General features: G+C 36.2%; 21 protein-coding genes and 3 long non-coding RNA genes across 36 annotated transcripts; 13 read left to right on the forward strand and 11 right to left on the reverse strand.

The window, feature by feature from the left end:
- The first annotated feature begins 30,954 nt into the window (after nt 1-30,954).
- On the forward strand, nt 30,955-33,642 carry LOC122403028. Its single transcript, XM_043406308.1, has 2 exons — nt 30,955-31,782; nt 33,508-33,642. The coding sequence occupies exons 1-2, from the start codon at nt 30,955-30,957 to the stop codon at nt 33,517-33,519; spliced, it is 840 nt and encodes a 279-aa protein (XP_043262243.1). The 3' UTR covers nt 33,520-33,642.
- Nucleotides 33,643-38,387: 4,745 nt separating this feature from the next.
- LOC122403018 lies at nt 38,388-40,487 on the forward strand. Of its 2 annotated transcripts, XR_006259572.1 has the most exons (4): nt 38,388-38,476; nt 38,577-38,654; nt 39,991-40,104; nt 40,192-40,487. It is a non-coding gene; the product is annotated as an uncharacterized LOC122403018 (long non-coding RNA). The 2 variants fall into 2 exon arrangements; XR_006259571.1 differs by lacking the exon at nt 38,388-38,476 and having other exon boundaries at nt 38,523-38,654.
- Nucleotides 40,488-41,625: 1,138 nt separating this feature from the next.
- On the forward strand, nt 41,626-43,367 carry LOC122403007 (39S ribosomal protein L28, mitochondrial). The gene is made up of 6 exons (XM_043406276.1): nt 41,626-41,796; nt 42,034-42,200; nt 42,332-42,590; nt 42,670-42,813; nt 42,975-43,147; nt 43,225-43,367. The coding sequence occupies exons 1-6, from the start codon at nt 41,773-41,775 to the stop codon at nt 43,271-43,273; spliced, it is 816 nt and encodes a 271-aa protein (XP_043262211.1). The 5' UTR covers nt 41,626-41,772; the 3' UTR covers nt 43,274-43,367.
- Nucleotides 43,368-43,371: 4 nt separating this feature from the next.
- On the reverse strand, nt 43,372-53,784 carry LOC122402984 (probable phosphorylase b kinase regulatory subunit alpha). 2 transcript variants are annotated; one of them, XM_043406239.1, is made up of 15 exons: nt 53,563-53,784; nt 52,919-53,416; nt 51,963-52,408; nt 51,569-51,884; nt 48,893-49,106; nt 48,707-48,816; nt 47,592-47,739; nt 47,080-47,258; nt 45,859-46,009; nt 45,324-45,613; nt 44,699-45,254; nt 44,560-44,612; nt 44,325-44,483; nt 43,996-44,253; nt 43,372-43,870 (listed from the first exon to the last, which is right to left on the reverse strand). In XM_043406239.1, exons 2-15 carry the CDS (start codon nt 53,399-53,401, stop codon nt 43,643-43,645), a joined length of 3,591 nt encoding a protein of 1,196 aa, XP_043262174.1. In that variant the 5' UTR covers nt 53,402-53,416; nt 53,563-53,784; the 3' UTR covers nt 43,372-43,642. The 2 variants fall into 2 exon arrangements, with proteins under 2 accessions (XP_043262174.1, XP_043262173.1); XM_043406238.1 differs by lacking the exon at nt 47,592-47,739 and adding an exon at nt 48,466-48,613.
- Nucleotides 53,785-54,424: 640 nt separating this feature from the next.
- On the reverse strand, nt 54,425-56,038 carry LOC122403010. Of its 2 annotated transcripts, none has more exons than XM_043406280.1 (4): nt 55,935-56,038; nt 55,388-55,579; nt 55,158-55,325; nt 54,425-54,966 (listed from the first exon to the last, which is right to left on the reverse strand). In XM_043406280.1, exons 2-4 carry the CDS (start codon nt 55,427-55,429, stop codon nt 54,571-54,573), a joined length of 606 nt encoding a protein of 201 aa, XP_043262215.1. In that variant the 5' UTR covers nt 55,430-55,579; nt 55,935-56,038; the 3' UTR covers nt 54,425-54,570. The 2 variants fall into 2 exon arrangements, with proteins under 2 accessions (XP_043262215.1, XP_043262214.1); XM_043406279.1 differs by having other exon boundaries at nt 55,388-55,617.
- On the forward strand, nt 55,596-71,602 carry LOC122402980 (WD repeat-containing protein 81). Its single transcript, XM_043406233.1, has 23 exons — nt 55,596-55,875; nt 56,401-56,638; nt 56,711-56,870; nt 56,961-57,216; nt 57,302-57,464; nt 57,853-58,266; nt 58,346-58,546; nt 58,616-58,761; nt 59,178-59,365; nt 59,436-60,013; nt 60,210-60,631; nt 60,718-61,008; nt 63,073-63,230; nt 63,301-63,972; nt 65,001-65,176; nt 65,250-65,524; nt 67,215-67,344; nt 67,436-67,610; nt 68,138-68,547; nt 70,352-70,645; nt 70,715-70,864; nt 70,933-71,039; nt 71,313-71,602. Exons 2-23 carry the CDS (start codon nt 56,423-56,425, stop codon nt 71,542-71,544), a joined length of 5,814 nt encoding a protein of 1,937 aa, XP_043262168.1. The 5' UTR covers nt 55,596-55,875; nt 56,401-56,422; the 3' UTR covers nt 71,545-71,602.
- Nucleotides 71,603-73,285: 1,683 nt separating this feature from the next.
- Nucleotides 73,286-77,180, reverse strand: LOC122402987 (RAD50-interacting protein 1). Its single transcript, XM_043406242.1, has 12 exons — nt 76,930-77,180; nt 76,461-76,699; nt 76,219-76,392; nt 75,533-75,670; nt 75,153-75,414; nt 74,847-75,072; nt 74,614-74,779; nt 74,357-74,522; nt 74,062-74,282; nt 73,794-73,959; nt 73,586-73,719; nt 73,286-73,517 (listed from the first exon to the last, which is right to left on the reverse strand). Exons 1-12 carry the CDS (start codon nt 77,056-77,058, stop codon nt 73,334-73,336), a joined length of 2,205 nt encoding a protein of 734 aa, XP_043262177.1. The 5' UTR covers nt 77,059-77,180; the 3' UTR covers nt 73,286-73,333.
- A 1,478-nt stretch (nt 77,181-78,658) lies between these two features.
- Nucleotides 78,659-93,203, forward strand: LOC122402982 (probable histone-lysine N-methyltransferase CG1716). The gene is made up of 15 exons (XM_043406234.1): nt 78,659-78,777; nt 79,047-79,145; nt 82,558-84,074; nt 84,152-84,790; nt 84,863-84,982; nt 85,063-85,191; nt 85,317-85,518; nt 85,597-85,694; nt 85,780-85,945; nt 86,633-87,269; nt 87,354-87,411; nt 87,667-88,028; nt 90,000-90,790; nt 91,711-92,046; nt 92,972-93,203. The coding sequence occupies exons 2-15, from the start codon at nt 79,143-79,145 to the stop codon at nt 93,125-93,127; spliced, it is 5,214 nt and encodes a 1,737-aa protein (XP_043262169.1). The 5' UTR covers nt 78,659-78,777; nt 79,047-79,142; the 3' UTR covers nt 93,128-93,203.
- A 9,678-nt stretch (nt 93,204-102,881) lies between these two features.
- LOC122402991 lies at nt 102,882-115,598 on the forward strand. The gene is made up of 4 exons (XM_043406246.1): nt 102,882-103,152; nt 104,384-104,461; nt 111,463-111,660; nt 113,705-115,598. The coding sequence occupies exons 1-4, from the start codon at nt 103,138-103,140 to the stop codon at nt 115,448-115,450; spliced, it is 2,037 nt and encodes a 678-aa protein (XP_043262181.1). The 5' UTR covers nt 102,882-103,137; the 3' UTR covers nt 115,451-115,598.
- Nucleotides 115,599-115,708: 110 nt separating this feature from the next.
- LOC122402979 (low-density lipoprotein receptor-related protein 2) lies at nt 115,709-159,844 on the reverse strand. The gene is made up of 22 exons (XM_043406232.1): nt 159,420-159,844; nt 141,517-141,639; nt 139,591-139,722; nt 138,652-138,903; nt 137,760-138,014; nt 136,877-136,993; nt 134,614-136,558; nt 133,347-134,454; nt 129,815-133,168; nt 127,931-129,731; nt 127,112-127,679; nt 126,700-126,943; nt 124,981-125,588; nt 124,463-124,755; nt 123,666-124,183; nt 121,960-122,197; nt 121,632-121,886; nt 121,059-121,565; nt 120,219-120,595; nt 119,486-120,093; nt 119,259-119,358; nt 115,709-117,753 (listed from the first exon to the last, which is right to left on the reverse strand). The coding sequence occupies exons 1-22, from the start codon at nt 159,568-159,570 to the stop codon at nt 117,487-117,489; spliced, it is 13,821 nt and encodes a 4,606-aa protein (XP_043262167.1). The 5' UTR covers nt 159,571-159,844; the 3' UTR covers nt 115,709-117,486.
- Nucleotides 153,635-175,866, reverse strand: LOC122402988 (aftiphilin). Of its 3 annotated transcripts, XR_006259567.1 has the most exons (9): nt 175,662-175,866; nt 175,166-175,282; nt 174,193-175,112; nt 173,922-174,134; nt 173,719-173,865; nt 173,570-173,630; nt 171,367-171,489; nt 168,632-171,087; nt 153,635-153,645 (listed from the first exon to the last, which is right to left on the reverse strand). XR_006259567.1 is itself a non-coding variant. In XM_043406243.1 (8 exons), the coding sequence occupies exons 2-8, from the start codon at nt 175,266-175,268 to the stop codon at nt 170,594-170,596; spliced, it is 2,061 nt and encodes a 686-aa protein (XP_043262178.1). In that variant the 5' UTR covers nt 175,269-175,282; nt 175,662-175,866; the 3' UTR covers nt 168,305-170,593. The 3 variants fall into 3 exon arrangements, 2 of the variants coding, with proteins under 2 accessions (XP_043262178.1, XP_043262179.1); XM_043406243.1 differs by lacking the exon at nt 153,635-153,645 and having other exon boundaries at nt 168,305-171,087; XM_043406244.1 differs by lacking the exons at nt 153,635-153,645; nt 171,367-171,489 and having other exon boundaries at nt 168,305-171,087.
- A 1,755-nt stretch (nt 175,867-177,621) lies between these two features.
- Nucleotides 177,622-182,597, reverse strand: LOC122403029 (zinc finger protein 678-like). The gene is made up of 6 exons (XM_043406309.1): nt 182,252-182,597; nt 181,535-182,148; nt 178,981-179,124; nt 178,766-178,915; nt 178,145-178,705; nt 177,622-178,063 (listed from the first exon to the last, which is right to left on the reverse strand). The coding sequence occupies exons 1-6, from the start codon at nt 182,507-182,509 to the stop codon at nt 177,622-177,624; spliced, it is 2,169 nt and encodes a 722-aa protein (XP_043262244.1). The 5' UTR covers nt 182,510-182,597.
- A 726-nt stretch (nt 182,598-183,323) lies between these two features.
- On the reverse strand, nt 183,324-185,860 carry LOC122403008 (spindle and kinetochore-associated protein 1-like). Its single transcript, XM_043406277.1, has 4 exons — nt 185,730-185,860; nt 185,440-185,561; nt 184,396-184,828; nt 183,324-183,486 (listed from the first exon to the last, which is right to left on the reverse strand). The coding sequence occupies exons 1-4, from the start codon at nt 185,815-185,817 to the stop codon at nt 183,329-183,331; spliced, it is 801 nt and encodes a 266-aa protein (XP_043262212.1). The 5' UTR covers nt 185,818-185,860; the 3' UTR covers nt 183,324-183,328.
- Nucleotides 185,844-188,849, reverse strand: LOC122402999 (tRNA (adenine(58)-N(1))-methyltransferase non-catalytic subunit TRM6). Of its 2 annotated transcripts, XM_043406261.1 has the most exons (2): nt 187,399-188,849; nt 185,844-186,018 (listed from the first exon to the last, which is right to left on the reverse strand). In XM_043406261.1, exons 1-2 carry the CDS (start codon nt 188,753-188,755, stop codon nt 185,987-185,989), a joined length of 1,389 nt encoding a protein of 462 aa, XP_043262196.1. In that variant the 5' UTR covers nt 188,756-188,849; the 3' UTR covers nt 185,844-185,986. The 2 variants fall into 2 exon arrangements, with proteins under 2 accessions (XP_043262196.1, XP_043262195.1); XM_043406260.1 differs by lacking the exon at nt 185,844-186,018 and having other exon boundaries at nt 187,229-188,849.
- Nucleotides 188,850-190,021: 1,172 nt separating this feature from the next.
- Nucleotides 190,022-192,015, reverse strand: LOC122403017. Of its 3 annotated transcripts, none has more exons than XR_006259569.1 (4): nt 191,694-191,852; nt 190,750-190,863; nt 190,493-190,662; nt 190,022-190,164 (listed from the first exon to the last, which is right to left on the reverse strand). It is a non-coding gene; the product is annotated as an uncharacterized LOC122403017 (long non-coding RNA). The 3 variants fall into 3 exon arrangements; XR_006259570.1 differs by lacking the exon at nt 190,022-190,164 and adding an exon at nt 191,882-192,015 and having other exon boundaries at nt 190,468-190,662; nt 191,694-191,771; XR_006259568.1 differs by lacking the exon at nt 190,022-190,164 and having other exon boundaries at nt 190,468-190,662.
- Nucleotides 192,016-192,068: 53 nt separating this feature from the next.
- LOC122403000 (translation initiation factor eIF-2B subunit gamma) lies at nt 192,069-194,288 on the forward strand. Its single transcript, XM_043406262.1, has 5 exons — nt 192,069-192,134; nt 192,619-193,302; nt 193,371-193,680; nt 193,736-193,962; nt 194,025-194,288. Exons 2-5 carry the CDS (start codon nt 192,632-192,634, stop codon nt 194,179-194,181), a joined length of 1,365 nt encoding a protein of 454 aa, XP_043262197.1. The 5' UTR covers nt 192,069-192,134; nt 192,619-192,631; the 3' UTR covers nt 194,182-194,288.
- Nucleotides 194,289-194,539: 251 nt separating this feature from the next.
- LOC122403016 (60S ribosomal protein L37) lies at nt 194,540-200,079 on the forward strand. The gene is made up of 4 exons (XM_043406294.1): nt 194,540-194,655; nt 195,070-195,205; nt 198,459-198,543; nt 199,978-200,079. Exons 1-4 carry the CDS (start codon nt 194,653-194,655, stop codon nt 200,027-200,029), a joined length of 276 nt encoding a protein of 91 aa, XP_043262229.1. The 5' UTR covers nt 194,540-194,652; the 3' UTR covers nt 200,030-200,079.
- A 4-nt stretch (nt 200,080-200,083) lies between these two features.
- Nucleotides 200,084-204,022, forward strand: LOC122403013 (mpv17-like protein 2). Of its 2 annotated transcripts, none has more exons than XM_043406287.1 (4): nt 200,084-200,916; nt 201,212-201,642; nt 202,113-202,238; nt 202,602-204,022. In XM_043406287.1, the coding sequence occupies exons 2-4, from the start codon at nt 201,253-201,255 to the stop codon at nt 202,617-202,619; spliced, it is 534 nt and encodes a 177-aa protein (XP_043262222.1). In that variant the 5' UTR covers nt 200,084-200,916; nt 201,212-201,252; the 3' UTR covers nt 202,620-204,022. The 2 variants fall into 2 exon arrangements, with proteins under 2 accessions (XP_043262222.1, XP_043262221.1); XM_043406286.1 differs by having other exon boundaries at nt 200,087-200,812.
- Nucleotides 204,023-207,903: 3,881 nt separating this feature from the next.
- Nucleotides 207,904-213,262, reverse strand: LOC122403012 (transmembrane emp24 domain-containing protein bai). Of its 3 annotated transcripts, XM_043406282.1 has the most exons (6): nt 212,953-213,257; nt 212,586-212,730; nt 212,444-212,514; nt 212,263-212,265; nt 208,802-208,928; nt 207,978-208,733 (listed from the first exon to the last, which is right to left on the reverse strand). In XM_043406282.1, the coding sequence occupies exons 1-6, from the start codon at nt 213,136-213,138 to the stop codon at nt 208,612-208,614; spliced, it is 654 nt and encodes a 217-aa protein (XP_043262217.1). In that variant the 5' UTR covers nt 213,139-213,257; the 3' UTR covers nt 207,978-208,611. The 3 variants fall into 3 exon arrangements, with proteins under 3 accessions (XP_043262220.1, XP_043262217.1, XP_043262218.1); XM_043406285.1 differs by lacking the exon at nt 212,263-212,265 and having other exon boundaries at nt 207,904-208,733; nt 212,444-212,505; nt 212,953-213,262; XM_043406283.1 differs by lacking the exon at nt 212,263-212,265 and having other exon boundaries at nt 207,984-208,733; nt 212,953-213,255.
- A 4,071-nt stretch (nt 213,263-217,333) lies between these two features.
- On the forward strand, nt 217,334-219,346 carry LOC122403030 (E3 SUMO-protein ligase ZBED1-like). The gene is made up of 3 exons (XM_043406310.1): nt 217,334-217,728; nt 217,817-218,613; nt 219,044-219,346. The coding sequence occupies exons 1-3, from the start codon at nt 217,425-217,427 to the stop codon at nt 219,344-219,346; spliced, it is 1,404 nt and encodes a 467-aa protein (XP_043262245.1). The 5' UTR covers nt 217,334-217,424.
- Nucleotides 219,347-219,903: 557 nt separating this feature from the next.
- LOC122403019 lies at nt 219,904-221,398 on the forward strand. The gene is made up of 4 exons (XR_006259573.1): nt 219,904-220,037; nt 220,148-220,225; nt 221,056-221,169; nt 221,257-221,398. It is a non-coding gene; the product is annotated as an uncharacterized LOC122403019 (long non-coding RNA).
- A 1,054-nt stretch (nt 221,399-222,452) lies between these two features.
- On the forward strand, nt 222,453-223,847 carry LOC122403002 (beta-1,3-galactosyltransferase 6-like). 2 transcript variants are annotated; one of them, XM_043406265.1, is made up of 3 exons: nt 222,453-223,114; nt 223,205-223,419; nt 223,477-223,847. In XM_043406265.1, the coding sequence occupies exons 1-3, from the start codon at nt 222,701-222,703 to the stop codon at nt 223,760-223,762; spliced, it is 915 nt and encodes a 304-aa protein (XP_043262200.1). In that variant the 5' UTR covers nt 222,453-222,700; the 3' UTR covers nt 223,763-223,847. The 2 variants fall into 2 exon arrangements, with proteins under 2 accessions (XP_043262200.1, XP_043262199.1); XM_043406264.1 differs by having other exon boundaries at nt 222,453-223,419.
- Nucleotides 223,848-224,133: 286 nt separating this feature from the next.
- On the reverse strand, nt 224,134-226,111 carry LOC122403009 (inhibitor of growth protein 5). Its single transcript, XM_043406278.1, has 4 exons — nt 225,761-226,111; nt 224,970-225,422; nt 224,714-224,892; nt 224,134-224,641 (listed from the first exon to the last, which is right to left on the reverse strand). Exons 1-4 carry the CDS (start codon nt 225,795-225,797, stop codon nt 224,540-224,542), a joined length of 771 nt encoding a protein of 256 aa, XP_043262213.1. The 5' UTR covers nt 225,798-226,111; the 3' UTR covers nt 224,134-224,539.
- A 6,297-nt stretch (nt 226,112-232,408) lies between these two features.
- Nucleotides 232,409-234,499, forward strand: LOC122403006. The gene is made up of 4 exons (XM_043406274.1): nt 232,409-232,711; nt 233,135-233,477; nt 233,565-234,010; nt 234,145-234,499. Exons 2-4 carry the CDS (start codon nt 233,282-233,284, stop codon nt 234,328-234,330), a joined length of 828 nt encoding a protein of 275 aa, XP_043262209.1. The 5' UTR covers nt 232,409-232,711; nt 233,135-233,281; the 3' UTR covers nt 234,331-234,499.
- Nucleotides 234,500-247,595: the final 13,096 nt, after the last annotated feature.

The following is a 247,595-nucleotide window of genomic DNA, read 5'->3' on the forward strand; positions in this document are numbered from 1 at the left end:
GGGGGTGGATCATCGATCGAAGACGATCCGGACTGATGGGGCAGGGCCCAAATCCCGATTGGACCAGAACAATCCAGAGGGAGGATCGAGGAATATTCCGGAGAAGGGATGAACATCGAGAACGACGAGAAGATTTCCGCGGAGGAACAGATCGAAATTGAAAGTCAACCAAGTTGTATCTAAAAGTCGAGACGAAGACGAATAAATTTTACCAACCTATTTTCGAACATACTTAGCAGTTTGATTTTTGCGCGCCTCGCCGAGCAGAGCGGTTCAGCGCTCCACGGGCACCAACCCACCGTCCTTTTTTCCTAAACCACGATCTCGGGACGCAACATAATTTGTTGACAGCGGTGGGATTTTCAAAAGAAATTGAAAGACAATTTATTCAATTAACTTTGCCGGCTCGCGAGTGGATCATTCGTGTGTTAAATTAGTGCGAAAGGTACATCCTCTCTCTCACGGGTTTTTCACGGTTTCCCCGTGAGCAAAGGGGCGAATGACAGAGGTGGGTGGTTTTCAGTGGCCGTGTGAGAACTACCTGGAACCACATGTACAATTCGATCGGAATCTGACACACATCATCTCTCGACAACGGAGCGGAAACGATCTTTTTTGGAGTATCCCAAGTACAACGAGGAGCTGCAACGGTGAAATTATCTGAAATCAACGTGCGAGACGAAAAGACAATCAATAGTTCACGTAAGACGTATATTATATTGGGTTGTTCGGAAAGTCATTTCGTTTTTTTCCGTCAGAGGACTTAATTACGTTTTTTCGAAACCAACTTCACACTTAAGCCGCATAACCATTATATGTCTTGAGAGCTGATATTGCAAGGCTTGTGTGTGAAAAAGTTCTATTAATTCTACACAGTAGTTTTTGGTTGGTGCCCTTTTAAATATGGAGAGCAATAAGCAGCATTTTCGTCATATTTTACTTTTTTACTTCAGAAAAGGTAAAAATGCTGTCCAAGCGAGAAAAAAATTGACGGATGTGTATGGAGAAGGCGTGTTAACAGTACGCCAGTGCCAGAACTGGTTTGCAAAATTTCGATCCGGCAATTTTGATGTCGAAGATGCACCACGGTCTGGAAGGCCGGTCGAAGCTGACAAAGATGCGATAAAGGCATTAGTTGATGCAAATCGGCGAATAACCACACGAGAGATCGGTGAGAGGTTAAATTTGTCGAATTCAACTGTTTATGGCCATTTGAAAGGCATGGACTTAACCTCGAAGCTCGATGTGTGGGTGCCCCATGTCCTTACGGAGCGAAATTTGTGTCGTCGCGTTGACGCGTGTGATTCGCTCCTCAAACGTCAAGAAAATGATCCATTTTTGAAGCGGATTATTACTGGGGACGAAAAATGGGTTGTATACAACAATGTTAAACGCAAGAGGTCATGGAGCAGAAAAGATGAACCGGCTCAAAGCGTGTCAAAAGCCAACATTCACCAAAAAAAGGTGATGCTCTCCGTTTGGTGGGATGTCAAAGGAATCGTTTTTTTTGAGCTTTTGCCGGACAATACAACAATTAATTCAGAAGTCTATTGTCATCAGCTGGACAAATTGAATGATTCACTTAAAGAGAAGAGGCCCGAATTAATCAACAGGAAGGGTGTAGTGTTCCACCAGGATAATGCGAGACCTCACACAAGTTTGGTCACTCGCCAAAAACTTTTACAGCTTGAATGGGACGTACTGCAACATCCACCATATTCTCCAGATCTGGCGCCTTCCGACTACTATTTGTTCCGGTCCCTGCAAAATTTTTTGGATGGCAAAACCTTTACCTCAAATGAAGATGTCAAAAACCACCTGAACCAGTTTTTTGCCAGCAAGGACCAAAACTTTTATGAGAGGGGAATTATGTTACTGCCAGAAAGATGGCAAAAGGTGTTGGACCAGAATGGCCAATATATAATTTAATAAAATATTTATTCATTATACGAAAACTGTCTTTCATGTTCCCCAAAAAAAACGAAATGACTTTCCGAACAACCCAATAAGTTTATATGCTTTCGATTAGGTTTAAAGTAAAGTTGATAGTTAATTAGTTTATTTAAATCGTAATTTTATATCAACAAAATGTTACGTAGTCGTGTTGTATGACTAACTCATAAGCCAACATAGATACCGCACTAGAATCATCCTTACACAAACATCCCAGTCATAGGTTCCAAACTCCAGCCTTTCTAGCCTCCTGTACCCGCTTACTCATCCTGTACGCCACCATTGTCACCCTCAAATATATAAACGACGCACATTTTTGGACTCAGGTCAGATCTCTGTAGTTTGTACTAACGTGCGGAACTTGCCGTAACGATCGAATAAAACCACCAGTCTCTCTAGTAAAGTGTTGTTCTTAATCCCGCAACCCGGGATCCAACACAAATTTTGGTGTCAGAAGTGGGATTGTTCTGACGGCCTTTCATCCAGTTGCATTTGGACAGACGCTGTCTCACTGATGAAAGGGCGCTGATTTTCATCGGTTACATCGGAACAAGAAAAAAGAAGAGACTCCGAAGCTCAACACACAACTGGTCGTATCTTCTGGATTCCTTGTGTATCCAGCACCACCGTGAGTTGCAGTCCAACTTCGGAAGGAGGAAAACTTCGGAAAAAACCGGTCGCAACGTAAGTACTGAACTCCAGATATTCTCAGCGTATTATTTTTTTTTTCTTTTCAAATTTTCGACATAAAATCCTATCCTTATATCCAAAATGTCTCGACGTAATGAAATTAACACAAACATTGATTTTGCAACGGAAATATCTCTAGACCACTTAATAAGACTGTTGCCGAAAGAATTCGACGGTGACAGAACAAAACTACGTTCGTTTATTAAGCAAGTAGACGCTGTTTTTGAATTAGCCAGTCCTTCGCAAAAACCGGTCCTTTTATTGTTCGTGAGGAATAAAATAGAGGGTAAAGCCCGAGATCAGATCGATATACATTGTAATCTCACCACTTGGGAAGAAATCTCTGAGCTGTTGTTAAAATTGTATCAAGATAAGAAATCTTTAGATCAACTTATGGAAGAATTAAATTCAATTTGCCAAAACCATAATGAAAATATTTCGCAATTTTACCAAAGGCTAGAGGAACTCCAATCGAGAATTCTAGGTTCCATTCATGCAACAGACTGTGAGGTTAACACATTAGCAGGGCGAGTAGCAATGGTAAACGAAATGACCCTCAATCGCTTCGTGTATCATTCTCACCCACAAATATCGCAAATGTTAAGATACCGCGACTTCGTCAATATCAACAGTGCTCTTACAGCAGCTATGGCTGAGGAGAAAGCTTTGCGTTTGAGATATGATAACCTTCAACATTGTAGAATTTGTAATAGGTCAAATCACAGTACTAACGACTGTTATTTAGGGAAACAGAGATCGCCTCCTAGTAGAATAATAAATTTCAACCAACCGAACCGAAATGATGCGTTCAGTAATATAAAACAATGTAGATACTGCAAAAATTTCGGCCACAACATAGAAGAATGTAGGAAACGGGAGTTTAATAATTCGAGACAAAATAACGGGTTTTATCGTCAGTCAAACGCTAACAATTTTCAAAGGAGCCCGCAACAGCCGTATCTTACTAATTCGTATCAACATCGACCAAATTCCAGTAACTCATATCAACATCGACCAAATTCTAGTAACTCATATCAACATCGACCTAATCCTAATAATTCACACACATATCAAAATCAATCAAATTCCAGCAATTTTCGTACACATCAGCAGAATCCAAATCCCCTTAATAATCACTCTCAAAACCCACGAGATGTTAGGTATCAGGAACAAAATCAATTCCCTTCCAATATAAATGTACAAAATAAACCTGAGTCACATAATACTGTGTCAAGAAATTCTCAAACTGGAAATTTTCATCAGGCACATTACCCACCGGAACCTCCGAATTTGGTGGAAGAAATAACAACGGAATTCAACCTCATGAGTACACGATAAACTCTTCGAGTTCGTCTCTACCCAATAACGACCAATTAGCTATACTCTTTGAATCAGACAATTCTAACAGCCCCGATAAAATCCTAAAATTTCTTGTTGACACGGGTGCTGCTATTTCTTTAGTTAAAGCAGACAGTATAACCAGATATGATGTTAATAACAGTAATTTCACTATACTAAACGGGATCGCGCTAAATATGTCTATTCAAACTCTCGGAGAAACCGAACTCACTTTAAACATTAAAGACAGTAAAATTTGTGGAAAATTTCAAATAATTGATTCCCCCAGTAACATTCCTTTTCATGGCTTGATAGGTCACGACTTTCTAAAAGTCCACAAAGCTACAATTGATTACCAAAAAATGACTATGTCGCTAGGAAATATACCATCTTTTCTTAAAAAAGTCATGTGAATATTTGGGTCACTTAATTTCTGACAAAGGTGTACAGCCAAACCCAAAGAAAGTAGACAGTCTGCAAAAGATTTCAAAATTGCGCAACCAAGAAGAAGTAAAAATGTTCCTAGGTATGATAGGGTATTGTAGAAAATTTATTTCAAATTTCGCTACGTTAGCGAAACCTCTAACTCAATTACTCAAAAAAAATGTGCCATTTGTCTGGACCGAAGAACAGGAAAAATCGGTCGAAACATTAAAAGAAAAACTAATCAGAAAACCGATCTTACAATACCCCGATTTTTCGAAACAATTCATTCTTGCCACAGATGCATCCAATGTCGGTATAGGTGCGGTACTTTCTCAAATTAATAACGGTCAAGATCTTCCAATCGCTTATTATTCACGAACTCTAAATGATTCGGAACGTAATTATTCAACTACGGAAAAAGAACTACTAGCAATCGTCAACTCCGTAGAACATTTTCGACCTTATTTATTCGGTAGAGAATTTATTATCTATACTGATCATCGTCCACTCCAGTGGCTTTTCAATTGTAAAAATCCATCGTCAAAATTAGTCAGATGGCGGCCCAGATTGGAAGAATACCAGTATACCATAAAACACAAACCAGGAACCGCCAATTCAAACGCAGATGCTCTCTCTCGACTTGTTACTCAAAATTCAATAAATATAAGCACACACCAAGCCCCATCCTACAAGGATTTTATCAAATACCATTATATGAATCAAGATTCTATATCCTATGAAGTGGAAGGAGGAACACTATCATCACTTACTGATCCTATAGTAGTGTTTTGGTCCCAAGATCTCCATGAAAACAATCAATATTCAAGCTATATAGAGTCAAAATTTAGCATAGAAAATCTTAGACCAGAACTAAATGGACTGTCTAAAGTCCAAGATAAAAAGCAGACATTCTATCTTCTATATCCTCTAAACTCACCTTTTGATAGACTAGAGTATAAAAATATATTCGAATGCTTTTTGAAATTGAAACCGTTAATAAAAACTCAGAAATTCATTTTTATTCCTCCCAATCATAAGAAATATAGTAATATCAAACTGGATCAATTAAGTGAAATGTTAAAATTCATATTTCCTAACACCGAAATCCGGCTGTTTCATTCCGAAAGAGTTAATCCGCAAGCACCAGAAGAAATACAAAAAATCTTAAAAGAAAAACAAAATCAACCTATGCAAAAATCAAAGAGCAATATTTTTGGCCTTCTATAAAATCAGACATAAGGAAGTATATACAATCGTGTCATTCATGTCAAATGAACAAGACAAATTTTAAGCCTATTAAACAACCTATGGAAATAACTACAACAGCCGAAAAGCCTTTTGAGAAACTAGCCATAGATATTGTAGGACCACTACCACTCACCGAGAGCGGGAATAGATTCATCCTTACTGCACAAAACGATCTGACAAAATTTTGTTTTGCCAAAGCCATTCCAAATCATGAATCTTTAACTATTGCAAAAACATTAATGAATATATTTACCCAATTTGGAATACCACAAACCTTCTTGACAGACCAAGGCCCAGATTTCATGTCCGAATTAATAAAGGACCTAGGAAATTTATTAAAAACAAGGCACATCTGCACAAGCCCATATCACCCCAAAACCAATGGAGGTCTAGAAAGATACCATTTAACACTGAAAGATTATTTAAAACATTATATAAAAGTCAATCAAACAGACTGGGACGAATACATTCAATTTGCAACCTTTAGTTATAACACTTCAATTCACAGATCCACTAACTTAACACCATACGAACTTCTCTTTGGACGAAAAGCATATCTACCCTCTTCCATACTGAAAGAACCAGAATTCCATTATACCTATGACGATTACATCCGTTCATTACAAAATAAACTAAACACCTCTTTCAAAACAGCAAGAGAAAATCTAATTAACTCAAAAAATAAGAGCAAGGAACACTACGATAAGAAAATTAACCCGATAAAATTTAAAATCAATGATCTTGTATGTATATACGAAAAACGAAACAAGATAGGCCTTAGTAAAAAATTGTCGCCCAATTTCAAGGGTCCATTCAAAGTTACACAAATACATCCTAACAACACAGTAGAACTCCAAATAGGAAAAAAAAGAACTACTCATCACTCTAACCTTCTCAAACGTTATGTTCCAGATGATTCCGACAATTCTGCTGCTATTCCTTCTAATTCCTAATACCACCTCCGAGACACTATACACTAATACACCCCTCATCGACACGAGTGGAATTTTTTATAGGAAGTTAGGAGAAGCGAAAATCTCGAACACCGAACTACATCTCATAACATATGTCAATATGACTTATCTATCTCAAGCGAAAGCTCTCTTAGATTCCCATTTTGTTAAATCGCGAGAAATTTGTAAATTATTATTAAAAGAAGTCGAAGTAACGAAACAACAAAAGTCTCATTGTGAGCAAACCCTACAGTCTGTTCAAAACGAATTGCGAAATATAGATGACAAAGAAAAAATACTTAATGGATTAATAGGACACGATGTAAAGCAACGTAAACGACGTGGATTAATTAATGGAGCGTCTTATATTTTAAATTGGCTAATTGGCACCCCGGACGCTGACGATGCCCAATATTACTCCAATAGCATAAAAGCCTTATTAAATGATAACAGACAAACTCAAACTCTATTAAAATCTCAGATACAGATAGTTTCGAGCACTATAAAAAATTTTAATAACTCAATTCAGTCTTTAAAACTTACAGAAGACACCTTGAACAGCAACATGAAAGTGATTAATAAATATATGACAGAAACAGATAACCATATTATAAACCTCGCGTTAGAAGCAACCATCATGGAACAAGTTGCCATCTTACTTTCTCTATGCATTCAAGTCTCAGATCATTTTGATAAAAACATAGAATCCATTAACTTAGGAAATCACAACATAATTTCCCCATTCTTAATAACTCCAAAGGATCTTTGCGAGGAACTGACTAATTACAAAGGTGAATTTGAGCTAATAATCACACCGACCTACAAGAATTTATCTAAGATATACGAATTTATGAAACTCCACAGCATTACGATAAACGAACTCGTAGTATTTGTTATAAAATTACCACTCGTAAAAAGAACAAATTTTGATCTATACAACCTGATTCCATTACCCATTCAACATCAAAACACCTCTATCTTCTCGTTCATCACTCCTCAAACCCCGTACCTACTCCTTTCCCAGCAAAAATCCAACTTTGCCGTCCTGTCGAATTTGAAAAGCTGCGTTGAATATCTGGAAGGGAAGTACGTGTGCAGCAACGTAAACTCAGCTAGAACCACAGAAGAGTCCACTTGCGAAGTCTTGCTGCTGTCACCGCATGTAAAGCAAATACCACAGGACTGCTCAATAAAAACAATAAGTGCCGAAATGGAGATATGGAGCTACATTGGAAGCAACCAGTGGCTGTATATCCTGCACAAGCCGACTACACTCACAATCATCTGTGGTGAAAACAACAAAGATCACATGGAAGACATTGTTCTAAAAAAAACTGGCATGATACAACTACACAGTGGTTGCAAGGGGTATACCATGCTATATTCGTTGGAACCCACAAATTACGTAAATAAAAACATCAGTCATTACGTTCCTCGAATCAACTTAACCGAAGACGATTGTTGTATTCTAGCAAAAAGCTATTTACACCATAAAACTGCATCATCCCTGAAACCTATAAAACTCACAAATATCGATCTAAACGAATTAAAGTTCAACAGCAAAAAACTCAATGATCTCGACGGACTACTAACCCATCGTCTGAAGGAGCCATTTATCGTTACCCATACAAATTGGTACACGATAACCCTAGGAGTAGTAGCCGCCATTCTAATTCTCATCCTTTGTGGAAACTGTTGTCGCTGGTTTGGCTGTTGGAACCTGCTCAAGCGCCTCTGCTGCTTCACCAGAAGCCCCAGAACAGGGGAAATCGTCCCACCAATAATTAAAAATTTTGTTCACTGTAACTTCGATTCAAGCAGTCATAGTGAACACAGGGACCATTCTAACGACATGGTCCTGTTTGAAAGGCGCGGAGGGGAACAACGTTCCTCGGAACAAACAACATCTACTAGCGTCACCGAGGAGAGGACCATGGACCAGCAACAACCCAGAGCCAACCCATACAACCTACGATCCAAGAATGGACCACGAACGCGAAAAAGTTCAACTCCTTTGTAAACCTTTCATCAAATTACTTTAGTATATTTATATATGTAATATCATATTAGACTAACACATCTATGTAATATCATATTAGATTAACACGTTTATTCCTTACCATCAAACTAGTTTAGTATATTTATATATGTAATACCACATTATATCGTAGAGGTAAATCATCTATCATTATAATATTTAAATTAAGCTCACATATATGTACAAAATTTCGTATACAATATTTAATTGTAAGTTACAATACTCACCGGCCAAACTAAGAATGCTAGATCGCCAAAATCCTCATCCAAAAATTATATATAATTATATATAATCTTTGGACTAAAAGGAGGGAGGTGTTGTATGACTAACTCATAAGCCAACATAGATACCGCACTAGAATCATCCTTGCACAAACATCCCAGTCATAGGTTCCAAACTCCAGCCTTCCTAGCCTCCTGTACCCGCTTACTCATCCTGTACGCCACCATTGTCACCCTCAAATATATAAACGACGCACATTTTTGGACTCAAGTCAGATCTCTGTAGTTTGTACTAACGTGCGGAACTTGCCGTAACGATCGAATAAAACCACCAGTCTCTCTAGTAAAGTGTTGTTCTTAATCCCGCAACCCGGGATCCAACAGTAAAATGCCAATTGATAATGATGGTTTCATTACAATTCCGAGAGATTTTTGCATATTCACACAATCAAAAGAAGAACTAATTGAAAAAGTCTTCTCAAATATACAAGAGCAATACAAAAATCATGCTTGGTTGAGTGAAAGAGCTATATTGGCAGGAAAAAATAAGGATGTCAATGATTTGAATTTCATCATTCAATCTCAAATAGATGGTGAATTGATCACATATAAATCTGTTGATACTGTGAAGAATCAAGAAGACGTAGTACATTACCCAACTGAATTTTTGAATTCTCTTGATTTGCCTGGAATGCCACCGCATAATTTACAATTGAAAATCGGATCTACAATCATTATGCTTCGTAATATAAATCCACCAAAATTATGCAACGGAACAAGACTTGCGGTCAAAAAATTAATGAATTATGTAATTGAAGCAACAATTTGTAGCGGCTAGCTCGCACAACAAAAGAAACATTTGGCGTGCAAATGCTAGCATGGTTTACGACAAGCAAAGTCGAAAAGGCCACTTTTGAGAAAGCCGTTTCTTACGAATTTTATTAGCCAGCATGTTTTTCGTCGAAGATTTCTAACGGCCTCAGTGGCATATTGCACATGTCGTAAACCAGGGATTTCCGAAGGGCTGCAACGCCAGGTCAAGCGACCCTCGGCGGGTGACATCACCAGGCCTGGACTTGGAGGAAATTCCGCTGCATTGCCAAACTTCCGTCGACAGAGGTACCCCCCACCGAGTCGCGTCGCCTTCCTCAAAAAGCGCGTCAAGGGCGCAAGGAGTAGGCGGCGACTTCCGAATTGCAAAATGCCTAATTGGTTAACTTCGACATATCGGTTCAACCAATTAGGTGGCTGCAAACAGTTCGAAGGAGAAAAAGGAAAATGTAGAACTCAGTCTTCGCCACGACACCCAGTGAACAACACCTTCAAAATAAAGAATACAAGGCGAACTTCGCGATTGCATTTAAGACCATTCTTATCCTCACACGCAACCACTTCAATTTTAAATGGGAAATTCAAAAATGTTTTAATACCACGCATCCCAATGATTCCCACTGATATGCCATTTCAATTTCAACGATTACAGTTTCCCGTTCGTTTGGCTTTTGCAATGACTATTAATAAAGCTCAAGGCCAGTCGTTGCAAGTTTGCGGAATAAATTTAGAATTTCCTCTATTTTCACACGGTCAACTGTATGTTGCATGTTCACGTCGTCTTTATTCATTTTTTGTGAAAATGGCAATACTAAAAATGTCGTTTACCACGAAGCTCTGCAATAAATTTTTTCCTTTTTGATGTTCTCACTTTAAAAAATTTATCTTATTTTGCACTTCTTTTTCAGGAAAATGTCTATTCTTCCTAGAAAATTTAATTTTTAATACAAAGACGTAAACGTATGTTATTGTATTGTCCAGCAACGCGGGCAGGGTTACTCTAGTTCAGTATATGTTTTGTCATACCATGAACTAGGATTTTTTTGATTGGATGAAAAATATCAATTTGGCATTAAAAAAACCATCATTTTTTTAGGTTAAATTCACAATTTTTTTTAAAACTTCGCCATTTTGTCAAATTTTGATATTTTTCAAAAATCCTAGTTCACGGTACGGAGAATACTTTCTAGTTTAACAGCGTTTTTGTTATTTTTCATTTTAGGTACTCAGGCGGCGGCAATCACTGCAGCAGCGGAGCTACTTTTTTTTTTGAACCTCTGGGAGATAGCGCACATGTCGCTTGTTTTTTATTACTTTTGTACCAAAAAATTATTATAAATATTTGATTTGTTACTAAACACATACCTAAAGTTTAAAAACATTGAATGTAATATTTCTTTTAAAAAAAATTCCCGAAAATCATCTAATTTTAGAGCGATCACACTGGTATAGCCCCTTAAGTACGCGGAAAACGTGTGTATATTTCAATAAGCGCTAATATTTTGTTTCATAAATAGTTTGTGTGATGGGTGAATGTTTTGGGTACGTGGAAGTATGTTCAGGATTGAATTTAATTTATTTTATAGTTTGACTTCACAGATTATTTTAGTGATAAATCAGTGTTCTTTGTTTAGTCTTAACTTTATCATGACCAACATAAGCGGAACGATTGAGGGCAATCGTTGGTCAGGATAGGCCGAGTTATAGTGTATCGATACGATAACCGATCGTATAAACAAGCGAAGCCGCCTGCCGCTGGCGAGCCGGGCCCTACGCAGTCGCTTACGAACTGCCAAGCGAGTCGGTTACTTATGTATATAAATCCTTAGTCTACTACACTATAGTGAATAGATCTCTTTTTAAAAAACAAATTCCAATTCCTGAATTATTTCTCGAACCGGTCCCTAACGAAGGGAAAATTTATCAGTTAGCTCAAGAACAAGATAGCAATAAAGTATATAATAGATTACGAGTTCTAAGTGAAAACTTACGGTTGAGTCATTTGAACCCTGAGGAACGGTCATCTATGGAATCCATTTGTACCGAATTCAACGATATTTTTCATTTGCCTACGGACTTACTGACACGGACTACCGCTGGCACACATGAAATTAAAACAATTGATGAAAAGCCCATTCATGTTAAGAGTTACAGATATCCAGAAATTCACAAAAACGAAGTTGACAAACAAATAGAAAAAATGTTACAACATGGTGATACAATCGATAACCGGTCAATACCGGAATCGCGAGCCGCGAGCCGTCGGTGGGGAGAGCCCCCTCCTCTGAGGTGTGAGTCCACGAACAACGCGGAATTCGGCAGTCGCGATTAGAAAGATTAACGAGTGTGATCTCGATCTATAATTGTCTTGTATTCCTTTAATTTACAATAAACTAATTTGTAATATTGTAACAATGGTATAATTAAACCTTCCACAAGTCCTTGGTCGAGCCCTCTTTGGGTAGTCCCAAAGAAGATCGATGCATCCGGTGAACGCAAATGGCGTATAGTTGTAGACTATAGAAAATTAAATGAAAAAACTATAGGTGACGCTTACCCCCTTCCTAACATAGAGGATATACTGGATCAATTAGGACACGCAAATTACTTTACTACATTAGATCTTGCAAGCGGGTATCATCAAATTCCAATGAACCCCTGCGATTCTCCAAAAACAGCGTTTACAACGCCAAATGGGCATTATGAATTTACACGAATGCCATTTGGTCTTAAAAATGCCCCAGCACAGTTTCAACGGATAATGAATAACGTTCTAACCGGTTTAAATAACAAGCAATGTTTTGTGTATTTGGATGATATTATTATATACGGATCAAATTTAGAAGACCATAATAGAAAATTAAAGAATATCTTTTCCAGACTCCGCGAAAATAGCTTAAAGCTGCAGCCGGACAAATGCGAGTTTTTGAAAAAATCTTGCGAATACCTCGGTCACGTTATCTCGGACAACGGTGTGCAGCCTAATTCTAAGAAAGTCGAAGCAATTAATAATATGCCACGTCCAGAAAATGCTAAACATATAAAAATGTTCCTAGGCATGGTAGGTTATTATCGGAAATTCATATCAAATTTCTCAACAATAGCGAAACCTCTAACAATGTTATTGAAGAAAGATGCAAACTTCGTGTGGTCTCAAGAACAAGAGGAAGCATTCAAAACATTAAAACAAAAATTAACCGACAAACCTCTTCTCCAGTATCCGGATTTTTCAAACTCGTTTACATTGACTTGTGATGCCTCGAATGTCGGTATCGGTGCGGTACTTTCACAAATTAAAGATGGCAAGGATTTACCGATTGCATATTATTCGCGTACATTAAATGAAGGATGTTCGCGACCTCTGGATTAGCGGAAGTTGGTTCTGGGTTGCCACTTCTCGTGCGTATGATGTTTTTTTTGTATGTTAATCTGCTCTAGCAGTTAAGCGATATAATCATCGTTACATATCTTTACGTACATTATGTTCAATAGTTATGTTTGTATTAGTATTATTATTATTCATTAAAGAACTTTCATTTAACAATGGTTATGGACCCAGAATATGCCAAGTAAAAGTGCATAACCTAAAAGTGAACACGTGCGCAGCATAAATCATTTAAAAATGTTTAGTGACGGTGCAAAAAGTGAAAACTATATAAGTAAATTATCGCAGCACAATTATAGGACCTGGAAGATCGAAATGAGATGGCTTTTAAAGGGAAAAGGATTACTAGATTATGCCCTAGGAAAGCACGTGCGTCCAGAAAATCCAACCGCAGAGCAAAAGGCTCTTTATGCTGCGAATAACGATAAAGCGCTTGCTATGATAGGGTTAAGCATAGATGCAGATCAGCAGATTCACATTGAGGACTGCAATGATGCACATGAAGCATGGATGAAGCTTGAACAAGTATATGAACCCAAGTCTAGGGTGCGTATAATGCAATTAAAGAAGGCATTTTATCATCTAAAAATGAAGGATGATGAAAATATGTCTGCATATGTGTCAAGAGCCAAGATTGCAGCAAACAATTTGAGAGAAGCTGGAGCAGAAGCTAAAGATGAGGATCTGGCATACGCACTATTAGCCGGATTGCCTGAAAGCTATGAGAGCTTAAATATGTCATTGGCTAGTTTACCAGATGACCAGTTCAATTCTGCGGAGATTATAAAAGTGTTGCTGGCAGAATATGACAGACGACTCTCTAGACATACAGATGATGTCAATGAACATAAAGAGGCGTTGCATACAACAAAAAGATTTTACAAACGACCAAATAAAGATGTAGAAAGAAACAAAGGTAAGCAATTTACATGCTTTAACTGTAATAAAATAGGTCATTTTGCTAAAGATTGTCGCATGCATATAAACAAGGGACGTAAGACATCCAACACAAGAAACAAAGTGGATGCTGCATTTTTGCTGTCATTGAATACTGTAGCCCTAGATGATACATGGCTTCTTGACAGTGGTTGTACACATCATGTGAGCAACAGAAGAGATTGGTTCATGTCATTTAAAGAATTAAATGTTGAGATGGTGAATACAACAGCAGATCCACAAAAGCAAAGTGGGGCAACGTTACATGCTAAAGGCGTTGGCAAGGTAATATTGAAAATGTATGTTGGAAATTCAGTACGGAGAATAATTCTAGACAACGTATACTATGTTCCACATATTAGAAAGGACCTCTTGTCAGTCTCACAAATAGAAAAGAGGGGATATGAGTTACTGATTAAAGATGGTACAATAAAGGTAAGAGATGTACATACAAAGAAAGTACTGTGTATAGCGACTAGAAATAATGACTTATATGCTATAAAAGGAACAGTAGAAAAGAATGAGAATTGTACTGAGAATTCATATGTGTTGAATACAGAGTGCAAAACGTTATGGCATGAGAGATTTTGCCACATTAATTATGAGACAATAAAAAGGACTTTTCAGCTCAAGAAAGTTACTGGATACGAGGATACCAAAATGCAAGAACATGGATGTGATGCATGCTATGTGGGGAAAGCAACCAGAGCAGCCTGCAAGCCAATTTTGAGCAAACAATCAAAAGATATATGCGAGCTTATACATTCGGATTTGTGTGGCCCAATGCCTGTAGAATCGATAGGAGGAAGTAAGTACTTTCTGACATTCACAGATGACTATTCACGTAGAATAACCGTACGATGTATAAGATCAAAAACTCAAGTGAAGAAATGTATACAAGAACACATTGCAGAAGTTGAAAGACAAACTGGAAAGAAAGTCCGAAGATTTAGAAGTGATAATGGTTTGGAGTTTTGTAATAGAGAAATTACAGAATACTTCAAGACATTTGGAATTAAACATGAAAGAAGCAATGTTGAAACGCCACAGATGAATGGCACTGCAGAACGTGTTAATAGAACACTGTTGGATTTGACTAGATCTATGTTACGCTCAGCGAGACTGCCACAAAGGTTCTGGGCAGAAGCAGTCGTTACTGCAGCTTATGTGAGAAACAGAGTTATCAGTACAAAACTTAACGACGTAACACCACTAGAAATGTGGACAGGTCGTGTACCCAGTGTTAGACACCTAAAAGTATATGGTTGTTTAGCCTATGCTAGACTACCAATTCAGGGCAGAAGAAAACTAGAAAACAGAAGTATTCCATGTATATTAGTGGGATATGGAACTAAAACAAGAGGATACAGATTGTGGTCTCCAGAAATGCAGGATGTCATTAGCACGAAACACGTTAGATTCTGTGAAACGAAGAAAGGCCATGATTATTTATATAACAAAAATAGTGTTACTGTTGATTTGGAAAATACGTTTGAAGGTATTTGGTCAGGTACAGATCACTATTCTGAAGAAGAGGATACCAATGACCAAGATGAAACAAAATCGCAGATGCAAGAAGAATCAGAACCCAAAAGGAAATGTAACGAGACAGTGGGGGTAGTACAAGACGGAAAACCAAAACCAAGAGTTGGTGGACGGAAAAAGACTACAGTGCGTAACAAAAAGTTGTACGCACCCACTTTTTTTCGATTATCTAAGGAACGAGTTGTGATCCATGGATGAAACTTTTATACAATAAAGAGCATCTAAAAACACACATTCTTATTATTTGTATCATCCAAATTGGAGCACATGTTCCCGAGTTGTGCAGTCGGAACAGTTTTCGGCTGGAACGAAAAGTTGTACGCACTTAATAAAACATTGTTGTAGAATCAGACTGGAAATAGACGAACGTCTTTTGTCGTTACAATATCGTCACTCGTCTTTTGTCGTTGCGATATCGACGCTCGTAGTTCTGATTCTACAACGATGGGAAGTGGTGCGAAATTATCCGTGGAGGAGCAGAACCGTGCATGGGAAATGTACGGTCGCGGACAGTCAATGAGACAAATTGGAAGAGAACTTGGTAGATCTGATGGAGTAATTAGAAACCTCATCAGATTACGTGAAAATTATGGAAAGAAGAAGTCTCCAGGGCGTCCAAGAAAGTTGGATGAGCGATCACTTCGGAGGATCAAGAAGCTGGCCACGGACGGGAAGATGTCTACACGCCGGATTTCCGCGGAACTGAAGAACGAGGTATCCCATACAACTATTAGAAGAAGATTAGTTGAAGATTCCAATATCAAATATCGGAAAATCACCAGAAAACCAAGAATGAAATCGCATCATAAAGAAGCCAGGTTGGAGTTCGCACGGAAATACCATGCGTGGACGTCCGAATGGAATAATGTGTGGTGGTCCGATGAAAAGAAGTTCAATCTGGATGGTCCTGATAGATGGGACTACTGCTGGCAGGATACCAGGAAGGAACAACCCCGGAAGGTCAGACGGCAAGTCGGCGGAGGAAGTGTTATGATTTGGGACGCGTTCAAACTCGGGAAGAAATCGCGGATTGCATTTCTAAGCGGTCGACAGGCTTCGAAGGACTACATTCGCACTCTTGAAGTATTCCTTTTGCCTCATATGGATGATGGAGATACTTTTCAGCAAGATAATGCCGCTATTCACCGTTCGAAAGAGACCCAAAAGTTTTTCGCGGACCAGAATATCGCGGTTTTGGAGTGGCCGGCTATAAGTCCGGACCTGAATATTATTGAGATGTTTGGGGAATTATAGCCAGAGATGTGTATAAGGATCATCGACAATTCGAAACCATTGCTGGCCTACAGGACGCAATAATCGACGCTTGGAACGAGATCACACCGGAAGTCCTCAAAAAACTGATCCAAAGTGTTCCGAGGAGACTCCTTTTAGTATTAGAAAATAAAGGAGGTCCCATTAATTATTAAAACACTGTATCCATCAATAAAATGCGTCTTATATATTACTAAATTAATTTTTTATTAAGTGCGTACAACTTTTCGTTCCAGCCGAAAACTGTTCCGGCTGCACAACTCGGGAACGTGTGCTCCAATTCGGATGATACAAATAATAAGAATAGGTGTTTTTAGATGCTCTTTATTATATAAAAGTTTCATCCATGGATCACAACTCGTTCCTTAGATAATCGAAAAAAAGTGGGTGCGTACAACTTTTTGTTACGCACTGTATCCGAAATCCCTATGGCTGTAAAGGTAAGCCTAAACCAGTACAGAATGACACAGAAAATTTAATGTCAACAGATGGAGAATCAACAGAGGTCGAAGCAAATCTATTAGAAATAGTTGAACCAGAGAATGTAAATGAGGCATTGTCCTCGCCCCAAGCGCGACAATGGATGCAAGCCATCAAGGTTGAGATGCAGAGTCTTGAAAGAAGAAAAACCTGGACAGTGACGAATCTACCAGAAGGCAAAAATTGTATCGGATGTAGATGGGTATTTAAATTGAAAACTGATTCTGATGGAAGGCCAAGTAGATTTAAAGCAAGACTCGTCGCGCAGGGATTTAGCCAGAAGAAGGGTAAAGATTATACAGATACTTACTCGCCGGTAGTAAATTTTTCAGTGATAAGGCTCCTATTAGCTAGTTCAGTAATACTTAAACTAAAAACTAGACATCTAGACATTAACAATGCTTTTCTATACGGTTCGCTAAAAGAAGAAATATTTATGGAGTTACCTCCGTTATATAAAAGAAAGGATGGACAAGTAGCCAAACTATTGCGACCAATTTATGGGTTAAAACAGGCCAGTAGAAACTGGAACGAAGAGTTAGATAGTTTTCTCATAAGTTGTGGTTTTAAAAGGCTGAAATCATCAAGCTGTATCTACAAACAAGAAGATGAAACAATACTGGTAGTTTATGTAGACGATATTCTAATTTTCTCACGCGAAGTGATGAAAATTAATGAAGTTGTAGAAAAAATTACTAAAAGATACGAAACCAAGGACTTGGGAGAGATCAGTCACGTACTAGGAGTGAAGGTAGAAAGAGACACTAAAGGAAATATGCTACTTACACAGAAACCGTATGTGGAATCTATACTAAAACGATACAGGATGCTAGAATGTCGTGGTGCAAAAACTCCATTGGAACCGGGAATTAGGCTGGTAAGAGAGATGCATTCAAGGACAACAGAGAAAGAAAAGAATACGTGTAATGCACCCTATCGAGAGGCGATAGGATCGCTGATGCACCTAGCATTATATACCAGACCAGACATCCTATTTGCAGTAACAAAGTTGTCACAATATAACGCTAAACCTAGCGAGCAACACTGGTTGCAAGTGAAACATGTGCTGAGATATACAGGGTGAGGCATTTTAAACAGGTCACCTGAATAACTCGCTTGTTTTTGAAGATAGGAGAAAATGCATTAGACCAAACTTATTTGGTATCGGGGGGCTCATAATCTGGTATTACCAATTTTTTTGTAGGTGGAGGCGTCAAGGAGATATGAAGGTCAACTTTGTTTTTTTAAATGGAACAGTATATTTTATTACTTACATTCTGATAGAGTGTTTCAAGGCGAATACAATGACCTATTATTAAGGTCATTCAAGGTCACCCAAAGTCAACTGCAATAGAAAATAAATTGTGTCAGAGTACATTTCGAATACTTGTGTATCACGTGTGTGTATTGCGTGACACGGGTCACAAAAGATAAACAAACATTCAATCACATTGTACGCTTATCCGTATCCTCAAACATTATTGGTAATTTTACTACCGACTAGAGCACAGCTTCGTAACATTTATTCAGTCTAAGTGTTTAGTTTTCTAAAATGCGTTACACGATAGCAGAGAAAGTAGAAATGGTTCTTATTTATGGTGAATGTCATAGAATTATGAGGGAAGCGGTACGTGTGTATAGTGAAAGATTTCCCGATCGTAATAATAGACCTTCACTTTCTGTCTTTACAAACATTATAAAAAAGTTCCAAGAAACTGGAACTGTGGATAACAAAACACGTAATCTTGCCAAACGAGCAACTGATGATGGAAACTCGATAAATATTGTAGCAGCTGTAATACAAGATCCACATGTTAGTACAAGACAACTGGAACGCGAAAGTGGCATCAGTCAACGAAGTATTTTACGAATATTACACATTAACAAATTTCATCCGTTCCACATATCACTTCATCAACAATTAACTGAAAATGATTATACAAAACGTTTACAATTTTGTGAATGGGGCTTACAAAAACTACAAGACGATGAAATGTTCTTGAGTAAATTGTTATTTACCGATGAGGCCACATTTACAAACCATGGAGCAATTAACCGTCACAACATGCACTACTGGTCGGTAGATAATCCACGATGGTTGAGAGAAGTCGACAAACAGAGACCTTGGTCTGTAAACGTCTGGTGCGGTCTTCTTCATAATAAAATAATTGGTCCATATTTTATTGATGGCACGCTAAATAGTAGTAAGTACCTGAGAATCTTAGAAGACGTTTTGCCAGAATTGTTAGAAGACACTTCACTGGACATACGACAATCCATGTGGTTCCAGCAAGACGGATGCCCTGCTCATTCAGCACGCAATGTTACAGAATTTCTAAATAGAAAATTTGGAGATTCTTGGGTAGGTCGATCAGGAAGTAACAAATGGCCGGCACGATCCCCAGACCTGACACCTCTCGATTTTTATTTGTGGGGAAAATTAAAGGCAGAAGTGTACCGCGAAAAACCAACTACCAAACTTGACATGCAAGAACGTATAAGAAGAGCTTGCTCTGTAATAGATACAAATGAAATTTGCCAGGCAGTGTCATCAGTATTGCAACGATTTAGACTATGTATCCATGTTCAAGGTCGCCATTTTGAACACTTGTAATAGCAGTATCAAAGTATCCAAGTGTTCGAAGAGTGCTTTGACACAATTTATTTTCTATTGCAGTTGACTTTGGGTGACCTTGAATGACCTTAATAATAGGTCATTGTATTCGCCTTGAAACACTCTATCAGAATGTAAGTAATAAAATATACTGTTCCATTTAAAAAAACAAAGTTGACCTTCATATCTCCTTGACGCCTCCACCTACAAAAAAATTGGTAATACCAGATTATGAGCCCCCCGATACCAAATAAGTTTGGTCTAATGCATTTTCTCCTATCTTCAAAAACAAGCGAGTTATTCAGGTGACCTGTTTAAAATGCCTCACCCTGTATAAATTGATTCCACTTCCGATTCAACTCCAAAATACATCTATATTTTCCTATATAATACCTAATCAACCATATCTTCTAGTATCCCAATCCAAAACACACTTTTCCTTTTTGCAAGATTTGTTGAATTGCATAATGTATCTGGATGAGAAGTACGTCTGCATGGAAATCCACACAAGGAAGTCGTCCGACCAGCCAACTTGCGAAATGCAACTATTGTCACCTCACATAAATAAGATTCCTGAAGATTGTAACACGAAGACAATTAAAGCTGCTATCGAAACATGGACGTACATCAACGACAATCACTGGCTCTATATCCTGCAGAAAACAACTACATTGACGGTCATCTGTAAGGGAAAACAAGACAACATGGAGGATGTTGTTTTACATCAGACCACTATTATTTGGAACCTACAAAACAATCAAAGAAGAACATAAGTCACTATGTACCGCCAATTAGCATAGTCACAAGTGACTGTTGTTTCGTTGACATGAACAATATCAAAATTAACTCGCTTCAATTAAAACCAATAAAACTGACAAATATAGATTTATCCGACTTTAAGTACGCTAATAAAAAACTAAATCAATTCGATCAAATTCTAACAAATAGATTGAAGGAGCCATTTATTATTACACACACGATGGTATACTATTGCATTAGGAATAGTGGGTGCCATATTATTTATTATCATGTGTGTAAACTGCTGCCGCTGGTGCAACTGCTTCAAGATTCTGCGCCGATGTTTTTGTTTCACGAAGAATCCAAACAATGGAGAGACCATACCGCCAGTGATCAAGAATTTTATAAATTGCAATTTTGATTCAGACATTCATAGCGAATACCGAGAGACATCAAGGGATGTAGTCACATACGACCCCAGCAGAGAAGCAGCACGTATCAACAGAACAAGACAATTCTCTGATGAAGAGGAAAACGTACAAGACTGTACTCGCCCAGCTCTGGCAAGAAGTAGTATTTCAACGGAAAAAAATTTCAGAGTAAAAACACGCAAAAGTACTACTCCAATTTAACATAATTAATAAACTTTTGCCTTATATAATAGTGTTTTAGGTTACGTAATATCCAATTCAAATTTTTGTATTAAATTCTAGTTATAAATACTGAATCCTAAATTCTAAATATTAAATTTTAACTCCTGTCAAATTTATTGCGAATTTTAGACGTAATTTTAAATTTTAAGTTCTAAACATTAAATTCTAAATTCAAAATCATAAATACTAAATTCTAACTACCGACTATTAAATTATTGGGTTAATCAAGTTTTCTATGGGGAAAGGAAACTACTATTAAGTTAGACATAAGTTTCAATTTTCATGTTTTCTACTATTTTCTACTATTTTATTAGAATTCTATATTCTATATTGCCACTTGTATTATTCGCTGTTTCAAGTAATCCGTATAGTTAAGTAATTAAATGTTATTTTAAGAAATTTTTTTTTTATTAATTTATAAGCGATTATTTTAACTCTTAACAAACATTGTATTATAGTAACACGCAACTCTATGCTGCGAATTTTAGATGTAGTTTGTAAATTGAATCCTACGTATTCAATTTTTTTTTGGTGGGGAAGGTGTTGGAAGACCAGTCCTCTGTTTACTATCTGTATCTATCCTGAGTCACAATACCCTGCCGTCAAATAGCCGAATTCCGCAAAAACATCTTACAAGGAACCATCGCGAACGGACCGGCTTCGATTTTGATGAAACTGTGTACACTTATGAAGCAGCCAAAAATAATCGGCCCGTATTTTTTTTTAGCTGCGGTAACTCGAGTTTAAGGGGTGAAACCACCCCTTGAAGTTTTGGCTCAAAACGGCTATCTCGAAAACGGAAAGACATACAAAAAAATTGTTAATGGGCGAGGTTGATGGTTTCTTATGTACAATAACATGGTGTTAAAAAATTTTTAAAAATACAATTTGTTTATAACAAAAAAAAATTTATTAACTTAATTTTTCATTTTATTGAAATTTTCATAATGACAAAAAATGACGAGCATTTTATTCCAAATCCATTGGTATGCGATTTTTTAAAATTGCCTCCTACAGTTTTGCAGATTTTGATGATTTACATCTTGCGCGCACATCCATTATGGTAGTAGCCGTTCTAACTTTGATTTTAATGAAGCACTGTAGGCTTGCACTACTTCTAGAGGACAAAATCGGGAAAAATACAAGAATACCAATTTGTTGATGGAGGCTTCGTTAAGAAATTATTAACGTTTAAAGTTCCGCCCGTACTGAATTTTTTTCTCCGAAATGCCCAAGATTTCGGGGGAATGTGTAATGACCAAAAATGATTGTAATCGACCCCTGCAACCGAAAATAATTTTTTCAGAATGGTTTGAAATTTTTTAATTTTGTTGAAAAATTTCACACATTCTCGAATTTTTTTCTCAAAAGTGCGTAGGATTTCGGGGGTATATATATTGACCAAAAATGATTGAAATTGACTCCCGCAACTGAAAATAATTTTTTTAGAACGATTTGAAATTTTTTTTTTTCGCTGAAAAATTTAGGCACCTTACGCCCTGTCGATTTTTCTTAAAAATTCGTTTTTCATTTTTAATAATTTTGTTTGACGCCCTACAAAAAAGTTGGCCAATACTTTTTTGTAGGTACCTATGAGCTCTACTTCAGAAAAAAGTTTCATTGAAATATATTCACTATTGTAGGAATTGTGGCTGTTTGAAGATTGGACCATTTTTATGGGGTTTTTCTCATTTTGCAGGGTCAAGGATCAACTTTTTGCATATTTTTGCGATTTCTACGTATTCTTGATTAAAATACGCGTCGTTTGCATCTTTGAAAATTAAAATCCTTCAATCCGTTCAGAAGTTATGACATTTTAAAGATCCGCATGTCGGACAACATTTCTGGCCATAAATTACATTTTAGATTAGGAATTTTTTTCTCGAAAGTGCGTAGGATTTCGTGGGTATATGTATTGACCAAAAATGATTGTAATTGGCCCTCGCAACCGAAAATAATTTTTTCCTGGAGGATTTGAAATTTTTTAATTTAATTTTTTAATAATTTCTTAACGAAGCCTCCATCAACAAATTGGTATTCTTGTATTTTTCCCGATTTTGTCCTCTAGAAGTAGTGCAAGCCTACAGTGCTTCATTAAAATCAAAGTTAGAACAGCTACTACCACAATGGATGTGCGCGCAAGATGTAAATCATCAAAATCTGCAAAACTGTAGGAGGCAATTTTAAAAAATCGCATACCAATGGATTTGGAATAAAATGCTCGTCATTTTTTGTCATTATGAAAATTTCAATAAAATGAAAAATTAAGTTAATACATTTTTTTTTGTTATAAACAAATTGTATTTTTTTAAATTTTTTAACACCACGTTATTGTACATAAGAAACCATCAACCTCGCCCATTAACAATTTTTTTGTATATCTTTCCGTTTTCGAGATAGCCGTTTCGAGCCAAAACTTCAAGGGGTGGTTTCACCCCTTAAACTCGAGTTACCGCAGCTAAAAAAAAATACGTGTCGATTATTTTTGGCTGCTTTATAAGTGTACAAAGTTTCATCAAAATCGAAGCCGGACCGTTCGCGATGGTTCCTTGTAAGTCGCTCAAAGTACAATTTCGTGCAAAGATCATCTTCCATCACCTCCGTCCCTAAGGGCTCGCCCTTCCCCATCGATTTACCAGAATATAGAATATATATATATAGGAGTCAAAACATAGGGACTCAGATTCAGTACAAATTCGAATACGATCAGTTCACGTCACGTCATTCCTCGTTTAGTCTTATCGTAGAACTTTAGTTGCTGTAACCGAGTAATATTAGAAACCACTGCGAAATATATTATACCTGTAATATACCGACAGTCTACGAGTTTCTTACCCGGTTCCCAACAACGCCCTACATTAAAATTTTTGTCCTTCGTCGTTGAGGACATGTATAATCGCCGTGGATAAAAGAACATGCTCCTTTCCCGACGAGCCATGAGTTGCATAACGCTGAGGAGGAGTATCGTTTACTGAATTTTCATTACTAACGACGGGATCTGCGGTTGGCGTCGATTCATTCTTTAAATGAACCAACGTGTGATGGCTGCCGTTGCATTTGTGGCAACTCCCTTTGGTGCAGATCTTCGAACCATGACCTGGTCGTAGGCAATTAAAACAAACACGGAATTCTTTGACCTTTATAAACCGAGCGTACGGAGCCAAAGCTTTAAATTGTTTGGACATAATGGACATTCTAAACTTTGCGTGCTAACCAGCGTCATGTGGTGAGTTTACGGTTTCTGACCTGGGTTCCTATTTTTCGGAGGGAATGGAACAGGAGGTATTACTCGAACTGACTTTACAAGGATTTTATATTGCTTTTCGAGAAATGTCTGTAAATCCGCCAATGTTTTCTTACGGCCTATTTCCGCGACCCGTTTATCCCACGCTTCGCTCATTTTGCGGTCGAGTTTGGTCGCTAATAAATGGACCAAGATCGTGTCCCATTTTTCTACGGGTTCCTCCAGCGAGGTTAAGGATTTTAAGTTATTATTGTTAAAATCGTCTAAAAGTTGTCTCAGACTCGCCGGTGAGTCCTTTGACAACGTCGGCAAGTCAAACAATGCACCAACGTGAAAATCGATCAGTTCATTCGTGTCTTCGTAACGCTCGCACAGGAGCTTCTACGCTGCCGTGTAATTTTCATCTGACATCGGTAATGCTTTCAATGCACGAATAGCGTCTCCTTTTACTGCCGATCTCAAATAGTGAAACCGTTCGATACTGCTTAACACTTTACCGACCGGTAGCGGTTGATTAATCGCCTATCGGTCGGTAAGCGTCGGCCGGTAAAACAGTTGATTAATAGGCTATCGGTCGGTAAGTGTTGGCCGGTAAAACAGTCGATTAATAGGCTATCGGTCGGTAAAGTGTTAACACAGTATTTTGGTTTATCAATGACTCGAAGCTGTCTCGAAAATAGACCCATTCTCCGACCGTCCCGTGAAAACTAGGCAAAGGAATTGACGGCAATCTAACTGAGGGTGCCGCTACGGAGGTTGTGGGTGATGCAGCATCTACCCGAAACGTCTGTTGCGCGGTAGGGCTCGGGTTCGGAACCGGAGCACGCTTACCCGAAACATATTCGCGAACCGCGCCTGTTATGTCAAAATACGCGTTTTCGAATTTCTCGCGAATTTGATTCTGTGCGTGTTCTTCCTGTGCCCCGGCGGTGATCGCATCGATGCGATCCTGAATTGACTCAAATCTATCAAGTAAATGGAGATTTCTGTGCAAACGTTCCTCCAATGCAGCAACCGCGGTGGTTGTTCGCTGCGTATCGAAAAAATTCTTAAATCGCGTTAGCGACGATCTAACGCGACCGCGTTCCTCGACTAATTTGTTTAAAGTGTCCTCTCGTGGGGTGGCCATTGTTCAGCGCAAAACGAGAAGTAAATGAAACTCGACTCACCGGACGTAGACAGGAATCTGCACAGGACTCGCTTAGACGGCCTCTGCAATTCTCCAGGAATCGGTGGTCCTGTTATCGTGTCCTTGGACTGCTCCTCGGTGAGATGGACTCGTTGAAGCGTCTGTCACTTCCTGGTCCACTGGATGAGCGGCTGTCGCTTCCTGGGTAGCTGATCGAAGCGTCTGTCGCCTCCTGGGTAGCTGAATGAAGCGCCTGTCGCCTCGTAGGTTTACTGCCACCCTGGCAGTTGTCTTCTCTTGATCACGAACTTGATGGTTCAAACGATACGGCGACTATCCCCGTATCACACTCTTTGCAATCGAGTGTATTTTCAATCTCACAATCCGGCTCGAAGGACCAATGTTCGCGTTCGAAATGGTTGTGGTTGGATTGAAATTTTATTTTACTTTACAATGATAAAGTGGACTGTATATGTAGACATGTGTTATTGAACGCGATGAACTATGTGAGGACCTGTTCTCCCGTTCTACTTTACAAAATGTGTTCAATGTTCGTCGCACGAAAAACAAACTGAAAGACCATGTCTCTCAAAGACCAAACTAAGAGTGCAGTCCTGTCCGGAGTCCGTTTCCTCCTCAGCTTAGGTCCCCACCAAGAGGTGGTTTGGGGGTGTTTTCCAGATTCCTCTGTAGAATCTAGACTGTATTGATTGGCCATCGACTTGGGAGAGGAGGACCCATTTTCCTGCCCCATTTTGGCAGGAAACTCCTCCCTCACCTCGGTAGTGGAGGAAAGTCCCAGGCCACCCCGGTGAGGGTGGACGAGGTTTCCTCCCCAAGTCGAAGGCCGCGTTAATTTATCAAGGAAGTAACGGAACTCCGGATTATCAACGCAACAAAAGGTTGCGTCTGATTTGTATCTGTTTTATGGCTATATTGTTCCGCGCGTCGGCGATGGCCGTTGTCGTCGGTGCCTACATTTGGCCTCGATGACCGTGCCACCCGCAGAACAATAGAGCCCTTCGCTGGTCAACTCGAGTGTAGCGTTTCTTTCAAAAACCAAAATTCCTTTCTTTTGCACTGACATTTGCCAGATGCGGGAGACTCGAAGACCTTCGCAACGTAGTACCGATCCCGCATTTGGCAACATAAAGAACAGGAAACCGCTCGAGTCGGTCAGCGGAATGTGCGCATTTTGTTTCACCGAACATGCGGCCCACCTTGAACGGCTGTCATTCAAAACAAATATCAACGAATATGAAGTACTATCATATAACAAAAACATGGAAGCAAACAAAAATGGTCGTATACTAGTTCAACAAATATCTATACCTAATGTAATTGCAAGTCATCCTAAGCTACTATTTACAAATTATTGATGACCTTGCAACCTAAATTTAAATGTTTTAGTACACTTAACATTGAGTAAAGTTTATACACGTGCAGGCTCGGCTTCCACGGACTCAGAGTCTTTTAATTCACGATTTACTCTCGGTCCAGGCTGATCCTTTGGGGATGAATTTTCATCCTCCGTAGGCAAAATGCAAATTTTTGCCACAGGTCGCTTGATGACTCCATCGGCTGTCCGCATGGAAACGACTCTGGTGATCTGGTCAGCGCCTGGGTGTAAAGCCGTGATCCTTCCTAGTTTCCATCTTAGAGGAGGGAGGTTAGCCTCCTTAATGACGACCATAGTGCCCACTCCGAATCCTTCTGGTACAGCGAAGTGAGAACAGTTCAGTTCCCTGACGACGGCCGTGCCGAGAAGAAATAATAATAAAAATAATTAGATACAGTAATCATATTGGTGTTTTATTCGTGGTTATTGCTCGTCCTTACAACATTTTATCACGCATTCTCCTACATTTTAAAACGATTTATAGAAATCTTAAGAAGAATTAAGATCAAATAAACTTTTTTCCTATCTTTTCTAGAAAGGAAAAATTAAACGAAATCTTATACATTGCATGTCTACCTAAACCACATTAAAAACGTATTTTACAAATATTTTAGAATAATGTTGTTCAAAGTACTCTCACTCGTAAAGGGTTAATTAAGAAATAAATATTTAGAAATTGAAATAAGTAAAATTTATTCAAATGAAAAACCACTCTTAACCAGTACCATGCACGCTGTAACAATCTTCAGTAACAAATATTTTCTAAAGATATGATCTAAATAGGAGAATTAATTGCTACAGAAATAGATCAATACTGACTTTTCCCGCTATGTTTTTCAATAGCCGTATCAATTTGTTACAGAGAGGCAAATGTTATATACAATGAGTGTAAAAAGTATTCGTACACTAGTCAATTTGAACAAAAACTTTGCAGAACTTTGTTTATTACAAATGTATGTTAACAAAAACATGCATACATATTCTTAGAAATCTCTGGAACAAATGTCATTAACAACAAATTATTTATTTATATTTATTATGTAAATGTTAACAAATTTCCAGAAATTGACCTAAAATATACGCGTAATAATTATTCGTACAGTCTTTGATTCGTAACATTCCACATAGAACGATTACAAGATAATCCATGATATGTAAACATACTTAGCATCAGCATGTCTGGAGACGCTGTCGGTATCGGTAATATCCTGAATTCAAACATTATCAACGAAATTATCAGTAAAATGGGACGAAAACGCAAGGAAACCTCTGAAGAAGAAAGGAAAGTTGTTATAAATTTACATAATAAGTGTAAAACACCGAGTGAAATTTCTAAAGTTTTAAATAGACCGAGGTCCACGATTCAAGGAATCATTGACAGATATGGCGATCGAAAAACTGTAAAAACTAATCCAAGAAACGGACGTAAACGAATAATAAATGAGTATACCGGCCGATGGATAATTCGAAAAATAAAGCAAAATCCAAAGATAAGTGTGGTGAAAATCACAGCTAAACTTAAAATTGATCTCGACATTAATGTATGCAGTAGCACAGTGCGTAATTTTTTAAGGGATAGAGGATATCACGGCAGAGTAGCTCGTAAGAAATATTTCGTAAATGAAATTAATAGAAAGAAACGATTGCAATTCTCGAAAGAGTACGTTAATGTTCCTATGGAGCACTGGAACCGTATTATATTTACCGATGAGAGTAAATTTAACATATTTGGGTCAGATGGACGATGTACAGTATGGCAGAAAAAAAATACCGAGTACGAAAAAAGAAATTTGAAGCCAACTGTAAAGCATGGAGGAGGATCAGTCACAGTTTGGCAGTTAGGCTCTATGAGTGCGAGCGGGGTTGGATCCCTCCATTTTATCGATGGTATCATGGATCACAAAATGTACATCGATATTCTAAAAGAGCATTTTCAGGTTAGTGCAAATAAAATGCAGTTACAGGGCAATTATATATTTTTGCAAGATAATGATCCAAAGCATAATGCTTATAATACACGTCAGTGGATCCTATATAATGTGCCGCAGCAATTAAAAATCCCTCCACAGTCTCCAGACGTAAATGTGATAGAGCACTTCTGGAGTCATCTTGAAGAAAAAATTTGAGACCATCACATTTCTTCGAAACAAGATTTAAAAAATGCACTTTTAGAGGAATGGAACAAAATTTCTAGTACTATAACCAAAAGTTAGTAAATTCAATGCCGCCAAAGGCTTAAAGCGATTATACAATTTAAAGGAAATCCCACTAGATACTAAAATAGCAAATAGACTGATTTTTGTTACGTTTATGTACTAAAATTTACAGCTTCTGTTATAAAATTAGAAGTGTACGAATACTTATTACACGTATATTTCACGTCAATTTCTGGAAATTTGTTAATATTTTCATAATAAATATAAATAAATAATTTGTTGTTAATGACATTTGTTCCAGAGATTTCTAAGAATATGTATGTACGTTTTTGTTAACATACTTTTGTAATAAACAAAGTTCTGCAAAGTTTTTGTTCAAATTGACTAGTGTACGAATACTTTTTACACTCACTGTATTTGACTTAACTTTAAATAACGAAATAATTGAAATGTTGGAAAAACAATAACGTGCACGTTACCGCTCAATGGAAATCTGATGGATCTCAATTTCCCTCCTTCCATTAGGATGCAAAAAATCGTATTTATTTGTAACATTACCACATGCCGTATATTAAAACGTCCACATTCGTCTTGCCTTTTTTTTATTCCCCACTAAATTCATAACTTTAAAATGGAATACATTAATGTTGGATGACCAACGCGACCATACAAACACCACTCAGCCATATCACAACTATTACTCATCCTACTTCTAATCACGATTTCTAATCCTTACTAATCCTGAACCTCGCACCCTTCCTGAGTCACACTACCCCTTGACCATCATCCCTACCTCTACTCAGGGCCATAAACGGAGGGTCCTCAAGGACATTCCAGCGTGCCACCCTTCTAAAGGGGACTTTCTTGGGACAAGGGAAAGGCAGCCTTGACTAACCATCGAGTTGGAAAAGACGCTCAATACCGAGGCGTTCATAAGGGACCGCGTCCGGCCTTCGTCCGTCAGCACCCCCACCCCTACCGATGGGGGAAGGCTGACGACAAAGCGAGGGACTGGGCCCAGGGCTACAGGCACATTCGTTTTTCCGACGCCGGAAGGAAACCCCGAATAAAGCGTAGATACGAATACCCTGCGTATTTCTAACAAATAACAAATCAGAAGTGGGATAACCAAGTGTATTGGCCACTGACCCCAATATTCGTGGTTTTTCCAGTGTTAATAACACGTAATACGTAGTGCTAGTGTCAAAAACTGAAGTGCGAGACTTTTGTAAGCCGTACGTGCGTCGTACTCGTGACACGTGTTACACAGTGCAAGTGCCGAGAACTAAAGTGCGAGACTTTTATAAGCCGTACGGGCATTGTATCTATAATGAGTGAAATCGGAGGACACGACCGCCGATCGCGTTATGGATCGTGCTATTCGCGGCGAGGAGAATCGCGACATAGCTCGCGAGGCTTGCGATGTACGCCCCCGAAGGAGTCGCGTCCGACGGACGACCGGTCGGATAAGGATGCGCGGAACAGTTCGCGCGAACCGACTCGCCGTTCGCGGGATCGAACGATAGAGCGACGTCGGGACTCTCGCGAAAGGTCGCGACGCGAAGAGAGCCGGAGCCGTCGGACGCGGCGATATTCGCGCGACAGGTCGCCGGACCACAGGCGCGACTATTCACGGGACCCATCCCGAGCGCGATCGCGATCGCCTCCCAAACCGCGAAGGTCGCGCGCGAGGGAGAGTTCGACGATGAATGCATTGAGGCTAACGGTGGAGAAACTCCAGGAGGAGTTGAGGGTGAAGCGGTATCGGCTGGCGATCGTGCAAGAGCGCCTGGTGCCGGAGTTCGACCCGTCGGACGATGAAAGCGATATCAAGCAATGGGTTCGGGACGTGGATCGCATCGCGCGACTGGCTGGCTGGTGCGATGACGATGTAATGTGCAATATAGAACGCCAGCTACGCGGACATGCCCGCCAGTTGTTCGACGAGGAGCAGCGACGGGACACGACGTGGGGAACGTTGAAGTCGACGCTGGTGGCCTGGTTCAAGAAGCCGGTGCCCTTCAATCGTTTATTGAAGGAGGCCGCTGACTATGCCGCCATGCCCGGACAAAAGTTGGGCGATTATTGCTTCACAAAACTGGCGAAGTTGCGGGCCCTGAAACTCGAGATCCCAGACAAGTACATGAGGGACGCGGTCATCGGGAGTATCGGCGACGAGGCCATCGAGCGCACGATACGCGCGAACAAGTATGCCACCGTCGATGAATTGTACGTGGCAATGAGGCAAATGGGCTCGATGCCGACGGCGGACGAGACCCTGTCGATGAAAACGTCGCAGCCCGTGGCGTGTATGTCAACCGCCGTACCGGGATCCTCAGGGCTGCAGCCATCGAAACGGAAATCGGGCGATGGGAAGCGGCCGAACACCAGGGCCGTGTGCTTTAATTGCGGAGAGGAGGGGCAAATCTCCAGGTCGTGCCTGAAGTACAAGCACGCGTGCTCTGCGTGCATGAAGAAAGGACATATGAAGCGGTACTGCTTTCGGGTGAAAGCAACGACACACGCGTTACAAGTAAGTACGACTCCAAATAAATGGATAATGCATGTTAGTATACTATACTACACTGCGGAGCATAACTATAGCACCACTAACATTTTTAACATTTCCGACCTGTAAGAAAATAATTTGAAACAACCAATTATATGGTATGAAAAAGCATTGTAAATAATGGATTTTAGGTGAAATTCATTGAAGTTGTCTACTTATATGTCAAGATTTAATCGATAAACGTTTGACGATCGGTGCAAAACAATAGAACCAGTTCATTTTTAACGCACTTCAAGGGTTTCTGTTGAAATTTTTTTAGTAAACTCGGGAATTCTTAGTTAATTAATACAATGCCACGTGGCAGCTACTTTAATGAACAAGAGCAAGGTGCAATTTCAGCGTACAGAGAGCAAAAAATGGGGATACGTGAAATCGCACGTAAACTCGGGCGATCTCATAAAGTTGTACTGAATTTTTTACGCGATCCTACTAAGTATGGGAAAAATAAGAAAGGGGGACCTAAGAAGAAGTTAGACCCTCGTACTGAAAGGCAAATTGCTAAAGTTGCGAGCAATACGTTAAAAAGCTGTAAACAAATTGTGAAGGAATGTGATCTCGGCGTTTCTCGTTGGACTGTCCAACGTGTCCTTAAACATAATTCAAACATTATAAGACAAAAAATGATGTCTGCACCTACACTCCTGAAACGTCACAAAATAGCCAGGCTTGAATACGCACAAGAAAACATGAGCAGAAATTGGAATAATGTAAGTTAAGTTTAGACATTCATAAATCGAGATTTTAGCTTCATATTCAATATTCCTTATTTAACTTAGGTTATTTTCTATGACGAAAAAAAATTCAATTTGGACGGTCCAGATGGATTTGATTCATATTGGAGGGACCTTTGTAAAGAACAAAAATACTTTTCGAAACGTAATTTCGGTGGAGGGACACTTATCGTGTGGGGTGCATTCTGCTCCTGTGCCAAGCTCAGATTAGCTTTTCCAACTACACGAATGAATAGTGCGGAGTATATTAGAATACTCGAAAATCATTTATTGCCTTTTATTCATGCAAACAGTCAACATTTCATGGACTTATCAACAAGATAATACTCCAATCCATAAAAGCCGACAAACCACAGCATGGTATGAAACGTTTGATGTCAATGTATTGAATTGGCCTGCATGGGGTATCATGGTACGGCATATTTATGGAAATAATCGACAATTTTCGAACATTTCGGAGCTAAAAACAGCAGTTATTGAAGCGTGGAATCAAATTAGTGAAAAAACTTTGAAAAAATTCATTACAAGTATGAACAATCGTATTTTTGAATTAATACATAAAAAAGGAGGTCCCACTCATTATTAAAACTGCTCACTTTAATAAACTGAATTAGAAATTTAACACTTTATAGCCATTTAACCTTATTATTACATTCCAAATACATTGGTGCTATAGTTATGCACCATTGCAATATTTCATTTATTATCATACTTCATGTTAAATAAATGTTATTTTTGTATTTTTTCCATTAATTATAATTTTTTACTAGTCCTTTTCACGTGGTATTATTAACATTTAGAAATCATTAGTTACAACTACAAAACTCTTGAAAATTATAGTGGTGCTATAGTTATGCTCCACAGTGTATATCAGTTATTTTTATAGAACCTCTTAAGGGTTAAGCTTTGATGACTGACAAGTCTGTGCTTCAATGGTATGTGTTTTCCTGTGTTTTAGAAATCCACGTAGGTTGCTTGCTCAGGGACGAGCAGAGATGCACGATGGCCGAGTGTAAGGCGTTGGAGAAAAGGCGAGGCCCCAGGCCGAGGCGTTCGTAAGAGACCGCGTCTGGCCTTCTTCCATGAACACCCCCCAACCCTAACAATGGGGGAAGGCTGACGACAAAGCGAGGGACTGGACCCCAGTGATGGACATTCGTGGGAATTTTGGTCATGCGCACTGGAGTGCATGATCACTGCCGTATACACTTAACTAGAATTTAGGGTAACGTTGGATCCCAGTAAGGAAGTTACAGGAAAAGAGACAAAAACAAAAAATTTCCTCTTAATCTACATGAGTATAGCGAGAGAAATACGTGGTGGATCTTCGATAAGTTAATTTTTGTGTGACTGGCGAGCATTTCGAGTAGAAAGTTCAATTTTGTACAAAACATGGGAATTCCCAACATGCACCTCTTTTTGCGCTAAAGATACATCTATGGCAGAAAGCTAACGCATGCGCAAAAAGGAATCCCACGAGGAAAAATTCTAGTGCGCATGCCCAAAATTCTCACGAATGTCCAGTCTGGACCCAGGGTTACGGGAACATTCCTTTTTCCGACGCCGAAAGGAGATTTCACACAATATTAGGTACTTGCGATGTAGTATTATAAGTAAACTTTGATACCCTTTTTGAATTTTTACAAAATATTTACTTGTTTTTTAGGTATAGCTCCAACGTTCTTATGAAACAGACTGTAAATGATTAATTTTACAAAGTAGTTTTCTTTTTTTTCCTATTTTACATATAAAATTCATACGTTGTATACCTACAGATACTAAGAGGGATTATTTTGACTCCTCACAGAATTTAGGTAAACTTTTGATTTCATTAGAATTTCAGAAGTTTTCCATAAAGTTTCTGTATAATTTAAATACTTTTTTTGAAAGCTAAATATACATTAGAACTTATACACTGTATAAAAGTTGTTAAAATACTTGTCTACTATGTTCCATCGATTGTTGGATATTTATTTTTATTTCATATTTACCATTGTTTTTGTTTGTTCATAAAAACATATGACTCGTATTTATCAACATGCTTTTGTTTTCATCACTGTTGCATCTTGTAAAATATATTTGATTTAGTCGGATGCAAACGCTTATAGAGAAAACACAATTTTGAGCCGTAACACTTGTTTCTTTCAAAAACAACTCATTTTGACCTTTCTGATAGAAGTAGGTACATGTAAATTGTGTGTAATTCTAGTGTTAAAGCCATGGTTGATCACTCCACTCCAAAAAACAAAGCTGAAATTAAGTCAGTAGTGCAATGTACAATTTTTAGTCGTAAGGACTTGGTATTATAAAAACACAAACATATCCTAATTATTTCATATCTGCTATCATTCTTAATTGAACCAAGGGAGTGATATTTTTCTCATTTTTGTTATGATTCCTTAACAAAGTAAATTTCAGACATTTTGATTTCATTTTTGTTCACGGAGTGTAGTGTCAAATTATGATTTAAAAAATGAGTATATTTTGTACATTGGACAGAATAAAATCAAAGACTCACCATATGCCTCTAAAATGACGTCCTGAGAGTCCGTGGCGACCATCGTTCGAGTTTTACGAACATTTTCTATTGAACGCTTTCAAATATTCCTCGGATTCCCTAAAAAAACATAAACCGTAAAATTTATCACAAAGAATCGGCAACGATCGAATTAATCTATCGGGAAATGAAGTTTGAACGTTATTATAAAGTTTGGCGCCCACGAAAATCAATTATGGATTACACACTGGTCGAAGGGTTTCGGTTAATAGAGATATCTTTTTCAATCTCGGCTCATTTTGAATCCTACACGATCGGCAACGATAATTCTACTGTGATTGATAATTCGTCGAGTTGACTTACGATTTGTTTAGACAAACATTAATCACCTGAACGAACGCATTGCGACGAAGTGTAAAGGATGGTGCGATACTCAAACAATGAAGTCCGTATTTCGAGCGCTGTACGCGTTACCACTGATTCTGAACGTCCCTTGGTCCCTTATTGTGGCAATACCGACCGCTAATACTCTAGTAATTTCACTGTACAGTTTCACGTTACGATATATGCAGAGATGCCAGAAAAGCACCGCCGGGTGCACACGCACACATGCCAGATACGCGTACGTGAGCTCGTGGAGTTTCGGAAAGTCGACAAAGGCAAACTGACGCATGCCCTCTTTCTCGATTCTCCGAAGCTGCCCGAAGTAATTTCGGATCGCCTCGTGGGAGTCGAGAGAGAAAGGTTCACATTTGCCTTCTCGCTCTAAACAACTGAAATCCGACCTCCCGTCAACGGCATACGATTTGGATTCTCGAGCCGAGATTCTCGACTGCCCAGGCATTTTTACTTTCCGACCTATGTAGGCGCACATAAGCAAAGTACCCATAATGAAAAAAAAATTTTGTAAAATTTATTTTACGGAAATACACGTTTTAAGACCTCCTGATCATATTTTAATTATTGAAAAAAAAGAAATTTTTTTTATTCCCATATATGAGCACACATATGTATATTATTAATACGATTGAATATAAATAGCTGAATGAATCTAAATGAAACTTTACATTTAAGTTTTATGTTCTCATTTCAAAGGCGTGTGGACGGATTCAAATACGTGAACACTAAACGTAACGATGTAATTATATTATTTAATATTTACTAACTATTTAACATAAAGAACATAAAAGAAAGACATAAAACGTAAACGTAAAAGATCATAATCGTAAAACTGTGATTGCTCTCGACTAACGTTCGATACAGAGTGACGTTCCTGCAGTCAAAGTCGACCCTTCCTTATTCCTATTTTATAATAATGATCTAAACAAAACGCACGTTCGAGACGCAGTCTCTAAAACGTATTTCAGCTTAAACCTAAACACCTCACTCGATACCTACTCTAGCTTAGACTAAACACTCCTATCGACGCAAACGATAACGGTTCTCCTAGCCACACACATACACTCCTTACAGATTATACCTCTTGTTTCATAGTTGTTCCGATATATAGGCATAATGTATAAAAAATCTTTTAAATGTTTCATATAAATCTTAGGACGAATTAAATTTTATATAAAAAAAATTATATAAACTTTTTCTCTATCTTCTCTAGAAAAGAAAACATTAAATGAAATCTTATACATTACATGCTTACTTAAATCGCATTGAAAACGAATACCACAAATGTTTTAGAATAATGTGCAAAATGTGATTGCGATTTTCGCTAAGACAAATTGAAAACTCGTTTCTAACAAGGAAAAGTTGGAATGGTACCAGGTTTTGGGTTAGGTTTTACTTTGAGATATTATTAAAGTTATTACAGGTACTTATTTTCAGAAATAGAACTATGTTCATCACTAATCAGCGTGCCGTGAGTGATGAGGTCTTTGCCTGCAAGTTCCGAACTTCTTCTGCTCTGCTGGTTCGAACCCTGCTTGAACTTTTTTTTTTTATTTTTTCAATCATACTTTAATCGTACACTAAATATGACATTACATTTTTGTCTGACCTTCGAATATTTTTTTTTAAAGTTAAATTTAATCGATTACATTTAACATATGTTATTTACAATGTACGAAGTACATGAATCTGGATGGTACTTTTCACAAAAACAGTCAAAACATAAAAATTTCAAGCACCACGTACATTTACTGAAAGTTTTGTTTTCACAGAAATTACAAAATTTTGTATTTAACTCTGATGGAAAGGCCGCTTCATTTACATTGATAAAATGTGAACGATTTTCGGATAGTCGTACCTTGTAGCTCGTACTTTTTACCTTATACTTCAGGTAAAAAGGGATATAGCTGGGAAAAAACAGTTTTATGACATTACCTGCTAACTTATGTTACTGTTCTACAATGAAACGCTATGTTTTATACCTTTAAAAATATTCGACTATGTGCTTTTAAAATTTAAGATACAACCCATACTTTGTATTAATCTGGCAAACGGGATCACTTTTCCTTTGTTTCTAGTTAGTTCTATTTAGTTCGTCATAACCAATTGATACGGTTATTTCAAAACAATCGAGGAAAATCATTATTAATTAATTTCTGCAATTATTAATTCTACTGTTTTGTTTATGTTATAAAAGTAAGAACTCTTCTTATTGAAAAATACCACAGCGTGCACAATACTGGTAAAGAGTGGAATCTCATTTTAATTTATTAATTTTCAATCTTAAAGTATTTTGATTTTCAAAAATCGTATTAATAATATACATATGTGTGCTCATACATGGGAATAAAAAAAAATGTCTTTTTTTTCAATAATTAAAATATGATCAGGAGGTCTTAAAACGTGTATTTCCGTAAAATAAATTTTACAAAATTTTTTTTTCATTATGGGTACTTTGCTTATGTGCGCCTACATAGGTCGGAAAGTAAAAATGCCTGGGCAGTCGAGAATCTCGGCTCGAGAATCCAAATCGTATGCCGTTGACGGGAGGTCGGATTTCAGTTGTTTAGAGCGAGAAGGCAAATGTGAGCCTTTCTCTCTCGACTCCCACGAGGCGATCCGAAATTACTTCGGGCAGCTTCGGAGAATCGAGAAAGAGGGCATGCGTCAGTTTGCCTTTGTCGACTTTCCGAAACTCCACGAGCTCACGTACGCGTATCTGGCATGTGTGCGTGTGCACCCGGCGGTACTTTTCTGGCATCTCTGGTCTGAGACGTAAGTTACTGATCGTGGACAACAAGCCCGCCGACGCGCGCTACTCACAGCCGACTCTAGTAAGTACAACTAGCCGTGCTATGGAACGTGGCAACACCGCTCATGTGCGGATCGGGAGTCCTATTTTCAATAGTGGAGTTTTGTGTTCAGGATTATAATTAACGTTATTTTGCGATATAAAATTATACTAATATACAGTATTTTTTATTAATTATGTATAAGGAATATATGAATATCATAACTATAATAAGTAGAAGTAATACAGAAGTATATTAATATTTATAAATGTGGTATATATTTTGTGGACTGTCGGAATAGTTTGGTGTTGTGATGCATTATATTTGAAATATTTACAGAGATTTCAAGAAAATAGAAGTGTGAAACAAGTTAAAACCATCTTTGAACCAAACTAAAGGATTTAAAAATTGATAAAGGTATGTATAAGTTAATAGAGACCTGAAATAGGCAAAATTATTGGTACGAAGCCAAACAGGTTAAGTGCCCGTGGAAAAGAGGTTAGCATAATTAGCTATTAAAAGGAACAATTATGGAGTTAATTATAAAATCGTGTTAGAGGACAGTATGATAATTGTGAAAAATTTCCTCACCACCCTAGGGGTATTTACCATGGCGCGTTACCTTTTTTTTTTTTTATAATGGGTGGTTCGCCAATAGCCATATCATCCCATTTTCTAAAATAAAATTAATATTTTTAAATAGAACATAACAAAAACATAACTTTTGTATTCTTAAAGAAATAAAGTATTACATTTTGAAATAATAATAAATAATTTTGAATAATATTAATAACAAAACATATCAAAACATACTTTGAAATTCTCTTGAAATACAACTAATAAAACTTTGAATCTTGTGAAATAGTATTCATAATAAAAATATACTAAGCAAGTAAATAAAACTCTATTAATGTATTAAAGCATATTGAAAGGAATAAGTTAAATATATATAAAAATTAATGTTTTAAGAAAGATGAAATTAAAAAAAATCATTGAAAATCTAGTTCCTATTAAAAGTTTTTAATTTACGATTTTTAGAAGTGATGTCTGTACGTGTTTCCAACTGACTATTATTTACAGTTTTCACATAATCGTTTAATAAAATATTTGAAAAAATTGATAATAATTTAAACCAAATACTTTGGTAAGCTCGACCACAAACGCATGTATCTGAAAATGCTAAATAATGTATGTCTGATTGAATGCTAATATATGTGTAGGAACAGCCGTCTCTCTGACCATTCCCTCTGGGCGACTCATATTAGGTCCTCTCGGGCGACCAAGCCTTTGTCTTGAAGATCTACGCATTTCTATTACTCTTAAAACTTTCAACGAAACTAATTAAACAAACTGAAACTATAACTCAAACACTTTTAAACAACACAAAAGAATGCACAACGATTACGAATGAGTCCTTTACAGGGAATCTCTTTTTCTATTTCTTTACCGCACGTCTTTATAGTCTGGCAACCGTTTCAGTTCTGTTCTTTTCTTTTCGAATACTTCTTTTTTCAAACGTTTCGGTAACCAGACAACCAACTCGACTACCTTCAAAGGCCACATCCAAACGTCAACGCCAACCTGACGCTCGTTTGCGTTACCGATGGCATTCCTTGCATCGATTGAATTTAAGTATCGATTAGAGCCAACATAACTTTATTTACACAACGTGAAGTAACATTCAATTAGAGCAGAAGCTTTTTATTGGATTCCGACATATGTTAATTTACATAAAATATGTTTATGATTCCAGATTGCAAAAATTGAGATTCTAAATTGCCATCATTTATTATGGCTTCCATTATTGCATACATATGAATAAATGAGGCTATCGCTTCTTCAGTGGGGACAGAAAGGCCCACTCTTTGTAAGTGATCAAAATATACATCGCCTACAGTTTTACCTTTATCCTCCACAACTAATAAACGACATATATTGCAATTTAATTTTTTAGCAACAGAATGGGACCCATAACCAGAAATATAAATTTTAATGGAATCATCTACAACACAATCGGACAAGTATTCGGTATCGAAGATTCCTGAGAAACAAGTCACATCAGTGGGAAGATCATGAAGATCGTTATTATTGTCATCACAAATTCGAAATTTATTTTTGATTTCAGTAAGAGAAAACGAATTTGCCGATTTTGTAAATATATGTTTTAATCTAATTTTTTTTTCTGCATGAATTATTTCGTTATATGACACATGATAATTACAACCAGATAAAAGTCTATAATTTCCAAATCGTTTTTTCTAATTTTTCGGTTGTAAAATGGAGGGTACTACATTCCTTATAAGCCTTGGACATCTCAACAAAACATTCTCCAGTACACCATTGGGCGATAGAATGCCGTGGTACCTTTCAATATCAGTTTCTGCAAAATGCAAACTACAGACGGCAGAATATTTTGATGGTGTCCAATTCTTACGAGGAATAGCAACCCTCCATTTCTCCCGCAATTCCTCATCTTTGGGGAATAAAAATATAGAATTGTAATTATTATCTTTTAAGGTACTATCATAATTTCCCTTGCAATTGGGAACACAGCAACGCCGTGGCATTATTAATGAATATGTGAAATTTATAAAAAAAATGTATATAAAACAAAATGTCCAAAAATGCTATAAATTATATTAAATAAGTGTGCTACACACCAAAATCAGGATCTGTAGAGTTAATATAAATAAATGAAACACCTGAATTATTGCTCCGTTGCTCACATTTAATGGACTTCGGTACATTAATATTTGAAAAATTTGAAAGATAGGCGGGAGACTGGAAGGCCGGTAGATGTAGCCTATGTAGCCCAGGTGCCGGTGGGTAGTGGGAGGCTGTTACGGTAGGTTGGGCTAGGTATATCGAAGCCGGACTCCCGCGGTGTTGCCATTTTACCTTCAGCACGGCTAGTACTAGAGTCGGCTGTGGCAATGCCCTAACCGCGAGTCGCGACAACATTCCAAAAGGCGATCCACGACGACAGCGCAACGTGGAAATCCACCAGCCGATTGCAGCGCCGCCTCCGGAGGAAAATCAAACCAAGTAAGTCTAGAGAAATCCTTTTCGCCAATCACGACATAACACCATGTAAAGAAAAAATGTTAAGATTTTTAATAAAACGTTATTTATAAAAAAAACTGTTATTACTTATTTTTTATAATACGAATATAATAATTTACACACCTCTAGAAGTTTTTTTTACAACAAACAATTTACAATTGAACATTGTCAAATTAATACTATTTTTATATTAAATATAAATAAAATATAAATTATGATAACTTACAATGTTTACGAATGTACAGTGAATTATAGAAGTTGTTTCACTTAATTCTTATGGTCTTTTGTGCTATACACAACAGAAACGACGAATAGAAGCAATCGATACATACTGTTATTTAGCATTACTTCATGCCAATGAAACGATCCAAAACTACTATTATCGAGCAGGAATAGATAACATATACAAATGTTTAAATTTAACGTGTAAAAAGTACTATTTTGTAGAAATTTTACAATTTAGAGACCTACAATGTCGGTCAAACATTTTGGTCAGGTAATGTATTACTTTTCATTAAAAAAGAAATTCTTACAAAAATTAACCTAAAACGAATAACGTATTTTCTGATTTGTTAACAGTCCGTATTTTCTGGATACATGTGTATATATACTTTTAATTATTCGTATTTGTATTTATATAGAATGAAATTTGTAATACCGAAATTTATAATCTATAAGGACACAAAATAAACATATTTGTTTAGAATGAAAATTAATTGAAAGTAAATTTTAGCGTTTGTATTACATACCAAAAATAACACGATGGACCAAAGGGATTGGGGCAGAATTACCAGAAGAGTATAAAAAATTCTGGAGAGAATGGAAATTACAAGAACCAACAGCTGTCCATTATATCAAACAGGAAGGCAAATATATCCAAAACGAAGAAACAGAAATTGTGTAAATGATCAATTAATATATATTTCATTTAAATTCCTTTCTTTACGTATTCATTAATCATTGATTACTGTAAAATTTTCTTAAGTCTATCTATTTCTATCAGTTCTATATCAAATTCTGTTAACCTCTAGGTCTCCGGTACAAAATATTCCAATACCATTGAAGTACCCTATAGAATTAAATCAAGGAATATGGGGTGGTGAGGCAGTGATACAAGGTTTTCAAAAGAAAGGCAATAAACAACGTAGATATCCACATTTCTGGTTTCCTTCGTTAAAGAAGTCTGTAGTGTATAGTGAAGTTTTAGACAAACACATGAGTGTTGTTGTCACCAATAGAACTATCAATTTGATACACGAACATTATGGTTTTGATCACTACTTATTAAAGGTAGACAGTGCTGTTAATACAAAAATTCAAATATGTTATTTTTTGCTATTAAAGTGTTTGTTCTTTACTGTTTATATAGACTCCTGCGTGCGATTTGAGATCAGAACTTGCATTAAAGATAAAACGACAAATACTTTTAGCACTGATAGACAAAACTTTGTATCCAACTGATCCAGATAAAAGGGAAGAGATTTATAACAAATATAAGGAGTATATAACTGCGGTGAGATGATATTCTACATATGTAGATCTTTTAGTATCGTAAGGAATGCAAGTGGGGAAACCTTTTGTAACTACAAAATTAATAACATTTCCTGTGTTCTCAGTAAACATTTTTTCTTAATCTACCAGGAAATAATAACGAACAATTATTATACTTTCCAGTACACGCGAGAAGAAATTGAATGGTATGGTTTAACGTATAAGGAAGCCTGCAAGAAATGGATAAAACAAAAAGAAGACGTCAGTCAACCACAGCCTTTGAAAATTGCCTACAGATCCGAGTTAATATCAAAACTTAAAGAGGGAGGAGATATAAATGTTTCCTCAACAGATAGGTATGTGTGAATCATTCTTTATTCAACGATTCATAATGACTACGCGGATAAAATGTAATTCGAAATTATTGTTGCAGCCAATCGTCGTGGATGTCAAAGCTGAATCTATTTTCCAAAAACTCGTAAACCGAACAATAAAAATATAAATAGATTTGTGATCGTTCTACATAAATAAAGAAAATAAGGAAATTAAATTCTGTATTGAGTTCATTGCTATTTTTCTTTATATTTAATGCTTTAGAAAGATTGGTAACTTTTCGGTATAGAAAATTAGGGAATTGTTCAGAAATATTTCATTCCAAAAAATTAGAAAATTGTTCAGAAATATTTCTCGATTAACATTTAATTTTTAATTACCAGATTTTCTATTCCACAACGGAGTTGATTTATTGAACTGGTGTTCATTGTTATACTTCACACAAAATCTACACAATTACTGGGAAAAGATTCCTATGAATATATAATTTACTATTTTTTTCTTTCCTAGAAAATTAACTACGTTATCGAACACTCCATGTTGCCATCTTTTGGTAAACAATTTAATGACGATGCTATGGCTCGTGTGATGTACGTCATTGTTCCAAAACTACCACTAGGAGCACTATCATAGAAATGTTGACAAACGTATGCAGCTCCTCCGCAAAGAAGATTCCCCATTGCTGTGGTTTCTCGTTGATCTTTCGGTTTTGCACAGCATAACGTAGCATCGCCATCAACTTTCATCTGGGTCATTTTGAATAAAATACAAGTAAAAATATAGAAAAATTTAGCCAATGCTATAGTTGTGCACCTCATTAATGTACGTTAGACATATTTTTTAAATCTTTTGTTAGAAAAGAAAGAAATACCTGATCATCTAAAAAGATAGTATTCGCCTTGTGAACCAACTCTTCGACTGTGATGACTTCACCGAAAGATGCGACGACATTATATTCTGTTACTAAAGTCAGCACCATTAAAGCTTCGACTATCAGCTGACGATACTCTGGTTGCGGTATAGTATTCAAAACAGTTTCTACGGCTAACGCAAACTTTAATTCCCCGGGTGTCATTTCCTGTGTAAGGTTCTGAGGCAATACTCTGCCCTCGATTGCTAAACCTTGGCACTATCAAACACAAACCTCTTAATCGATCGAACGACTTGGTACAACTTTCTCTTAAACAATTTGATATTTACCCGTTCGAGTACTTGCCATACTCGTGGGTAAAAGTCTCGTGGCACTCTGTTCAATGCTCCATCCAATCTTCGCCTTCGTAACCATTGACCTTGTCGGTCTGGTTCCGCTTCGTTCCCATCCGTTTGATCAGGACTCAAAAATCCTCCGATTTGTGATTTCTAAAAGAAAATAAAACTACGATCAAGCAAAACAATAAGAAATTAATAGCAATCATCTTATTAATTAGTGCATTACCTTACTGACTCTGCTCGATTTGCAACTGATGACGGAGAAGTTACCTCGACCGACTGAAAATGAAGATAAATTACACTCCGTTATCACAGTTATGAATGCTTCGATCGCTATAGAAAATTGTAAAAAAAGTAAAACGCACCGCTGCTGATGGCGAACTCCTTTCCACTCATTATGTGATGCAAAAGATTTTTCATTTCGAATGGAGAAAGATTCAGCAAATGTTCTGAAGCTTCTTCTCCGGTGCAAATTAAAGTCCTCGATAGTTCAGTGGCCATCACTTGGATGATCAAACCCACTCGCAGTCTGAGCATTTCGAGGAATAATTGCGGTTCCGTTCTGATGAACATTGCTAAGTAAACTAACAACTCCTGCGTCAGCATGGCAGTGGATTCGTCGTCCCCGTAAGCCTGATGAATCAACACTCGTAGCTCATTTTCTGGCAACGGAGCAATTATAGTGTGCTCATTGGTAGGTGGCATTCCAACGGTGACTTGTTTCTGACGAACCAGCAAATCAGTGACTGCTTTGGCTAAGTCTTCGACTCGTTTACCTAACATCCCAGCAGTGTGGCGTACAATTCCCCACATTTTCTGCTGGCAAGCCTTTTCGTACAGGTCTTTCAGCAAATCTTTTATGAGAATCGGATGACCTTCCTCCAACATGCCCGTGTTAAAATACAGGCCTTGCGAATCCACCTAAAGTTGGATTTATAGTTGGATATATTCAGTTATTATATTATTAATATTATTATATTAATAACTTACGAGATACTGCAAAATATCTCCTTGCTCTTCCAAGCTCTCTGTTTCCCTGAGCATAGACAGTAATTCTTCGACTTCAGTGTCTGCGTATTGAGTTTCTATGCCTCTGTGTCTGTGAAGCTTAGGACAATTTGTCCAGGACAGTATATCATCTGTGGGTGACGGTGTACGAGCAACGGGAGCTGGCTGCGTAGAATTAGGACTTAACGTTGTATCTGTGACTTCTATAAATGGGTTTGTGTTTAAAATAGCAGAAGGCCTTCGCTCCTCTCCTGCCATCCCAAGAATCTCAGCTACAAAGTATACAGTTTGTTCGCGATCAATTATTTTACAAAGACATCACACAATTGTGTTACTATACTTGTGACATTATTTTAAAACGATTGTTAATCTTTTTTGTTATGTTATTACACAGTTATTAACGTTTGTTAGTACACTTACGGCTTTTCGAGGATGGTAGGAACATTTAACGTGCAATCAGAACATTAGAGACATAAATCTTTTCTAATATTATTATCGTAAATAGAATACAACTCACGTTCCACAGCGATTGATCTCGTTTTCTTTATAGCACCTTTGACAGACATTCTGCGCTTCAAATTTATCCCACTGCGAACGACTGGCCTATTAAGCAAGCCAGTGCGATGTGGAAACGCTCGCATTAAATGTTCCTCGAGATATTGCTGGACCTAATCAAAATTCAATGAAAACTATATAATGAAATTATATTATACACAGCGAGGTATAAGATTGAATCGATGGAATAATTCAATATTTAATGAATGGAAAATTTAGGTGGTATTTAGGCCTTTTTTAACTGTAGGGGTGATATTCTTTGCACTTAATTCTGTGTTTGGTTTCCTCCATACTGTGACCCTCCCACCTGAATCGAAAATGTGATAAAAGCCTCGATTAATGTACTTCCGAGCGAATTCGATTCTTTTAAATTTGTTCTTTGCACTGATGTACGGCTTTCTTCTTGCTACTCGACCATGACAATTATTTTTCCATAGTATTCTACGAATATTTTCTGGGTGCACCTTTTTATTTAAATGTATTTCAACATCTGTAGCTATTTCTGGGGCACTTTTCCTGGGATTTTTTTTAATTTGTCGCAAAACATATCGCTCATCATGATCGTTCAAAATCTTCTTCTTATTTTTTAATTTGTTTGATATGCGGCTTTCACTTTTATATCTTAAGAATGTATTCTACCGAAATACGACTTCTACTTATAATTCGTGCAATTTCAGGTTGAGATTTACCTTCATTATAATGGAAAATTACTAATTGTCGTATCTCCATTGTTGTTTATTTTCTTTGAGATTTAATTTTTCCAAATCAATAAATTAATTAAATAGTGTGATAAAACTATGCTCATCTAGTGCTTCCTCAGCGAAAAAATGTGAAAAACAGTTGAACACACATATGTTAGGGGAATCCCCGAATATTATAGATGGACGATTTTTAGTGTAAGTCAAATTTCATAGATGTCACTATTTATGTTGCTTCATATATTTGCTAATATTTGGGTTTCTTTTTATATGGAAACAAGTAACAATAGAGATGAAACATTATTACGTTAATTACAAAAATCTCATGGTCATATAATGCATATTTTGGCCAAAATTAAGAAAGCGAATGTGATGGACGATTTTCATTGTAAGCCACTGTATAGTTCTGCCGACATTTTCCACTATCCATTCAATCTTGCTCCTCATTGACTTATATTCTCTCAAATCTTTAAGAGTTAATTTACCTGAGGGTTTAATTTGTCTGGTCTACCATCCTCGGAGCTCCCCAGGAAACTTAAGTTTGTGATGCAGGAAGTGGTCAGAAAGTCGTTCAGATTCCCCAACGAAACTCTAGTGCCATTAATGTAACCACTCTTCAATTTTTTCATTGTTGTTATCATCGCCAACGGTATCTTTCCTTGATCTAGAACGATAATAACATTTGTACAATAGTAATTAATTTACTCTAAGCTTTTCTAATGTCACACAAAAAGCACGGTTTTCTAATTTATTCCTATGATGCTCTAGTTTTCGATAGGTGTTTTGGGTCTTTTAGATTTTGATACTCGAATATTAGGAATTTTTTATGCTCTTGATCCTATTCGGAGCATATATTCGAATCTAAAGACGGCTCGAACAAGTATAATACATTTAAAACCGTTTTCAAGTGTTACACTGTTTCAAGTCATTTTTAAAAACGATTTTAAATTTCTAAGAGCCTTCTGTATCCAGCTTCTTAGTATTTTCTGGTAAGTACCTAAATGATTATGAGTAGCGAGAAGTGTTATGGTTGGCCTGCCCAGCATTTGCTTCCAGTTGATGGTGAGGAAGGCCAAGTTGGTCGTGAAAGTGTTGGCAAGGAGGGCTGCATCATTTGTTGTGTAGTACTCCTCCGCGTCAAAGTTCTAAGACATGCAACAAACGCCACACCGCCGCAAACGTAAGCTTTATCTCTTCACACTGTTATTACTAATTGCCTTCGAAGAGAAACAATCTCATTTAAAACTTTTCTTTAATTAATTTTACTTATAATCGATATTAACAACCAGCGAAGAGCCTGATTTCAAATTTCCTAGCTGATAAACAAAACTTTTGTATAAAACAGGACACATGTACCATAGGCAAACATGTTAGATGATTTTTTCTATTTTTCTTTTCTCATTTTGCACAATTGCTCCGAAAGGAAACGAAATATCTGTATTTAAAAACCATATACCTTATCCGTGTTACTAGAAAAGGGGGAGAAGTAACACCGATAAAAAATTATGGCTTTTAAACGGCACCGTACCTTTTATGTGAACCAATTCTATAACTAATTTCACTCGTGACCGATATTAATAACCAGCGAAGAGCCTAGTTTCGAACTTTGTAAAGACCATTCCTAGCAGAAAAGCAAAACTTTATAAAGGACAAGACGCATGCATCGCAGGCAGACATGTTAGATGGTTTTTTTTTTTGTTTTTCTTTTCTCATTTCACACGATGACTCCGGAAGAAAATGAAACGTCTATATTTAAAAACCATATACCTTATCCGTGTTACTCTGAAACCAAATATAGTTAATCTCTGCATGCAAGATTACGAGGGAGAAGTAACACAGATGAAAATTATGGTTTTCAAACGTTACTGTACCTAGGTGAATGTTCTTGAGAGGCATGACCACGAGGGGACGGCCTAACATGTTCTGCCAGCTAGACTTCAAGAAATTAATTTCGCCTTTGAATATGTCAATCATGAGCTCATAGTCCGATGCGATGTAGAAGCGGGTCATGTCGGTCAACTAATGTTCGATGCAAGAACAAGACGCAACGTAAGAAAAGAAACCAAAGTACAGAAGAGCTAACGAGTTCTACTAATTATACAGAATACTTACCTGGGGAGTGAATGCGAATATCTTATCGTTCAATGAATACAATTTACTGGTGCTCAGGATTCCAACGTCTCTTGATTTACGTCCTGACAAACCTAATTTCTTGTTTCTACCTAAAAAAAAAGAAACAAAGATATTGCGGAAAGAAGAAACGAGATAGAAGTTTTTTGTCGTTGGAACATACGATACCTAAATAAGTATATAAATGACTAAGCACTTTTGCAGGCTGAACTTCTATCGGAGCGACTTCTGCAATCGTTTGAACATGAATGTCATGTTGAGCTATCTTTTCTCTGATTTCTGCATCCTCAGCGAGGATAACTACTTGCACGACTACGTCTGGTTTCTTCTCGCTGCACAGACGTCTGTTTAATGGGTCTAGTTCTCCCACGGCGAGGAAACCCTGGTATTGTGAGAAATTTTAATTATCCTTCATTCTATAAACTAGTATTTAACCAAAACATTCCAGTGCTTGAATTTATGGGTTCTTTAATGATAGCGAATTCTATACAAAGGGGGAAGTGTCGAGATTATATTAATGAAATCAGAAAATTATTTAACAGTGTTTATTGTACCGTGCTTCCACGAGAGGAAGGCACAGCGTGTTTACATCCCCGCTCCTGTTGCAGTCAGCTTCGACCGCTTGGCCTCTCGGGCGGAGAAGGTAGCTGTTCCTCTAGGTCGCCTTGTTGGAGTCCGCCGCCTCTACGTAGAGGTGGGGCGTTCAAATGCCCTCTACGGGGCCCCAGTTTGGTCCCCGGACCTGGATTCCAGCCGGCGCGTCAACCGTCGGCTGACCATCCGGGTTGTTAGAGGGTATCGCACCATCTCCCACGAGGCGGCGACTACCCTGGCGTGTCTCCCGCCCCTGGAGCTCCTAGCCTGGAGAAACCAGTTGGTTTTCCGGCACTTCAGGGAGCTCCAAGAGGCCGGGAGACTGCTAGAGGTGAGGAGGCAAGTGGTCGAAACGACGAGACGCCGTGCCCAACGGACCGTTTTGTTTATGTGGTTACACCAATTCATTCAAGTTGGTGGAGCCACACAACGGTCAGATGATACAGTCCTGCCACATTGGCAAGAGTGGCAGGACAAACCGGGTAGGCTGTCCTACAGGATGACACAGGTGCTCACCGGGCATGGTTGCTTTGATGAGTACCTGTGTCGAATCGGGAAGGAGGCGACGACGATGTGCTACCATTGTGGAGACCCTCGGGACACGGCACAGCACACGCTGGAAGCCTGCCTAGCGTGGGCAGATGAGCGCCGTGTCCTGGAGCAGAAAGTTGGAAGGAACCTCTCGCTGGCCACAGTAGTTGGCAAGATGGTGGCCAGCGAGAGGACATGGCAAGTGGTGGCCTCCTTCTGCGAGGTAGTTATGTCGCCCACTCGCGCTCCCGCTCGGAGGGGGGCCAGGGCTAGGCAACCTTCGCCTCCTGGCTACCTACAATAGCCCTGAGGTCCTGATGGACCTCCAAGAGGTGGGACGACCCGTCAGCTTTTATCTCCGGCCACCATGTCGATGGCCGACGGATGGACGGGCCGCCCCTGGGTGTTGCAGGTGCTCGGTGCCAGGGGCCCTGGGGCCGCGGGCGTTGAGTGACCGCGGCGGAGAAATCAGGGGGGAAAGGACACGCATCCTTCCTCCAGGGATGAGCCTCGACAGGCATGGCGCAGCGGGGGACTCTGTGACGCCTCATTAGAGTTCTCGGTCCCCCGCCACAGCGCCGGAAGATGGTCACCGTGAGGTTTTAGCCGGTAAGAGTCCGGCACTACCCCGAGGCCCCCCCTATTTAGGGACGTTGAGTTCAGTAATGGACATTCGTGGGAATTTTGGTCATGCGCACTGTAATGCATGATCACTGCCGCATACACTTAACTAGAATTTAGGGTAACGTTGGATCCCAGTAATGAACAAAATTTAAGGAAGTTACAGGGAAAGAGACAAAAACAAAAAATTTCCTCTTAATCAACATGAGTATAGCTAGAGAAATACATAGGAGATCTTCGATAAGTTAAGTTTTGTGCGATTGGCGAGAATGGGAGACATGGAAATCCCCAACATCCACCTCTTTTTGCGCTAAAGATATATCTATGGTAGAAAGCTAACGCATGCGCAAAAAGGAATCCCACGAGGGAAAATTCTAGTGCGCATGTCCAAAATTCTCACGAATGTCCATCACTACTCGCCAGGCGCCTGAGGATGAGCGAGCCCGCGGGTGTCCGTGAGTATTTCCTCGCGTACAGAAAAAAAAAAAGAAAAAAGAAAAGGTATTGGTCAAAAACAGTGACGAAGATCGGTGACAGCCAATCAGCGGACTGCAGCAAGAGTGGGATGTAAACACGATGTGTCTTTTTCTCGTGGAAGGACGATACTTATGCCCCAAACCTAATAGTTCAAGAGTTATAACACTTTAAAATTTACTAAATTATTTCACTTTAGACTGTTATAATTCTTGAACTATTAGTCCAAAACATTTTGTAGTATCATCAGCGATTTCAAAGATATTCTCGAGGGAGTCAATTTTAATGGTTTACCAATCAGTCAAGTTGTCACTAACCAATCGGTGATTGGCTGCCACCGATCTTCGTCACTGTTTTCGACCAATATCTGTGAGTCAGCGTCTGCAGCAAAAGTGGGGATGTAAACACACGCTGTGCCTTCTTCTCGTGGAAGGACGATACTTGAAGTATATTAAAATAGGAAAGAATTCCAATGCTTAGGTTCAATCATTTTCTAATCTTACTAATGCAATCTTGAGATTTCTCAGTTTGATCATTCCATTTAACCATAAGTCTAAGCATTGCAATGCTTTCAGTTAACTACTGTCTGAAATCCCTCCCTCCCCTTCTCATTCTCGTACTTACTTCTTGTAATAGTTTCCCCAATATATAAAGAGATTGAGCCCACATAAACGGACATCTGCCTAACGCAATTCGTTTCTGACTACCTGGTTCGGCGTATTCTGCTGATACATTTTCAGCCTCCACGGAATACAATTCAGGCACCAATTTCACACCATCGTCGGCTTTGATCATTATTTCCTCTAACTGTTTTGTGTACTCTACAACTAGATCCTTATTTCCTTGGAAACAATAGTCCACGATTAAGTAACAAAAAAACAACGGCCATTCGCATTCTATATTTTCGAACATACGCAATTCCCATGGTTCGTAATAGAGTCTATTTTATAACATAACAAACATATGACTGAATATTAACATCGTCTTTAATAATCATTTTTATATCATCTCTTTTTACCTGTTTGGATCCTCTTTAGGTGTTTTGTACCCATCTCTTAGAAATCTTTTACACCCGTAACGTCCTTGCAATTTTTTAGTTATTGTGTCCCTCGTCAATTGAATCAAATTTGGTTCATCGACAGCAAACGCTGGAAAACTTATAACAGACAACAAACCACTGTCCAACTCTTTTGAGTTCGATTCCCTCGGCAACATAGATTGCAAAACTGCTTGACATTTTTGTGCCTCGTCTGCCAGTATGTGAATCACTGACGTTGGGCCTCCTCGTGCACCGAACAAGTCCAATTCGTTCATAGCTTCCATCGCAGCTTTTGCCATTCCAATACTACTGGCATTCAATTCTGGCAAACCGTGGTTTGTTTTATCACCTCTTTCCCAGATACCATAATCTGGTGTACAGTAGGCAGATTCAATATAAAATACTAAATTCTGAATGAAAGCTACCTGAAGAGAAGTGTTACAATTTTCTATTTGTTCTATTAAAAAATGGAATTGTATATGAAGCTTAAAAGATCTACATTTCATCCTTTACAAGGCTCGTAAAGAAATTTTTACACTGTCTTTGCCTTGAAAACAAAGTTTCCATAGAATCAGAGTTCTAGAAATCTTATTCGAAATAACAAATTGCTAAACAAAATGTTAAACTGTTGCATTAATTAATTTTGGAGAAGTTTAATTACACATTCATTTATTACTGCCACTTTCTTGACTACTGGATGCTTGAAAGTTTGTAACGGCTGGGCCATACGAGTAACAAAACTTCTACACTATATTGCTGCGCAATGATGAATATTTAAAGTTACCAAAGCATCAGACTATTATTATCAGTGCAGATTTTAATTTTAAGTCGTTATTACTGTAATACGAAACCAAAGAATATTTCACAGAAAGTATTGAGCTCCGTAGAAGGACAAAACGCATAAATTTTATATATTCTATGTAATTTATATATACCTCGTCCAAATTAAAAACGATCTGCAATCCAGATGCAGTCATCTGTGCGAGAATCAGTAGATAAAGAGAGATTGCATCGATTTGGAGATGACCCCACTCCGTGTCACCTACAACAGTCTGTCCATTGACGCTACTATACTTGGCATGCAAAGCGTCGTGCGGATTCTGAGAGGTCTTGAAGTCCTCGACCTTCTGTTTTTGTTGCAACATTGCCATCAACAAACCCCGCATCAACTTCACGCAACTCTGTTCCAGTTCATACGTCTTTGCCCTATCTTCGTCAGCATCTGCTATTTTCTTATAGGCCATCGACAGGCCCCATACAGCGAGTATGCAGTACACATTGTCTCGAACCCACGCGTGATTGTTCCCAGGACTGGCTGGGAATAGACCAGTGACTGCGTTCTGGTGGTTCATAATAATCTTGTGGATTATTCGTTGGTAATAGTCCAAACGAACGCCAGAATTACTGCGACTACGCATTTTGGAGAATCGGATCTGAAAATTCGATTAAATTGTAATTGATTCTCGTAATTTTTGTAGGGGATTTCGTTTGTAATTTTAACATACAAACACGCACACAAACACACAGAGGCGCGCGCATATAATAGTTTTAAGGTTAGGTTGATTTTCATTTTAAATACCTTTAATAATGTTTTAGATTTCTTCTATGGACGATGAGTATTTCTTTACGTTGGAAACTGTCACGTGAAAAATATGAATATTCGTTGTATATGCATCGTATGTAATGTTCAAGGAAATTTAGAATACATAGACTTCGTATACAATGTGAAACGAATGTCAAACACGACCTCTATAAATATAATGGGGTACAACGTACAACGATCAACTCTACTGTCACAAGAGAACACAACGATAGACGCGACCAGCGCGAACTATCTGATATACGAACATTTTTGATGCAATAAATATAGCCGTCGTCTGCAGCTGTCATCTATCGGGGAAAGAAGAAAATTTTCATCCTAAGAAAATTCAATTTTCTGTTAACATTTTAGTGTCAGAACAGAATTTTATAGATTAGAATTACAATGATGTCCGCTTAAATATCCAACGATTAGGACCGAACACGAACATTTAAGTGAAGAGATTTATTCTAAGGATTAGCCAGCTGTAAATAATTCCCACCGTCATACACAAATGCAGTCGTCTATCGATGTGACCATAAACAATGTCATGGGTCAATGTAAGAATGGAGGGGATAACACGTGCACTGTGCACATTTAAGCGAACATTACTATATTATACTGGGTGAGATTAGAGCAGTGATAAAATCGACAAAAATTGTAGTAATTGGAAACAATATCGAATTATTACCCGTACATTTAGTCATTTTCGTCTAAATTAGTGAATATTTACAATCCGAGGTTATGAAAAGTGTTATATCAATTTTTTAGGTTAGTATTTCAAAGTTCAACAACTTAATGACATTAAAATTAAATACAGCTTAGAGATACACTGGATGTAAACATTTACATTTAATATCTCTAAGCTGTTAGTGTACTCCTACATTGTATCATAGTAGAAGATTTAATAATAAAACTTTTCTTGTTTTCGTAATATTCGCGTGAAAGGTAATACTTAATATTGACAAATTTAGTTAATTGAAACATTTAATTAAAGTACGACGTCGTTTATGGTATATAATACGTAGCCGTTGATGGCGATGGCAATGGATACGTAACCGGTGATGAATTTGACGATGCACCGGAGGTGTAGATTGAGGCATCGTCTATGTCTGCTATACGACATATCGCCCTCCGAATTTCAGCTTTTAGCCGCCTTTTGTTTTCGTTTGATCGTAAACTTCTCAATTCCATAGCTACATACTCGCCGAAGGTGTCGTAATCGTCCGGTTCTTTGGACAAAATTTGTACAGCATCCTTATAATTCTCCTCGTCTATCGATTTCGTCCGCTTCTTTCCTTTCTTCTGCTCTGATATTTCTATTATTTTCTCTTTGCTTTCTTCCTGCTCATGAGACGGACATTGATTGGACTCCTTTTCTCCTGATATTTGATCTTGTAATCCCTTGAAAATTAGTAGGAACCATTAAATTGATACTTGTGAATATCAGTCAGGAAATTATACAGAATCGAATATTATCAAAGGTATTGGTATCCTAAATTAATCAATTATACATTAAAGCATACATTAAATTAATCCATTATTAACTCAATTCAAACCCCTTATCAATGTGTGATATACAATTTCCAAATTACATTATGACTTATGATATTCGATGTAGGCATATATTCGATAGGTGATCGTTTGGTTAATCCTGGAACTAAAAATTTCAAGGACGAGAAGTAAGGCCAATTGCTGGTGTGTATCTCATCTGTACCACTCTCGCTGTTCTTCTTCTTCATTCTATTCAATTCTTGCGATACCTGGAACAAAGTTACCACTACAAAACTATAAACATACTCGTTGTACTTGTTATTAGGCTCACTTGATTCCTCAAATTGTGCAGTTTCCTACTTATCTCTTCCATTGTTGTGTTGAACCTGTTTGCTATATCAGAAATTATTTTAATCTTCTTCTCTCGCTTCCTGCACCCCTCTTTGCAATTTTTATCCCAGAGCAGCGCATTCTTCTCATACAGATGAATCAGCTGAAATGTCTTTTCACGCGTCCATGTGTACTTTGCCATTTCACAGTTTATAAAATTATTTGTTACCGCTTTCAACAATTTGAAAATTAATTAGATGCAAATAGATTTATATTAGAAATAGAGTAATTATATACATCGGTTAGAGTTTCTTTTATTTGTGTCTTAGAAATTAGTAAAAGAAAATTATATTTCAGAAATTGAAGATTGGATATTTGAATTTGGCGGGAAGCATGCGACGGAAGGATGGGGGAAGTGGTGGGTGGTTAGAGACTATATGGCTAATTAAGGTTCCAAAGCAGTGACGATCGGCCGAGTATTTTCAGAAGGTACGTTTTTACTCTATTTGTTTGTTATTTCGTAATTTCTATTCGCTTCGGTTATTTACGATTCCAAGATTATTCGTAACTCAGTTGTTCTCTCGAGAGCAACTGTCACACGCGTATTCGCTCGAAAGTTGACGTTTAAGTTGCTATCGAGAGCAGGTTGGACAACTGTCCGAGAGCAACTATGGGAGAGTACAGTTGATCGAAACGATCCTCTTCCCATCAATACGAACGCACGAGAAGCTCGAGACTCTTGATTGGTCAGACAAAATTGACCCATCCGCGATGAACCAATTGCGTGTAGTCCAAGTTTACATCTTTGCATGGATGGTTGGAATCGTTTCAAGCAATTGTAAACATGATCGTGAAACAAATCTACCCGAGAGTGTTGTTTAGATTAAGGACGATGTTTTTGAGCGGATATTTAATACATGGAATGAAATTAGTCAAAGTCATGAAAACAAATTTTCTTTTTTTATTTCTTTGTTTATATAGATTAGAGAAACGTAATAAAATATTTAATTACAGGTATAAACTGATGGGGTAGAAAATGGATGTAATAAAAAAAGAGTTGCTGGCCCCAGCGAAATACATGAAAGTAACAGATGGCAGGATCTGTTTGACTGTTCACAAAAACTGGATGACCAGTTTACTTACGTTAGGTCCAATTTTATTTATTAATCATGAACGATTGACAGAAGATGAAATTGCAGCACAACCTTTGCTTGAAGAGTTGGGACCGAACTGGATAAGAGTGTATGCCAAAGTATGTTCAAAATTATTATAGGATATTGTAATAAAATAAGTGTGCGAATGTAAGTAAAAATGTGATTTTTAGGTCTATGAGAAACAGCACAAATACGCTGTTCCACTTCCTAGAGGAAGGCATACGACCAATGGAAATACTCAAGCAGACTTAACATTTTCACAATTATTACATTATGTTATGGAAACGAATAATCGAAACCTGTGGAAGGACTGTTACAAAAAATATTACAGTATGTATTTCCAAATAAGTATGCGTCATATAATTTATCAATTTATCATAAACGTTGTAAATATAAATAGAATCTATGTGCGAATAATAGATCCGTGGAATTGCATAGATCATAAAGATCAATGCAACATAACTGCTAACGTAAGTGCTACATCAATCATGCAAGAGGTATTGCAGAAAATGTACGGTTGTATATTAGCGCAAGTTAAAGATGGGTCTGTCATATCCATATTACCTGGCGTTTCGATTGAAGTGCATTGCAATCTCCTTCCAATATTTTTTGCTGTCGAAACGACCTCTGCTTTTGTAACGTTGTATGAACAGACTGCAGAATATTCTCTTCGCGAGTAAGTTATATACGTTTTTATTAAATTCTGATTATTGATTCTGATATTCATTCAACTATATTCATTCATTTTTCTATTATTAAAGGTGTGTAATGTACAGCCCAGCCGCTTTGAATATGAGTCACGGAAAGGCGTTGTTTCTAATATATCAATTATTACAACTGTGCAGAGACTTGCATGATCGTGGCTTAGTTTTGGGCGAAGTCACTCTCAGCGATATATTATTGATGGACAATTTCACCATCCAGGTTTAAAATACTTTACTATAAATAAATGGTATAGCCGAATAAGGGGGTCAAATGTGCCCTTGAACCAAATTTGACATATGATGGATTCATCGATAGAGTATCAGAATCAAACATTCTGTGTCAAGTTTCAACCCTTTATCTTGTTCGGAAGGGTAGTAATAGGGAAAATTCGGATTATGGAATTTGTGCCTATTTTCCGTATTTAATCGAGTATGAAAATTCCGTAAAAAATCTGATGAACATGGCACAGAATGTTTGATTCTGATGCTCTATTGATGGATTCATTATATGTCAAATTTGGTCGAAGGGCACATTTGACCCCCTTATTCGACTATACCCTTTCGTTGATTCAATTTTCCATTTAAATTTTAATATGTTTCGTTAATAGGTTCTACCAAAACTGACTGACAATTTGTATATAAAACCTGAAAATGAGCTTAGCAAAGGTTTCGTTGGTCAAGAACCCAAAGGGAAGAATTCTGGTGGATATAAAAAAGTTGCCGACATGATTTCATTGAACACTACATTGCAAGGAACACACGATTTCGGGAAGAACGAAAACATTGAAAAATTGTGTGAAATGTGGGTGTATAACTGTATCAGTAATTATGATTATTTGACTGCATTGAATAATATGGCTGGAAGAAGGTATGGAGATCCAAGTTGTCATCACGTAATGCCTTGGGTCACAGATTTCACATCACGATGCGGTGGTAATTGGAGGGACTTAACGAAATCCAAGTTTCGATTGAATAAGGGTGACAGACAGTTAGATTTAACTTTTGATTCGCAATCTGTGGAAGTACGTATTGAAAAATATTCATAAATGTCTTAGAAACATAATAATCGTATAATTTTGATTAATATATCAATATTTTTAGGTCGGACACCATGTTTCCGATGTATTGTCAGAAATTACGTACTACGTGTATCTATCGAGGCGTTACAATAAATCTGTTCTTTGCAAACACGTACGACCTCAGTGGGTTCCCGGGGAATACCCGGCATCTATTCAGAGATTACACGACTGGAGTCCAGACGAATGTGTGCCACAATTCTTTACGGATCCTAGTGTTTTCAAGGCAAGACAGAAATAAATTAAAATACTGTATGCATTGAATATAAAAGTTCTTATGATTTATTATTTACAGTCTATTCACGAGGATTTGCCTGATTTGGAGATTCCTGCGTGGGCAACATCTCCGGAGGACTTTATCGAAAAGCATAGAGAGGCTTTAGAAAGCTTTTACGTATCCGAAAGATTGCATCATTGGATAGATTTGACTTTTGGTTACAAGTATATATTATTCAAGGGTACAATTATTCTTTCAGATTTCTGAATGTCATACTCTACAGAAGCAATACCAGATTGTGAGGTACTCGTCATGTAAAAGAAAGTTCAAGAATTTAAATCAAATATTTTCGTATTCTGTGGAAGTGATCCCAGATAGCGTCAATGTATTATTATGTTTTCTTTGCACTGATTTACTTCTTTGCTTGCTTTATTTTCATTTTCACAATCTGATTTTACTCGCACACATAAACGATAAACATTAGAGTTATTTTAAGTAAAACAATGTGCGATTTTAACGAGAACAAATTCTGGTCGAAATTGTAACATTTAGAAATGCAGAAGATTACTTGTAAAATCCAATATTATTTTTCTCAAACTATCATTAAACGATATTGATTAATATTGTTCTTATTTCATAGATTGTCCGGATCAGCAGCGGTGAAGTCAAAGAACGTTTGCTTGCACCTTGTTGACAACCATACAAGCTTAACAAATTCAGGTGTTGTTCAACTCTTCACGCAACCGCATCCTCAGAAAATAGTTCCATCGCTTTATTGGTGCAAGATTCCACCATGGTTGCGTTCATCCTTCGTAGTCAGTAAATACAGTACGTTTATGAACTTTTTAATGATCCAATGAGATCTATTTCCAATCGTTAATCACGCTGTTTGTAATAGAAAACGATCAATCTGGAAACAGAGCCAGCGACGACGAAGGCCACAGTTCTGGATTCGAAGAAGAAGAGTTACCAGTTTCAATTTTAAATGCATCCAGATCATCGCCTCTAGTTTTAAGTCGTCTGTTAAGTCGTTCCAGAGGATCTTTACTCTCTACGGAGGATGTCAAGCAAGATAAGTCCATAAATCAGACAATTACACTCCCGAAAGATTATAATCCAGCCACAGCAATTATGCAAGTGGAAACTATGCATACGTTTGTGAATAAAGTCAGCTCGCAGGTTTACAAACCAGAAATCGAACTCCACGAGTCATCCACAAATTACAAACAGATCGTGGCCAGCGGTCGTATAAAAGAACAGCAAATACTTGGTTGTCTGATCGTGGAAATATTCCTTTCAAGCAAATTTCGAGCGACTTGGAACATGGAGAAAGTATCGTTCGCTAAAAGACTCAGTACTTGTTTGAACATTTTGAAAATGTCTGCCGATAGTTTGCCTAAGTGTGTAAGAAATGCAGTCGCTCTGTTGCTACAAGTCGATATCATTCCGAAAAGTTACAACATCGACAATATTGAAGTAAGTATCAAATGAGAACTTGTAATGGAAGGATAAAGTGGCCATAAAATTAGTGTCAAACTGTTTAAAAATTGTTCTATCTGGAACAGACTTTGAATTACAAATTTCTCTTTGTGATCAATTTTTTTGAAATGTTTAGGGATTAATTCTGTTTATAATAATAGTAATAGTAATAGTTCATTGTACAATATTTTAGGTAACTGATACACCATTTCGTTATCCAACAATTACACATATGGGTCTACCGCCACCATCCGCCCACCAGTTTCTGCAACCAATGCTTTCCGGGAATCTATTTCCATTCTCCAAGTATTACAAGTATCTGTTCAACATCGTAGAGATGTTGCAAGAATACAACAGTATAGCACGCGAGTTAAATTTCATAATGAAGTCCGAAGAGGACACAGACATTGCGCTGAAAACGAAAACAAGATTCCTGTGCAAAATCAGTGAATGCAAAGTAAAAGCAATTGCCAGGGAATTGGAGCGTTTACTGTCCCACGCTGGAGTTGCGAGAGAAGCCAGCTTAGAATTGATAGTTCCATACATACAGCAAATAATGGAAGAACGCTATAGCGCAGTCTTGGCTGCTTGGTACTTGTTTGATCCCATCGCAAAGTGAGTCGCAATTCACAAATCATGCAAGCTTTGTAGTAATCTGATTAAGTTCTCAATATTCTGCAGAGTATAAATCATTCTTTCAGAGCATTGGGTCCCAAAGACACTGCAGAAATATTTCTTTTACCCATTATGAAGCTGTACGAGAACGGTTCCTTTATGGACAATTCGTTCTACGCTGACACGCACTCTTCGGGGCTGGTTGCAAAATTTAGAACCACTCGTTTGTACCACAGAAACTTTCTGCTGAAACTTACAGTGAGATTGGGTCTTCGAAGGTTTCTGGACAATTTCATTGCGCCTCTTGTAGAAGCTGTCGGGGGATACAGAGACTATGAAGGATGTTCGACTTACTCCCACAAGACTCGCAATCTCAAGTAAGGAAACGTTTGTTAAATTGGGTGGAGAATTGTGTGATACTGCAGGTTTGAATAGAATACTGTACTGACAAGGGAACATCGCAAACTGATACACACCGATTTTGATGAAACTTTACATAAACATTTATTAGACCTATCTAAGAAGACAGGTGTAATTCGAGTAATATTGGGTATTATATGGAGTGTTCAGTCACCCTTGGGAAAAATTTTACTGGGAGATTTTGGAGCCCAAAATAAGACGAAAATCAAGAATACTAATTTGTTGATGGAGGCCCCGTTAAAAAGTTATTAACGTTCAAAGTTCCGCCCCTACTGAATTTTTTTCTATAAAGTGGGTAGGATTTCGGAGGTAGGTCTATTTACCAAAAATTATTGTAATTGATCCCTGCAATTAAAAATAATTTTTTAGAACGATTTCAAATGTCTTAATTTTGTCGAAAAATTTCATAGCTACTCGAATTTTTTTCTCAAAAGTGGGTAGTATTTCAAGGGTATGCCTGTTCACCAAAAATAATTGTAATTGACCCCTGTAACTAAATATAATTTTTTTAGTATGATTTGAAACTTTTTTAATTTCGTCTAAAAATTTCAGTACCTATTCGAATTTTTTTCTCGAAAGTGAGTAGGATTTCAGGGGTATGTCTATTCACAAAAAATAATTGTAATTGACCCCTGCAGCTAAAAAAATTTTTTTTAGAACGATCTGGAATTTTTTTTTGCCGAAAAATTTAGGCACCTAAATCGCGGAACCACCTGTTGATTTTTCTTAAAAATTCGTTTTTGATTTTTAGTAACTTTGTTTGACGCCCTATAAAAAAATTGTATATGTCTTTTTTGTAGGTACCCATGAGCTCTAGTTCAGAAAAAAGGTTCGTTTAAATATATTCACTATTGTAGGAGTTATGGCTGTTTGAAAATTGGACCATTTTTATGGAGTTTTTCTCACATTTTACGGGGTTAAGGAGCAACTTTCCAAACATTTTTGGAATTTCTACATATTCTACAACAAAATACGCGTTGTTTGCCGATTGAAACATTAAAATCCTCCAATCCACTCAGGAGTTATGATGTTTCAATAATTTGCATGAAATTTCGGGGAACCATTTCAGGCCTCAAATTATATTTTCGGTAAGGAATTTTTATCTCGAAAGTACGTAGGATTTCGGGAAATGTCTATTCACCAAAAATGCTTGTAATTGACCTTTGTAACTAAATATAATTTTTTTAGTATGATTTGAAATTTTTTAATGTTATCTAAAAATTTCAGTATCTATTCGAATTTTTGTCTCAAAAGTGGATAGGATTTCGGGGGTATGTGTATTCACCAAAAATGCTTGTAATTGACCTTTGTAACTAAATATAATTTTTTTAGTATGATTTGCAATTTTTTAATGTTATCTAAAAATTTCAGTATCTATTCGAATTTTTGTCTCAAAAGTGGATAGGATTTCGGGGGTATGTGTATTCACCAAAAATTATTGTAATTGAGCCTTGCAACCAAAAATAATTTTTTCAGAATGATTTGAAATATCTTAATTTAATTTTTTAAAACTTTTTAATGAAGCCTCAGTCAAGAAATTGATATTCTTGATTTTCGTCTTATTTTGGCCTTTAGAAAATTTTTTCTAGGGGTGGCCGAACACCCTGTATATATGTAATATTATATTACAATAACAATTAAAGTTAGAATAAGCGATGTATAGGTGTTGATTTGATGAACACAGTATGATGACGAATGAAAGTGTAACTATGTCAAAACTATTGAGTGTAACTGAGACATTGTCTAAACTATGCATGAGGAACATAAATGAATCTAGTGTACGACAAAGAATGAACTTTATCGTTGCATAACTATAACACGGTTGTATAATATCAGTGCGGTGTATTTTATAAAAATGTATATATTCAACAAAATTTGTATTAGAGCCAATTATCTACTCATATGACTAATTGTCTTGCCTTCCTCTTCGAAACATTGGAAAATTTAGATACCGTTATAGTTATGCATCTTAATATTGCTTTTACGAACAATTTTCTGAATTATTTTACTGTACTTTAAAGGAGCTGTGATTTGAATGAAATTTGCAATGAAGGTGAAGGAATCCTGTCACCGTTAGACGAAGATTCCTCCGCAGACTCAGAGCAGATTTCCTTGTCGCCAGGACCTGTAACCAGCGACTATGCGCACAATGTGAATTCGAACGACAACGATGTCGACGGTAACCTCTAAGAAGACAATCTCGCACGTCCATAATATCGAATGATTTTTAATCGAAAAACCTATTTCAGAAGTGTTCACAATGGAGGCGGAGGACAGTTCTTGGATTCCCTTGAACTCAAGTACATTGTACGACATTGATTTGCACATAGATTTGAATTTGACACTCAACGATGATGTAAATGAAGAAGGAAGCTCTCCGTTGAGATCGGTTAAATCTCCAATAATTCCCATACCAAAGACATCCAACTCTCCAAACAAATTGACAACAGAATTCAGTAACATTGATTGCAACGTAGGAAGCAAAACTTCTAATGAAGAATTCTTGTACAACGATACTTATGCTGGAATTAATGATTTTGGAAACATATTTGAGAAAATCTCCAATGTCGAGGAACAGAATTCTAGCGTATTGCAGGCAGATGATAGTAAATCTGATACTGTGATCCATCAAGATCACACGGATCATATTTATCAGAAATTTGGATCGAACGAGTGTACGACTTCTGAGATGAGCGCAGGATCTGTTACCTGGTTGTCTCATCGACTCGGACCAGTTCTTACGGCTCGATATCTATCCAGAAATTTATTGCGAATGCTTGCGCTATGTTACACTGGAAAAGAAAACTTAACAATAATCGATGATGTTTCAACATCCATGCAAGGCATTACCTGGAACAAAAAGGTTTTAGTCGGAGACCGTAATGCTGTAAAAGTTCTGGAATGCCTCGCAGCTATTGCAGGTATTATTTATTCAAAGAAAAATAATTAACGGTATAAACTCAGGCCGCGAAAGCCTTAAAGGGTACAGCCGAATGAGGTCAAATGTGCCCTTGAACCAAATTTTACATATGATGGATCCATCGATAGAGTTCTGTGCCAAGTTTCAACCCTCTATCTTGTTCGGAAGGGTAGTTATAGAGAAAATTCGGATTATCGAATTTGTACCTATTTTCCGTATTTAATCGAGTATGAAAATTACGTAAAAAATCTGGTGCATTGTGGTTATCGAGATACGAGTTCAGGAATTTTTTTTGATTTTTCAATTCCAAATTCTAGGGGTGAAAAATTAATGACACAAAAAAACGCAGAAAAATACCGATTTCTTATTGAAGCTTTCGAGACACTAGATTTATATAATTACTGTAAATGCGTATTGTCATTGGTTATATGCCTGAATTTTTTCAAATTTTTTGGCAGGGTGCGCCGTAGTAGCAAAAATAAAAAACCGATTAATAGGTAACTATATTCTATGGGTTTAAGTAATTTTATGTTGAGCAGAACGGTGTGTAGAATAGAAAAACAAAAATAAGTATTTAAATAAGTGTCAGCAGTATTTCCAAGAGGTGCGATGGTGCAGTGAGTAAGATTCTTAACTGTGGATACGCTGCAAACTTTTTGATAACTCAAACTTTTTATAAATCTAGTATCTCGAAAGCTTCAATACGAAATCGGTATTTTCCTGCGTTTTTAATTTTTCACACCTAGGATTTGGAATCGAAAAATCGGATAAAATTCTCAATCACGTACCACAATAATCACAATTCACCAGATTTTTTCATAATTTTCATATTCGATTAAATAGGGGAAATGGGCACAAATTCGCTAATCCGAATTTTCCCTATAACTACCCTTCCGAACAAGATAGGGGGTTGAAACTTGGAACAGAATGTTTGATTCTGATGCTCTGTCGATCCATCATATGTAAAATTTCTTTCATATTAAACGGTATAATTGATAATTAAAACATTAAAATTAAACAATTCCACAGGTCTTTATGGAGAACAGATTATAATATTGCAGTATTTTGCACACATGGTCGAACTGTTAGCTCTTTGCAAGAGAAAATTGACACAGAATTTAGAGGGTGGACTCATTTCGTGCTTGACTCTCTTGAATTACATTACGACATACCTGAACGATGCAACATTGATGGATGTGTTTCACGTAAGATCGTTCGATGGCTTCCTAACGCTGAAAACTGTACGTTTATAGTAAAAGAGCTAATTTCTAACAATAGGAACTGATCGTCAAAGCAATACTGCATCCTACGGTTCGAATACTATCGTCAACAAGGTTTACTTTTCCTAACGGAATCTTAGCACGTTCTGTGTTAGCAGAAAAATGTTTAGAGACTATGTTCGTGTTCAGTTTACGACTAGGGAATGTTATCGTGAAGAATCATTTAGCCGTACCAATCCAAAGATTTTTCTTGACGTTCGATAAATCGTTTAGCCAAAGTGTTGGGAATTTGAAGGGTGAAATTAATCAAAAACTAGGCGAACACTTTGCGAGGTAATTTTGAAAAGTTTATAACGTTATTATAGAAATATACACTGTGGAGCATAACTATAGCACCACTATAATTTTCAAGAGTTTTGTAGTTGTAACTAATGATTTTTAAATGTTAATAATACCACGTGAAAAGGACTAGAAAAAAATTATAATTAATGGAAAAAATACAAAAATAACATTTATTTAACATGAAGTATGATAATAAATGAAATATTGCAATGGTGTATAACTATAGCACCAATGTATTTGGAACGTAATAATAAAGTTAAATGGTTATAAAGTGTTAAATTTCTAATTCAGTTTATTAAAGTGAGCAGTTTCAATAATGAGTAGGACCTCCTTTTTTATGTATTAATTCAAAAATACGATTGTTCATACTTGTAATGAGTTTTTTCAAAGTTTTTTCACTAATTTGATTCCACGCTTCAATAACTGCTGTTTTTAGCTCCGAAATGTTCGTAAATTGTCGATTATTTACATAAATATGCTGTACCATGATACCCCATAGGTTTTCATTAGGATTTTGGTCTGGGGAGCATGCAGGCCATTTCAATACATTGACATCAAACGTTTCAAACCATGCTGTGGTTTGTCGGCTTTTATGGATTGGAGTATTATCTTGTTGATAAGTCCATGAAATGTTGACTGTTTGCATGAATAAAAGGCAATAAATGATTTTCAAGTATTCTCCGCACTATTCATTCGTGTAGTTGGAAAAGCTAATCTGAGCTTGCCACAGGAGCAGAATGCACCCCACACAATAAGTGTCCCTCCACCGAAATTACGTTTCGAAAAGTATTTTTGTTCTTTACGAAGGTCCCTCCAATATGAATCAAATCCATCTGGACCGTCCAAATTGAATTTTTTTTCGTCAGAGAAAATAACCTAAGTTAAATAAGGAATATTGAATATGAAGCTAAAATCTCGATTTATGAATGTCTAAACTTAACTTACATTATTCCAATTTCTGCTCATGTTTTCTTGTGCGTATTCAAGCCTGGCTATTTTGTGACGTTTCAGGAGTGTAGGTGCAGACATCATTTTTTGTCTTATAATGTTTGAATTATGTTTAAGGACACGTTGGACAGTCCAACGAGAAACGCCGAGATCACATTCCTTCACAATTTGTTTACAGCTTTTTAACGTATTGCTCGCAACTTTAGCAATTTGCCTTTCAGTACGAGGGGATAACTTCTTCTTAGGTCCCCCTTTCTTATTTTTCCCATACTTAGTAGGATCGCGTAAAAAATTCAGTACAACTTTATGAGATCGCCCGCGTTTACGTGCGATTTCACGTATCCCCATTTTTTGCTCTCTGTACGCTGAAATTGCACCTTGCTCTTGTTCATTAAAGTAGCTGCCACGTGGCATTGTATTAATTAACTAAGAATTCCCGAGTTTACTAAAAAAATTCCAACAGAAACCCTTGAAGTGCGTTAAAAATGAACTGGTTCTATTGTTTTGCACCTATCGTCAAACGTTTATCGATTAAATCTTGACATATAAGTAGACAACTTCAATGAATTTCACCTAAAATCCATTATTTACAATGCTTTTTCATACCATATAATTGGTTGTTTCAAATTATTTTCTTACAGGTCGGAAATGTTAAAAATATTAGTGGTGCTATAGTTATGCTCCGCAGTGTATGTATAATGTGATTAGAAATTGTAAGTTTGTATTCGAGCAGGACAAAGTCTTCAACCGAAGATAATAGAGATGTCCAAGGACTTCAACCAAATTTCAACATAGACGTTGCTGATTCCTACTCTCCACCTGTGGTAGAAAATTTGGATACAGCGGACCCTCAAAAGGATAAAGTAAACGAAAATGGATATCGAGAAAATTTATATTATTATTTCCTAGATTCGATTGACAGTGTTTAGAAACGAAAGTTTGATCTGTTTTCAGGCACTTGACGAACTGAGAGCCGTATTCACAACTGAGTTCGCTCACAAAGCATACATGCTCTTCTACAAATGCATCGACAACGAAGTAATGGAACAGATACTTAAAAACTACGAACATATCCATCATTTATGCCACAAATATGAACAGGAGACTAAAATTACTTCGTCGAATGTTGGTACGTTGGTTTTTATAATTTTAATTTGAAATTGTAAATTACTCATAAAGTAGTCAATATGTAAAAGAATATTCATGAATTTAAATTTAAGTTATTGTTACGTATCGTTCAACACAGGACAAAGTAAATACGTTGCAAATGTTTTTATGAACGTAATAAAAATAGGAGACAACGTAAACGAGGGTACAAAGGAAGATATCTGCAGAGAGTACAACTTTGTAAAATTCAGTTTCTCAGTCTTAAAAAATAGGATTCTTACAGTTAAAATCACATCCAGTCAAACGATTTTTTTCGGAAAACGAAAAATTAAAAATACCTTCTCGTTTTCGAGAGGAATAGTCTATTTCGATAAGAAAAATGATCAGACTATGTAGTGTTTCAAGTAAAGTTAAAAAATTGTACAATTTCAAATCATTTTTCAACCATTGAGTAGTTAACGATTAATTCACATTTATAGATTAAAACGAAACACCCTGTAAGCGATGTTTATCGCATGTATTTATTATTTCCTTCGACTTTGTTTAAAGATACCAGCAAACATAATACTCCGTACAACAGCAATTATAATGCAATGGAAAGTACAGGAACGGCTAACAAGGATGTCTCGAATTTTGGAAATATATCGGTGGTGGGCAATAGATTCGCAGTACAAAAGAACGATGTTGGGGACTGTATAACGTCAGAAAATACGGTTAACAATCGTGAGACCAGTTCTACGTACATTGGGAGACAATTACGAGGGAATTGGCTAGCATATTGGGAACATGAAATTGGAAGATCAGATAAAGATGTAGCATTTAACATAAAGCAAATAAAGCTTCAAACGTTCAGTGGTCATACCAACAGTATTAGATGTCTCAACGTATTGGATAACGAGAATAGTTTTATAAGCGGTGGAAGAGATAAGACTGTAAAATTATGGAGCTTGAGAAGCCAGGTAATATATCGTCCTTCCTCGAAAAGAAGGCACAGCGTGTTTACGTCCCCACTCTTGCTGCAGTCCGCTAATTGGCTGTTACCTATCTTCGTCACAATTTTCGACCAATATCTTTTTTCTTTTTTTTTTTTTTTGTACGTGAGGAAATCCTCATGGACACCTCAAGCAGTGATGGACATTCGTGGGAATTTTGGACATGCGCACTAAAATTTTCCCTCGTGGAATTCTTTTTAGCGCATGCGTTAGCTTTCTACCATAGATGTATCTTTAGCGCAAAAAGAGGTGGATATTGGGAATTTCCATGTCTCCCATTCTCGCCAATCGCACAAAACTTAACTTATCGAAGATCCCCTACGTATTTCTCTAGCTATACTCATGTTGATTAAGAGGAAATTTTTTGTTTTTGTCTCTTTCCCTGTAACTTCCTTAAATTTTGTTTCTTACTGGGATCCAACGGTACCCTAAATTCTAGTTAAGTGTATGCGGCAGTGATCATGCATTCCAGTGCGCATGACCAAAATTCCCACGAATGTCCATTACTGAACTCAACGTCCCTAAATAGGGGGGGCCTCGGGGTAGTGCCGGACTCTTACCAGCTAAAACCTCACGGTGACCATCTTCCGGCGCTGTGGCGGGAACCGAGAACTCTAATGAGGCGTCACAGAGTCCCCCGCTGCGCCATGCCTGTCGAGGCTCATCCCTGGAGGAAGGATGCGTGTCCTTTCCCCCCTGATTTCTCCGCCGCGGTCACTCAACGCCCGCGGCCCCAGGGCCCCTGGCACCGAGCACCTGCAACCCCCAGGGGCGGCCCGTACATCCGTCGGCCATCGACATGATGGCCGGAGATGAAAGCTGACGGCTCGTCCCACCTCTTGGAGGTCCATCAGGACCTCAGGGCTATTGTAGGTAGCCAGGAGGCGAAGGTTGCCTAGCCCTGGCCCCCCTCCGAGCCGGAGCGCGAGTGGGCGACATAACTACCTCGCAGAAGGAGGCCACCATTTGCTATGTCCTCTCGCTGGCCACCATCTTGCCAACTACTGTGGCCAGCGAGAGGTTCCTTCCAACTTTCTGCTCCAGGACACGGCGCTCATCTGCCCACGCTGGGCAGGCTTCCAGCGTGTGCTGCGCCGTCTTGAAGGTCTCCACAATGGTGGCACACCATCGTCGCCTCCTTCCCGATTCGACACAGGTACTCATCGAAGCAACCATGCCCGGTGAGCACCTGTGTCATCCTGTAGGACATCCTAGCCGGTTTGTCCTGCTACTCTTGTCAATGTGGTAACAGGAGTGGGGATGTAAACACGCTGTGCCTTCTTCTCGTGGAAGGACGTCCTTAATTTTTTCTGCATGGCGTATAACAAACTGTTCATAAATATTTTGTTAAGAAGTCGTAACGAATACATAAAGTATGATAATGCTGTTTCTCTTGGTTCGGTAGAAGGCGATGAACTTAATTTCAGTTTCGTTTTATCATGCAAAACAAAACATCTTGAGTCTATTGTACTGTCTTAACACTATTTACGGAAGCCATCAATTTGACGAATGTTTGATTCCATATTTAAAATTGCAGGACGTGTAAATATTATTTTTTAACAACTTATATTGAATTGGATTGATGCAATGGCACGAATACATATTCTAATTTAAAAAAAAATCGTATTGTAAGATAATCGTCAACATATGAAAGGTATCAATAAATATACGTGCGATCAATGCCCGTAAATCTAGTGTTAATGAAGGGATATCTTAACGATACATTGAAGACGAAGTTAAGTAATTTTTAAACGTTGCGTTCTGTCAACAGGGCGATGGAAACACAGTTTCGTCTTGTCAGTATACATACACCGGGCACAAGAAATCCATTCTTGCGCTAACGTTCTTAGAATCTTTGAGATATGTGGTTACCTGCGACGGAACGATCCATTGCTGGGATCCTTTCATGGGTTCGCTCTTAGGATGTCCAGAAAGCTCCCGTCCTGTGCCTGTGAATACATTAACTGCAAGCCCTTCGCCCTGTACCACTCTGCTTGCTGGAACAACCGATATTACACTTAGAGTAATTGATTGCCGAACGTTTCAGTACGTCAACGAAATGAAGGTACGGAATCATATTGGACACAGCTTAGCTAAATATTTGGTAAATTAAGAAATGCGAATTACATTTTAGGTATCTGTGAACCCGACGGGTTTGATTAGATGCATTGCAGTGGCACCCAGTGGTTACTGGGTGGCGTTGGGGCAGGCTTCAGGATTTTTAACAATTTTAGATACTCGTACAGGTCTCATCATTGCATCGTGGAAGGGGCACGAATGCGAAGTAAGTATTGCATTTAGAAACGCAATGTTTAAGGCAATCTTGAAATCCTACAACTGCTGTTCTTTAAGATATTGCAATTGGAGGCGATAAACGAAACAACCATCGTTAGTTCTTCGCTGGATGAGACCATTGCTGTGTGGAGTGCGCTGGATGGAAAACTGAAATTCCATATGAAGTAAGATATTTAATTGAATCGAAGTAATCGGCATTTACGTTTCCCTCATAACGATTTGAAATGAAATAACTTTCTAATTATTTTTTTTTTTAAATTATCATTTCACTTTCGTTTTCATAATCTGGTTTTTTCTCCCGATTTTGTTTGCATAGAAAGTGAGAGCTTATAAAAACTTCAGAAATTAAGCGTAAAATTTAAATTCCTTTAATTAAGATTCCAAAGTTTCGACTTTGTTTAAAGTTTTTAACTTTAAAACAGTTTAAAACTTTCCAGGGGATCCACCGAACCGGTTCATTGCATGTCTACCTACGAACAAGAGTTAATAATAGGTACAACAGCAAATCGTGTGGGAGTTTATACGTCAATAGAAACAACAGCTTCATTCTCATCATCAAAATTGAAATCAGATACCTTTAAAGGTCTTCTAACTACGATGGCTATTCTGCCATTAAATCGATTGTTATTATTAGGCGCAGACAATGGTGGTATCACTTTAATTTGCTAATCTGCACATTTAAACAAACTCTTTCAACATGTAAATAAATTGAATTACGTAATTATGCAATTCATAATTGTGTTCTACATGGTCTACTGTGGCACTTAACAGTTAACCGTTTGCTCTACTGAAAAATGATATTAATAACAATTATTTATACAATATATGCTGTTGAGCATTACTTTAACTACTGTCCGATGTTAATTAATAATTATTGCAAACCATAGGGTTGAAAATGTGGATAAATTTTATGAAGTTGAAAGTATTGTGGCGTCGCCTCCCATGCTCGCCACCAGCGCTCTCACAAGTGCTCGACCGACCCCTCAGTTGCTATATACAGGGTGTCTCGTAAATAGTGTAAGAGCCGGAAATGTGGGATAGCTGAGACGATTCTGAACAATAATTTCCTTTGCAAAAATGTCGGATGGGGCTTCGTTTTTGAATTATTAACGAAAAACACTGACCAATCACAGCGCGCGCTCAAAGTCGTCCGAACTCGTCTTTGTCCTTTGCATTCGAGGAATGTTTCGACACGCAGAAATCCAGTCTGATTTTTCAGTACAGTTTTTAATAACAAACGGTTATAAATAGTTCTTACCGTATTTATTTTAATTTTAAAATACTGGCGAGAAGCGTCACTCGGGTGCGAAGGGTTAATTTCCTAAAAATTCCGAGATTTTATTCCTTCTTCCTTGGAAGCAGCGAATACAAATAATTAATAAATTCGATTTAGTAATTTACGTACTAATTACATAATAATTAACGAATTAGGTAACAGTTGCAGTGGTAGTATTTTTAATTATTTGTATTCTTTCTCGATGTATCTTCAACGCGCATCTTACTACCTATCCGGCGCGGTGACTCTCCGATTTCGGACGGCCCTGAGCGCGCGGAAGGCGTGCCCCATGATGGTAAAGCCTCATCCGACATTTTTGCAAAGGAAATTGTTGTTCAGAATCGTCTCAGCTACCCCACATTACCGGTTCTTGCACTATTTACGGAACACCCTGCATACAATCCTTGACCGACTTCCTAATATCCCAGTCATCTAAGACAGGGCCTGCTAGAGATTGGACATTCGTGAGAATTTTGGTCATGCGCACTGGAGCGCATGATCACTGCTGTACACACTTGACTAGAATTTTAGAGTACCGTTGGATTCCAGTAAGGAACAAAATTTAAGGAAGTTACAGGGAAAGAGACAAAAACAAAAAATTTTCTTTTAATCTACATGAGTATAGCTAGAAAAATACGTAGGGGATCTTTTCGATAAGTTAATTGTTGTGTGATCGGCAAGCATTTGAAGTAGAAGGGTTCAATTTTGTACAAAATATGGGAATTCCCAACATGCATCTCTTTTTGCGCTAAAGATAGTATAAGCTACTATAAAGTAGCTGTGACGTCAGCTTACGCATGCGCAGAAAGGAATCCCACGAGGGAAAATTCCAGTGCGCATGACCAAAATTCCCAAGATGTCTATCACTGGAGTCCACTAGCAGGCTCGGACGAAACGCGCCTCCTATGATTCTCACGAGTTCCTAACCGCCGCAAAGCAGCGTCACAATTTCTTTGAATTTCTAACAAGAACAAAGGTTGGAAATCACTTATTCGTTTCTTCGGTCTTGTCTTTTATACAGTACCAACGTCGCATTTGTTATTAGTAAATTGCTATTAGTAAAAAAACACGAAAACACCATCAGAATCACCCAATGGATGTTACAAGACAGAAAAGAAGTTTAAATTTGTTGGATAGAGTTATTATTCAAAAGTACATCCCAAGTCACTAAAAAAAACCTCTTTATACATAATTAATATCTGTTCTGGTTCCGAGCACTTTCAAAGCGAGTTCAGGGCTCATTTTGTGGATCCCGATGTCCGCCAGGATTTCTTTCCCCGTAATATCGTCATTATTGTTCAGAGCTTTGAGCAACAGCATTGCCGAGTCCAATAGAATGTTTAACAAAATGCAAGCTTCTTTGATCCTGAAATTAATTCCAATAACAAAATGATACACTTGGTACACAATGTTAAACAATATTGTTCGACTCACAGAGGAAAGTAGGATTCCGGTTTGCTGACGTACAAACCGAACAATGGAAACAGGTTTCTGAAGACGTCATATTCTAGTTGTTCGGCTCCACCTGCATTGAAATGATTCACCAGAACAACTTCTTCAAGAAGAAACTGTAATAAATACTTCGTTAAATTCCTGATGTAATACCAATTTATATTACGCTAGTAGCTTTAATTTATCTGACTTGATCAAACTGCAAAGCCAGGCTCTTCCAAGCTTGATTAAACAGTGGTAAAGCCAGCGCGTTGTAAAGAAGATTTAGCTGCGTCGCCAGTTCCTGGAACATGGAATATCCGCTGGGTGTAACTGACAGAGAAACAACTTCTTTCACCGACTGCATTGCAAACCACCTGCGAAACGAAGCGTTTTTATTTTAACGTACGATCGATGGTTTGATCTCGCAACAGCTTGTGATGTTTACTACAGAACAGCTCTAACACATAAATACTTACTTATCTGTTCGATACGATCTGCTCCTAGCTTTTACATCCAGAGCCACAGAATAGCTGATTTCATTAATCAATTCCTTTTCGAGCCTTCGCAAAAGCGCAACAGCTTCGTCGAACATAGAACCTTCCACTTCACCCACATTTTCAGTAGCGTTGCTCCCTTCCAGCGTAGCTGACTCTACTGCTTCGAATTGCTTTTTGAAGAAGTACAATTGCAAAAAGTGCTGCAGGAGAAATAGAAATGTATCAAATCGAATATTATGCAAAGTGTATGTAAATCTGCTTCTGATATGCTTACTACGGTGACGCCCCATTCTTCCAAGACAGTTGCTACATAGTATAATGTATTAAGAATACATGGCATGAGAGATGTTAGAGGATCGTCGTCAGTTTCGTGCAATAGTTGGAGCAACCTTATTCTCCAGTCATCGATCAATTCTAGTTGCAACTCCAGAAATTGCAACCTTGTCAAAAAGTGTAAAGTATATACGGTATAATGAATAGCATCAAATATACAAGTCGTCTTTGATTACAATACGTATCTCATTGGTTTACCTGTGGCCTGGTTGAGGCAAATGTTTGTATCTGTCGGAAATTGTTGTGAGAAGAGTCAAGAAAGCATCTGCGCATTCAGTTACTTTCATATCATCGGCATCAGAGTTGGACAGTTTTTCCCAAGCAGTGTTCGAACTTAGAATTGCATCCATTTTTTCCGTAGCATCTAGTATATAAATATGCATTATCGTAGCAATTGTGCAATAATATACCAAAGTACACAATATTTTTACATTTCTTTTCCATATTGATCCACTTGACAAAAATATGAGCTTGAGTGAGAACGAAAACAGTGGCTGGCTGTGTTGGTGGATAAAATAACGTATCCCTCAGCTCTCTTTCAAAGCCCAGTGCTTCGTCCACCAAATGGGCAAATAAAGCATCATCGTACTGTACTATAGACAACTCCGAATGAAGCTTTTCAACTGCCAGTTGCACCAAAGCCTGCATAAATTCAACCTACATGGACCAATTTGTAGAAATGTTTAACGATACGTTTTGGTACAGTAATAAATAAGGCACGGTAAATTTTGTGTTACCTTTGCATCCACATGATCGAAGCCTATCGAATTAGCGACTGGTTGAACATTTTTCTGCACCCATTGTACGTGATCTTTGATCCACGTCAATATCTGGGTGAAAAACCATTCCGGTTTGTCCTGTCGATTGGTTAACTTCGAACCTGTGAAGTGATATATAAATCTTTGTCTGAGCGGTCGCACCATCAACGATATTGGCAAACTCACAGGCGTGAAATCTGTTAATAATACTGATGTTACCACTGGTTTAGCAAAGTCTTCCCTAGATATGTTTCGCTAAGGACCAAACATCTTTCGTTCCAAAATTCTTAAAGCTGCAATCTTAATGCGTAACTTAATTTTGATAAAATACAGATACATTCGCTTGTTCGAAAGGATACGGTAATTGTAAATGGAATAAATATTCTGTAAGTATTTTAAATTTAGTTAACGTTTCCGGCATATACGTGTTTAACAAATTGGATGGATTATTGCCACAGAAGGGCCACTTCAATGCCTTTAGTATGTTGTTATACTCCCTGAAAATTGTACGCATGTGTAATTATCTGTATGATATTACTATGTGTGTGTATTTATCTAAAAATTATTCACCATAAATTTCAATTTGAACAGATATGAGACTCGCAAATACATTGTATCGCATTCGTTATACATTTTAATGTCTATGCAGTTTTAAAAAGCACAAAAAGTGATCGATTTAGAAGAAACCATTTTGTCAGCGAAAACTTCGAAAGTATTCTAAAAGTAGATTCCAAAATAAGTTGAACAGTCTATTACATAAAATCATTCAAAAAACGAACTCAAAGCTACGTCTCGTATTATCATTTTCGATAGTCAAAATTAGAAGTGCAAACTTCCAACTTGTCTCAAAGATTTACTCGATGAAAATTGTTTGATATTTTGACCTCAATTCATATTGTAGACTTGTTTTGATAACAACTGACACACAATGACCTTCTGTTTTCCTAAATAAAGTTGATTTTATCGTCATCTAACATTGCCAGATTTCTTTTTGTTTCGTAAATAATAGAATCAATCATTTCGCAGAAGCTATTGTGTATCATACTTGGATAATTTATCCTTGACGAGGTTGTGCCAAAAGTGAAGCGTTTCCCTTACATAATTGACCAGATGTTGACAAGACGACAATTGTAACTGACAACTGATATCCGTCAGACTTGTATACAATGAAATAGTCGTTTCGTCGTCGCCAGCAGCCAATGCTACTTGAATTTCATCACTGAAAAATATTCCTTCAACTCTTTCAATAAATATTAAATACATCAATGTTAAAAATAAACGGTTTACCTAATATTTTCAACGTATTTTATGAAATTCAAGTACGCTAATGACTTGTCCAAGTAACTTATCGTTTCAACATTTTTTTGTACATCTAAGTTGCTGTCATTGTTGCTCGTTACCCTTTGCACATCATTTCTATACTCCTCCGAGCATTTCTGCAATCGTTCAAACTCAATGCTTGTCCTTTCAACGCTTTCAATGACCACTTTCACCTTTGAAGGAGCTTCGGACGATGCCATTGATAACTGAAATTTTTTTTTAATTTATCACTTGATGAATGATTTTGGTTTTTTATAAAAATTAAAATATTAGTTTACAATATACTATTCTAATCCAACTTAGTATGTACAGTGTTGCAAAATAGCCAAACCTAACCTAGTATCTCAAAAACTATTAAATACCCGAAGTTAAAATTTGATATTTAGCATCCATTGCTCTATCTCTCTACATCTTCCAAATTTCGAGAAATATTTACCGATTTTTCGATTTCATTCTTCTGTACATTCAGATACTGGTGAAATTCATATATTTTTTTAAGTCCCTTTAAATCGGACCCCAACTCGGCATTAAACTTTTTTATAATTTTTTGTCTCGTGTCTGACATATTGCATTCTAGTTTTGTGTACGTTAAATTAACTGTTTCCTAAGCCATGATGACAATTACGGAAATGTCAACTCGTCTCGTTCAACAGAAACACAGTAAAGAAAAACATCCCTCCACGGCTAGTGATGATAGACCAATGATGGACATTCGTGGCAATTAAGCAATTTTCCCTCGTGGGATACCTTTCTGCGCATGCGTAAGTTGACGTTACAGTTACCTGTCGTCCGCTACCATAGACGTATCTTAAGCGCAAGAGGAGGTGCATGTAAGGGGCCTGTTGGGGATTCCAACATTTTTAGTTTTAAATCGATTAAAACATATGAAATTAATTTGATTTAAATGTATTCAGTTAATATTGATAAAGTATATGTTTCCAGTATATAATGTTATATATTTTATGTATTTGTGTTTCTCGTTCATTTTTACGCGCAATATTTTTGTTCGAATACTGGTAAAGTTTTCGCAGTTTTTTTTATCTTAGCAACAAATGTTGATGTTCATGTAATAAATCGGCTGCACACGTAAAAACTAAATAAATAATGAATTGTTTTCCACTTTTTATTATACATTTATGTTGTTTTCCTTCATAAAAACTTGTCTCTTTCCCTGTAACTTCCTTAAATTTTGTTCCTTACTGTGATCCAATGGTACCCTAAATTCTAGTTAAGTGTATACGGCAGTGATCATGTGTTCCAGTGCGCATGACCAAAATTCCCACGAATGTTCATCACTGACGGGTGGCGATGCTCAGTCAATACGTTTTTGCATTTATTTTTTAAATAAATGATGTATTACAATTTAAAATAAAGAATATGGGATTTGCGGTATCAATGAGATACATCCTTAGGTATTTTAATAACCTTGAAATCTTTAAATAATCTTAATCAATTAATTATTCCAATGGAATTAGTTGATTGATGTCCAATGACAGACCGTACAGCTTTCATTCCGTTAAAAAATACTAAAATTTCTATAATTTCATTTTCTGTCTCACTTCCTCTTGTGTTTATTTCTAAATCTGTTGGTAACGTTGCGAATGACACAGAAATGGTAATGGGGCTCTAGCCGAAAAAATACATTAGGTGAAAGGTCTACTCGTATATCTCGTCTGTGCTATAATATACCTCCCCCATAAAATTGTTGTGTCGATAAGTAGGATTTTCGTCGAGTCTCTGATAAATCGGTGAAAGACTAGTCAAGTGTAACGTGTCGTTGAAGTAAAATCAATCAATATTGATCACCAACTGTATTATTTTCCTATCGTATAGAATGGATTATAGTGCTGATTATAATATTCAGAGATGTATCAATATCTCGCAGTCATTTGATACGTATCTATGATTAGTATAACAATGTTAAATTTATACAGTGGACAATATTATTCTTGTTACCAGGGCAGCCAATGACTGAAGCACGGTCTTACTTTTAAACCAATCAGATCTTGTTTACGCCCGGTGTATCTCAAAACTCGCTTGTATGCTCTATAGTCGATGCAAGAATGTTCCGCATTGAAACTAGGTACATCTACATCTGAGTCTACATATATCGTAACGTGAAACTGTACAGTGAAATTACTAGAGTATTAGCGGTCGGTATTGCCACAATAAGGGACCAAGGGACGTTCAGAATCAGTGGTAACGCGTACAGCGCTCGAAATACGGACTTCATTGTTTGAGTATCGCACCATCCTTTACACTTCGTCGCAATGCGTTCGTTCAGGTGATTAATGTTTGTCTAAACAAATCGTAAGTCAACTCGACGAATTATCAATCACAGTAGAATTATCGTTGCCGATCGTGTAGGATTCAAAATGAGCCGAGATTGAAAAAGATATCTCTATTAACCGAAACCCTTCGACCAGTGTGTAATCCATAATTGATTTTCGTGGGCGCCAAACTTTATAATAACGTTCAAACTTCATTTCCCGATAGATTAATTCGATCGTTGCCGATTCTTTGTGATAAATTTTACGGTTTATGTTTTTTTAGGGAATCCGAGGAATATTTGAAAGCGTTCAATAGAAAATGTTCGTAAAACTCGAACGATGGTCGCCACGGACTCTCAGGACGTCATTTTAGAGGCATATGGTGAGTCTTTGATTTTATTCTGTCCAATGTACAAAATATACTCATTTTTTAAATCATAATTTGACACTACACTCCGTGAACAAAAATGAAATCAAAATGTCTGAAATTTACTTTGTTAAGGAATCATAACAAAAATGAGAAAAATATCACTCTCTTGGTTCAATTAAGAATGATAGCAGATATGAAATAATTAGGATATGTTTGTGTTTTTATAATACCAAGTCCTTACGACTAAAAATTGTACATTGCACTACTGACTTAATTTCAGCTTTGTTTTTTGGAGTGGAGTGATCAACCATGGCTTTAACACTAGAATTACACACAATTTACATGTACCTACTTCTATCAGAAAGGTCAAAATGAGTTGTTTTTGAAAGAAACAAGTGTTACGGCTCAAAATTGTGTTTTCTCTATAAGCGTTTGCATCCGACTAAATCAAATATATTTTACAAGATGCAACAGTGATGAAAACAAAAGCATGTTGATAAATATGAATCATATGTTTTTATGAACAAACAAAAACAATGGTAAATATGAAATAAAAATAAATATCCAACAATCGATGGAACATAGTAGACAAGTATTTTAACAACTTTTATACAGTGTATAAGTTCTAAAGTATATTTAGCTTTCAAAAAAAGTATTTAAATTATACAGAAACGTTATGGAAAACTTCTGAAATTCTAATGAAATCAAAAGTTTACCTAAATTCTGTGAGGAGTCAAAATAATCCCTCTTAGTATCTGTAGGTATACAACGTATGAATTTTATATGTAAAATAGGAAAAAAAAGAAAACTACTTTGTAAAATTAATCATTTACAGTCTGTTTCATAAGAACGTTGGAGCTATACCTAAAAAACAAGTAAATATTTTGTAAAAATTCAAAAAGGGTATCAAAGTTTACTTATAATACTACATCGCAAGTACCTAATATTGTGTGAAATCTCCTTTATTCTGTAGTATAGCCTCGAAGAGTTTTTGCATACTTTTAACGATATTTTCAGCGTATTCTATTGGTAATGATTTTCATAGCATTCTTAGTCGATGGCATAATTGTTTCAGGGTGTATACTTGTTTTCCCTGAAGCCTTATCTTAAGAATGTCCCATACATTCTCAATGGGGTTCGCATCCGGTGACTGTGAGGGCCAGTTTAAAACATTAATACCGTTTTGCCTTTTCCACTCTGTGCAAAGTCGGTTGCGGTGTTTCGGATCATTATCCTCTTGTAACTCCCACGAAGCAATATTTTCGCCAAACCATACTCTAGCGGATTTCAGTAAGCAATTTTCATACATTTTTAGCATCCTTTGAGAATTTAAATTTTCAGTGAGGAGGAACAAATTTCCAAACCCAAGGGAACAAAAGCATCACCAAATACGGACCTTAACTGGATGCTTAATAGTTCGTTGTAGCATCGGATTGCCTTTGTTGGTTCAGGCTTTCTTTTTAGGTAACGAGGACTCGTCAGAAAATGTTACATTGTCCTAATTGTGACCAATATTTTTCTGGGCCCAAGCACATCGCATACTGACATGTTTCTCGAAGAGCAAAGGCTTTTGCAGCATGCTCTTATATTTTACTTCAAAGTCATCAACGTTTTTTACTGTATTATATCGATTCACCCACATTCTAACAAACTCTGTGGATTTCCTCATATAACGAGCTGTCGCAGAAAAGCATAATTTTGGCTCTTTCGGATGCGTACAAGGAAATACAGCTTCGTATTGCCTAGTGTACGTCGCACTCATTTTCAAGCATTCGATCACTCGGGCTGACAAAAGAATACTGCTTAAGTGTGGGACGCGAGACGAGTAACGCGATACTCTTTATAAACATATGAAGTGGATCTGGTAAATGTTACCGCTTCTCTGGCTCTGCCATCCGCAAAATCATTTCAACGCTCTTATAAAACAGACATCGAATAAGAATGCTATGGAGATTATTACCAATGGAATACACTGAAAACCTCATTAAAAGTATGCAAAAACGCTGTGAGGCTATACTACAAAATAAAGGAGATTTCACACAATATTAAGTACTTGCAATGTAGTATTATAAGTAAACTTTGATGCCCTTTTCGAATTTGTACAAAATATTTACTTGTTTTTTAGGTATACCTCCAACGCTCTTATGAAACAGACTGTAAATGATTAATTTTACAAAGTAGTTTTCTTTTTTTTCCTATTTTACATATAAAATTCATACGTTGTATACCTACAGATACTAAGAGGGATTATTTTGACTCCTCACAGAATTTAGGTAAACTTTTGATTTCATTAGAATTTCAGAAGTTTTCCATAACGTTTCTGTATAATTTAAATACTTTTTTTGAAAGCTAAATATACTTTAGAACTTATACACTGTATAAAAGTTGTTAAAATACTTGTCTACTATGTTCCATAGATTGTTGGATATTTATTTTTATTTCATATTTACCATTGTTTTTGTTTGTTCATAAAAACATATGACTCGTATTTATCAACATGCTTTTGTTTTCATCACTGTTGCATCTTGTAAAATATATTTGATTTAGTCGGATGCAAACGCTTATAGAGAAAACACAATTTTGAGCCGTAACACTTGTTTCTTTCAAAAACAACTCATTTTGATCTTTCTGATAGAAGTAGGTACATGTAAATTGTGTGTAATTCTAGTGTTGAAGCCATGATTGATCACTCCACTCCAAAAAATAAAGCTGAAATTAAGTCTGTAGTGCAATGTACAATTTTTAGTCGTAAGGACTTGGTATTGTAAAAACACAAACGTATCCTAATTATTTCATATCTGCTATCATTCTTAATTGAACCAAGAGAGTGATATTTTTCTCATTTTTGTTGATTCCTTAACAAAGTATTTTCAGACATTTTGATTTCATTTTTGCTCACGGAATGTATGTATGCATATTGATAAAAATCATAACAAATTTTAAAAAGTAAAATGTACTAAAAATAGGTAGTTGTTACTACAAATGATGGAACAAGTCATTTTGACCCCCTTGGTAGATCAGTGTTAAAAATAGTGAATGTATTTTCTAATCACTGATAAAGAAAACTTGATTTTCATAGAAGTTTGTAGCAATAATTATTGAAATTGAAACTAGGAAATCAATTATATAGCATCAATTTTTAAATTGCTTTCTTTTTTATGGAATACAAAACTGTTGAAACAAATAGTAACTTTTCTTCGTATCTGCACAAATTTGCTTTCAATTACAACTTAAAACATGGCATATACATTATTTTGTGCGAATGGAAATATTCACACAATTTTAAACGTAATATTCCAGTAATATTTGAATCGTTTAAGCAACGCAAACTAAATATCAACTATCTTTTCATTATCATATTATTTAATTTTATACATTCCAATGTATACTATTGTAACTATTGTATTGATTAAAACTATTTCAGAGAAGTAGAATATATGAGAATAAAATGGCTCGTAGGCGTAAAACTGACATGAAACCATCTGTGAAATCATCCCTAAAGTATGTACCTGTGCGAAAGTCTAGTAGACAAATAGCTAAAAAGCAATTGGAAGAGAAGAAAGTGAATGGAGAAATTCTACAAATATCTTACCAAAATGATACAGATAGTGGTAAAAGTTCATTAGAGTACCAAAACCAAACAAACCTGAAGAAGAATCAGAATTGTTTGCGGAAATCTAACAAACACAAGAGCGCTTCAAATACCAATCTTCTGGTAATAAATGAAGAGGTCGAATACTCAACATCTGGATACAAAAAAGATGCCAGTGAGAGCGATAGCCAAGATGGAATAGACATTATAATTGAGCACTCCGCAAAACTGAGTCCTGAAGATGTTCAGCAGGTGGTCGTTGGTAATTCAACAAAGGAATCGGTGAACGAACCTGATTCGAATGAGATTGAAATATGGCCCGAAGACGTGGTCGAAGAGACAATAATTTGCGAAGAGATGGAAGTCAAGGAAGACAATAAAAGTTTGGGCGAAGAACATGATGCGAAGGAAGTGGTTGTGATAAGCGATTCTTCGTCGTTGGAACAAAAAGACTTTGTTGAATTCACTGTGATAGAAACAGAGGCTGGAATAGAATCTGATTTGAGAAGCTCTAATATGGAATATTGCGCCATGTTGAAGAATATTTGCAATTTAGAAAAAGATTTAACGGAGAATTCTACATGTTTGGATACAGAGATGAGTTGTATTAACAAAAATGATAAATCTAATTTGGAAGAGTTATGTTTGTACGAAAAAGCATTATCTGACAATGGGAAAATTCCCTGTGCAAAGAAATCTGAAGAAACCGCATTGAAGGAGGATACTGTTTGCAGAATAGATGACAAATTGGCAGACATGCAGATTAGTGAATCATCAAAGGAGATACAGAAATTGGTTAACGATCTGTCCAACATGGAAAGCGTAACATCTCCATTGCAGATTGCTATTAACATAGAAAAAGAGATGCCAATGGCCCTAGACGACGAAAGCAGTTCTTCAATATTGGACAAAATAGAACGGTTGCACTATCCAAACGATTCTACAATAGAGAACAAAAGTTCATCTATCGAGGATAAAATGGACTTCTCTGATAGTCATTTATCAAAATTGAAAGACATGCAAGACAAGAAACTTGAAAACCAGCGTAAGATTCAGTCACAACAAATCGAATTACTGTATGGCAACAATGAAGGGGATAACAAAATCGATGGAGAGGATACGAAGTTATCTAGCAGCAGCGAAAACAGTAACGATACATTGCTTTCGTTGAACAATTGTAAACTTACAGAGTATGAAAACAAGTGCAGTAGTTCAAATGATACGGAGAAAAGGGTGGAATTCAGGAGCCGCAGTGGAAGCACAGATACAACTGGTTCAGAGAGTGGATCGAATAGTTCTGCTGTAAGAAGAAGCAGCAGGATAAGATCGATAGGTTTGATGAAACAGAGGTATGTCTCACGATTATTTACCTATAATATTGTTAATTTCTATAAGTATGTTAAAAAACTTTTTTACTATTTGGTAGATCTCGTGGTCGTGGTTTGGTTACAAAGCCAAATATAGACATTACAAAGTCGAGCATTCAAGAGAAAGTGTCGAACAGTGTTTCGATTGCACAGGATGCGAAACTAGAGAATTCAGCTGAACTACAATCAGATAAAGAGAACAACGTCAGTAAGGCTGGAAATACGTACGATTCGTTTGTGCCTCTAGCGACTGGTTGCAATGCTACGGGTTACGATTCAGACTCTTGCAAACCTGTTAAAGTAAAGTCACGGTGGCGAAGATCCAGTGAACTAGAAATGGGTGGATCAAATGTAGCATTTGGAACAACTTCTATAGTTGGCTCTTTCGGAACTGTGGCAATCACAACTGAATCAGGATTGCCGAGTTTAAAGTCTACGAATGGAAGTTTGACAGTAACAGATATTGGCTCCTCTGACTCTGGATCTGGATCCGCATTGGCCACAAACACTCTATCCAGTGCAGAAATGGAACAGATGAAGGAAATATTAACACCGGTTAACAGTATCGCTGTTCAAATTCCTAGGACTGTGGGTTCAAAGATCTCGTTGCCAATGGTTCCAGAAATAGAAGATAGAGAAATGGAGGAACGGTTGAGCCAGTTTGAGTATTTGCCTGAAAATTTGTATTTGACTGAAAGGTGAGCGATGAGAAAAGGATAGTTATATTTACAAAAATTTGAGACGTATAAATTGATTGGGTCTTTTTGTAGATATACGAATAAGGAAACAAAACGAATGGTTTGCGATTGCTTCTTGACGGAGGAAGAAATAGAAAGGGGAGAACTTGGGTGTGGAGAAGATTGTCTCAATAGACTTCTAATGATAGAATGGTACGTTTTGTGTTATGGAATGTTTATTAACGCCATTAAGTGTGGAATGTCGAAAGAAAAATTATTTGTGGAATTTTTAGTGGACCTCGATGCGTGGTGGGTGATCGATGTACAAATAAAAGATTCCAGAATTGCGAATATGCTAAGTGTGAAGTATTCAGGACGGAGAAGAAAGGGTTTGGTCTGAGGGCCATCGCTGATCTGTTAGCGTAAGTATTCTGAGAATATTTTTAAAAGTATAGTTTTGGTCCATAGAGTCCTGACAAATTTTGGTTTTCTTTTTTAATTAAGAGTTAGTAATTTTAGTATTGATTAATTAATTTGAAATCGTTAGAGGGGAGTTTATAATGGAGTATGTGGGAGAGGTGGTGGATCCCAAAGACTTTCGTCGTAGAGCAAAAGAGTATTCGAAGGACAAAAATCGACATTACTACTTCATGGCGTTGAAATCAGATCAAATAATTGATGCCACCATGAAAGGGAACGTTTCGAGGTTCATAAATCACAGTTGTGATCCTAATTCAGAAACCCAAAAAGTAAGTAGAAATAACTGAATGAATATAAACTACACTGTGTAAGTTTGTTGCAATTTGTTAATTTTGAAATTTGTATAGTGGACGGTGAACGGTGAATTGAGAATAGGCTTTTTTAATAAAAAATTTATAGCTGCAGGCGAGGAAATTACGTTCGACTATCATTTTCAACGTTATGGGTAAATACAATAATTTTTTAATATAGCTAACAGCTAGAGAAATTGTTCTGCGCTACGGAATAATTTCATTTTATGAAATTTTCAGTAAAGAAGCACAGAAATGTTTTTGCGAAGCACCTAATTGTCGCGGGTGGATAGGCGATACACCGGAAGAGGAAAAGGAAAAGACTGAGAAGAAAGAGAAACGAGAGAAGGATATGAGAAAGAAGAAGGGAGAAAAGAAGCAAACTGATTACATGGAGGATGAAGACGTAAGCTTAGGCTTATTTATAGCATACCCTAATCCTCTCTCGATTGAAGATTTCGAAATATTGTTGAAATTCTCTAAACGTTGTTTATCTTTCAATTGTTATAACTTTGAGAAAAGAAGTCATTATAATCTTCTTTGGATCAGTTTGAACACTATTAACTTAGAGAAATTCAAGTCTGTACTTTGTGACAACTACTACAAAACTTGATACAAGACTTTTTCTACCATTTTAGTTCACTTTATGTAAAGGTTTCGACCTTTAAAATGACTTCAGGAATATTATTATACTTCTTTTTTCTGAGTTATAATAATCCAAAGATTAACAACGTTTCGACCAAGTTCTAATAATTGTGAGAGGCATTGTAAGTGATGAAATTATATTGTGAAAATTTTAGAGCAAAGAAAATAGGTCTTATTAAGTGAAAACTATACTCGACATTTGTATCGAATCTATTCTATAGTAGACTGTTTTCTTTGTACTAATTTTCATTATCTGATTTCAGTTGCACAGAATCCCGAAAACATTTACAATTCTAAAAGTTGGAATTACTAATTTATAAGCTTGAAATTTGAAACTTCTACTTTTTCATTTAAATTGGGAACATTTGCCATTCGAAACATTTGGAATTTAATTTACAAACTTCAAATTTTCACAACTTTTCCATTAAATATTCTGTATTATTTTCAGTTGGAAGAAGAGATAGATAAATTGTGTTCTGGTGGTTTGAAGAATAGAGCCCACACATTAACTTTAAGTCGATTGATGGTACGCAGCAGAGAATTAGAACACAGAACTCGTCTTCTACGCTTGATACAAAGCGGAGAGCAGCCTTGCAGGCGATTATTCCTAGACTATCACGGTCTTCGTTTAATATGGAGTTATGTTATGGATATTTCAACCAACGATTCTGACGAGGCTCAGCAATTTCGTCTAGAAGTCTTGAAAACGCTAAACACTCTTCCTATTCCCAACAAGACTATGTTAATGGACAGCAAGATCTTCGATGTTGTAGAAAAATGGTCGAAAAGATTATACTTTTCTCCGAACGGTGATTCACCAGAGGACGATCAAGGGAAATCAAAAACAAATTGCGAAGAATTACAGATTAATTTTGACGTTAACGAAAAGAAAAACTCTTATTTGGTGGATATAGAGAAACAGGAAAATAACATTGAAAACTGTATATCTGTAGATAATGGAGACCAAAATGTAATTCCTGAATTAGCTTCGACTCTTCTGGCCGAATGGTCCAATTTGAAGGAAGTATTTCGAATACCGAAAAAAGAAAGAATCGAGCAAATGAAAGAGCACGAACGCGAAGCAGGTAATTATAATTAGTTTTTTTTATTTATCGTGACACGAGTTGAACAGTTTTTTTTTTTAATTCAAATTTTGTTGGTGATCCTAGATCGTGGATACAGAGAAGAATTGGAAAAAGAAGAGAAACGAGGAACGTCTTACGATAGGTATAAGTGGAGATTAATGCGAGAGGTTTGTGTGGGAGTACCCGAAAATTTATATTTTTTTTTTTTGTTATTAAATAAAATAATCTTGAAAACTAACAATTTGCAAACGACTGTAGGATAAGATGGTTTCTTTTCTTCAATGTTCTGGTGCCCACACACCTCTGATAAAGATATAAATCGATAAACATTTGTAGTTTTTAATTAAAATGGAGTTTAATGTAATAATTTTAATATAATTTGTAATCGTTTTCCTAGGCACAGATCTGACAGGTATGGGAGAAACGAAACGGAGAAACGAGTGGACAGAAGACGCGGACGAGAGTCCCCAGAATCGGAGTACACTCGAACGAAGGACAAGAGGATCGAGGAAAGAAGCAGTTTGGTGCCGATTCCAAGAATGACCAAGTACGAAAGAAGACAATTGTTTGCGTTAAAGGTTGCCAAAGAGGAAGAAGAGAGACAGCGTCGACAACAGCAAGAGTCGTGGCAGGATCATGAAACCAGGTGTCTCGCGTTGGGTATAGATCCTCACACGACGGCTATGGTGGATCCACAAACAGGATATCCTGTTTTTTACAATCCGTCTCTCGGACAGTGGCAACACTATCCTACTCAAGGTTATTTCTTTCTTCTCTACGTATTTCGCATATTAATTGAATACAAAAAGTAAATCCGAATCATGATAAAGTTACAAAACTAAATACAATTCTAATCGTTTCTATTTTATACAGGGTGTTCGGCCACCCCTGGGAAAAATTTTAATGGGAGATTCTAGAAGCCAAAATAAGATGAAAATCAAGAATATCAATTTCTTGATTGAGGTTTCGTTAAATGGGTTATTAAAAAATTAAATTGAAAAATTTCAAATCATTCTGAAAAAATTCTTTTTGGTTGGCAATTACAATTATTTTTGTTAATAGTCACTTACCCCTGAAATCCTACGCATTTTCGAGAAAAAAATTCAGGAATGTGGACAAATTTTTCGTCGAAATTAAAATATTTCAAATCGTTCCGAAAAAATTATTTTTGGTTGCGGAGGTTAGTTAGAATCATTTTTTATGAATACGCATATCCCCGAAATCCTACTCAGTTTCGAAAAAAAAATTCAAGTAGGTCTTGAAAGTTTTGGGTGAAAAAGAAAAGAATTTCGAATCGTCTTGGAAAAATTATTTTTAGTTGCAGGGGTCAATTACAAGGAATTTTGGTCAACAGACATACCCCCGAAATCCTACTCAGTTTCGAGAACAAAATTCCTTACCGAAAATATAATTTCTAAAACATCGTAACTTCTGAACGGATTGGACGATTTTAATGTTTTAAAAAGCAAACAACGCGTATTTTAGTGGAGAATATGTAGAGATTATAAAAATGTTGTAAAAGTTGTTTTTTGGCCCCGTAAAGTGAGAAAACCCCCATATAACTGGTCCAATTTTCAAACAGCCATAATTCCTACAATAATGAATATATTTCAATGAAACTTTTTTCGAAAGTAGAGCTCATGGGTACCTACAAAAAAGTATTAAACAACTTTTTTGTCGGGCGACAAGCAAAATTATTAAAATTCAAAAACGAATTTTTAAGAAAAATCGACGAAGGGGGTAGGCGCCTAAAAAAAAAAAATTCAAATCGTTCTGAAAAAATTATTTTCGGTTGCGGGGGTCAATTACAATTATTTTCGGTAAATAGACATACCTCCGAAATCCTACGCATTTTTGAAAAAAAAATTTAGTACGGTGGAACTTTAAATGTTAATAACTTTTTAACGAAGCCTCCATCAACAAATTGGTATTCTTGATTTTCGTCCTATTTTGATCTCTAGAATCTCCCATTACAATTTTTCCCAGGGGTGGCCGAACACTCTGTATGTCTTTTTTTTTTTTAACGGAACTCTATAATTTCAATTTTACTATTCGATATAGTTTTTTAATGTCTACAAAAGAGTAGGTATGTACCATTCTTCCATGAGAAGAAGGCACAGCGTTTTTACATCCCCGCTCCTGTTGCAGTCCGCTGACTCAGAGGCATTGGTCGAAAACGGTGACGAAGATCGGTGACAGCCAATCAGCGAACTGCAGCAAGTGTGGAGATGTAAACACGTTGTGCTTTTTCGTGGAAGGGCGGTACTTATGCCCTAAGAGTTATAGCACCCTAAAATTTATTAAATTATTTCACTTTCGACTGTTATAATTCTTGAACTATTAGTCCAAAACATTTTAAAGATCTTCTCGAGGTAGTCAATTGAAATGGTTTACTCCGTATAACAAACGAGCAATGCAAACAATTTTCTTAATAATTATAAACATTTGTGTATCGTCCTTCCACGAGAAGAAGACACATCGTGTTTACATCCCCACTCTTGCTGCAGTCCGCTGATTAGCTGTATGCAGTATGTTGATTGGCTGACTTCGTCAACGTTTTCGACCAATACCTGTGAATCAGCGGACTGCGACAGGAGTGGGGATGTAAACACGCTGTACCTTCTTCTCGTGGAAGAATGGTAGTTAATTGCCTTATGGCTATCAGTCTACGTGTAATGAAATAAATTTTGTCCGCTAACTCTATTATATTATTTATTTTCTAAATTTCAGAGGGAGAAATAAGCCAACAATGCACTCCAGTGTATGTAAGCGCCCCACAATCGGTACCCGGCCATTCACAGCCTGGTATAGCACCACAGAACTCTCACGTTCTTCCACCAACAATTTCTTCAGAAATATCGGTTGGAATGGCTACCACAATACCATCTGTCGTTCCTCCGGTGGTTTACACGTTAAGTCAAACTCCAGTGTTCAATCAAACAACGACGGCTTATTCTTTGATGCCCCATTGCCACCAACAATATCCAGAGAGCCAGTTGTCCATATCTAGCAGCTTAGTCCACACTGGAACGCCATCCGTTGCTATTCAGACACCACAGCCCATCTATGACCACGAAAAACAATCGGATCAGCAGTTTCCAGCTAAAATATTTAAATCACCGCAACCGGAAGTCCCTCCGATAGATTTACCTCCAAAATGGAAGAGCGCGACAGATAACAAGGGTAGAATATATTACTATCACGCGAAGGAACGTGTGTCTCAATGGTTGCCTCCACCGCCGGACCACATCGGTGTCCAGCCGGATTCTTCGTCGTCCTCGGAGTCCAGCGAGGAATCTAGTTCGTCCAACGAAGACGAGGAAGAAGTGGAAGAGGATAATAATGAGGAACAAAAGAATGAAGAAGCGGATTTGACCAACAGTTTGGTGGAGAAATCGTTGAATGGTTCTAAGCACGTTGCAACTAAGAAGAGCGGAGTTTGTAACGCCGTTGGAGGATCTGGACTGTTTCCAGAGGGCAAGAAAAGAAGAGAGGGATTGGTCCAAGAAAGAATCATCAGCGTATGTTATATTTAATTATTAGAGATTATGACTTTATAACTTCTGAACTGATTGAAGGATTTTAATTTTTCAAAATGCAAACAACGCGTATTTTAGTGGAGAATATGTAAAAATTCTAACAATATTGAAAAAGTTGTTCTTTGATACCGTAAAGTGAGAAAAACCCCCTACAACAGGGTCAATTTTCAAATGGCCATAAAGCCTATAATAGTAAAGGTATATCATTGAAATTTTTTTTTTAAGCAGAGCTCATGGATACCTACAAAAAAGAACTAAACAAAATTTCCGTAGGATGTCTAACAAATTTATTAAAAATGAAAAACGAATTTTTAAGAAAAATCGACAGGGGGTAGCTGTCTAAATTTTTCGGCGAAATTGAAAAGTTGCAAATCACTCTGGAAAAATTATTTTCGATAGCAGCAGTCAATTACAATCATTTTTTGTCAATAGACATACCCTCGAAATTCTATCCACTTTCAAGAAAAAAATTCGAGAAAGTGTGAAATTTTTCGACGAAATTAAGAAATCTCAAATTGTTCCGTAAAAATTATTTTTAGTTGCGGGGGTCAATTACAATCATTTTTGGTCAATTCACATATCCTCGAAATCCTGCACATTTTCGAGAAGAAAATTCAGTACAGACGGAACTTTAAACATTAATAACTTTTTAACGAAGCTTCCATCATCAAATTGGTATTCTTGATTTTCGTCTTATTTTGGCCTCTAGAATCCCCCATTAAAATTTTTCCCAGGGGTAGCCGAACACCCTGTATATTTCATTAGTTGAATGTTATAAAAATAAACGTTCGAATACTTTCGTAAATTGTAAGAAAAATTTTGCACATGAATCTTCAAACGCTTATCATTTTTTAACAAAGGATTTTTGGACACTCTGTTTATTATGTTTTTATATCTTGCAGCCACGCCGCGAAGAGGATCGCATAGATCACAAAACGCACAAAGGGATCAAAGAGAAGATTCGACGCCAGAAGGAGAGGGCAAAATTCAAGGAACACGTTGAGAAGCTACGAAGACATCGTCGAAGTAACAAATCCAAGTCGCATTCGCGTCACAGCGTGAGTAAATTGCAGTCGCCGTCCACCGATTTGTCGACAATGTCTGAGAGGAAGATCAAGGATACTTTTCGGGTGAACATGGCAAACGTGATGGTGCACTTTTTGAATCCGTACAGAAAAAACGATTGCAAACAAGGCAGAATAACCAACACGGAAGATTTCAAGCATCTCGCGAGAAAAGTACGTTTACCGAATCAAACAAAAAGAAGCTAAAGATGTGGAAATAAATTTTTAATCGATATTAACACTAGAACTACCGACAGTTATAGCATACTTATTTATAACAAGAAACAGTAGATATGTGAAGAAACGTATAATGCAATGGAAATAAGTGTTTATTCAAACTATGGTAAATTTTCAAAAATTCAGTCGAGTACATTTTTTATTATTTTTATTAGAAATTACGAATAAGTCATTTTGACTGCTTTAGTAGTTCTAGTGTTAAGCAAACATTTGTAGTATACATCTATCATAAGCAAAACTCTGAAAGACTTTCATCAAATAGGTCCGATTTTTATTCACATTATTCTAATTTTCATATGTAGAATATAACTTAGTTATGTAAAATGTATTAACAAGAAGAAGTTTACATTCGTATATATATTTTTCTTTGAATTTTTAATTCATCGTTTTGCAGTATAAATTTGGGAATCGACGAGTGATCAACAAATGCTTGTGTCATTTAAAAAATGTAACCGAGTAAGATAGTCAAAAATAGAACCAAATTGAATTTACCATAAAGCAGATATACATCGTGGCGAGCATGACTATTGGTGTTAACGAAAAAAAAATTGTACTCTTAACGCAAAAATTGGGTTATAGTACAAATCGATAAGTTGAAAATACAAAGAAAAAATATATACACGAATGCAAACCTCTTTTTGTTAATACATTTTACATAACTGAGTTGTATTCTACGTATGAAAGTTTAAACAATTATATCTTGGAAACTGGACCCATTCGATGAAAGTCTTTTAGAGTTTTCTTTTACTAGTTGTATACTACAATGTTGTTTAATATTAAAAATTGAATTCCACATGTGTGACTTCCCCAAAAAGAATTTTACTTTCTTGATATGTATTAAATTGTTAAATGTTTGTTTCAGCTCACTCACTTTGTACTCGCGAAAGAATTAAAACATTGCAAAAGCGTCGATGAGTTGCAGTGCAACGAAAATGTTAAGCATAAAGCTAAAGATTTTGTACGTAAGTATATGAATAAGTTCGGTGCAGTTTACCAGAAAAGTACAGACGAAGATTAATTATCTAACTTATAAACGTGAAATTGTTATTTATTACACGAATCCTTCTATCATGAAACATTGTAATATACCTAGGAGAAAAAAGAAATATATATATATTTCTTATTTAAATATATATATATATATATATAAATATACCTAAGTAATGCCCAAATGTAGATATATTTGTAATTATTATTGTTGTAATATATGCGAATTTGTACATGCTTCAGAAACATTCTGGTAATAGGAGCAATTGAAAGAAAATTAGTAAATTTCTACATTCATGTATTCTATATAGTATAAACATGATATTTTCGTTTAGTATGGAATAATTCACGCGTTAATCTCTTTAATGAAATTGCATTTTGTGTTTCGATACAATGTGTACATCTTGTATAGTTAAATTAGGCGTAAATCTCTCTCTGTCTCTTGTACTGGTTTCAAATCTATAACTTTATTGTTAAATATCGTATTAACGTCATAAACATTGTAAATATATATATTGTAAAAGAATTTTTAACCGTTTCGTAAAAGTAAGTTGCAATTACGAGATTTTTTGATATTTATGATAAGTGAACGGATAGGAATATAATCGGGGAAATCTTGCATTCGTAAACATACTTTCTATATTCGAAACAATTTCTTTTTACATGGTACAAAAAAAATTAATTCTGTGATGCATAATCTTTAAACTGAAAGCAGTGTACGGTTTTAAATAAAGAGAAATCTATGTTTACTGTCGATGTATTTTCATTTAATTATCGAATCTCTTGATTGTATCGTAATAAGTAGACTGCGGATCGTTATGCAAATTCATATTTTTATTAATAGAATTAATAAAATGGGAGCTTTGTAGATGATTGTCTCAACCCTTAAATATAATAATTCGTATCTTACTTTAAGTATTTCTTATATTTTTGCATATTAAGTGCATTCTGTAGTTTCTTGAGAATTAAAATTCCCCATAAATGCATAAACATCCGCAGTCTAGTAATAAGTAACGTGTAAGTAACTCTCACGTAAGTTATGTTATGCTTGTATTAATGAAATTGGTACGTTTAAATAATATTATATTATTATATACAGGGTGTTCGGCCATCCCTGGAAAAAATTTTAATGGGGGATTCTAGAGGCCAAAATAAGACGAAAATCAAGAATACCAATTCGGTGATGGAGGCTTCGTTAAAAAGTTATTAACAATTAAATTCAAAAATTTCAAATCGTTTTAGAAAAATTATTTTTAGTTGCGGGGGTCAATTACAATCATTTTTGGTCCTTACACATACCCCTGAAATCCTACGCACTTTCGAGAAAAAAATTCTTTACCGAAAATCTAATTAGGTGTCTAAATTTTTCGACAAAAAAGAAAAATTTCAAATCGTTCTCGAAAAATTATTACGGTTACGGGGGTCAATTACAATCATTTGTGATGAATAGACATACCCCTAAAATCGTGCGCATTTTCTGGAAAAAAATTCATTACGGGCGGAACTTTAAACGTTAATAAGTTTTTAACGATGCCTCCATTAACAAATTGGTATTCTTGATTTTCGTCTTATTTTGGTCTCTAGAATCCCCCATTAAAATTTTTCCCAGAGATGGCCGAACAACCTATTATATTCATTCTTGTCTAATTAATTATATGTAGTATATGTAGTATTAATTGAATGACGTACTTTACAAAATTAATACAACATGAATCATTTATTATTTAGGAAGCTCACATTGCTTTCAGACAATTGTTATATGAGACTACAAAACGATTAAAGAAAATTTTAAACAAAGTAGGAAATAATTGTATCGAAAAAGCAAGATTATTATGAGGCACTTGAGGTGACCCACCAAGTTCAGGTAAGATTTTTAATGTACTTGCAAATCTCAGAAAACAGTTACAATTATTTTTGTAGGTACAATGTTAAGAGCAAGCTCAATTTATGTAGCAGTAAACGAAACTGTAACCTTGGCTGAAAATTAATTTATGTCTTATCAGCATGAATAGAATTTTAATCAGGCATAATGGGATATGTTAAACCATGCAACTATCGGAGTAAGTATTTTATTATAAAATTAATACATATTTATCACATGAAATAGAGTACCATTCTTCCACGAGAAGAAGGCACAGCGTGTTTACATCCCCACTCCTGTTGCAGTCCGCTGACTCACAGGTATTGGTGGAAAACGGTGACAGCCAATCAGCGGACTGCAGCAAGAGTGGGGATGGAAACACGGCCTGTGCTTTCTTCTCGTGGAAGGACGATACTTACTTTCATTTTCAGCTTGAAAGTGTGAGATATGTAAAGAATGAATCATTGCTAACTAATAATACTCTCAGCCTAGGTCATGGATGCAAAATAAAGTGCAAAATGAAATTATGCCACGAATCTCTGCAGACTAGAAGAAATTAGTGATCAATTACATCAACAACATCGAGATTATGTCATTTTTATTAAATAATAATTTACAGTTACATCAGTTTAATTAAAAATAATTTATGATACATAAATTACACTTTTTTACTTTTAGATTTTATAACTAATGGGCCTCGAAAACAAGGTGTTGGCACAGAACTAGTTAGTCCACGGAAAACCTTAAATTGTGACACAGAATTTAATCAGTTAAATAGTCATAACTGCGCAGCTTAATGAACAGGATAAAATTCAAGAGTATAATGTTAGTAAACTATTTTGTAAGTAGTGTTTTAATACTGAAATGATTTAAATTAACAATGTAGTGTTTACATATTGGTAAAGTTATTGTTAATTATTTATGATATTGTAGAATGCTTATCAATTGCAAGAAGATAACGTTCATCTGGGGAAAGGGTCAGTCGATGGAAGCAAAACAACATCTTTTCAACGAGAGTTGGAAATGTAAATTAATATAGAAAATCTCAATAATGTACCGCCGGAATTAAATTGTAAGTTTTTGCCAAATGAACAAGTGTCTATACAAAATTTAAATCAGTTTCAAAAGTTGAAAAATTTTGAAACTTCGGAGAATTCATTAACAAATGTTTTCAAGGGTGCCTATTGAAGAATCAAATAGAACACAGAAAATTAAAAAAAGGAAAGTTAGGAGGAAGAGTAGGGGAGAGGAGGATGTTCCTAATGGGATAGAGATAACTAATAATTAAGACTAGAGATTAAGTTGTTTTCTTTTGTTTTATTTTATTTTATTTTTTATTAGTTTAATTTTAACTTTAATTTTAGTTGTAAGCGACTGCTGGAAGCGAGGTTGGGGTTGTGGGAGAGTTAAGAAGGGAAAAGAAGAAGAAGAGGAGGAGTTAAAAGAGTAGAAAGGAGGGGAATAACTGGAGTAAGGAACATGAGACAGGTAGAAGTAGAAAATAGAAAATTCAGAAAGAAAATGAGAAATGGTGTTATTACAGAGCCGATAGAGCTGGTATCGCACCCAAATAAAAATATAGGAAATAACTATCGTGGAATCAATAAAGATGGCGGAGTAGAAGGAGCGTGAGTGACATTGCGGAAAAAAATCTGAGAGTTAATAGTGAAATAGGGAGTTGGGAGGCGGCGGAGTGAAAGAATAAGGAAGGAGTGGTGGTGAAGGGTGGGCAGGTGGGTGAAAAGAAAAGTGGTGCAGGGGGAGTGTAGGAGAGATAATAAAGGAGCACCTGGAGGGGGCGGAGGGGTGCGGGCCCGTGGCGTCAGGCCGGAAGAAAGACCATGGAACGCAGGATAAAAGAAAGGAAGATGAAAATCGAGCTAGTAAACGTTAGCGCCGCCATCATAAGGCGGCGACAAGAGGAAGATCTAAGGCAACGGAAACGGACAAAGGGAGACGTAAGCAGCGAGTAGTCTGACAGAGGACGAGGGCGAGAAACAGAAGAGAGAAAGAAGAGAGGGCGCCGCGAGAGCAGGGCGGAAGTAAGAAGAAGACGGAAATAAAGATAAAAGAAAGAAGGTCTGCAGGTGGGAAGGAGATGGAAGTACCAGTAAACTAATGAAAAGAAGGAAGAGAAGGGTGAGGGAGACGGTGAAAAAAGAGGCAGGGATGGAGTGCGGTAGTATGAAACGGAGGTAGAAGAGAGAAAGGAGCAGGAGAGCGTGGGGAACACGGGGGAGGACAGAGGGGTCAGACGAAAAGAAAAAATGGGGCCGAGGACGGAGGAGAAAGTCCCGTTGATAGAAATCGAGTTAAGGGCTAAGAGAGTTACGTATAGAAAGAAAAATAACTTCATCAAAATATTTAAGATTTCTAGGGAGGAGACGAATAAGATAGAATCCATAAGAATGATAGGAAGGAGATTGGCGGAAATTAAGCCAAAGGAGGAAGAAAAAGGGAGAGAAGTATAATGATAGATTAAGGGAGAAACAAGGGGAAGACTTTATGGTCACAACCCCAAAGAGGATGATGGAAAAGTGGGGAGTTCTCCATCAAGGGGTTAGAAGAGGAAATATGTCAGGGACAGGGTGTCGAGGGACTGGAGAGGATGAAAAGGAAGGTGAAGACGGAGAAGGGGTACGAGGCAGTGGACACGGACCTTATTTTGGTCAAATTTGAAGGGGGCAGCCTGTCTACAAAGATTAATATTTTCGATGGGTGCGTAAGCTTGGCGGTGAAGCTATATGCAAAAAGTGTGAGGCAATGTTACGAGTGCCTAAAGTTTGGGCACATTAAGAAATGGTGCAGAGGTGAAGGGAAAAAGTGTTTTAATTGTGGAGCGGCGGTCCATGATGAATGCAGAAGGAAAGCAAAGTGCTCCAATTACGCTGTTCAACACGAATTTTGTTTTTCCGTACCCACTAGGTGATTCTTGTAGAGCTCTGTTTCGTAAACACGAATGTGAAAATGGAATTGCTGTATCACCCTCAGTTTTCGAAAAACACGAGTTTTTGTGAAAACGTCCAATTTTTGGCAAAAACGAGGTATTACGCGAAAATTAGAAACATCAGACAGTTCCACTTAATCTTAAGAGATAGAGGAGAGATTCCTGAATATGCTAACATCGATAGTTATAATATTTTGTACTTTTGAACGGTTGTAAATGATCGCCAAAGTTTGAAAAAGTGTCGAAGTACGTACTTTATACACAACACTTTTGTATATTTACGGAAAGTTCTTTACCTGACACGAAATCTATACACAGGATCTGATTCTGCAGACATTTCTGAAGAAGAAACTGTCCAACAGAAGTGTAGAAGCCGTTCTCAATTGTCACAGGTCGAGACAATGTGTATTGGCACGACGTTTGACCGCCACGCGGCCATCGCTTGTCTATCTCGGCGCGGCAGTGCCGTAGCTACCTACAAGTGAAACTGGTATAATGGTGCAATAGGGCATGCACTCTGTATACAGGGTGTTCGGCCACCCTTTGGAAAAATTTTAGTGGGGGATTCAAGAGGCCAAAATAAGACGAAAATTAAGAATATTAATTTGTTGATGGAGGCTTCGTTAAAAAGTTATTAACAATTACAGTATTTTCTCTATATAAGCTCAGAACTCGTCCACGATATAGACAAATATCGTATCCCCTCTACTTATCCCCACTGCGTACCGTTAGAACCCAGCACTCGCTGAACCGGCGAGTGTGCCTTCCTATGGGCGGTTCCCCAGGATAGCGGCCCGTTTGACGGTCGGTCGTCGAGCATTGTCAAATTTTTTATTTTTCCTTTTCTTGTTTTAAAACTTTTAACATGTCTGTGACAGTTTTCTGATTTAACTAAGATCAAGTACAACATAATTTTTATTATTGTTTTTCATAAATTATAATATACATTTGTCCTTTCTTTAAAGTGTATCCTCGTCTGAAAAAAGGAATTGTAATTTAATTGACCTATCATTTATTTGCTGAAATCGTGAGAGAACTCAGAGTAAAATAAGTTGGTTAAACAGTTCAAATTCGCAAGTTTGTATCTTTTTGAGTAATATCACTATTGCAGTAAATGAGCGATACATACATATATGTACTTTAGTTATGACACGATTTAACTAGTACATATACAATATTAAATCAACAACGAAATTTATCTTTATTTTTGTTCTTCCTTTTTTCGAACTTCATCAACATATTCGTGACACTTTTCTAATTAAAATGACACCAAATACGATATACAATTTAGGTCCTATTTACTAACGCAATAAGAAATCAAAGGCATGCATCGCTCAAGTGGCTCCACGTCGGCTGTATCGAAACACAGGCGATGTTTACGCGAGCCTATACAGAATCAGTATTTCATTCTGCGACCTCTACCAAGAGAGGTAGAGGTCAGAATTAGAACACCGATTTCGTATAGGCTCGCATAAACATCGCCTGTGTTTCGTTACAGCCGACCCGAAGCGAAGGAAGCGATAGCAAATTCGGCGATGCTCGGCCGCTCAGTCCCTCTTTGTCATATGCTCGCTGTTCTTTTCTATACTCGCCGCCTCCAGTAGGCGTCAACAAAGTATCAAGAATCGTTTCTCGTCCACGATATAGCCGAGCGTTGAGCCCCGAGAGCGTCGCTTCTATAGAGACAATACTGTAAATTCAAAAATTTCAAATCGTTCTGGAAAAATTATTTTAGGTTGCAGGGTCAATTATAATCATTTTTGGTGAATAGACATATCCTCGAAATCCTACCCACTTTCTAGAAAAAAATTCGAGAAGGTGTGAAATTTTTCGACGTAAAATAATAATTTCAAATCGTTCTGGAAAAATTATTTTCGATTGCGGGGGTCAATTACAATCATTTTTGGTGAATAGACATACCCCCGAAATCCTGCGCATTTTTGAGAAAAAAGGCCGAACACCCTGTATAGTATGTTTGATTTTTTTTGTAACTTTTATTGCTTAATATATTTGTATACTCTAGGATACTAATCACTGAATTATATTTTTAAAATCCATGGAAACTTATCAATGGAATCACTCGAACATGTACGCTTTTCTAAGAAAGATCTGGAGTAAATCCTTGCTATTCACACTTCGCTCTTAGGAATATTATTCCTATTCTGTGAGGCAACCCAACAATAAAATGTTTATTTTTGTACGGTTTTATATTTAAAAAACCGTTCATATACATACAATGAACATCGAAATTGTTTAGAAATGGAAATGATCGAGAAATTGTTTTTTACAAATCCAAAAACAGATTAAAAAATCAAAAATGATAAACATATACAGGAATTTGGAGCCTAAGATATTATCGGTGTTGCATCCGTTATGCGTAGCTACGGCATTGCCGAGCCGAGGTAGGCTAGCGATGGCCGCGTGGCGGTAAAACGCCGTGCACGCGTTGCCGACGAACATTTTCTCGACCTGTGACAATTGAGAACGGCTTCTACACTTCTGTTGGACAGTTTCTTCTTCAGAAATGTCTGCAGAATCAGATCCTGCGTATAAATTTCGTGTCAGGTAAAGAACTTTTCGTAAATATGCAAAAGTATTGTGTATAAAGTACGTACTTCGACACTTTTTCAAACTTTGGCGATCATTTACAACCGTTCAAAAGCACAAAATATTATAACTATCGATATTAGCATATTCAGGAATCTCTCCTCTATCTTTTAAGATTAAGTGGAACTGTCTGATGTTTTTAATTTTCGCGTAATACCTCGTTTTTACCCAAAATTGAACGTTTTCACAAAAACTCGTGTTTTTCGAAAACTGAGGGTGATACAGCAATTCCGTTTCCAGATTCGTGTTTAGGGTACGAAGCTCTATAAGAATTACTTAGTGGATATTGAAAAACAGAAAACAAAATTTAATTTGTAGAATAGTGTTATGGGGGAGATCACGGAGCATTAAGTAGAGGCTGGTGTCACAGATGGAGCTGGCAACCAATAAAGTTATATATAAGTACAAAAGTTTTGAAGAAGCCAGGAGGGATGGCGAGAATAGAAGTAGAATTGGAGGTAAAAGGGAGTAGATATGTTGAGGATGAGGAGAACGAAGAGGGACCAGGAAGAGAGCTGGGAAGAAAAAGAACTCCCAAGGAGTGATTGGCATTCGTGGGAATTTTGGTCATGCGCACTGGAGCGCATGATCACTGTCGTGTACACTTTACTAGAATTTAGGGTACCGTTGGATCGCAGCAAGGAACACAATTTAAGGAAGTTACAGGGAAAGAGACAAAAACAAAAAATTTCTTCTTAATCTACATGAGTAAAGCTAGAGAAATACGTAGGGGATCCTCGATAAGTTAATTTTTGTGTGATTGGCGAGCATTTGAAGCAGAAAGTTCAATTTTGTACAAAACATGGGAATTCCCAACATGCACCTCTTTTTGCGCTAAAGATACATCTATGGTAGCGGACGTCACGTAGCTGTGACGTCAGCGTACGCATGCGCAGAAAGGAATCCCGCGAGGGAAAATTCCAGTGCGCATGACCAAAATTCCGACGATGTCAAGAGGTTGTTGGCCGCCGCAAAGTTTCGACCGGCACGCAGAAGATCGATGCGTGCGCATGTCAATCATGTGCAATGGCCCAAAATCGGTTTTGATGCATCGCGCAGAGGGCACGGCTAGCGATTCTCTCGAGCACAAAGCGTGCCCGAGAGGTGCTGCTAATGAGACTCGCGGCGGCCAAGAAATGAGTTTGGATTACTAACCAAAGGGATACATAAGCCTAAGGAAGGCTTAGTTGTTGTTAATAAATAGATAAATAAATAAAAAAAGGGTATTGTTCGATCTATCATATTCTGGCGTCCATCCATCTAGCGTTGGAGGGAACGTACTATCTCGACAAACTTGGACGTTCTAGCGTCAGATGGCTTAAGATTCAAAAATGCCCGCCATCCATACAATCTTTTAATTCGGTACCAATAATTATTTACGAAATTAATAATAATTAACATAGTAGCTGCAGTTGCGATCAATTTGGGAATTTCTGTTGTCGAGGGCGTCAGCTATTATAATTAATTAAATTGAACAGTAAAAATATTAGATTAAGAACTTTCTATCTGTAATAATTAGAATTTGTTAAATTTGAAATCTGTTTGCTGTGAACTGATGGGAAATAATTTATGACGATTTCGTCGACCGCATTCCTTAACGAATTATGTGTACATGCACATAATAGTTTTTATGATAGCACGTATGATAGCTCTTGTTTTTCCTTGCGAAGATTTAATTTTTTAATGCAACGACTCGGCCAATTAATTGCAATAATAACAGAGGATCGTGGGGGGTTGTGAAAGAAAGGAAAATTGTAGAATCATCATGAATCCGCTCGTGAATGCCACTTTCATTCATTCCATCATTATTGGACTTGTGGCGTCGCCTCCTATGCCCGCCGCCAGAGGGGTGGCGCTCTCACAAGCACTCGACCGACCCCTCGATTGCTATGTGTATATTCCTTGACGAACTTCCCAATATCCCAGTCGTCTAAGGCAGGGCCTGCTGGGAAGCGCCTTACTCATGAGCCTAATAGCAGGAGACAACCTAACCCAGACAACAAAACGCGCTCTACGAAATTCTCCGACTTCCTACCCGCAACAGTGCAATGCCACAGACTCGTCTCCTCTCTTCCATACGAATATTTCTTCCTTATACAGAAATTATCCGATCAAAAATAAAATTGCAATTTAATTATAATACGTATAGCAGAAAGGGAATTGAAGGTTTTCGACTATGGAAATTATTGATTAATAAGGTATAACTAAACATGTGAGGAATAACAAACAATTCTAGTTGTAATTATTTCCGCTTCAAGTACTCGAAAAAACGCGGAGGCTACTTTGAAATTCTCTCAAACGCGACTTGCGTCTTTCGTTCTTGAGGTCGTGCGAGGTGTGAGGTGGTTTCGTGGATTGAGATGCTGGTCAGGTGGATCTTTAAAGGTAATCGTAGGCTCTCTTCGGACTCCTTTGATGCGTGGGGATAACTGGAGCTACCAGTTAAGTGAAGTGTATCGGCATCGGTACGAAGTAGTACACTGTTTCTTTCCGGAGTGTGTGGATCGGAGGTGTTCAGAGGACTGCCGCGGAAAACAAGCCACACGGAGCAGAGAAACATATCCTTCGAAGACTACGCACGGAGGCAACTACTCTCGAGCGATTCGTCGATCGACACATTATAAATATGAAAGTTTATCTGGTAAGTGTCTTTTACTCCGTTTACCACTGCTGTTTGCCCTTCGAAATAATTTGAGACATTTTTCGAAAAAAAGAAAAAACGATACTCGGTAAAAATGTTGTTATTTAATTATTATTTTTAGATACACGGATAACTTTACCGCGAAATTGGACAAATAATTAGTTTGGTCAATAGGTAATGTCAAATTGTTCAAATGGAGGACCTTTTTTAAACAAATATTCCAACATTGCTCTGTTTCGTGATTTAAAGTTAAATAAAATGTTTAATTATTTCTTTCCTTTTGTTATTATACAGTTAAATAGGAATGTGCACGATTATTAAAAATAATTTTTAATAGGTGACTGTTTGCCCTTTCAAATATTTAAGTAGGAATATTTTTCTGAAAAGAGAACAACGATACTCAGTAGATCTAAATTAATAAATAATAAATAAATAAATAAATAAATTTCTATATCTATATAAAAATTTAATGAATGTTATTATTTAATTATGATTTTTAGATACATGGATAACTTTTTAGGAATATTTTTCTAAAAAGAGAATAACGATACCCAGTAGATCTAAATTAATAAATAAATAAATAAATAAATTATTGATTAATAAGTAAATTGTTATATCTATATAGAAATTTAATCAATGTTGTTATTTAATTATGATTTTTAGATACATGGATAATTTTACCGCGAAATTGGACAAATTATTAGTTTGGTCAGTCGGTAATGTCGAATTTTTCAAATAGAGGACCTTTTTTAAACAAATATTCCAGCATTACTCATGATTTAAAGTTAAATAGAATATTTAAATATTCATTTATTCCTATTATTACACAGTTAAATAGAAATGTGCACAACAAATAAAAATAATTTTTAAAATAAATAATTATTTTGGTCAGTCGGTAATGTCGAATTTTTCAGGAAGAGGACCTTTTTTAAACAAATATTCCAGCATTACTCATGATTTAAAGTTAAATAGAATATTTCAATATTTATTTATTTCTATTATTACACAGTTATATAGAAATGTGCACGACAAATAAAAATAATTTTTAAAATAAATAATTATTTTGGTCAGTCGGTAATGTCGAATTTTTCAGGAAGAGGACCTTTTTTAAACAAATATTCCAGCATTACTCATGATTTAAAGTTAAATAGAATATTTAAATATTCATTTATTCCTATTATTATACAGTTAAATAGAAATGTGCACGTGTAATAAAGATAATTTTTAATAGGTGACTGTGGTTGTATGCATGACGACCATGACAGCGACATTGGAATCCGACTCTCATGGAAATAGGAGCAACGAAAAGGTAAACATAGAAAACTCCACGGGGGGACACATACAATACACGCCGTCCATTTATAAATTTTCTCAGCGGTTTCATTTTCCCATAGTGTTTAAGGAACGGGGGGGTGTTGATTCAAACATTTTTAATCCAAGTATCCCGAAACTTGCAATATTTTACAAATTCCTTTAAAGAAATAAAAATAAACATTTCCTATCAAAAAAGATTAAACATTATTTTCTATGGAAACGGTCAATTTCAGTGTCGTTTGCTCGTTTCTGTAGATCGATTTGCGGAGATACTGTAGGCTGTACCAAGTGGGCGAGGCCGATCGTCTGACCCAATTCGTTGCAAGTAGAAAACAGATCACGAGGAATCTGTAGAAACGAGTCTGTTGGTTCTAGCCGGACGAACGAGAGTAGGAAATCGGTTGATTTTGGTAAAAGTTCAGCACCAGTGAAACTCCTTACGTCTTGGACGTTCTTTTACATCCGTAAATCTTCTCTTCATTCAGGAAACGCTTATTTTCTACTAAGTTTCACTGAAACTTCGATTCCAGGTTGAATTAAAATAAAACAATGGACGAAAGGGCCCCCAAGACTGTAAACATACCGGCATTCTAATTGGCAATCAGGAGCATTCGTTAATGAACTTGCTAATATTCCAAGCGTGTGGAATAATTGTAGCTTGAATTATTCTCGTATCTTGGCTCATTAATAAATTATTAGCATAAATTATTCCAACTGATTTGAAAAAGATTCAATGAAGAGAAGTAAACTTCTGTAAATCTTTTGGAAAATGAGCAATTTTGTTAAACAGAATCAAATGGAAATTGTACAAATTAGGAGAAGTTAAGAAATTAGAGTTAATTAGGAGAATCGATTGTTAAATATTAAATGATCGAATAGACAGGCATTTTGCGTCCAGAAAATATTGTCCTAATTGCAGTTGGTATCAATCGAAATGGATGAAAATAACGTGACAGACAAGTCGAGATGAGAGAAAGGTGGACGGGTGGACGAGTTTACGGTTCCCGCGCTTGTCTCCCTTTCTCCAGCGCCATTCGTCCGACGAAGAAAGGAGAAACGGGAAAAGATGCTCGCCACATTCCTGCAGTCGCAAAAGAAAAACCAGTGAGAGTCGTACTCGAGTTCAAAGTCACATTAAAAGCAAACCCAGCCTCGTTCGCGGCCAACGGAGTTTCGATTCCGCCATTCCTTCATACCCCACACACCTAAAACTCTAGCTTCATAGCAATAGTTCATTTATTTTCCTCGTGCCTCTGGTAATCAACACTTTGCAGGACATTTTCTATCACTTTGCAGAATCTTTCTATCACATTTTCATTGAAACAACCTTCTTTGTCTAGTAAAATCAATTTTCAAAGTCCAGAGTTAGGTACAATAGCATATCATAGCAAAAGGTCATTTCTTTTCCTCGTTCCGGGAAAGCAACACTAATTCAGAGCCTTTCTATTACGTTATCATTGGAACAACCTTCATCTCTGTCTAGTAAAATCAATCCCCAAAGTCCAGAGTTAGGTGTAATAGCATATCATAGCAAAAGTTCATTTCTTTTCTTAATTTCTGGTAAGCAACACTAATGCAGAACCTTTCTATCACGTTTTCATTGGAACAACCTTCTTCTTTGGTTAGTAAAATCAATTTTCAAAGACCAGAGTTAAGTACCACTTTTCCAACAAATAGTTAAATCACGATTTAAGACTCAGAATTTGACTATTTGTTGGAAAAGTTGTACTTAACTCTGGACTTTGAAAATTGATTTTATTAGATAAAGAAGAAGGTTGTTGCAATGAAAATGTGGATTTGTGGATGGATGGTTCTGTATTAGATGTCCTGCAAAGTGTTATTTCAGGATTTTAATATTTAAATCCTGAATTAACACGTTGCAGGACATCTAATGCAGAATTTTTCTATCACATTTTCATTGGAAGAACCTTCTTTTTTGTCTAGTAAAATCAATTTTCAAAGACCAGAGTTAAGTATAATAGCATATCATAGCAAATGTTCATTTCTTTTCCTCGTCCCGGGGAAGCAACACTAATGCAGAGCCTTTCTATCACGTTTTCATTGGAACAACCTTCATCTCTGTCTAGTAAAATCAATTCCCAAAGTCCAGAGTTAGGTGTAATAGCATATCATAGCAAAAGTTCATTTCTTTTCTTAGTTTCTGGTAAGCAACACTAATGCAGAACCTTTCTATCACGTTTTCATTGGAACAACCTTCATCTCTGTCTAGTAAAATCAATCCCCAAAGTCCAGAGTTAGGTGTAATAGCATATCATAGCAAAAGTTCATTTCTTTTCTTAATTTCTGGTAAGCAACACTAATGCAGAACCTTTCTATCACGTTTTCATTGGAACAACCTTCTTCTTTGGTTAGTAAAATCAATTTTCAAAGACCAGAGTTAAGTACCACTTTTCCAACAAATAGTTAAATCACGATTTAAGACTCAGAATTTGACTATTTGTTGGAAAAGTTGTACTTAACTCTGGACTTTGAAAATTGATTTTATTAGATAAAGAAGAAGGTTGTTGCAATGAAAATGTGGATTTGTGGATGGATGGTTCTGTATTAGATGTCCTGCAAAGTGTTATTTCAGGATTTTAATATTTAAATCCTGAATTAACACGTTGCAGGACATCTAATGCAGAATTTTTCTATCACATTTTCATTGGAAGAACCTTCTTTTTTGTCTAGTAAAATCAATTTTCAAAGACCAGAGTTAAGTATAATAGCATATCATAGCAAATGTTCATTTCTTTTCCTCGTCCCGGGGAAGCAACACTAATGCAGAGCCTTTCTATCACGTTTTCATTGGAACAACCTTCATCTCTGTCTAGTAAAATCAATTCCCAAAGTCCAGAGTTAGGTGTAATAGCATATCATAGCAAAAGTTCATTTCTTTTCTTAGTTTCTGGTAAGCAACACTAATGCAGAACCTTTCTATCACGTTTTCATTGGAACAACCTTCATCTCTGTCTAGTAAAATCAATTCCCAAAGTCCAGAGTTAGGTGTAATAGCATATCATAGCAAAAGTTCATTTCTTTTCTTAATTTCTGGTAAGCAACACTAATGCAGAACCTTTCTATCACGTTTTCATTGGAACAACCTTCTTCTTTGGTTAGTAAAATCAATTTTCAAAGACCAGAGTTAAGTACCACTTTTCCAACAAATAGTTAAATCACGATTTAAGACTCAGAATTTGACTATTTGTTGGAAAAGTTGTACTTAACTCTGGACTTTGAAAATTGATTTTATTAGATAAAGAAGAAGGTTGTTGCAATGAAAATGTGGATTTGTGGATGGATGGTTCTGTATTAGATGTCCTGCAAAGTGTTATTTCAGGATTTTAATATTTAAATCCTGAATTAACACGTTGCAGGACATCTAATGCAGAATTTTTCTATCACATTTTCATTGGAAGAACCTTCTTTTTTGTCTAGTAAAATCAATTTTCAAAGACCAGAGTTAAGTATAATAGCATATCATAGCAAATGTTCATTTCTTTTCCTCGTCCCGGGGAAGCAACACTAATGCAGAGCCTTTCTATCACGTTTTCATTGGAACAACCTTCATCTCTGTCTAGTAAAATCAATTCCCAAAGTCCAGAGTTAGGTGTAATAGCATATCATAGCAAAAGTTCATTTCTTTTCTTAGTTTCTGGTAAGCAACACTAATGCAGAACCTTTCTATCACGTTTTCATTGGAACAACCTTCTTCTTTGGCTAGTAAAATCAATCTTCAAACTCCAGAGTCAGGTACAACTTTTCTAACAAATAGTTAAATCAGGATTTAAGACTCAGAATTTAACTATTTGTTGGAAAAGTTGTACTTAACTCTGGACTTTGAAAATTGATTTTACTAGATAAAGAAGAAGGTTGTTGCAATGAAAATGTGGATTTGTGGATGCGTGGTTCTGCATTAGATGTCCTGCAAAGTGTTAATTCTGGATTTAAATATCTAAATCAGGATTTAAGGCTCCAAATAGTGCATTTTTGTGGTTTCAATAGGAATTTTAAATTTTAGTGGAAAAATTTTGTCCAGGCCAAGACTAGAAGAGTTGTTTATGACCGAGTTTGAGAAACATTATGATGGAGAATGTTTTATCGGATATGGAACGGAGACTATATTTAACAGTATTCTACAGCTTCTCTTTGCAACTCTGAAATTGCTCGGAAACCTGATCGTAACCGGTGAAACTTGTCGGTTCAATTCTGGTAGCTCTTTAATCTTTCTCTCCCCAAAAGGGCCATCCACCGACAACGAGTTGATTATTTTCACTCGTTCCTGGCTATTTCGAATTTATACCCGTTTCTCTTCTGTTCCTCCAGTTATTCTCATATCCGGACACCAAACCTAACGGAACGAACAAGACAACAGAGTTAAACAAGATTAATTATTATATTATATTATGAGCATTTATACAGGGTGTTCGACCACTTGTGGGAAAAATTCTAATTGGAGATTCAAGAAGCCAAGATAAGACGACAATCAAGAATATCAATTTCTTGACTGACGCTTCGTTAAAAAGTTATTAAAAAATTAAATTCAAAAATTTCAAATCACTCTGAAAAAATTATTTTTAGTTGCGGGGGTCAATTACAATCATTTTTTATCAATTGACATACCATCGAAATTCTACCCACTTCCTAAAAAAAAATTCGAGAAAGTGTGAAATTTTTCGACAAAATTAAAAAATCTCAAATCGTTCTGGAAAAATTATTTTTGTGTGCAGGGGTTAATTACAATCATTTTTGGTCAATAGACATACCCCCGAAATCCTACCCACTTCCTAGAAAAAAATTCGAGAAGGTGGAGAAATTTTTTGGAAAAATTAAAAGGTTCCAAATTAATCTGGAAAAAATATTTTTATTTGCAGGGGTGATTGCAATCATTTTTGGCGAATAGACATATCTTTGAAATCCTACGCACTTTCGAGAAAAAAATTCCTTACCGAAAATATAATCTGAGGCCTGAAATGATTCCCCAATATTCTATGCAAATCATTGAAACATTATAACTCCTGAACGGCTTGGAGGATTTTAATGTTTCGAACAGCAAACAACGTGTATTTTGGCGTAGAATATGTAGAAATTCCAAAAATATTTGGAAAGTTGCTCCTTAACTTCGTAAAGTAAGAAAAACACCATAAAAGTGGTCCAATTTTCAAACAGCCATAATTCCTACAATAGTGAATATATTTCAATGAAACTTTTTTCTGAACTAGAGCTCATGGGTACATACAAAAAAGTATTAGACAACTTTTCTATAGGGCGTCAAACACAGTTACTAAAAATCAAAAACGAATTTTTAAAAATAATCGATTGGGGGTTCCCCGATTTAGGTGCCTAAATATTTCGGCGAAAAGAAAATTGCAAATTGTTTAAAAAAAAATATTTTTGGCTTCAGTGGTCAATCACAATCATTTTTGGTCAATAGATGTACCCCCGAAATCCCACCCACTTCCTAGAAAAAAATTCGAGAAAGTGTGAAATTTTTCGACAAAATTAAAATATCTCAAATCGTTCTGGAAAAATTATTTTCGGTTGCGGGGGTCAATTACAATCATTTTTGGTCAATAGACATACCTCCGAAATTCTATCCACTTCCTAGAAAAAAATTCGAGAAAGTGAAATTTTTTGACAAAATTAAAAAATCTCAAATCGTTCTGGAAAAATTATTTTCGGTTGCGGGGGTTAATTACAATCATTGTTGGTCAATAGACATACCCCCGAAATCCTACCCACTTCCTAGAAAAAAAATCGAGACGGTGGAGAAATTTTTTGGAAAAATTAAAAGGTTCCAATTTAATCTGGAAAAAATATTTTTATTTGCAGGGGTGATTGCAATCATTTTTGGCGAATAGACATATCTTTGAAATCCTACGCACTTTCGAGAAAAAAATTCCTTACCGAAAATATAATCTGAGGCCTGAAATGATTCCCCAATATTCTATGCAAATCATTGAAACATTATAACTCCTGAACGGCTTGGAGGATTTTAATGTTTCGAACAGCAAACAACGTGTATTTTGGCGTAGAATATGTAGAAATTCCAAAAATATTTGGAAAGTTGCTCCTTAACTTCGTAAAGTAAGAAAAACACCATAAAAGTGGTCCAATTTTCAAACAGCCATAATTCCTACAATAGTGAATATATTTCAATGAAACTTTTTTCTGAACTAGAGCTCATGGGTACATACAAAAAAGTATTAGACAACTTTTCTATAGGGCGTCAAACACAGTTACTAAAAATCAAAAACGAATTTTTAAAAATAATCGATTGGGGGTTCCCCGATTTAGGTGCCTAAATATTTCGGCGAAAAGAAAATTGCAAATTGTTTAAAAAAAAATATTTTTGGCTTCAGTGGTCAATCACAATCATTTTTGGTCAATAGATGTACCCCCGAAATCCCACCCACTTCCTAGAAAAAAATTCGAGAAAGTGTGAAATTTTTCGACAAAATTAAAATATCTCAAATCGTTCTGGAAAAATTATTTTCGGTTGCGGGGGTCAATTACAATCATTTTTGGTCAATAGACATACCTCCGAAATTCTATCCACTTCCTAGAAAAAAATTCGAGAAAGTGAAATTTTTTGACAAAATTAAAAAATCTCAAATCGTTCTGGAAAAATTATTTTCGGTTGCGGGGGTTAATTACAATCATTGTTGGTCATTACACATACCCTCGAAATCCTACCCAGTTTCTAGAAAAAAATTCAGTACGGCCGAAACTTTAAACGTTAATAATTTTTTAACGAAGCTTCGATCATGAAATTGGTATTCTTGACTTCCGTCTTATTTTGGCCTCTAAAATCTCCCATTAAAATTGTTCCCAGGAGTAGCCAAACATTAAAAAATATTATATTATATTATGAGCATTTAATGCCCTAATAAATATTTATTGAGCATTTAATTACCTAATAAATATTTATTAGTTAACATTTTCTGTACTACCGTTAATTTTTCTTAATTTTCCATAAAACACGTTTGTTTATAGGCACTTCCGGAACAACGACAGAAATACGAACAAAACAGAACTCGAACGAAACAAGAGACGAAAAACGTTCAAGATCGTCAGTCGTCTGTTGGAATCTTCCAACAAGAAATCTTCAAATATTCCGAGACCAACGCTCCCAGCCAACCAGAGGACGAAATTTCGAAACTCGTTAACGATAACGAAAATAATTATAAAACAGTCAGTACCTATTCTAATATTCTTTAATTACTAAATAAGTAATTTTATAAATAAAATTTTATAAATAAAATTACTTAATTCTAAATTACGCATAGAGACGGAATCTAATTTAAAATTTAAAACTTGTTGGTTCGTAACAGTTTTTTTTAATTAATTCCAATTTAATTCTCTTCCATTCAATGAAAATTAATTAAAACGCTTTTAAAGATCCACTCTTAATCGATGACTTTAGACACGAGCTACGAATAATGGTGATTTCCTCGCTTTCCCTTCCTCGTTACTGGGAAAGTGATTCACTTTCAACCGGTCCTCGAATAATCATACTGAAGTATATAGCAAACATAAACGACGGTACAGAATAATGATTGACTATTAAAATTCGAATATGTTGTGACGAAGACGTTTTCCCTAATAATTGGTTGCGTCAGAAATTCATACGACGCGAATTCTTAAGCGTTTTCAATCCAAGATGACCTTTCTCAACGCTTTCACTTGATCGAACGCAACAGGAACGCACAAGGGATTATTACGATGAGTTAGGCGCTGTGACATTTCTACTTTGGTTTAATAAACATTCTCTTTCCTTGAGAGAAGCTGGAAATCAGTTTAGCGTTTTAAAATCGAAACTTTTTGTCTATATGAACCTGAAACAAAGTAAAACTACGTACCAAATTGTGATATAGAGAGAGTAGCTGTTTGAAATCATCGATTGTATAAATAAGATTTGCGAAGAATGACTTTGTGCAAACATTTTAAACAAAGTTGTAACGTCCTTTATTTTAAAACACAATGCAGTGGTTACAAGAGAATCAAACAAAATATTGAGCGATGAGCGCGTGAGATCTTAAGGAAGTGACGATATTATTGATCGCCATTTCCAGCGGAGATTGAGAGTTGAGAAAATGCCTAAATTATGCGCTATTTCAAGACACATAATACCTTTGCAATTGTATTAATTGTTGTGGTTTATGAGCTTGAGCCTTCTGTTAATTGAAGTGAGTGAATTACATGAAAGCAAGAACTACGAGCGTTGAGACAAAGAAAAAGCACCCTTAAACAACTCTTGTACTATAGCCGGTTAGAACAAGGCTATGCTAATGACTGCGCTATGGGCCGCTACAAGGTTTCGACTGATATACAGAAAAATCGATGCGTGCGCATGTCAGTCATGTCCAATGGCCCAAAATCGGTTTTGGCGCATCGCGCAGTGGGCGCAGCTAGCGATTCTCACGAGCACAAAGCGTGCCCGAGAGGTGCTGCTAATGAGACTCGTAGCGGCCAAGAAATGAGTTTGGATTACTAACCAAAGGGATACATAAGCCTAAGGAAGGCTTAGTTGTTGTTAATAAATAGATAAATTAATAAAAAAAGGGTATTGTTCGATCTATCATATTCTGGCGTCCATCCGTCTAACGTTGGAGGGAACGAACTATTGCTCGACAAACTTGGATGTTCTAGCGTCAGATGGCTTAAGATTCAAAAATGCCCGCCATCCATACAATCTTTTAATTCTTTTAATAATAATTAACATAGTAGCTGCAGTTGCGATCAATTTGGGAATTTCTGTTGTCGAGGGCGGCAGTTATTATAAGTAAATTAAATTGAACATTAAAAATATTAGATGAAGAACTTTCCATCTGTAATAATTAGAATTTGTTAAATTTGAAATCTGTTTGCCGTGAAATGATGAGAAATAATTTATGACGATTTCGTCGAGCGCATTCCTCAACGAATTATGTGTATATGCACATAATAGTTTTTATGATAGCACGTATGATAGCTCTTGTTTTTCCTTGCGAAGATTTAATTTTTTAATGCAACGACTCGGCCCATTAATTGCAATAATAACAGAGGATCGTAAGGGGTTATGAAAGAAAGGAAAATTGTAGAATCATCGTGAATTCGCTCGTGAATGCCACTTTCATTCATTCCATCATTATTGGACTTGTGGTGTCGCTTCCTATGCTCGCCACCAGAGGGGTGGCGCTCTCACTAATTCATTAAAAAATTAATAAAATCGTTTAATAATGTCTATTTATTTCAGAATGAAACCTACAGGGATTTCCAACCCCGGCTTTCCAAGCAAATAGTCCAGCCGTACCTCGTGCCCTCGGAAACCAAACAAACTCAAGAAAACACCATAAACGGGTCTACAAATAGCGTTCCAAGGTCATCCAGAACTCCCGAAGGCACTGAAAACTTGACCAGTACCGTTATCACGGTGGAAAAAGTTCCTTTTCAACAAATAGCTCTGAAATATTCACCTGCCCAACAAAATAACTTCAATTTGAGCCAACTTTTCTCTGAAGAGCTAGTGGATTTCGGTCAACGACTTCGTTCTCCTATCCCAAAGCCCAGAACTAGGTCCACGCCTAGGAAAACAACCACCAGACCCTCAATTCTCAACAACATTAGCCCAGAAACTCCGAAAAATTCATCTTCTTTTCAACAAGACTTGCAAAAGGCTTGGAGACTCAAAGAAAACCAAGACAATGCCAGTCCTACGATCGTCCCAGCTACTTCTGCGGACACTGTTTCGTCTACCACAGTCCCCGCCTTGTCCCTAGGTAAATTCTCAGGCCCGATAGTGGTCCCAGATTTGCCTCGACAGGGTTTAACATCGAAACCTAGCTTCTTAACGGCGTCCCAGGTCGTGTTGCGCCCTCTACAGGTCGGCGTGGCGCTGATGAACGCCGGGGAAGACCTCAACTCCGTCCAGGACTCGCCAGAGGCAACTTTACCAGAGGAAGAAGTTCGATCAGATCTCCAAAACGACCAGTCCTCGCTGCACACCGAGTCCCTGGCACTGAAATCTGGTCAACAGTCGGTGGAGATACAAAAGTCGGTGGAGATATTTCATACGGCGCCCGTGCACGAAATCCACTATCCGCTGGAGTTCGTACCCCCGCCCAGAAAGCCACAAGACAAGAAACTGAACCAACCGACCAACGAGAATCTTCCTGTAAATGTTCAAGAAAACGAAAATGAGAACGAGGTAGCTTTTCTGGACCTTGCAGAGGGTCGCCAGGTCTCCAAGTACTCCAGGGAGCCGCCCAGGGTCCTGGAGGAGGTCAGGCTAGTCCCCCAGGTCATAGAGAAGCAGATAACCATACCACATCCGTTTCCAGTGCACGTGGACCGCGTGGTAGAAAAGCAAATTCGAATTCCATACCCTGTTCACGTGGAGAAGAAAATGCCCTTTGCTGTCCAGAGGTTCATACTTCCATTCCCCGTCCATTTTCGAATCCCTCCTTCGCTGGAAAAGCCTCATCTTCTGGAAAATGGCAAGTTGTTCAAGTCTATTGGGATTCCTGTCTACAATGATGCCAATTTACAGCAAATTTTCAGACACCAAAGCTTTCAGACGATGCCTGGACCATCGTACGGATCCCTGATGGACGACCAGGGCTCTTTTAACTCCACACAGTACTATGGACTGGGCTACGCTGGAGTTTCTAGGCAACCATTGTTGTTGCACTCGATGCCGAACAAGTTCGGGACCCAATACTCCCAGCTCCTTTATTCCCCGGTGATTGGCCATTCTGCTGCCTATGGAAGGCCAACGCCGGAAAAGGAGAGCGTTACTGGCCCACGAAAAATGGTTCAAGCCTCGCCGGCGATTCAATCCAAGTCCTTGCAATATGCGTCCGATGGTCAGATGAGAAGAACCAGGCAGGAAACTGGTGCCAACGCTGGAACCTTTAGGCAATCAAAAATGGAGTACGGATTCAAACCACCTATGGTTCCTTCGGTACAGTACGACGAACAAACTGCCACCAAAGTAGAGTAGCGCAGAGTTGTAACATGGTTTCGGTCCAATTTTATGGAATAAAAGTTCCACGCATCTTCATCTTTAGAAGCTACTCTAAAGAGATCAGTACCGCGGATGGCAAGTGTTCTTCGTCTTGGAGATCTGTTGCGCAGGTGCAAAGAAACCACGGATTCGAAAGTTCAGCATTTATTCTTGGACGGTACGGTACCTGTTTTAATGTTCGAACAATATATTAACAATTGTGATCTCGTCGGGTCAATAAAAAAATACAGAAAATACTGATACAGATAAAATAATATTAATCTGGAGCCCCGCCCAGGACGAAGTCGTTCCCGATTACGCGCCATTTTTATTCATCGCGCGTTCTCGTACATATACATAGATAGATCTGTTTATTTATATAACTTTATGTATAAATCTGTTGGAGGACAGGCAGTGACAATCTTCTATCCTTCATTGATCCGTAAACCTATATACAACGTACTGTAAAAAAAAAACGAAATCGCACGGTGAGAAACTCGATTAACTAATCGTTGGTTAATTTTTAAATATTTTTCGCGTTGAAATTCATTTCTTTCGAGTCCACTTGGAGAGTTGCGTTACCAATTTTGATCAAACTCAAATCGTTTGATTAATTTCACTTAAGTTCGCTTGGAGAGTCGTGTTAACAATTCGAATAATCTTTACGACTCTCAGAACCCAAACGTTCCAATTACAATTTATTTCGATTAAAACATAATCAAGATTCTACCGTGGCAAATAAATCTCTATTCAAGAGCATTCTACTCTGTGGTTTCTTCAAAATAGGTCATTACCAATTTACTTTCCACGAAAGACTGTACACCGACCTGTTCCCTCCTTCGCATAATCTAGAAAAATGTACAATGTAACAACAGTTTGCTTGCTGGAGCAAACTTTGATAGAGAAAAACTTGTTTCGTGAGGCCCAAACCCTTAAATTACAGCCCTCCAACAAACTTTTTTCTATCTGCCTCGAGTAATTCTCAAGAATGTGGAATGTTTTTGTTTCTTTATGGTACATGGACAACGTGAAAACAATATTCTGCGATAAATCGTATTTACAAGACTTACAAATCGCACCTAAGATGACACAAATTCATTAATTGCACTTTCATCCCACTTGAAACACAATTATTCATCCACCTAACGTTTCTATCCATCTTTCTCAATAATTTTAGTATTTTTTTCTGTGCGCGGAGCATGGCAATTGTGGGCTACAGTGAGATACAAGTGCAACGAATGCATCTCTAGAAAGAAGTAGCGTAGTCAGATACACTTACTGTGTGCACTTCGTGTTAACTAATTCGCAGGAAATTATACATCAACAATTTCCATTGCAAAAAACTTTTACAAACACCTAAGTAAATGCAAAATGCATGCTTTCATAGTGTTTTACAAACAACAATACTGTTCATACTGAACGGTTTTTTCATATCTTTCTTATAAAATTTAATTTTTTTACCTCTATTTTAAAACGTTTTCTGTATAAAATTAGAATCGCAGAAATGGAAGCAGAGTTGGATGAAATTGTAATCTAATTACATTTCCAATGATTACATACGTGTAATTTCACGGTAATTAACGACAAATTTCACTGTAATTCTAACTGTAAATCTTTGATTCGTGTAGAAACTAATTATAGTGTGATTAGCGTCCAACTGCACTATAATCATAACTATAAACCACTAGTTAGTCTAAAAACTATCAAATTACACTGTAATCACCGTCCAATAGCCCCATAATCGTCATAAAAGCTTTAAAACCTAATTCTAGTATAATTCACATAACATTATCCCTGATAAATCTAATCAGACTACATTTTTCCCCAACTCTGAATATAAAAGACACCGATGTAAAAGTACCAATAACTTTTTCTAATTGATCAGTACGTTGGCACAAGGCACTATGTAGTTAGGTGTAACTAGGGAATTGTTATAATCAGACCAAGGTTTTCCTTCTTCTACATTTTCTTCTCTCTGGTCGTGTCACCTCGACATTCTAACTACGATCACTGCACAAAAGAGTTCAAACTGTCTAACACTCAGACTTGTCTTCCTCGACCAGCTGCTGGGTATCCTTTCCCGAGTCGACGGCCGTTGGATCGAGCTCTTTCCTCTTCAGGTGCAACTGTGGCGGCTCTTTGTGCTGGACGCTGGATGGTTTCATTTCAGCTGGAAGCTCGTACATGCTGCTGGTCCCGTTAGTAGCTGTTTCCGTGTTCACAGCGTCATACATTGGGTTACTAAAATCCCTGTTCTTGTTACTCACGTCTCCAAGGTTGTACTCCACGTCCAAAGGTTCCTATTTAACAAACAATTCAATTCAATTCTATTGTGGCGCTGATTTGCTGCAGGTATGAACTCGTGAGAATCGTAGGAGGATAGAAAAGGAAAGGAGGAGGCGCTAGTGGACTCATCAGTAAGATTTCCTAGTAGGCCCAGCCTTAGATGAGTGGGAATCCCACTCAGCAGTAATGGACTTTCGTGGAAATTTTGGTCATGCGCACTGGAATTTTCCCTTGTGGGATTCCTTTCTGCGCATGCGTAAACTGACGTCACAGCTACATGTCGTCCGCTACCATAGATGTATCTTTAGCGCGAAAAGAGGTGCATGTAAGGGGCCTGTTGGGAATTCCAACATTTTATTAGCGGACACTTCAATTAGTTTAAATTAAGGTGTAAGACCACTTTAAAAACCTGAAATAAAGCGTTTTCTTGCGATTTTTTTTTGGATGGATGGAAAAATAAGAGAATAATAATATTCAAGAATGTTATTAACCATGTCGTTAAGCGTGTAAAAAAAAATATTTATTCAAAAATAGTAGCCAGAGAAATACGTAAGGGATCTTCGATAAGTTAATTTTACCATTATTTATTGACAAATGATTGCCCCATGTTTTGTATAAAATTAACTTATCGAAGATCCCCTAGATATTTCTCTAGCTATACTCATGTAAATTAAGAGAAAATTTTTTGTTTTTTTCCAGATTCAAATTTGAGTCAGTTACACTGCGTGCTGCAGAGCGCCTCAAATTCAAAACACCTCGCGAGAATGACTCCAGCGTCGTCATTTTGCAGTATTTTTCAATAAAAATTTTTTTTTACACGCTTAACGACATGGTTAACACTAGAACTACCAAACCAGTCAAAATGACCCATTCGTAATTTCTAATAAAACTTGTAAAAAATTTACTCGACTGAATTTTTGAAAATTTATCGTAATTTTCTATAAGAGAATATATAAACACTTATTTCCATTGCATATATTTCTTCGCGTATCTATCGTTTCAATTTCTTTGGTACAAATAAACACACTATAATTGTCGGTAGTTCTAGTGTTATAATAACATTCTTGAATATTATTATATCTTCTTACTTTTCCCATTCATCCTTCCTGGGATCCAACGGTACCCTAAATTCTAAGTTATGTCTATACGGCAGTGAGGACTGTAGCGCTCGCTCCAGTGCGCATGATCACAAAATTCCCACAAAAGTCAATCACTGCCTAGCAGGCTCTGCCTTAGATGAGTGGGATATTGGGAAGTCAGTCGAAGAATATACATATAACAACCGAGGGGTCGGTCGAGCGCTTGTGAGAGCAAGAACCCCCCTGGTGGAGAGCATGGGAGGCGACGCCACACTTTTTCCCCAAAGAAACATTACAAAACTATCCTCCGAAGTAATTAAAACAAGAGTTTTTTGCATTTCCTGAAAGCTAACTTCTTGTTTCTCCAATATTTTGTTAAAAAAGCTTTTAACCTCATGTTCATTTTCCAAAGAATCATAGAGTAAACAATATTAGCGTACCATTCTTTCGTGAGCAGGTGCTCCAAACTCGACGTTGCTACCCTGTCTGAAAGACACGCTTTGAGCACCAGTTAAACTGCCAAGACCTCCAGGCTTTCCACTGCAAACAACATTTTAAAACTGTTAATCGTAAAGCTTACTTACGGACTAATGTCTTTAGAATACTCGTCGCGCAAGCACAACTTCTGCGAGTAAAGAATAGGTGTTGTCACAACTGGAATACTCACAACGGTCGCTTCTTTAGCACCATGATGACAGCAGCAGCTCCAAGGAGGACCAGAACAGAGATTACTATGGGAATAACTATAGCTGCCGTGGCGTTCCCAGACCTGGTGGCCATTAAACCAGTTTCGCAATGTTCTCCATGGAAGTAAGCTGGACAAGAACACAGTAATTTGTTTCCATCCTCAGTTTCCTGGCACAGACCCCCGTTTCTGCAAGGACAAATCCTAGGCGCAGGCAAAGGTCTTTCGTTTGTAGCGTCACAGTGTCTCTCGTTCGATAAAGGAGAGGTTCTCTGCTGAAGCGGCCCGATGGTATCTGAACAGAGACATCGATTTCCTCCGGGAATAGGCACGCAGAGATGCGTACACTGATCATCATGGCAAACATTTCGCAGAGTGGTGTTGTATCGCAGCTGGTGGTAGACTCTGACCCCTCCAGGGGTAGGAATATTCTTCACAATACTTTGGGGAACGCCTCTGCCAAATTTGTCTTGACGGATCAGCTCACCAGTATGTCTAGTCGTCCAGTAGAGACTACTTTCGAAAACGTCCAGTGATACTGGGTGCTTCAGGCTATCACCTTTCAATAATACCTTGCGGTTCGAACCATCCTACGGAAGTGAATTGATGGTATTAGTATTGGGAAGCAGGAGTTTCATGTGGAAAGTGGGAAAGGATTTTTAATTTTCAAAAAGGAGCACTATGAATTTCCAAAAAGAGCAACTTGTTTAGTTACCTGTTCAATAGATTCGATGGTGTTAAGTTTGCTATCAGCCCAATAAATGACATGATTCATCGAATAATCTATAGCAAGTGCAATGGGTTGTTCAATTCGTTCCGTGACCAGTTGTTTCCTCTTATCGCCATCCATCCAAGCGATTTCAATTTTGGGCTGACTGCCAACATCTGTCCAAATGGCTCTGCCAAGCTCCGGGTCCAAAACAATAGAAGTTGGAATCTCCAAACCTGTCGTCACCAAACTTCTAAGGTACCTTCCATCAGCTTTTGAAACCATCACTCGACCCAACGGTGTTCTTCCCGACGAATCGATTTCGGTCCAGTAAAGATTCCCTGAGATCCAGTCCACTGCTAAACTCGTGGGAGTTGCTGCGCCTGTGAAAGAACCATTATTATATCAAAACTATTAAATTCCTTTCTTATAGTCTCTGGGCCATCAAATTAGAACCGTTTAACATTTGTCGTTAAAAATTTACCAAATACAGAGGTTGAAACAAATATTTGGCAAAAATTGACTCCAATACCATTCAATTCTTCTAATTTGAGATGTTTATTCTCTTTCAATTCTCTATCGTCAACATCACATATCATATTAATAGTGCAACGTTACAGTTATGAAACCAAAATCCTTGCGTGTTAATTTGATGATCGGAGACTTTATTGCAAATTAAGTTCTTGGAAAGTATTAACCATAGTGAAACCCTTCTCCATCCGTCGTTAAAATATAGAAGGATCCTTTCAACTTGACGGATAAAAACAAACCACCTTGTTTTTCAAGGAAGAGTCACAACGAATGATATTTTTCTTAATACTAATGATAAACAATAAATAAACTTACTCTTAATGTTGAGATCTTGCGCGTATCCAATCTTGACCTGTCCACCTCTAGCATTTAACATGTACGACCTCTTGATGGAATGATCGTGGCTATCGATCCAAAACACGTACTCAGCCCTGGGATCGAAATCGACAGCCTGAACTCTTTTCTCGTTTGCTACGACTTCCAGCTCATCCTTCTTCTGGAGATCGTACGCTCTGATCTCTGGCCCATTCGCGAACAGAATCATGGCTTCGCCGTCCTGAACTTTGCAGACTCCACTGCGGTTGTCAGAGAGTTCGAAACCTTTTCTACATGAACAGGAATAGGTTCCATTTAGGTTAGTGCACAGTTGGGAACATTGGTGTTGTCCGGTGGAGCATTCGTTTATATCTTCGCAGTGCTTTCTATTGTCGGATGAGATTATGTAACCAGGATAGCAGGCACAGATGTAACCTCCATCGGTGATGTTGTGACAATAGTGCGAACAGCCGCCTTTGTTGCTGTCCAAACACGGCTTGTTATGATCTGCGAGAAATTGAAGTTGTTCAAGAGTACACTCCTAGCATAACATCTAACAGAATGAATACTTACGGCATCCAAGTTCGTCAGAGGAGTCTCCGCAGTCGTCAGCAAAGTCGCATAACTTGGATCTCTCGATGCACTTCTTATTAGCGCAAGTATACTCAAGTATAGGATCGCAAAGTCGAACCCTGGACGCACACATAGTAATATTGTTTTCATCTGATCCATCGCCACAATTATCCACTCCGTCGCATAACTGGTATTTGGCGATGCACTTGTGGTTCGCACAATGGAACCTCCTTGTCGTGTCACATTTGAATTTGGCTGGGGGAATATTCCATTAAAGTTAGATGTTTTTCGTTCTATTTTATATGGAAAGTAAGAAAGGCAATCTTACCACACATGGCTGGGTTTTCATCAGAACCGTCACCACAATCGTCGCTCCCGTCACAAATGTCCATCAGGTATACGCAGAGATTGTTATCGCACTGGAACCTAGACTGTGGACAGTACCTTCCGCCTGGATATTTCGGTTGACATCCAATCTCATCGCTCATGTCTCTACAGTCTCGTGTTCCATCACAACGTAGGTAGGATGCTATACAGTGACCACTTGCACATTGGAACGTATAGTTCTGCAATCAAACAACATTTATACTTTGAGAAAGCCCAACAGTCACAGATACAAGACTTAGATGAAAGGTTTATATCTCTGCGAACAGTTTTTGGATGAAATCTAAATTCTAAGAACATTCGAAAAGTTGTCCCTATTGAGAATAGTCGTGTTCCGTAAATTATAAAATATAATGTAAAGCAGTATGCGCAGTAGACGAGTGCGCATACAGCTCGGCGACTGGGTGTGTGAGTGGGAGACCGAGGAATCCCCGAGCGAAGCGCGCATTTGAAAAGACGTAATAGCAGAAACGTGGTATAAAAAGTTACTTCGGAGAGCCGTTAAAATGTAAAGCGTTTATGAATATCAATATCTAAACAACAGAGAACATTGATTTAATTATACACGAATCTTAACAGTTCCTTAATCACATCAAGTGAGAAAAACTCCATAAAAATGGTCCAAGATTTAAACAACCATAACTCCTGCAATAGTCAATGGATTTCATTGAAATTTAGTAAGGAAGTAGAGCTCGTGGATACTTACAAAAAAGTATTAAAACACATTTCCGTACGGCGTTAAACAAATTTAGTAAAAATGAAAAACGAATTCTTAAGAAAAATCGACAGGAGTTAGGTGCCTAAATTTTTCAGAGAAATTGAAAAGTTTCCAATTATTTTGAGAAATTATTTTTGGATGCGGAGGTCAATTACAATCATTTTTGGTGAATAGAAATAACGGCTGTTAGAAATAAAGCATTTCTGCACCACCTAGAGTTCTTCTGACTTACTACTATTGCACTGTGTACCTTTTGTCTGTAACGACGCTTCGTGCTTTTTAAGTGTGTGTTACTGAGAGGAAGTTGAGTTTTGCTTAACCCCAAAATTTCCACAGGTTATGGGCCTAGCACGCTTCCACTGCCCCCTGTGAAAATTTGGGGGTTCAAGACTCGACTTCTTCTCAGTAACACACATTTAATGAGCACGTGGCTTCGTTACAGACAAAAGGTACACAGTACAATAGTAGTAAATCAGAAGAACTCTAGGTGGCGCAGAAACAAATGGCGCTTTATTTCTAACAGAGGCCAATTACAATCATTTTTGGTGAATAGACGTACCCCCGAAATCCTACGCTCTTTTGAGAAAAACATTCTTTATAGAAATGTAACCTGTTGGTAATGTCTCCAGTGACATGAAAATGACAATGTGGCTCTAGAGACCCAAAAAAATACATCAAATGTAAGGTCTACTCCTATACCTTGTCTATGATTCTATTCCTCGTTTTTATCACTTGATATGTAGGTATAGTCCAATTATTCGGCATATTTGATTTTCTGGCATTGCCCCAGTCCCGAATACGCCGTATAATCGGAATTTAACTGTACTATTGTAAATGAAATATACTATTTTACTTGATACAAAGTATTCCATTCTACCCAACCTTGTAGAGTTAAAGTTTGTGGTATTATACAATTAAAAATGGTGTAATACCTTGCACACAAACTTCTGACACCCAATCTCGTCGCTGTTGTCCCCACAGTCGTCTTCATTGTCACACCTCCACCTGGAGGCAATGCATTTTCCATTGTCACACCGGAACTCGGACTCCGAGCACTCTCTATAACGGTCCTTGCACATGGCCTCGGCTTCGTCGCTGCCGTCACCGCAGTCATCAGCAAAATCACAGAGCCACTGCTTGGGCACGCACCTATTGTTCGCACACTTGAAGTCCATTTTAGGGTCGCACTTAGGGCAATTCTCGGGTCGTTCGTCGGACCCATCGCGACAGTCGTCCTTCCCGTCGCAGAACAGCCATTTGGGGATACAGCGGTAATTCGCGTGACCTGGGCATCGTTCCCAGCCGATGGTGCAATTCCTCTGGCGACACATGTACGCCGGCTCGTCGCTGTCGTCGCCACAATCGTTGTCCGAATCACACATCCAGACTTTCTGGATGCATCTACCGTTTTTACAGGTGAATTCTGTGTCTGGATCGCATGGTCTATTATCTGGGCCAAAATATGGATCGATTAGAAGGTAAATCCGTGATTCATAGAACGTGAAAACTGAATCAAACGCAGAAACTTAGATCAGGCTTAATTTAGTTATGGTAACGGCGCGACAGCTGTGACTGCAGCATTTAACACTCCAGGTTTATGGTTTAATTGCAATAATTATGTACAAAAAGAGACGGTTATTCAAGCCACAAACCTGGATGCCTGAATAACTTTCAATATATTATAAAACAGATTTTGCATCGTGACGATAGTAAATAAAACAGCATTTACGACAAATTGCAGGGTCTTCGTCACTTCCATCCTTGCAGTCGGCGTCTCCGTCGCATTTCCAAGATTCGTGGATGCATCTTCCGTTGGATTTGCACTTGAATTCCAGTTCTCCACAGTCCAACGAGCAATTAGCTTCGTCACTCTTATCGCTGCAGTCAATAGCGCCGTCGCAGACGGCTACACTGGGTCTGCAATTTCCATTCGCGCACTGGAAAACGCTGGGACGACAAAGACGCGGTGGACAACTAATTGGCTCATCGGAACCATCCTTACAATCCTTTTCCCCATCGCATCTATGAAATATAAGATTCTTTATTAATATATATTTCTTATTTCAGGGATTATGGTACTGGGATAGCTATGATTAAGGTCCAATAACTTGGAATTTTAGTTCATGATACAGAGAATTTCCAATGAAAATCTTCAAATATAGATATATTTTGAATGAATCGGTGAAAGTTGGACTTTAATCTTCAAGACAAAGTTCTTAATTTAAATATATCAAAGAAGATACTTACTGCCAGTACCACGGAATGCATTTTTCATCCGGAGGTCCACATCGATGCTGGCCATTGGTGCAGTTAGCACTGCAAGTCTTTCCATCTTTCTCCAGCACAAATTGGTTAGGACATTTGCACTTATACGACGTCATTTCTGGTTGTCCGTAGTCCTCTAACAAATAAGAACTCGCAGGCGGTGATATCAAACACAGATGAGAGCAACCGCCATTGTTTTTTATACAAGGATTGTTGTAAGGCAGCTGGCGTAGAGGATGAAAGACGTGAATGTCGTATGGCCTGTGCGTAGTGTTGCGGAGGACTCTTAAATTGGCTCCGGAGAACTTCTCCGCTCTGCTGATGGCCTTCAGGTTCCAATCGGTCCAGAAGATGAAGTCGTCGAAGACTGTGATGGCGAAAACGTGTGGCACTGAGGCTCCGGTGAGGATTTTATGTCGATTGTGGCCTTCTAAATCTGCAAATGCTATGTAATCCAGGTGAGCGTCTGCCCAGAAGATCCTGTCAGTAAAGTAGTCGATAGTCAAAGCATTTGGCCAAGCGATTCCATCCTCGAGAGTCAGGATCCTTGTAAAATTGCTTCCGTCCATTCCCATCTTGCCTATGTACGCCTGAGAAATTTCAATCGTCTATCAAAACGCTGCCATTTTTCTAATATTCAATAACGAAAGGTTCGATTTCATCTAATTTGATTCAGTTTACTTTTCATTTGGTAACAATTGATAAGTAACTAAAGAATACGATCTTCCCATCGAAATGTATTTCTCAATCGTTCTAACAATCTCTTCATAATACAAATATATGTATAAAGGAAACTTCAAATTTACCTCTGTTCAGTGACAAGTAGTTTATATCCGCGAGGCTTAGTTTGGATTACTCATTTGTACACCTAATATATACTTAAACTTTGAAAGTTTATAATTTAATCTCAGGAAAATAGTCATCAGTAAATTAACAAACAGTAGTTCACTACAAGCCGAGAAACACAAACGCTGTTTTCGCCACTAGTTGGCGCCACAAATCAAAAAATAAATATACAGGGTGTTCGGCCAACCCTGGGAAAAATTTTAATGGAAGATTCTAGAGGTCAAAATAAGACGAAAATCAAGAATACCAATTTGTTGATGGAAACTTCGTTAAAAAGTTATTAACAATTAAATTAAAATATTTCAAGTCGTTTTGGAAAAATTATTATCGGTTGCGGGGGTCAATTGCAATCATTTTTGGTGAATAGACATACCTCCGAAACCCTACCCACTTTCTAGGAAAAAATTCGAGAAGATGTGAAATTTTTCGACGGAAAAAAATAATTTCAAGTCGTTTTGGAAAAATTATTTTCGGTTGCGGGGGTCAATTACAATCATTTTTGGTGAATAGGCATACCACCGAAATCTTGCGCATTTTCGAGAAAAAAATTCAGTACCGGCGGAATTTTAAACGTTAATAATTTTTTAACAAAGCCTCCATCAACAAATTGGTATTCTTGATTTTCGTCTTATTTTGGCCTCTAGAATCTCCCATTAAAATTTTTCCCAGGGGTGGCCGAACACCCTGTATGCTTGATACCCAGGGATCGTTAATTCGCATTTTTCTCGAGTCATAATATTGTTTAGAACGAAAGAAACCTTATAGCAATACATAGAAAATTGTAGACTACTTAGGAACACTGTTGAAATGAACAGAATTATCTCATATGTTATAATATTCTGTGAATATTGTTACCTGAAGATACCAAGAAGTGAAATATAGATATCCGGTGCCAGGATGAACAACAATGGCCCGTGGATCAGCTATTCCAGTGAGTAGAGTTTTTCTATTAGTTCCGTTAAGTTCTGCTACGTCCAAATGTTTAGCATGTCGGTCCAGCCAGTACAACTTGCGACCAATCCAATCAACAGCTATTCCTTCTAACCCGAGACTATCGTGTCCGATAATTGCTTCTTTCTCTCCTCCAGCGATCGGTGCCCTAAAAGAAATCTCTGCATCAAAATTAAGAATTCCAATTCTGATTGACAGTTATTATTGGAAGCAATCTTGATAATTATAGTTCTCGCTAGATCTTAAGCTTCTTTTTGCTAAAGCAAATCTCCTAAATAACAAAAAAAAACCATTGTAATCGGTAACAATAATTCACCTAAAGATGGTTTTGGCAGTAACGTCGCAAAAATAGAGCATCTGTTCCGTGTAATCAGAGTCCAGAGCAACGACGTTGATTAGATCCTGATGCATCAGACTATAATTAGAGGCATCAATGGACATGTTTCTGACGTAATACTTGTTGGTGAAGATGATCCAGGGCTTCAAGTTGTCTCTCCTTTTACAAGTGTGCTCGTCAGGCGCCCGTTCGTACCATAACAAATTGCATTTGCAATAGTAGCTTCCTGGAGTATTTTCACACTGCTGGCTGCAAACCTCCACCGTTTCCGTACACTCGTCGATATCCTCGCAAGCTTTTCCGTCGCTCAGGAGCTTGTAACCAGGATTACACTCGCAATAGTAGCCTGTGGGAGTGTCCACGCATTTGTGACCACATTGGTTCAATTCTACTCTGGCGCACTCATCCACATTGCAGTGGGGGGGCTCGTCGCTCTCGTCGGAGCAGTCGGGTTCCTTGTTGCAGACCAGACGCTGATCTATACAGTTTCCGTTGGCGCACATGAACTCTCCAGGGTTTGGACAGGTTGTGTTCTTTGCTTTTGAAGCTGTTGGAGAAAAAATATTCGTTAATACTGGGGTTTTAGAACTTTCGATACTAAATTAAACATTAAGGGTGGGCCATTTGAGGGTAAGAGTTGAGAAGAGGACTCTGGGTAAAAATTCTCTCCCAAAATCCCTTCACTAAACCTCAAACATTCAAAAGCATCCGTTTGTAAAACAGTCTCCAGAATCCTCCGTCATATCTCCAACCCATTCCCTCGACCTTCAAACCCCCACGAATCTCTGCAAAACTTACGACATCCATCTTCGTCCGAATGATCACCACAGTCGTCCTGCCCATCGCATCTAAACTGCTTCCTGACACACTTAAAATTATGACAAGTGAACTCCTGTTCACTGCAAGGCTTATACCTAGAGTTACAGAATTTCCCTTCGTCGCTTCCATCTCCACAGTCGTTATCATGATCACAGAGCCAATTCTTATTCAAACACCTGCCGTTATCACACGTGAACTGTTCCTCGGAGCAAGGCGTAGGCGTTGGACAGTGCAACAAAGTCACATTCTCATCGGCAGCGTCTACGCAATCAGGTTCCCCGTCACACAGCCATTTCTTAGGAATACACTGAGCTCTGTTCCACACTTTATTCGCAACGCAAGTGAACTCAGTCTCCTCGTCACACTTTCTGTCATTGCATTGATGCCTTTCATCCTCGTCAGAGTAATCGGAACAGTCATTATCTCCATCGCAAATATAAATTCTAGGTATACAATTGCCATTATCACAAGTAAAAAGATCTCCAAAACAGGTTCTGCCCTCAGACTGGCAATAACCCGCAGGTTCGTCGCTTCCATCCAAACAATCGTCATCTCCATCGCAGTACCAAGTCGCTGGGATGCATCTATGATTAGAACACCTAATACTGTTCTGTGGACAAGTTCTGTGAGCACAGTGGAGCGGGTTTTCGTCACTGTTATCCCCGCAGTCGTTGTCCCCGTCACATAGCCAGTAAGGCTCCACGCAAATGTTAGTCTTATCGCATTTAAGATGGTTAGGAGGGCAAGTGGTGGTTCTTGGACATCTTTCGAGGGTTTCGTCCGAAGTAACATTGTCCTTACAGTCGTTAATTCCATTACAGACTTGTGACTTTGGGATACAGCGGTAATTCGCGCAAGTAAACTCCCCTGCAGCACAGGGAGGGTAAACACAACCTTCTTCGTCGCTTCCGTCTCGACAATCGTTCTCATGATCACATTTCCACCTTTTGAAGATGCATCTGCCATTGTTGCACCTGAACTCGTTAGAGCTACATGAATGGTAAGAACAGTAATTAGGATCCTCGTCCGACCTGTCTCCGCAATCATCATCACTGTCACAGGCCCACATTCTAGAGATACAATGCCCATTTCTACAAGCAAATTTAGTGGAATCGCAGGTCACATTTTTTGGGACGCACATTCTGTCTTCGTTTACCAGTCTGCTATTGTCGTCACATTTGCATTCTACGGAGTTGTTTACCCCAGGGTGACAGGACTGATCGCAGCCACCATTGGAAATGTTGCAAGGATTTATTTCGCAACGTTGTCTACCTGGGGAATAAATGTGTAAATCTCTAGGGGAATCTTCTAGGCGTTTTACTAGTTCCACTTTATTGGCTCCTGTGTGTTTTTCTGCTCGATAAACGCCCCTTAGTTGAAGGTCTGTCCAGTAGATGTGTTCTCTAAAGACGGTTATGGCAAATGGGTAGATTGTAGCGCTAACTAGGACCTGGCGGTCGGTTCCATCGAGTTGGGAACGTTCTATCTTTTCGCGGACGGCGTCCGTCCAGTAGAGCATCCGATCCTCGTAGTCTATGGCCAGGCCACTGGGTTGGGAGAGGTCTTTGTCCACTATTGGGGTTTTCAAAGAACCCGCCATGGTGGTTTTAAAGATTTTTCCAGAGGTCCCGAAACGGCCCCAGTCGGTAAAGTAAAGGGACCCGTTGCAAGGATCCACCACTATGGCTCTAGGTCTGTCTACTCGGGCGATCATCACTAGGTTAGAACCGTCTATGTCCATTGCGTAGATGCTGTTGTTGGAGGAGTCTGTCCAATAGACCTGTGTTCGGGAAGAATGTGTTGATTTAGTATATGAGAAAAAGAGATAGAATTGTTTAAAAAAAGTTGTTTAATATCCTTCACCTTCTTCTGTGTCCAGTCGTACGAAATCCCCTCCGGATTTATCCCCTTGCTGATCAGCGTATGGATCTCTGAAGTTGAAGGTTCATCCGCTTGCAACCAGGCAATCTTCGCCCAAGGTCTAATTTGCGTAAACAGTAGTTTCTTATCCTGGTAATCGAAGTCCACGCCTACCACGTTCGTCAAATTTCCCACAGAAACAAAAGGAATACTAGTATTCTTTGGATCCAGGCTTATAGATCTAATTTCCGTTCTTGTGGCGAACACCAGGAACTCGTCCACATTCTCACAACTCTTCCCATCCTCCCCGAGCCTGCCTACGGCGCAGTCGCACCAGGATTCCACCATATTATCTCTAGGCATGGCAAAACAGAGCTGGGAGCATCCCCCGTTCTTCAAACAGGGATTCCCCAAATCTTCCGGCTGGTTTTCCCCGTCAAACACTATAATATCTCTAACATTTACTAAATTGGACTTGACGGTAATTGATCGACTATTATTGGCCAGTTTGGCAGCCTTGAAAACAGTGGCTAAATTCCTATCCACCCAATAAACTTCGTTTCTGAAAACGGTAACTGCCATGGGATTGGGTAGATTTCTTCTGATGATTTCCCTATTTCCTCCAGTATAGGAGACTTTCTGGATATTATCTTGGATAGAATCTACCCAATAAACATCGTGGGTGGCGAAATCTATAGTAATATCCCTAGGAGCGCTGATCCCAGAGGTAACTATGGGTACCCAGTTGCTCCCGTTCAAATAAGCCTTCCCCAATTTAGGATACTGTCCATAATCTATCCAATAAAGGATCCGTTTGATGGGGTTCACAGCCAATTCCCTAGGAGAGTCCATGGTTTTTTTTACTAGAACTTTCCTGTAACTTCCGTCGAGTCTACACACTTCCACATAGTTATCGTGTGGGAAAACGTTGGTGAAATAAAGGTTACCAGCTACCCAATCCACAGCCAATCCCCTGATTCCGTTAGAACCGATTCCTTGTTCTACAATGTGCTGGAGCTCAGTTCCATTAGGCCTTATTCTGAAAATTCCGTTTAGACCTCCTCTAGTGAACTCCACCCAGTAGATCCAGGTTTGTGCGTAGTGGAAGTCCACGCTAAGAATGTGGTGACCGGGTCCGGTGATTGGAACCATAGCTTCCTTGGAATCTTTCAAACTATAACCTCTGACCACATCAAGCTGAGCCACCACTGCGAACGACTTAAAAGGCTCGCAGGATGTGTCGCTCACTTTGTGGTACTCCATTCCACACGCGCACACTCTGGTCCCCCCCGAGGCTGGCAAACAAATCTGTTCACAACCGCCATTGTTGACAAAACAGGGATGATCACCAGTAATTCTTTTCTTGTAAATGGTTAGGGTCTTCAATTCCGAATCGTTGTCGACTATTTGTGTAGGATTTAGGCCCTCTGGAAGGTCCACCCTTTCTATTTTATCGTATTGTGGGTCCAGAAGATAGAGTTTTGATTCGTGGACAGCCAGAGCTTTGGGGGAGGCTATGTTCTCGGAAACTATGGTCCTCCGATTCTTCCCATCTGTGGAAATGGCCACGATTAGGGCAGGATACAAAGAACTGAAGTAAATAGTCTTGCTAGGGATGTCTATAGTGATTGCTTCCGGTTTTTCCACGTTTTTCACCAAGATCATCGGGTGGGAGCCGTCCATGTTGACCCTAGCAACTTTAGCTGGGATTCCAAAGCTACCCTCGTCCACCCAGAACACGTGACCCTCAAGTGGGTCCACGCATAGAGCCTTGGGCCTCGCCACTGAGGTCTTATTCCCATCGTTGGCCAAAACTATAGTCCTGAATCTAATCTTTCCATCTACTTTTATAGCCTCGATGTTGTTAGCAAATTTATTCCCTATGAAGAGGTTTCTTCCTAGCCAATCGAACGCCATGGCGGATGGGGCACCCACAATTCCACTGTCCCCACTCGGGCTGGGAAATTCTGTTTTGTTTCCACCGGTATAAGGCGACGTGTAAATTGTTCCATTCTCGTCGTCGTCGTCCCTAGTCTGTAGCCAATAGATAATCCTCTCTTTCCTGTCGTAATCTATAAATTTGCCACCCTCTACTCCCACGACTGGCGTTATAAAACCTGTTTTACTGCTCCCTGGTGTTAGAGAGACGTCCACAATTTGGGAACCCCGGAGGACCATCAAATATGGCGTCTCTTCTTCCAAGCAATGCCCACTAGGAAGCAGCCTGAAACCCACTTGACACTTGCAGCTGTAACCCTGCTGATTGGACGGAGATAATAGGCAGAGGTGAGCGCAGGTGGTGTTGGCACAGGGGTTGGGCGTGATTGGTTGCAAAACTGGATGATGCACGTGGATGGACAGAGGCTGGGATATCAAATGGGAGACCACCGTCTGATTTGCACCGTAAAATTTATGAACAGACAAAACTCTGTTTAGTTGTCTATCAGTCCAATACATGGTGTCTTCGAATAGAGTCAAAGAATGCGGATGGAGAAGATAGTGAGAACTAGCTAGGACCTGGATCCGTTTGCTTCCATCGTAGAGGCAAGTGTCAATGAAATCCAATTTACTATCCGCGAAATATATTCTTTTATTTGCTATATCTAGGGCCAGACCGTTGGGCCAGTAGATTTTTGTGTGGATTATGATAGATCTGTTAGTACCGTCCATTCCAATTCTTTCTATTCTAGGGTTTTCGCCCCAGTCCGTCCAGAAGAGCCAGCGGGCCCCAGGACTGGGATCCAAACACATCCCCCTAGGTTGAGTTATGTTTTCTTTGACAAGAATCATGCGACTCGCGCCAGTTTCTTTAGCAACTTCGATGGTGTTTAGTTTGGAATCGAGCCAGTAGAGGTTTTGTCCTATCCAATCGTAGGCCAGGCCTTCAACCAGGTCCAATCCAGTGGATATTACGTCCTGTGGGTCGCTGCCCCTGTCCAATCTAGAGATTTTCTTCAATTTCATGTCAGACCAGAAGATAGTGCCTGTATGCATGTTACTAGCCGTCGCCACGACATTTTCTACGTTTATCGGAACTCTTTCTAAAGCCTGGTCTTGTAGATCTGCGACTAGAATTGTGTGTCTGTTGGAGATTATTAGAAATGCTGCACTGTGGTTGAAAGCTTTGCAGGTGTGCTTGTCTTTTTCTAGACTGTAACCGTCCTCACAGTTGCAATAGTAGCCGCCTTTGATGTTCACGCAGATTTGAGAGCATTTTCCTGGGGGATCACACTCATTTAGGTCCTGGCAATTGTAACCGTCTTTGCTGAGCTCCTCGCCAGGGGGGCAGGTACACTGCTTACCCATAGGCGTCTGCATGCAACCGTTGCTGCAGTAGCCGCCTCGGTATTTACACTCCTGGAAATGAAGGGCTGAGGTTAATTGAGATGTTTAAGAGTTTCAGGGGTGGAAAAAGAAGATTTGATGGAGCAAAATTTTTGAAAGAAGTTGAAGATGATGATTATTTTACTCAAAATCAAACAAACAAAACCTAATATTTATAAACCCTTCCAATAAACTTTTCCGGAATCCTTACCTGAAAATCGCATCCCGGTCCCTCGTCAGCCCCGTTAGGACAGTCCATCTTCCCGTCGCAGACACTCGACTCGTTAACACACCGATCCGTCACATTAGGACACTTCCATTGCATCCCCCCACACTTGAACTCCGGCGCAGCACAAGCGTGCAGCTCCACATCTTCGTCAGACCCGTCTCCACAATCATCCTTCCCGTCACAAATATAAGCTTTGAACACACATTTCTCATTCCTACACCTATAGAACCCAGGCTGACAAGCCACGTTTCCACAGGAAGGTCCAGGTTCGTCGGACCTGTCCGGACAGTCCGGAGTTCCATCGCAGTACCAGCTCCTGGGGATACAAATAGCTGCTCCCGCGCACTGAAACTGTTTCTCTCCGTTACACTGATCCGGCGCCAGTGTGGGACAGCCCACCTCGTCACTTCCGTCGTTGCAGTCGGAGATTCCGTCGCATTTGTAAGAATCCAAAACGCACATTTTCTGGTCCGCGCAGGTGAATTGCGTGCTAAGGCAAGTAACCGGCGGACAGTCCATCTCATCCTGCTGGTCGAAGCAGTCGTTATCCCCATCGCAGACCCACGGCTGGGGAATGCAATGGCCCGACCTGGGACAGGTGAACTGAAAGTACGAGCAGGTTTTTGCTACGCAGAACTCGCCTTCGTCGGAACTGTCGCCACAATCGTTCTCCGAGTCGCATTTCCAAGTGCTAGGAATACACCTGTTGTTGGCGCAGGCGAATTGATTGGCGCTGCAGGTCACGTTAGGGCATCCTGCCTCGTCGGACCCGTCCCCGCAGTCCTTCTCCGAATCGCAGCGGAAGCTCATCGGCACACACCGGCCAGACTTGCATTGGAACTCGTTGGGGCCGCAGGTGGGCTTCGTGGTGCAGTTCTGCTCGTCGCTGTTGTCCAGACAGTCATTCTCACCGTCGCAAACCCAAGTGTTCGAGACGCAGCGCTGATTTGCGCAAGTGAAGTCCCAGCCGTTCGGGCAGGCTTCAAGGGGGGGCTCGGTTTCTGGATCTGGGGCACACGATCGGCCGTCGGGCTGGAGGCGTTCGCCGTACGGGCAGCCACAGGAACGCGTTAAGCGAGCTGTTCCGTATCTGTTGATGTAAACAAATTTATGTGTTTTTTTTTTATTACTTAGTTTGAGAGGTTCTTTTTCTATACCTAAACAATCTACATACTCCCTCCCCCCCTTCCTTCTTTACAAACTAACTGAAAAATCCCACTACGACCCCCCCTGAAAAAACTTTCCTTACCTGTTGGTATTATTATGCGGAACAGCAAAGCAAAGTTTTTCGCATCCCCCGTTACCAATCGCACACGGATGGTCCGGCGACGAAGTCTGAATATCCTTGCTATAAACCTTCACTCCGTACAATCTATTACTCGCTGGTTCTCTCACCAAAACCACCTCCTGGTCTCCACTCTCCTTATTCAACCTGATAATAGCATCCAGCTTCCAGTCAGTAACATACATCCACTCTTCGTGAATAACCATAGAGAATGGATGCCTGATCAGTCTGGAATTAACAGTCCTGACATCCGTACCATTCAAATTCGAATGTTGCACATGATCCAATAAAGCATCGCACCAATACAATCTGTCCTTCATAAAATCAATAGCCAATCCATTAGGCCACCCTAAGGTCAAATTCCGGAAAACCACGAGATTCGAACCATCGGTATAAGCTCTGCTAATATTGGCAGGTCGATCCCACTCAGAGAAAAAGATAAACCCGTGATTAGGATGAATAACAATAGCCCTAGGTCTCTTCAGGTTTTTCAGAAGAGTTCTCCTATAAGTAACATTTTGAGTACTGAGAACATTTAAGGTACCCCTTCTGGAATCAATATAATAAAGGTTCTTAGAAGCCCAATCGACGGCTAGACCCTCTACTCCTTCATTCTGACTGGCTAAGACAATTTCTTTTCCACTTCCGTCCTGTTTAATCCTGTAGATGACGTCCTGGAGGACGTCGCTGTAGTAGATGTACTGGTCTCTCGCATCGTAGTCCAGTCCAACGAATCTGGCCGTTCTTGACACCACCGGAAGTATAGCATCACTAAATCCCTCCATCACAGGGTTTAAAACCTTTCCTTTGATAAATCTCTGTTGCGAGTACATCAGAAACTCCTGGACGAGATTGCAGTTCCTTTGATCCATGGAGAGCCTCCAGCCTATGTGACACGCGCACCGGTAGCCTAATCGGTTCTCCTGATCGCTGGCTGCGGTTACGATACACATATGCTGACATCCCCCGTTGTTATTTCCACAGGGATTAGAAACTGTGGGCTGTGTGAGAAGGTGTAGAGCTTTTATAGCCTTTGCATCCCTCATTTTGAAAACCGTTTGCAGGGAATAAACTCCTTGAGTCTTATCCATGCTCATTATAGCTTGTTTCTTGCTGTCCGTCCAGAAAATCCTGTTCTCGAAGAGCGTGAGCCTAGTTGGAGATGGTGTATGCGATCCTCTGAGGATCATGACTCTATTTCTTCCTAGATAGTCGGAAGTTTCTATATAGTCGAGCTGGGAATCACACCAGAAGATCCTTCGCGAGATCACGTCCACACCGATGCCGGAGACCTCGTAAACGGCTTCCGAAACGACTGGAAAGGCATTTGTGCCGTCCATGTTTGCCCTGAGGACTTGTTTGCTGTCTGCTATGAACATTAGGCCAAGCGTGGGGTCCAGACCGATGTCCGCTGGATTTGTCAGATTGGAACCCAGGGCAATCCCGTGGTATCTTCCATCTAGTTCGAACACGTCTATTTTTTGGACCACAGAGTCCACAACGTAGAGCTTTTCGCCTATCCAGTCCACCGCGATGGACACTGGGCCCCAGGAGCTTATTAAGAAGATATCTACATTGGAACCGGTTCCTTCTCCGTAGAGTGGCTCCATGTGAACCTTTCTGGTCTTTACGTCGCTCCAGAAGAGCATGTTCCTGGAGTAGAGGTAGTCCACACCACTGGCGCCGGTTGTATTGGCGATTATTGTTCGATCTTCTCCGGATGGAGACATTCGCCAGATAGCACGTTCTTGGGCCACTAGGAGCTCGAGGGAGACTCCTTCGTGGGACGTGGCTCGACATATGTTGGGAGGGTGGAGCACGAAGCCAGGGGCGCAGCTGCAGATGTAAGAACCGTCCGTGTTCTCGCAAAGCTGCTCGCAGAAGCCCCATTCAGAACACTCGTCGCGATCTGCGGATAGGAGAGAGTGTTATTGTTGGAGTGTCTGGGAAATGTGAGAATTTGGGAGTGTTGTGAAGATTGGAATGTAGTATTGTAAAGATTGACAAGTATTATTATGAGGATTATAAACTGCTATTGTAAACATGATTACAAAGCACAGAATACTCAAATATTAAAAATGTTTTAAAAAGTAAATTCTTTTTCAAGATAAATGTGTAAAAAGGGTCTAAGTTCGAGAAACCCTTCCATTAAACTTCCAAGTGACAACAAGAAGTTAAAAATTTCTAAGATTGAGTACTTTTATTTAATGAAGAAAGTTAGACATACCTATGCAAGTTCTCGAATCATTGGCAAGAATCCTACCCTCCGGGCAATAGCAAGCTCCACCCATCGGAGATGCCTGACACTTGTACCGGCATCTTAACAGATTGCACATACTCGCCGCTGTAAAACAAAGGAAAGATTATCAAATTCAATAAAGTTCAATGGATATTTCAATGGAATTTCTTCGTCTTTTTTAATTTAATGTAATTAATTATTGATAAGGGATAATTTTATCACTTCTATATATATGTTTCATATAGAAAAGAAAATTTCTTTATTATAAACATATACTTTTAATAAAAATACTTAGAAATTTAAAACCACTACTAATAATGAAAATAGATGCTTCTTATGCCGAACATACAATCAAATACTTTTGATAAAAATTAATCGAATATACCTATTTCCCTCTATTAAATAAAAAGAAATCTAATATGTCTATCTTAAATTGGATATTACCTATTTAAAAATTTACAATCCACATACCTGTTCTCTGAAGATCCATTCAATTGTATCGATTGAAACAAAATATCAGAAACGTTCTTAGATAGGCAACAGTAATTTTTGATTACATAGACTATATATGATTGGTAAAGTTCAACAATTGACCAATCTAACTAAATTTTCAATTTCTTAGTACACTAATAATCTCCAACATGTTTAAACTTCCAAAAATCATGCAATTCCAAAAGTTTATTGGCTTAACATTTTTATGATACTGTCAGACAGAATTGGGCAAATTTTATTCACTAATAACCACTTACTAATCGCTTACAAGACACGTAACATTAATATTTGCTTTAGAAAGTTCAGACTTTTCCTGAAAAGACTGATCGCCAAAACAAAAAGCATATGCCAATATAAAGTGAAAGAAAACAATATTTACAACATGCAGCTTCTTCGTCAGCATCATCTTCGCAGTCATGTTTCCCATCGCAGAGCTGGGAGCGATCTATGCAAAGGGGTTTCCCATCTGGTGCGCCCTTTGGGCACATAAACTTGTTCCCAGGGCACACTGTCACGGTGCAGGACTTCTCATCAGAACCATCGTGGCAATCCTTGTAACCGTCGCAGTGAAATGACTTTGGTATGCACATGGCGTTTGCGCATCGGAACTGATTGATTGTGCACGGTTGAAAGTCTGAAAATCCTCCGTTCTAAATATCACACTTTTTCTACGCCATAGGAAAGTTTCTATGTAACCAGTAAACTATCATAACAGACAGTTTAACAGTCTCTCAACTATTTCTTTTTAGTTCAGTATTAGTGTAAAGGATTTGAATGAGTGTCATTCGAACAATGAATTATGACCTTGTAATATTTTAGACGTCAAAGTATTTTCTTTTTGTCCGTTACAATTTGATCTCTCTATCACAAAAAAATGTTACATTACTCTTAAAATCTTTATTTTTCTTCGTATATTCGATAGTTAAGAACATCCCCTGATCAGAAATAGAGTTCTAGCATTAATGAACAATATTTGGCAATACTTTTTACAACATTAAATGCAATACCAACGAAACATCATTAATCTCTTCAGGGACGAATTTGTTTTTTCTTTCTGGTCTATTTATTATTGACAGTAACTATAATTATGAAAAAAAAACAAAAACTAAACGTCCACATATGTGGCTAAGGGCGTGAAGAGGTTAAATAAATTAACTTGATTTTTTACTTAGATTTACACCTCGATGACCTCAACAAATGTTTTCAACAATGTTATTGTAATTGTCTCATTGAATCATTCGCCGATAATATTTAACAAAAATGGAACATACTGCAATTTTCTTCGTCGCTATTATCCCCACAATCGTCCTTATAGTTGCACCTGGCTGATTGTTCGATGCAACGTTGCGTTGAATTGCACCTAAACTGGTCCAATCTGCAAGCCGGTTTGCTAGAATCACACTTTTCTTCGTCTCGACCATTTCGACAGTCCAAGTATCCGTCACACCTCTTCTCCTTCGGAATACATAGCTCTGGAGTCGTTCCACCGCAGCGGAAGTCATCTGGCTGGCATTTCCTATATTCTTTTTAATAGTTTTTAGTCAGTGACTTCAGTCACCTTTCTGAAACTTTCGAATCTTGTTCATTGTTTTGGTAAAATAGGAAATGAAGTTACTACAAATGGAATCTATCTTAATGAGGGGAGATTTTTTCACTCGCAGCAGCTAATTTCAAGCTAATTTATCCCATTTTTCTGTGAGATTCTTGTTTGGAGAATGGAGCAAACAATGCAAAAGTTTCGGGCAGTCATACAGATAAATATTATTATGATATGGACATTAGTTTTTGGATCATAGCTTCTACAATTGAAAACAAATAAAATAAAGTTTGTTCTGGCCAACCATGGAATAAATATTGTAACATAGAATTTAGTTTAGATATTGTTGCTTTTATAAATTAAATTGATCAACATCTAAGCAAAGAATTATTTTGGAAAATGGATAGATCGTTTGATTCATGGAGTCAACAAATACTGAATATTATATTTCTGTATCATTAGAACAGGAAATGTGATTAATTTAGCATCGTGAATTTCATATGAACGTATAGTATTATCAATAAAAAAATGTTGTTACTGGAAGATGAAGGACTGAATTCGAAGCACTAGATTTGTATTTCATTGGATTACATTTCCTATGCTATCAAGTGTTTAGAAAATAATATGGACTCTAAGTTTAGATAATGATTAATAAATCAATAAAACTACTTACTACAGCCAGCTTCATCAGTTCCATCGACACAGTCGACAGTCATGTCACATCGCTGATGAGGAGGAATACAATAAGTCTTATTAAAAATATACTGGCCACAGGTGATCTGTCCAACATCACAGTCGGGCGGTGCTGGAAAACAAGAATTAAATCGATCAACAAAACTATAGTTTATTCTATCCACAATGATGATTTTACTTGTAAAGGGTAATCTGACTCTGACATACAGGGTGTTTGGCCACCTCTGGGAAAAATTTTAATGGGAGATTCTAGAGGCCAAAATAAGACGATAATCAAGAATACCAATTTTTTGATGGAGGCTTCGTTAAAAAGTTATTAACGTTCAAAGTCCCGCCTGTAGACCGGCAATCTGTGAACAACTGCGCACGCGCGATAGTGGTTCCCACTCGGCGTGAGAAACTCTACTTACTGACTCATCGACAGCTTTACAGTTTTCTGAGTGAGCACCACTATTGCGCGTGCGCAGCTGTTCGCAGATTGCCGTTCTACAGGCGCAACTTTAAACATTAATATCTTTTTAACGAAGCTTCAATCAATAAATTGGTATTCTTGATTTTCGTCTCATTTTGGCTACCAGAATCTCCCATTAAAATTATTCCCAGAAGTGGCCGAACACCCTGTATAAATAACTTCCATTGATCTATTGATTAACTGTACTTTGTATAAATCATATTTACGAGTTATTGATCAATAGAAAACTGCATATAAATTTAGTACTGATAAAAACTTATTATTATTCTTACTATAAAATGATTTGTGAAAGATATATTAACATAAATGTAACTTGCATTAGTATGATTTATCTAACATAAATGATCCTTGATTTTGGAAAACTTGATTGTTAATACTTGGAAATATGTAAATAATTAAGTTATATAATGTTGATATAATACAACAGAAATAATATAAAAAATAGAAGTATTTCGTGTTTCGTGGTTGTTCGGAAAGTAATTTTGTTTTTCTCTTTCGTGAAAAGGAACAATTTTCTTATAATATATAAATATTTTATTAAATTGTGTACTGCTCATTTTGGTCCAACACCTTTTTCCATCTTCCTGGTAGTAGCATGATTCCATGCTCGTAAAATTTCTGATCTTTATTTATAAAAAACTGATGCATGTGAGTTTTGACATCGCCACTTTAAGTAAATGTTTTACTGTTTAAGAGATTTCTTAAAAGCCGCAACAAGTAATAATTCGAGAGTGTCGGATCTGACGTGTATGATGGGTGTGGTCGCACATTCCAATCCAAACTGTAATAACTTCTGACGAGTTACTAAGCTTGCGTGAGGTCTAGCATTATCATGGTGGAACCCAAATGTCGAGCTTTGAAACAAAACCAAGTCATTTCATGCGATCATAAACGGTCTAATTCAACAAATTTGACCTATTAACGATTTCTCGTGTTGTTATTCGTTGGTGTGCTTCAACTAATACCTTTGCTTCGTCTTCGTCGGCTTTAACTAGCCTTCTAAAACATGGGCCACCATCGATATCAAAATTGCAGGAATGAAATTTTGTGAACGAGTTTTAGCACTGCCATTCTGTTAAAACATCTTCTCCACACGCCTCGCACAATTGTATTCTTGCTTGAAGAGCATTCTTACCTCTTTGGTAACAAACAAGCAAAATATGTTGAAAATGCACCTTCAATTTTCCATATTTAACGAGACACCAAAGGAACACAATTGCACAGAAACAAACGAAATGTTTGAACAACATCTCTGTTGGTAAGAAAACAAAACTACTTTCCGAACGACCCAATAGTACCTAATTGAAATAAATATTTTTTCCAAATTAGAAATAAAAGTCTACAATAAAACTTTGTGAAAACAGTAAAATTTCATTTCAACTGTTAAAAAATGATATAAGTCAACATAAAAAATGAAGGGAAAATAATACTTACGACATGATTGGAACTCATCTTCTGCAGTTTCGCAGTCTTTTTGATAATTGCAGACCAAAGTAGATGGTATGCAGGTGCCATTGAGACATCCGAAACTATTGTTTCCACAGTCGCTATCATCAGCTGGAAAAATGAAAAGAAATTTTCATCTGTTAGTAAAAACACTATTTTACAATACTAACAACAAAATTTTTCTTAAACATCATCATAGCTGGATTAATATAAATTCCAATAAACAAAAACGTCAAATGCTACAAATTCCTTACAAAATGTTTTTAAAACAGCAACAATTCGAAAACAACAGATTAAGATAAAAACAGTCGTGAATCCTTTTCTTTTTTTTTTTTCTTTATTTAGAAAATTCTACAAATAAATTATATCCATCCAAAGAATCGCGACGATTGCTTTTGATCTAATTAAAATAATGTATCGTCCTTCCACGAGAAGACACAACGTGTTTACATCCCCACTCTTGCTGCTGTCCGCTGATTGGCTGTCACCGATCTTTGTCACCGTTTCGACCAATAGCTGTGAGTTAGTGGACTGCAACAGGAGTGGGGATGTAAACACGCTGTGTCTTCTCGTGGAAGATGGCAAAAGATGGTCACCTATAGAACTTTGGAATTCAAATTTCACTTATGGAACAATACAAAGTTACAAAACCTTAAACAATAATAATAATTGCTAATTGACAAACATAGTGCAGCGAAAATCCTACCATAACTCTTAGCCGGCTCTAATATGAACTAGAGATGGCGCGAACTGCTACATTTGAGTCACTCGTGATTCTTCGTGATCGCTTTTGATTGGTGGGGAGCGTTCTTTTCACTTTTTACGAATTATGTTCTGTATATGTATTATAATATAATATGGTCTAAAAGCAATGTTAACATAATTTTCTTATTAGGAGAAAGAAAAGGAATTTTTCAACAAAGTTATGTATACGCAAAACGAACCTGTTTGTAATTTTAAATTCTAACTTATTTCTATATAATATAAATATATACAAAACGTATATTAATGTATAAAAACGTATATAAATGTATAATATATAAATGAACACAAGAATTTTCATTACTGATATTTTATACTTTTTCATATTTTTAAAGCGAGTGTTTTACACCTAAGCAATACTTCTTTTTCGTGGCAACAAACTTATCATTTATTTAACCTCTTCAGGGACGAATTTTTTTTTCTTTTTTTTGTCTATTTACTATTGATAGTAACTATAATTATAAAAAAAAAAAACTAAACGTCCACATATGTGGCCAAGGGTGTGAAGAGGTTAAATAATCAACCAAAACAATTTGACACTTAAAATGAACAAAATATGCAATTAAGCAGCCTTTTTTATTGCTTAAAATATAAATTTAAATTTGGCGCATTTGTAATTCTTTGAAGTTCCACTGAGGGGTGATAGAGAAACACTAACGATCACAGTTGACGTGAACCGCTACTAAAACGCCATCTTTCGGATCACGGTCGCGAATGGAGTTTAATCACGAGCGTGATCGTGATTTTGTGATCAATGTTAGTGATTTTGCACGCCATCTCTAGTATTGAGCCATGCAGAGCCAGAGGCAAATAAGCTGCGAGAGTTCGATTTTGCGTTGAGTAGACGAAACGCACAAACGTTGCGTACTCTTTTTATCAAGTGCAAAATAAGACTCGCTGTTTTATTGTTTCTCGTTCAGTGTGTCTAGTATGTAATGGAGTCGGCTGTAACAATACACAGACATTACAAATATTACAATACAGACTTTCTGCGAAATTCTCGAAACAAACGACGGTTGGCAATCGAGTCTGCATGTATGCAAGCAATTATAATCGCGCGAATTACAAAATTTCAATGCGAGTTTTCACTAATTCTAAACGAGAATCTCAGCGTTATCTAATTCGAATATCTAGCTTTCACCACACAAAGAAATTTAAAAACACAAAATCTGAGTTTGAGATTAGCTTTCTATATCGTTGCTAATATTTTACGTTGTCTTTAAATGATAAATAAACGTCTTTTCGTGGAAAACAACATTTTATTTAGTCTTTAAAAGTTAAACAAAACATTTTTCGTAAAAAGCGACATTTTATTTAACCTTGAAAAGAAAAATAAACGCTTTTCGTGGAAAATAGAGGTAGAATGGCACCGACTGACACGGAGCAGATACAATCTAGTTGGAATTGATTACCTGACACGCATACTATCTCCGTGTACGTGCATCCTTTCAAGGATAACGAGCCTAACATTTCTTCTTCGATGACTTTGCTCAACAGTACTCATTTCCAAAATTACATGACACACTTTTTTGGGAATAGAGAGTTGGCCAAATTTAATTCGAGATTAACGAATAATAAATTTATATTCGTTTGTAAAGTTTAACTTTTATTAAATTAATAAACTTTATTTGTCTCAACAATAAAGGAATGGGATATGCAAAGGAGCAAACGCTAATTTTAGAATGAATTTAAAATTTTTATTCGTTAATCGTGAATTTAACCTCTCGAATCGTGGATTAGATTTAACCACGTGACCAGGCCTGCAGCGCCCCTGGTGACCAAATTCGGAAACTGGTCAATAGGTCGATAACAAACGATTTATCGACATCTGATAGAGTGAACATTCATATCGAAAATGTCAATGAAATAAGACAACGCAATTGCATTTCAGAATTTAAATAACCTCGAAACAAGCAACGAGTTATTTGAAATACTATTTAAAACAAACTTATTCGCTTTCATTGATATAAAGTTATAACCTAAATATGATACGGATCGGGTTTAATTATTTACTAGCAGCGAAACTAATTGCATTTTGCCTAATTGGTTATTTTAATATTTTAGAGTAGCCAAATGCTCCTAGTTTCCCAATACTATCAACATTTATGAAAAATTCATTCGGCATTCGGTACTCCATCGGTTTTTCGTAATAATAAGCCAGGGGATCCAAACAACAAGAATGAAAATATTTTCTGGAGTAACAATAATATTTTAGTATTGTTAGTCACGGTTCCAGCAGGGAACGTGTCCTCGAGAAGAAAACAAATGGTTTCTTCCAGATATGTATCGATATAACCGTGACGAAGATCACACGTCCCGCCAAAACGTTTATCGACGTTCTTTTCGATCTCACGCACCATTTTCTTTTTATCTAACTTGTATAAATCTCGTTTTTACAAAGATTGTCGACTACAATTGTTTCGATACTGCCAGAATTTTAGATTAAGCAGTACCCACAATTGTCTAAAAACAAACATATTGATTTTATAGAACATTTTACGAATTTAGTCTGGAAGTGAACGTATTAAGTAACTGAACGAAATTAAGGTCGTACGTTCGAACCACGTTTCGATATTCAACGACGAACTTTTTCGAGTCATCGTTCTCCCAAGAGAATCTAGATTCAATGACAGAATCAGGACAAGGTTATATTTATCCGATCACCCGTTATACGAATCACCAATATTCTTCGATTTCATCCTAAACGCAAGTTAGAAATAATTAACCCTTATCTACTTGGTCAAAAATACCCTAGTTACTTCATTGCGTATTTATCACTATATTGCATTATTTTATCACCAGATCACATTCCCTATAATGTCACAAATGTTCTGAATAGCTACATTTTCTGTAAAGAAAAAAGGTATTGTTAAAAAATGTGGGTATTATTACTTTAATAAAGAATTATTCAAAATTGCTAGGTCTTTTAATCATAGAAAATAAATGTTACAGTAATTGAAGTAATAATCTATATTTACGAAACGTAAGACACTGTTTATTAGTTATCACACTGATACCCAGAAGCAACGTTCATAACTGATACGTGGTATCGCCTATTGCATTATAATTATAAGCTAAAAGCCTAAGAAAATATCCCTGCAGCTTAGATAAGCTAATTGTGTCAAGTTAATATGGCTTTATGTATATCGTTATTATAGGTTAGTTACGTATAATCGTATTATAGGTTAGTTTCTGTTATAAACGTATACATAAGATTCAAACAAGAGCACCGTTCCACTTTCGTATATGGGAAAGAAAATACAACGAGGCCACCTTGACTATACGTCAGCAATTAAGGATCAAAATGAAATGTACGTCACCAACCTGTCCCCAAGTTTCGAAATCGATCGGCATTCGATCATATGTATTGTGTCACAAACCCACATTTTCCCCTCGCTTTCGATGCATTTGCATCCTACTGAAATACATGATATGCATACATTCCCTCGTTATAAAATCTCTTTTTCATCAAATCCAAGTAAAAATATTTGAGAAAATATTGCAAACTTAATATTTCCATCGTTGTTGTAAACATTTTTTAATCACAGTTAAATGTGATCGAAGCGTCGAAAAATTCTCTGGAATCTATAATTTTATAGTAACAATTAACCATAACTTCGCGTGTACGCGTAGACGAGTGAAAGTGATCTTCAACAATCGTGTTCTTTTAAAAGTTTACAAAAACTTTCGAAAAGTTGTTACTTCGAATGGATAAAGGTAATTATTTTATTATTATTTGGATAACAAATAAAAATGTTTTATCCGCAAATTAATGTTCGTTTAAGATTCGTTCCTAAATTTATTCATAAATTAGAATTTACTAACTAACAAAAACTAATTTACGAACGAATTACAAATTTTTATTTCCTATTCACGAATAAAATTTGCTCCACTCTGTATTTTATGGTTCCTACAATCATTGTAGTGAGAACTATGCATATAGTAAATGTGTATAGTAGAATCTCGTTTGAAGACTAATTGGGCAACGCGTCGAATAGATAATTGTTTCTTCGGCGATGACCGAACTAGTTATGATTGAACTCTGTCCTTTAACTCGATTCAGTGTTTAATCTGAGACTGTTTTCCATCCAGTTTTCAATACAGACATCTGCAGTGTGATTTTATGCACAATTGTCAACAGATTATACATATACATCTTTCTACCGATCATTATGAAAATGTTGAAAATTAAAAGAATTCAAGAGACATATTTTCTTCAATTATACATTATTTATTTACAATATACAAAATAAGATGAAAATCAAGAATACCAATTTGTTGATGGAGGCTTCGTTAAAAAGTTATTAACGTTTAAAGTTCCGCCCGTACTGAATTTTTTTCTCGAAAATATGCAGGATTTCGGGGGTATGTCTATTCACCAAAAATGATTGTAATTGACCCCCGCAACCGAAAATAATTTTTCCAGAGCAATTTGAAAAAGTTTTTTTTCGCCGAAAAATTTCTGCACCTACCCGATTTTTTTTCTCGAAAGTGGGTAGGATTTCCGAGGTATGTGTATTCGCCAAAAATGATTGTAATTGACCCCCGCAATCGAAAATAATTTTTCCAGAGCAATTTGAAATTTTTCAATTTAATTGTTAATAACTTTTTAACGAAGCCTCAGTCAAGAAACTGATATTGTTCATTTTCGTCTTATTTTGACCTCTAGAATCTTCCATTAAAATTTTTCCCAGGGTTGACCGAACACCCTGTATATTTATTTTTTGATTTGTGGCGCCAACTAGTGGCGAAAACAGCGTACGTGTTTCTCGGCTTGTAATGAACTACTGTTCGTTAATTTACTAATACATTGTATCTTGGCACCTACATAAATTCAATTAAGGAATATATTTGTTATAAGAATTTAAATATAGCGTGATTTCGTCGAGAGAAAAAATTAGTCCAATCGTGATCTAATTCATAGAAACCAATATGTACTATCAAATTCATCGTATCTGTACAATACTAATACATTGTATCTTGGCACTTATATAAATTCAATTAAGTAATATACTTGTTATAAGAATTTAAATATAGCGTGATTTCGTCGAAAGAAAAATTAGTCCAATCCTAACCTAATTCATAGAAACTAACATGTACGACCAAATACATTGTATCTTGGCACCTAAATAAATTCAATTAAGGAATATATTTGTGATAAGAATTTAAATATAGCGTGATTTCGTCGAGAGAAAAATTCGTCCAATCCTAACCTAATTCATAGAAACCAATATCTACTAATCATACAATATTAACAGAACATGCTACGCAGTCATCCAAGACTTTTTCCTTGTTATTTATAACACGCACAAATTCTACGAATGAATCCATTTTAATATAAAATAAATCACACATTTATTTTCGTGGCACGCAAAGTGTTGCTCGGCGACACTCGATAGCACGCACTAAAGAATGGCTCTACACATCCATTTCAACAAACCTGGCAATGATCTTTTGCAATTGTTTGCAATTTATAATCCTGTGCTAAGGGATGATTCAACCTCTTCACGCCCTTGGCAACATATGTGGACGTTTAGTATTTTGTTTTTATAATTATAGTTACTGTCAATAGTAAATAGACCAGAACAAAAGAAATTCGTCCCTGAAGAGGTTAAGTAACTGTATTATACCGGGTACGAGTACAGGTGACCCTCCTATAACACGGTAGATAGGTTCCTAGAAAATGCCGTGCTGTGTGAATCCGTGTTATATGAGATCCAGAGCCAGTATAAAAAGGGGAGTTACGTTCCGAAAACTTATTAAAAAAATATTTCTTTTTAAGTCTACATAAGCAACTTTATTTTTATGAAAAATATAAATGTATGTATAACACAAAACAAAAAAAAATAACATTATTTTAATTTAACGCAACCTTAATTTAATAGATTATAATTTGTTTATATTTAAAGCCACTATAGTTCACTATTTTTAGGTAATTCAGTTTTTAAATATGTTAGGCAAAAATCATGCTATCCAGTGCTGTGGTACTGTGTTGTACAAAGGCTTTCGCAATTTTCTTATCGTATTATAAGATGCCGTATTGTAGGAGGGTTCTCGCAATTTGTGAATCGTGTTACAGCGAAACCGTGTTTTAGGATGCCGTGTTGCAGGAGGGCTACCTGTATTTCGAATAACTTCGAAGCACATAATCGTAGAAAGAGTGGAGGTCAAAGAGGACGGTGAATAATTCAGAAATGCACGTCCCCGAAACACCTCTGGAGAGTTCCGTAGACGGAGAGAAACATCTCTCCGTCTACGGAACCTCTTGGCTAGAGAAGGTCGCCGCGAGAGGATCGTTGCAAAAAAAGATCATACCGAGGAACGAAGGTAGGCGAGTGCACTTCTCCGACTTCCTCCCTCCTCCGCGAGTCTGGCCAAGTCCACCGGCGCGCTGCGACGCGGCGCGGCGCGCTGTCGGTACCAGGGCGCACCGCCTGGTACGGACCGGTGCACTTCGTCTCTCTCTCCTTCCACCGGACCCCTCTTCCCTCTCTTTCCAAGCCACAGTCACGTCTCTCTCTCTCCCTCGCGCGACGACGCTATGCACCTCCGTTCACCACGGACGCGCCACGGAGATGAGAAAATTCGCGATCGCGACCCGTGCGACATTAATACGAACGACTATGTTACACGTTTTTCAGAATCTTCAACACGTTCACTGCCAGTTGAAAACTGTACAATATTCTGCGAGATTAAAATCTCGATTTTACACCATTGTTAGCTACGTAACCTAACATTTGTTTCGGTACTTATTTTCGTAACTTTGTTATTTCCCTCGACGTCTTAACTTGAAAATTAATTTTTATTGTAAGCTACGTAACCTAACATTTGTTTCGGTACTTATTTTCGTAACTTTGTTATTTTCCTCGACGTCTTAACTTGAAAATTAATTTTTCTAATATCATAGTGCTGAATCCTGTCACCTATATATGGGTGACGTGGCAGTCGGTGTTAAAACGTAGATTGGTGATCAATGGCGGCTGGCACCGGCCAGCCCTTCCAACTTTCTTTGAAGCGATTTGAAATTAAAATATTTTTACTATATTAGCAAAGTATTATACATATGTTCATACTTGATTGGAATCATATTTATGGCTATTTACAATTACCAATTATTTATTTATATTTATTCACTATAAAAAAATGTGAAGAGATTCATCTGCTTCTGAACCACTACTTTCAAACGTGGGCTCCTTTATAAAGTGATTGTTTCTTTTTTTCTGTCTTTCCATGCTATATGACTATAAAGGCACAAATAAACATAAGAGACTGCAGAGAGTAAGGTATCAAGTGACCAAATGCAGGCCCATGCTTTCAGTTTGTGCGGGATAGCCAGACGCCACTTAAAAAAAAAGAACATTATGACCTACAGCACCTCGCGACAGATAAAATTTAAAACGAGAATTAAAATAACTCGATGTGGTTCGTAAATTATTTTAATTCCCCTCGCTATATTGGCTGATACTAAAAATTCCAACTTCAACGTTCGATTATTATTAAATATTTAAAAATAAGAAAGTTACTTCCTTTATACGAAATGCTTAGTCACTAAAGTCGACGATATTTTCGCGGATTTTTCTACCGGATTATATGAATACCGATAAACACATTGTCTTCGAATACTTATCAAAATAGTCTGCCAAAGTTAATGAAGATTTCCATAATAAATGCTAATCGAATACCGCGACTTTTAATAATTATAACGAACCTTGAAGGTTAATTCAAGCAACAGACTAACATAATTAATCGCAATAAAAAATAAAACGAAATCTTACTTTCTTCGATTCTACCCATTTCAAATTGTCGTTTCAATTTTTCTTTGTAAAATAACCTGAAGAATAACCTATAAACCTGAATATCGATAAATGCAACAAGCTTGTTTTTTATACGTTTTGAAACTAAAATTCACTTTCGAGATAATCAAGAAATTCATTTCCATATATTTCGTTGCAAATTTTGTTAATTATTCCATTAAATATTAAAAATCGCACTTCTTTTTTAGAAATGGCCCCCAGAGACGAATTCAATCCTATCAAGGATGTCACGCAAAGTATTGTCGATACTGGTTAAATTTTTCTCAACCTGGGCTGGGAATGTAGCATTAATTTCAACCTTTCAATATTATTTAACAAAAATTGGAAAGTTATCTACATTATCTTCGTTAAAGCTAAAAGTTCCAGAAATTTTTCGTAGATGTCGCCCCACGGCTGATTCCAATATCGATAAAAAAAATGAATTTCTATTTTAATACGTGGAAAAATGAAAAGAAAACAGTAAAGATCATCTTTTACTAACTTCTTGGGTTCATTATTAATTCCTAAACGCAAGATTGCATTTGCCTTGATAGAATAAGCAAGCTAAATATCGATAAAAAAGGACCCTCTCTCTCTCTGCGAACAACGTAAAAAACATCTTGAGTTAATTATTAATTCCTAAACGGAAAATTAAATTTGTTTCGAAGGAAAAATGAACCTATCAATGGTGTAACGAGTGGAACAATGTGGACGACGTTTAAGAAGCTCCCTTCACCAACAGTATTAATCAAGCATTCTTCTCTTTGTGGCCTTGTAGACACGTACTACAAATACTGTAGGTATAAAGTTGAACGGTTGAATGACACACCTATTTACGTGCGTCTCGATTGCCTGGCAGCCGCCATCGTACGTTGATCCGACTCACCAGATTCCCTTACAACTTTCAAGCGCAAATACATATACGGTGGTTGGTACGGCTAATTAACACCTGAACACTTGGGTTCGTCGAAACAGACACCCATCAAATTTTAATTTTATTCCCTCTGAAATTTACCCCCCACCCCGCCTCTCACCCCCCTCAATGTGATGCCCCGTTAAAAGAAAAATCAAATTTCGAGGTGGTTGGGAGAACCTATCAAGGTTCCAAAACGACTTTGTGTCACTAGCATCCTGTAAACGGGCGTGTATCGTTGGTCGTAAATTAGAAAGGAGGAGTGTTTCTACGTAGTCGAGGGGAGAAAAGCCAGGAATCTTGAATAGAGTCAACGCGAGGCCCGGCATTCGCCTTCTTTCTCGTTGATATTCTCCGGATCGTGGCTCGATGTTCCTTCGTAAAGGTTTCCAGGTCGTCTGCCGACGATTCACGTTTACCCGCAGTTCTACTTACAATCATCCGAGCTTCCAACAACCTGACCCTTTCCATTCTATCATATTCCGCTACATGCTGGGAAAGTTCGAGAAATCCTCAACTTCCATGTTAATTTTATAAGTATTCTAATATATTCACAAGTTCTCGATTATGAAATAGTGTCGGTCACCGGTGATCAGTTAACGTGTTAAAACGTTACGAGATTTAATGATTTAGTTTCTATTAGACAGAGAAAACCTTGAAATATTCTGGGGCGAGTTGGTAGAATTCTAGAAAGAAAAATGTACAATATCAAAAACGTGTATAGATATTTTACATTTCGACTAAATAACACTAGGCAAAAAAAATCATAAAATTGTATATTAATTGTGGATTATATATTTGATGAACCCATAAATGTATATATATTTACACAACTCTCAATGTAAATTAATAAATATTTATAGATCTCAAGATTAATAGATTTATATTGTTGGAAATGTTTCTCATTTGGCGAACATGCATGTATGGAAATATTTCTTTTTTCCATGTTGGCAAACATGCACGCCATCTTTTGTTTAACAGTTGAATAGCTTTTAGTACCATGTATGCAACGATTCGTGCAGTGTTAGAATATAACCTAAAAAGTATATGCGTCGTTTTATTGTCTGATCCTATAACCTCTGCTGCAGGTTATGAGCTCAGCATATATACAGCATATGTATATATATATTATATAACATATTCATTATACATTAGGTATCTATTAATTACTGGAGTTAATTAAATAATATACTAACGCGCGTTTTGAAACCAAAGAATAATATGAAAACGTATAAATGAATGAACAATTGTGTAAATATATATATTTGTATAGAGACGGTATGTACAGTAAAAATCCCAGGGATCCCATTGATTCGTTCATGGGTCGATCGCGTGGGAAACTACAACTTTCACCCATGGGACTATAAGAGAGCTCGAATGGCGCGAATCTAGCGGTTCTGGATTGCCGTTTACTGAATTGCAACACTTAATGTCAGCTCGCTGGTAAACTTTAACCAGTTCATTTTCTCTTTGACGATTTACTTTGCCATTACTTCATCTTATTCCAGCCTTAACTCGTTCTACCATCCAGCCATTCCGCCATACAATTATTTTCCAATCCAAATACGTCTAAAACACCGAACAGAAAATCTACGAAATTTTTAGCGAAATCTGACCCACCAATCGGCCGTGGCGGCAGTTTTTTTTCGAAAGATCGACGCGGGGTGGCGCTTCGAACGACATTGTGCAAGGTGGGGCGTAAGAAGGGGAACGTACATAGAAAGAAATAAGTAAATACAAAGTGAGATAAATAGAGGGAAAATAAGAAAGAAAGGTTTACAGAAGACAGAAGGAGAATGTAGAGAATCGGGAAGGCATGGTCCCGCTATCCAGTCGGCCGCTAGGCCGAGGTCAATGAACCTCGGCCCGCCTACCGACTTTACCTGCCAGCCTCGAACCTGCCAACCAGGCTGACTTGCTCGACTCGAAGCCTATCGGCCAGGATATATTTCGCCTACGACAGTTTCCCTAGACGACATTTTCGCGCCCAAGCTACGGCCAACAACCGTTCGTTTCAAACAGAATCGCTCGCTTTAACGTCAGGACTTCTTCAACATACGTTTTACACCTTTTGAAATTATTTAAATATTCATTCAGCTTTTTTTCTTATCAATACGTTCACTGCCAGATCAGAACCGTGTAATATTCTGCAAAAGTAAAATTTTTATTTTAAACCATTGTAAGATACTTAACCTAAAATTTGTTTCAGTACTTATTTCTCGAACAAATTCTATTCATATTTATTTCCCTCAACGACTTAACTTGGGAATTAATTTTTCTAGTGTCATAATGGTAAATCCTGTCACCCATATATGGGTGACGTGGCAGAGAAACGTGAAAGATTCTTGTTAAATATACAATTTAAATACTTTTACGTGGCTCGTACAATTTTTAAAATGTGAAAAAACTGACCAAATTAAGAGATCATTGTCACTGAGTTCTAAAAACAAGTTTAGAAAAGTTTATGAAAACGATAAGTATTGGTCCACGAGATTCTCACGAGATGTCTCGTCGGTCAAGGAGTTGAATAGCAAATCGAATTTACATTTTTACTTGGAGTTTTGAGCATGATTTTCACTCGCGTCCGATTATGTCAGACGAATTTTTAAAAAGTGACGAAACTAACCAAACTTACTAAGAAATCGTATTCTGTCACCGCGTTCTAAAACCAAGTTTAGGAAAGTTTATAGAAACGATAAATATTGGTCCACGAGATTCTCACGAGATGTCTCGTCGGTCAAGGGGTTGAATAGCAAATCGAACCTACATTTTTACTTGGAGTTTCGAGCATAATTTTCACTCGCGTCCGATTCTGATTAACTAGATCAACTTTGTTCCTTGGAGGTTCCACTGAAACTGTTGAACTTGATCCATAGCGGCGATTGCAAACCTTTCACGAGTTCAGAGAGTCCGCCGACCGTGAACCGGAGGCTCGTAAAAACGTTTGAAGTAAATAGGATCGTGTTACGGTTATGCGTGTGCCGTGTATAACGCTCGTGTGGCAACGTCTCCAACCGGCCAAAGTTTAAATCTCGTTCGAGAGAACCTAATCTCGATATTCTCACTCTTGAACACTAATGAACAATTATGAACATGTGCAGGGTGTTCGGCCACCCCTGGGAAAAATTTTAATGGGGGATTCTAGAGGCCAAAAAAGACGAAAATCAAGAATACCAATTTGTTGATGGAGGCTTTGTTAAAAAGTTATTAACTTTTAAAGTTCCGCCCATACTGAATTTTTTTCTCGAAAATGCAGAGGATTTCGGGGGTATGTCTATTCACCAAAAATGAATGTAACTGACCCCCGCAATAGAAAATAATTTTTCCAGAACGATTTGAAATTTCTTTTTTTTCGTCGAAAAATTTATGCGCCTAATTAGATTTTCGGTAGGGAATTTTTTTCTCGAAAGTGCGTACGAATTCGGGGGTATGTGTAATGATAAACAATGATTGTAATTGACCCCCGCAACCAAAAATAATTTTTTTTAAACGATTTGTAAAATTTTTTTTTTCTCCAAAAAGTTTCAGCATCTACCCGATTTTTTTTCACGAAAGTGGATAGGATTTCGGAGGTATGTGTATTCACCAAAAATGATTGTAATTGACCTCCGCAACCAAAAATAATTTTTTTAGAACGATTTGTTAAAATTTTTTTTCTCGAAAAAGTTTCAGCATCTACCCGATTTTTTTTCACGAAAGTGGATAGGATTTCGGAGGTATGTGTATTCACCAAAAATGATTGTAATTGACCCCCGTAACCGAAAATAATTTCTCCAGAACGATTTGAAATTTTTTAATTTAATTGTTAATAACTTTTTAACGTAGCCTCAGTCAAGAAACTGATATTGTTTATTTTCGTCTTATTTTGATATAGTTTAGTTTCTCAATTTACAGATAAAAATTGGTCGTTCCAATAAATCTTTTGTACAACCACCCGTTCCCTAAGCTATCCTCGTAAAAAAAGCCTAAGCAAATGAAATACATATGTGTATAGATACATGTGCGAGCTTCGTTTTTTCTTCGAGGTCAAAGGAAACGACATTTCCTGAATACGCAAGAGGATAGCGGTACACGGATAGAAAATCATTAAACTCGCCATCGTCCAAGACACTCGTAAACCATTATCGATCATCGAACATCTTAATTTAAATTTGAACAGAAAAAGTAACAATTTTTGTTTAACGAATTCGATAACTATCGTTGCACAGAATTTAGATCACCATTGTGATCGACAAGTATCGTAAGCTGGCCGAGATAACAGGTACAGTTATTAGTACGAGAAACAGAGAAGTGGGTCGATGAAACCCAAGGATCGCGTTCGAGAGATGCTTGCGAGTTTGCAAAGCTCTGATTCCTTCTTTCTTCGTTCAAAGACGGAGAAAGTTCCCCTCCCTTTGTCCGCGAAGAAATCACAGTTCGCTGCGGAGGTACGCAAGTCACAATTTTAACGGACTGCCCAAGATTTCATGAAATCGTTTTCTCAATTACCATTCTCTCCTCGCGATTTGTTAGGTTAATTGAAACTTTGAAAATCCTGGCTAAAAGTTTTTAGTTCTTTCAATGATTTTAGGATTGGAAAATTTCTTGAAAGACTAGAAGGAACTTTGGGTATGAGAATCCTCGAGAATTCGGAGCATTCTCATGTTTACTACGAGTTCGAAAAACCGGTTTTCCTCTCTCAATAAAACTCCGGACCTGTGGATGGAACATTAGACGCGCCATCGCACTATCGATCGTATTAATCATTCGACTTCTTCAAGCTGCAATTGGGTAAAACGTAATTTAATCGACGAAACGTCATTTATCAACTTTTTCACGAATTGTTAAGCACAGTTAACCTAACAAACACTACATCTCAAACGTCACTTGGCTGTTTTTCGGTTTAATACATTTAAAAAGATGGCGTCACAAGAAATTTATATTCAATTTAAGGTATTTAACCGTTCGTTGATAATTCTTTGAAAAAAATTTTGCTGGTAAAGAAGGTTTCGCGATATTTTCGGATAATTATTTTCTATGAAGAATTACTAAAGGATGTTTGCTTGGGCAATAATAGTAATGTTTATGAAGTTGCGATGGCGGTCGAGACATGTTTTCTCAAGTCCCTAATCCGTTTGAAGGAGAAGTGACGAAGGCTCGGAAGATTGTGGCGGCAAACGAAATAAACACAGAAGAATTCGCGTGGCCACGCAATCTTTGCGAGAACCGGTTTCACTTGTATCGTTTGTGTGTAGCAAGCCGATCGAAACTTTTCGAGAACCCGAAAGATGGTGCTTGCTCGTTCGTGAAAACTCTTTCCTCGTTTCTATGCGATTGTTTGTCCTCGATGCTTTCTCACGGAGCTCGAGAAACGAAAGTATGTGTATACGTGTTTCATTTCCTGACGGGTGCAAACCTATCGACAATTACACGACTACTGATATTATCTCTAGTTTCGTCACACAAAAAAAAAAAACACACGTTATAATTTAATCGACACTTTTACAAGACTTCTCATTGAGAAACGATTACAATTCTAATTTTAAGGATACAGAGTTTTTAACAACTATTTAACACCAAATAATAATATTCTGCAAAAGTAAAATTTTTATTTTAGACCATTGTAAATTACATAACCTAAAATTTTTTTCGGTACTTAATTTTCGTAACTTTGTTAGAATTCACAAACTCTATGCAAATTCATTTCCCTCGACGTCTTAACTTGAGAATTAATTTTTCTAGTATTACAATGGTAAGTCCTGTCACCCATACGTGACGTGGCAGTCAAAGTGTTAAATCTTAGGGATTAGGATCTTATTACGTGAAATGGAAGTCGCGCGGTAACGGGGTAACGGTAAATTCAACTCGATTCGTTAGTTAGCTGCATTCTCGAGCAAGGAGGGATTTTTAAAAAGTCGGACAGTCGAGGAAAAGCACGCTATAAGTCGCTCGACTAGCGCGCGCGCGCACGTGTGTGTGTGTGTGGGGGGAGAAAGCAGCTATAGTGATGCTTCGATACAAAAACGACCGCAATCTCGACTAGCTAGTATGCAACACCAGAATTAGATCGCGAATAGCATAATCCAACCGTTAACCATTCCTTGGGATTTTCACTTACAGATGAATATATATTTAATATACAATTATATATATATCTATTAATCTTGAAATCGATACACATCGATTAAAATATATTACGAGTCTGAAAATATATAATTATTTATAGATTTATCGAATATATAATTCACAATTAATATATAATAAATTTTATATATTTCAATTAATATTTTATTTGAGCTTTCAAATTTTAAATTGGGTCGATGATTGTAAGTTAATTAGAAATAAATAAATATCTATATACATATAAAGGGTGTTCAGCCAACCCTGGGAAAAATTTTAATGGGGGATTCTAGAGGCCAAAATAAGACGAAAATCGAGAATAGCAATTTGTTGATGGAGGCTTCGTTAAAAAGTATTAACAATTAAATTCAAAAATTTCAAATCGGTCTGGAAAAATTACTTTCGGTTGCGGGGTTCAATTACAATCATTTTTGGTGAATACACTTACCCCCGAAATCCCACCCATTTTCCAGAAAAAAATTGGAGAAGATGTGAAATCTTTCGACGGAAAAAAATTTTATTCAAATCGTTCTAAAAAAATTATTTTCGGTTGCAGGGACCTATCACAATCATCTTTGGTCATTACACATACCCCCGAAATCCTACCCACTTTCTAGAAAAAAATTCGAGAAGGTGTAAAGTTTTGCGACGGAAAAAAAAAATTTCAAATCGTTTTGGAAAAATTATTTTCGGTTGCAGTGGTCAATTACAATAATATTTGGTGAATAGACATATCCCCGAAATCCTGCGTATTTTCAAGAAAAAAATTCAATACGGGCGGGACTTTAAACGTTAATAACTTTTTAACGAAACCTCCATGAACAAATTGGTATTCTTGATTTTCGTCCTATTTTGGCCTCTAGAATCTCCCATTAAAATTTTCCTCAGGGGTGGTCGAATACCCTGTATATTTATTTATTTATTTATTTATAATTAACTTACAATCATCGACCCAATTTAAGAAAGCTCAAATAAAATGTAAAAAAAAAATTAATCATGCTCGTAACTTGCCTACGTTACCGCGAGCTCTGCATAAAATACTATTTTATCAATAAATGGGAAATATATAAAAAAAAGTTAGAGATTTTTTTGCACGATTATAGTTGTGCGTGATACCGTGTGGGGGATACGTGTCAAAAACTTAGAAAGAATCGTCGCCTGAACGCTCTCATTAGATTACACGTACGATCGATATTCAATCATACTTGGATCGCACACAAGTATCCTCGTGTGAAACAAGTCTTACCGACCATGTTCAGTTAAATGCTATCTTCATTAATTAATAGTAAAGATATTGGTAAGTTATTTCATTTGTTAGAGAAATTCTTTAAAATAGTATTATAATCCATGGGCTAATTAATACAGTTTTAAAACTGTATTAAGAAATACTATATTTTCTTACGTGTACCAAGAACACTGATTAAGAATTTCTTTTTTCAGATTCAACCAAAGATTTTTGTGGATGAATAAAGCAACAATTTATGTAGCTTTGAACTGGGGAGTACCGCAATGACCTTGGAAAGGATCACACAAGTAACATCGTCTCGATTGCATCATAGTATAATCTACAGTAAACTCCTAACTTTGATTATCAACAGTGAAAGTTGAGCCTTACAAGAAAGAACGGTTACAATTTCTAATAAGAATAAGGTGAAACTTTAAGAAGCTATACAAAAATAATTGAATCAAAATATGTACAAAAGTACATACGAATGGGGGGGATTCAATTGCCTCTTGTTCACCTAAGTAAACGGATCTCCATTTATCCAGGGGAACAAAGGCGAGTGAGAGTGTAAGCGTCCTGACTTTATAGAATCGGTATTAGTTGACACGTATTGTAAGGCTAAAAACTCATCGAATTAAAAAGTTTTCCTCGGAAATGAAGGCTCAACAATCGCTGTTAAAATTGTATCACATGTTACAATTAAAATCTGGCTTTTCTTTTAATTCAAATTGTTACATCAATCCAATTTAATACAAGTTCCTAGGAAATAATATTTTCGAATTCTCTAACCTAAAATATGGAAACTTGTGAAATTTACAGGGTCCATAAATCTAATGTTAATAAGTGTATCGCGTGTCTTCAAAAAATTAGCAAAAAAACCATTTTTTTTTAAGTGGAATGAGCTTACATCGAAGTATTAGTCGATGCAGGTCGAAACTTGTTCAAACGCCTCAAAGACTCATCTCGAATGTTTACTTTTGTGTGATAAGAAAGTACTATGCCTTGCTCAGAAAAAGTCCACTGAGAACAACGTATGTAGTACGTTGTTCTCGTGACAGCAGACTTCTTCTGATACCTATAATGAAAAAAGAACACATACCGAGCCTGATGGCGGCAACCTGTACGAAGGCGAGGATCAACGGAAGTCCGGCGAGGACCGTGCACAGTCTCGTTCCGAAACTATTCCCGGAAGCGAGTTCATCACCAAGGAGGAGCGTGCGTGGCCGGCGTGGCCCCGCAGCCACTGCCATCGCACCGTCCTTCTCACTACACACTGCTTAACACTGCAATTTTTCTCTCCACTGTTCTGCCGGCACGGATTCCCCAAACCTTTTGACCGGATCTCAACGATACACTCTGTAACACGGCGATAGATACGATCGACACGCGAAATTTGTCCGTGAACGGTGTTGGGGTGGACACGAAAAGAAAAATGAAACCGAGGACGAGAAAAAAGAACGCGCCAGGGCGATTTTTCCAAACAAATCAGTCCATGGCTCGCGCGTACAAAATTCACGCGGCCGCGGTCAGCGAACGACTGACTCCGTCGCGCGCAGTCTTCTCTCGCGCAGGGTTACGCCTGGGAATATCACTGCGCATGCGCATAATCCTATGGACCACGTGTGACGAGTCCTGTAAGTACCTGTAATGGCATTTCGAGACTGGATACAGTAACGGACAAAATCATTGCCCATTAAAACGGGGTATTCCGATTTCTTTTTAATATTCTATACATGAATAAAAACACTAAAATACCGAAACTTTAACTTTCAAGTGCCGTCATTAATGAATATACTTTTCCCCCCGTTTCTTTCACATTAACAGGACGGTTGAAACGATGTCGGCTACGGAAACACTTTTTTTCAATGGAACTTGTTCTAATGAACTCTAGCTGATAGAATTTCCATTATTTTTATTTGCAAAAAATACTATGTGAACGCGTGTAAATATAAACGTATGTGTGAGATTCCAATATAAAACAATGTACGGTTTAAAAAGAAAAAGTCACAAAGAAAATTTTGAAAACGTGTATCTAGGATAGAATACCTCTTTAATACAAGAATATTTAGATAATCCATGCTTTGTACTTCGAATTTTGCCCTAATTAAACATAAATCCTTACATTTCCGAATCAAAGGTCAAGAAAACATATACAGGGTGTTCGGCCACCTCTAGCAAAAATTTTAATGAGCGATAGTAGAGGCCAAAATAAGACGAAAATCAAGAATACCAATTTGTTGATGGAAGCTTCGTTAAAAAGTTATTAACGTTTAAAGTGCCGCCATTACTGAATTTTTTTCTCGAAAATGCGCAAGATTTCGGGGGTATGTCTATTCACCAAAAATGACTGTAATTGAACCCTACAACGGAAAATAATTTTTCCACAACGATTTGCAATTTTTTAATTTTCTCGAATAATTTCACACCTTCTCTATTTTTTTTCTCGAAAGTGGGCAGGATTTCGTGGGTATGTCTAATGACAAAAACTGATTGTAATTGACCTCCGCAACCGAAAATAATTTTTCCACAACGATTTGCAATTTTTTTTCTCCGTTGAAAAATTTAGCCACCTAATTGGATTTTCAGTAAGGAATTTTTTTCTCGAAAGTGCGTACGATTTTGGAGGTATGTGTAATGATAAAAAATGATTGTAATTGATCCCCGCAACCGAAAATAATTTTTTTAGAACGATTTGAAAAATTTTTTTTCGTCGAAAAATTTCAGCACCTACTCGATTTTTTTTCTCGAAAGTAAATAGGATTTCGGAGGTATGTGTACTCACCAAAAATGATTGCAGTTGACCCCCGCAACCGAAAATAATTTTTCCAGAACGATTTGAAATTTTTGAATTTAATTGTTAATAACTTTTTAACGAAGCTTCCATCAACAAATTAGTATTCTTGATTTTCGTCTTATTTTGGCCTCTACTATCGCTCATTAAAATTTTTGCTAAAGGTGGCCGAACACCCTGTACGTATAATAATCTGTATCCTTATTTCTCTTGAATTTGCAATTGGTGGATTGCAACAAGCTTTTAATATTTCAGCGAATTATTTATTATAATGTCACTTTTTTGTTTACCCAATCGACAAATTTAAGTTGTTTAGTAATTTCAAGATCTTTTGGAATACTTTTGTTTCGTTTTCTTAATACAGGGTGTTCGGCCACCCCTGGGAAAAATTTTAATGGCGGATACTAGAGGCCAAAATAAGACGAAAATCAAGAATACCAATTTGTTGATGGAGGCTACGTTAAAAAGTTATTAACGTTTAAAGTTCCGCCCGTACTGAATTTTTTTCTCGAAAATGCGCAAGATTTCGGGGGTATGTCTATTCACCAAAAATGATTGTAATTAACTCCCGTAACCGAAAATAATTTTTCCAAACCGATTTGAAGTTTTTTTTTCCGTCGAAAAATTTCACACCTTCTCGAATTTTTTTCTAGAAAGTGGGTAGGATTTCGCGGGTATGTCTATTCACCAAAAATGATTGTAATTAACCCCCGCAACCGAAAATAATTTTTCCAGAACGATTTGAAATTGTTTTTTTTCATCGAAAAATTTAGGCACCTAATTAGATTTTTGGTAAAAAATTTTTTTCTCGAAACTGCGTAGGATTTCGGAGGTATGTGTGATGATAAAAAATGATTGTAATTGACCCCCGCAACCAAAAATAATTTTTTTAGTACGATTTGTAAAATTTTTTTTTCACCAAAAAGTTTCAGCATCTACCCGATTTTTTTTCACTAAAGTGGATAGGATTTCGGAGGTATGTGTATTCACCAAAAATGATTGTAATTGATCCCCGCAACCGAAAACAATTTTTCCAGAACGATTTCAAATTTTTTAATTTAATTGTTAATAACTTTTTAACGGAGCGTCAAACGAAAAATTGATATTCTTGATTTTCATCTTATTTTGGTCTCTAGAATCCCCCATTAAAATTTTTCCCAGGGGTGGCCGAACACCCTGTATATCTGACACTATTCTGCAGACATTCGACCATAAATACGTAGCTCGTTTTCTACCTGTTCGTGGAAACATACTCGCCGGAAATGAACGTAAACAAAATAAACTTACCTGACCCGTGGAACATGGTCCCTTCGAAGCTTTCATGGCTCCTTCTGCCATCCTAACAGACATGAAATCTTTCCGACTTTCATTTGCATTTCCTCAAATTCCTTCTATACACGATGCCGGTAAACAAAATTATTTCGAAATTCTGCCGCAGAATTTACAAATTTTTGATAAAATTTTGGTAAATTAAAAAACTATTTTTAAAAATAATTTTCCAAACAGAAAGCCAAGAAACAGAGAAACTATTCCAATATTGGTAAAACTAATTCGAACACAAGGAAAAGAGAATTTCTGTACCCTAAATTTTCCGTTGTATCTTCGTTAACTGCCTTCATTTTGTTGGAGACAAGCCTCTTATTTACTATAAGATATCTGTTGTCTATTCTACGTGACAGCATATCTCGACCAAACAGTACAAACCTGTAAAACATCTTGGTCAACGTTGTGCGCTAATGTTAAAGGTTCAACCTCAAATTTTTGTAGTTACTAAGGGATGAGTAACTCTCTTCATACTCCTCTTCATAGATATTGTTCATTTTTAAATATGCTATAAAGGACAATATTTTAAATAAATATTTCATTCGAAAAAATCAGTCAGATTTAGTTTTTAAGATATTTGCAAAAAACTATTGTTATCACTAGATTGAATTCTGTCTATACGTACATACAGGTTTGGGTTAGGTCTGGGTTAGGTTCTTGGTTCCCGTGACTTCCCCTAGATTTTGGGCGCAGGCGGTCACCGTGGTGTTTTAGTCGGTAGGAGTCCGGCACTACCCCGGCTCCCCCCCCAGGGAGCTGGGGGGTCCATGAGGAATTCACCACGATAAAAGGTCTGGGTTAGGTCTGTATGCGGACGTAGTAGCGCATCTGCGTCAATGGACGATCGCCGTTGCATCCTCCGTTTCTATGAAGTCGTAGTGGCCGGCAACCAACATACATATACATATGACAACAAGTGATTGGAAAAGTACAACTTAACTGATTTAAATGATTTTCAGTTTGTGCCGCTGCCTTTGATGCGGGTAGCAACTCGGAGAATTTCGTAGAACGGAAAAGGAAAGGAGCTTAGCTTTTCTGTCTTAGACGACTGGGATATGGGGAAGTTGGGATATAGAGTACAGCTTCGCAAAAAATAACTCATAAGTTGATACACTGCTATTGTTGAGCGTACAAAGATATAAACTGACGTTCCATACGATATAATGACGATAAAAAAGTGCAGAGGGCATGAATGATAGTTTAAAGAATTATATATACATATATGATTAATTGTTTACTGCTTGTTTAGTGCGTAATAAGAACCTCTTCTTTATGCATTCACTGATAGTATTTTATGGCGTTAATACCTATTTAGAGTCAAATGATATATCTCATGCTTGATCGACAGAACTTCCCTGGTCATATGATATGCATATGCATATGATTGCAGTGTGAGAAAGAAAGAAAGAAATAACGTGTAGTTGATCATATATGTTGTTTGCCAAAAAATATCGCCCCAAGAAAGACATCGACCGCACGTCATATCTGATATGACCGCGACCCGATGTTTTTCGCAACACATATTGTATAATATTGAAATACGCAAAATTGTAAGAGGAAAACATACTATGTGATATATCAATGGATTCAGAAAAGAAATTGTGTTCTTTTTTGTTATTATGTAAATTGTGATTTCTTTTAAAATAATGTTATAAACAAATTTTTTGTTATAAACAAATTATTTTTTTACAAAATTGATGACCAGCATTTGTATGTACATAAAAAACCATGAAACTTTTCCTTGAGAAGTTTTCTTCTATCTATGATAATTTTTCAGATAGTCTATTGTAGCTGAAACTTTAGGGGGTCGTTTCACCCTCTAAATATGAAAACGGGCCGATATAGAAGAATACGTATATCTTATTTTTCGGTCCTTTAAAACATATACAAAATTCAGAACAATCGGAGGCGGACACCTAAAAAACCTTAAGACATATACAGGGTGTTCGGCCATCCCTGGGAAAAATTTTAATGGGGGATTCTAGAGGCCAAAATAAGACAAAAATCAAGAATATCAATTTTTCGTTTGACGCTCCGTTAAAAAGTTATTAACAATTAAATTAAAAAATTTCAAATCGTTCTGGAAAAATTATTTTCGGTTACGGTGTTCAATTACAATCATTTTTTATGAATACACATACCTCCGAAATCCTATCCACTTTAGTGAAAAAAAATCGGGTAGACGCTGAAACTTTTTGGTGAAAAAAAAATTTTACAAATCGTACTAAAAAAATTATTTTTGGTTGCGGGGGTCAATTACAATCATTTTTTATCATTACACATGCCCCCGAAATCCTACGCAGTTTCGAGAAAAAAATTCTGTATGGGCGGAACTTTAAACGTCAATAACTTTTTAACGAAGCTTCCATCAACAAATTGGTATTCTTGATTTTCGTCTTATTTTGGCCTCTAGAATCCCTCATTAAAATTTTTCCCACGGGTGGCTGAGACACCCTGTATATCCCTGCACCGCAGGGCCCAGGGTTTCAAAGTTGCACAAGAGGTCTACAGGTGTTTACGCCTTGTACAAGAGTCAAATTCCGTTATTCTTCATAGTTGAGTTCGACGTGAATTGAACGTAAATGAATAAACTCTTATAATACAAAAGGAGCATTACATGACCATCCGGATTCCAACACGGGCAATTAACTTGGGATAGACGTGGGTCGACAAAGACTCATCCTCGAAGATAAGGGAGACCTTTGAGATGGCTGATAATTCTGCGTTACAACCCCTGGCAGTTTGGTGAATAAACTGTTTATGAGATTTCCGAACCATTTATTTTATTAGATTTAGAAACCTATATTTCCAATTGACATGAAATTTGAAGGAATTAGAGAGGAGGGAGAACCGGGTCTCTACTGTATTATTTTAAATTCCCTTGATCTGCATTCCTTTTAAAAAATCACTAAAATGCAGATTTACGATTCTTTCTTGTAACAGTTTGTAAAGTAGAAATACTTTTACAATTTATTTCCAATGTCAAAAATGATCGAATCGGTAATTTTATCACGTATACGCGCATATGCAACGGCTATAGCATTGCTCAAGGCGATAAAAAAGAAAAACAGTTGATTCAGCAAATAATTGACTTGCCATTGCGTAAATGAAATACACGTAAAAGCTTGCACAGTGAATCGATTAATTGATATTAAAATTTGGGAGTCTACATGTTACTTAAATGCAGAAAGAATTGTTAGAGATCATGTTGGTATTTATTACAGTATCGTTTGGAGAAAAAATGAAAGATACCGGTTGCACGGTACCACGACGCGCCGTCGCGGAGAAGGTTTTGTGAATCATTTGAATTCTTCGTAAGCGGTGGACAATTTAGAAAAATTTATTCCCGCCGGGAACAGCGCAGCGTCTTCGCGACGCGTGTGTTCTTTCACCTGTTATTTCACTGTTCATTGGTTGCGTAGCTCACGGGTGCAAAACTTCACAATAAAGGTCTTCTCCCCCTCCATCTTGTTCGTCAGTGCGCATGGGCACACCGGAGTGGTGACCTTGTGGCATTTGGTACCTGGCCGTACCAGTCGGTGCGCGACTCCGACTGACGTATAGCGATGCCTACGATCGCTAACTATTCACGCGAACTCTTGACGATTAATAAATAGAAATTTAATATTTGTTCATTTAGTTTAATTAAATATTCCAATATTATTAATAAATTTCCATCCATCTCAATCCTACGATTGCAAAGAAAAACGCCATATATTTTCTATCTCAAAAGTTACTCGAATATAATTACTTCTTCTTTCAAGCGATCTTACCTTTGATAAATCTGAATTTTTTTTAAAAATTTTCTGCAATTTTTACTTTCTAATTTAAGCATATACAAAGAAAAATCAATCAGTTAAATAATCGTCCAACGAAGACTGGCCGAGCTTGTTGACGAGACTCCTTGACAACGAATTTTCAATTAGCTCGATCAATCCTTCTTCGATATTTATAGTATATTGAAATATAAAAATTACACAAAATTTTAATTTTAAGGTAAACAAATTTATTAATCGTCCAAGTAATATAAATCCCAGTCATAATATTAATGATAATGTAACATTAATTATAGCCTTTAAAATCTTCAATATAACCTAAAATTTATTGTTCAAATGAAGTTTAAAAAGTAGCTTAAATCTATTTGTACTTACACGACGAGCCGTATGTTTCGATATATTCTTCTTAGATTTTTAACGTTTTAGGTTCTTTCGCCAACTATTCACACAAATTTAATATTTATTCAATTAATTCCATCAAATATTATTAATAAATTTCGTACCATATTTCCATGCATCCCAATTCTGTGATAGTAAAGAAAACCGGCATATATTTTCACTCTAGAAATATTACTCGAATATATATAATTCTTCTTTCTAGCAATCTATCCTTTAATAAATTTAATAGTGAAATTTCTGTGTAATTTTCACTTTCCAATACTATTTGTAAGAGATAACTTATCGATCATGGCAACGTCGATAACTTAAGATACATACGTTGATAAGTCAGTAATCTGCTTCTTCTTGCATTTCTCGAAGCGTCCATCACCGGTGGTCGTAACTGCGACACATTCTAGAATGTTTATCATAAATAAACCCTAATACTTTTGAAGATTCGAATAACACTAATATCGTCGAAATTACTGTAAAATGGTAAACATGTAATATTAACACTATCGTCTAAAAAATATGTATTTTCATAGTCAAGCGTGGTTTTCCTTATTTACTGACAAAATATTAAAAAATTTTTCAGTTTTAACAAAGACTTTCCATTTTGATAATTTCTAAAATAATGTTCTACAAAATCTTGTTCAACTAACATATTATTATACTTTGAACTTGAAAACACCGCTTCTATTTACTTCCAATTTACAACACGAGTTAGAAGAAAAATAAAAGTCCAAGCATAAACTTTTTTTTGTACTACTCAGTTTTATAAACAAAGTCATAATTTACAAATACTACTTGCAAAGAAGATATTCATTCGTAACAAAAGCATTCTGCGATCAAAATTAATTCAAGAAAATGATTTATCCCTTTCTGAACATTCACAGTGTGATAACGCTTCAGGATTGCTATTTTAAACGGTCGTTATAAAGTGTTCGTCACTATAATCTGTGTCTCTTACAATTTAATTCAAACTAATCACTTTTACCAGTTGTATTACATTTTAAATCAATGTAATTTGAACAAACTATACTTGAAAGCCATTATTTATCCAGAATACACTGAAAAATTCCAATCAATGATATAGTTATGCCCTGTACAATGCTATTTACAGCAAAATATACATATTAATAAACAAAATTAAATAGTATATATTTGAAAAATTACTTGTAATTGAATCGTACGTCAAGGAGTTAAGATTTCAAATAAAAATTACAATGTATGCATATACTCATAAATAATATGTATTACATTAGAATGTTCTCCGTAATCGTCCACACTTTCTCTCAAGTTTTCAATTCAACAAATTCCTTCTAACAAACCAGCTTGGAAACATTATTCTATAATAAACTCTAAACTAAAAAGATTATCAAATATTGTACCAATGGTTTCTATTTCCAAGTCTTTCACCAAATTCTGAATACTCGAACGGTATCTACAGTTCCGCTTTACAATTATTCTTTTAAGTTTGCACTACATTTATTACAATTCTCTTTGAATGCAACGCTAATGTTAAATCTATTGTATTCAACATTACTTGCATCTGTGGCGCGGCCAGAGAGCGCAAACACACAATTTCTGATGATGTAAATGAGACTAACTATTATTATTCGCTGCGCACACAAGTTACAATAGTAATAGTATAATAGTACTCTGGGAATGATCACCATTTCACACTTTTCCTAAGTTTTCTGTACAACGATGCAGAATTAATGCGACAACTGGCATTCGAACCTCCTACATATTTTAAAATCCATCTAAAGGTTTTAAATTTTTAATAAGACTAGTTTTCATTAGAAATTCTATAAAATAACTGGTATACTGGATAGAATATTTATAATTCGAACAAATGTCAAATTGGATGTATCAATGGAACGATATGAAAACGTTTTACTGATATGAATTGGTCTTCATGTGCAAAATTAATTGTTTATTACTGTAATAAAAGTAAAGTTGCAAATTAACCCCTTGCACTACGCTGAAATTCGAAGGAAACCGAGCCTAACCTATATGCCCGAATGATCGGGAAAGAACCCGAATCGAGAATCCCGAATATCGGAACTCGAAACACGATATGTCGATCGACGAAATATCGATATTTACGAGTTCGACTCGTGGTATTCATGTTTGGCCCGAAATGTCGATTACGAGTCAGACTCGTGTTATTTACGTTTGACATAAAATTAAACAACAAGCCTGACTCGTGATATTCAAGTTTAGCCTAAAATTTTTATCAGGAGTCAAACTCGTAAAAATAGTGCAAGGGTTTAAAATTTATAATGCTTGCATTGGACATTTACGAACAAAAGAAATTTTTTTAGACTCTGTTTCCAATTATTTTAATACTAGCAACTTGTAACGATGGCTTGTTTCACATATTTACATATCTTCTGGCTGCACCACTGTTTCGCGCTTGTCCACGGAATAGAGTCTGAAAATATGACTGGTGAAACGCAAACTCACTTGTACTAAATATTCGTTACGAGCTATGTAAACTATAAATTGGTCCACATATTTTGATTACAGATAGCTTACGCAAAGAAATTAAAAGAAAGGAGAATGTTGAAATATGCCCATTTTTGGTATCGCTTGGAAATGATTTATAAAGTTGTTAAAAACGATGATCAAACTCAGCTATATTTTGCTTCATCACCTTCTTATAAATTCTAAATTAAGCTTTGAAATCGAGCAAACTTTTTTGCTAATAAATCTAAGTAAAGAAAACAGTGACAGGTTTACAAGATATCGGTATAACATTTTCTTAGCAATGCTTGCAGTTACGATAACTGAAATCATAGATTATTTTTCACAAGAAAGAAACTTTTAACATTGTAGTATTAAACGACGGAATATTATGACTCTATTTCGTGAACAAAACCTCTTGTGCAAACTGAAAGAAAATTAACTTCGTAGAGCAGCGTTTCTCAAACTTCGATTTTGCGCAGATTATTTCAATGAAGAATATTAACAAAGTATAATTAAATTAGTGAATTTTAATACATTTTAAAAGTATTTTCTAAGGAATATTGTATTAGTTTTCGAATTTCCAATTTAAACTGTTTTCTAGAGTGTCGTCCTTCCATGAGAAGGCACAGTTTTCGACCATACCTGTGAGTCAGCGGACTGCAACAGGAGTGGGAATGTAAACACGCTATGCCTTCTTTTCATGGAAGTATGGTACTACATTCACATTCAAGAAAAACTTTGTTACTGCAAACGAGAAATACAATAAGATTTGGTATTTTGTACTATTCTGGACAGAAGCGAGAAACTAACAGAAAATTTTTATTGTTCCAAACGTTTAGGCTTTCGATCACCAGTATCTTAGTTAAAGAGATAGAAAATGGTGTAATTAGAGTAACTCTATGAGGCAAATAGTTTTTTTCATTCTCTGGTAGTGCGTTCTACGAGTAAAATGCCACAATGAAGCGTATACGAATGCTTCGTTAAGATATTTTAATAGATACAAATATTTCCTTCATATTGATACAGAACAAAACGAATTAGTAACGTTCGTATTAAATGACATAAACGTAGATATCTTTAAATAAAAAAAACAAATATCAAGAAAGCATTTATAAATTTTTACTTGAAGAATACACTGTACGTTGTAATTCTTCTTGAAAAAATTTGCAAAATATTGGAACGCTACTAATTATAATAAATGCCAAACAATTATGGACTTTTAATCGTAATACATTGTGCTGTACAATATAGTTCTTTGAGAAACGCTGTTTACAGGCAATATTGTCACGAGAATCTTCCTTTCTCGAGAAAAATCCTACCTTAATGCACATGGTGCAGAATATTTTACTTTATCGAATACTTCAGCAGTTCTGTGTGTTGAAAGGGGAGGAAGCTGGGTCGGTCCAAGCGCGGGTTTGAAAGGTTTAACGGAACGTCTTTTCTCCTTCGTTTCTACTGCACGTCGATGCATCCACTAGATCTATCCAGGGATATCCAGACCTTCCAAACTCGCGCTCAGACCGACGTTACTCAGCCAGGCATCTTGCGACTCGCGACTCCCAGTTCACAAGCGATTTGCTTGTGTTCACGATCCATTAACAGAGTCCTGGCGCTCAAGAAAGAGAGATCCGGAAGTCTATTGAGTACTCGCGTGGTTTCCGGTTGGATCTGCATCACACGACCAAATCTGTCCACCACCACGTGCTCTGCGGACCTCTTGTTCGTTGACTTTCCACGATAAACATCCGCTAAACTTGATTTCTCACTCGACACAAACTGTTTTTCAGTTTGTATGAAGGATTTCTCTATTGGAACGCTTCTCTGGACACTGTTTCTAATTTTGTGGCCTGAGTCGGGTTCCGTCTTTCTTTTCCATTCCACCACACGTGGTCCTGGCAACGGTTCTATCATTTTCGAAGGCTGCAAGCGTTTCTGCGTCTTCAAGGCTTCATTTTCCAGAGACTCGGTCTCTGCTTTCGACACTGAACTGCTCCGTTCTCGATTGACGCTCACTTCTGAGGTATCTGTTACACGTCGAAGAAATGTTTTTAATACTGACTCTGAAGTTCGTAGAGTACAGTATCGTCCTTCCACAAGAAGAAGGCACAGCGTGTTTACATCTCCACTTCTGTTGCAGTCCGCTGACTCACAGGTAACAGCCAATCAGTGGACAGCAACAGGAATGGGGATGTAAACACGTTGTGCCTTCTTCTCGTGGAAGGACGATACTTGTAGCGAAAAGATTTGAATGCTTTTGAAAACTTCTAATCTACTGTTACGGATATACCAAGCAAAACACTTACGATTAGGATTCCTGGCGCTACTTGGTCGACGATAGGATTCAGAGTTGACGGAACTGTGGGACGTTAACAGGGGATCGAAGGGACACAGAAAGTCCAGAGGTAGAAGAGCGGATAACCCACCACCTAGATCGCAGGGTTCGTCAAACATTTACCCAGTTATTAGTACACTTTGTGCACAAGCTTCTCAACGTTTTGAACTTTCAAGTAGAAATAAAAGATAAATAGTTGTAAAATTTGGAAACGTGCGATAAATGTTGGCTTTTATAGAAGTTTTGTTAAAGTTAGTTTTATGTTAAATCTAACGCAGATGAGAAAGCAATTTTCCAGGATGTTGAAGTTTATTTTTTAATTGAAAAAAGTCCCACAAATCAGTAATAAATCAAACTATTATTGTTATTGTATTTTGTGTTTATCACTATCGATGCTCTAGTTACACAGAACTTTTATAAAGTTTGTTCTTTATTGTACGATTTGTTTGCATTCCAGTTTAAAAGTCTGAAACGTTGAAAAATTGAGACGTTGCTATAGCTATGCACGACACTACAGGAACAAATTAATGGAAATATTGTCGAAGCAAAAGAATTGATAAAGAGCGGTAAAATTTACAGTATACAGGGTGTTCCACGCAACTGGAACAGGCTATACCTCCTAAACGGTTGGGAATAGGAAAATATGTTGTAAGTCAAAGTTAAATGGTATCAGACGATGCATAATATGCAACTAATTTTATGCACTTTTGTAATGCTACCCTTAACCTAACTTCGGCTCTTCCTACCAAGGTGACGAAAACACGTAGCGTTAACTGGTGGGAGGATTGGTCAAGCCAATGCTCAAAGTCGTCACCTTGGCAGGATGTTTCTTCAGGATGGGTCAGCAAACGATCACACACGAGTAGTAAATAATTACCGATGGAAATCTTAATCTTACAGTGACTACTATTAGCAGTCGCAAAACATTGTAAGGCAGCACAAACATTGTAAAGCAACACAAACATTGTAAAGCAACACAAACATTGTAATGGATTCGAAGAACTTTTATCTTCGATAACTGCCTAACGAATAAGTTTAGGGCATAAGTATGTTAGTACTTTTATGTAGAAGTCCACATTTCTTTAACGGAACATTGACTGGTTGAAGGCACCTAAACTTTCTGGAATCCGATCTACCAGTCCTCTTCCACGATTCAGAGATTCCTCTAAGTGTATGGCAAAACATAAGGTACTTACAACAAGACGGTGCTCCAGTACACAATTCACAGATAGTTGCCAGACATTTAAATAAAACTTATGCAGCGAAATGGATCAGTACACAAGGGCCGATCTTATGGTCAGTGCGATCACCAGATCTCACACCCCTCGACTTTTTTTTTATGGGGATCTCTAAAAGATAGGGTGTATTCGCACCCCATTACTAATCTTGAGGAGCTCCAACAATGCATTCAGCAAGAAATATCCAAAATTACGGAAAGAGACCTCAGGAACGTATTAAGTAACATCAAGAAACGGATGGAAAGATGCTTAGACTGCAATGGAGGACTGTTCGAACACTTGTTATAATGTAAGTACTCTGGAACGCTTGCTGAGAGACCGAAATAATTCAGAGAACTTTTATCTTCGATAACTTCCTAACAAATAAGTTTAGGGCATAAGTATGTACTTTTATGTAGATTACAAGAAACTACATCGACTGGTGCATACAAAAATATAGATTTCCATTTAAAAAAAAGGTGCAGTTGCATTTTTCTGATACACCAATGCACAAAAGTGCATAAAATTAGTTGCATATTACATATCATCTGATACCATTTAACTTTGACTTTTAACATATTTTTCTATTCCCAACCGTTTAGGAGGTATAGCCTGTTCCAGTTGCGTGGGACACCCTGTACATGTATAAATATTCACAATTTTTTATCATCTCAACCCTTTTGCATAGAATAAAACAAATATTATAAGTATGTAAAAACTAAACATTTCTCGAAATACTTTCAAAACTACAATATTAAAAAGGGAATATTCTTTGTACACTCGATAAAAAGTATTTTCCATTTTAAAAACTCCCAAGAAACAAAATTCTTTCCAATTCCCTAAAAGCTATAGCATCAATAAGAATTCTTTTGTATTGACAAAATATTGTGAAAAGAAGCATTAATGATACAGAAATGAAGTAGCAATACGAACATAAAAGTTGTGTTTAATACTTACTAGCTTCTAAAGGGTTAACAAGCCCAGAACTATTCCAATCGAATTGCGCAGCAGGTACTTCCTAATGGAGTTTCATTATCATAAATTACAAATGAAGTTCAATCTCCTTTTCTTCTAACAACAAAACATCGATTAACAAAAACGCTCACCTCCATCTGGATCGAACTCTGCGCCCAGTTAGAATTAATTGTAGCTGTAGGTTGAACATCTGTGGTGGCTTTGATGGGTTCCAGGGGAGTGAAGCCAAGGTTCGCAGCGAATCTAGGTACATTAGGGTTCCACCTAGGCCCGAACAACTGAAAACAACTGCAACTATTAGTAATTAATCCTAACACAAACTGATTTTACTCACTATGTTACGAGAGTCGATGCCAAGGGAATTCAAGAGCATATTGTTGCTCGTGCTGTTCGCCCACTGATACGTCAAAGCATTTGTTTCTTCCACACTTTTGACACTCTGCCAAACCCCATCTGTCTGACTTATCAGCGACTGGACTTGGATTTCGCATCGCTCCAAATTGTTTGGAAACAGCGTTGCAATTATATCTTCTATCTTGTTGGCAGCCTAGAGATAATTTTTATGATGCAAAATTGAAATCTGTAGAATTAATTAGTGAACTTACATTCTTATTTTCTATTCGAGATATCGACTCCTTCAGACTGAAACTTTCTGCCGCTGGCTGCTCGAAATCACTGAAGTCACCAAAGTCATCGTCTCTCTCAGGTAATTTCGCTACGTCAATCTTTTCCAACTGGCCCTGATCAGAGAAGTTCGTGAAATCCCCAAAGTCGTCATCTTCTATTGCTTCGTTTTTGTTTTTGCTAGTTCCGGCTGAAGAATCTTGAAACTCTGAACAAAAAGGCTTGGAGTCGCTGGACTCTGTTGCTGGCGAGCACAATGGAAAATTACTTCCGACATCAACATTTTCACTCTCAGGCTCTATTTTTGCTTGATCAACAAACTCGTCCCTCGTATTCTCATTGATGGATTCAGTATCCACATACTCGCCAACCTCCAATTGCAACACACTTTTCACTTCAGAATTTGCGTTTTCTACTTTACACATGGAATTAAAATCATTGGAAGTTTCTTCGGTATCTTGAAGCTCCAAGTAACTGGTTTTTGGTGCTTCCGTACTCGATATCCAGTTCTCTGACTCAAACTGTTCGTAATCGTAGAAATTTTGGTTCAGAGGTTGTACTGTGTCTGGACCTACGGTCGGATCCCCTAAGTCAAGACTTACAGGTTCTATTTGGTCCAAATTATTGGGCAAAGCTTCTAATTTATTTTCCACAAAACTATTTTCTATGTTGTTAGTGTTTTCCCCATCGTTCGTGCACTTGACTTCTGTTTTAAGTTTAATTTCACCTATAACATTTTCTGTTCTTTCCAGGATTAAAAGATCTTCTGGACTGGGTGCTTTCGATACCAAACTAGTCTGAGAGCCCTTTGTTTCTGGAATTCCATTTACTTTTGGAGACGCTACAGGTGTCTGAACAGGCGTGACAAGTTTGTGCGGTGAATCCGACGACACAGACAGTCCTGAAATGTAATGGTTTAGGTTTTCAAATAATTGATGGATAAATGGTTATTACCATCTAAGCCTCCAGTTGTGAAATCGCCAAATTCATCTTCCTCGGAGTCCCCAAAATTGTCCAGTGGAGGTGGCGTAGAGCTCACCAATGGTGGAAATGCCATCCTTCGCCTACTTTCTGTACATAAGTTAGTTTCAAAACTATGTTTATATCTTTTATGTTTTTTGTTGAAACTTAGTTTACAACTTAAGGAAATTTCTCTGTGTACTAAAAACCTCCCTATGCTCGGAATAACAAATTAAAATTGAAATTCAGTTATAAAAATTGCCAATTTCTCCAACGAAACTAATAAAGAAACAATTGAGAATTCTATTTCTGAAAAGAACGAGGTACATATGTCAAATATTTATAGGTTATGTACGTGTCAATAATAACCAACGAAAATATTTAATAAAAAGACAGACGTGGCGATGGAAATTGATGTGATTGGTAGAATTCTTCGCTCGGAGAATGAAAACTATGTTTAAATATTCGAAACATGGATTGAGTGACTTACATGGAATACCTGTTGAAGTTATTTTATCTATTTGTCATCGTTTCAGATTTTGTTCAACGACACAATCTTCGTCAATGACAATTGCAACTTGTTAGAACCACAAGGTTCACTGGCACGAATCACAAGACCGTCAATCGTGCCACCTGCAGTGACGTCAGAAGGAGCCCTCGGTGCACCGGGAACTCCTCATTCCACTTCCGTACACTATGCCACATCACGCGTAAGTGAGCTCGTAAAGTTTCGGAGAGTCGAGAAAGACAAACTGACACCTAACCAAACTAACCCACTTTCTCGATTCACCGAAGCTGCCCGAAGTGAGCGCGGATGCACTTCGGACCAGTGATGGACATCGTGGGAATTTTGGTCATGCGCACTGAAATTTTCCCTCGTGGGATTCCTCTCTGCGCATGCGTAAGCTAACGTCACAACTACCTGTCGTCCGCTACCATAGATGTATCTTTAGCGCAAAAAAGGTGCATGTAAGGGGCCCGTTGGGAATTCCAACATTTTATTAGCAGACACCTCATTTAGTTTAATATTAGCTTAAGGGGTAAGATTACTGTAAAAATCTGAAATAAAGCGTTTTCTTGCGATTTTTTTTTGGATGGATGGAAAAGTAAGAATGTTATTAACCATGTCGTTAAGCGTGTAAAAAAAATATTTATTCAAAAATAGTAGTTAGAGAAATACGTATTGGATCTTCGATAAGTTGATTTTAACATTATTTATTGACAAATGATTGCTCCATGTTTTGTAGAAAATTGAACTTTCTACTTCAAATGCTCGCCTTAAATACTCTACTTAAATTTTGTTCCTTACTGGGATCCAACGGTACCCTAAATTCTAGTTACGTATACGGCAGTGATCATGCGCACTGGAGCGCATGACCAAAATTCCCACGAATGTCCCTCACTGCGTCTGTGGTGAAAGGTCTACTCGTATACCTTGTCTGTGATTATACCACCATTTACGACAAAACGCCCAAGTTTATCGAGAAATAGTTTGCTCCCTCAAAAACTAGATAGCGCCCCAAATATAATAGATAGAAAAATATCTTTTTTTTAATTAATTTATTTATTAACACAGCTAAGCCTCTCTTAGGCTTATGTAAGCTTTAGGGTTATGTTCACTCAGTGAACGATACCATGGATCACATTCTGTGGTACTCCACCCCTTATGAATGAAAGGTGTAATAACATGATACGAGATCTAAAAAATCAATCACCTGTCAAACCTCCTCACTGTATTAAAACATTCTTAGAAGAACCCAACATTAAAGCACTACTTATCATTGATTCGTTGTTACTCCATTACTAACTTTCAATTTAATCTAAACATAACCACCAAAATTTAAGTAGTAATAATTTCAAAGGTATATATTAAATAGTATAAGATATATATAATTTTGTGTGCTAACCAAAAGAATATATAAGCCTAAGAGAGGCTTAGCTGTTGTTAATAAATAAATAAATAAATAAAAAAAAGATATTCTTCGATCTATTATATTTGGAGCGCCATCTAGTGTTGGAGGAAGCAAACTATTTCTCGATAAACTTTGGCGCATACTTTGAATTTAAAAAAAAATCAGCTGTGAGTAACTGTTTCCATATTATTTGTGAAATAAAATTAATAAAATATTCGAAATAATCCAACTATTCCAAATAAAATGTGTCTATGCTTAGGCTCACATTTTATTAAGCCTTTTACAACCAACGATGAACTATAATTACTTAAGTTTTATATACATAATAATCGAACAAGTTTTAAAATTCAATTACTCTATCATGTACTTATTTATAAAGTCCAATAAAATTTGTATAAGACACCAATAATTTATCCAATATAAAAAAGTATCATTAAACTATACATTCTCGTACAGTATCAAAATCGAAAGAATAATCTCCACCTTCGTTTACAAAATGAATATCAAGCAAACACACAATTTCACACAGCATTATATTTAAATCTGCTTTGCGTCTTGTTTAACAGTATGTTGTGTACGCCTATGCTTCCGCATATCCCCTTTCTGTCTGAAACACCTTCCACAAACATCGCAGGCATGTGGTTTCTCCCCAGTGTGAATCTTTATATGATTGTTTAGAGCTTCCGTTCTGGTGAACGCTTTCTCACAATAATGACACTTATATCTACGATCACCTCTGTGAATCAGTCGGTGTTGATAAAAAACAGAACCGGTCAAAAAAGCCTTGTTGCACACATCGCACTTAAATGGTCGCTCTCTGGTGTGTTTTTTCCTGGTGTGGTCTGCTAGGTCAGGTTTTATCGTGAATCTCTGGTCGCAATACTCGCATGCGTATGGTTTCACACCCATGTGGAACCTCTTGTGGGTCCACATGTGACTCGATTGTGTATAACTCTTCCCACAAATATTACAAACATACCTAAAAAGGAATACAAAAATTATAAAACTGGTTCGTTTCAATTCACAGTAATGCGGAGCTAAATTTAAATACTTTACATACGGCCTGAGTCCACTGTGCCTCCTCTTGTGTGCATTAAGAGAATTTGCAGTAGGCAATAGACTCCCACATATATCACAGGGAAACTTCGAACACCTGTACTTCCCATGTTCTTGGAAACTCTCAATATTTGGAAAGATGCTTCCACAGAGTTCGCAAATGAACTTTTCTTCACCTTCTTCCGTTTTCCTAGTCATTGGTTGATGCCTTTTCTGCTTATGCTTGTAAAGTAAGGATAATTCTTTGACATCTCTGTCGCAAACTTCGCAGAGAAATACCACAAGAACTCTGAATATCCTTGGATGCTCTTTCCAGTGAAGGACTGCCTCTGCGAACGATTTAAACGAAGAGTCACAGTGGTTGCACGAGTAAGGTTTTTCCACTACGTGCAACTGGCGATGGCTCTTGAGGTGATCCGTGTCTGCGAAGTGGCTGTCGCAGAGTTCACAATGATACAGTTTCGAAGCTTGCAACTCTTCGATCAGGCCAATCTTCTCTTCGTGCAGTTTGCAGTGCTCGTCGGCGGATTCGCTGGATCCAAAAGCTTCCCCACAGTGAACACACCTTTGCGACAAATGAAACATTCGCATTAGAAGTGAACGTTACTAAAAGGATTTGGTGTACCTCCAAATTGCTTGGCTGGATTCTAAAATTACGCTGTGGCCAGCCACGTGTTTGTTCAGCCTCGACTTCTGCGTGAAACTTTTTGAACACTCCGGACACTTGTACGGTTTCTCTGGAAGATGTGTCACCACATGGCGCTTTAATGTGTACCTGAAGTATGAATGATTTGGAAAATTGTGTTGGAGGGGGATTCTAGTTACAAGAAATGCACAAACCCATCGCAGAATCCTTTCGAGCAGACTTCGCACACATATGGCCTAGTTTTCCCATCCAGACAGATGTGTTTTTTTAGTTCATCTTGGTTTTCAAACAGTTTTCCACACTGCAGGCAAGATACTCGACCGTCTTTGCAATGGTACCTGAATTATGACAATTGAATGTTAATAATATCCAACTAATTACTACAGCAAGCAGAATTACTATATCATTCTCAGTTTCACACAATAAAGTATTTCGTGAGGATTGAAAAAGCTGGGAAAGTTTGCCTTAGCTTAACAGATAGAAAAGAAATTGCTGCATATGATACTACCGATAATTATAATATTTAACGATGTTAAAGGACGGCCAAAATTTCAAAAAGTGCTCAAGTACATACTTTCTACACAATATTGTTGCAGATTTATAAAAAATTCTTTGCTTGAAACGAAAGCTATACATAGCTTCTGATTCTGTAAACATTTCTGAAAAAGAAACTACCCAAGTGTCTCCATGCTTTAATGCAACATACAGGGTAAATCACTATTTTCAATCGAAATAGAAACTTTTACTCTTATTTCTTTCTTCCATTGATCATTTGCATTGTAAAAATACTTTTACTTGTATTGTTCTTCGCAGACAAAGATGTAGTGCAAAATGAGCTTGTTCACATGCGTGCCAAGACTTTACACATGTCCGATGGCATCAAAGCTGTAAGAAAAACACTGAACGATATGAGGGAACAAAATAATCATTGCCAAGTAAGACTTTCTCAATTCTACTTTGTTTATCCTTTAAGCATCCAACCAATGACAGTTACAGACTTACAATTCAGAAAATTCCACACGCATTCCATCGTTTAAAAATCTAGATTCATAAAAACTAACGATTGATAGTTTCTTTAAAGTCAAATCACCAAGTTTGAACATTTGATTTTAATTCAGGAAAATCACTCGAGCAAGATTTGCATGAAAATTCCCAGTAACAAATGTAATTACTTTTTTAGTCACTAGTTTTCTCATTCACTAATGTTTTCTTTAAAATTAAGGTATGTTCCATTTGTAAGCGATCCAAACCATCAATGTTCAAGTTTAATTTAGAGAATAAGAAAAACTCAAGCAAAGTCAGTATGATATTTGCAAACAATAGAGTATTTCTGTTGTGAATTGTATGCAATTAGTTACTCGTTTTACAATTTTTTATCTAGAATTATTGAAACAATTGAAGCTATTGTCAAATCATTTATCTTGGAACAATATAAACCAATTTACGAAGAACTGAAGGTAAATTTCAGTTTGCAGGATGCTTAAGGGTTTTATTTGCACCAAATTTCTTGCCACTACTTTTGTAACATGTTAATAATGTAATTTAGGAACTTCTATCACTGATAAACAACTTGCACGAGAAAAATATCCACATGGAAGAGAATGTTCCATCGACACTGATCTCTAATTACCAGATGGATTCTCTGAAACATGTTCACAAGGAAGATTTTCTGAGGGTTCCGAACAACAGAGAGCTGTTCAAGAGCCCCATAATAGACTGCAAAAAGATTCTATTCAACGAGCCTGAAGTTTACCCAATAATCCCTTTAATAACTAAAGACGAATTTGGTACGATTCCTAAGTATATCATTGGAAGACAGTCCCTGGACAGCATAAATAGCCTAATTGATGCCATAAACCAGGTATTAAAGAGGAAATATACGCTTCTGTCGCTGGGGAAAGCTAATGCCAGAAAACAAGGTGACCTGAGCCTTTATTTACATTATAAGAAACAGGAATTGGACATCTGCAGCAAGAATGGTAAAACAATTAACAGAAATCATTTGTTAATAACTTAACGATTAACTCGTAGAGTACTAATCGCGTTTAAGTTTCTTCGTACAAGATGATACGAGCACATAATTACTTGAAATGAAAATTAATTCGAGGCATAGAAAAGAAACGGATGCATAGATTTCTTTTCGATTCCGAAAGCAAATGTTTTCTTAAGTCGTAGGAATTAACATACAATTTGCATGAATGCATCATTTCAGTTTTCATTCAACAACTTGCATCGGAGTAGAATTTACTTCTTTTAAGGTTCCGTAGAAAAAAATGCCCTAAAAATTTTATTGGTAAGATTCGGAACTTCATTCTACAGAATTTGATCAAATAACAGAGTTAACGAAGACTAATATTCCACAATGCTTGAATAATAGAAGTAATGATTAAATGTAAAATGTATTGTGCTAAAAAATAATTTCGAAGTTTGTTTCAATTAGTATACAGGGTGGGGGTCACTTAACGTTTGCACCTCAAATATCTTTGGCATTGTGTGAGCCCCATTGTAGCATTCAATTTTGTCCTCAAGACATTTGACGTATCTTTAAAAACAACAAAGATATTTGAGGTGCAAATGTTAGGTGACTCACCCTGTATACGTCAATTAACAAATAAAGTGAGAATCGTGCAAATATTAATATAATGTCATAATCAGATATCATTTAGTTTAAGATTCTGGTAAAGTAAATATTGCCAAACACTCTGAACACAAAAACTACTTACTATACTAAAACCGAAAGACCAGTACCTCTTATAATGATAGAACAGTTTCAATTCCTTCCCAAAAGTGATTTTGCAAACTTCGCAATACAAAGCTTTAGCATCTGTGTGGAATCGTTGATGAAACTGCAATCGTTCCTCGAACGTAAAAGTTGCAAAGCAAACATTACATTTATATGGTTTCGATGTACATTGCAAATTAGGTTTGCACTTATGTTCATCCAGGTTCTCCTTTGTGTGGTAAAGATTCATGCAGGCTCCACATTTCAGATATTTCTGCTTTGTTCCCAAACAAAACAACGTAATAGCTTCCGTCTCGTTTTCATCAACTTTCAACACGCTTGGAATCTGTTCTTCATCGCTGCTTTCCAGAATTATGTCACTATCGTACAGTTCTGTGTCCTTTCGACTCCCCTTATGATCTTCGAAAACTCGCATTCGTCCTTCGACACACAGTGGACACGAATCAGAGCTCTCAAACTCTCCTTTGGTTTCATTTTTTGCAAAGGAATTTTTGTGCTTCAGAATTTCGAGCAGAGTTTCTTCTGCTCTGATGCATTGTGCATCAAACTCGTTGCACCAAATTATTTTTTCTACACATGGTGGACAGAGTTGTTTTGGCAGCGGGTCTGTTTTCTTCACCTGAAAGAAACCATTCGCATTTGTATTGGACACTAGAAAATTTCAATTTACAGTGCTCCTAAACGAAACAACAACAAAATTATTATCTGTAAGTCGTTGATACCTTAATACTCAGACATGTATTAATTTTGTCCAAGAGTCGTAGGGACTCTCCGAATTCTGAGTAAATATAAATTGGGTTTAGTGTCTCCCCTGCGCAAAGACGACACAGTGATTTGATCTGATTTTGCTTGTCAGGATCAGGAGCAAATTCTAGGATCTCGTTCGAGGAGAGTGGTTCATCTTGGGACCAGATGATGGATCCTTCAAAGTCATCTAGCTCACTCAAAGTGCTGATTGACTCTGCCTGCACGATATTCATTCTACGATCATTGTATTCAATCTTAAACTCTACGTCATAAAGCTTCGATTTAATCTCTATGTGACGAAACTTTTATTTAATCTCAGTGTCAACAACAAAGCTTCTTCTTCAATGCGATGAGCTGAAAATAATCAAATCAATCATGCGTCAAAAACAATCAAATTTAATTATATTTTGTGTGAACGTAATGAAATTGGTAATTTTTATTCAAGTTGTTTCATTTAATTCAAAAATATTTGAAGTATTGTACATTAATCATTGATTTGCTCGTTTGCAATCTCACTTGTTGTTTATATACTATTTAAGAGCTATTTTTATTGGTGAACTATCCTGTGTATATTCGATAATGATACAGATTTTATTTATTGGTTCGTTAGTATACAATCTCTACCTTTTATAGATTTTGTAAAACTTATTCAACATTCCATTCCGAACGAAAGTATTTTGGAGCAGATTACCTCGTTCCTTGGAAATTATAGGACTCTTTCATGGCAAACTAAACTTCTTCTTATTTTGGAAGCTTTTGCTCTTTTTTACGCAAATTTTCGATAAACACGCTGCCTTGACGACGAAAACAAAAACGAATCTCGACCAAGAATATTTTATAGCATTAACGAAGTTCCAATACAAAGTAGCAAATGTACAATGTATTTATGCAACAGTATATAAATTACAGAAACTCATGGAACATCATAGAAATTGTTATTAATTTATTAACGTTTCAAATAATTACATTTTGTACAATTATTTTATTAGTATATAAAGATAAAAAAATATACGAAACAAACTATCGTATTAAAAATTACGCTTCGTAATGGCCTACTTCGGTAATACAACGTATCGTAGATCATTCTTTATCCTATGTTCCCGCAATCGTTTACAATGTCTCAAAACCGTCAGCAAATTCAGCTTGATTTTGTTCAGTTTGCATTTCGTCTGCTCCTCGTAATCCTCTTTGGTGAAAAAATACACGTACTCTAAAACACAATATGAACATTGCACAAGAAGACTAAAAGATTACAAATTTCGGTTAAAAAAACATGGACTGGAATAACAAACATAATATTTAGTATTCTACAGGACAAACGAGAGAATTTTTCTATGAGAAAGCATAATATACTAATTGAAACAAACTTCGAAATTATTTCTGAGTACAATATCAGAGTGTTTGGCAATATTTACTTTACTAGAATCTTAAACTAAATGATATCTGATTATGACATTATATTAATATTTGCACGATTCTCACTTTATTTGTTAATTGACGTATACAGGGTGAGTCACCTAACATTTGCACCTCAAATATCTTTGTTGTTTTTAAAGATACGTCAAATGTCTTGAGGACAAAATTGAATGCTACAATGGGGCTCACACAATGCCAAAGATATTTGAGGTGCAAACGTTAAGTGACCCCCACCCTGTATACTAATTGAAACAAACTTCGAAATTATTTTTTAGCACAATACATTTTACATTTAATCATTACTTCTATTATTCAAGCATTGTGGAATATTAGTCTTCGTTAACTCTGTTATTTGATCAAATTCTGTAGAATGAAGTTCCGAATCTTACCAATAAAATTTTTAGGGCATTTTTTTCTACGGAACCTTAAAAGAAGTAAATTCTACTCCGATGCAAGTTGTTGAATGAAAACTGAAATGATGCATTCATGCAAATTGTATGTTAATTCCTACGACTTAAGAAAACATTTGCTTTCGGAATCGAAAAGAAATCTATGCATCCGTTTCTTTTCTATGCCTCGAATTAATTTTCATTTCAAGTAATTATGTGCTCGTATCATCTTGTACGAAGAAACTTAAACGCGATTAGTACTCTACGAGTTAATCGTTAAGTTATTAACAAATGATTTCTGTTAATTGTTTTACCATTCTTGCTGCAGATGTCCAATTCCTGTTTCTTATAATGTAAATAAAGGCTCAGGTCACCTTGTTTTCTGGCATTAGCTTTCCCCAGCGACAGAAGCGTATATTTCCTCTTTAATACCTGGTTTATGGCATCAATTAGGCTATTTATGCTGTCCAGGGACTGTCTTCCAATGATATACTTAGGAATCGTACCAAATTCGTCTTTAGTTATTAAAGGGATTATTGGGTAAACTTCAGGCTCGTTGAATAGAATCTTTTTGCAGTCTATTATGGGACTCTTGAACAGCTCTCTGTTGTTCGGAACCCTCAGAAAATCTTCCTTGTGAACATGTTTCAGAGAATCCATCTGGTAATTAGAGATCAGTGTCGATGGAACATTCTCTTCCATGTGGATATTTTTCTCGTGCAAGTTGTTTATCAGTGATAGAAGTTCCTAAATTACATTATTAACATGTTACAAAAGTAGTGGCAAGAAATTTGGTGCAAATAAAACCCTTAAGCATCCTGCAAACTGAAATTTACCTTCTGTTCTTCGTAAATTGGTTTATATTGTTCCAAGATAAATGATTTGACAATAGCTTTAATTGTTTCAATAATTCTAGATAAAAAATTCTAAAACGAGTAACTAATTGCATACAATTCACAACAGAAATACTCTATTGTTTGCAAATATCATACTGACTTTGCTTGAGTTTTTCTTATTCTCTAAATTAAACTTGAACATTGATGGCTTGGATCGCTTACAAACGGAACATACCTTAATTCTAAAGAAAACATTAGTGAATGAGAAAACTAGTGACTAAAAAAGTAATTATATTTGTTACAGGGAATTTTCATGCAAATCTTGCTCGAGTGATTTTCCTGAATTAAAATCAAATGTTCAAACTTGGTGATTTGACTTTAAAGAAACTATCAATCGTTAGTTTTTATGAATCTAGATTTTTAAACGATGGAATGCGTGTGGAATTTTCTGAATTGTAAGTCTGTAACAGTCATTGGTTGGATGCTTAAGGGATAAACAAAGTAAAATTGAGAAAGTCTTACTTGGCAATGATTATTTTGTTCCCTCATATCGTTCAGTGTTTTTCTTACAGCTTTAATGCCATCGGACATGTGTAAAATCTTTGCACGCATGTGAACAAGCTCATTTTTCACTACATCTTTGTCTGCGAAGAACAATACAAGTAAAAGTATTTTTACAAAGTAAATAATCAATGGAAGAAAGAAATAAGAGTAAAAGTTTCTATTTCGAATGAAAATAGTGAAAAATAATATGATTACGTTTTGAAACAGATTGAATTGTATTGTAAAAAATAATTAAAATTTTGTATTACTTTTAATTAATATTGTTGCAGTTTGAAGATCTCGTAACTTGTCGCATTGTCGTTCCAAGATTACTTCGAAAGATTGAAAAGTTGCCATTTTGAGTTCGTTAACTATTTATTTGAAAGACTGGTTTGTTTTCAAAATGAAAATACGTTTGGATATTATGTATTTTGCAAAAAAACGAGAATGACGGTTTGGCAAATTTTAAATTAATTTTGGCGTTACTCGTAGAAGGCTTTGACTCGTTTCCGGTATTTTCTATAATTCACACTATAATCCATTCTGCAGACGAAAACGCTATAAAAATAAGAATTGGAACAAATTTTATCGAAAATTTAAGATTCTTTTGTAAGTTACAATTTCATTAACGAATATGCGAAAAATTTCAACTCGTTAGACTTTGATGGAAACGAAACATAACCAAAATTTCATTGGTTGCTGTATCGCCGCCATTACAATAATTAGAGTAGCCAAATGATACAAATTTAAATTCTAATTATTACATTTTTTTAGTTTTAGCATCTGTTTCTATGATTATCTTTTTATTTTAATGTAGATAAAACTAAAATAATATTTGAATGTAAATAACGAATTGTCAAATATAAAATATCGATTTTAAATTTTGATTATCTGGAAATAACTTTAAACTAACAGCGGGAAATTCAAAGCTTCGAAACTGTAATAAATTTTTAATTTAAAAATTGCAGTTTTAATGAAAAAATTTCTGAAAGAAACAATTCCATTCCAGTTTCTGACTAATAACATTGAAACAAAGAACTTTATCAACATATTATAAGTAAAAATCACACATTCAGTTTCTTTATTCTTTCAAACGATTTTGAAATTCATTTCAAGTATAAAAACTTTAATAATAATTCGTTAGAATTTAATGGAAACGAAACATAATCAAAATTTCATTGGTTGCTGTATCGACACCATTGCAATAATTAGAGTAACCAAATGTTGCAAATTTTAGTTCTAATTATTAAATTATTTTACTTTTAGCATCTGTTTCTATGATTATCTTTTTATTTTAATGTAGATAAAACTAAAATAATATTCGAATGCAAATAAAGAAGTATCAAATGTAATCAATCGATTTTAAATTTAGATTATCTCGATCTAAAAACAGAACAATTTTATATTTTTGTAGTGTCACTCTTGTTGCTATCACGTGGGTTTATTTATCTAATTTCTATCTTTTTTCGACATATATTTTATTTTCATGCAGTCAAAAGAAAATATACAATTATATATCTTTCTCAGAAAAACATAAAATAATATTTGAATCCAAATAACGAATTGTCAAATATAAAATATCGATTTTAAATTTTGATTATTTGGAAATAACTTTGAAATAATAGCGGGAAATTCAAAGCTTCGAAACTGTAATAAATTTTTAATTTTAAGAATTTTCAACGAAGTACTTTAACAACATATTATGAGTAAAAATCACACACTCAATTTCTTTATTCTTGTAAACGATTTTGTAATTCATTTCAAGTATAAAAACTCTGTTGCCAATTTACTCTTATTTCACTGAACATTGTTCGACCATTGGACCATAAATGATGGTCGTAATCTACAAGAAAGTTCCAATAGAATTTGATTATCAAATTTGTAGAGTCTTCAATAATAATAATTATTCAACTAAGTATCCTGTTAATAAATAACCACCTGTATCACTGGTTAAAATGTCAGGGTGTGTCCTGTCTGGCAACACTTGATAGGAACGCAAGAAATTGGAGAACAGTCTTAAATTAATAACATTCTGTCTTTGTTTTAACACCATATATGTCTCTTGGAGAGGTTCTCGATAAACATGATAAATCACAAACGGCCTGGATGCTCCTAAAAAGGGCAAAAGAGCCATTACAATATTCAATGGATGTTCCTTGGCCACGATAGCCAATCCACGAGCCTTTGAATTCCGCACAAGATCTACAGCGTGTTGCGTTTCCAACAACCACTTAGGTCTTTTTGAAGGCACAACTTCTGCAGAACTGAATTCGTCTAACTTTCGTTTTATCGTACTCTGTTCCTCAGAAATCTCATTTGTATCGCTAACAATTTTTAAATATTCTTTATTCTCTGTTTCCTTGTTTCCTAAGATTTGACCATCTATACAACTGTTTTCTATGGTTCCATCGACATTTTCTTTAATTTTATCTGTCCAATTATCACGAATCTTCTTCAATGCTAAAATATTATTCAAAACAGCGCTTTCCCCTTGATAATACAATCTTAAAAAGCTATAAATATTGACATTGACCAGTCTCTCCGACTGTTCTTTAGGGAAGTTCATGGCATGGACAATTGTGGTTTGGGGCACATTTCCAGGATGCAAATTAATCAGATATCCCTCCGTGTCTGCTCCGATTCTATTTAACATTGCAGCTGTCGGCAAACCTTGCGATCCACTACTGTACAATATATACAATCCATTCGACTGAACGTCACTGTATGACAACAATTGTGCCAACGCATCCATACGCAAATTTCCAATTTTATTATGATCCAGCTTAAAGTAAACAGCATGCAGAGAACTTATACTCGGTTTACAAACTGTCAAATGCCTAAGATATTTCTGTTCCTTCTTTTTCAGATATTTTTCTTGCGAGTATTCAGTTCTATCCAAGAAAGACTTATTGTTCTCAATCAAGCTGCCCACAATCTCTTTCCCACTCTTCCCAGATTCCTGCAATTGAACAATTTCTTCTTTCGAGAGCTTCTGTGAGTTACCATCATCGACGATGGATCGATTGTCGTTTCCTTTCGACAAAGTGCTCAGCAAATCGTTCCATGACTCGGTTTCCGTTGCCTCTTTCAAAAAAAACGACCGTTTTCCATTTTTGGACGGTATCATCTCGAAACTGGTCCAAAATCGTTTCCCGATTATTTCACCCATATCCACCAGGTCCTTTCCTAGAGTCAAACTACCATTTGCGGTAACCTTGTAAATTTTCTTGTAATTCAATTTCTTCACTATCACGTATTTTCCTATCGTGATTACGTCTGTCTCGGAATCACACATGTTTCGTTCTCTAATAGAATCCTATGCCGTTTTTGTAGGTTAAGTGTTGCATGTTGGTTTTAGGTTAAGGTTGCTACCACGCAGTGTGGTCAAAATTGGCATTGTGAGTCACAATTTGTGACGTCCGCGTGGCGTACGTCTCCCCACTCTGGCCCCTCGTCCCTATATTATGTATAGTTAGTTACCAGATAACAAGTAACTAGATTACGGAAACCGTCTTACAACATCACAAAGCATTATAACTATTATGTTCATTCACCAGTAATTATTATATTCAATCGCTAGGTGTGATATTTAATCTTATTCGTCGTTATGGTTACCTATTGTCGATTATTATATTCATTTAGGTCTTGTAAAATCTATACAAGTTAATTAATTAATGTAATATTTCAGAGGGCGATCCACGATGACAGCGCTACGTGGAAATCCACTAGCAGATTGCAGCGCCACCTCTGGAAGAAAATGTAACCAAGTAAGTCTAGGGAAATCCTTTTCACGTTTTCATGTATCTTTAGCGCAAAAAGAGGTGCATGTTGGAAATTCCCAAAATTGAACTTTCTACTTCAAATGCTCGCCAATCACACAAAAATTAACTTATCGAAGATCACCTATGTATTTCTCTAGCCATACTCATGTAGATTAAGAGGAAATTTTTCGTTTTTGTCTCCTTCCCTGTAACTTCCTTAAATTTTGTTCTTTACTGGGATCCAACGGTACCCTAAATTCTAGTTAAGTGTATACGGCAGTGATCATGAGCTCCAGTGCGCATGACCAAAATTCCCACGAATGTCCATCACTGGTTTCGTGTTGAGGAATGCAGTGTCGCCACCTATGAGACCGATTCGTATATGGGACTCTCCTGTGCGACGACTAGAACGTTCGCTGTACTCGATGATTTTCATTTTCTAAAAGTTACACTAGATAGTCTTACTATGTAGTCTATGTAGTCTTGGCCACACTGCTACCACGTGATTACATACACTACCACAGCCGACTCTAGTACTTACTAGCCGTGCTGTAATAAAATAGCAACACCGCGGGAGTCCGGCTTCGATATACCTAGCCCAACCTACCGTAACAGCCTCCCAGCCTCCCACTACCCACCGGCCTCTGGGCTACATAGGCTCCATCTACCGGCCTTCCGGTCTCCCGCCTATCTTTCAAATGTTTCAAATATTAATGTACCGAAGCCCATTAAATGTGAGCAACGGAGCAATAATCCAGGTGTTTCATTTATTTATATTAACTCTACAGATCTTGATTTTGGTGTGTAGCACACTTATTTAATATAATCTATAGCATTTTTGGACATTTTGTTTTATATACACTTTTTTTATAAATTTCACATATTCATTAATAATGCCACGGCGTTGCTGTGTTCCCAATTGCAAGGGAAATTATGATAGTACCTTAAAAGATAATAATTACAATTCTATATTTTTATTCCCCAAAGATGAGGAATTGCGGGAGAAATGGAGGGTTGCTATTCCTCGTAAGAATTGGACACCATCAAAATATTCTGCCGTCTGTAGTTTGCATTTTGCAGAAACTGATATTGAAAGGTACCACGGTATTCTATCGCCCAATGGTGTACTGGAGAATGTTTTGTTGAGATGTCCAAGGCTTATAAGGAATGTAGTACCCTCCATTTTACAACCGAAAAATTAGAAAAACGATTTGGAAATTATAGACTTTTATTTAGATATTTACAAAATCGGCAAATTCGTTTTCTCTTACTGAAATCAAAAATAAATTTCGAATTTGTGATGACAATAATAACGATCTTCATGATCTTCCCACTGATGTGACTTGTTTCTCAGGAATCTTCGATACCGAATACTTGTCCGATTGTGTTGTAGATGATTCCATTAAAATTTATATTTCTGGTTATGGGTCCCATTCTGTTGCTAAAAAATTAAATTGCAATATATGTCGTTTATTAGTTGTGGAGGATAAAGGTAAAACTGTAGGCGATGTATATTTTGATCACTTACAAAGAGGGGGCCTTTCTGTCCCCACTGAAGAAGCGATAGCCTCATTTATTCATATGTATGCAATAATGGAAGCCATAATAAACGATGGCAATTTAGAATCTCAATTTTTGCAATCTGGAAATCATAAACATATTTTATGTAAATTAACATATATTAGCATTCAATCAGACATACATTATTTAGCATTTTCAGATACATGCGTTTGTGGTCGAGCTTACCAAAGTATTTGGTTTAAATTATTATCAATTTTTTCAAATATTTTATTAAACGATTATGTGAAAACTGTAAATAATAGTCAGTTGGAAACACATACAGACATCACTTCTAAAAATCGTAAATTAAAAACTTTTAATAGGAACTAGATGTTCAATGATTTTTTTTAATTTTATCTTTCTTAAAACATTAATTTTTATATATATTTAACTTATTCCTTTCAATATGTTTTAATACATTAACAGAGTTTTATTTACTTGCTTAGTATATTTTTATTATGAATACTATTTCACAAGATTCAAAGTTTTATTAGTTGTATTTCAAGAGAATTTCAAAGTATGTTTTGATATGTTTTGTTATTAATATTATTCAAAATTATTTATTATTATTTCAAAATGTAATACTTTATTTCTTTAAGAATACAAAAGTTATGTTTTTGTTATGTTCTATTTAAAAATATTAATTTATTTTAGAAAATGGGATGATATGGCTATTGGCGAACCACCCATTATAATAAAAAAAAAAGGTAACGCGCCATGGTAAATACCCCTAGGGTGGTGAGGAAATTTTTTACAATTATCATACTGTCCTCTAACACGATTTTATAATTAACTCCATAATTGTTCCTTTCAATAGCTAATTATGCTAACCTCTTTTCCACGGGCACTTAACCTGTTTGGCTTCGTACCAATAATTTTGCCTATTTCAGGTCTCTATTACCTTATACATACCTTTATCAATTTTTAAATCCTTCAGTTTGGTTCAAAGATGGTTTTAACTTGTTTCACACTTCTATTTTCTTGAAATCTCTGTAAATATTTCAAATATAATGCATCACAACACCAAACTATTCCGACAGTCCACAAAATATATACCACATTTATAAATATTAATATACTTCTGTATTACTTCTACTTACTATAGTTATGATATTCATATATTCCTTATACATAATTAATAAAAAATACTGTATATTAGTATAATTTTATATCGCAAAATAACGTTAATTATAATCCTGAACACAAAACTCCACTATTGAAAATAGGACTCCCGATCCGCACATGAGCGGTGTTGCCACGTTTCATAGCACGGCTAGTACTAGAGTCGGCTGTGACACTACATACATCAAAATCAACATTCATTTCAAATTACATTTATATTGGAAATTAAAAGTTGAGAATTTGAAATGAATATTGATATTGATATATATTGGAAATTAAAAATTTGACAAAATATATATATCAATATCAACATTCAAATTATATATATTAATTATAAATTTGAAATGAATGTTGATATTATACGATACATGCGTACAATATTATTTCGACAAAAATTTTTGTGCCAAAAAGACTCGGCTATAGCCATACTCAACTTATGGCAGGCAAACCTAACCTGAAAATTTTAAACAACACTCCGCTAAAAGATCAATAACACTTGTCACAAAACATTGTCGAAGTATTGTTTATAAAAAATAATCATCATTTAACATAAAAAATTGGTTCCATTGAATATTTTGTTTCTCCTATTATCATTGCATCGTTTTTCAAATTTCCATATTGTTATTTAAATATTATCTTCAAAAATATTTGAAGATCTCTGTTTGTTTGTTACTCAAAGTGGATTTATCACAATTTTTTGAAACCTTCACTGCAGCATACGCAAAAAAATGTACAAAGAATTCCAAGCAATTGTGCTTGCCGGTGGAGGAGGATCTCGTATGACGGAATTGACACAAGGACAACATAAATGTTTGCTTCCAATCGGAAATATACCTATGATTTGGTACCCCCTTCGCCTCTTGGAGCGTGCCGGTTTTAAAGAGGCTATTGTTGTCGTCTCTGAAAATACAGAGCATGACGTATCGTCATCGTTAAATAAATTAAACCTTAAAATTAAAACGGACATTGTCGCTGTAGAGGACGCAGAAGATCTTGGAACCGCAGATTCCATCAGACTGATACACGAGAAAATTATCACTGATTTCTTAGTGATCTCGTGCGATTTAATCACCAACATTGACATACGCGAAATTTTGGATCTATACAGGAAATACAATGCAAGCATTACAGCGTTAATGTTGCCCACACCTAAACTGCCAGAGGATTTCACAACACCAGGCCCCAAAAACAAACAGAAACCAGAGACTGATTTAATTGGCATCGACAATGAAACAGGACGTCTAATTTTTTTGGCCTCAGCCTCTGATTTCAAGAAAACTATTAATATTTCACAGACGCTCCTTAAAAAACACACAAATTTCACTATTCATTCGAAATTGATGGATGCTCATTTATACGTTATTAACAAATGGGTTTTGGATTTCTTGGTGCACAATAAGTAAGTAATATTTTTTAACCGAAGCTCTGAAAGTTCTGGACAAATTATTCTTATTCTTTTATTTGTAGAAATTTTAGTACACTGAAAGGAGAGCTTCTTCCACATATTGTTAGCAAACAATTGTCCAAACCAAAACAATGTAAGGATGACAAAAATACTTCGATAATAAAAGTGGATTTGAAAGAAGATATCTTCCGCTTTGCTGTGGAAAAACCATTAGACGATTTAATTAGGAAAATGTCAGCATATAATGATCACAGTACAGATTTAGAGGATGCATATCATGGTGACATAATTAGGTGTTATGCACACATTGTGGATGGAAAATTTGGGTTAAGAGCAAACACTATACAAATGTATCACTTTGCTAACGCCAAGGTAAACAAAATGTTTCTAGACTAATAATTCAGAATTAATAGAAGAAGTATTTTAGATATCAGATTGGTGGACTAATGACAATGACAAAGATTATGTACCGAGTATTTCAAACACGGCAACGATACATAGTACGCAAATACAAGATTGTCATGTAAACGACAATGCTATTATTAATGAGAAAACATCCCTTAAACAAAGTCACATTGGATCGAATGCAATCATTGAATCGAAAATTAGAATTTCACATAGCATTGTTATGGAAAATGTGACAATCAAGCAAAGGTAATTTAATTAATAATTAATCTTTGCACTTAAATATTCTAAATATTCTACATTGTTTGCAGCTGCGTAATAAATAATTGCATATTGTGTAATGGTTGCATCATCGAAGAAGGTTCAGAATTAAAGGACTGTGTGGTGGGTCCACAACATGTTGTGACCTCTGGAAGTCAACATGCTCGTGAAGTTCTTACAGATCCTGACAAACTCATAGAAATTTAATTATTCGCAATTACATTGGCTGCTTGGATAATGAAAAACAATTCTTTAGAATTAATTTTAATTCGAATTTCTTAAAATTCAACTTTGTATTACGAAGTAAAATTTTTGTATCATACAATCTTTTTATGTTTTTTTCAAATTGAGAACCATTATCATAATCTAGGTTTGGACAAGGAACGTACGAATTTGGAATGCAATTCATGGACTATATCGGTTATATTGGCTGCTCGAATGATAAAAAAAAATTTCTGGAAAAATAATAGACTTTTGGTCTTCAAAACCAAAATGTATGTAGTATCTGGCCAATTATAAAAAAAAAAGTTTGTCAATTTCTGGCATTATTACCAAACCGTGCACCGGGTACACATGAGAATAACTGCGCGATCTGGTAACATTGGGTTTGGACAAGAAACGTATGGTTTTGGAACGTAATTCGTGTTACGTTTCTTTCGAACAGTTCCTTCGTGCAAAATGGTGAGCGAAAATTTGATCCGTTAAAATCTACTTATTATAAAACAATCATTAAAATTTATTATACAAAAACTATAAAAATTGTTTTTTTAATTCCCATAGAAGTGATATATGGTTATAGTTATGGTCTGGAGATTAAAATAAATAGGTTGTTTACGTCATATGTTTGATAAAGGTTATGTTAGAAATGTTTGAATCGCGGAAAAATTGACTTGAAAATATCAATTGCTTGTGAAATATTTAATGTTATCGAATTCTAATGTTTACGAGTTTAAATTTGAATACAATGTGGAATTAAAGTTATACAATTTTGATATAATGTGGTTAAAATTATGAAATTTTAATATAACGTGAAATTGAAATTATAAAATTTAAATACAATGTAGAATTGAAAATGTGAAATTGTGATGTTTACAGACGAAGGGTACGTCGAGCTTTGGAAAACGGCGAAACAAGACTCACACATTGTGCAGACGATGTGGACGGAGCTCATACCACATCCAGAAATCACAATGTGCACAATGTGGGTATCCTGAGAAGAAGATGCGATCTTGTAAGTCTATTAAATATTAATTATTCTAATCACTTTTATACCAGAATTGGGCAAATTTTATTCATGAATGACAAATCTTAGATTGATTCGTAAACTTCTACAGTCAGTCACCAAAATCTTTGTACATACCCTAAAATAGTAATTTAAAAAAAAATAAATAACAATTTCGTATAATATTATATGTATTTGTTTTTATTTTGGGTTTTATGTCGTATCGACCTACAGATCATTAGCGACTATTAGCACCTGTTTCCTTCTTTTCTGTCCGGTCATATGCAGTGGTAAATGTTGACATCTTTTAGGTAGTTTAGAGTGTTTTCTTTGTGTTTCTTTGTTGTTAGAATTTCTGTCGATGTTATTTTATATTTTTGTCTTTGGGTGTTGTATCTTTTGCATGTGAATAGTAGGTGGTTGGTTGTAATGATTTTCATGCAGACAGTGCACATTGGTGGTTCTGTTTTCATAATTAGGTACTCATGTGTGAGTTTGCAATGACCAGTTCTAAGCCTGGCCATGAATATCCTGCCTTTCGTTCTCATATTGTTGCTAGGCATTATTTGGAAGAAATCTTGGATAACGTCGTGTGTTTTTATTTTCTTCGATGTGGTCCAATTTTTATTCCATGATTGTTGTTCGATAGGGCGCAATGCGACAATGAGGTTTTGGTGCGAGACTTGTCTACCGGTGTTATCTGTTGGAAGTGCTGTTACTTCTTTGGCGGCTGTGTCGGCTACCTCGTCTCCTTTGATGCCTTGGTGAGATGGAACCCAGGCTAGGGTTATTTGTTTGCCGTTATTGGTGAGGTCCGTATAGGTATATTGGATGTTTAGAATGATTTCATGTTTGGTTTCACGATTTATGTTTGCTATTACCATGAGTACACTCATTGAGTCGGTGAAAATGATGGAAGGTTGGACATTGTGGTTTCGTACGTGGTTAAGAGCTTCGAGAACTGCCCAGGCTTCTGCTGTAGAAGTGGATGAGGTTACTGGGAGGTGGAATTTTTTGGTCTTGGTGTTGCAGACGATGGCAACTCCTACTCCCTGGTCAGTCTTTGATGCGTCAGTGTATATCTTTTTGTGGTTTTGCTATTTGTTGCATAGTTGTTGGAAGTCATATCTGTGTTCTGTGCTATTTATTTGGTCTTTGGGAAGCTTTGCGAGGTCGACGTTGGTTTCTGATGGTTTTAGGGTCTAAGGAGCTGTTTTCCTGAATTACATGGAATAGTTGGTGTTGATATAATCACAGTGAAACTATCGTATTTGGCAGTTCTTCCATAGAATGGATTTGGAAACTTGGGTTTTTTAGCTTGTAGGTGGATATATCTGTTTGTAAATATGTTGTTGTATGAGAGATTATTTGGAGTGGAGGACATTTTGGCTGTGTATTTTAGGCTCAGGTATTTCCTTCTTTGTTCTAATGATGGTTCTTTTGATTCAAATAATATGCTATTTATTGGACTAGTCCTGTAGCTTCCAGTGGCTATTCTTAGAGCAGCGTTATGAATTGTGTCGATTGTTTACAGGGTATTGGGTTTAGCAGAGTTATAAACTATTAACCCATAGTCGAGTATGGATCTGATTAAAGCCTGGTAGGATGGTATGATGATCTCTTAGTCAGCTCCTCAAGTATGATTTGCCAAATATTATATTTATTTATTATTATGTATGATATTATTGATCGAACTACATAAAAATTGTTTTTTTTTTAAGAATATTTTATACAATGAGGAAAAACCGAAATATATATGTCACAAAATTGTTCGTACACTAAAATACGAAGGCAGTAAATCTAATAAATCTAGTAAATTTTTGAAACATACATACCTGGATTTCCCTGATAATGTCTTGTCTACGTTGTCATTACGTTGTGATTCAGTTGATAGATGTTTAAAATGCGGGAATTAATTGTCAAATTGTATAAGGTGAAGAAATCTCTACGTGAAATTGCTAACATTGTGGGCAGAAAACATTCTACTATTTAGTAGATAATAAAAAAATTCAAAAGAACTGGTAAACATAAAAAGAAAACACGTAGTGGTCGTGCTAAAATCCTAAGTAATAGAGACGTCAGATCTGTACTGCAAATTATTCGCCAAGAACCAAAAGTAAGTGTTCCAAAAATAGCCGCAGAAATAGAAAATGATTTTGGGAAAACAGTACACCCTGAAAATATTTGAAGAATCTTAAGAAAATCTGGATATCGTAGTCATGTGTCGTGGAAGAAACCCTTAGTCAGTGTCATCAACCGTTCTAAGAGAATTGAATTCACAAAAAAACATGAAAACGAGAATATACAATTTTGGGAAAGAGTATTATTCACTGACGAAAGTAAGTATAATATTTTTGGAGCGGATGGAAGAGGCAAAATATGGAGGAAAAGCAGCAGAGCATTTGATTTGCAAAACCTAATACCAACTGTATAGCATGGTGGTGGATCTGTTATGGTTTAGAGCTCAATGGCAGCCTCAGGAGTTGGGAGTTTAGTATTTATAGATTCTGTTATGGATCGATGGGTATATTTAGACATACTTAAAAGCCACTTGAAAAGTGATGCTGCAAAATTAAGACTAGAAAACAACTGGATTTCCCAACAAGACCAAGATCCTAAGCATACAGCTCATGTTATTCAGGAATGGATACCGTACAATGTCCCGAAACAGCTTTTTTCACCACCTCAATCATCAGATTTGAATGCTATAGAGCACGTATGGAATTATTTGGAACGCAAAATTAGGAAGCATAAGATAAATAAACAAAGCCTTAAAACTGTATTGGAAGAGAAATGGAAAAAAATTCCGTCTGATTTTACAACTGAATTAGTCCATTCTATGCCAAGAAGATTAAAAACAGTTTTAGAGGCAAAAGGAGGACAGGAGGACTAACTTCATATTTTAGTGTACAAACACTTTTGTGACATACATATTTCGCTTTTTTCTTATTGCATAAAATATTCTTAAAAAATAATACATTTTTATATAGGTTAATTAATAATATTCTACATATTAATAAATAAACATAATATTATATGAAATTGTTGTTTATTTTCTTCAAAATGACCATTTTAGGAGGTGTATGAAGACTTTCGTGACTGACTGTATGTTTTCTTTGTAAATTCATTAATAAATTGGAATTTTGTACTGAATTTTTTAAACCAATATTTAGGTGAGCTAGTTTGCTAGTGAATTTAACATTTTCATTCTAATTTAGGGCATTGTCCAATGATTTTTAAAAATTAATATTATATTAATCAGATAACTGGTCGGTGAAGGCCAAGAGGAGGAAGACAACTGGCACTGGCCGTATGCGTTATTTGAAGATCGTTCGGCGTAAATTCAAGTAAATATTCATAAATAACTACTATAATATATAATTACATGAAATGTTAATTTGCAAATTTAACATCTAAATATCTAAAAAATGACACATTTTCAAGAAAAATGTTAAACATAATAGTTTCAAAACACAAATTACAAATTTTTTATTTGCCAAACGTTTTTAAAATTATCTAAACTATTTCTATTCTATTTCTCAATTTCTTAATATTTTCTTGGTTTTAACTCGGATATTACAGACTAAATCTGTAGATTTTGTTGATCATTGGATCGATCCTTTTCTACTAGTCAAAAAGTGGAGGTGTTATCTTTTAATTATTAGAAAAAATAAAAAAGCTTTCGTTTCAAAAATTTGGAAAAATTTCTATTTCATAAAATATATTTTTAAAGCAGTCTAATAAATCTCGTTTTTCTCGTTCAATAAGAAAAAAAATATAGGTTTTTATTACACCGGAGTTTCGAAAATTCTGGATAAATAAAAAACAAATAAAATACTTGTATTTTCACCTGGAAACTTCACACTTTTCTATGAAACAAGTTGTTTTCGACATATTTAGACACAAAGTTTTCAAACGAACAGAATATTATAAGACTTAATTAATTTATAAATAAATTTTGTATCGTACAAAATACATTTTAAATTTAAAAAAAAAAAAAATTGATATATTTATTTCTCTATACAGGGTGTTCAGCCACCCGTGGGAAAAATTTTAATGGGAGATTATAGAGATCAAAATAAGACGAAAATCAAGAATATCAATTTCTTGACTGAGGTTTCGTTAAAAAGTTATTAACGTTTAAAGTTCCGCCCGGACTGAATTTTTTTCTAGAAAATGGGTAGGATTTCGGGGGTAGGTCTATTCACCAAAAATTATTGTAATTTACCCCCGTAACCGAAAATAATTTTTCCAAAACGATTTGAAATTTTGTAATTTTGTCGAAAAATATCACGCTTTCTCGAATTTTTTTCTCAAAAATGGGTGGGATTTCAGGGGTATGTGTATTCACCAAAAATTATTGTAATTTACCCCCGTAACCGAAAATAATTTTTCCAGAATGATTTGAAATTTTTTAATTTTGTCGAAAAATATCACACTTTCTCGAATTTTTTTCTCAAAAAATGGGTAGGATTTCAGGGGTATGTGTATTCACCAAAAATTATTGTAATTTACCCCCGTAACCAAAAATAATTTTTTCAGAATGATTTGAAAATTTTTAATTTAATCTTTTAATAACTTTTTAACGAAGCCTCAATCAAGAAATTGATATTTGTGATTTTCGTCTTATTTTGGCCTCTAGAATCTACCATTAAAATTTTTCCCAGGTGTGGCCGAATACCTCGTATAATTGTTAATTTTTAACGATTTAGTAATCAAACGATAAATTAAATTAAAAGTTGTTTATATTATATAGTTTAATTTAATTTTATTTGTTTCAGGAATGGATTCAGGGAAGGTTTGCCAAAACCAAAGACTGTCCCAACTAAATAATCGTGTTGTTTAATAAGGTTTTGACTACTAATAAATAATAGAAAATTTGAGATTCTGTACTGTTTCTTTTAAAACACTCCTGTTATAATTAATTCTCAACAGAATTTTAGAATTACCTGCGTTAGATAAGAAGAATATTTTCACCCAAGTAACAAGGGGAAGTTGAGATCACCAATTTGATAATCCTCGTAATCATAATCAAAGGTTCCTACAGTTGCAACTTTACTGCCATAGTTGCGTCGAATTAGCACTTTAATGTTACGAGACCAACATTTTCAATTAAGCTTGCAGTTAGCTTGTAGTAAACAACGATTATGCGTGCGTGGAGGTTCACTGATCGCATTGTTAGCATAATTTCCAGGTAAAGAACGAAAGAGATAATGCACAAACAAGTGGAAAGCGTTCCATAGTGGGGATTCCTACCCACTCCACAATCCCAACGCTATAATTAACGCAGTTTCATCAATTTCGTAGCAGTAAACTCGCGGATTTATAGCGCAACATGACAACGTGTATTTGTTTGTAAACTCTGCTTGAAAAACAGCCTAATAGTTAGTAAAAAACGGTATGTTAGGTCGTGTTCAGCCAAGGTTCCGTCTTCACAAACATCAAAAAATCAAGAATAATCGCATGATCATATAGTACTAAAAAGTACACAGAACAGTGAAAATTTTCAATCGCCGACTTTCGAACAAATTAAGAAGAAAGATTCGGACGTGAAAAATATTGTAAGACGAAATTGAGAGTTCGTTTTGCAAATGACCGCGTGGCGGAAGTTATTTGGTACGTTTAATAGTCGAAAACAAAGTTAAAAGCAAAACTTTGCTTATACTTGATCCGAAAATGTTAAATTTCGTCGCTTCTGCGAGTCTTTGAACTCTGCAGAGGTAAATATTTTACGATTTCTGCGAATTATAAACGATTGAAACAGTTTTTTATAATTTACAAGACCCAGCTTTGCTCTTAAAGCATTCAGTTTGTTTAGAAAATCATCTTTTAAACGCATTTCAAATTATTAAAAAAAGCTATTTTTATGAAGTCGAAAAATCATTAAAATTTAAAAAGTCAAATTTTTAAAAATAATATTAATTTATACAAAACTTCCAGTTGGAAATTTTTAATTTCCACAATTTCATTCTTTTAAACCATCGTTGGAATAATATTTTTACCCCAATCAATTAGGCAAATACCTGTTTGTAACGAACACAGTGAGTTGTGGTCTGATGATGGCAACCGCAGACCTAATTCAACAACGCAGTGAATTTTGGAAGAGGAATAACAATCTCTTGCCAGATGGAACTCGAATAATTGCAGCGTCTCTGGAAGACGATACAGAAAGCACAGAAATGTACGTGCACGATTATGTGCGAACTAAAAATATGACAACGGTGGGTTTGGTTCAAGGTCCTTTCCACCATTGGTTCTACATTTTTTTGGATAAAGTATTGCCTGGAAGAAACGCGTTGTCAGTGATTAAAAAGACATGCTTAGACCAAACCATAGCAAGTCCCACATGTTTGGGAATATTTTTCGTAGGTCTTGGAATACTTGAACATCGAAAGATCGAGGAGATCTGCGAGGAATTGGAAGTGAAACTCTACGACACATGGAAAGTAAGTTAATTCTTTTGGAAATACTTATTCTGTTACAAATTCAAGCTTTTATTTTATAACAAAGTCTCGAAAGTCTTGGGAATCCCATTTGGTTCTAATATTTGAAGTCCAGTTCTAATGCTAAGTTTACGAGAAGATTCAATACTTGAAAGAACTGATAAACATTATTTGCAATCAGTATGTCGAATTTGATTGACATAAGATAGAAAAATGTATCTGAATTGAAAGAAAAATTGTATTTTAACGCAATTGTCGATATAATAAATTTCAGATTTCATATATGAAGTTACGGGACTCATAAATATTATTTCTGAACAATTTGTGCTGAATCTGATCAATATAAAATAAGAATATGAATCTTAAAATTGCATTCTAATGTAAATAAGTTTCAATAAAAATATAAGCAATATTTTAATTGTGAACCTAGCGTTAAAAAGTTTGTAAATAATAGAAACTAATGTTTTTTTAAGATCGACTGCTGTTTCTGGCCTCCCATGCAGTGTGTGAATTTCTTTTTCATACCTTTTCGCTACCGTGTGCTGTATACAAACTTCATGACAATGATCTACGACATTTTCTTATCCTACATGAAATACGTAAGTAAATGATTCGAAACCATTGAATTGTCAAGGAATTCAAATTTAGTTTAAGACTGGAGCAACGAAACTTAAATTATAAGTCTTAAACAGTATTTTCACAAAAAAGAAAGAGTAATCTTCAAATTAAATTTGCAATATTGTTTACTAATGGAAGAATCCTAAAATTTGCACAATTTTAACACTATTTAAATTACAAATAAATTTTCAATAAATTTTAAATTCAATTGTCTTTGTTAATATATGACCAAAAATTGTGACTTGGAATAACTAAAAGTTTCATTAGAAATAAATAACAAATATTCTCTAATTCTCAAGTTCAACCACCAATCTATTATTAAATATTACTAATCATTTTTTTAGGATGCCGAATACGAATGACGAAGAGATCTCTGAATATCTATCCTGATCGAAACAGATCGTACAAAATTATTCTTTGCTCATTCAAGAAATCCACAACGCTAAACGTGCAACTATAAGTTTGTAAATTTTCAAGATATTTGATAAATAAATTACAATGTTACAAAACAAACTTAGTTTGAAGACGAAGAAATCTCTGAATATCTATCCTGATCGAAACAGATCGTACAAAATTATTCTTTGCTCATTTACGAAATTCACAATGCTAAACATGCAATGATAAGTTTGTAAATTTAAAAGATATTTGACAAATAAATTACAATGTTTCGAAGCAAACTTAGTTTCTAGAAAAGAAAGAAAGTTACACAATCCCGTTATCGGTGTTTCAGAACGATTGGTATATCATTTATAGTTCGACGCGACTAGATAACGTTAATCACGTTAATTTCTGCATTCGATTGATAAGGATTCAGATAAAAGAAAAATAAATAAGTATTATATAGTGGCGTCGAAAAAGGTTTCGAAACTTTTCAATCTGCTGAATCCCGAATGATCCTTATCAATATTTTATTTGCGTTAAATGGCATGCAGTATATAACTTGTCTGATGCATCTTGATGGAATTTCTGTTCGTTATCAAGAGGATGTTGTTTATTAGGCTTTTGTTTGGCGTTCGGCGACAACGGGATTACAAAGTCTTCTAAGCCGACAGTCGCCAGTTAACAAACAATGATCATTCCAATGTAAATACAAACAATAAACCGACCGAAATAATAAACAAAAGCGCCACGATACTTGATACACTCTTAAATCATGTTTTATAGAAACTTGTGTTACTACAGAAATTAGATTTATTGTTTGTACATAATCTACAGTTTGTCGAATTCCATTATAATCTAGCCACTGTGATCATTAAAGGCAATTTAATATTTAATATTTAATCAAATTTTGTTCCTTCTGCAATCCATTTATATATATTGAAACTGAATTGTCAAAATTGTTGTTTACGTAATAACGGATCAGAAACGACTAATTGCACAATTTTGAACGAGAATTCTGTGTATTGAAAGCGTATGAAAAATCAACTGGAATTAAAATATAATTGATTATAGCTTTATCAATCATGTTAGCTTTCTTTGACATATACATATAGTATTCATTTTGTGTGAAGTATATCATGTGCAGAGTTTCAAAACTGTTATACTGGATTTGGTTATTAAAACAGATATGAAAACTGAAATGATGCAATAACTGTTATGAACAAAGAAGATTCTATCATATCTCGATTTCAATTCCAGTTTCAGTTTTACATTTAAAGGATATAACCCAAACCTAGATACTTTTAATAGTATTTGAAGATGACCTATATTTAATAAGCACAAAATACAAAGCTTTGTTCAATATTTTAGCATTAATGACATCGGATCAGTTTTGATCAAATAGTTGATCTATTTTGAGGAAAATAGATTTTCTATGAATGAAATTCGATTGAAAAGATTACAAAAATAATAGCTTCGAACTGTTATAAATATAACAATTCGAAAATAATTTTTCCAGAACGATTTGAAATTTTTTAATTTTGTCGAAAAATATCACACCTTCTCGAATTTTTTTCACGAGAATGGATAGAATTTTGGGTATATCTATTCGCCAAAAATTATTGTAATTGACCCCCGCAAACGAAAATAATTTTTCCAGAACGATTTGAAATTTTTGTTTTCGTCGAAAAATTTCACACCTTCTCGAATTTTTTTCTAGGAAGTAGGTAGGATTTCGGGGGTATGCCTATTGACAAAAAATGATTGTAGTTGACCCCTGCGGCCAAAAATATTTTTTTTAGAACGATCTGAAATTTTTTTTTCGCCGAAAAAATTAGGCACCTAAATCGGGGAAAACCCCCTGTCAATTTTTCTTAAAAATTTGTTTTTCATTTTTAATAAATTTGCTTGACGCTCTACAGAAAAGTTGTCTAATACTTTTTTGTAGGTGTCCATGAGCTCTGCTTCAGAAAAAACTTTCATTGAGATATATTTACTATTGTAGGTGTTATGGTCGTTTGAAAATTGGACCAGTTTTAAGGGGTTTTTCTCACTTTACGGTGTTAAGGAACAATTTTTTCAATATTGTTAGAATTTCTACATATTCTCCACTAAAATACGCGTTGTTTGCTTTTTGAAAAATAAAAATCCTCTAATCCGTTCAGGAGTTATGACATTTTAAAGATTTGCAACAAGGAAGCATTTCTGGCCCCACATTAGATTTTCGATAAAGAATTTTTTTCTCGAAAGTGGGTAGGATCTCAGGGTATGTCTATTCACCAAAAATGCTTGTAATTGACCCGTGTAACTAAATATAATTTTTTTATAGTGATTTGAAATTTTTTAATTTTGTCTAAAAATTTTAGTACCTACTCGAATTTTTTTCTCAAAAATGGGTTGGATTTCAGAGGTATGTCTGTTCACCAAAAATGATTCTAATTGAGCCCAGCACCCAAAAATAATTTTTTCAGAAAGATATGAAATTTTTTAATAACTTTTTAACGAAGCTTCAATCAAGTAATTGATATTCTTGATTTTCGTCTTATTTTGGCCTCTAGAATCTCCCATTAAAGTTGTTCCCAGGGGTTGCCAAACACCCTGTATAACAATGATCTATATTTACTTATAAATGTTCTAAAAATATTTAAAAAATATTTTAATCTTGAATATGTATAAAAATAATTTTTCAGCGACTTTTGCGTAAGAGTATTTTCTTATCTCCACATCATTTGAAAATAATTTCAAAATAATTAACGATACACATTGTTAAACTATTGTCAATGTATAATAATAAAATTTGTAATTATTTTTTATGTGATACACCTCCACAAAAAATCTAAAAAAATTATATATTTATAACGGTAACAAGCCATTAAAATTGTAACAATACGAACATGATCACATAAAAAAATTAAGGTAAAAATATAAGCAAATGTCGGTTTTTGATTTTTTAATAATCATAACAATACACTAACACTGTAAAAATATAAACGTGGTCATTTAATAATTTCTATTAAAAAAGAATATTTTTAAACTTTTCGAATTTTTTAAAAATCCATCTTGAAGTGAAAAGTTCTAAAAAAATTTACAAACACGTACGTCGTAGAGCAAAATACCCCCAATTTTTTTCAAAATCTTTGATACAATACAACAAAAGATATACAGCTTAAACTGAAAATTGCGTTACGCTCTGTAACTACCCTCCCAGTAAGGGTACCGGGTTGATACTTGACACAAATGGTTTTCTTTGAACGGTCTATTAACTTATATGCTTACTGATCAATTTAACTTAAGGGCACTTTTGACCATCTCATCCGGCTATACCCTTTAAAAATCATTCTGAATAGATATAGAATCAATATAGAATTGATATAAAGTAGATACCAGAACCGTAACTAATATAGAACTTAAATAATATCTATATTAAAACCCATAACCATAACTGAAACTAATTCATGAAAACTTTTCATGAATTTTGATTCTCCATAACAGTTCTAGAAAGTAAAAGTTCCATTAAACAGTTTTTATCAGAACCAACATATAACAGTTCGAAGCTATTATTTTTTTAATCTTTTCAATTGAATTCCATTCATAGAAAATTTATTTTCCTCAAAATAGATCAACTATTTGATTAAAAATGATCCGATGTCATTAATGCTAAAATATTGAACGAAGCTTTGTATTTTGTGCTTATTAACGCGTGGCCCACCGGTGGGTCACACTCGACTTTCCCATCGGGCGGCGTGAACCACTGGTGGGTCACGCACGACTGTCCCATCGAGCGGTGTGCATCACCGGTGGGTCACGCTTGAACATTCGATCAGACGCTGCGTACCATTAAAAATTTAGTTTATTTAATAATTATGAAGAATTATCATTCTATTGAAAATGTAAATAATGTGAATTGAATGTATATTATTTGAAGAAAGTAGGATTTATTTTATTCTATCTAAACATCGTAAACATAAATTAAAAAACAAAAATTTGGTCGTAGACACATAATAATGCATAGTCCTCCTAAACTTCTTAAAATCCTAAACTTAGCGTAATTATTTACTTGTACCTATGCAAATTTTGAAAACATTCTAAACAGAGTGTTGGCTTGTCCTCACACTGGTTGCAATACGTCGTTACTTTTTTGTCTTTCTTCATGGCACACTGTCTACCATTTCCTTTACATAAACATTTGTAACATTCTTTGCATCTTTGCGTTCTTTTTCTTGAAAGCCCGGGCTACACAACTTTCAATGTAAACGCATGCACTGTGTTACTGAACGGATAGTTGAGCCAACTGAATCACAAACAATACTGACCCGTCCGATGAAGCAGAGCATTTGTTTAAGCTACGCCTCGCAGCGAAAAGTATAAAAATCAGCCCATGGCGTGAACGTGTTAAATATAGATTATCTTCAAATACTATTAAAAATATCTAGATTCTTCTTAGAAGTAAATAGTAAACAAAAGGGAGAAAATACAACCTTTATGTAAGCAATAAAAATTTTATAGACATTTCATCTTATTCATGGTTAAATTGTTTACGAAACGGTGGAAGATCCAAAACCCGAGCAGTACCAAGGAGTATTAATCCTGAAAACATTTATATTTAAAACTTTCCATTTGAAAATAATTTCGAATACCATGTCACATATAGAATAAGCATAATTTTAAGTTAATTGGAATATTAACTAAATTTTCAAGAGTAAATTGGTTTTAGGTTAGATCAATTAATCAAATGATTATGATGCGTTTATAATAAGCATAATTTTAAGTTAATTGGAATATTAACTAAATTTTCAAGACTAAATTGGTTTTAGGTTAGATCAATTAATCAAATGGTTATGATGCGTTTATCTTATATAAATATATAAATTGGAAGGAAAAAATCAATTTACCGCTTCCAATCGAGTACATAATAGATTTTCCAATATATCCCTGAAATTTCTTCGAGTGATAAGAAACATAGAAGCCAGAACCAATCAGACCACAACCACTAAAAATTCTGCATCCTAAACAATCTCGATTTCGATTATTAATCATGCTGTTCACTGTACCCGTCATTTCTTTCATTATCACTTTACGAAACTATAATACAATATTTACGCGATTTATATAAAGAAACGTTGGAATGGTAAAATTTACGATCTTTTCTAGATTAAATTCAAACCGCCATGTTTGTTTACACGAATCGAGTTCAAGACTCGAAATCGATCAATTTTGATCAAATTAAAAATTTGTTCACAAAAAAACAAAATTTTTAAATTACTTATTACTCAATAAGGAAATATTTTCAATAAGCTATCACTTAAGTTATTATGCTCTTTAACGTGTATAATATTCTTTCAGAAGCATGAAATCTTTGTGCTGTCTGTTTTATTGGTCGTTCGGTTTGTTTGATATTGGCGATCTAACCTCACTTAAATCCCGTCACTTTTTTCCTTTATTCCTATTCTTTCTTGTGCTTGAATATTTTTACCTTCGTTTTCCTTAAATCTCCTTACATACTTTCAATCTGATACTGTTTCTTTCCTCCTTTTCACAATTTCAACTCTTTATAATTCAGATTCTGTATTACCGACGCCTACTTTCTATTTTACTTATAAATAAACGAACAGGAAAATACTATAACCTCGCATAATCAATTAGACAAATTGAAACATTTTCTATCTTTTATAGTTCAGGTTCTGTATTACCGACACATACTTTTTATTTTACTTTATAGATTTTTAAATCTTTCTTTTATAAACCTTTGATACATTTCCCAAAAATTTGAAGGGCTATAAAAGAAAAATTTAAATTTGTATACTTATGTAATTATAACATTGTTGATTGCTTTATTCAAATGTAATGAAATATACAAAGTACGAGTTGGTCAATTTTTCCCATAATCCTGATAATCTGCTTTCGAATTAAAAATAATAAAATTAAATAAATAAAATTTTGTGAAAAGTTTGTAAATTCCCAGTTTCTTCTTGCTATTTACTCAATAAGTTTCTTCGCTTTGAAAAAGCGTCTCAGATAGAAGACCTGCCAAGTAGAAAGCACCAACAGCCAACACGTGGAAAATATACTGAAATGCAACACTCGAGTGTTTGTTGTCTCTGAAAATTTTAAAAAGTCACCACTTCCGTTTTGAATAATAAAAAATAATACAATTGTAGCTTCTTACCGTTGGTGTCTCTCATTTCTTCTTCGTTCTTTTGCATTCGAGCAAAATCTTTAAAAATTGCTTCAGATAAGTCTTCCAAACGTTTCAATTCCACTTCCGAAGGTTTCAATTTGGCTGCTTCGCCTATCTGTTAGAAAAGTCAGTCATTTAATTGCTTTGATGGTCAAAGGGTATAGCGAATAAGGGGATCAAATGTGCCCTTGAACCAAATTTAACACACGATGGAACCATCGATAGAGCATCAGAATCAAACATTTTGTGCCAAGTTTCTGTGCCAAAGGGTAGTTATAGTTTTTCGCATGTAATCGAGTACGAAAATTACGTAAAAAATCTGGTGCATTGTGGTTATCGAGATACGTGTTCAAGAATTATTTTCGATTTTACAATTCCAAATTCTAGGCATGAAAAATTAAAAACGCAAAAAAACGCGGGAAAATATAGATTTCATATTGAAGCTTTAAAGATAGTAGATTTATATAATTACTGTAAATGCGTATTGTCATTGGTTATGTCCCTGAATTTTTTCAGACTTTTCGGCAGGGTGCGCCGTAGTATCAAAAATCAAAAACCGATTTTTTCGGTGTTTTTTGCGTAAAAAAGCAACTTATACTTTCAATTTTTGTATTCCCCTTAATAGATAACTATATTCTATGGTTTTAAACATTTCTATGTTGAGTAGAACGGTATATAGAATAGAAAAATAAAAATAAGTCACCAAATTAAAGGTGCTACGAGCTGCAAGAGCTGCGATAGTGCAGTGAGTAAGATGCTTGACAGTTTGGATCAACGGACTGATCTACAAATTACATAAAAGGCAGTTCCCCAAAAACCTTACACTACTCATTACAGACATGATAACGAACAAAACATTCTGCACCTTGGATGGCACCCACTCTCAAACAAACAATTCAGCATACGCGAAGGCCTACAACAGGGAAACGTCAATTCCCCCATACTATTTTATATATACACTAGCGAAGTGATCAACCTATTTGACCTAAATTCGGGAAACAATACAGCAGCAATAGCCTTCGCCGACGATATCAAAATATATGTAGCAGGAACTCGACTGCAAACAATTCAAACACAATTAGAAGAACTCGTAGAAAAAATAAACAGTTTGATGACAATGTGGAACCTAAAATTAAACCCGGCAAAATGCGAGACCATCCTGCATAGAAAACCACTCCGCTACCTCTCTAAACCAAAGAAAAATGGTTACAAAGAACTCGCCATCTCTACAACAGTGCCCGGAACTACCACCAAATCTACAATACCACATAAGCAATATGTTAAATACCTTGGATACCATATTGACTACTTACTACATGGCAATACACACCACAGAAAACAAATATCAAAAGCACTCGACGCCTACAGAGCGAACAGCACCATATTTCACAACAAGCACCTAACCCCGAAAACGAAAACAATCCTATACATGCTGTTGATAAGACTAATCCTAGCTTATGCAGCTCCCATATGGTGAAACACCAACACAACAGTAATGGAAGCCTTCAGGAAATTTGAGAGACGATGTTTAAGGGCATGCCTCAACCGCTACAGATCAGCCCACTCCAACTGTAGACATTATGTGAGCAATGCAGCCCTCTACAATGAAGCCAAAGTCCCATGCTTCGACTGCTTCACACTAAAATTAACCAGATTACTTCAGTAAGTTTCCAAGAATAGACAACCCAATCATCAAAAGCCTCGCAATAGTTAACGAACACACCACGCACGACCAGAATCAAACAGGATACCTACCACTCGAAACCTTCATTTACTTTGACAAAATCGGCATAACACAAAATCAAGACAATATACCCGCCCTGTACCATTGGAAAAGGAACAAAGCAAACAAGCGCATCACGATGACTCCCACAGACTACATAAATAACAGAAACAAAAATACTGGTGGCTAACTGACCAGGACACCACAATACAAGACGTTAAGGGTAGGCTAACAACAGCCCAAAATAGAGCATAAACACTCCGAGATATAAACCATAGAGGAGTGAAAAAGCCCAGATTAGGATTTAATAAAAAATGTACATATGTAAATAGCCCTAGTTATAAGTAGAATAAGTCTCTAAATAAGTATTAGTCAGTAAGCACCAGCAGCAATAGAGAACCCAGTGGTTTTGTTATAAACATACATACTGCCCCAAAGAAATAAGGTAACAAGAAAAACCCCCTTGCTACCAAGATATAGTCAGATAAACCATTCCCATAGCACTGGGACACAAGCCTACCACCAGACCAATAACGAAAGGTTGGTTTTTTTTCGATGTAGCCCCGGTCGCCAGACGTCAAACCTATAACCAAACTATATGTATAAAACCAAGAAAAAAAATAAAACACATCTTTTTTTTATTTGATTAATTATATACTTTTTCAATTTTCCACCATATGACAATGAAGATTGAAAAAATATATAATTAACAAAATAAAAAAAAGATGTGCTTTAAACGGGGCGTGAACCGGAGTCAAAAAGTTTGCAGCGTATCCACAGTCAGGCATCTTATTCACTGCACCATCGAAGCTCTTGTAAATACTGCTGATACTTCTGAATATAACGCGCGTGGCACCTTTAATTTGGTGACTTATTTTTGTTTTTCTATTCTATATATCGTTCTACTAAACATAGAATTGTTTAAAACCATAGAATATAGTCAAGTTGCTTTTTTACGCTAAAAACGCCGAAAAAATCGGTTTTTGATTTTTGCTACTACTAAAAAATTTGAAAAAATTCAGAGACATAACCAATGATAATACGTATTTACAGTAATTATATAAGTCTAGTGTCTTGAAAGCTTCAATACGAAATCGGTATTTTTTCACGCCTTGAATTTGGAAGTGAAAAATCGAAAATAATTCTTGAACACGTATCTCGATAACCACAATGCACCAGATTTTTTTCGTAATTTTCGAACTCGATTAAAATACGAAAAACGGGCACAAATTCGCTAATCCGGATTTTCCCTATAACTACCCTTCCGAACAAGATAGAGGGTTGAAATTTGGCACAGAATGTTTGATTCTGATGCTCTATCGATGGATGCATTATATGTTAAATTTGGTCCAAGGGCACATTTGACCCCCTTATCCGGCTATACCCTTTCAAATCAATAAAAATTCAATTAGTCACTTTATAAATAAAAACACAAATAAGAAACTTGAATGTTAGAAATACTCTCTTGTTGCAAAATTGAATACTAACTGCAAATAATTAAAGTGAAAGCAAAATTCTATGATAATAAATCAATCAAGGATATTCTCAAAGTCCACCAATTTACTTTTCATCCATTTCTAATAAAATTACATTGTGAATGAAACATTATCGTAGATACAGTTTGTAATTATTTAAATTTCTGGAAACTTTTAGAATACCCTGGCAAACTAGCTTGTACTAAAACTCATGCCGGTGACATTTAAATAAACCAAGTTCTCTACATTACCAACTGTAACACCCATACAAGCCATATATAGAACAAAGAAAAGAGATGAAATATTGTGAGAAAATGTTTTAAAGTTGTTTCGGCTGGTCAGACATTTAACAAAAAATTTGTTTAGAAGTATAATTTAGCATTGATAAAAGGTTTTAAATATGTAGTTGCTAAAATCATAGAAGAAACTTACTCCTTCATAGCTCTTTGCCTCGATACCTCGCTTTGTAATTAAATAAATCTCTTGTTTGTTCTCTTTTATCGCTGAAAAAAGTGTTTGTTCGTTAAAATCATCATCTTATCATTTTTTTTTTCAAAGCATGTTTTGTACGTACTACCAGAGAAGGATGGTTGCAAGGCGTGGGCCATGAAGCAAATCTCGAACGTGTCATACACTTCGGTGACAAATGTAAATTTTAGCATTTTTCCATGAGGTATGTCGTCCTTTTTATGTAGAATATGTCCCTTGGAGTCCCGTATCTATCACACCGAAGCAATACATTTCATAATGCTAACGAAAACTAATAATATGCGAATTTGATCGATTTAGGGAAGCAACATTACTTTAAAATTATCAATTATATTTCGTAACGATCAAACGCAAAAGATAACATATGTAAGACGAGGTTAAACGAATATAACCTCAAAATATCGTAACACGATCGTTGTTTCGAATTGAGTTATAAGTATTAAAAAACTTACGACATATTCGGTTTTAACGGACGGTGTGACGGAAACTTCGTATTCTCCAGCTACCAGAACGTTCGCCTGAACTTCTTCTTTTAAACATTTTAACGAATTAGGCTCCAGATAGAACCTTATGCAATGTACGTACGCGATTAACGTTGCGAAAATAAATAATATTCTCTGCATTTCGAGGAGGTTCATCGGAATACCACGGTTGAATAATTTCCCAGCGGAAACTGTCAAGATTGGTAGACATTAACGACAAACCGTCAACATATCGATGAGTTGGCAGCCATTAAATATTTTGGGTGGATCACGTGACGCGTCGAATAAAAAGAAAAGTTAATGCAACACGTGTAACTACGTATAACCAGTATATATTTAAATTTCTAAATAATTAAGTAAAATTGTATATCTATGACTCGTAATTGCATGTATTTTATACTATTTTCCAATATTTTTTTATTTTATAATATTCCGTGAGGATAGAAATTAAAGAAAACTACGCGATTGAACGCAGGAGCCAATCAGTGATAAATTATGGCTTCTATAGTTTATGAATGCAATATGATTTATATATATATGTACGAATAAATGAATCATTGTTATAAAATTTATTACAATTGAATACTTTTATTATTACGCTATAATTCGATAAAATATTGTTACGCTACAGAGATGCCAGAAAAGCACCGCCGGGTGCACACGCCACATGCCAGATACGCGTACGTGAGCTCGTGGAGTTTCGGAAAGTCGACAAAGACAAACTGACGCATGCCCTCTTTCTCGATTCTCCGAAGCTGCCCGAAGTAATTTCGGATCGCCTCGTGGGAGTCGAGAGAGAAAGGCTCACATTTGCCTTCTCGCTCTAAACAACTGAAATCCGACCTATGGTCAACGGCATACGATTTGGATTCTCGAGCCGAGATTCTCGACTGCCCAGGCATTTTTACTTTCCGACCTATGTAGGCGCACATAAGCAAAGTACCCATAATGAAAAAAAAATTTTGTAAAATTTATTTTACGGAAATACACGTTTTAAGACCTCCTGATCATATTTTAATTATTGAAAAAAAAGACATTTTTTTTTATTCCCATGTATGAGCACACATATGTATATTATTAATACGATTTTTGAAAATCAAAATACTTTAAGATTGAAAATTAATAAATTAAAATGAGATTCCACTCTTTACCAGTATTGTGCACGCTGTGGTATTTTTCAATAAGAAGAGTTCTTACTTTTATAACATAAACAAAACAGTAGAATTAATAATTGCAGAAATTAATTAATAATGATTTTCCTCGATTGTTTTGAAATAACCGTATCAATTGGTTATGACGAACTAAATAGAACTAACTAGAAACAAAGGAAAAGTGATCCCGTTTGCCAGTTTAATACAAAGTATGGGTTTTATCTTAAATTTTAAAAGCACATAGTCGAATATTTTTAAAGGTACAAAACATAGCGTTTCATTGTAGAACAGTAACATAAATTAGCAGGTAATGTCATAAAACTATTTTTCCCAGCTATATCCCTTTTTACCTGTAGCATAAGGTAAAAAGTACGAGCTACAAGGTACGACTATCCGAAAATCGTTCACATTTTATCAATGTAAATGAAGCGGCCTTTCCATCAGAGTTAAATACAAAATTTTGTAATTTCTGTGAAAACAAAACTTTCAGTAAATGTACGTGGTGTTTGAAATTTTTATGTTTTGACTGTTTTTGTGAAAAGTACCATCCAGATTCATGTACTTCGTACATTGAAAATAACATATGTTAAATGTAATCGGTTAAATATAACTTTAAAAAAAAATATTCGAAGGTCAGACAAAAATATAATGTCACATTTAGTGTACGATTAAAATATGATTGAAAAAATAAAAGAAAAGTATTTGTTTTGGCAGGGTTTGAACCTGCAGAGCAGAAGAAGCTCGGAACTTGCAGGCAAATACCTTGTCATTCACGCCACGCTGATTGTTGAACGTATTTCTATTTTTGAAGATAAGTACCTGTAATAACTTTAATAATATCTCAAAGTAAAACCTAACCCAAAACCTGGTACCATTCCAACTTTTCCTTGTTAGAAACGAGTTTTCAATTTGTCTTAGCGAAAATCGCAATCACATTTTGCACATTATTCTAAAACATTTGTGGTATTCGTTTTCAATGCGATTTAAGTAAGCATGTAATGTATAAGATTTCATTTAATGTTTTCTTTTCTAGAGAAGATAGAGAAAAAGTTTATATAATTTTTTTTATATAAAATTTAATTCGTCCTAAGATTTATATGAAACATTTAAAAGATTTTTTATACATTATGCCTATATATCGGAACAACTATGAAACAAGAGGTATAATCTGTAAGGAGTGTATGCGTGGCTAGGAGAACCGTTATCGTTTGCGTCGATAGGAGTGTTTAGTCTAAGCTAGAGTAGGTATCGAGTGAGGTGTTTAGGTTTAAGCTGAAATATGTTTTAGAAACTGCGTCTCGAACGTGCGTTTTGTTTAGATCATTATTATAAGATAGGAATAAGGAAGGGTCGACTTTGACTGCAGGAACGTCACTCTGTATCGAACGTTAGTCGAGAGCAATCATAGTTTTACGTTTATGATCTTTTACGTTTACGTTTTATGTCTTTCTTTTATGTTCTTTATGTTAAATAGTTAGTAAATATTAAATAATATAATTACATCGTTACGTTTAGTGTTCACGTATTTGAATCCGTCCACACGCCTTTGAAATGAGAACATAAAACTTAAATGTAAAGTTTCATTTAAATTCATTCAGCTATTTATATTCAATCGTATTAATAATATACATATGTGTGCTCATACATGGGAATAAAAAAAAATGTCTTTTTTTTCAATAATTAAAATATGATCAGGAGGTCTTAAAACGTGTATTTCCGTAAAATAAATTTTACAAAATTTTTTTTTCATTATGGGTACTTTGCTTATGTGCGCCTACATAGGTCGGAAAGTAAAAATGCCTGGGCAGTCGAGAATCTCGGCTCGAGAATCCAAATCGTATGCCGTTGACGGGAGGTCGGATTTCAGTTGTTTAGAGCGAGAAGGCAAATGTGAGCCTTTCTCTCTCGACTCCCACGAGGCGATCCGAAATTACTTCGGGCAGCTTCGGAGAATCGAGAAAGAGGGCATGCGTCAGTTTGCCTTTGTCGACTTTCCGAAACTCCACGAGCTCACGTATGCGTATCTGGCATGTGGCGTGTGCACCCAGCGGTGCTTTTCTGGCATCTCTGCGTTAGATCGAGCTACACAAAGTCGAGCGGGCTCCCGAGACATTCGAACTCTCGGGCGGCTCGACCGATCGACTCGACGCTACGGTTCGATTGTTTGTTGGGCATTTGATAGTAATAAAAGCATATGAAACTGTTTTTTAACATAAATGTATTAATACTTTATTTTAAGTTTTCATGTAAGAAGCATAGTCCTTGTACATTTACTGGCAGCAATCGTGCTCGTGTTTGCATTACTATGTTTCCGGCAGTAGAAAATAAGCGTTCACTTTTTACTTGTGTTGCTGGTACAGCAAGACAATCTTTAGCTGCTCGAGACAGTATTGGAAATCGTGTCTGATTTGATTTCCACCGGTCTATAATATTTGTTTTCCGCGGTACTAAATTTTCAGCGAAATATGTTTGTATTTCTCTATTTTTACGCGTTGTAAACGTTTCTGGACCTTCTTCTGTGTTGCCCAGCGTCTTATCAAAAAAATGAGATAATCTTGATTTTGTATCACCCAATCAACAAATTATAACATAATGATAAATTTTGGAATTGATGAAATTAAAGAATAAAAATTGTACATATGTGTAACTTTATGAACGTACAGCGTGACAGTTAAAGAAGGGACTGTGCTCTGCGGCGCAAGGAATTCTAAAGTAAACAAATCTTGCAGCGAAGTGAATCACATTCTGAGTTTTCTCGCTCTCTCTACTATAAACACTCGGAAAATGTGTTTAGGTTTAGATTATCTAGCTTTGGGTTGACGAATCGACGATGCATGGTTCAGTCTTCAGTCAATCGTGGTCAAAGCAACATAGAATTTTTTTATATTTCCTCAGCTCTATTGTAGTATTTTATTTTTATTGATTATTGTTTTATTCCATTATTTTATTTTATTATTTTATCTTGTTTATATTTTTTTCCTTCATATATTTTATTTTTTTAATTTTTCCTTATTCATTTATTCTGTTATATTAATCTGTTATATTATATTATTCATTACTATATTATAATATTTTAAAATTACAATTATGAGCGGTGATGAGGAAAATATGATTACTGCGTCTTCTAGTCGTATCAGTGAAAGTTTAGTGCAATCCAATCGTTTTAGAAGTGACGTTTGGAATCATTTTCAAAAATTAAATCCTACCACAGCCCAGTGCAATATTATTTGTAATAAAAAATACAAAATCAAACACAGCAACACAAGTTCTCTTCTACGACATCTAAGAATAATGCATGGTGCAGTAATTAATTCGAAATCGACGACATCGACCGAACCTGATCCTACCACAGAAAAAACTATTTCATATTTGGACGAAAATTCAAGCAGAGCCCAACAATTAACATACGGAATTGCACGCATGATGACACGAGATTTGCAACCTTACAGCCTTGTGGATGACGATGGATTCCTAACGTTAATGAAGATTGCAGAACCAAGATATAAAATTCCTTCACGGACCACGTTTTCCCAAACAATTATCCCAAAAATGTACGAGGATCTGAAAGTACATGTAAAAAACGAAATATCCACAGGTATCAATTAGACTTAATATTTTAGTAATACTTTGTTTTGTAATTATTCTTTCTTTTTTTATATGACATGTTGTTTAATTCATATTAGCAATAAGAAGCAACAGTGTATTTGCATTTACGACGGACGGCTGGACGTCGCGAGCTGTGCAAAGTTACATGTCGTTAACAGTACACTATATAACACCGGAGTTTGTGTTAAAACACAATATACTAAATTTAGAACATGTACCAGAAAAGCATACTCACAAATACATACAAAGCACCATATTTAATTCACTGCAAACATGGAGTATTGATATAGAGAAACCTGCATTTTTTACTACCGATAATGGTCGTAACATAGCAAAAGCAATAAATACATATGAAAAGTGGACGAGGATTCCTTGTTTCGGTCATTGTTTACAATTAGTAATAAAATCTGCCATGAAAAATTATAAAGAATACGAAGAACTCCGGAAAAGATGCCGATCCATAGTTACCTTTTTTGCAAAATCGACCACTGCTAGAGAAAAATTTATGAATGTACAGAAAACCTTAGACGATAAACAAACACCATTAAAATTAATACAGGAAGTAGATACAAGGTGGAATTCGACATATGCCATGTTCAAAAGATTTATTGTGTTACAAAAATCGTTGAATGTAATACTATGTGAAGAATACATGCCAGATAATTTAACTATAGAAGAGTGGAATTTCATGGAAGCCCTAATAATGATTCTCGAACCACTAAAAGAGGCAACAGAAAATATGAGCGGAGATTCGTATCCTACCATATCCCACTACTTCCCCATGTATTTTGCATTAATGAACATATTACAAGAAGAATCTGCAGAAAATGCATTAATTACTAATATTTCCAACAGCGTTCAAAACGCATTGAAGGTAATTTTAATTATTCATCGCAAAACTACAATAAAACAATATTAAAAAATAGACAGAAGAAATTATATTAAATCAAAAATATAATATTTTACTCGCAGGAACGTTTTGAACCAATTATTCAGAGTAATTGGATATATTATCACAGTATGCTTACTAGACCCACGTTTTAAAGACCACTTGTTACAATCGACAGAAAAACATATAATACATGAACAATTTAATGAAAGAATTTCCACAATTTACAATAAAACTAACGATAACAACAAAGAACAGGGCAACATTCCAAGCACCAGTAAAAGCTGTACGTTTGTAAAGTTACACATATGTACACTTTTTATTCTTTAATTTCATCAATTTCAAAATTTATCATTATGTTATAATTTGTTGATTGGGTGACACAAAATCAAGATTATCTCATTTTTTTGATAAGACGCTGGGCAACACAGAAGAAGGTCCAGAAACGTTTACAACGCGTAAAAATAGAGAAATACAAACATGCTTCGCTGAAAATTTAGTACCGCGGAAAACAAATATTATAGACTGGTGGAAATCAAATCAGACACGATTTCCAATACTGTCTCGAGCAGCTAAAGATTGTCTTGCTGTACCAGCAACACAAGTAAAAAGTGAACGCTTATTTTCTACTGCCGGAAACATAGTAATGCAAACACGAGCACGATTGCTGCCAGTAAATGTACAAGGACTATGCTTCTTACATGAAAACTTAAAATAAAGTATTAATACATTTATGTTAAAAAACAGTTTCATATGCTTTTATTACTATCAAATGCCCAACAAACAATCGAACCGTAGCGTCGAGTCGATCGGTCGAGCAGCCCGAAACGTTCGAGCCGCCCGAGAGTCGAATGTCTCGGGAGCCCGCTCGAGCCCGCTCGACTTTCTTTAGCTCGATCTAACGACTCGGGCGCCCGACACATGAGACGGGCTGCACACCGCTATTAATCACCATCGAGTCCGCGATTCAAGCGAGCGAGATTCAAACGAAGTCGCGTATTATAATACATATTACTATTGTATGAAATTCAATGATAGCAAATCAAGCCGGGAAAACCGAATATTGTAAACTTTCTTTACGGCCGCGTTCAGGATCGATGGTTTCACGATATGGACGTGACTTCTCCTCTATTTTTGAGAATTAAAATTTCGAGACCTTTTTATTTACTTGATTTGCCCGCGTTGAATTTCATACAATAGTAATATCACAGCACAGCCGACTCTAGTAAGTACTAGCCGTGCTATGAAACGTGGCAACACCGCTCATGTGCGGATCGGGAGTCCTATTTTCAATAGTGGAGTTTTGTGTTCAGGATTATAATTAACGTTATTTTGCGATATAAAATTATACTAATATACAGTATTTTTTATTAATTATGTATAAGGAATATATGAATATCATAACTATAGTAAGTAGAAGTAATACAGAAGTATATTAATATTTATAAATGTGGTATATATTTTGTGGACTGTCGGAATAGTTTGGTGTTGTGATGCATTATATTTGAAATATTCACAGAGATTTCAAGAAAATAGAAGTGTGAAACAAGTTAAAACCATCTTTGAACCAAACTGAAGGATTTAAAAATTGATAAAGGTATGTATAAGTTAATAGAGACCTGAAATAGGCAAAATTATTGGTACGAAGCCAAACAGGTTAAGTGCCCGTGGAAAAGAGGTTAGCATAATTAGCTATTGAAAGGAACAATTATGGAGTTAATTATAAAATCGTGTTAGAGGACAGTATGATAATTGTAAAAAATTTCCTCACCACCCTAGGGGTATTTACCATGGCGCGTTACCTTTTTTTTTTATTATAATGGGTGGTTCGCCAATAGCCATATCATCCCATTTTCTAAAATAAAATTAATATTTTTAAATAGAACATAACAAAAACATAACTTTTGTATTCTTAAAGAAATAAAGTATTACATTTTGAAATAATAATAAATAATTTTGAATAATATTAATAACAAAACATATCAAAACATACTTTGAAATTCTCTTGAAATACAACTAATAAAACTTTGAATCTTGTGAAATAGTATTCATAATAAAAATATACTAAGCAAGTAAATAAAACTCTGTTAATGTATTAAAACATATTGAAAGGAATAAGTTAAATATATATAAAAATTAATGTTTTAAGAAAGATAAAATTAAAAAAAATCATTGAACATCTAGTTCCTATTAAAAGTTTTTAATTTACGATTTTTAGAAGTGATGTCTGTACGTGTTTCCAACTGACTATTATTTACAGTTTTCACATAATCGTTTAATAAAATATTTGAAAAAATTGATAATAATTTAAACCAAATACTTTGGTAAGCTCGACCACAAACGCATGTATCTGAAAATGCTAAATAATGTATGTCTGATTGAATGCTAATATATGTTAATTTACATAAAATATGTTTATGATTCCAGATTGCAAAAATTGAGATTCTAAATTGCCATCATTTATTATGGCTTCCATTATTGCATACATATGAATAAATGAGGCTATCGCTTCTTCAGTGGGGGCAGAAAGGCCCCCTCTTTGTAAGTGATCAAAATATACATCGCTTACAGTTTTACCTTTATCCTCCACAACTAATAAACGACATATATTGCAATTTAATTTTTTAGCAACAGAATGGGACCCATAACCAGAAATATAAATTTTAATGGAATCATCTACAACACAATCGGACAAGTATTCGGTATCGAAGATTCCTGAGAAACAAGTCACATCAGTAGGAAGATCATGAAGATCGTTATTATTGTCATCACAAATTCGAAATTTATTTTGATTTCAGTAAGAGAAAACGAATTTGCCGATTTTGTAAATATATGTTTTAATCTAATTTTTTTTTCTGCATGAATTATTTCGTTATATGACACATGATAATTACAACCAGATAAAAGTCTATAATTTCCAAATCGTTTTTCTAATTTTTCGGTTGTAAAATGGAGGGTACTACATTCCTTATAAGCCTTGGACATCTCAACAAAACATTCTCCAGTACACCATTGGGCGATAGAATACCGTGGTACCTTTCAATATCAGTTTCTGCAAAATGCAAACTACAGACGGCAGAATATTTTGATGGTGTCCAATTCTTACGAGGAATAGCAACCCTCCATTTCTCCCGCAATTCCTCATCTTTGGGGAATAAAAATATAGAATTGTAATTATTATCTTTTAAGGTACTATCATAATTTCCCTTGCAATTGGGAACACAGCAACGCCGTGGCATTATTAATGAATATGTGAAATTTATAAAAAAAGTGTATATAAAACAAAATGTCCAAAAATGCTATAGATTATATTTATATACATTTATATACAAAATGCTATAGATTATTAATTATTTGAAACATTTGAAAGATAGGCGGGAGACCGGAAGGCCGGTAGATGGAGCCTATGTAGCCCAGAGGCCGGTGGGTAGTGGGAGGCTGGGTGGCTGTTACGGTAGGTTGGGCTAGGTATATCGAAGCCGGACTCCCGCGGTGTTGCTATTTTATTATAGCACGGCTAGTACAACTAGAGTCGGCTGTGGTAATATACATTATAGTACACGAATTTGTTTGAATCGCGTACTCGACGGTGATTAATCTAGTTTCAATAAATTCCCGTCGCGGCGCTATATGTACTAAACTCGAATTCACGCAATAGCGTAACAATAGAAATGGATGCCATTCTTCAATTTAGTATTAAAAATTATCGCCAAAAAAATTCTGACAAAACATTTATTATTGATTAATATTGCTACTTTCTTGAAATAATTATGCAATTTATTAAATTCAAAATGTTGGATCAAAAGTTCGTTTCAATCGAAATGGCTAGTTTCACATTGCCGTAGTGAGGATGATTTATAGATAAATGTTAAATTCAAATAGCTGGTCCTTTTCGTCAATGAAGTCGTATTTCTTGACATAAAAAGGTTGAATCTCGAAAAATAATACTCGAATAACGTATTATCTGCATCGATAACGGAAGAATTCACGAAGATGCCAATATCCAATAAAAAAATAGTGTCGAGAGGTTAGGAATGTTTATTGACAACAACTTGCTGGTCAAATAGATTCCATGACACTTCTACCACTAAAATCGTCGTCAAAGAATTTTGACAAGATGATTAGAAAAAAGTTTCACATAAAACTAAACATTCCAACATTATTAATTCTAATATGTATCACTCTTTTGTGCGTGCATTATTTGCCTTCCACAAAGTGTTCATCCAATATGCAAGAATTGAAAAGCAAGTCGAAATTTAGGCTCGTGATACTCATACTCTCCATGCCTGATAATTTAGAGCAGAGAGCTGTAATTAGAAAAACTTGGCTGGGGCAAAAATATGCTACCATCGAGCATCTGTTCGTAATAGGAACCTTAGATATACTACCAGAGCAACGAGAAACTCTTCAATCCGAGAAACACAAATTCAATGACTTGCTTCTACTGCCAAGATTACCAGACGCATACGCGACTCTGACAAAAAAGGTTTTATATGCGTTTAAGGAGGTCTACGAGCATTATGACTTCAATTTCTTGATGAAATGCGACGACGATTCGTTTGTTCTGGCGAACAAGATTCTGAAGGAGTTAGATAAGTGGGAAAGCAAAGGCACAAGGCGGGAATTATATTGGGGTTTCTTCAATGGAAAGGCCCAAGTCAGGAGAAGCGGACCTTGGAAGGAAACAGAGTGGATACTATGCGATTATTATCTTCCATATGCACTGGGAGGTGGATATGTTCTGTCATACAATCTAGTGAAGTTCATCGCATCGAACATGGACGTTCTCAAGTATGATCTTTGGAAATGTGGAAGTTAGATGTTAATTAACATTTTATGTGTTTTTAGATTGTACAAGGCAGAAGATGTGTCTGTTGGTCTTTGGCTAGCCCCGTTAGCAAACATCGAAAGGAAACACGATGTACGTTTCGATACGGAATACAGATCCCGTGGATGTTCTAATCAGTACATTGTTACACACAAACAGACTATTGCTAGCATGAAAAATATGTTTGAATATTTCCAAGCATCCGGAGCGCTGTGCGCAAAAGAAACAAGAAATCGTATGAGCTATCATTATAATTGGACAGTTCCGCCTAGTCAATGTTGCAATGTGCAATCTGGTATTCCTTAATGAACAAATTTTCTTTGTTTATCTACTCTAGTCATTACTTTTTTAAACTATACATATTTAGAGTATATCGGTAAGTATGGATTTTTCATTGATAACGAAAACACTTATGCTTATTGTTTAATCATAATAATAGGCTTTGCAAAATATCATCATACCAAAATGGTACATTTACTGCTTGTAAATATAATTTGTATATACACATTTCAATAGAGATAGAAATTAAAAATTTGTGTTTCTGTAAATGAAATATATTTTTCTCACTTGTACATACAGAGACTTGTTCATGTAATTTTATTTTAACAAAAAAACTTATTCTACACAGCATCATTTACATTTATAAAATATAAAAACATTAATAATTTTCAGTTCAATACTATAATTAAATACTTACACGATAAGAAAGAACTTTTTCGAGAATCGGTCAAGAGAAACAATAGAAGAATGTAAAGCTCTCGAATTTCAGGTATTTATAATAAATTACTACTTTGTACATCTAGAAAGGACAATGAACGTGGCCGATTCTCGAATTTTGTTCCCTGCGATAAGCTGGTATTTTACTATATTTTTTGTTGCATTCAATATTGCCAATAATATTACGTTTAACATTATGCAACATTAGACGCAACACGAACTCATTCTTTGACACTTTCTTTGTTTGCTGGTTTTTTTTTTTTTACAAATTCCCTACCTTGTTTCATGTTGAACCATGAAAACTGTTACACACTAATTTTAGAAACAATGTACGAGTCTTTTGTTTAAAATAGATCGATGTACGATTTATTTTTTCTTTCTGTCTTGTGTACATTTAGGACAATACCATTTTCCTTTAGGTTTCGTAGTTAGTCCGACACAAGCAAAGTGGAACCATTCTATGGGGCACTGTTAAAACAAATACGACATTAATCGTCTGAAAAAAATGAAAAAGGTTAAAACTTTTCAAAATATACTTACGTCTGGATTATCGCAACCAATCATTTCTCCGTAAGAAACTTGATGGCATAAACAGTAGGTTGGTTCGTTGGGATCGACTGGCATGTCCAGGACGTCCGCTGGGTGTCCAAGCGCCGTAGAATCAACTTGTGCACCGCTTCCTACAGCACCAGCAGATGAAGCAGAAGTAACAGATCCACCTACGACAGATAAACATAAAACAACAAATATATACTTTGGTTTTTTTTTATAAAGCGAGTGAAAATGTAAAATTCACCTTTCTTCTGCTTTTTCCTAGCAGTTTTCGATTCATCTTCGCTACTGGCCCCAGCAGCGCCTTTCTTTCGTTTCTCCTTTTCCTTCAACTTCTTTCTGCCCTTTTTACTGGCATTGTTTTCCTCCTGAGCTCTACTATTGTTCAAAGCCTTGTCTTGTATCTCTGCTTCGAACCTTGCCAAATCCGAGTCTAACCTTCTAATATGTTTATCTACCAATTCGTAAGTTTGTATCGCCAACTGTACCTTATCGTCGCCATATTCTTTCGCCTTATTGAATAAATTCTGTATGTGAGTCAGTTGCTCCTTCTTCTTTTCCGGAGACTCTGTCTTCAAATTTTTTAAATAGTCGTCTGCTAATTTGTCTATGTCTTTCATCAATCCTTGCGCCCTTGCATCCAGATCTCGCATCAATGTGAAGTTTCTTTGCAACTCTATGGGTAGATGCTCTAAACCTGAATGGAAATAAAATTTGTGAAATATACTTTGCAGGCAATTAGAATTCTCTTTATAATTCATTGAGAATGTTCATTTTAATATATAGCAGTGAAAACTAATGAAATAATTGCTTATGTAAATTTTTGGTGTATGTAACTTTATTGTGAATGTGTTATTTGTTTGTACACACAAACAAAATCTGTATCTGTACATGGAATTGCATGCTGTGTACATTTCTTCGATTTAGTTCTGTACTCGTTGCAAAAACTTTTGAGTGTTTATTTAGTGTTTACAGTACGAAAGAAATATTGTTGTTTTTTTCTAATTGTTTGGGTGGAGGGGATTGTATACTTACTATCCAAATAGTGTTCCAGATACAGTGCTGTCGTCATGTTTTCCTTCACTTATACGGAAAGTAAAGAAAAATTTGTTACGTTATGTGTCGCGGAATGATTTCAGTATCGAAATTTATTCGGTCGATGTTAATAAAAAATCGTGAAAACTACTTCGAAGCGAACGATCGATGGTTGTAGATGGTAGAAAGCGATCAGTGTGACCAGATCGGGCATAATTGAGTGTATCGAGAACGAGAAGAGCGACGATGAATTTGTTGTAGCAGTTTGGCCAGATCTGGCATAATTGAGTGCATCGAAATCGACATTAGTTACGACGAACTTCCTTAGCATCTAACGGAGTGGTGGGGATAGCAGGCACACACTACCTCACGGGCCACGTGTACGTGAGCTCGTCACTTCGGACAACTTCGGGAAATCGATAAAGAACGCTAGTGTGAGCCTTTCCTTCTTGCTCTTGTAAAAGAGAAACAGCTGAAATACGACCTCGCGATAATCGGCATACGATTCCAAGTCTCGACTGCCCCAGCATTTTTACTTTTCGACCTATGTAAGGTATAAGGAAAGTACCATAATGAAAAAAAAATTTCGAAAATTTTTTTTAGCGGAAATACACGTTTTAAGACCACACTGATCATATTGTGACTACAGTGAAAACTCGATAAATGTCGCTACTCCGGGTCCGGTCAGCAACACTTACGGAATAGGAGAATCGTCTTTCGAATTTGATTGTAGTTTGCCGACGCTTCGAACGTAGAAAGAGTCAGTAGCTAAAGAAGAAAGAGTGACTGAAACTCGGATTTATCGCCCCAGTTTAAATATCCGCGTCAGTGTGACCACACTACTGCACAGAAGAAAGTTTTTTATTTTTTACTTTTTGTTAATAAAAATTTCACTATCATGTTGGGGAGATTTCTCTGATTAAAATGAGGCTAAACACGATATAAATCGGTCAATATTTGGTAGCATAATATTGAATTAAATATTGTACTTGCGAGTCTTTCTCTCTTTATTTATCCTTCTTGTGCTGTCCTTTTCTATGTTCGGAAATATCAAAGAACGACGCATCGAGGTGTAGGCTACATTTATCGAACGGGAGGTAGCTATTTTCAAACGGAACGGTTCCACCGTTTCGTAAGTGATCAAAAACTGCAACACTTATGAAATAGGGGGTTTCGTTAGCTACCACTGTTCGATAAATGTACCAATCCACTGACCTTGCGAAGATACGAGTACACAATATTTAATTCAATATTATGGTAACAAATATTGGCCGATTTATATCGTGTTTAGTCTCATTTTAATTAGAAAAATCTTCCCCACATGATAGTAAAATTTTGATTAAAAAAAAGTAAAAAATAAAAAACTTTCTTCTTGTACAGTAGTGTGGTTACACTGACAGGGACATTTAAACTAAGTGACGAAGGCAATAAAGATTTTTAAAGAAAGCCGCTACGTCTCCGGTTACACTTCGCCTCACTGGTTCAAGGGGGATCCCCCTAGTGGTGGGGATAAAAATGTATCATTTATGGAACAGCTCTTGAGGACATTTATCGAGTTTTCACTGTATTAAAAAAAAAAGAAATTTTTTTTCTGTGCCTATTTACGCACGTACATACAGTGAATCACAGCCAAAATCGTACACCACATAGAAAATATGTTTCACTCGAAAAATGAAGTATAGAAATGATTTGGAAAAAAAATAAGGCAGACATATTATTGTAAATATATCAGTATTTATTATGTAATAATGAGAAAAGAAATGAATATTGCTTAACATAAAAAAAATAAAGTTACTATAATACGGTGCAGAAAACATCTTACAGTGTATTATACAGGGTGTCCGGCCACCCCAGGGAAAAATTTTTCCAGAACAATTTGAAATTTTTTTTTTCGTCGTAAAATTTCATACCTTCTCGAATTTTTTTCTGGAAAGTGGGTAGGATTTCGAGGGTATGTCTATTCACCAAAAATGATTATAATTGACCCCCGTAACCGAAAATAATTTTTCCAGAACGATTTGAAATTTTTTTTTTCGTCGAAAAATTTAGGCACCTGATTAGATTTTCGGTTAGGAATTTTTTTCTCGAAAGTGCGTAGGATTTCGGGGGTATGTGTAATGATAAACAATGATTGTAATTGACCCCCGCAACCGAAAATAATTTTTTTAGAATGATTTGAAAAATATTTGTTTGCTGAGTACTTTCAGCACCTACCCGATTTTTTTTCTCGAAAGTAGATAGGATTTCGGAGGTATGTGTATTCACCAAAAATGATTGTAATTGACCTCTGCAACCGAAAATAATTTTTTCAGAACGATTTGAAATTTTTGAATTTAATTGTTAATAACTTTTTAACGAAGCCTCCATCACCAAATTGGTATTCTTGATTTTCGTCTTATTTTGGCCTCTGGAAACCCCCATTAAAATTTTTCGCAGGGGTGGCCGAACACCCTGTACATTAGGTTTTTCGTTGAGGAGGCGATTTCGGTGACCCTTAATACCTGATGACTGGCTGTCGATGACTCGTCCTGGATGAGACATTTGTGTACTTCGTCCAGGATTCTGTACTTAAGATAGAAATGTGAAAAACAAGACTGACTCGGTTATTTTGGACGCAGCGGTTCCGATCGGCATTGAGTCATCAGGTTGGTCATCCAACAATTTTGTACAAACAATGAATAGGTATCGAAATAATTACAAAACTATAAGACGTATAATCATCATTATCCGGGAGCTGATCACGCTCGAAATCTAATCAGACCTTGAAACGAGAACATAAATCTTAAATGTAAAGTTTCGTTGTGTTAGAAACGTAGAAATCGAGGAATGCCTGAAGCAGGCCATGTGCTTCTCCTTGGCGCGCCTCCCCCTCTTAAAGAAGGATCGGCCAGAATGTTTAGACAAAGAAGGACCGTACTGTCAAGGGTGCCCTCACGACCCTGGTTTTCTGTCAGGGTACAGAACTGTATTGGCTTTTGCCGTGAGCAGATATACGCTACAGTTTTAAGGGGGTCTTCTACTGTGATGGCTGTTTTTTTCAGCTTACTTTCGGAATTTTTTTTGAGGAATAATAGAAACACACAAAGATATAACTTTTATATCGAGTGTATTGTTTATCGAACTTTGTTTACAAATTTTTGTAAAGCATGATAATAACAATAATTAGATTTATAGCACTGGAATGGTGACCATGTATAAAAAATGTTGGCGGATGGCACCCATGATTCACGATTTTTTATTCATCTGAAATTGAAAAATCAAATAGCATTTTAATATGTAGATCTATGGCTATCGTGTGAACTAGAATTAAATAAAAATATTCAAATTTGAACATTTGACAAAGCTTTTAAGAAAAAAAGTCAATTCTTCGTATTTTTTTTTTAACCTTTCAAGCTAAAGAACAAGTAATTAGTAAAATATTTCAATTATCCTAGTTCACACGAAAACTAGGGGTGTATGAAAGATATGTACGAAATTATAGCGAAATCGGTTGAAGACTTTTTGAGATATCGTGGGCGCCGCTTCAATAAAATGCGTTTCGAGAAAAACGCGTTGGAAGTTCAAGTACGTATGACACAAAGATAATTTTACTTACCGTTAATCTGCAATGCCTGGACCATACAGTACACCTTCAGTTTCTTCCTGGAAGTCATGCAGAAGTGAATTTTCTTCTCGGTTTTGAATCCGAGATTTTTTGGCGAAGTCAGACGATTTTCGTTCGAAGCGGTACAGGCGAGCGTTGTCACGGTGCGTAGAATATGTGCAAGAATTGGTGCCAATTTTCAATCCCATTGTTTCCATAATTTTTAATACTCCTTCAAATCCGTCGTTAAAAATAATAACTGCCAAAAAAGTAGCTATTTCAACCACCTTAGGCCCAGAATGAATGTGTTTTGGGGCAAATGTCCAAATTAGGGAATTCAATGATTCGTTATTATTTTGGGTCTTAGCTCCCAAGCATCTGATTAATAAATCATGTTTTGATAAATCTTCGTAAACCGGCTTAATTGTTTCTAAAATTTGACTTTTTAAAGAAACTCTATAGTGGTTAAAATTCTTGAGGAGTCCTAAAGCTTCTGCTTTACGCCAATTGCACCAGCTGATTTCACCCTTCGGACAATAATCGTGCTGCGGATTATCATCAGAAGAACTGCAGTGATAAAAAGAAGCCGAAATCTCTCTCTTCATATCATCTATTGAATCAGGATGCCGTCGTATGGCTAAGCCATAGAATTTCGTAAATTCACCAATGACTTTTTCAGTTAGTTTACCGTGTCCTTTTCCACCGATTCCCTTGTGATTTTTTTTAATGTTGCGAAGTCTCGTGCCCATCCTCTTTTCCACATGACCTACGCACTCCTTTTTCACAACTTGTTTTTCATCTGTATACGGATTAGCATTCAAAATACCTTTGAATGTTTTGCTATCTCCGTCTCCAACGTGTGTTAGGTACTGTCCTCCGCTCACTTGAAGTCCCGCGGAAGGAATGCGGGAGAAGTAGAAGGGGCACACGTATTCCCACGCACACATTGGTCACTAGCTCGCTATTCGTCGCGGCAGTTACACACACATGTGGACTGCCTGAGAGCAAGTGAGCAAGACAGATAAATGGGCGGTCCGACTCCCCTTGCCCCTGTGCCGTCTCGCGGGACTTCAAGTGAGCGGAGGACAGTACTTTACGCCATGTTTCTCCATAGAACGTAAAAACATTTCAATAATAGCGTCAATTTCCATTTTACCAGAGCTGCCAATATGATTTATGGAACAATCCTTGTGGTTCGATAACCATTCTTCGTGGAATTGGAGTTTTGGAGTTTTCAGTTTCTCGAAATATCAACAATTGTCGCGTACTGCACCGACTAAGCGAACGTTCTTAGAAAGTTCGTGATTGTTCGCATATGTAATTATCAATTGTCACAATTGCGTCTGATATGAAAAAAGACTCGGTCGTTCATAAGCAGAAATCATAATAAACACTAGTACATGCCCGAGGAATGACATAATATTGAGGAGGAAAGAGCGACAGCACCCGCCACCAGCGCGCTCCGAACACCTATTTCGTTCTACGCCTACAACTTCTGAACGGCATCGAATCTCAAAAAATCCATTTAGCCTCGTATTCTACATGAGTTTTAGATGTAATTCATGTAAAAAAAAAAAAAATGAATTTTTTCGACCCGACACTGTAGAAGACCCCCTTAAGAAGCAAGTCGTGTCGATTTTATTTAAAACGCCCGACCGCTATCCAGATCCTGATACCGAACTTTTTCTTATAATTGCAATTCATTTAGCCATTTAGACGCAATCATGTTAATAGTATAGGAACAAAAAAAATTTCTCTTTTTTTTAATAGTCACAATATGATCAGGGTGGTCTTAAAACGTGTATTTCCGCTAAAAAAAATTTTCGAAATTTTTCTCTCATTATGGTACTTTCCTTATACCTTCGATAGATCGGAAAGTAAAAATGCTGGGGCAGCGAGACTTGGAATCGTATGCCGATTATCGCGAGGTCGTATTTCAGCTGTTTCTCTTTTACAAGAGCAAGAAGGAAAGGCTCACACTAGCGTTCTTTATCGATTTCCCGAAGTTGTCCGAAGTGACGAGCTCACGTACACGTGGCCCGTGAGGTAGTGTGTGCCTGCTATCCCCACCACTCCGTTAGACGCTAAGGAAGTTCGTCGTCACTATTGTCAATTTCGGTGCACTCAATTATGCCCGATCTGGCCACACTGGGCCACATTGTGTGTGGTCTCTCGAAGCGGCGGGGTAAGCAGACACATTCTACACACGAGTCGTGTATATGTGAGTTCGACCCTTTCCGCAATTTAATATAAATCTTTACGCTCTCGATACAGTTAAAATTCGAATTACATATTATGGGGCAAGCGATATTTCTTTTTCTACGCGTTTCTTGATTCCCGCCATTTATTTACCTTTTTAGATGCATGAGGTCAACCAAATTTTAATAGTCTTACTTTTCGACCTATATGAAAAGCATAGTTACGACTTGTAACTAAAAAATTGAATTTTTCAATACGTGTAATTTCTGTATTTCTATTGTATAATTTCGTGTTGTTAATATTAAACTTGCGATTTTTGGAATCTATCGACTTGTGTGCGATGGGCTTGATTTTTAAAGTACGATAGAAAACTTATTAACTTTAGGTTCGAAAGAGTTCCAAAAGTGGAACTTGCGGTTCTAGAACCTGTTCTAACTGGTTTAAATTACCTAAGATTCTCGACCGCCTAACCCCAGAAATCTCACGACTAAGAATAGAGCATTACAAAATTAAACATACTCGGAAAACGAATTTACATTTATTAGAAGGTGGAAAAGTCTGTTTACTATCGAAACAGCGAACTTTTTGAAATGTTTGAAACTTATAAATTTAAATCGGTATAGTTAACACGTTCAGTCATTTCTTTTATACAATAACGATTTAATCAAAAATATACATATGTATATTAATTTTAAGCAACAGAAGTATGTATGTTGAGTGTATATGAGAGCCGAGATAGAGAGGTTTAATTTAAACCAGCATAGTCTGAAATTCAGGTTTTTTATGATAGTTATTCAAAATAAAAGTTCTTTATTACTGTTACAAGAACCTAAATCTATACAATAACAATTTTCAAGCCCTGGCTGGAATACATATAAATGTGAGTGCACGTGGTTACCCGCGTGGGAACACGATCTACGCATGCGCGAGAAATCGTTTTGGAGGGGCAAAACCGTTTGTCCAGTTAGACCGATGAAGACTAAGAATGGAAACGTTATTTTGTAATTCGTACTCTACACGTTTGTGCCAATTTAACTATTTTTTATGTACCGTCACGTGGATATAAAAGTAGATTCCAGTGAAACATTGCCCATAGTAACCGAAGGCATTAACGTCCGATAAAAAATTAATTTATACATATAAAACGATATTTTAAATACAACGACGTGGTAAAGATCCAAATATTGTATATCAAAAATAAATGAACACCGACAAGACTGACAGTGAAATGGATCGTGCTGACTGAAACTTATTTCGATTCATAAATTATTTGATTCGTTGACAAATGCGGAACAAAGACTCGATCGAAATTAATAGTATTATAAACATAACGTCACTGAATCCCTAGCTGACAAAATGCATCAAGTTTATCAAATAAATGTTCAGTGAAAGTGATTAAGAATGATAATATTATTTACCAATTATGTATAGAATCGACAAAAATATATTTTATATTTCGAACGATTATTCATTAATCTGTAATATATTTTCGAGCGAGATTTAATTAATGAAAGATTGAGAAAATATTTCCATTTTTTTTTTGGAAACACTATTATTAGTTTCATCATGTCACTCTATTTTATAACATTTAGAACAGCCTTAGATGATACGGATGTTGTGTAATTCCATTGACTTAATACAAATCAGAAAATCAGAAAAATTTTACAAGCAACAATGAAGTGATCGCCAACAATAAATACACGATTGTGTTTTGATGTAAGTGAAAACACCTTGTACATATGGGTTTCTCAAAGATGATAAAACGCATGCTGTATGCGAACTTTGCGTCGTGTAGCTCGAAAGCAATAGGAATATTAGCTCCGTTAACGATTCCACCATTGCATATTGCATTTTTGTATTACTTTTGGCAAGAGTACTCACGCGACGTCGATAAGCAGTATTGTTCGTGTTCATGTTGGGACACGGTATTCAAAGGTAAGTTAACGTCATTATTTAGACGTTGCATTTCATAAACATTATCTTTCAATGAGTTTTTCATAAGCACAGAGCGTTTTATTCTAGGATCGTACGAATCTGGCATCGCTTCTTACAAGCACATGTATTTCAATGCCACCGCAAATACTTTAAAAATATGGACAACCGTTGTAATCGGTGTAATCACGTTTTACGAGACAATGAAACATTTGACGCGACTAGCATTTCTAAATCGTCTTAGATTTTCTATGATGATTCTTTTCTCGACTGCTATCTTTTCGCATTATTATACTTGGTGGGTTTATATGAATTATTGGAACGACGAATTCTATTCCCAATGGTACCATCAATTGTTCTTTTCTATCACCGAGCTGATTTCTACTTTCCTGGTTGTACATCTGGCGGATAGTAAAAATCCAGTAACTCATAGAAAAGCATTCGGAATAGCTGCTATAGCTATTTTACATATCGTAGCAGGTGGTTGGGATCAATTTGTTGCTAACGTCGTTAGAGGAGAAGGTTACACGCATCAGGTAATACATAAATGCGCCATTTATGAATTACACGAATAATAAACAGTGCAACAAATTTTTTATTGCTGGTAATAAATTATTTGTAAGCTTAAAACTTTGGTCCAAATGTTCAACTACCAATTTATATGTGGTAGGTCGTACGTGATCTTGGATTTATGATCCCAGACATTCTTCATGTTGCTATTCCATTATGGGCTGTTAAATGGAAAAATATATATAATCTTCCTGGTTCAGCCAAACGAGATCCTAGTATCAGAAGAGATCTAGCATATATGTTGGGAATGATATGCATTGGATTGTGCATTTGTGCCATATTGTAATTCGACGATTACAATGCCTAAAAATAGTGTCTTAAAGATAAAAGAAACCATTTAGTTTGATTTATTTTCTTATAGAAAACTAAGGGAGACACGAGTATCCGCAGATAAACTTTATTCAAAGATACAAGTATCTTTATGAAATGTTTTCATAGTGCCAGTACTTATGCTAAAAGTAGATACTAACTTAGTTCAGTAAGTTGTATTATAAGATTATTCCCATTGCTAACTAGTTACTTAATTTTATAGGATCAAAGATCTTTTTTTTTATTTTTACATGGTTCGTTTTATAGTGTTTTAATCGATTCGGTTGTTTCGTTTTGCCAGTAGCATATACCAGTAGTATTAACTCAAAAAGCCTGTAGAGTACAATTTGCTTATTATAAATAACAAATTCTTGTAGGGTGTTCATTCCTTTCTTTACGTTGCCTATTGTGTACAAAGGCTGAACAAACAGATACAAAAATGTTGTACGTTAGATGAAAACTTTATAATATAATTTATACACGTATACTGACAATGATAAGTAATTTATTACATAAATAATGATTTTTATGAAACATCAAAATATAATGGAAAGAATAGGAAAAATTGAACGAGGATTTGTACAAATTTATATTGCGTTTTAAAGTAATTGCTTTCTACTATATTTATGACAATATATTTATGCAAGATGGTTCTAATTTAAAGATTTCGTAGTTTTTAGCATCAACGAATGTGTTCTTAATTTAATGAAATATTTAAAATAGTTATGAAAAGTTTTAAGTGTAATTTAATCGTTTTTTATTCTTAAAGTATTTATCGATTTATTTTTGTGTTTTAAACGCAGAAGCTAGATAGCATAGCATTTTTATGGCTATGTAGCACTTAGTGTATTTCTTTAAATTACGAAGCATTGTATTCGAGTCTATACGTAAAAATTATATCAACTAAAAAACATATCATATACAATGTTTGTAGTATGTTTTTTAACAGTAAAGAATTATTAGAAAAAGCAGTGAACGTATGAAAACGATTATTGGTAGTTGTCAGGAATGGAGTGTCTTTGTTAACGAACATAAGGCTACAATAAAGTGCCTATATGCAACATGAATTATTTTCGTTAAGATTTTTATTCGAGATATCAAATATAGTATATGAATTGATTCTATTGATAATAGACATTGCCTAGAAATTTCATTTTCCAAAGAAAAATGTTTTTAGCTCATTAGGCGGTAATATGGTTATTAAGGGTTAAGAGTGCAGAATTATACAATTGATTAATTAAATTCAGTATCACACTAGGTGTTCCACTTTTCTAATATTTAAGAAACAAACGATCGTTTGAACGTACCACGAGGAATTTAATTTAAATATTTTACATTGCTGATGTAATTGTTTGTCACAAAATATTATCCGTTTTGTTACCGAAAAATTTACCAAAAAATATTTATCGACAAAAGCTTGTCTAGATTTTATAAAAATTGTAATAATTACCTATCAGTATTTACCTCCGATATATCAAAAATTTGTGATAGAATATCTTTCGTGTTATGCGACTTCGATATTATTAATAATACAGCATGTTACGTGGAATAATCTTCCTAGTTGCCAATTTATTATAATTAATATTTTGTATGTCTATCAAAGGGAGTCTGACTTGTGTTAACTTTGTACATCTTTTATATTAGAAAGATAACAATTGTAAACAAAACATTAAATTTCATTTGAAAATGTGGTGGAAGGAATATATGTAAATAAATTGAAATTTACAAAAAAACCTATGGATCTTTTAAATCTCTATTGATGCATTAAATATGATCTTACTTTATATAAATACAATATTTAATGTTGAAGCAGAATTGTCTGAGTGGGCTGCATAATAATTCGTACACCGTTATTAATGTGTTCTCTTTATTAATAACAGAATTTAGTGAAACTATTCTTTACGCGTCTTTCCAATACAAGGCGATGCTCGGAACTACACGTTTGTTGAAAATTGCCGCTCGGCTTTTGTTCGAAGCACGAGAAGTGCCGAAGTTGCCCGAGTCACGCCCGACTCGCTGCTGTGCAGCCGCATATGCAGATATGTGTCTGTACGCTTTACAGAGAAATGAGATGAACTCAGCCATTCTCAATATTTAAAATTCTGCAGTAATACTCTTTCAGTAATACTAATTCCCTTCGTTCGTACGATTTCTTAAACATCTTTTGAAACGTTTAATTCGTTGACAGGTTTTGCGCACGCATGAATCACGAATTACGCTTGGCGCGTTTTTTGAGTCACCGATAGGTTAGCATTAGAGATGGCGTGAACTGCTACATTTGAATCACTCGTGATTTTTGATTCGATCATGTTCATTCCCAATCATGGTAATTTTTCACAGTGATTCGTGGTTCTTCATGATCGCTTTACATTGGCGGGGAACGTACTTCTCACGAATGATGTCCTTAGACTGTATACAGTATTGTCTCTATAGAAGCGACGCTCTCGGGGCTCAACGCTCGGCTATATCGTGGACGAGAAACGATTCTTGATACTTTGTTGACGCCTACTGGAGGCGGCGAGTATAGAAAAGAACAGCGAGCATATGACAAAGAGGGACTGAGCGGCCGAGCATCGCCGAATTTGCTATCGCTTCCTTCGCTTCGGGTCGGCTGTAACGAAACACAGGCGATGTTTATGCGAGCCTATACGAAATCGGTGTTCTAATTCTGACCTCTACCTCACTTGGTAGAGGTCGCAGAATGAAATACTGATTCTGTATAGGCTCGCGTAAACATCGCCTGTGTTTCGATACAGCCGACGTGGAGTCACTTGAGCGATGCATGCCTTTGATTTCTTATTGCGTTAGTAAATAGGACCTAAATTGTATATCGTATTTGGTGTCATTTTAATCAGAAAAGTGTCACGAATATGTTGATGAAGTTCGAAAAAAGGAAGAACAAAAATAAAGATAAATTTCGTTGTTGATTTAATATTGTATATGTACTAGTTAAATCGTGTCATAACTAAAGTACATATATGTATGTATCGCTCATTTACTGCAATAGTGATATGACTCAAAAAGATACAAACTTGCGAATTTGAACTGTTTAACCAACTTATTTTACTCTGAGTTCTCTCACGATTTCAGCAAATAAATGATAGGTCAATTAAATTACAATTCCTTTTTTCAGACGAGGATACACTTTAAAGAAAGGACAAATGTATATTATAATTTATGAAAAACAATAATAAAAATTATGTTGTACTTGATCTTAGTTAAATCAGAAAACTGTCACAGATATGTTAAAAGTTTTAAAACAAGAAAAGGAAAAATAAAAAATTTGACAATGCTCGACGACCGACCGTCAAACGGGCCGCTATCCTGGGGAACCGCCCATAGGAAGGCACACTCGCCGGTTCAGCGAGTGCTGGGTTCTAACGGTACGCAGTGGGGATACGATATTTGTCTACAGTATTGTCTCTATAGAAGCGACGCTCTCGGGGCTCAACGCTCGGCTATATCGTGGACGAGAAACGATTCTTGATACTTTGTTGACGCCTACTGGAGGCGGCGAGTATAGAAAAGAACAGCGAGCATATGACAAAGAGGGACTGAGCGGCCGAGCATCGCCGAATTTGCTATCGCTTCCTTCGCTTCGGGTCGGCTGTAACGAAACACAGGCGATGTTTATGCGAGCCTATACGAAATCGGTGTTCTAATTCTGACTTCTACCTCTCTTGGTAGAGGTCGCAGAATGAAATACTGATTCTGTATAGGCTCGCGTAAACATCGCCTGTGTTTCGATACAGCCGACGTGGAGTCACTTGAGCGATGCATGCCTTTGATTTCTTATTGCGTTAGTAAATAGGACCTAAATTGTATATCGTATTTGGTGTCATTTTAATCAGAAAAGTGTCACGAATATGTTGATGAAGTTTGAAAAAAGGAAGAACAAAAATAAAGATGAATTTCGTTGTTGATTTAATATTGTATATGTACTAGTTAAATCGTGTCATAACTTCAGTACATATATGTATGTATTGATCGTTTACTGCAATAGTGATATAACCCGAAAAGATATACATAACTTGCGAATTTAAACTGTTTAACCAACTTATTTTACTCTGAGTTGTCTCACGATTTCGGCAAATAAATGATAGGTCAATTAAATTACAATTCCTTTTTTCAGATGAGGATACACTTTAAAGAAAGGTCAAATGTATATTATAATTTATGAAAAACAATAATAAAAATTATGTTGTACTTGATCTTAGTTAAATCAGAAAACTGTCACAGACATGTTAAAAGTTTCAAAACAAGAAAACGAAAATTAAAAAATTTGTATTATTGCACTAGTGTTGCCTTAGTAATTTGAGCCCGTATCGTATGACAATGTTCGACGACCGACTGTCAAACGCGCCGCTATCTTGGGGAACCGCCCATAGGAAGGCATACTCGCCGATACAGCGAGTGCTTAGTTCTAACGGTACGCAGTGGGGATAAGTAGAGGGGATATGATATTTGCCTATATCGTGGACGAGTTCCGAGCTTATATAGAGAAAATACTGTATATCGTGGACGAGTTCTGAGCTTATATAGAGAAAATACTGTATGTATTATATTATAATATGGTCTAAAAACAATGATAACATAATTTTCTTATTAGGAGAAAGAAAAGGAAAAATTAAAAGTGACAAATAGATGTAAGTATAAGTTTTATTTTTCATTGTTCCAACATTCGTTTCATAAATGTTCATGAAATTTTTCAACAAAGTAATGTATACGCAAAACTAACCTACTTGTAATTTTAAATTCTAACTTATTTCTTTATAATATAAATATATACAAAATGTCATATTAATGTATAAAAACTATGTATAATGTTAAAAATTAAATTTATATACATGTCACTTATAACTTTATGATTAATATTATTATAAAAGCAGTTCAGCAAGGTTTGGTTAAGCATGTAATAAATATATTTATAATAATGTAGGCATAACAGAATATAAAAAAAGTTTAGTTAAAATCATTGTGGTTGCACATGAGTATATCACATGATGGGTTTATATTACACTGTTCAACACGAATTTTGTTTTTCCGTACCCACTAGGTGATTCTTGTAGAGCTCTGTTTCCTAAACGCGAATGTAAAAATGGAATTGCTGTATCACCCTCAGTTTTTGAAAAACACGAGTTTTTGTGAAAACGTCCAATTTTGGGCAAAAACGAGGTATTACGCGAAAATTAAAAACATCAGACAGTTCCACTTAATCTTAAAAGATAGAGGAGAGATTCCTGAATATGCTAACATCGATAGTTATAATATTTTGTACTTTTGAACGGTTGTAAATGATCGCCAAAGTTTGAAAAAGTGTCGAAGTACGTACTTTATACACAATACTTTTGCATATTTACGAAAAGTTCTTTACCTGACACGGAATTTATACACAGGATCTGATTCCGCAGACATTTCTGAAGAAGAAACTGTCCAACAGAAGTGTAGAAGCCGTTCTCAATTGTCACAGGTCGAAAAAATGTGTGTTGGCAACGCGTACACGACGTTTGACCGCCACGCGGCCATCGCTTGCCTATATCGGCGCGGCAGTGCCGTAGCTACGTACAAGCGAAACTGGTATAATGGTGCAATAGGGTATGCACTCTGTATACAGGGTGTTCGGTCACCCTTGGGAAAAATTTTAGTGGGGGATTCAAGAGGCCAAAATAAGACGAAATTTAAGAATATTAATTTGTTGATGGAGGCTTCGTTAAAAAGTTATTAACAATTAAATTCAAAGATTTCAAATCGTTCTGGAAAAATTATTTTAGGTTACAGGGTCAATTATAATCATTTTTGGTGAATAGACATACACTCGAAATCCTACCCACTTTCTAGAAAAAAATTCGAGAAGGTGTGAAATTTTTTGACGTAAAATAATAATTTCAAATCGTTCTGGAAAAATTATTTTCGATTGCGGGGGTCAATTACAATCATTTTTGGTGAATAGACATACCCCCGAAATCCTGCGCATTTTTGTGAAAAAAATTCAGTACAGGCGGAACTTTAAACGTTAATAACTTTTTAACTAAGCCTCCATCAACAAATTGGTGTTCTTGATTTTCGTTTTATTTTGGCCTCTAGAATCTCCCATTAAAATATTTCCCAGAGGTGGCCGAACACCCTGTATAGTATGTTTGATTTTTTTTGTAACTTTTATTGCTTAATATATTTGTATACTCTAGGATACTAATCACTGAATAATATTTTCAAAATCCATGCAAACTTATCAATGGAATCACTCGAATATGTACGCTTTCCTTAGAAAGATCTGGAGTAAATCCTTGCTATTCACACTTCGCTCTTAGGAATATTATTCCTATTCTGTGAGGCAACCCAACAATAAAATGTTGTTTATTTTTGTACGTTTTTATATTTAAAAAACCGTTCATATACATACAATGATCATCGAAATTGTTTAGAAATGGAAATGATCGAGAAATGTTTTGTACAAATCCACAAACAGATTAAAAAATCAAAAATGATAAACATATACAGGAATTGGGAGCCTAAGATATTATCGGTGTTTGCATCCATTATGCGTAGCTACGGCACTACCGAGCCGAGGTAGGCTAGCGATGGCCACGTGGCGGTAAAACGCCGTACACGCGTTGCCGACGAACATTTTCTCGACCTGTGACAATTGAGAACGGCTTCTACACTTCTGTTGGACAGTTTCTTCTTCAGAAATGTCTGCGGAATCAGATCCTGTGTATAAATTCCGTGTCAGGTAAAGAACTTTTCGTAAATATGCAAAAGTATTGTGTATAAAGTACGTACTTCGACACTTTTTCAAACTTTGGCGATCACTTACAACCGTTCAAAAGTACAAAATATTATAACTATCGATGTTAGCATATTCAGGAATCTCTCCTCTATCTTTTAAGATTAAGTGGAACTGTCTGATGTTTTTAATTTTCGCGTAATACCTCGTTTTTGCACAAAATTGAACGTTTTCACAAAAATTCGTGTTTTTCAAAAACTGAGGGTGATACAGCAATTCCGTTTCCAGATTCGTGTTTAGGGTACGAAGCTCTATAAGAATTACCTAGTGGATATTGGAAAACAGAAAACAAAATTTAATTTGTAGAACAGTGTACCGCAATTCGTGGCTCGGACCGGGATTCATATTCGTTTTCATTATGCGGACCGTTTTCTGTGCCGGGCCCTGAGCCTCCCTGGACGGTCCGGGTCTCGCGGGGAGGCCACGGTCGTTTCCCGTATCCCGATTTTCAGTATTTGCTTTCCGGTAGCAATCGCGAGCTTCGTGCCCTATTCCCCGGCAATAACCACAGATAGGCGGTGGTTTACGGTCATACCCTCGACGTTGCTCATTAATGAAATTTCGGCGCGGCTTTTCCCGTCGCTCATCATAAACATCGCAATTTTGCGGCATGTTGTTGTTAAAATTCCGGCTTGCGTGTTCCCACGGAACGTTATCTTGCCCCGGCGCGTCGTAGCGCGAGACCTCCCAGCGTTCGTTATATCGCCTGTTGTTTAGTCTGACGGGCGGCCCGTCGCACAGTGGTTCAGATTGAAAAACCGTGTGCCATTTCCTTAAAAAATCGACTATCACATATCGATATTTGATAAGTGTATACTGTTTCTTAAATGCCCAGCAGTCTCGAAAATGAAGATATTTATACAATTTGATATAGTTTTTTAGTAGCAATGACGACTTAAAGTCGAATTTTTTGTGGATAGTGTCTTTCATTAGAAAAATTGCATTTTTTCTTTCAGGAGTTCTGATGTTCCTATTCAATATTTTCCTGTTTTCTTTCTTTTAAAGTAAAGAGCATTCTTCCATGATAGAAAACCGCTCCTTACATTAATGATTACCGTATAGAATGTACTGGAAAAGTAATGCTCAATGAAATATAACAAATTTTTCAAATTTCTTGCAATTGACAGGGATTATCTTTTAAGTCCCAAAGAATCCCGCGTTTTAACAAATTGGAATATTCTCGGCACACCTTCCTCTAAATAATCATGAAAGAGTTGATTCCCCCCTCGTCCCACTGCTCAAATTATTAATGCTTAAAGTTATTAACGTTGGACGCTGTATCGCACCAATTAATGAAATTCTACGTGGAGAGAAAACAGGAAAACAATATAGGTTAGGTGTTTTGAACACGTTGACAAAACAAAAGAATGTGCTAACAATAAAAATGCCTTACCGAAAAATTAATTAGGTGCCTAAATTTTTCGACGAAAAAAAAAATTTCAAATCGTTCTGTAAAAATTATGTTCGGTTGCGAGGGTCAATTACAAAGATTTTTGGTGAATAGACATACCCCCGGAATCCTACCCACTTTCTAGAAAAAAATTCGAGAATGTGTGAAATTTTTTGACGGAAAAAAAAAAATTTCAAATCGTTTTGGAAAAATTATTTTCGGTTGCGGGGGTCAATTACAATAATTTTTGGTAAATAGACATATTCCCGAAATCTTGCGCATTTTCGAGAAAAAAATTCAGTACGAGTGGAACTTTAAACGTTAATAACTTTTTAACGAAGCCTCAGTTGGGCAATTGGTATTCTTGATTTTCGACTTATTTTGGCCTCTACTATCGCTCATTAAAATTTTTACCATTAGTAGCCGAACACCCTGTATATAGATTGATAAAGATTGATAACAACAAAAACAACAATTGTGATACAATTTTTCTTTAACCTATCCATAGCTTAGCATTTCAAACTTATCTGGTTCAAGTTGCATGCTAATATCACATACGGTTTAAAAGTTATACAAAAAAGGCACACGATTTTCTAATCTGAACCACTGTGCGTCGCCCCGTCTATCCACTGACAAGTAAACCTACCCAACTGATACTCACTGATTTGAATGAAATTTGACGTACTTATTAAACACCGAAAAATATTAAATACGTGTTTTTTTGTTTCGGCTAAATACGCTTTTTAGGGGTAGAAAGTACCCCGCAACCTCTGGAGATGGAAACGTTTGTGGCTAATTATTTCTTAAATATTACAGTTTCTGTAAAAAGTACTAGATCCAGAGTTGTACAGTTTAAAGTGATACACTTGATGGCGTCCTTGAAATCGACCTTGAGGTCGATTTTCAAGGTCATTTGAAAATCATTTCGTTTATCAAAGGGAGTATTTTGCTTTTCACCCCGAGAATCGATAGAGCGTAAAATTTTACATTCATTGTCAGAGCGTTGGTGGTTTGTAAATGAAACAAGCTTCTGTAATTTAAAATTGTTTATTGATTCAACCAATTAAGGCAAGAGTAGTAATAATTCGATCAATAAAGAAATTAAAAGTTGATTATTCATTCAAATAAGGTCGAGATCCAGCCAGTGAAGGCGATTTCATAATTTCTTTTCACATATGTCTATGAATATAAATTCCATGGTAATTGGCATTATTCTTTATATTCATGACAATAATGAGGAATAGCTGTATCTTCTATGGCAAAAAAATGCTCCATACACAGAGAGTTAGTACACCACGCACATTTTATTACTGCAATGTTATTGCAGATTTTGCAGACTGTACCGCAATTCTTTAAACAGAAATCGACAGGCGTTTCACATCTATCTGGTTTTTCTTGAATATATCCACTTTTCCACCAGGCATATTTAATCATGTTTTGGAATCGGGGTGACGAAAATTGAGTGTGGATTAATGATTGAATTTTGAGGATGTTATTCCTCAAATGTAGGTTAATATTATAATTGTATAAGAGAATTAAGTCCGATAATTGTTTCAGGAAGTTTTTCCACGGTCTGAATACGTAGACATCCAATGGTTGAATGAAGCCAGTATTATATTGAAAGCTTAATTGAAACCCCCCATAGGGGGTTATAAAGCTATACATTAGTAATATATGTACATCTTACTGTTAAACATTAATAATATCGGAACCGTGGGACACATTAGGTATAAAACACATAAGTACATAACTTTAAATCTTCAAATTACATTGCTTGAAAAAATTGAAAAGAAAATAACATGCCTGAATATTCGGTTCATAAAGTAACGATCTGATATTTAAGGGTGGAAACAGTTTGAGCTTCTTTAATTTTTTCATGAGATCAACTCTTTGTGACTCAAACAAGGTACATTGCCAAATGATATGGTTAAGATCTTGAACCTCATTACCGCAGTTACATTTGGGATCATCTATTATGTGTAATCGTGAAAGAGATGCTGCAAGATGATAATGATCTGATCTACAACGATTGAATGTGACAATAAATTGCCGTGATAAACCTCTACCCGAGAACCATGGTGCAGTCACATCCCTAACATAATACTGAAAATATTCCTTGCCTTTAAATTGACCCTGCTGCATTGTGAAATCCCTAGTACTTTGTCTACATTTGTGTTTAAAAAATTCCCGTAAATCAGAAAATGGAATGACAATACTCTTATTAGCTCGTTCTAGTGTAGCCGACTTAGCTAAGGCGTCAGCCTCATCATTTCCAACAATGCCTGAATGGGACGGAATCCAAACAAATTCTATACTGCTATTATTTGATGTGCTTTTCTTGAACCTAAAGTATTTCTCCTTAATTTCATAAATATAGAAGTTGGTCTTTATATTAATCTTTGACCTTTGTAGACATAGCAGGGCACTGAGAGAATCGGTAAGTATTTTATAATTTTGGTTTGTGTCCAAAAGAGCAATGTCAAGAGCATCAATTAAAGCAATGCATTCAGCCGTAAATATAGAAGAACTAGATGGGATGCTTTTTTTGGTAGATATATTTAAATCCTTACAAATGCATCCAGATCCAACAGAGTTAGAACCTGGAATTTTACTACCATCAGTAAAAATTGCGTATGAGTCCCAGTTTGAAAGCCAATTATGTAATATGGAATTTGGATGGTCACATATTTTAAGATCATGACCAAGTTCAGTATTTATTGGAATCGTATTACTAATAACATTATAATCCAGACGATAAATATCATAACAGTTACTGATTCTTAAATTTCTTTTTATGATAGGGATATCATCAATACATTGATGTATAAGTCTTTTCCTCTTGCGTTTAAAATTCCTGGTCTTGGAATAATATTGATGTATTTCATTGTTGACCAGGATGGAAGTATTGGAAATAACTTTACTCAAGTAGCTATTACATAAGAATTTTACACGATCTCTTATTAACGGGAGCTTTGACTCAGCCAATAGAATGTTGGTAGGAGTAGATATACGATAACCTAAAGCCGATCTAATGGCAGAAAATTGAATTTTTTCTAGTTTGTAGTCTAGATCTTTACGTGTAGGAAAATAAATGAAGCATCCATAATCAATATTTGAACGAACAAAACTTTTGTAAAGAATTAATAATGTTGTTGGGTCTGAGCCCCACCATGTTCCGCATAGAAATTTAACGATATTTAAGGCTCTCATACATTTGTTTTGAACATAAGATAAATGAATCTTGAAAGATAGTTCATAATCAAAAATTATTCCTAAGAACCGAGTGGAGCAGCTAGATTTGATAATGCAATCATTTACTTTAATTTCAGTTTGTCCAGGAAGGATCTTTTTGTTGTTAAAGTGCAGGAAGGCTGTTTTCTGTGGGCTAAGTTCCAAACCTAATAAAAGAAGGTTACACTTTATAATGAAAATAGATCTTTCTATAAGATGTTTACATTTTCTTAGTGGAGAGATTTTTGAATAAACTGCAATGTCATCTGCGAATTGAGATACACAAATATTTTTGGGCAATGAAGCCAGTTGTTCCCGCAGGAATTGTAAGGATTTTTACTTCTTTATTATCCTTGTCTATATTTTCAAATTATATTTTCATTCTGGAAAAATTATTTTCGGTTGCGGGGATCAATTACAATAATTTTTGGTGAATGGACATATCCCCGAAATCTTGCGCATTTTCGAGAAAAAAATTCAGTACGAGCGGAACTTTAAACGTTAATAACTTTTTAACGAAGCCTCCATAAACAAATTGGTATTCTTGATTTTCGTCTTACGTTGGCCTCTACTATCGCTCATTAAAATTTTTACTATAGGTAGCCGAACACCCTGTATAGTAACCGCCCCCTTTTCGAAATCTGTTAAAAAAAAATGAAAATTTCTAATATAGCATGAATGTAACGTTCAATTTACAATTAGAGTGACATTTCATGTTTTCTTATCTTTACTTCTATTCCGAAGTTACTTACAAAACTTTTTTTCTCCTTTCCCATACCGTCTGATTGTTCCTTTTTTGGGAAAATAACGCAACAAATCAATTCTGAAGACAGATTAGAGTCATCGCATAAAATTACTGATTATAAATACAGGATGCGTTCAAGGTCCGGCAACTGCTAAATCCGGTCAGTCCGACTTATTATTTCCAAATTTAATTGACCTTGAAAATCGACTTGAAGGTCAATTTCAAGGACACCATCAAGAGCATCACTCTGAACTACACAACTCTGGATCTAGTACTTGTTTCAGAAACTGTATCCTTTAAGAAATAATTAGCCACAAACGTTTCCATCTCCAGAGGTTGAGGGGTGCTTTCTACCCCTAAAAAGCGTATTTAGCCGAAACAAAAAAACACGTATTTAATATTTTTCGGAGTTTAATAAGTGTGTTAAATTTTATTCAAATCGGTGAGTATCACTTGGGTAGTGTTACTTTGAGCCGGCCTCTCTATCGCGTCCCTGTGTCAACAACTGCCCATTGACATCCGTTCGCGCCCAGCAATTTGAGGCGGAATGATTCGTCCGATTGCAACGAAAACAATTTGGGCTCGATCGGGTTACCGGTACCGTTCTACCAGAGTGTTCGGTTTTATTCACGTGGCCACTATACCACGCCTTATCGCGTTCATGTTCAGTGAAGAGCACTTCGCCTCCGTCAAATTCCTAAACGTTGTGCGGTTCATTTGTCCCCTGATCTCGGGTATCAGACCGCTAATAAAGCTACGCACCGTAAAATCATTTATCTCGTCTATGGAACTCTGCGCACCTTGCTGGATCCGATCGCAGTCTAAACTCGCGGCCTTCAAATCTTTTACACGCCCTATACAGGGTGTTCGGCCACCTCTAGCAAAAATTTTAATGAGCGATAGTAGAGGCCAAAATAAGACAAAAATCAAGAATACCAATTTGTTGATGGAAGCTTCGTTAAAAAGTTATTAACGTTTAAAGTGCCGCCCTTACTGAATTTTTTTCTCGAAAATGCGCAAGATTTCGGGGGTATATCTATTCACCAAAAATGACTGTAATTGAACCCTACAACCGAAAATAATTTTTCCACA

Source organism: Colletes gigas, unplaced genomic scaffold (genome assembly GCF_013123115.1).
Source record: "Colletes gigas isolate AHSC1104 unplaced genomic scaffold, ASM1312311v1 Colletes_gigas_Sc00043, whole genome shotgun sequence".
Taxonomy (NCBI): domain Eukaryota; kingdom Metazoa; phylum Arthropoda; class Insecta; order Hymenoptera; family Colletidae; genus Colletes; species Colletes gigas.

Coding starts and splice junctions, on each gene's coding strand:
- LOC122402982 (XM_043406234.1), top strand. Junction 87,412..87,666: donor CGAGGAACGTCTTACGATAG/GTATAAGTGGAG, acceptor TCGTTTTCCTAG/GCACAGATCTGACAGGTATG. Junction 90,791..91,710: donor TCCAAGAAAGAATCATCAGC/GTATGTTATATT, acceptor TATATCTTGCAG/CCACGCCGCGAAGAGGATCG.
- LOC122403029 (XM_043406309.1), bottom strand. CDS start 182,509: ATGAATATCGTGCAGGCAGAGTCAATCAGCACTTTGAGTGAGCTAGAT. Junction 182,149..182,251: donor ATACATGTCTGAGTATTAAG/GTATCAACGACT, acceptor GGTTTCTTTCAG/GTGAAGAAAACAGACCCGCT. Junction 178,916..178,980: donor TCGAAAGGATTCTGCGATGG/GTTTGTGCATTT, acceptor TTCATACTTCAG/GTACACATTAAAGCGCCATG.
- LOC122403009 (XM_043406278.1), bottom strand. CDS start 225,797: ATGACGACAGCACTGTATCTGGAACACTATTTGGATA. Junction 225,423..225,760: donor TCTGGAACACTATTTGGATA/GTAAGTATACAA, acceptor ATTTCCATTCAG/GTTTAGAGCATCTACCCATA. Junction 224,893..224,969: donor TAGGAAAAAGCAGAAGAAAG/GTGAATTTTACA, acceptor TATCTGTCGTAG/GTGGATCTGTTACTTCTGCT.
- LOC122403000 (XM_043406262.1), top strand. CDS start 192,632: ATGTACAAAGAATTCCAAGCAATTGTGCTTGCCGGTGGAGGAGGATCT. Junction 193,681..193,735: donor ATCACTTTGCTAACGCCAAG/GTAAACAAAATG, acceptor GAAGTATTTTAG/ATATCAGATTGGTGGACTAA. Junction 193,963..194,024: donor AATGTGACAATCAAGCAAAG/GTAATTTAATTA, acceptor CATTGTTTGCAG/CTGCGTAATAAATAATTGCA.
- LOC122403007 (XM_043406276.1), top strand. CDS start 41,773: ATGTCGGTCAAACATTTTGGTCAG. Junction 41,797..42,033: donor CGGTCAAACATTTTGGTCAG/GTAATGTATTAC, acceptor AGTAAATTTTAG/CGTTTGTATTACATACCAAA. Junction 43,148..43,224: donor AATGTTTCCTCAACAGATAG/GTATGTGTGAAT, acceptor TTATTGTTGCAG/CCAATCGTCGTGGATGTCAA.
- LOC122403016 (XM_043406294.1), top strand. Junction 195,206..198,458: donor TGAGAAGAAGATGCGATCTT/GTAAGTCTATTA, acceptor TATATTAATCAG/ATAACTGGTCGGTGAAGGCC. Junction 198,544..199,977: donor ATCGTTCGGCGTAAATTCAA/GTAAATATTCAT, acceptor TATTTGTTTCAG/GAATGGATTCAGGGAAGGTT.
- LOC122402984 (XM_043406239.1), bottom strand. CDS start 53,401: ATGCGTAGTCGCAGTAATTCTGGCGTTCGTTTGGACTATTACCAACGA. Junction 45,255..45,323: donor GAGATATTTTGCAGTATCTC/GTAAGTTATTAA, acceptor ATCCAACTTTAG/GTGGATTCGCAAGGCCTGTA. Junction 44,613..44,698: donor GGAGTTCGCCATCAGCAGCG/GTGCGTTTTACT, acceptor CTTCATTTTCAG/TCGGTCGAGGTAACTTCTCC.
- LOC122403010 (XM_043406279.1), bottom strand. CDS start 55,588: ATGGCAAAGTACACATGGACGCGTGAAAAGACATTTCAGCTGATTCAT. Junction 55,326..55,387: donor TGCACAATTTGAGGAATCAA/GTGAGCCTAATA, acceptor ACTTTGTTCCAG/GTATCGCAAGAATTGAATAG. Junction 54,967..55,157: donor CGAATATCATAAGTCATAAT/GTAATTTGGAAA, acceptor CTAATTTTCAAG/GGATTACAAGATCAAATATC.
- LOC122403008 (XM_043406277.1), bottom strand. CDS start 185,817: ATGGCAACTTTTCAATCTTTCGAAGTAATCTTGGAACGACAATGCGAC. Junction 185,562..185,729: donor TGCAACAATATTAATTAAAA/GTAATACAAAAT, acceptor TGTTCTTCGCAG/ACAAAGATGTAGTGAAAAAT. Junction 183,487..184,395: donor GGACATCTGCAGCAAGAATG/GTAAAACAATTA, acceptor ATTGTGTTTTAG/AGTACGTGTATTTTTTCACC.
- LOC122403002 (XM_043406264.1), top strand. CDS start 222,701: ATGACACTTCTACCACTAAAATCGTCGTCAAAGAATTTTGACAAGATG. Junction 223,420..223,476: donor TCGAACATGGACGTTCTCAA/GTATGATCTTTG, acceptor ATGTGTTTTTAG/ATTGTACAAGGCAGAAGATG.
- LOC122403028 (XM_043406308.1), top strand. CDS start 30,955: ATGAATGCATTGAGGCTAACGGTGGAGAAACTCCAGGAGGAGTTGAGG.
- LOC122402988 (XM_043406243.1), bottom strand. CDS start 175,268: ATGGCATTTCCACCATTGGTGAGCTCTACGCCACCTCCACTGGACAAT. Junction 173,866..173,921: donor GCATCGACTCTCGTAACATA/GTGAGTAAAATC, acceptor AGTTGTTTTCAG/TTGTTCGGGCCTAGGTGGAA. Junction 171,490..173,569: donor TGTTAACCCTTTAGAAGCTA/GTAAGTATTAAA, acceptor CCTGCGATCTAG/GTGGTGGGTTATCCGCTCTT.
- LOC122403006 (XM_043406274.1), top strand. CDS start 233,282: ATGGGTTTCTCAAAGATGATAAAACGCATGCTGTATGCGAACTTTGCG. Junction 233,478..233,564: donor TTGGGACACGGTATTCAAAG/GTAAGTTAACGT, acceptor GTTTTATTCTAG/GATCGTACGAATCTGGCATC. Junction 234,011..234,144: donor GAGAAGGTTACACGCATCAG/GTAATACATAAA, acceptor TATATGTGGTAG/GTCGTACGTGATCTTGGATT.
- LOC122403013 (XM_043406286.1), top strand. CDS start 200,788: ATGACCGCGTGGCGGAAGTTATTTG. Junction 200,813..201,211: donor CGCGTGGCGGAAGTTATTTG/GTACGTTTAATA, acceptor CCAATCAATTAG/GCAAATACCTGTTTGTAACG. Junction 201,643..202,112: donor AACTCTACGACACATGGAAA/GTAAGTTAATTC, acceptor TGTTTTTTTAAG/ATCGACTGCTGTTTCTGGCC.
- LOC122402979 (XM_043406232.1), bottom strand. CDS start 159,570: ATGGCAGTGGCTGCGGGGCCACGCCGGCCACGCACGCTCCTCCTTGGT. Junction 124,184..124,462: donor CGAAGACCCTGCAATTTGTC/GTAAATGCTGTT, acceptor ATTTTGGCCCAG/ATAATAGACCATGCGATCCA. Junction 120,094..120,218: donor CCATCGAATCTATTGAACAG/GTAACTAAACAA, acceptor TCACTTCCGTAG/GATGGTTCGAACCGCAAGGT.
- LOC122403012 (XM_043406282.1), bottom strand. CDS start 213,138: ATGAACCTCCTCGAAATGCAGAGAATATTATTTATTTTCGCAACGTTA. Junction 212,515..212,585: donor GCAACCATCCTTCTCTGGTA/GTACGTACAAAA, acceptor CACTTTTTTCAG/CGATAAAAGAGAACAAACAA. Junction 208,734..208,801: donor AGAAATGAGAGACACCAACG/GTAAGAAGCTAC, acceptor TAAAATTTTCAG/AGACAACAAACACTCGAGTG.
- LOC122402987 (XM_043406242.1), bottom strand. CDS start 77,058: ATGTCAGACACGAGACAAAAAATTATAAAAAAGTTTAATGCCGAGTTG. Junction 73,960..74,061: donor AGATCGTATCGAACAGATAA/GTAAGTATTTAT, acceptor TTCGTTTCGCAG/GTGGTTTGCAATGCAGTCGG. Junction 73,720..73,793: donor TGGCTTTGCAGTTTGATCAA/GTCAGATAAATT, acceptor TATTTATTACAG/TTTCTTCTTGAAGAAGTTGT.
- LOC122402999 (XM_043406260.1), bottom strand. CDS start 188,755: ATGTGTGATTCCGAGACAGACGTAATCACGATAGGAAAATACGTGATA.
- LOC122402980 (XM_043406233.1), top strand. CDS start 56,423: ATGGATGTAATAAAAAAAGAGTTGCTGGCCCCAGCGAAATACATGAAA. Junction 56,639..56,710: donor GGATAAGAGTGTATGCCAAA/GTATGTTCAAAA, acceptor TGTGATTTTTAG/GTCTATGAGAAACAGCACAA. Junction 61,009..63,072: donor CACAAGACTCGCAATCTCAA/GTAAGGAAACGT, acceptor TGTACTTTAAAG/GAGCTGTGATTTGAATGAAA.
- LOC122403030 (XM_043406310.1), top strand. CDS start 217,425: ATGCATGGTGCAGTAATTAATTCGAAATCGACGACATCGACCGAACCT. Junction 217,729..217,816: donor AAAAAACGAAATATCCACAG/GTATCAATTAGA, acceptor AATTCATATTAG/CAATAAGAAGCAACAGTGTA. Junction 218,614..219,043: donor GCGTTCAAAACGCATTGAAG/GTAATTTTAATT, acceptor TTTTTTGATAAG/ACGCTGGGCAACACAGAAGA.
- LOC122402991 (XM_043406246.1), top strand. Junction 104,462..111,462: donor GAAATAGGAGCAACGAAAAG/GTAAACATAGAA, acceptor GTTTGTTTATAG/GCACTTCCGGAACAACGACA. Junction 111,661..113,704: donor ACGAAAATAATTATAAAACA/GTCAGTACCTAT, acceptor TATTTATTTCAG/AATGAAACCTACAGGGATTT.